At 37.7% G+C, this 288,358-nt stretch overlaps 5 protein-coding genes across 35 annotated transcripts in view; 1 reads left to right on the plus strand and 4 right to left on the minus strand.

Moving 5' to 3' along the window:
- Positions 1–1,258: 1,258 nt before the first annotated feature.
- Positions 1,259–83,879, minus strand: SH3RF1 (SH3 domain containing ring finger 1). 2 transcript variants are annotated; one of them, XM_041480077.1, is made up of 12 exons: positions 83,780–83,879; positions 81,974–82,462; positions 33,868–34,143; positions 33,037–33,132; positions 26,879–27,181; positions 25,918–26,028; positions 18,264–18,418; positions 15,730–15,900; positions 15,303–15,562; positions 11,427–11,785; positions 9,416–9,750; positions 1,259–3,905 (listed from the first exon to the last, which is right to left on the minus strand). In XM_041480077.1, exons 2-12 carry the CDS (start codon positions 82,358–82,360, stop codon positions 3,737–3,739), a joined length of 2,622 nt encoding a protein of 873 aa, XP_041336011.1. In that variant the 5' UTR covers positions 82,361–82,462; positions 83,780–83,879; the 3' UTR covers positions 1,259–3,736. The 2 variants fall into 2 exon arrangements, with proteins under 2 accessions (XP_041336011.1, XP_041336010.1); XM_041480076.1 differs by having other exon boundaries at positions 83,443–83,868.
- Positions 83,880–99,895: 16,016 nt separating this feature from the next.
- On the minus strand, positions 99,896–144,106 carry NEK1 (NIMA related kinase 1). Of its 20 annotated transcripts, none has more exons than XM_041480024.1 (36): positions 143,970–144,106; positions 143,518–143,582; positions 140,902–141,050; positions 140,725–140,821; positions 138,647–138,744; positions 137,020–137,103; positions 136,548–136,615; positions 136,339–136,425; positions 135,209–135,263; positions 133,637–133,837; positions 131,131–131,191; positions 129,301–129,458; positions 127,291–127,350; positions 126,994–127,053; positions 126,806–126,853; positions 126,642–126,713; positions 123,468–123,649; positions 123,254–123,385; positions 119,850–119,952; positions 116,799–116,882; positions 116,180–116,263; positions 115,598–115,675; positions 114,451–114,546; positions 113,786–113,959; positions 112,272–112,340; positions 111,959–112,190; positions 110,719–110,871; positions 109,871–110,056; positions 109,166–109,286; positions 108,879–108,961; positions 107,753–107,970; positions 107,036–107,190; positions 105,970–106,181; positions 103,809–103,942; positions 103,397–103,529; positions 99,896–101,416 (listed from the first exon to the last, which is right to left on the minus strand). In XM_041480024.1, the coding sequence occupies exons 3-36, from the start codon at positions 141,016–141,018 to the stop codon at positions 101,403–101,405; spliced, it is 3,909 nt and encodes a 1,302-aa protein (XP_041335958.1). In that variant the 5' UTR covers positions 141,019–141,050; positions 143,518–143,582; positions 143,970–144,106; the 3' UTR covers positions 99,896–101,402. The 20 variants fall into 20 exon arrangements, with proteins under 20 accessions (XP_041335958.1, XP_041335953.1, XP_041335956.1 ...); XM_041480019.1 differs by having other exon boundaries at positions 115,598–115,690; XM_041480022.1 differs by lacking the exon at positions 143,518–143,582 and having other exon boundaries at positions 115,598–115,690.
- On the plus strand, positions 143,346–203,306 carry CLCN3 (chloride voltage-gated channel 3). 9 transcript variants are annotated; one of them, XM_041480048.1, is made up of 14 exons: positions 144,232–144,361; positions 154,027–154,202; positions 180,108–180,265; positions 181,248–181,347; positions 182,900–183,087; positions 183,736–183,858; positions 185,263–185,469; positions 186,526–186,606; positions 187,672–188,217; positions 192,237–192,423; positions 193,717–194,115; positions 195,938–196,154; positions 198,474–198,549; positions 200,210–200,368. In XM_041480048.1, exons 2-14 carry the CDS (start codon positions 154,043–154,045, stop codon positions 200,366–200,368), a joined length of 2,601 nt encoding a protein of 866 aa, XP_041335982.1. In that variant the 5' UTR covers positions 144,232–144,361; positions 154,027–154,042. The 9 variants fall into 9 exon arrangements, 7 of the variants coding, with proteins under 7 accessions (XP_041335976.1, XP_041335982.1, XP_041335977.1 ...); XM_041480042.1 differs by lacking the exons at positions 144,232–144,361; positions 200,210–200,368 and adding an exon at positions 143,346–143,436 and having other exon boundaries at positions 198,474–200,153; XR_005956182.1 differs by lacking the exon at positions 198,474–198,549 and having other exon boundaries at positions 195,942–196,154; positions 200,210–200,347.
- A 2,003-nt stretch (positions 203,307–205,309) lies between these two features.
- Positions 205,310–214,052, minus strand: LOC121360358 (histone PARylation factor 1). The gene is made up of 8 exons (XM_041480141.1): positions 213,630–214,052; positions 212,703–212,862; positions 210,615–210,801; positions 210,033–210,131; positions 208,841–208,991; positions 208,037–208,124; positions 207,269–207,441; positions 205,310–205,565 (listed from the first exon to the last, which is right to left on the minus strand). Exons 1-8 carry the CDS (start codon positions 214,050–214,052, stop codon positions 205,434–205,436), a joined length of 1,413 nt encoding a protein of 470 aa, XP_041336075.1. The 3' UTR covers positions 205,310–205,433.
- Positions 214,053–272,170: 58,118 nt separating this feature from the next.
- Positions 272,171–288,358, minus strand: part of MFAP3L (microfibril associated protein 3 like) — a 19,887-nt gene continuing 3,699 nt past the window's right edge. The window contains exons 2-4 of one of the 3 annotated variants that reach the window (XM_041479996.1): positions 283,111–283,154; positions 280,159–280,554; positions 272,171–277,326 (exon numbers count right to left, since the gene is read on the minus strand). In XM_041479996.1, coding sequence (XP_041335930.1) covers positions 276,464–277,326; positions 280,159–280,441 — 1,146 coding nt within the window. In that variant the 5' untranslated portion in view covers positions 280,442–280,554; positions 283,111–283,154 and the 3' untranslated portion in view covers positions 272,171–276,463. Of the gene's footprint in view, positions 277,327–280,158; positions 280,555–281,929; positions 281,975–283,110; positions 283,155–288,358 lie in introns of those variants that run through there. The other 2 variants (XM_041479998.1, XM_041479997.1) reach the window with 2 other exon arrangements.

A 288,358-nucleotide genomic window follows, 5' to 3' on the forward strand; every position in this document is an offset into this window, starting at 1 on the left:
ACTGTAGGAGTTTTAGTAATGCCAGACACAAATCTCTTTAACTAGACAAGTGGATTCTAGTGTTTCATTAAGGTCAATGTGCACCTTCAAACACATTTGCTTAAAGCTACTGGAAAGAACAAGCCAGACAAAATATTTTGCCAGCTCTCTGAAAAAAGCCAGAATGTTCAGAAGCCATATTTTTAAGCCTATGCAAAATCATAATTGTCATTACTCCTATAAGGCAGAGGTAATGAAGCGAGAGTGAACAGGATTTCATATACCTTTGGCAAGCCAAATGTTAAACACATTATTAGAATTACTCAACAATTACAGTGCAAAACAAGCAAACAAACAAAAAAAAAAACCCAACCCAAATAAACAGTCTTACTTCTGCTACACAGCCACAATGTTTGTCTATACTTTTCTCCTAGACATGCACTGATGTCAGACCACAATTCTGAAAAACAAATAAATCTTGCTTTTCTACATTCTCCATTCTGCATTTCTACAAATCATGTTGCCATCCTCCCTCCCCTCATCCCCCTTAATTAAGGAATGTTAGATGAGGTGCTCCTCCTTTCAGAGAGCACCATTCACTGCCAGCACAATTTAGGTTCTGCTTGTCAATCTTAACTAACACTGAGTTTATTGCAGTAGGTACAACATTTACCAAGTCTCAAACATTGGCAAACACTTTTAGGATTAATTTCCACCAGTTTTCCCAGAAGCCATGTGTATATAGCAGACATGTAACCACATGCAAATCCAGGTCTCCTCGTTAGCCAGTTGCTGCCTGACTGCTGTGCACAGAAAACTTCTTCAGGCAAACGAGTCTCTTGCCACCCAACACTTCTGCCCACAGTGGAAGTTCAGGCAGATGCTTCAACCTCTTCCAATATATCCACAGCAGGTCCATTACACCAGACACTTCTTCCTCTAGGGAAAGCAGTTACATTGTGCACCTGCTATGCTGTTGATGAGACTGCAGTTCCATCATGAGCAGACTCAGATGGAGTTACATACCCTTTTCTGCATTTACTCGCTGAAATAAGGAGTTGGGAAAAGATCAGCCAGGTCCTCAGTTCTCTCTACAGTTTTTGCCTCATAGTCATCATTCCAAGCTTCTTACATTATGAAGAATCTGAAGACTTTTTCTCCATGAGCAGAAATACCCTCCTAGGAATTCAGAAATTAAGTTCTGGGAATTTTATTGACAAATTCTTTACAAGTAATTTATGTTTAATGTTTGCATACACTATTTGCTGTAGCTGTTTGCTAAGAAAATATTTATTAGGATTGGAAGTTTAACATAATAAATCAAACACGTAACATTCACCGGACTTCAAACATAGATATAAAATACTTTACAAAAATTTTAATGGAATTACACAAAGCAAATGCACAGGGTTTGACTGTTTCTACACAGAATTAATCCCAAGCCAAAACCAAAAAATAACCCCCAAAAGATCACAAAAAAAAAAAAAAGGCATGATAAACTGCATTTTTGTCATTGTTGCACTGCTATGTAATAAGCCCTTTTTACAAACATTTACTCAATGTTAAAAAAAATCAATTAAAAATGTATTCCATCTAACAGAACTATTGGATTAACAGCTGATTTTTAACTCACTTTACATAATGAAATTCTATTAATAGAGGTACCTTAGTCACTTAGTTTAAAATATGGAGAGTAGAGATAGAAAAAATTAACCTTTAGTAGTCTTTAATATAAAATGCACTAAATTTTCCAAAATAAGATTACGACACACTAGTGCCAATTTATGCTGACAAAAGCTGATATCAGCTTCTTTCTAACTAAAATTCATTTCACAAAACCTTTATATATTACATGAATATTCAAGTAAACTATTTAAAAGATTTAAAAATGCAAAAACTGAATGATACAGTGTTTAAGAGAGATGGTTAATTTGGGAATGCTGTCATGTCTAACTATATATATTTATAGATATATTTTTTTTAATTTTTAAGACCATCATGATACTACCTGATATTACAAGAAATCTCTGTCATTAACATTTGATATTTTTCAATGCATAACTTCAAGAAAATTATAAGGATTTAACAGATCTGTGTGACAGTTTCTGTGTGACACTAAATCACCTTACTGGCTTCCCTTTGTAAAGTGCTGAGTAACAGCCAAATTACATCAGACTTAAATGGATTTAAATGGAGATGATGGTGCTCAGTGTCTTACAAAAAAAATCACCATTAAACTATAATCAAACAATAAAATAAAAAAACAAGTTCAGCTGAGTAGTGTGTGTGTTCACCAGTGTCAAATCTCTAAAAAAACCCTGAAAGATTAACAACATATTTCTTGCAGGCTGCACTCTTTCTATCCATCAGCTGCAAGGACATTAAAATTTTTTATTAATGATTCAAACACTGGACACCTTCTCTGGTTGAAGGCGAGTTGCTCACTAGTTTTGGTCAAGTGGCTTTTGGGAAACTTTCAGAGCAAAATAACCCAGCAACAGGAAATTGGAATGGAAAATGCCAACCATGCACAGTTACATTACTGCAGGAATTGAGGAACACATGCAAGACAAAGAAAAAGTCAGAACACAGCAAAGTAGCAATGGTTAAGAAGTTAGTAAAGTTTTCACAGTGTTTCATACAGCCTTTTACTTTAACACAAGTGCATCACTTACCACCACTACTGCTCAGACATTTTAAAACATCTCTTGGCCATGCAGATCATTTTGAGAAGAAAACAGCAAATTACACATCTTAGGCATTTTTAGACATGAAGTACAACTTATAATTTTATTTTTATATTCAGTCTTATCAAACAGATGTTTTCAAGTTATATTCATTCTAAGTGTTGGGCTTTAACACAACAATTTTGTTGGATCCTGAGCGCTAAATGCCCAAAGAACTGGCCAAATATACAAAGCTAACCTTTGTTCAAATAGCCAAGTTATTACATGAACAGAAGGTATATAGGGAATTTCTTGTTAGCACTCCTAAATTTCTTCTTTCCTAACCTTGAGATGATCCTAACCTTGAGATGGTTTTGTTCAGTTGTTCACATACATCTTTGCCTCCTGGAAACATTACTCTACTTAGGTGATTCATGAAGAAGTAAAACTAGATTCAAGAACACCACTGACTTTTTTTTTTTTCTCTGTCCAAAGAAGAAAAGACACATTTTTTCCCCATTTGGCAAATTCTATTTGACGCCACATCACCACCACTCAACATTAACTCATACAACAGAGACTTACTCCACTGTCAGACACAGCAGGGGAAAAATGTCCAGAGGATAAATGGGAGGCTCTTTATCAGATATAATTGCTTGCTCATAAGGAGAGAATCCAGCTTCCCCTTTGTTATTCTTTCATAAATTAATAATTTGTTAAAATCATAGTCACAAGAATTTTAGCTATTACACAAAATTCAAGTTTAAAAAAAAAACCCAAGAATAAATTAGTTACAGCCTTGTAAACAATTGCTCATTTATGTAACATACTCGGGGAAAAAAATTCCTCTATATAATAAATCAGACAGTACAAGGCACACATCACACTTAAGAATTCAAAGTGATAAAACCAGCAGATGCCTTCATCTCCTTTGTTCGCTGGTGTAATTGTGCTATAGACACTGTAAAAATATGTAGATTTTTGTTTACATTACAGTCATTTGAAAATATTTCATGACTGTGCTTTTTCTGGCAAAATATTTGTGCTATTTTACAGTACAGTATGATTTGAAGCTCTTGGAATGAATCTTCTCAAATGTTCTCTACAAAGCTGCCAGGGAAAAGGCCAGTCTTTCCATTTCGCTGCAGAGTGCCTTTGAACCAGCCATCCTCACGTTTCTTGTGTACAAAAACAATGTCACCTTCCTTAAGTTCAAGTTCTGCTTCACTCTGAGGAGGATAGGATACCACAACCCTGTACCTGTGTAATTAGAAAAAAACCACCTTCATTTAGATTCTGTTCTTTTTTGCCCCCCTGTCTCCCTCCCCCCCTTTTTTTAACCCAATACTTTAAAAATATTTCTGTGCCTGTTGAAGATTATGAACACAGGAAACTGTCTAGAACTGTTTGCTGAGTATGCAACAAGTTAAAAGTATGTCTTGAACAGATAATAACAATAGCAACATAATAAATTTAAGGCAAATTCATGCATCTCTATAATTTCTTTTTACCAAGATCCTTGTAAAATACAGACAATGGTTAAATAACAGTAGAAAATTGTAAACATTTTTTCCAATATAAATTTGCAGACTCTTTCAGTCATTGTGATTCAGCAAGAATCAAAGCATTCATAGAGTAGCTAGGCATAATTTTACAAGTGTCTGTTTAATTTCTTATTATTCCAGTGATGGCTCTTAAGGAAAGACAAAGAACAAAAGGAGGAAACAAACAAAACCTATAAATTTGATTTGCTGTTTCAAAGAATTTTCATTTTCCTTAGAAACTCTTCAAGTTAGAACTTCTTTGAACACAGCTGCTCAACTTGTATACTACTATGTTAAAAACTATTTTCAACTCAACAATTTTCTTAAGCACTTGGCATGAAGTGTATTTTTTGAGTCTCTCACAGTAAAATCACTTTTCAAATATGAGTGCATTAAAAAGAGGCTATACTTCCCTGTTTTTAACATGCATAACACACTCAATCTCTTCTTCCATTGTTTCACAGCAACATAAAACTCTATTACTTCACAGATCAAGATAACTATTATCTTAATAAGCTTAAAATAATTTATTATTTTAATAGATTAAAATAAATGAGCAGTCTGATGATAAGACAAAGTAACAGGACATGGTCTAGTAAAGGATGGAATGGCAGTCGTAGCTCAATACACACATAATAAAACAAGCTAATTCTGTAATATTGAAGTATAAAAAGATACTGTGTTATAGTAGAATGTTTTGCTTAAGAACATATGAAAAAAAAATTAAGTCTGTCCATACAGTTAAAATATTCAGAAAAGAGTAGTTGCACTTTGTAAATAATTGAAGTCTCTTAGGAAATCTAAGTATAGCAAAACATATTTGGACTTAATTAGTTGTCAAATGTTATTTATTAGTGACTTATAAGCCATGATTTTGTTTCAGTGATGGCAATCCCCAGATTTCAGAGCACAGGAATAATAATTCATGCTTCATAAAAGCTACCAAGCCAATTACAAGATTTATTAGTGTGCAGCTCCAGAATGCCGTGCATCCAACCTAGACCTGCACTTACTTCTGCTTTGGGCAACTTGGGTTTTAATGCTGACTTAGGAAGTGAGAAGCAAATATTTTTAATAGACTGTAAGTTAAATTGAGACTGTAAACTGCTTGAGTTAAAACAACAGCCTTTACTCAGGCAGGACAAGGACAAGATTGTGGAGCATAAAGAACTGCAGTAAACCTATAAAGAACTTCTACTGTTGTTAACAAGCAGGTTGCTCCCAGGCTGAAAATTAACCAGCACGCTTCATAGTCTGTTAAAAAAATTAGTTTCAAAATGCCTGTCTCATCTTGCAGTCTGTCAAACACTGTCTTGTAAATGTTTGACTTGAAATATGCTTGTTTTTAGTTTCTACCTCTGTGCTCCCCTGAATTGACAGACAAGTCTGTTCCCTGCTGCTGCTTGTTGCCATCATCTCTTTGTCCTCCCTAGAGGATCACCAGCCTGCACAGAAACAGTTTTCTTGAGCTTTCCATACAGTGTCCAACAACCTCTGCAGTAATTTGGTACTTCTTGCTAAATTTTAGTTTCCCAACTATTTTGATATTCCTCTTGAAATCTAGTGTCTACAATAGAGCACAACAACCCTGGTTTTAAAGTGCTATTTTACTGTATTTTTCAATTTTTAATGAGAAGAAACCCATCAGGCTTTGCACCTGTAAATAATGTGTCCTTCTTCAAATTTTCTGCCACATTTTACAAATCCTATTTGCCCAAAGAGAGGTGATCAGACCCAGACCCATCACACATTCACGCAGCTGTCTATCCAGATCACCCTGGATTAGCTATGGAACAGAAACTGTTTTTCCATTACTTATTTCATCATCTACAACATATTGCCAAAACTACCAATTTCATGCAGAATAAAAAGCTTATGCTTCAGCTTAAAAGTTCATTGCAAGGTCCCTGAAGAAAAATAATCATATTTACTAAGCATGACCTATGTTTTGGAAAAACATATTCATTCCTGCATATTGGAATCTTCTAAAACACTTCCTTGTTTGTCTCCCTATTCAGTATTTGCAAATGTTTTCAATGACTGAAAGTCAAATTTGTAGAACTTTTGTAGTCACTTAATATTTTACATACACCTAAGCCGTACAACTATGAGGTTTTTCCTTTCTTTTATTTTTCTTTGATTGTCTTATACATTTTTCATTAATTTTCCAAATATTATAGTAATTATTTTTAATCAGCTACTGAAAAAATGTAAGTATTATAAAAATAAAATACTTTAGCTTCCCAGAAGTAGCCAATATATTTGCCACTGGTTGTTTGCTGATATTCTTAATGTGTCTGGCTATATCCCACAGTGCTTTTGCTTTGTATTAATGAATTTATTTTTTTTATTTTGAAGAGGGTGGTGGTCTGTCTTCACATTTCTCTATTCTGCTGTTCATTTTTAATAATAGCATTTCTCACTCTTTTCAGTAACATGGAAAAGATTATATCTTTCATATGTTTCTCCACTTCTTTGTTCCTTCTGTTTCACTGGACACAAAATACTGCTTTTATGCCCACCTAGTTCTCGTTGATTTTTGGACAATTGTTTGTGGTTTTCCTGATCAACAAGTGAATAATAATACTTTCTCACATGCAGAAAATTTTAGCTGAGAGAAACACAGAAAGCTGGCATTACTGCCATTACACAAGTTAAATGAATAATTATTACCCAGCTCCTTGATTTAGCTTTTTTTCCTTGCCTTTAGAATTTTTACTTTCCAGCTCAAGTGTGCCCTGCTGTTGTGCAGATCTTGTGTCTTCTGAGTGGGTGCCTTGACTCCTACAGATCACCAACGCCCATCGAGGGCAGAGTGATTCTCAGCATTTAATTACCAGCATTAAATGGTGCCAGATGTGGGAAGGTTTGCTGCCCTCTAAAGCCACTAGCCTGCTCACTGGGAGCAGATGTTACACCAGTCATTTTGTGGCAGATGAAATTACTTAGGGTCACTTTAATCACAGAACAAAATTACTGCTTTTCTTTCACTGTAACTGGATGAAAGATTCATTTTATAATTTAGGATATGCAGTCATGTGTATTTAGGTTCAACTTCAAGTCTCTAACACCATTGTGGAGTGCTGGGTAGTTTATTGTTACAATGCTGTATATTTACTGTAAAATTTGAGGCTATTTAAGCAACATTTCTCTCTAAAAGAGAAAGCTCATGAAAAGAGCTTGAAGTTTTCTTTTAGCTTATATGGAAAAATTAAACTCCTCAGGTAACTAAATTCCTGTATATTCAAAGCATAGCATGTCTCACTCTGGGAATTGCAGGGAGTTGGGTCTATCTTTGTAAGGAAAACATAACGATCCTTGGCCTTGTCAGCACTGCACCAATACCAGAAATCACCCCAAGACAACCTGGGGATTGGCTGGAGAATCAGAAGACCTGAGTGAGCATCACTGCAGAGTCTCCGGTGACTGGAATTCTTTAAACTGGAATTCTACAGTTACACTGTAATCTGTGACTGGAATTGTGAGATGTAAGAGCAGAATAATCCTAGCAGGAGATTTCTCTGTTCTTCAGTTTTTTGTTGAGCTTATCCTCATGAATATTTCCCTCCGCAAATCAAATCTTCACTGAAGATGCCACATGATTCTTACCCACCACGTCTTCCAGACTGCTATCAATGCTTATAAATTACTTTGAGGATATTAAGTACAATGTAAATTTTAGGTATTATTAACTATCACATTTTAAGAAATTCAGCCAAAGGAAATGTGCAAGGGCACATTGTACAATTTTCAGTAGGAAAAAAAATTAGCCCTGTCCTGAAAAGGACAAAGGGAAGTCAGATGAAATTCTGTCTAAATACACTGACAACAGTGCATGACTACCTCTGAGAATTACCTTGCAGCAATATTTCTTCAGTAGCAATTATCACTTAAATAATAGTAAGGACAGAAAGAATGTTTGAGTATATGTTATTACTAGATCAATAAAAATATATAGCATCGTTTTCTGTAAACTACTTTTTGTGATGATAGAAAGAGCTTTACGTTAATATGCACTGGTTATGCCAGAATGAATTTAATATTATTTTCACAATGAATTTAATACTATTTTCACATTCAAAGCATAAAAACATATTAATGTGCCAAACAGACTTATGATAATGTGAAAATGAATGATGTTATTCTTAAAGAAGAGTCTTTCAAGTTTTATTTTCCATGTATGAATGTAAATCTACTTCACAAATTCAGTATGAAATAGAAATATCCTGCAAGAAAATTGTGTAGGAGCAGAAATAACCTTTTAAAAATATTAGAGGTATGACAGAAGTAAACTAAAAGACAAGTAGGAAGTTATATACTGTCTGGATTTTAAGACACGGGTATAGCTTAAGATGGTGGATTTATGGAAGTACAACAGGATGCCCACACACCATGAGTTAACAGCATCAGAGCAAAGTCTACAATAGTCAGCTTCAATCAGTTCAGTCCTGGAGCTGTTAATACTGTAACTTTACTGTTTTTTCTCTGCACACCACACAATCCCATAGCTGCAGCAAAAGAAATCCTATGACACTCCTCATACTGCTTGTCTGCTACCAGGAAAAATAAAAGATCCTGTAGTTAGAAAACTGCCACTTCCTCCATGTTCTGCTGAGGACTCGAAACTTGAAAAACTATAGGTGGACACAAAAGTCACAGAACATTTAAGCAACTGCCTGTCAGTCTGAAAGTCCAGACACCTGAATGTTTTTCAGACTCACTTACCAGAGCACAGAGGCCACCCTAGAGCTTGTGTGGATGCACAGCCATGGGGCATTCAGGCAGTAAAAAGTATCTTTGTAAAAGCTCAAGAAATCAAATATTAAGAAGTCTACACATAGAGAGATAAAGGTCTCATTCACCATATATTTAGGTTGGCAGTTATACACTGCTAATAATCAGGACTAACCTGATACTAGTAAGTTCAAAAACATAATGTGCTTCTGTTTTGAAAAATAGGAGGCCTCTTTTGTCTACCTCAGTTCTCATACCAAACCTGTGATCATCATATTTGAGTGTCTATTCATTCAAAAACTTTAAAGTAACGTGAAAAGTAAACAAATATAAACACAAACATTGGTTGATAAGTAAATAAAGAATTGTTAAAAAGTAAGTTTCATCTTGCCATAAAATCTCAGCATTCTGAAGCAGTTTTAACACACGCTACAAGCGTCAGAGAATGGATTTTTTCTTGCTTTGCCCAAGTCTAGCTGCAGGATAATTTACCTTTCACACACAAGAGGCCGGGATTCATTGAGGACGGGCCCCAGTGACGAGCAGGGCTGCCGCGGCGGCGGGGCGATGGGGACAGGCGCATCCAGGGCAGTGCCTTTGCGGTGCAGCGTCTCCTGTGCCAGCGCAGGGGCCTCGCTGTCCGTGGCACAGGAGCCAGCTTTGCCGTGAGCCCCTGCCGAGGGAACCTCGGGCCCCACTGCGCCTTGCAGGGCCAGCTCTGCCGCCGCCTGCTCAGCCTCCAGGGTGGGCGACGCTGGAGGTGACAGCCGAGGCTTGCGTTTAGTGGATGCTCCAGAAAGTAGTTTCAGCAAACCTTTTTTTTCTTTCTGTAAACCAAAAGCAGTGCCCCATTTTAGAACAAAGCTCTCCCATAAAGAGTTGAACACTTCCTTCTGATAGATGACATCGTGCTCAGAGAGGACTCAGTAAATTACGAGGACATACTTGACATTAGAGAGATGATGAAAATAATAAAAGGAAAGGAAAATTATTAACATTCTAAAGAGAAAAACAGCAAGTAATTTAGATCATAAACTAGCTAAGTCCTTTCGCTTTGTTAGGTTAAGGTTTAACTTGAACTGAAATGGCTCTGTCACAAAAGCTTGTCTAGAAAACGGTGTGAGGAGTTAATATTACCACAACAGGAATCTATGAAGTAAAATATTTCATCAACATGGGTGTTTCTGGGAAGACAAAGAATCACTTCAAACCAAGTAGGGAGAAAATTCTGCTCTGGAAGCTGCTGTTTAGGTAAGTTTCTTTTATTTATCCTCCTTTAGTAATGGAAGACCTTCATGATCTAACAAAAATTTGCCCCAAGGGGAATGCATTATGTTCTGCTGCTCTGCTAAAGGGGAGGATTGTAAACATTCTTTTTGCTTGTCCAGACAAGAATCCCTGAAGACTATTACCTAGCCTGAAGAGAATTATTTAAGTAGCTTTTGTGTTTCTTGTCTTTTTTTTTTTTTTTTTTTTTTAAGGGTGTGGCAGTGATCTTCTTACCAACCCTTTGACTGAATGAATTTAGTGCTTATGAGAAGTGCCAGATTGTAAGCCCTGGAGACAAAAATAATATTTAACCATAGGCAGAGAAAAGCAAGAGCAATGAGAATTTTTTTTTTTTTTTTGATAGCCTGGGATGTAGTGGATTTCGTGAATAAAAATCCTCAGTCCTTTTTCCAAGTCTCCAATAACTTAGAGCCATTTCAGCAACAATCTACTGTCTAGCAAATGTCAACTATAAAGAGAAACTCGGAGAAATTAAAACAATCCTGTATTAGCATCATTCACCTTAAGCTACAAATAAGTTTTCTCTAAGGGCACCTCAGTCTGGTTTCAATGTCTATGGCTAAAGTAATTTTAAAATAAAGTTTGAGGCATGTCCATTCAACAATAATAAAAATAAGTAACAATATCAGTAACAACAAGTAACTAAAAAGTGGCTGACATTATTGTACAGTTTAAGATTAAAATCTTTATAAACTTCACTAAGGAGTACATGTGGCTGAAGAGTAGTAAGGTTAAGTCTAAAATATTTGAGATACAAAGATAGTTGTCACAAAGAGAAAAAAGTTTCCTAACTACATCACAACTATAAAACAAAGTCAAGTACAAAGCTAGAAGAATTTTTCTGACAATATAATCACATGGCTTGGTGAACAGTGAGAATGAATTGACACGCATAGGAAATACTTCAAATAGAAGGAAGGAAAGCAGAATCTCTACAGACTCCACTGTCCTACATTTAAAAACGATAGTTATGTGCATTCTTTCTTTGTCCAATAAGCATTGCTGGTAATGTGTTTTCCACAGTATCTCAGTGTGTCTGCTTAATAAGAAAGGTAACTTAAAAAAATTCTGATTTTAATTTTATTTTGTTAGACTGAAATTTTTACATTCCTGCAAGTTCATGTGGGTTTTTTAGATTGTGTTCTTAAATTTCTTAAAAGATTGTATGATGAAAATAGGAGAATTCAAGGGAATAATTTAATTCTCTACCCACCTTGCCATCCTTGTCTGTTTTACTGACAGCAGCACTTCCACCAGCTGTTAAAGCACTCTCTGGAGATGCAGGAGCTCCAGGGTGAGTGTTTGCAGTTTTTCCACTGATATCTCCCTCCAGAGATGAAGCAGCAATGTTAGGAGAATTCAGAGAAGCTGCTGTACATGCCAGTGGGATGGATGAGCGGTTCACATTCACAGCTGTGACATAAGCAGCAGTATTTGGAAGCTGGGGCTGGAGCTGCTGGGAGGCAACAGAGTGGTGAGGAATGATCACAGCTGCAGGAATAAGGCAGGTTGGACTTTGTGCTTGTATGGGTGTGACTGCTGCCGTAGGTCTTTCTTGACTATGTGAGGCAACTGGAATAAAAGAATGAAATGTGAGAGTTCACCTTTTCACAAGACACACAAAGTGAGGTACAGTTACTGTGTTGCAGCTAATCAATCACGAGAAGTTTTCTTCTTACCTTTATAACTTCCATTTATACTACTGTAATGACATGATACACACCACCAAATCTATTTCACCTGAATAAAGCAGTTGCATATGCTCTCCTACTTGCACCAGTATGCAACAGAAGAATAACAGCACTGCAACTTCTCTGTTGTGGAGAAATCCAAGCTGTTAAGTCAAATGTTTCACATACAGACAGATGCAAAGTGAAGATTACACTTTAGTACATAAGAGCTAGCTAAATACTGCCTGGAACTTGTTTGTTCCTTTTAATACCATGTGTAGTTGTCAGGACATATAAAGGAAAGTAGGAAGAAACACACCTTATAGAAGCTGCTAAAAACATAATTAGATTGTTTCCCTAAACTATTCACAAAATCCACAACACATTTCACAGGTCTTTCAAACAATGGAAATTACAGTGGCAATTACTGCTGTGAGTGCTTTCTCTGAAAATGTAAGCTGGTGTCTCTTGGGATGTTTAAATATATAAAGTGGATTTACTCATACCCCTGTGAAATAAAAGGAACATCTACACTGGAAGCTGGAGAATAGCACAGGGCTGAGTATATTAACCTGGGTTGCAGCGCAGAGCTGCAAGCACAGAGCTTAGCATGAACTAATTTATCCCCTCCAAGAAGTAACATTGCTGTTTAAGTCATGTGGTCAGTCATATATGCATGCTGTTAGACCATTTCAACAGCTTGGGCATCTCTGCACCACTGGGTGTTATGAAATGCAGACATAACCAAACAGTATGAGCCAAAATTTAGCACCCCCGTGCTGCACAACCTCTCTCCTTCAAATACTTTGAAACTTTCTGTCTAAGAAGGGGTCATCCCTCTAGCTTGGTGCATGTGCATCTCAATGTTATCAACTTTTGATTTTACAGATACTAATAGAGTTTCAGACTTGTTTTATGTGAAATTCTGGAACCAAACCTCCAGCACTTGCTCTCTTCATTCTGCTTTCTACAAATTCCTCTGGTAGTTTGGTTAGATTGCAGCAACAGTGTATTAGAGAAGACTGACAAAGGTCCCAAATTTTATATAACAATCCTACAGTATTATATCCAAATACAATCTTAGCAGTAAGAAACACAAATTCTCTCTTTTTTATTTAAAAAAAAAAAAAGCACATCACTTATATGCTATGTCTAGTTTTTTGATAACCTCTTCTTCTGTAGCTGACCCTTCCCAACTCTTGAGTAGCATGAACATTTCAAAAGAAAGATAAAGAAATTGTAGAAAGACTTTTTTGGGTCAAAAACCATATATTAATGCTGGCTTTTGTCCATGAGACAGCATCAGTTTTCCTAGAAGTAGCTGCTATTCTTCAAGATATGTCTACACTCACATGCAATTTATGTATGATAAACATGGAGGAGCTTTCTGGTTTTGTTTTCTTATTGCTGATGGAGTTGATAGGAAAAATGCTTCAAGTCACCCTGTTTTCATAGAGATTATCCTTTAATGAAATAAGCAGAATATATATATTTTCATTACAGATCCTTACAATCAAAGGATGCATACTCCCTCAGCAAAGGTGATACCAAACAGTGTCTCACTAAGGTCGTTTGAAGAATGGTCCTTGAAGCCCTGAGCTAAACTGAAGCTGGAGCCCTGCATTAACCTGTGAAACCTCACCCAAAGATAAACACTCAGTGAATGTGCTAAGGAAAGTTCAAGGGGGTCATGTTTCAGATGTTTACTACAAATTTCTCTGTAAGGTTTGAACATAAAGCAGCCATTATTGCTTCAGTGCTCAGGTCCTTATAAGGGACAGGTCTGTATTTGTGACTAAGAGCACACCTTTGCACAATCCAATGTTAAGTTCCCTGTGATGAGAGTCCAGTCCCTTTGGATTTTTCATTTTGGACCTGAAAAGTCGGTGGGAAGTATGTTGTCACATTCTCAGCTGAATGGAAGTGTAAAAGCTTATTCATCTTAACAGCAATGCAGAGATGCAGGGTCAGAAAGGCCTCTGGAGCCCACAGGAGATTTCTCCTTTGTGTTGTCACTTGCAAGCTCCTAGGCAGTTCAAAAGAAGGCTTTTGAGTAGAAACCACCTGTGCCTAAGAAGCAGGAAAGTACAGATGCTTTGCTTAGTTTCTCTTAGCAGTTGCCAGCAGCATCTGGTTATTTTTATTTAAAGGCAAAGAATAAAGCTGTTACAGAGGACTAACACACCTGCTCCAGCTTCAGATCAGACTGGAAGAAGATGGGGCCGATTAAGGAAATAAAATAAGTAAAGACATATGTACATATGTCCTGCCTTCAAAAGCAAACCTGGTGCTGACATCTGAACACGCACAGGTTGTTTTAGGAGATGCATGACTCTGAAAAGTGGGCTAATCCATGGGTCTTGAGAGCATAAGAAATAACCCTTCTTATGGCAATAACAGAGCATACCATGACCATTTTTTTGCTTTCTCTTTTGCTCCGCCAATAAGAATCCTGTGATTAAAAAAATCCCTTTTGTCATGATGCTCAGTCAGGAGATCACAGACCCTAAATTCAAGGCTCAAAGGGGGAACATTGGGATAGTCTGAAATGGGAGTTTTCATTTTTTTTTTCTTATTCTTTTGAGGACCTTGAAGCAACTGGAACAGATTTGGCTCCAGTTATGTGGTATTTTCTTAGCCTGGCAAACCCACAGAGGAGTGCATGGATTTGGTAAACAAAAACCTCTTGAAAACACCACTATCAGTCTTTTTGGATCTGCATTTAAATAACAAGAAGGCATGTTTCACTATGATGTGGCCTGCCCCAGACAGTAAATGAAGAATTACACCTTTCAGAAATACAGCATTTTATTACTTAGATCATACAGATCTTGAAGCCAGTATTGCCTTAGTGTTTCAGAGTCAAAGCTGAAAGAAGTTGCAGTCAATGTTAGAGAACAAGCTGGAATGCCTAAGGACCAACCTTGAGCCAGAGACCTGAAAAGGAACACTAAAGGTATTCAAAGATGTTGGAAGATAATTTAAAAGTGAATGCTAAATTAGAGCACTCTGTAGCTCTTATGCAGTTAACACACAAAAAATAAGCTATGACTCAGATGTTCTTATCACTTTTATTACTATATGAATTGCATATGAGTGGGAAAGCTCAAAGAATGTCCCCATCCCAGATACTGCTGGAACAACAAAAAAAAAAAGAAAAATTCCACCTGAAGTACTTGCATATAAATTTCCAATAGTGGGAGTATGTACATACACACAGTTGCTTAGAGAAGAATAATAAAAGATCGAACAACTCAGACTGTTGTTTCAGAAAACATTCAACTCTAAACAATGACATTAAGAAAAGCTTTAAAAAAACCTCAGCATATACTTACACAGACCCTCACTCCAGTCATTTGTCAAGATGGACTCTACAGTTTGTCTACTACAGGTAACAAATTTTGTGGGTATTTTTTTACCTGTTCTAACTGCATTTCGAGCCTGGTTGACTGTCATTTGTCCTGTCACGTGCATAAGGACCTTGGTTTGTGGACTGGTTTGGATATGTGCTGCAGAAACCACTGCTGTGGGCACTGTGCTGGAGTTCACTGCCACACCATTCCCCTGGAGCTTCTGGGATGTTCCACTAGCAGTGGAAGGGCTGACCATAGTCACCACTCGTCCTGTTTGGCCAGCAGTAGACATGGGAACTTTTGTTTGTGATGCACTTGTCACCGTCCTGCCAAAATTTAAAGCAAACAATAAAACACAACTGAAAAAAATCAGCTAGTTACTAAAACCCACAGGTCTTCTACAGATTATGCATTTGTAGCATTTAATACAAGAACAGAATAATTTTGGATTTGAAACTAGCTAAACTATTTAGACACTTGTATAATACGGCACCTTGTAACTGGAGCCACATAATTTCCAGGAAAAACACCAATCTTGCTTGTGTGCATGGAAGTTCCCTTGAACCAGCCATCTTGGCAGCGTTCAAACACCAGGAACATTTCTCCTTTCCGCAGCTCCAGTTCATCTTCTTTTCGAGGAGTGTAGGGGTAGATAGCAATATACCTAAAAGACAGGAAAAGAGATGCAAATGATAAAACTAACACAGTTCAAAACATCTCTTGTGTTTTCTGGCACAGAGAGTTCAGTCAGAGATGAGAAGGCATGGCAGAAATGGCTGTGATAATATAATCCATCATACCATTACAATTTTAAAACAGAAGTTATGGTAACATTAAGGGGAAACAATGGCAGTTCGGAATATCCTCTGAAGTGCACTTTAAAAGAATGCAAAAGACTTGTAACAGGACTGTCCATCTTCTTAATGAAGTTAGTGATCTTAATTAAGTAGGTGTTTATCAACTACACATCCCAGTTATCCCACTTTTCTTTCCCTACACCTGCTTCTCATATCTCTTACACTTTGTGACACATCAATTTCTTTTCTATTTGGAGAGCTGGGGAGAATGGAGAAGTTCTGATAGCTGAAAGACCAGTGTCAGAACTACATTTCAAACTGCAAAAGTGGAAGATCCTGTGCAAAATTCAGTGCAAAAGAAAAAGATGACTAGAAATTGAAGTGACTAGAAATTGAAGTCTATGGGTAAGGTGGCTAGCAGCAAACTCTCTTGTAAAGTTTATTTCCTTTCTTTTTTTCTAAGCAACACTACAGCATAATACAGTGCATTTGAAAGCATATTAAGAGTTCAGACACATTTGCATTTTTTCTTTAAAAAAAATTCTTAGAGAAAAAAGTTTAAAAAAAAGGTGAAGCTCCTGTAGCTGCATCTTGGAATGTTCCTAGAGAAATTTTCAAATAGGGTTGCACAGTTCTCTATTATTAGAAAGTGATAACATTTTAACTACCACAGTGTTCTATTTCCTGCTGCATTTGAACCTAAAAAAATCATTTGAACCATATAGACAATTATTGACCCAGGCCCATGCAAAACAGCATTTCAATAAATCCCATTTTCTCTAAAATGTACTTTTCACAAGAGGAAGCCAATTAAGTAGATGGCTAGACTATCGCCTTTTATGAAAAAGGATCCACAGTTACTTGCAGTGCCAGTCTTTCCCACTCCCCTTGTAATCCCAAGTGCAAAAAAGGAGCTTCAGAAAACATTCTTTCATCAAGATATTTCTCTTGTGCACAGTAACAATAGCATTAACTGCATGCTTCTCCTTTTTGCATTTTTATGACATTTTTATTCCTTGCTGTCCACCCAAGAAACTTTGCAATATCTACAAAAATCCTTTAAAGGCAAGACAGGTACCCAAAGCAAGCAAAAAACACGCTCTAAAGGCAGCCCATAAAGGCAACACTGGCAGCAGAAGGCTTCACTGGTGCATGATTTAGCAGTGATCTACAAAGCCACACACTGAAGCTCTATGGAAAAGCACTTGATCTGCTTTAATTGATGCTCATTAACTTCCCTTTTAGTTAATTTATTCCAAATTTCATTAGTATCCTCATATAGAGCAACCCTTTGAAGATGGAAGATGGGAGTAAATGAGATGGGAACTTGATTAACAGCACTAGATGCAATAATCCATAAGAAGCAAAGTTAAAATGCCTAACACCAAGAAACAGCCCAAATCCAGATGCACCTGCTGTACAAGAAGGGTGCTTTTTTGGAGTGGGAGGAAACCTGGTGGGAAGACAACAAGGACAGAACAAAAGCAGTCCTTATTCAAACTTGTCCCATTAGATGGTTCAGCATCTCCTGAATTTAACATTTTCTTTTATCGTTCTTACTCCCCAAGCTGCACACAAAGAAGTTTTCGAGAAGAAAGATGTTGTTAGCAACACATGTTAATATACCAAATATTTTCATCCAAAAGGATGACGCACATTTGCTTGTGTGAAGACATAATGCTAGCTAGCAGCTTTCTGCCTTCATTCCAAATTGCCGCCCACTAATTAAGTGCACTGTAGAATCTTCAGTCAAATTTCAATTGCAACTGACACAAGTAGTCTGACAGTAACACGTTTAACAGTCTAAATTAAATACAGCACTTTCTGTGTTTTGGCATAAATTATTCCATATGAGAATAGCCTTTTCATACCATACAAAATGGAAAACATTGAATAAATTCACTCCAGTGAAATGACACTTTTGAGTTATGCAGTATTCAGTGCTAACGCAAGGGCTCATTCATCTTCTGCATGATAAATACTTTATATTTTTGAAGTGAGTTCTTTCTATACACAGCAACAGCTGATTATATTTATCTAAGACATAAACAATGTTCAGTATGGGACCTGTTTGGGGATATCACCTTTCTACATGCTTTATTTCTAAGTTGCATGCTTGGCTTTTTGGCAATTCCAGCAGATCAGAGCCAGCTGCCACGCTAAATGCACAGGTGAAGTTAGTGATCTCGTTCCATTTTTCTCTCTGGAGAAAAGTTTCAATTTTACTCACACACTTGGACGAGTTTGCTGTCGTAAATGTGCCACTTGGTCAGTAGATCCTGATGCGGACCTTTGTATGACACCTGTAGACTGAGGTCCAGAAGCGGCCGACGCAATGATTGCAGCAGACAAGAGAGGTGGTGGCGGAAGTGGGGGATTCATATTCTGATTTTATAAGAACAAAAAAAAAAAAATAGCAACAGATGATCAATATTGTTTGATGAGTTCAATCAGCTGGGGAAAAAAAAAAAAGTCATGATATTCTAAGGAAGTGGAATAAAGCAACTGAGTCCAGTGTTGCTTTACATACTGTTACAATATAACTGGAGTTAGCTTTGTCTATATTTCTTTTTCTTTCCATTTAAAACCTTGAAGTTTTGGCAGCTAATTAAGCAAATGACAAACAATTTCTCAGCACAGGAAAAATGGTGTTTCTAGTTATAACATGTTTAGGATAGGGCTCGACAAAAATTCAGAAGCCTTCCAGGAGGTAGATTTTGCATCCTGCTGCTGACTGTACTTTCATAACATGATTGTTTTTGTAACCCGAAGCTGAAACATAATATACAATTCAGCTGCAGTGCACCCAAAAGCACCCCTTATGGGGGTAATTTTCTTTTGATGTATGGGTTACAAAAGCAAGCACAATATGAGACCATAATCACTGAGCTATTGTTACCTCTTTCTCCTATTCTTCTAGTTTAAAGAGTTAGCTTTTGAAATTCAGTATTATCAAGATTGGTAATCTTTAACAAATACCCCAGTAAAAAGGAACCACAGATCGTAATGGGGGTCCTGCCTACAGACTTCTGTGCGTTTTAGAATCAATGGAGCAATTGTTACCTTCTGCTCTGTAAGGCCTCAGACAATTCTTTAGGACCTTGTGTACTGACACTCCTGGGAAAAGGCACTCACAAAGGGAGAGCTTTTCCTTCCCCCCTTCCAAAAATAACTATTTGTGTTACAACACACAGAAAAAGAGTAATAAAAACCTCCTACCTTTGAAAAAGTGAAGCTGAATTAATTTCGAACACAATCTTCCTAAAACCCACAGAACTAGAATATTAATTAACAAAATATTCTGAAGTAGTGTCTGGCACTTCCAATATATCCACATATAAATGCACAGCATTACATTATCAGTTTGGAAAATATGTAATTGAAAGTCATTTTAATTCCCCTAAAACACTTCACTTCTAAGGGGTTTTGCCCTTTTCCTTCTGTTTTTTTTTTTTTTTTTTTTTAAATGAAAACCTATATGGAAACAGAGTTTTAGTTCTACACTGTGTGATTATTACTCTTCTACATTTGGTGAAAATGTTAATAAAAAGACAGCTCTTTAAACCAGCTTTATACTGCCAAGTCACAGCAAAGAACTGCAAAATTAAAGACTTTCAAATCTAGAGAAAACTGATCAACTCTTACAGTGTTTCAGTCAAAATTGTTACACTTAGCTGGGATAAATTGCATGTTATATCGTGAAATATTCCTATTTTATTTAAAGCATTTTTTCTGGTCATACATTAACACATTCTTAAGACCAAGTAGGCCTTCTGTATCCAACACTAAATAGAAATGACCTGCTGGAGAAACATCACTGAGAGCTTTGATACTAATAGGGGTTTTTTTACAAACATGACAATTGCATTTGCTTCATATATTACCCAACAATTTTTTAAAGTATCCAGGCAATTCACACTGAAATACCAACATTTCTCTCTCAGCTGTTTTACAGCTGAAGTTATTTGTCCCTCCCAGTTACACATCCAACAAATGTCTTAGTTGAATCCAAGCTGCATGTGAGCATCTAACTTCCATGCAACCTATCAATAGAATATCAATTTAAATCTTTTTTTAGGCATCTAGATTTCTTTATATATGGTAGAGCTTGTAAATCCACATTAGGAGATGATTAGTTGGAAATCTTTAAAATTAAACCTATTCATGCACAATGTCAAGATTGTCATGGTTCCATACTTCCTGCATCTCTGAAGATGCTGAACATTGCATTTTATTCATTTGAACACACAATATACACTGAAGCTTCAGCTGTAATAAAGGCATCTTCACAGCTCTATTTTATTATGCTTTATTCATGAGGTTCTGCTCCCCTCACTGTGTCTATCAATACGGTAATGAGACCAGCAGTGAGCCACAGCACAATTAAACTCCCAAAGACTTGGCAAGAAATCTAAATAAACTACTTGATAGAGTTTAGAGGACTAACACTCCACAGCTTGCACTGCTACAACTTGGTAAAATAGACCCAAATGATCTAGCCAAGTTTTCAAGAAGTTTTCTGGCATGTAACCATTTTTGAAACACACCTACCTTCAGGGCACTTGCTAGTTTTGATGGTTCCCATAGTCAACATTCCATGAAAGAATATATACAAACCACATGTGATTCAATGAAGTATGCTCAGCAATAATTAAGAGTATTTTAGGTAGGTGAGGGGAAAAAATTGAATGTTTCTGCAACTACTTTTCAGACACCAGGTGTACTTTCAAGCATATAAACCAGCAAACAAGTGATATTTTTTTTTTTAATTGGAAGATGAAAAATTACACGATTTGATAATTAATGTATGTTACAGCTTCAAAAACTATCTATAGTAATGCTCTAGAAACACATGCATATTACTAAACTTAAATATAATCAGGCTGAATTCCCATATCAGTTAATTGAAGATCAGTAATCGCCTCACTCAAAGAATAATAAAAGGCACAGCAGTGGAAAAGAACATTCATTAACAGTCTTCACTCCCACAATGTCTAGGAAAAAATATATGGCTTGCAAAATTCCCTGAGGGCTAACAAATTAAGGCTTATGTTTAACAAAATTCCTAAACTATATGTTATCAAAAACAGGTTTCTCATACAAAACCTCATTGTTTCTTCCTGCTGCTTCCTCTTCACAACAAAAGTTGATTTGAATTTTGGTTGATTAAAATTAGGATAATTCTTATTAAAACCTCCTGACTTACACTATTGAACTTACACTGGAACTACATAAAAGAGCTAAATGTCATCAGTGTATTATATAACCCCCACGGCTTGTGCCTGGTTAATAATAATTCAAACTACCTTATATTCTTCAACATAAAGAGCAATTTCTCTTTTGTGCATGAGAGAATAGGACCAGAAAAATTATGTATTTTTTAATTTTTGAAACCCTCAGTACGTAAGTGAATGCAAACCATCCAAATATAGACCACCTCTTTCTGCTAGTTAAGTGCACACACCAAGACACCATTTAAAAGTCAACATTTCCAATCTGCAGAAGTAGCAGTATGGACATCTAGGTCGATTGCAATCCAAAGCACTTTTCACTTTCTCAAGAGACCGTAAAGGCAGACTGAAAGGAAAGTAAGTTATCTCTTGTTGCTAGATGTTTTTCTGCTGCTGCTTTTGAATGTAATTCTAACTTTGCTGTGGTACATTACATTTGTTTTTCCCATATCATGGTTCAAATCACATACTTTAGGATTATTTTTCAGTAAAATCTATGGCAACTAGATCTCCTCCATTAGATAGCTACCTTATAAATTACATCCAAGAATTTTCTTCCAAGTGAATGAGCCTTACATAATTGTATGTGCACATTTCACTCAACAACTACTGAACTTGACATCTGTTATTTATATTTTGCAAAGAACTTTAAATATACCAAACACCTACAAAGTTCAAAAATGTCAGTGGCCAAGATAAGCAGCCCAATTAATGCCCTAATTAAGGGTAAAGCTGTGGCTGGAAGTCCCTAAAAACAGTGCAAGAGACAATATCACAGCCAAAAGCTCTGGCTGTGAGAAGCCTGTCTCAGTTCATAGCTTCTTCAATTTCAAAGAGTCAAACCTGAAAACAAGACAAGAATTAATATTGGTGTCTAAAGAACTGATGCAAAATAAAACTTTGAAATAAATTATCACAAGTTTTCTGGAGGAAAATGAAAATTTGCTTAAATGATACAAGCAGTAGAGAGCGTATATGGTCACTTGACAAGAGCGCTCTCATTCCTAAAACTTATTTGTGTCAATTTTGGCTGAAACTTTGTAAATTATTTACTTCGTACAATATTGGGTATCAAAGAGCATCTACAAGACATTATTATGGACAAAATAAAATTAATACAATTAGCATTTTTGAACCACCAGAGCAACATAAAAAACTAAAATGCAATCCTATACATGTACACAGATGAAAGAGTCATAGATTCCTTGGGCTAGGAATTAATCCAAACTGTCTTAGAGAAACTTGTTAGACAACAAGACAGCTCAAAATTATCTCCTGCTGACAATAAAAATGCCACTTTCTTACAGGAGATAAGAGAAGACACTAGCTTCTCCTTGCTGTGAGATTCAGGACAGATAAATGTAGCAAAGGTGCACAAATTCAGATTACTGTAAAGGAATATGTTAGTCTCTTCTTCACTGATGGGTAATCATGCTCATCCTCTCAGATTTCTTTTTTTCCCCTTAATCTGAGTTTAGTGTTATATAAAAGAAGTGTATAAACACCTTGCTTTCAAAGAACAATTACTTTCAATAGTGTTATAAACACCAAAATGACTGACAGTAAGGACATAAATAAACTACTTTCTTCCTAAAGAGAAACTCATCCTGTTCCCATCCAATTTCCTTCTCAGTTGCTTAGTATTCAGACATTAAGAAAAAAGCTAAAGGGAGAAACTTAGAGAAATACAGGAATTTCTATGTACAAAAGCAGGAAAATACAAGAGCTCAAGGACTCAAGCCAACCACTATTAATGTATTAAACATAAAATCACAATTGTTCCACAGCTTAAAATTAACACTCGGAATGTCAGGAAGGGTATTTCCAGAAGGAAAACATCTAGAGAAACAAGAACATCCCTTTCTCTCTTGACTGGTCAGAATTATTTTGCACATTTCTAAAATGAAAACAAGAGCTGATGAAGCAAGAGGAAAAGTGTAAGTAAAAGATGTAGCTCACAGTCTGTGACTTTACAAACCGCATCATCATCTAATATTGTCTATCATAAAAGAACACAGGAATAACCTGACTCCAACCTGAGCTGCCAGCTTGCATTTTAGTCATGCTGAAAACAAGTCAAGAAGAAATAGAACATGATGTACAGAGGGCTATTGACTTTTAAAGAGGGTGGCAGAGAATAATTCAGGTTCTCAATGGGAATTATATGCCTAATTGGAAAAATAAGCAGGAACATGGTTATCACAAAGAGAAAGTAGCACCCCAAGATACAGGACAATCAATGGCAGGAGTTTCTCTCCACGCTGCATTTAGCACTGCAATTTAATTCCTGCGAATACCCATGGTGAGATCGCCTTTGAACAAGCTTAAGCAACTAAAGCACCCGAGGTGGTTTAATGACTTTGCACCACCACCAAACTAAGGTATTTTTCCATGTTGGCATCAAATAAAGAACTCCTGACTCTTAATAACAAACAGAAGTGTTTGTTATTGAGAGCAAAAAAAAAGCAGCTTCTGACAGAACTTCTGAAATTATGCATTCAATGCTGCCTGCTCCATCCTCTCCAAAACTTGAGTATCTCATAAATCAAATCAATTACTCAATGTTTGCAGCATGTATGCAAGCTAGACTTGCATTCTGCTTAACAGCACCTAGAGTGATTCTGCTTGTTCAGTTCTCACAGGTATTTTCTCAAGGATAGGATGAAAGAAGTATAAAAAATGAAGGGGATTAGTATATAAGCAGCTAATTGTTTATAGTATAATATGTACACCTTATAGGCAAAAAAAGACCTGAGGGTCCTTCCTGGTGGACACCAACTTGAACAAGAGCCCACAACGTACACAGGTTGCCCAGAGAGGTTGTGAAGTCTCCATCCTTGGAGATATTCAAAAGCTTATTTGGACACAGTTCTGGGCAACTAGCTCTAGGTGGGCTTGCTGGAGCACGGGAGGTTAGACTAGACAACCTCAAGAGGCCTTTCTCAACTCATCTGCTCCATGACATTAAAATATGAACCTAAATATAATGAGACTATTAACTGTTTCCAGATTAGCATTCATTTAACAGGAGGATTACACAGATAATCCACAGATTGAAGGAGTCAACAATTTAACTAAAGTAAGACAAAGCATAGCTACAGCTCAGCCTGCCTTAGTCAGTAAGGCGGGGCAAAAGCACATGGTTCATACAACTGTAATAAAATTGTCTGTCTGAAGAGCAAAGAATGTGAAATACATTTACTTGGGTGAGAGCAATTACTAGTTCACAAAAGATGACAAAAATTTTTGGCGTCAGGCTGGATATTTAGCTAGACATAAACTTTATGCTACATTGAGGCAAATCTTCAAGATATAAGAATCAGGCTAAAAAGGTAAAAGGGTTACACTATCAATACCTTCTCCACTGAAAAAGATTGTGCAGTATTGCACCCACTTCTGGCATGTGCCACCATGTATGTACCATGCCAAAAGGAAGTACTGGAGATCATTCAGAAAACAACAGCATCATAATTTAAAGGACTGAAACTTAACTTCAGAGTTCCAAAGAAAGAAGCAAACCAAGCAACAAAGTACCAAGCCACACCCAAGCATTTTCATAAACAACAGAAAGTTGATACCAGAAGACAGACAATTGTGCCTTAAATTTTGCAGACAAATGTGTAAAATTATGCAAATGCCAACAAGTTGAAAACAAAACCAGACCTATTTAGCAGCAAGGGTATTCATCATATTTTACTTAGTTTAAAGACTGCAAGGACAGACACCTGAACAAGATCAAGTCTTGGGGGTTTTTATTTGGCTTGTCTGTTTTATTTTTTTGAAGTGAAGGTCTATTATTCAGCTGTGCCTCACTCCTTAAAAATTATAGGCACAATTTTAGACTGAATGAACTTAATTTCAAAAACTTTAAATAAAGTCGCATTAAGATGCCTTAAAGATCTCTGCAAACTGCTATCCACAATCTTTATTGCAGTAAGGCTCTGGTGAGTACAGTATGATATATGGCATTCCACAGTTTTTCTAACATTAGCATAGGAAACTAAGGAATTCCAGGAGGTTTTGGAAAGAAATCCTGTGCTTTTTGGAGGAAATGTCACGTCATTTATCCAAAGGAAACAGCATTACAATGTATTTCTTCCTTCAAAAGAATGGCCATTTGCTACATGTTTTCTTATGGATCTCCAAGAACCTAACTTCAAAATGCTAGACACCTTCTTCATCTGCCACAGGTGTACACACAACTAAAATCACCTTATTTAATGAGGAGATGGCAGACTTTTGAAGTTATTTCAGACAATCTTGAATATCTTAAGTAAGATAGAAACACCTGGCAGCTGTGGTCCCAGGCTGATGTTTTTTGTAAGAACCTGCTTGCTTCCCCAAACTTTCCCCCCAGCTAATCTCTTTTCTACTCATGCTTAAAAGAAAGACTGTTCTGGAAGAAAGAGTGCTTCTCATGTTTACTAAGGAGAAATTATAGAGGAAAGCTGGAGAAATGGATATCCATTACAAGATGCAAACATTTTAGCAATAGGCCTTTTGCTATAGTTAAATTCATACCATTGTCTATAACATAGACACAATTTCTAAAGAACCATCATTTCAAATCAGTACATTGGATCTTGATGGAAAAAAATACTGTACAAGACTAAAGAAAAATGGGAAGGCTGAGTTTTCTTAAGCAGTACTTACACCAAGAGCAGCTTGGTAGGAAACTTCCGAGGGGAAGGTGAAGGAAGGCCCTGTTGTGACTGGGCTGCTGGGGGGTGGAGTCACAATCAGCCCTGTAGTGCCAATATGAACCTGGGAGAGACAAAAAAGGGTCAGTTCTGTGCAGTTAACAGCTGGTTTTGACAGAGCTGTAAGCTTCATGGTCAAATCACCAATATTCTACTCCTTGTAACCTTAAACTAAACCTAATTTTTAGTTAGATAATCACACAAACAGCGTTGGATCACACTGCTCACTGTTTTTTTTGCTGACATTTCTCAATCTTTGGACATACATTGAACGAGCTACAAGAAACACACTTTTAACCAGTGTCAGCTTTCATTTTTTTTGTCCTGTAAAAAGCTGTCAGATCCCAAAGGTGTGCAAATAAAGCACATCTACAAGCTCAGGTAAAACATCACCAATACCTCGTGGGTTCCATTGCTCTCTCTTTTCCCAGAGTGTAATCACTATATGAAACAGCCTAGTTTTCACAAACTGCTGAACAAATAAATAAAATCAGATAAATATTCCTACTTAGCGCAACCAGATTAATATGCTACACTTCTGGAATTTTTGTAATCTTCAAGGTGAATATTTTACTTTTATACATGCACTTTAGTAATAGTCATTATTATATTCAATTTAGAAAAAAGAAATCAAAAAATTAAATCATGCCAGTTTCTAGTTTCCACAGTTTAATAAAAATCTTTGTGGCACTTTAGAATATAACAGCTGCAAAAAAACCTAGACTACAAGACCAAAACTATTTGCTATCATATCAGAAGTGTTAGAAAACATTTTTCTTAAATGTTCTCACGTTGGAAGATAAGTTTTTTGAAAGTGTACATTTATTACTAATTAGACACAATTAATAAGTTGAAATAAGTAACCTGAGAAGATCAGAGGCCTTTATAGCTATAGCTGATGTCATGTGAGTTACCTGAGAGGGGGCACTACAGGAGAGCCCCGTCAGCTCACTTATGCGGGCTGCTGCCGTTGGGTTGCTGGAGCTGATGAGGACAGGAGGGCTGATTTCCATGGAGTGGCGATTCTGAGAAGACTGAGAAGCCTTGTTGGACATGGTGAGGGAGGTAAAAGAGTGTCGTTTTTTGGTGTTTTTCTTAGTATCCGTGTGCTTTTGGGTTGAATTGTTGTGGGCTGCCCCAGAGGTACCTTCTCCAGAGTCAACAGCAGAACCTGAGGGCTTGTCCAATTCTATCAACTGTTTGGCTGCTGTGTTAAACTACAAAAACCAGTAATATGTTAGTGGTTTTTTATTTATATAAAAGTCACCTGAATGTAAAAAACCCCATCTCTTTTCCTTTCATTCATAAGATAATTTCAACCATGCAACTTAAAACTGTGGCATACCAACCTAGACTACAAATCTGTCAGTAGAGTGTGACAGATCATTCACTACAAACTCAACACACTGTTGTGCTGGTATGAAATTTTAGCATCACAGGTAAAATTTCAATCAATAAAGCACATAATGCCATAGTCCAGACATGGATTAATTCAGCAATAACCACTGCCTGTATCATCTAGAAGTCCGACTAAAACATACTGGTCCCCTTTGATCTTATAACAGAAAAATCTGCACTTCAAAACTTCTTGGATATTTAGGTCATTTTCAGCCATTTTTTTGTTTTGTCTATGACACAATCCCACACATTTGCTTGTGGGCTCTTGAAGATATTCCTCCTAATATCCTTTGGTACTTGTGCACATCTTTAACACTACCAGCAATGAAAACACAGGCTTCCTCCAAGCAGGTTTAAGAACACAGTAGGACAGACTAATACCCAGCTATATCAGTATACTGCCTGGCAACAGGCACCTAAACAGACATAAGATGGCATAAGGAGAAAAGAAACATATACAGGCAATTTTGTGGGAAAACCTTCTCAGCTTCTGAATTTTCTAATGTTGAGGCACCATCTCTGTGCCATTTTTCCTCTTTTTTTAAGCTTAGCTAAAGAATTGTTGTTCACAATGAGATTTTCTATCTGCTAATTTGTAACAACAATACTACATTAAATGCAAACAAGTCCTTCCTTTCCAATGAAGAAATGAGGAATCCCACACATTTTCTTCTTACAATGAAATGTAAGCTATATAATGGTTAGGAGGAGAGGAAACCAACAAACAAACCCTCTATATTTTTCAAACCCCCTTTATTTTCAGAAAATCTTAGCACTATTAGAAATAATAACGTCAGAACTCTCATGTAATCATGAGCTGAAATAACACCAGCACCAGTTTTCTAAATATGTACCACTAAATATGAATACTGTTACTTGAAAAGTGTAGGTGATTATGAAGAAAGGAAAGATCTTTTCTGAAGAACATCAGGATGAAAAAATGAAATTAGTCACTGTGGAATTTCTATTTCTGTTCTTCAGCATATTATTTCACCATTTTCCTGCAAGTCTTGAGATACCTACTATGCTCATGAAGAGTTTTAAAGTAATATTTTACTCCATCAAAACTTTACTAGACAAACAACTAACCATTAATTATGATAGCATCAATACTGATTTAAATGCAGCTCCCACAGATGACCAGCTTATATTCTGAACACAAGTAGATAGCTACAGATACAGATATATAAGGTAGTGTAAAAGAAAAAAGGCTTTTTTTTAATACAGAAGAGGCTGGCAAGTGATATTGGAAAGATGTCATCTGGAAGGAAATTGCATGTATATACAGAAAAAAGAAGATTAAGTCTTAATCAGAACTACTGGAACAATGAGGAGTTGACATAAAAACCTTCTACAGAAGAGGAAGAACTACATAGAACATACTGCAATGGAGGAAAGGCATAATGGGAGATTTGAACAAGGATATGAAGTCAAGAATATAGATTTTTTTCATAAATGTTCTTATTGTTTGTCCTTTAGAATGCAGCTGAAGAAAACTGGAATCATAGAATCACAGAATCATTTGGGTTGGAAGGGACCTTCAAGATCATCAAGTTCCAACCCATCTGCCATGGGCAGAAACACTTCCCACTAGACCAGGTTGCTCAGAGTACCGTCCAGTCTAGTCTTTAACACTTCCAGGGATGGGGCATCCACAACCTCTTCCAGTGCCTCACTATCCTCACAGTGAAGAATTTCTTCCTAATATCTAATCATAAGGTAACTTCTTCCAGTTTGAGTCCATTCTCCCTTGTCCTGTCCCTAAATACTCTTGAGAGTATGTAGACTTTTTAGTCTCTCTCCATCTTTCTTGTAAGAAGGAAGGATAGGAGAAGACAATGACAGAGCAGTGAACAATCCTATGAAAAAGGTGGATGCTAGATTTTCCTTCCTGCTATTACTCAAGATGGATCACATGGATCAAAATAATGTTGTATTACTTGCATATAGCAGAAGATATAAACATACCATTTTCTCCAATGAAGCCCATTATTTAATGATTATTGAATTTTAAATTTAGATCAAACATACTTTAAACAGACCAGTGAAAACATTATTTCATTACAAAACATTGAGGCTGAAGGATATGAAACAAGCAGAAAATAAAACCAAAAAAAGCCTACTCTGCTGTTCAGCTTGTCAGGGTCTTATTTGTCATCATGACAAACATGCAGGCTTTTCAAGGTCTAATAATTTTATCTATTTTGCACATTTAATTTTTTTTTTCAATCCCAGATTGAAATTCTTCACATCCTTCCCGAGAACCTAGGTATTCCATACTGCTGATACAATGGCTGCAACTGTTTCCATTCTTATGTAATCTACATAGTTATTTGTGAAGAACTAGCTAATGAGAGAAGTTAAGGGATCACAGAGGAATGAAAAGGAAAACCAAAATCCACTTTGCTAACAGCACCCCAAGGTACCTGTTACACCTATTTATATTTGTTTACCTCCAGAAGCTATCAATGCCTGCAGAATCTGATTACTTTGTACAGTGAACAACCTATTAGGGAAAAGTTAAGGCTTGCCCATGGGATCAATTCAACACGGTTTCAAATATAAGCAGCATTCTGTGCTTTTTTATGCACAGAAGCAAGCAAACGACAGTTGCATGAATTTGAAGATGGAAGAGAACTGATTACTGGCCTCCTCTTTGAAGTAACCTGGGGACAGCAACAGCTGCAGAATATTTTGCAGAGTGCAGTTTACTTCTCTTCCTTAAGAAGAGAAATTAAGAACCTGCATGCATTCTCCAGTGAAATGGCTTGCAGATATTCAAGGTCACGAAAGGACTGAACCCAAGTCATGCTATGAAGTGTTTCAATCTAGCATTCCTTTCTGCAACAAATACCATGCACCTAGGCCCGCAGTTCCTACATCAGTTGTCTTCCTTAACAGACATATTTTCATTGAGGCTTCTTTACTTCAATCTTTACATTCACTTTTTTCTTTTTTTCCCATTCAACAAAATATTTGCTGCAACAGGAAGCCTGAAATCCAATTCCCTTTCCCACCAAACTCTAGGAAACTGAAGAACTTTCCAAGCAGGGCAGGACAGAGGCAGCTGGCTGAGCCGCATCTCAGTGCTGCAGCAGGGCTGAGGTCAGCACACAGCTTTCCTCTGCCTGCAGATGTCTGCAGGAATTACCCCTACTGCAAGGTCTCTAAGAGTTGTGCTTTGCTACACTTATTTTAAAAATTAATTCAGGTGTTCTTTACTTGAACAAAAGTAAACAAAAGCTGACATTATTTTCTACTGACAATCTGATGGAAGAGCGATTTCTTTCCCCAGATTTTTGTTCTATTCTGGGCGTTTGTATTTGTCTATGAAGCGTTAAACTAGGTCAAAACATCCAATTTGAGGTCTAAGAAATGTATATTGTACCCAGAACTGCAATTTTTCAGAAAAAAATCTAATAATATCTGCTTAGTTATGAATAATCTTTGGTTTTGGAACAGAGATAACTGTAAGTGTTAACTGATTTAATAGAATCACTCTTAACATTTCTCTCAAAATGTGTTCAGTCTCACTTTTATTATTATCAAAAATTTAATACATGAAAGTTAGAAAAGAAAGGATCAGAGTAGTGAACACTGAATCATAAAAGGGCAAAATTTGTCCTCAAATATGATCAGAGATTTTCATGGACTTGAACATTATCTAAAATTTTATCTTCACTGTACAAGAAATATCTCAATTATTACACCTATACTACAGAATAAACATCACAGACTATGCCCATTTTTTAGTTAATGACATCAGATAATCTTTAGTAAACAGAGCTAATTCACATTTTCAAACAAAAGGAGTGGACTAACATACACAAGGTAAAAGGTATGTCTGTCATTATAACATGACAGAATTCCCTAAAAACAAGCAATGATTAGAGGATTGGGAAATGCAACGAGAACTACCATATAAAAGTCTTTCAAAAATATTTATTACTTTTCATCTTCATTGTCTTTCACAAAATAGGTAAGAATGGTTTGCTGTACTTGTTTCTATCAGTTGTCTGTATATTTTCCAGAACAATAGTTAGATACTCTCAGAAACCAGGCATTTCAAAATTCAAGCCCATACCTTACTGCGCATCTCACTGCCCTCCACCACAGCATGCATTTCAGTTTAGTATATACTGAAAAAACCCACCTCTCTGATTTGAAGTAACTCTTAGGATATAATTTATCATTCTAGACTTTCCATTCCACTTTAGTGGGGATTTGAGAATGTGTACTTCCTTAAGTGTTGATGACTATTCTAAAAGGGTTTATTGAAAATACATTTTCTTAGCAGATGGAATCAGTCTAAAAACATTAACACAAGTATATTTTGTGACTTTCAATTTTTACTTTTTTATTTTCAAGGCCATATATCCTTTTTGCAACTTTTGTAGAGATAGGAATGTAATTGTTAGCTAAACAGCTCAAGTGGCAGCCCTAGGAAAGGGCTTTTTCTAACAGGGCTAAGTAATTTAGTTTGAAAAAACACTACAAAAAGCTTTACTGGCTGAATTGAAGGGGCAGTTAATTGCAAGAAGCTAGGAAAGAATACCCAAGGGCAAGAAATCATTAAATTGGCCTTTAAAAACATCTTAAACTGAAGCCAAAATTGCACTAAGCAAGTTGAAACTTTTTTGGCCTTCTTGTTTTTAGAGTCATGTGGAATTTTCTATCCTCAGATATACAGATACTTACATCAAGCTATAAAAATAAATATATATATTTTTTCCCTTTTAAAAATAACAAATTCTATTTTGATTGAAAGCAGTAATATTTTTTGAAGTGCCCATCTCATCACAGGATTCAGAAATTGAATTAATAAAACCTGACTTGATTCTTAGTATGGTTACACATTTCTTCTGTGACCTGAAGTACATATTTCTCTCCCAGAGATAACATGAAAATACCTTTTTCTTTATCATTCTGCCTCAATTATTTAAATCAAATACTGTAAGTGCAAGGAAGTGTATCTTACCAAGTATTCACAGCATATCTATCAGAAAAGGACAAACACTATTCCAAACCTTTGTATATTTCTGTAATGCAAATTTGAATAATCATTGTGACTGTACACACTGTTCCTAATCACTGATGTATTTCTATATAAAAGATACAGCTTTCAACTATTAAAATTTAAAAGGTGGGGAAATTTTCTCAATTGCTACCTCTTACTGTAAATTGTTGTAACATATAACAAATGCAGGAAGATGGAGAAGGTTTTATATATGCTCTGTTGATGAAAAAGCTGATCCTTTACCTGTTCAACAACAACCTATATCCTTTGACATCCTAGTTGTGCTAATTTGGTTTTGAGAGGTGGATATTAGGAACAATGCAAAGCTAACTATTTCTCTGACTTGGTGACTGCTTTCATTTTGTGGCTAAGTGCAGTTTAGATTGACTGCATGACTCCAGTACTAACAAGAAAACATAGTGACTGCCTCCAATTACACTCATTTCAGTTCCATTCAATAAAAATAGGTATCAAATATCTAAGTGAAAATCACTGGTTCAACTGCTGAGGCCATTAACTTTCCCAAAGAGAATTTTAGGTCTAAGATTATTTATATCTCAGGTTATTTTAGAATCATCACCAGTACTGATTATTTTTCATTTCAGAAAATTAAACATACAGTGGTCACAGCCTTACTGAGGACCCAGCTTTACTCACCTCAACATAAGAAATTGGAAATATTCCTATCTTGTCAGCCAGCATTCCTTCTGCCCAGTTTTCATCCACACGGCGAATTACAGTCAGAACATCATCCTGTGTAAACATGCAGTGATTATGTCTCCCAGCTCTAATTTAACTTCTCATTTAATTTTCCTCCATAACACAGGAGTAATCAGAGAAGGCAGGACATGGACAAGAACCGCAGAGAAGGCACTCTGTAAGAGGAATATGCTGCTTTTGGGGTTGAAGTCAGTTCAAGCTCTTCTTTTCCTATTTTGTCAGGGTTCAACTAACTGCCCATATCTCAGTGATCTGACTTTGTCCTTAGTGCCAGTCTTCCTGTCATGTTCAGTCCATGCTACTCATAGCCCCCCTTTAATTCCTTGGCATTAATCAACGGAACCACAATCATTTTCCTTCTCAACTGGCTCATTACCTAACCTTCCCTAGATGTTGTTTTTCTACTTAATTACTTAAGAACATTGCTAGTGATATGACTCCTTTCACATCTGCAATTTAAGTGTTTCTTTAGAAGATGGAATGTTTTTACTTCACAACACAGATTACTTCTCATAAATTAGGAACATCACTAATGCAAGTATGAAAAAATGCATTCTCAGAAATAAAACATCAGAGAAATTATATGTAATTTAGAAAGAGAATGCAAAACTAATCAATATAGGAGAAATACTTGCAGAATTACTTGTCCTTTTCACATGTGTGCAGCTCCAATAAGAAATGCAGATAAGACTACAAAACAGTAGTATTATTTCTTATCCAAGTGAATTAAATTATTAGAAGAAAATAGTAATTGTATTCTCTTTTTACCTTTGCAAACGGTAAACAGTCTTTATCTGCTTCCTTGTCTTTTACTTCAAAATCATAAAGTGCTTTGCACTGAGGCGGAGGTTGAGGTAAAGGTTTAATAATCTGAACAAAATTGGTAGGAAAAAAGCCATGGATGCCATTGACTTCTCCATGATACCAATTTTCATCCACCTGTCGACGTAAAATGATGATGTCTCCTTTACTGAATTTAAGATCTCCAGGTTCTTTTCCCTCATAGTTATACAATGCTTTGGCACATGGTAACTGAGGTACACCCTAAAGAAAAAGAAAAAAATAATAGATCATTAGAATTAGACGAGCATTGCTAAATAGAATTTATATTGTATTTTTGGAGAGTATGAATGAAGCTGCAAAGTATGAAATTGCAAAGGAAAATTATACACATATTTTATTGCAATGATTCTACTGATTTTTACCCACACAAGTGGGAAGAGCTTCAGTTCTCTGCAATCTCAAGATCTCTCTAAGTTTCATTATGGTTTTTAATCATTCGAAGTTGCTAGACAGAGGAAAGGCAGAAAAACATAATACTTTAACCCTCATGTACTAATTCACTAAGATTAAACATTAAAAAAAACAAAGCAAGCAAACTGGAAAGCAACCTGACCACTTGAGAGACCACTGGCAGAAAAATGCTGCAAGAAAATACAACACTGGAATAAAAAATTTGCTGTAAGACCTATAAGGCAGTTTTCATGCCTGACTTTCTTACTATCTTCTTCACCTTATTTACTTCACGGGCAGAGAACAATAAGGATGAGGACATAAAGAAGGCGTTTTCCAGCTTGAAAAACAAATTTCAGTTTATTAAAAATGAAAAATTTCATCCTGGAGCAACCCTTTTAAATTCAATTATTTATTTAAAACCACAGCTAAAAAGAATTACTGGAAAAGATCTGTTGAAGGTATGCATCCTTGGGTTTTCTTCACTTGATTCCTCCATAATATCTGAAATCCGTAGATCATTGTTGCTGCTCTTGAATGCAGATCAGAAGGATTGGCATTTAACACTGTCACCCTCCATTATATACATTGCAGATATTATTTTTTTATTGCTCAGCCTGTATCTCCAAATTTTGAGAGAGAGAGCAGTAAAACTCTACAACTCTAGCGTTAGGGTACTGCCTTCAAAACTCTCTTTTCTCCAAATTTAAATACCTGGAAGGGTGCTTACCCCCTTAATGATGCAAACAGCAGTAACTTGCTAATTACTAATAATTACTAATATAGTCTTTCCAAAGCAAAGGCAGCCTTTATAGTCACACAGAGCACAGTATTCCACATCTTTGATGCAAGCCCATATGGAAAAAGCAAAATTTAATGAAATTCAAGGTCGCTGATATTATTTGCCACACCTACCCCAAGGTATCTCTCTCCACTCAAGTCTTCCACCAGCTCAGATTGTAAATTGGAGCTGCACTTGCAATATCTCAAGAAGTCACAGACAATGGAAGGAAATTCTCAGAAGGAATTATCACTTTGAGTCTGTCCATTGGGCAGAAGACAGAGTTTTGATAATGTATATCAAATTTAACAAAATTTTATCTTTCAATATAATCCAATTTGTTTGGACAGCTTTAACTTTTGTCCGTGCATATTAATGTCTCAAATGTATAAATAATATCTTAAAGATTAACTTCTCCAGTAATCTTTTTCTATGCCAAACAGTCAAAGGAAAACCATGTGTGTATATACATAGGTACAGAGGAGTATGATTTACATATGAACACAGGAAAATCGAAGTTCATTCTATTGTCTCCAGGATGAATATGAAAAATATCATATTGGCAGGATCCAAGCAATTGTTCACAACTGGTGATCTCCAAACTGAAGCAAATAATATTTTTCTTCATGATCACACTAAATTGCATCAGTGCACTATGATGAAAAACTCTGTACAAACCTGGATATGGAAAAAAAACACCAAGTAGGGAATTTGTGGACCTCAGCCAAATGAGGGGAAAATTAATGGTCAGATCAGAAGAATTAAAAAATCATATACATGTGTGTGTGTGCATTTTTTAGTTTTATGTTCTGTGCAGAGTACACAGACAGAATGAAGGAAGCAGCCAGTGTAGATGGAGTATGAACAAGTGCACAGAGACAACTTCAGGGGAGAGGAAGCAAAAAGAAGCAGACCTCTAAACAAGAGAGGAAACGCTGCTTGCTTATCCCTTTCCATCACAATAACAAACAAGCAAACAAACATGCAAACAAAAGCATTAGGACCAATAATTACTTGACAGAAAGCAGGCCCCAAGCAATTATGGCTACTACAGGATACAGAAATCTCTCTTGCACTGGAGGTAATAGTTTGACTCTTCCAAGGAATCTCCCCATTGTCCTGAGACAAAGCTTTCTATGTCCCCACGCTGACAAATAGGTTTTAGATCAGCTTTGTGTATAAAATACAGTGGGGAAAAAAATCTCTTTAAAAACAAACAAAACAAGCCAGGAGTACCAGTGCAAATCATGTCAAAGCAATCAGACTCATTAGTCACCATTTAATTGTTAGAACGCCATATTGCATTTATGCAGTTTATCACAAAGCTCCCACAAACAAATCTGCATACAAAAGTACAAACATCTGTTTATGCTTTATAGGAAGTTCCTTTCCCAGTGTAAAGGTTGAGTTTCTGCAAAGCTTGTTTCCCACGTTAAATAGAAATGGTTCTAGTCCGTAATTCCAAATAAAACAAAGTTCAACAAAACACGCAGTTCCCAGTTGGACTCCCAGGGATTAAAGAGAAGTAGTTAAATGACTGAGAGGAGAAGTGGATGACTTTCCCTTCTGTCCCAGAGGGAGGATGAAGTAAGAAAGAGCGGGTGCAATGGGGAGGGCTGCTTTCAGGGCACAGGATCAAGAGCCCTCAAGCACCATCTTCACATTCCTCTTCCTCCGAGCAACCTGGAGCTGTGGCTCAAGGCCGGCGCCTTCCGGGCCCTTGTGGTTAGGCAGCTTCAGCCCCCCTCCTGCCCCTCTGGCTGCTCAGCAGCAGAGACGGCCATGAGGACACGCCGAGCCAGAGTTTACATTTCACTCCATGTCTCTCACTTGGCTAAACATGAAAGAAAGGCTTTGGAAGAAAAACTTTGCAGCCTACCCTTAAGTTTACAGCTGCCACTTACCCTGCCAACTCTTTGAGTAAGCAACAACAACAACAATAACAAAATAAGACAAAAAACATTTTAGGAAGTTAAAATATAAAATTCAGAAGGACTCCACATGACAGGTTCTTAGAATTGTTTCCTTAGTTCTTATGCAAAAATATCTGAACTTCTAGTGCTACGGCTGATAGACAAACTGTTTCAATTAATTTTTAGGAAAGGCATGGATATACACATATATTTCAGACGCCAGATTCCTTTAAAGAAAATAATACATGATGACATAAAAACAAATGGCTTAAAAAGAATATTAAAAAATGCATATGCATTCATATACATGAGGCTGAGGTTCCTCAGTTTTCTTCTCCTAACCCAGATATTTTGTCTTAGAAACCTATAGAATGCAAAATTTTGCTCTTTGGATTTATACTTTTGTTTTCAGTCACCTTATTTCAAACTTTACTTTTATTTTTTAATGGGCAATATGCAACTGTACGTATTTTTCATAAGCTTAAGCCAAGAGAAACTTATGTTTGTGGAGAAACACGAGATCTGATTTCCTTTAAAAAAGGAGTTTTGGTGGCAGAAGCCCAAATGTAAATATGCTTACACTGGCACAAAACAGTGCTCAGTCTGTACATACTGCACTTGAAGAACCAACATTAGCTAAAGTAGCAAAAAATAGTAAACCCTCTCTCAAGGAAATGAGTGGAACAGACACTGGATCATGCGCATCTCTGTTTCTTTCGAAGCCTCCCAGACATGGTGCTGCTGGCTGTCCCTTTTCCAAGCAAGCAAGGCATGCCCAGCATGTTCTCTGGCTGCAAGATTGGGAAGTGGCCAGGGCTTCCCCATGAGCCAGTTGAATTTATCCAGAATAATTACACTGGTTTCACCTGTCTGAGTTTCTTAGACACTGAGCGTTTTCAAGAGGCCAGGAAGTAGTAGCTTTTGTAGGAATACCGCTTATGACAGACAAAAACACTTCTCTGAAACTGGCTACATGCTCTATCAGCTTCCAGAAAAATCCAGCTTGTCAGATACGTCAGCAGCAGTTTTTAGGCCTACCTTTCTTAAGAGAAAATCTAAAAATTGGAAGTTGATCCGTGTCATGAGAGGATCTTTAACATCCCTTATTTGTGATTTTCTAGACAGAAAACTGATTTTTCTTCACTTACACTTTTTTTTTTCTTCCATGCAATTCCTAAATCAAACCAAGAATCACATTAATGACCATGACAAGATGAGAAACTACCACAAAAAAATCTCAAGTTACACAGCAACTGGAAGTACAGTATGTCTAGTGATACAGAGGTACTTTTTTCTGTCTTTTTCTTTTTTTTTTTTTCCAAACCATCAGTATTGTAAGACATACTTGATTGCCAGTGAAAGGTGCTTTTACATAAGGATAACATAATGCAAATGTGTACATTCTCCAGTAGGTACAGGTAAACCTGAGATTTCCTCTTCAGACTCCTAGTCATTCAAACCTTCTGAAGGACAATATTACTTCTTTTAATCTTCTGGTCTATTCTATTTAGTATTATTGCTTTCTTGATTCAAATCTTTCAAATGCATCCTTCCTATTACTTTTTTTAAAGTGCATTTTTGCTTTCTTGCCTTCTTTGGCTTTACTAAGCTGTCCAGTTCTGCATGCAAGAACATCCCCTTTCGCATCTGTATTTTTTTTTTTGTCTCTTTCATCTCACTGGCTCCAATAAGTAATTTCAAGTCATAATTTATAGCCACCTGATCTGTGTAATTCAATTTTCTTTGTTTCAGCCTCCTTCGTTCCTTCTCTGCTTGCATTTAACTTTTCATGTATTTTGAGACATAGAGCATATGAAAATACTTTACCAAAGACCTCTTTAAACTGCTTATATTAAAAAATGTGTTTTCTCAAGTTGGATTTCTCTCTAAAGGAAGGAAACACCTTCCTGGTGTTAAGATACAGGTATATTGCTTTGGCCTGAAAAAATTAAAGACTCCGTTTTGTAGGACAGACCAACCTAGAGATGGTAACATTTGAAACTAAATCTCCCTGTTTCTTTTTGAGTTCCAGAAGACAAAGTGTTCCCATAAGTCAAGAAGAGTGTTAAAAGCTGGCTCCCTGCATTTACTTTTTTCATCTAAGGAACAATTCAAACAAGGTCAGATTTGTGCAAAGAAAGGTTGACTTGAGTGTTATTCATCTGTACCCAACACTAACTTGTTAGTGCAATCAACTTTATGTACTTCTGCCATCAAAACTATCTCAGAAGCCTGCAGGGGTCATCAATACAAATGAAATCTTTTCAGATACTTCAGATGAAGTGTCTCTGTGGTCCTGCTGTCTGGATGACAAAAAAGTAAGATATTTTTATCTCAGGAGGCTGTACCAAGCTGCCAGTATACTGTAAAAACCATAAAAATACACCTTTGGTAACATCTGATATAAATTACTATTGCTGTACTGAATACAGTAAACCAGGATTTGGGGATTTTTATATAATAGTTCACTAGATTAAAGAAGTGAGCAAAGTTAATGTTGGTAAGTATATTCATTTCTACTGGTTTCCTACAATACAGTTGTACTAAGTCTCATTTTTCTCTGCACACATAAACCAAAAGACCAAACATCTGACTTAAAACAGTGCAACTTGTAGTTGTTTTGAAATGCTGTATTCAAATATAGTTACTTGCTGTACAGCTTCTGATTTTAATGAAAGTAGAAGTTTAGCATCAAGAGGAAACTAGCTAGCCAGGTTACCCTGATCAAAGAGATCAGGGTTTGAAGCCCAACTGTGTGTAACCTAACCCATATAACAATCATAATTTTGAAGAAAGAGTACTTTAAGAAAAATACCAGGGTGCACAATTAAAAAAAAAAAAAAAAAAACAAGCCAACCTATTTCTTATACTTTCACAATCAGTAAAAATTTTAGGATCTTAATAAATGAGGAAACAGGATATTTTTACTGTTGCTTAATTAACTGAAGTTAAAAATTCTTTAGTAGACTATATTAATTTTCAAGGTTTCGTCCATCTAATGCAGGTTGACACACCAAGTGCTCCTAGAGCCCTTTGCCTGACTCTGTTCAGGACTTTATCAGCTAACTGTGCTCTTGGTAGCTTGCAGAAGAATTTCACAGCACAGACTCAGAGAAACCTGTATTTCATAGCAGATGGGTAGCTCCTTTATTCTTGTAAGCAATTCTTATGTGCTTTTTTGAGGTAAATTCTCAATGGCCTACTCAAAGTAGCCATTTTATTAAAGCCCTTTTTGCTTCCTCTGTCTTAACAGCTTTTAGAAGAAAACATTTTGGCTTTTTTTTCTTGTCTGATGTTCAGAAATAAATATAAGGTTGTTTAATGTAAGTATGAGCAACTCTTTCCCACAAAGTTGTTTTGAAATTAAAAGCTGGAATACAGGAGAATGAAAGGAATTTAAAGATGTTGCCTTAAGGCCTAAGCAATCACACTAATAATATGGAAGGTTAGGAAGGGACATTTACAAAGCTTTCCAAATACACTTCTCCCAGTCCCTTTCTGTGTCACACCTTTGTAAACACTTTTTTTTTTTTTTCAAATAAAAAGTGTGTCTTCAGAATGCTTCCTTTTTTTTCTTTGCCTAGTCAAAATGCAAAATTCTCAGCTACTTCCTTTCCCAAAGTTTGTTAAGTAAAGAAAATTCTGAGCACTTTCCACTGAACTAAACCTCTAAGTTAATAAAATAAGTAAGCAAAAAATAGGAGAAAGTGGAGGAGAAAATAATTATATCCTGCACAAACCGTGTCCCCATATATTTTAACTGTATGCACTTGACATGTTCAAGATTGCTTCTTCCACAAGCCAACAAAATGAATTATGAGAAAACTGCCCTGCACAGTAAAGACTGAGGAGGTAACTTTCAAGATGCAGAAGAGAATGCAGATCTGTATTGCTGTTGATTTGCATATCAAACATCTCCATTCTGAATCTTTAAAAACCTTCTGATTAATTGTTTACTATAAAAGATTTTTGCTTTAAAAAACGCCAGATCCTTGAAAGAATCTAAACAAAACCTTGAATTGTGCACTACATAGAGCTAGGATGTTTATATAAAATAGCTATTTCCAAAAGCAACGATTTGTTTGAAAGATCTGCTTTTATAAGCTGTTACACCAACACCACTGCTTAAACTGCCACTATCTTCATTGGCTTTCTCTTGGTATGTTCTGACTCGTGGGCATTTGATGTCTCCATCAAACTTCATTTTTCTTGTCCCAGTGTCACCATAGAGCGGCATAGATCTCCTAATCTCTTTTAGCACATGAAGTTAATACGCAGCATAGAGATTCTCCTAGCAATGTAACTTCCAATGCATTCTCTTTTCAGGTAATATCACCCATGGCTTCTAAGACAAGAATACTGCACACTGCAAGAAGAAGGAAAGAAAAAGACATCCACCCCTCTTGGCAAGGATACGTTTACAACCCTGAGACTTACTAGTCCTACTCTGAAGTGCCGCTAACTTCTGTACATCCCTGAAGAAGTCTCAGTGTGGGATGTTAGAATATATCTAATGTTCCCCAAACATATCCAATTTCTCATTATTAAAACCCCCATGAATATCCAAAGTTAGAAAGGCAGGAACACCAACTGCTTTGAAAGTTTTGTTGTTCCAAATTCCTCTATCCCTATAAAACTGCAGAAAATTACCTCCCAGTTATTAATTTAATCTTTTTGAAGAACAGTTTGGAAAAAGAAAAATAGATGCAATTGATTACTAGTCCACTAATGTATTTTTATTATTTTCTAGCCGCTTGACACTTTGAAAAAAGTGTCTTTGTAATGGTAAGACAAACTTTTTTTTGGCAGGGGGAGAAAAGAAGAAAGTGAACTGGAAAAATGTAGCAAAAAACGAAGCAAACAAATTTTAAAATATCAGGATGAAGTCTATGGTCAAGAGCCTGACAAAGACCTAACAAAAGACTTTGAAATAGTATGTCTCGAGTACTTTTCTAAAATACATATATCCCTGAAGCTCAGAGTACAGAACTATTTGCCTGTTCAAAATACCTAATTACAAGATAGTACTTTTGTGTTTATCAAGAAGCCTCATCTTGCACAGTTATCTAGTAAATGCCTTTCACAACAACTCACTCCCATCCAAAATCTGTTGCAGGAAATGTGACAACTTTCTGTGTGAAGAACTTCTTAAATATAACTTGCTTTTTTGCTTATTATATGAACATAATACCACAAAACAGGAGAAAAGAAAACCCTTCTGACCACTATCAAAAGACAGACCACATCTCAGTGTTAAACTCTTTCCCTAAATTCCTTCTTGCACAGCTAATACATAGCCCTTCCTTTCATTCATTTTAGTTTCCACATAAACTGGAAATTACACATCTTTGGCATTCTTTTGCTGCTGCCTAAATGCATACTTATCCTTCTAATACAGTGATTTAGAATTTACTTTCACTGTCAAAAGCCATAAATGCAATTGTCTAAACAGCCAAATAATTAATTCCCAAGTAAGATGCGTGCCATTCTGAGCTCCAAGTTCAGAACAGAGCTATTCTCACGTAAACTCAGAATGCTTTTCTTTCCTTTTGGCTTAATGGAAGGCAGCTAGAGAAGCCACAGACCTTCATATACCTTTCCACAAATAAAGCATCAATAACTGCAACTGTTATAATTTCAAATCTGCCCTACTAACTGAACTGCCATCTAACCTTATAACAACTTCTATCAGTCACCAGAAAGGGGAAAAAAAAATCACCTAAACATCCAGAAAACATCATCTCGCTGCAATCTACAGAGGGGCAGACATACCATACATGACAGCTGGTGAGATTTCTGTATCATACCTAGTAGTTAAAATGATACAGTCAACAGCAATCTCAGAAAAAGAAACCATCTTGCAATGCTTAGAAACATCTCCATTTCATTTGGTTTAATACAATCTTTTTTTTTTCATATATTAAGACAAAATCTCACCACATTAGAAGAAATAAAAGGGAATCTATATAAAGCCATAGGGCATTGCTAACACCTAGAAAAGATTCCATGATTAATGCCATACTAGTGGGCTGTGCTGTGCTGGAGTAGTGGTAACACATTGAACTATGTCATCTGCCAGTCTTTGCATGGCTAATCAGAATACACTAGCTTCTTTCATTTTTTGCATTAAACAGAAGCCATAAATACTGGAAAAGTAGATGCATTTTACCAACCACATATCAAATTCTCTCACAAACGGAACTTTACAGCAGCACTTTACAAAACACATTCTGCTTGCTTACTTTACAAGAAAAAAACCCGTTAATCTACTTAGCGTAGAAGATTGGAACATTCAGTTTCTCAACAAATCCCTAGGACAGAGGAGGCCCTTGTCCCTGTTTCAGGGAGCTGATATTTTAACACAAGCTTCAGAAGTTCCAGAAGGTTTACCAACAATACAAAAATTTAAGAGTAATGCTCCATACTGTTCTAAAGGTTTTTACACTTTGAAAATTAATATAAAGAAGCTTCCCTCAATGTGATGTGCAAATGAATATGTTTACCTCTTGCACCAAGAAAAGGCGAGGGAATTCCAGATGAGAAGACAGACTGAAAAAAAAATCTGAGAAGAATAAATGAGAAATGAGATTGCTAAAAGCAAAATCTTACTGAGCTTTGAAGATGAGGAGTTAGAACATGATACAGGAGGAGCAAAGCGGGCAAATGACTCGGAATAAGTGACTTGGTGAGATTATTCTTGGTGAGATCAGCATGAAGAAATGTTCCTTTAATCTCTCAAATACTCTGCTGCCAAAACTTGGGCAATGGGAAAACACAGAGCTGCAAATTAAGAGGTTGCTGCATTTTTTCATCAAAACCTATCAAGGTTGACAGGCCTGACTTTTTATCTGAGCATGCTTTGCTTTCCACTACGATCAAGTGTGAATTTGTTGCCCACCAAAGCAGTACAAGCTCTAAAATTACAAAGGCACTGTTAATGGTATTTAAAATGAGAGTAACCACAGGCATCTCTTCTGTCTGTTTAGGTGAATTTGATTTTACAGTCCTAGAGATAGCATCTGACATTCCATTACCTTCTGAGAGAGTGTTTCTAGGTTTATTTACCATCACTTCAACTATTTTGTAAATGCTCAGGTGCTTGTTCAACCTTTTGAATGAACCCACCATCACTATCACACATCCTTCTCAGGTATTCTCTGCAAACTTCTGTTGCCAAAAACTGGAGGGACTTTTGCTAAGCTTGATTTAGGACTGGTATCATGTCCTCTTTCTCTTAAACCCCCCTCACTCTCTTAAAATTCATTTGGAATCAATTTGATTCCTTTAATATCCTGACTTCAAACATCTTCTTGCTTATTGCAGAAAAGAAAAGGTGCTAATCTTAGCTGTCACTGTAGCACACACAAATACACATTCACTGCATGCAGAGAGTAAATAACAAACTATTTGCTATTTATACTTACTCATCTTTTAAATTTTTCATGCTTCAAAGCAGAAGATTTTTATGGTACTCTACTTGAAGCAGCTGGTCGGCATTTTGAAAAGGCAACTAATCCTAGCTGAAATGATGCATCTTTTCCTAAGATAACGTTCCTGTATGTTCTTTTTTATAACAAAAGAGCCAGAAGAATGCTACATTAACATTTATCCCTTGTGCAGTGACAAGCTGGAATCTTCTCTGCACTTCCCGGTTATTTCATCCAGTCTGTAGAAGTAGACAAACAGCAAATGAGCCTTCTGCTCAGTTTAGTACTAGTCAAACAGGCTTGAACACATAGTGCCTACAGGAAAGGATTATGCTTCACATTTCATACTGTTCAAATGGCTCTGTTTTAGCATAAAAGTATTACTGTAAAAACCCAAACTGATCTGCATGTCTTGAATTATGAAGTCTGAATTGGTACGTTGCATCACCACACCCCCATTTGCTGTCACTGTACCCGTACAAGCCCTTCCTGAGTTCCAGCTTTTCTCAATTCCTTCAGCATCCTTCATCACCTTCCACCTTCTCCAGGCTTCCTTTCTGCAGGGGAGGTCAGTGAGGGGCTTCGCACTCGGCTCCCCAAGCCCTTCTGCAAGCCTATCCCACCGTTCCTGCTCTCCCTGTCCCTGGAGATGAATTGGCTCTGCTCTGTCAGTAGTGCAGAAAGACATATTCTATGTGTTAATTTTAATTAAACCCTTATTCCATTAAAAGTTGCCACTGGTTTTACATGGCAGCTAATGAAGCAAGATGAACTCTAGCACACCCTGGCCAGGTTTTCTCCCAAGCTGCTCTAGCCCAGACTGTCCTTCACTGTACAGGAGCACCTGATTCTTAGAAAAACTATCAGCTCAAACGAAGCAAAATCTCTCAGTACTCTAACTCCACCATCAGAAGCAGGGAGAGTTGCACAAGCAATACACGAAGTATAACTAGATAATTCAGGGTAGACAGATAAAGATTTTCCATTTAGCTCTTCAATGCAGCTGTTTCTCCAAAAGATTTGTTGTGGTTTTAAGCATGACCGGTGAGGAAGGTTTAGAAATGCTAGGCAACAGGAGGCTTACAATGCAAGGATAACCTGTTCACCTCTCAGTCTTTTGCTGCAGAAAGTTACCAGAACTTGGGCCCAAGGAGGTCATAGTCTGATTTTGTTTATACCAGTTCTGCTCCTCTAGTCCACTTGCACTGTTACCATTTTATTTAGAGCTGGTTACAATAAAGACAACAGATTGCACTGTGACATAGAAACTAGAAACTGGTAAACTACTTAAATTAAGGCTGTTCCAGCAACTGTGTCTGCATTCATTGTGGAAGAGGAAATTTGACACTAACAGGTTGATCATTACTGTGCTGTCATAACACAGATTAAACCTCTATGTCTACATACAATTTCATCAGGAAATCTTCCACCATCTTTTTTTTGTATTTGGTAGACACTGCCTGTACATTGCAACCTTTGAGTCTTACACAAAGCTGCTTCTTGCAGGTAGTCCTCTACTTCAAAATACACATTCTTTCTACTTCAAGCAACAATTTATTAGCAATTCTACTCTATTTTCATATGTATTTTACTAAAAGCCCTTCACCTCTCTGAATGTTATGAGAATTTTCTAGTCACTTTGTAAACCAACATCTGAAGTATCTCTTGGACTTAGACCACAATTCATGAGTCTCTGTATCTATAAAAAACAAGTTTGTACAAGAGTTGGGCTTATTTTACTCTTAAGTATTTGAAAAAACAAAGTAATTTTTTTCCATTTTCCTATGATACAGTCACAAGGGAAACAATCCATTCTTTCATCCAGTTGAAGAAAAATGACTATTTTACATTCACAGCAGAGGGTTTATATTTTATACTATGAACGTTTTCAGATCTGCTTATAGTTTTCATTTGCATTCGTGCCATAAATGAAAATTTATACTGCTATATAATGATTTTAATCAAATAGCTATATGAATGAAAATATTTAGTAAGTAGATATTCTGGTACACTTTTTTTTTTTAATTTTGAAGCAGGCTTTAACATAATGTATATGAACTACACTGTTTTTTTTAATGAAATTAAAATGGAAGCTGTTCTCCAACAGTAGACTACTCATCCAAACATTCTCTGGAATCACAGTATAATTCACTCAAAATGTTACCTCTGAAGAAATAAAGCATGTGGCCACCAGGTCCTCAACATCCACTGTTTTCTTCTATGGATCCATTCCCACTACAGATTACTTGTGTAATATAGATCCAGCCAAACTTTTCCAAGCCTAAAAATGTTTTTAGTCTTTTGGTTGTAAAATGTGATACATGCCATGATCTTAATGTTGTCTTTGAAATAATTAAAGCAGTTCTTACTCCAGCCAGGTTAATCTCATTAAAAGTTTATTCCATGGAAGTTAATTTCATTATATTCTTCCACTGTAAAAGGGCTTCCTGTCTTTGAGATTCCACAGCAAGCAAATTAATAACCATCTACTTACATTAACAGGGATTGCATAGAATAATTATGTTTCATAAATAAATACTCAAGAATAGCTTACAAGAAGTACAACTTTCTCGTTTAAATAAAAAGTATTTTAATTAAGCAAGTGCAACCATAATGTATTATTATGGGAAAGCACTGCTCTGGAGCCAAGAGTTAAGAATCAGATAGGATAATGATAGGCTGACAGCTCTTTAATTCTCTCTCTTAACTATTCATGCTACTCAACTGGTTGAGATATATTTGTAAAGCAGAATTCAGTCATCCTGCTTCAGAGTTCTCGGACTCAGACTCCACTAAGGCCTGATGGAAAGGCAACTCCTGGAGCAGGACTCTCAAAATAAAGTGAAACTCCACCTATTTTTGTCACCATGGTAGGACAGCACCTTGAGACCCACTGCTAATGGAGTTGGTTTTGTTCAGCTCTTGTATGAGACTGTAGCTTATTTATACAGAATCAAACAGATCAACTTCTCTTAAAAGAAACACAAATACACAGGAAAAGCCCTATGAATCACAACATGAACACAGCCCTCAGCTTTGTAACTGTTCCACTCAGCACGTTTATGTGAATTGGTGCCGACACAGAAATACGGACCTGAATAAGGCCCTGAATTTATCCCTGTAGGTACAAAACCTGCATATGGTGAAACAACACTTATATTAGGTATTGGTACATGCTGTCATCACACACTTTCAGTGATCCTGCAATGTAAATATTCTTCAGCCACTGACTTAAGCTCAAAGTGAAACAAATTATCTTATAAGCAAAACCCCCTCCATATCTCTCCTAACTAACCTTCCTGTCAGGTTTTCTTGACGTTCCAGTTTTTCTCTATTCACTCACCTCTGTTCTCTCTTTTTAGGAGGCTGAGGCTTAGGATATGATGTGATCCTAGACACTGTTTTGGAAAGTATCATAGCAACACCAATGTATATAATGACATTCTGTCCAAAATCTGCAGCCTTCAACAGAGCTGACTCGCAAGTCTTTACCCAAACTGCCTCAAAGCAGGTATTTAAGGTTGTTTCTGAAGAGCCCATTAAGGCTGTGATGCAGAAGAACACTTCTTCCAGAAAGGCACCAAGTCTTTAACTGAAAATATTGATAGACAATTTATCCATTAGAAGATTTTCACTGGCATCCCATGCTACAATGATTTAGATGCTTCTTAATGCACTCATGGTAACTTTAGTCTGTTATTTACTATCACTCTTATGATTACAAAAAGCTGTCATTTGTATTAATATTGCTATTCCTTCATTCTGCCACTTGCTATATGAAACTAGTACTGCTAATGTTTTTAAGCTTTGGGAAAGTAGCTCTTTTTGAATCACCAAACATCAGGGGTTGCTTATATTGAACAAATTACTCCTTTTTTATAAGCAACCAATACTTTGTCTTGAACTTCATTATGACGAGATGCATGAGATCTTCAGAATAAGACTAATGTACTGAAGAATTTCAGTCTGAGACACTTCTTCCTTGATATCCCATTAAAAGCTTAAGCAGTAAATAATTTTTTCCATTTTTAAGCTTTTTAAAAAATTTATTTAAAGAGCTGAAAACTAATTACATATAATCTTTCTCTTTGCTCTCTTCTCCTTCTGATACTATTTAAGATCTTCTCACCTTTCCCAAAAGATTAAGTTTACCCAAGTACAAAGTCAAAGTGATCCTATTTCATAATCTCTATAAGTTATGAATCCTGGATGATAGCATCCAGACTGTAAGAACACATATATAGAGTATGTGAAGTGCTATTCCTAAATGTATTCAAAATCCTTCCAATACAACAAGGTATTGTTTACATCTATCTGCAGATACTTTCAATGAAAAAAAAAATTCTAATATTCCCTATACCAGAAGCAAACTCCAAGAAGGTAATTGGAAATCTGGGGTTCACCAAATCAGAATGGTTACATTAATGATACCATTAATGCCTTTGCACCACACAAAGTAAGATCTCTTCAATATCAAAGACGAGTCAAGTCACATGAACACAAGTTCTGCAGCTGTGCAACATTAACACAGAAATGCCATCCAATTTTCATGTGCTTTCATAGTTCAGTCACATAACTCCAGTTTCTGTGACAATTCTTGATTCTGATGCTGATCTTAGCATTTATTTCAAAACTCTAAGCTTTACAGTTCCTTAAACATATGCCCTGATATATTCACAAATACCTTCAAAACTATTTTGGCTCTAGAACAAATAAGGTTTCAAAATGTGGAATTATAAACAAGGTTGCCTCCAATCTTGATATTTTCTTTTCTTTAAACCTGAGTTTGTAAGGCCTCCCCTATCATCCTGAATGTTTTGAGTTGCTGGAAACAATGACTGACTAGTCTTTAACATTATTTATGAGACTTGAAGTGCAAACGAAACCAGAAAAACAACCTTTCAAAGCTTTGTCTCCTCCACAGGCAACTCAAATCTTCCCCATTATTAAGTTTGTCTGAAGTCTTCTCTGGATCCCTTAACAATCTTTATATAATTTAGGAAGGAAAGGCCAAGTGATCATTTCTGTGATAATTGTAACAGGAGTCCTTACTTATGAAAACTGTAAGACTTTCCACTTTTTTCAGTACCCTCGATTCAACCTGTAAACTTTGCAGACTGAGGAGGAAATCTAAACACAAAAAAGAAGCCACGGATTCTCTACTTAAACACATGTTAAGATGCAAAAGCAAGGTTACTATTGTTCTTTTTCCAAAATATCAGTTAAATTACAAAAAACAGAGGAAATTTCTTTAATATTGTGATGATTATCTATCATAAATTCCTGGCAATGTTAAAAAATTAAGAATACATAAGGTCAAGCTAGAAAAAATGCCCAAAATAGTGTCTTAAGCATGTTTTCATTTTTTATTTACATTTTTGGGGAACACCAAGAAAAATCTCTTCTGGCAGATATCAAGGTACTTTCTTGTAAAATGTCTCTGTTTTGGTTAGACATGAACATGACCATCCTGCAGTACAAACAAAATTTACCCTTCAGAAAAAATTGGTGTGACACCATAGTGCTCCCAAGTATTCTGCTGTGTACATGCACACACTTCTGAAAACCTCATTTATCATCCACACATCAGGCAAAATACATTGCAAATTTATTACATTGCCTAAAGGAAATAAAACACATTATCTCATTATTCAGGTGTTCAAATTTAATTTTATTTCAGTTTTTAAGTCCACATTAGCAGCTTACATTTAGTTTAAACTTCCAGATAAATAGTAAATAATTAGCTCTCCATAAAAATGGCAAGAGAGTATCTCCTATGCTTCTTGCATCACACTGTTTTTGTAGTTTTCAAACTTTCAGCTGGGAGTACTTAATACATCTTCCTATTTGTTTTTGCAGAGCTATACTGCTCAAGAGTTTGGCAACATAAGGTTTGACTGCTGGGTGTTCCAATGAAATAATTTAGATGTTATGAAACGTCAGACATGGCCTCTCCTCCCCCTCCCTTAAAAAAAAAAAAAAATATTTAAAAAAATTAACTAACCAAAAAAAGACATTTCTGGAATGCACTTACATAGTTTAGTGCAAGTAAACAAAGGACTGTATTAAATTGCCCTTGCAAATACACTGCTAACTAGTTACAAGTAAAAGCTTCTCCAGATTTGTAAAATGTAGTACAGCTTGGTTTCCTAAATTTCCTTTACTTATATCTCTAACATTGTCCCTAAAACTACCCATACTCAAATGTTCTCTGTTAAATTCAACATGAGTTTTTGAACACTGTACAGAGGAGTTTAGCATAAAAACATATCCGAAAGAACAGCACTTTAGAAATCAGCATTGTCATCATTACAAATCAGGATGTACTTTAAAAGCAAGTAATTGATTTTCTTTTAAAATATTAATGACAACAATAAAAAAGCCCCACAAACTTTGGAATCTTTTTCTCAATGGCAACAGTTATTGTTAACATCTGCTCTAAACATGAGCTAGAATATAAACCTTAATAATGTGGACAAAAATTCCAAGATCCGATATGACTTTACAGAAAAAAAAAAAAAACAAACCCCGATTTGTATGAAATGTTCCATGTCTCTTATGGAGCCAAAGGCAATTTTTAGCTTGGTTACATTTGAATAGGAATCCCTGCGGTCTTGGCCAGCTCCACTCCTCTCTCTATCAAGCTGCATTAAAACAAGCAGGAACAAAAAAAGGCAGAGTGCCACATTAGTGCCATCCTCTGCCTGGTTCTCTGTGGCTGCTGGCTGCTCACTGAGCACATGGATAATCTGACACTCCAAGTGTCCCTGTTCCAGATGGCTGCTAGGGGACATGGGAGTGGTAAGGGACACTGGCAAACCCCAAACACTATGGGACGCCAGTTAACATAGAGGACATGAAGAGGCATCACAGGTCACTCCAGTATTGGTACAGGCCTAAATCTTAATCTAATGAAAGTTAGCAAACCTCCTTAAAAAGGAGACTGAAAGCTGAAATGCCTTTCAAGAAAGTTACATGTGCATGAATTGGAGAAATAAGGTAGGTGGTCTTCTACTCTTCCCCAGCCAAAGGAACAAAGGAACAGGATCAGCTTTTTCCTTTGCTCGGGTTCACTGGTTTTATTGCTGCAGTTTATCACCAGCTAATATTCAACATGTTGAACAAAGACCAATCAGTAAAGGGAAAATTGCTAGAAAGCAAACATATAGGCAGGGTACCAAATGAACAATTACAGTATAACCACAGCTTCAGCAACACACAAACTGAGATAATGGGATTCACCTGGTCTTTCTAGGGAAGAAAGTTCTCTGCCTGTGCTTCCAGATCAGCCCACACAGACCAACCACTTCATTTACTGACAAATGTCCATTATCTTATATTTGCTTTGTTAAATAAAATTATCTGCCTTGATAGGGAGTTACAAATCTAGACTTCCTAATGAAAAAGCTCCTAGCTGAGAGGACAGTAACAGGCAGACCCAGCTGTGTAAGACAGCCATCAAAGCTAGACTGCAGCTACCCTGCATCTCCTTGACTGGGACTGCTCCACTTTCCCACAAAGGGGAAAACCACACCCTCTCCTCTCCCTCTCCTCTCCCTCTCCTCTCCTCTCCTCTCCTCGGTGACCACTTAACAATTACAGATCAGAAAAACTAGGAGCATTATTTAGCTGGCTCCTAGTAAGCACTAGGACTACCCACATACTCTCAAGTAAAAAGCTCACCTTTACAGCTTCTGGTACAAATGACAGCATTTTGATTTTAGCTTGGTTTGTATTCTCAAACTGTAGCTAAAGGCTTCAAATTTGTCAGTCATTCACCTGAAATAATTTACTGCTTCTCCTGAACTGTTACCTTCAATTACATCAGTGTGGCTTCACAGTCAGTGAAGCGGGCTGGCATCCTAAAAATACCAGACAGGCTGTAATAGTTTCTGAAACATCATGTCTTATCACACCAATGAAATTCAAGAACAAACACAGAAATACAGTACTTAAAATCTTACCTATATGACATACCTAAATCTTCTACAAGAAAGAACTCTTTCCTGCACTCAAAATCCTCCTCCAGAGAAAGATCTCACATCAAAAACAGGAAGGCAAAGAATCCCAGCCTAGTTTCACTTCAAAGAGGTGATAATCTATTGGTTCATCCACAAGACAAATTTCAGATATCCCAGAAATTAAGCTGATGTTTTGGAACACAGAATGTACAGAACTACTTGTTTTACATAACCATTGAGAGATTATTCTCCCATTACATCACTCCCAAAATGTCTCTGTAATGATACTTCATTAACAAAGGTTCAGCTACAAGGTCCCTTGGAAGTTAGCTTTTTTCTCTTTAGATGAGATTTTGATACCCAAGTTAGCCCAGTACGTAACAACTCAAAGTTGAAATATTAAGCCTTTCTTACTGTATATTATTAAATTTAATTTAAAAATTAAATTATGCTAATATATAGAATGCTAATATAGTTTCTCAGCTTTAGTCCTCTGAGATTGTATCAGTAAAATACAAAGTCAAAAGAAAAATTAGTCAGAACAAATTTTAATATATTTGGACTGTATAAAATAAAACATAACATAGATATACCTCTATATAGACATTTTGCCTTGGGGCTTTTGTTGGGTTTTTATATAGTTATGCATACACAGAGGTTATAATATAAAAAATTGGCTTGAAAATCTGAATGTAGCAACAGAGAAATGAAATTTCCCCTTTTAACACTAGAAATTGAAGAAATCTGTGCTTCTCCAAGAGTTTTAGACCTCCACAAATTATTTCAAGCAACAAGGTTCTTTTTGTATGGTTGTTTGGTGCTTTCTTAAAAAAATATATATATATATCTCTAACTCTATTTAAGTACTATCACTGTGACTGCAAGGAGTTGCCAAACTTGCTCTCCCCTTCACATCTTTGCTACAACTGGTCATCCCTGGAATAGTTAAATACTTTACAAGTTAAGAGTTTTATGCTTCTCCTGTCTTCAATTTTATCTTCTGCTCTCCATAAACTTCAACCTGCTCACTTTCAGTCTTTGAGGAAGAACACCTTTTCTTTATACGCCATTCTGATAAAGGGTTCAAAAATGCAGTATTATAAAAAAAACCAAAAACTAAACAAAGCCCTATTAAACTTCTAAAGCTGTTAATTTAACCCTCTACCTTTTAAGGATGTGAATTAACTTCCTTATCTTTTTTTAAACATTTGCCCAACAAATAAAGTGATGTTTTGGATTTGATTTGGGTGTAGGGTTTTTTTTCTTTTCTTTTTTTTTTTTTCTATATCCAGCAATTAGTTTATTCCAGCAAATTAGTTTATTCCAGCAATAATAGTTCTGCATCAATAACACTCCAAATATGTGCTGTTCCCTACTGCCTTACATTTATTACTACATACAAATATTGTTTATTTAAATCTCTTGGAACCTTGATTGTTTCCAGGTACACAGGTAGATCAAGCTAAGTGGAGTGGAGAAAGGCTTTGAACAATTTGTCTGAGACCAGAAGAGGCTTCCATAGCAGAAGTCCATACCCAGACCAACTGGGCAGCAATCCATCTCCTCAGAGTTCAGCGATTGCTCTGACAAAGTAATAGATAACAATCTGCTCAACTAGTCCCTTCCAGAAGCACCAAAAGCTCAGTTTTGTTGTGTTTCATCCAAAGATGAAATGATGCCACAGAGCCTCAGAAAACTGCACTATGAACAGAGAAAGCTTTACGGCAAAAAGCATTTGAATGCTTTTCAAGAGGTACCAGAGATGGCAAGCATCAACTTGGTAAAATATACAAACAAAAACAGACTCTTCCATATAGGAAAATCCTGTAGACATACAAATGGATAACATGTTATTATTTAATATTGAAACACCTATGAAATCTAGGGAAAAGAAAGACATACAACCACTAATCCAGATAGGACACCTGAAATACTCAGCTAGCCAAGAGACCAAATGATGCTCTATCTGTATGTAAACAGGAGGAACACTTCCTTTCCACTCACAAGGAAAAACAGAGGAGAGCAAATTTATCAAGAATGCTTGAAACAGTATATTGATGGGATCACAAAAATTAGCATTGCCATATCAAGCTTTGCACTGTGGTTGTCAAATGTGAGCTACTAAACTCAATCTTCTTTTACAATGGAAAGAGATGAAAGTATTGGCTTTTGCAGGAAAAAGAAACACCAGACCCCTCCTTGCATTTCTGGTTCACAGCGCTTTTCTGCCACTGCCTACCTGAGTGGATCAGCTAAATTACCACTTAAATACCTTGGAGAAGGAGAAAAGAAGGCTTACAAGCAATTTTAGGAATAAAGCAACTCAAACACAAATTTTTAGAACAAAGCATCATTTATATCCGATGGACACATATCAAATGTCCCTTGCTTTAAGAACAACATCTATCTGTTCTCTCCTTAGACTTTTATTTTTAGTTAGCTAGAGATAATCTCATATAAATACATCTGGCCCCAGAGGAACCAGCTTCAATATGTAAATTTTACTGAATGGAAAACATTTGGGGGATTATTTTCTAGCTGCCCCTTCCCAGACAGTCTCACTCCTCAAGATGGACTGAGCTGCGCTTCCTCATGTGAGTAACTGAGACTTGATTCCATTACCGTGACGGGGCAGACACACATCATTGGGCTGAGTAAGAACTCAGGCACAAACTAAACTTTAAAGTTGAAGCACTAAGACTTAAAGCCTTCAACTGTGGACCCTGCTTGGCTGTCAAAAAGAATAATTGATACAAAAAGAGAATGTGCACATCTCTCCTGTCATCCTACTTGAAAGCAAATATTATTGAAAAACTATGTTCTGCAAATGTATTTTCCAGTGTTGAATAATCAACAACCTCCAGAAAACTACTGCAGTTAACATTAGGAAAAAACCCTCCAAACTATTAAATGCACCATTAAAAATTCATTGTGCTCAATACTTTCTCTTTCTGACAGAGCATTTTGAAGTCTGACTCATAGTTTGGATTACAGTATGTGAGGCAGGCAAATGGAAATGGAAAAGCTAATGTCCATCAGCCTAGCTATTTTCTATATACTGTTTTTGTATTAGCATTTCAAAGGATCTATGAATTAGAAATCAGCTGTCTCCAGATGTGCAGTGGGACTCCAGTTACTCAGAAAAACCTCACAAATTATGTCAGGAAATCCAAGAAAAAGTAATCAGTACTTCCAAATTATTTAACGCAGTGTTAATGACTATGTTATTATAGCTTGCAAAATTATTTTTAAAATCACAAGTGATGATTTTAAAATGCTCACAAACACACTTCTGGCAATGCACACAGACTCCTCTTAGGAATTGCTTATTACATTGGTAGTCAGCATCCCTACTACAGCAGATTTTGTGCATGTTATCACACCCATAACAACAAAAAAAATTAATCTCTTATTCTTCTGTTACCCAAAACCAATCAGCAACATAAAGTTACAGTTTCGTTAGCCGGTGTTACCAGAAGCCAGGCAGAATATTCTCTTCTGGGTGAATGAGCACTAGTACCCATTCATATTTTGGCACAAGTTTGTTCACTAGCCGCTTGACATTAAAGCAGAACAGCAGCTTTCTGCGATAATGACCTACTGTGCTATTTTAATATGAAGCATGTTTTGGACATCGAAGAAAGAAAAAAAAATAAAGGGAATATTAAAACATATGACAAATTTTCCTTATGATGCCTCAAAACATGTAGTTGAGTGCATTAGATAAACAAATATATGCAGTTGAAGTATAACTAATTTCCTTGGGAAAGGCTTTCTATTTTGCAGATGCATTGAAGTCTTGGAGTCTTAGAAGGAAGCACTTTGGAGAATGCTGAAGGTTAGATTTTGCTTTGTTTTCTCTAAATATTTGTTACAGGGAATACAGGCTCTTGAAAAAAAAATATGCTTTTCTGTTGGCCCTCATTTTTCCCAGCAGACAATAGCTGCTACTGTCCAGCGTTTAAATGACCTTTGCCCTGCCCTCCTACTTTGTTTCCCTTAGGAATGTCATTCATCCTTTTGTAACACTTTGCAACTCATTATTGCCTTACTTTTTCCTGCCACTTTTGTTCTGGTCTTTAAAAGAGAACATATACACTGTTTCAATCTAAGGGGGAAAAAAAATTGAAAAGGAAATCATTAGTACTTGGGAGAATGTCCAGAGACAAATATTCATGTTGTACTTCAATGTAATCTGAGTTTTGACCCATAAATTTACTAAAAGTAGTTAGTGAACTAACTGTAGAGATAATTAATTAAACAAACAGAAAACTTAAGGATATTGCAATTTTTCCTCATTATATTTTCTTTCTCATTGATCCCATAACTTCGTCAACATTTCATCATGCATTTGTAAGGGAAAAGAGGTTGCACCCCCACCCATCTCAAACCAGTCTTTATGTGATCTTGGTTTGCTCACACCTTTCCTATAGAAAACCTGCATTTGTTTAGGAGAGGCATAATCCTTATCTACACTAATAATTTTCACAACATATTTTCACTGGTGCCATTGCTTCTTCTGATACACAGACACCAGGAACAAAGGCAGACCTCCTGCTTTTGTAACACACCCATTCAGCTGTAACACAGCTGAATATCAGAAGAGACTCAAATTCTTTTAATAACCACTCCTCACACATGTAGAGGTACAGTATGTTTCTTTGTAAATTTCTTTGAAAAAGCACCTGAAAAGAAAAATTTCAACTGAAGAGTCAAAAGCATAAATGACTCAACTTCCCCAAATGTTTACAAGGACACCATTTTCACAGTCAGCAATACAGACTAATAACATTTTCCTTGACCACTGGTCTTTGCCTAGGAGCAGTAAAAATACTGGTAATAAAACACAAAAGTATCCAAAGATTACAGGAAAGTGGCAGCTGCAAAAGTGCAAAATTTTGAACTACGTTAGAACTGCTACATATTGAAACATACTTTGGCAATCAAACCTAACTTTCAGAAATACATAAAGAGGGAATACAAAGCTTAAAATAAGCAGCTTGAATAATTCTTCTAAAAAACAAGCATTACAAGGCAACACTTACAAAAATTTACTGTTACAAAAATGATACAGAACATTATAAACAATATATTGACAATTTAGTCAACTCAATAAGATAGGCACAATTTAAACCATTGCCAAAACACAAAAGGTTTCTAGAGGATATGGTTGGGGAGACACTAAAATGATTCAAAATTACAACTACCTCCTGTGAACCAGCAACCTGGCAGGAAAAAAAATATCTTCCCCTTTTCTGTTAATTTACCAGATTACTTCTCCCCATGCTGCACACTAGCAAGAAAAATGAAGTCTTTGTTTCCAGTTTTCCTTTTATTTACAGTTCTGTGCCTCCCAGAGCTCACAGCCTCATGCAATGAAGACTGCCACCGGAAACATTGCAACATCTTGTCAAATCACACAGTTACTTCCACATCACGCCCAACTGTGGAAAACCAGAGCTCTCTCCTATAAAAGGATAGCTGATATGTTGCATGTGGTATTTAATTTTTTTATTTTTTCTTTACTGATTTTTTCAATCCCACTTAATAACCCAGATGCCAGTCATCATGCCAGTAACCACTTTCACACAGTAGGCAGTTTTTGCTTAACGTCAGGATTTAAAATGGACCCTCCTGCAATCCATCTCTCAATTCAGAACACCTCAACTTTTGCAAACAAATAAGAGCAAAGATCAGCCCAAATCATTTACCACTTTGCCAACTGGCTTCTCATTCCTCGGGCTGAAATCCTTGGCAGTTCAGCAGGGATGCTCTTGTCTGCCTTCCAGCTGCCTGCTGGGATGAGCAATATTTACCATCTTACCCTTCAATCACAGGGCAACAAATAACAGCATGAGTTAAAAGGGGACCAATTCCCATTCCAGCAGGAGTATTTGAACTACTGTCTTCAGGGAAAAAATTCAAACAGCCTCCCACGTACTCACCAAAACTCAACGTTAAGAGCAGCTTTAATCTTTTAGATGCAACAGTGAAAATCTCCAGCCACTTCAGAGGAGAAGCAGACAACAGCCTAACAGTGAGTGTCTTCTCCAGAGCCCAGGGGCTGGCAGCACACAAACCTGCTCTGCCATGAGTTTTCTTTCTGGAAAGCTGTTCAGCATTTCAATGCTGGAACCCAATAATGTGAGTCACTCTGTTTAAAGCATGGTTTCATTTCAGATTAAAAGGGGGGGGAAATCATTTTACATTTTATAATTACAGTCTTAAATTTTACATTCATACGTGATCATTTAGGATTAGATATGCACAGGCATACCTAATTTTAGTGCTTAAAAAAATGTTATAAATTCATCTCTGCACAACTCAACATGTGAGGTAAGTTATACACCATCTATCAGACAAATAGCAATTCCAATCATATTTAGTGTGATTGAAGAACCACTCAATTTTTCAACTGCATTAGCTATAGACAATTTTTACAGCTTTCTCATTAAAAAGTCCCATCTATTCTAAATACATGTAATGAAAGATTTCTGGCTAACACCAGGTGACAAATGTAAATTAAAACCACAAGAATATCTAATTAAGAAGAACTGGAAAATGATGAAATAAATTTCAGTTTGCCTTACTCTTTTACTAAAATAGGCACTTTTTAAAAAGTAAAACACCAGAGAGAAGTAAAAACTAAATTTACTGTGTCACAAGATTTTACAATAACTAACAAATTGAAACTTGAAAAAATTGAAATAGTCAATGTATTTTAGACCTTCTCGCTACATGTCCTTAAAAGGTACAAAACAAGTCTGCTTTTAAAGGTCAAGATGATAACATCATGCATACATGATAGATCATACACTTTCCCCATGTTTCAATAAAATTAAGAATAAATTTTACAAAAAAAAACCCTTTAAATATTTAAATTTCTTAATTTAAAAGTGATATTTACCTTTAAAAATGTAGTCAAATGTAGCAGCCATTGAAAAACTACTGCATTTTGGTTATTATGGGGCTTTATTTCAAGCAGCAAATCTGCTTTTAAAAACACCCTCCATTTTAGACAAAAATACTGGATGCCACAGTTCATGGTTTACATTTACTGTACCATAATTTGCCTAAAACAACCCAAAACATGCTATTCTATTCCTATTTTACATAATTGTAGTAACTCATGAGAAGCTAATAGATTTCAAGCAAGGAGAGCAAAACTTCTGAATTTTAACAGTTGGGACTATTAGTAGCACCAGAACATAATGCTCCTTCTCTGATCACTTGAACAAAATTTGACAGGATGTTTAACATTACACCGTGAAATTATGCATCCAGACTGAATTTTAGCAAGCATCATACTACAGAATTTTTCCAACTAGGGTGCTAATGTACACAATTGGTTAATTCAACTCTTTCTATTCCACAGGATAAGGCTTTCTAAACTTAACCTCCAGATTTCACTAATTAGCCCAAAGTAAAGCACTGAGCTCTGTGCTTATTAACAATCAATTCAAGGATAGCTAGACTTCAAAAGAAGCACCTTGAGCTCTGTGGGGTTATCATGCTTATTAACAATCAATTCAAGGATAGCTAGACTTCAAAAGAAGCACCACGCTAAAGAGAAAAAAGTCCTATTTGTGTACATGGTAGCAAATGAGTGAGAAGAAACCTATAAAATACCACAAATCTTAGGAAACATTCATTATAAAGTGAAATTCCTACAACAAAATTTTATGAAACATTAAGAAATTAAACAGGAGATTGACTTTATTCTAATATGCATTATAAATAGAAAACCTAATGTTGAAACTATAGTTATTATACTTCACTTACACTCACACTCTGTAGTGATTTACTATGTAGTTCTCTAAGCTTTATCCATCTCAGCAGAGTGAACTGAAACACACATGTATCCAAAGTTTTAAAAACTGTACTATAAGGTCATACAATGCAAGTAATTAAGGACTGCACATGAAAAAGGCTAAAAACAAGACTCTATGCTAGTTTAATTACAGCTTTCTAAAGTGAATTCTCAACTGTGTAATACTAAAGCTGTTTATATACAGCTAGAATAAGCAAAAGACCATTTTTCTGTTTACTGAATGCATAATAAAAATACTTCAACATTAATTTAAAATAAAAAAAATCACAAACACAGCACACTATACAGGTAGCCTAATTTATGCAAAAAAAATCTGATTTCTATTGCTGTAATCTACAAGGAGTTTGTAACCAATTTTGCCAAGATTTGTCTATGTTCTTTTAATATTCTGTTTGCCATTGGGAAATTTCTATTCATTCCATTTCATCAGTACAATGATTTCCATTTCAACAAGTGTGTAGATACAATCTTAAAAAACTCATTTATGAGTAAGCAACCTTAATTTCTTGTATTACAGAGTTCAAGAGCAACATGGGTAATTTTAAAGATACCACACAATATTCTAGTGCAAATGCCATCACTATGCAGTACTTCCATGTTTGAGATTTCTTATCATACCCACAAAGATCTAAATGTTTTAGAAACCAAATGTTTTGACAGTGCACAAATTACACATGCTCATTTCATATTAAAAAAAAAAAGTGATATGCAGGGTTGCAGGGTTTCTGGAAAGACAAAAATACAACAGAGAACAGACCTGCTCCTCTCACTACTTAAAAAAAAAAAAAAAATTGAAATCAAATTAGGGTTCAAAACACAGACATATCATGTCCCAAAACCAGCTCTGTTTGCTGCTACTAGCTAACTCATAGCCATCTAAGTCCACTACTGAAATCAGTAATCTGTAATTTCCATAAGAAACCACAGAATCACAGAATCCTTTGGGTTAGAGAAGACCTTCAAGAAAATTTACCTACAATCCCTCTGCCAAGGGCAGGGACACCTTTCACTAGACTAGATTGCTCAAAGCCCCATCCCAACCTGTCCCTGAACACTTCCAGGACTGGGCCATCTACAGCTTTTCTGGGCAACCTGTTCCAGTGTCTCACCACCCCCACAGAAGAGAATTTCTTCCTAATATCTAATGTCTAAATTGACCTTCTTCCACTCTGAAGCCACTCCCCCATGTCCTATCACTCCACATCCTTGTGAAAAGCCCCTATCCAGCTCTCTTGTAGGCTCCCTTTAGGTACTGGAAGGTTGCTCTAAGGTCTCCTGGGAGCCATCTCTTCTTCAGACTGAATAACTACAATTCTCTCAGCTTGTCTTTATAGGAACGGTCTTTCATGATCATAAAAAAATAAATACCTGCTTGTGTAAAGCAGTACTACTTTTAATCCTTGTTTCAGGTGTAGTAATTTTTTGCTAAAAGTTTAGCATGAAATAAATAATATTTAATGTATTTCATGAATGAAAAATAATTTTCTTTGGCAAGATTTCTGTAAATTACAACAACTAACTTATCTAGTTGCACAAGCTAGAGAAATGCATTATTTCTCTTTTAGGATACATGTATGTTTCCTCATTCCAATCTATCCTCATTCCATCTAAATGAAGCACAAGATGATTTCTAACTCCCCTTAATCTTAGGTACCAAGTAAATAAGCAGTGGACAGTTTTTTTTTAAAGGAAAAAAATATTATTATATTAATTTCAGAGATTAAGAACTAAAGACTAATTCAAGCTCTCTGGAAGACATTACTACTGCATCTAAAGTGTTATTGCCTCTATTTTCTACTGCACTTTCCTGCTGAAGATTACAGTCCATTTGGCAAGGACAATAGGAAAAAACCCCACGTGCTAGTTCATCAGCAGGCACAGTTCATAACCTGCCCATTAACCTAAGCTGACTTTATCAGTAACCTTCAGCAGAAGACAGGAGTGATAACACTTGGAATTGCTGCAGATAAGCCTATCAAAGATCATGATTCAGCACACAGCGTGATCTGCCCAATGTCATATATTCAGCTTAAGAGCTGGAACTTAACAGTAGTTTACAGTCATGAGTAAAAGACAGCTTTCATTAATACACTTTATTACTGAGGGCAAAAATGAAGTTTCTGAACTCATCCTGTAAATTTCAGACTTTTTCTGAGTGCTTTCAGTCCTTCCTTCTTTTCCATACTGTCCAACTCCAACCAAACCTACAAAGAGTTAGAAAAACTCCACAGCTTACCAAGAATACTCTCTCTTGCAACACAGAAATTTTTTAAATTGATATACTGCAATATTTTCATATGACTGGACTGGGGAGCAACCTTGACCACAGGAACCTGAACTTAAAGAATACTTCTAGATTTGCTCTAGAACACTGATATAAGCTCATCTGTTTCAGCAAATTCAGTTGGAGTTGATTCTTTTATCGTGGCATGCTTATCTTGCTTTCTTTTAAAAAGTAAGAATTCATCAGAGGTACCTTGCATATGTAACACTGGCTGAACACATAATACACCAATCAATATTTATGAATGTATGAATACAATGGTTACTAAATATAGCAGTATACTGATGGTGTTGCTGTGCCTCCTTCTTCACCTACAGGCTGAAGTGAAAACAACTTCCCAGTACAACCTATAATTTGTTTGAAGGGAAACAAGTGTCATCCATCCTCTGAAAACATGTTCTTTTCACAGCTTGCTACACTTATTGCAGCGGACAGCAGGATAAGCTATTCAGGTAAGTAACCTTAGCAGAGAAGGCAAAAAGAAATGAGTGGTGTGTAAAATGCATCATGACTACAGGACACATTCTTGTGAATCAGATTCAATCAACTCTCCTCATCCACTCAAATGTACTTGTTGAGAACTACAGGCCTCAACTCCCTATCTGCTGGAAATGGGATCTAAATGGTAATCCAACTCACTGAATACATTTCAGAAAACACTTTTGTATCAAAATATAATCTTTCCACTAAGGGCTCAGACTTCAATGGCAGAAAAAAAAAAATCCACAAAGAAAAAATGGGGAAACTAATACAAGATTATTTGTTGTCACTCTTCTCCACAAAAACTTACAAATATTTGCATCACCTCTTCTGGAAAGAAATGTAATTTGCCATAAGTTTATCCACCAAGTGAATGACTATTAAGAGACTAAAAAATTCTTATTTGATGATAACTTATTTGCCTTTTCCACAGTTGTTTACAGAATGTGTACAGTGAAACTAATTTTCAGTAACTTCACTTCCCTTAAATACCTACAGAGAACAAGAAATACTGATTTTGCCACAACAGAAATTAGTACTTAATACTTTCCAACTACTACTAAAGTTATAAATTTATAAGAGCCACATTTAAATTACACATTAACACCTAACAAAGACCTGAAATCTTGAAGGATCCAGTGGTTCTTTCCTTATTTATACCAATGAAGACTACAATTAAACCTATTTTACAACCTTCTTCATCTACGTATTTATTTATAAATAAAACCAGTCCATTCAAGATGAAGGCAACAATTTGCCTCATCAATCACTGCTACACCCAAAAATAATTTAGGGGCAGGAACTACAGGATAGCTCATTGCTTCTGTCCCAGTAATTTCCAAAATAATATGTGAGTCAGAAATATTACTAAAAGAAGTAATTTCTACAGTAGCTTGGAATCCTAAGCTCTCCCTGTCTGACACATCAGGTTTTCATAAATGAAAGATTTCTCCTCCACATCTGTCAGTGAATATTTAATCTCACATTATTTGACACTATCCAGTATTGAGTTTTAAAAGGTTTATAGTAAAATAATCTTAAATCAATTTTGAGTATTGAAACTATAAATTCTTTTGGAATACAAACACAATACTGATAGCAAATATAAATCACCTTAAAAAAAATAAGATGGTATGGGAACTCAAAATGCCACATGGCACTGACTTGTTCACCTTGCCAGCACACTGACAGCTTTCCCTTCCACCTTTTCTTTGAGTTAATGAAATAGACTGATCTTCATCTGAGAAACCCAGCTTCATCTAACCACCAACAGTCATCCACTGAAATTTTGCTTTCTTAAAATTGTGCCCTCTAAGGTCACTGAGATGCTTTTTAAGAAGCAAGAGCAATAAACAGTTCAAAATTTTCAAATTCCAACAAAAATAATTTTTACTGTGAGTCAAAACCCACTTAACATACAAAGAAATTTGGAAACATTTAACCTACAATTACAATTCAGTCTACAGATGATCTTTAGCTATGGCTAAAGGCTTTTGTGCCAAATTAAAAATTTTACTTTTTACTTACTTCAAATCTATTTCACTTCTGTTATAATTTTAGCATACTGCCACCAGTGGCACTTACAAAGCTCACCATATTGAGTATTTAAAGCAATTTCACCTTTGAGAAATTAAGGAGAAAAGACATGCTGATTTGGAGGCATCTGTTGTAAAATAATACTAAATGTAGCTGATATTCTTGAATCAGAGATGCATAGTAACCCTGGTAGTTGTTTTACTCGCTCTTCATTCTGTACTGACCTTTTGCAATTGACTCAAATTCTTTTTCTGGCATGGGCTTCAGGATAGTAGAGATGACTTACAGCTCTTCAGCCTGCAGCTGGGTAGATAGTGCCCACTTCCCACAAACAAGAGCTGAAGAGCCTACAGCCCCACATACTGGGAATAAAAGGCCTGTGTATTTTGGGAAGTTCTCAAGACAATTAAATACTGGGTAGGGGAGTTTTGCTGTTGTTATTTTAATTGACTGTCCTATTTTAAGGGGAGCTTTTTGTTTTTGAAGAAAAAATAACTTTTGAAGGAATCCTCAAAATAACCATTTCAGTCTAGAGTGGATTCTATACTGTGAATACCAGTGAACTAGTCTTCTGCAGTTCAGGATTAGTTTCACTCAGCTGTGAAGAGGCAGGATTTCAGACACTTACTATTTTTCAGAGGTACCTATGGGCTACCTGCAGTGGATCCCTGTAGAATACCAGTCATTGGGAAACCAAAATCACAGTTCATGTATGTGATCAAAGCTGCAGGATCTAGCATCTTAACAGTCAAGTCTTTGCCAGTCTAGCAAAAGACAGTAAGAATATAAACACAACTGGATCAGAGAGAAAAAATTTGATGTTGCCCCACCAATGGTAAAAACAGGTTTCTGCAGAAGAGTGTTACGGGATACATACACTTCCTGCTGCAAAAAATATGCTTAAAATTAGTTTCAGAAACTAGCATTTAAATGAAGATCTCTCGCAAATAATTGTCATGGAAAGCACACTGAATTTCAACAAGAGGAAGTGTGAGGCGATGATTCCATTAATAAACCTTATCATTAAATCTACCATGATTAAGTCTACACTCACAAAGGCTACTGCTTATTAACAGATCTTTCTCATCGCAGCAACATATTAGCTTAAGAGATAGATGAACAGCTTATTTTTACTGTTAAAATGCTGGAGGCTAAATTTAGTTTTTGACAGTGACAGCAGCTCTGATGTGCCTTGGTGGCACATTTCATTGCAATGTTATCGCTACAAACTGGAAAATCCAAACACTGAAAGCACACACAGGAAAACGCTGGTGGATATGCTTAGCATTTAACAGCCTTGTCTATTCAAAGATGATTCACTTAAGAGAAGCTTCCAGCACAATGTCACTTCGAATAAGAATTTCTCCTAATTTTGTCAGCCTTGGACTAAGCAACATCCAGAGTAGTGATGTAAGCTAGACTCCAGTGTTTTGGGTTCCACCTCCAGCCAAGAACAGGCTGGGCCATACTCTGGTAATAACCTTGGCAGCACTCTCCTCTGCTTCCTGCACTGCCAATACTAATGAAACAAAACTAGACACAAGAGGTTTCTTAGAAACTTCGTGTTAATGCTGCCTGGCTGGAACTATCTCTAATGCTTGTACTAATTATCCCTGAGCAGATTAGACCACAGAGTGCCAAGCCAGTCCAGCAGTCCTTTCTGTGCACGCTCTGCTGGGTGACTGCATTTCCAAGCTCAAAATTATATGAAATGGTTCACACCAACAGAAATTGCAACAAAGCCATGAGTTTAAAAATCATTATAGCTACATTAAGACAATCATCACTGATGCACCCTGACTACAAGAGATTTAAAATACATAAACTCAAGCAATACATGAAAGTAATTCACATAAATAAAAAATAATCAAGTGATAAAAAAGTAGAAGGCAAGCAGTAAAATATACCCATGAAAACCATTAGTTTTTCATTTTATTTGAAGTATTTCACAGAGTAAATGGAGAATGTGCAAAGGGAACAAAGGGATGGCTTCTACACACCAGTAGTTCAGCTTTCTAGTGCCAACATTTCATATGGCCCATTACAGGCCCTTTTATTCCCTCATCTGCAGGCATCAAGTAGAACAGTTATTCTTCATCTAGAGCCATGATGAGTATGTACTTGTACTTCTCAATAATATTAAGTTTGCAGAGCCTCAGTTGGAGGTAGAAGACTGATGTTCTATTTTACTTTTTAAAAAAAGAAACAAATATTACACTACTCAGCAATTCTTCTCAAATACATATTTACTACTAAGCTTTCAAACACTTTGTGCAGTAACACAAAGCACACAAAATTTAATCTTTTTTATTTCTTTTTCTACCACTTAGAAAGAATATACTTGAACAGGAAAAAGGCTAGATAGTGTGCAACATCATATGAAAAACTCTAGTCCACATACATCTCAATGTACTTTGATATTAGTATTTGGTACTAGTATTAAAGGAATAACAGTAAACTAAAATTACTCCTTTTGTTATTTTTTCCTTCAAATTCAATAGCAGTCATATAATCCCCACAGGATCACAGAGATACCTGAAACATAATATTCAAAGTTATGTATGCTCCTAGTGCTGCCATTTTAAAAGCAATTTAACTTGTAAAACAACCCTGTTATTTATGATTTGCCAAATATAAGTTTCTTTCAAAACAATAATGCTCCAACATCTGAAAGCTTATCCCAAGAGGTACTATTTTCTCATTAAAACCAGAAGTCAGAAACAAACAATTTTCTCCTAAATTAATCTCAACTTTACATGAGAAGAGAAATATCACAGCTAAGCCAACACAAACAACAAATGTTATGTTCCACATCTGATAGTCAAAAAGTGAGGAAAACCACACTTAGAGCCATGGTTAATTAAGTGCTTTCTAGACAAAATATGCAATCAGAATTATTTTATCTCATCAAATTATTCACTGTGGATACAACCAAGGAGATTAGGAAAAAAAAGACGAAAGGTTCTATTTCCATAAAAAGCATCATTCATACCTGCAATACATGATCCAACATGGCATGAGCCCTAACCACCAAACCACAGACGTCTTGGCACAGATTTCCCCTAACCTCTATTGGAGCACTGAAAGTGATGACAAAACAATTCTCTGGCTCAATGACCCCACCACTTGCCTGGGATGTGAACAGTTGGGTTTTAATCCTTTTTCCAGTGAGTATTTTATTTTCACAGAGCGGAACAACTTCAGTTGTTCCCATTTAGAAAGGGGGCCAAAAGTCTACATAATTAAGCCACTACAATCACTGGTACCAGTCTTCACAGCACATTAAATACTGAACCAAAGGCTGACTTACCTTAATTAAGGTGATTCACTTAATGCAGATTTAAGGCATACTGACAAAACAAAGAAAACATGGGACTTCTATATCCAGTACAATTTTTTTCTATGTTTTTTGAAAACATTGCATGCAAGGACAAACAAAAATCAGAGAGATAAAGTACAAAGTATCTGTTAGCCCTCAATCTAAACAGCTAGCCAACATTCCTAGGTCCTTCCTGACTCACCTTCATTAGAAAGACAAAATGAAATTCAAATTAATATTTACCAAGAATACTCATAAAATCATTATTTTATCCAAAACTAACATGACCTTTGCAATTTGTTGGTGCTATCAGAAATTACTGTGCTCCCTAGAGTGTCATCTGTTGCCTTGATGGTTCATGCAAAGCTCTGTGCATTTCTTCCTTCTTGTTAACACTCTCTCAAAAATTCCATTTCTCTTCAGGAATGCACCAGTGACCCAGCTCTGCTATTTATGGTGAATTTTATCAGTCTTCATAGAGTAGTCTTCCCTGTTCCAGACTTATTCTGCTGACTGGTGCCTTAAGCAGCAGCTTTATTGTTTCAGCTACCAAAGGAACACTAAGACCAGTGCCCCTCTAATGAAGGATCTCTACTGCACTTACTGATTTTTACCAGATCTGTTTTTTATGGAAGCCATTAACACTCCTCTGTATTCCAACAGAATATTTTCCAATGTATATTTTAATAGCAAAGTTCAAAACTGCAATTTTATTTCTATAGCTACAAGATCCTGAAAAATATAAACATAGTGAGTGTTTATGTAAGACCACTTTGGACAGATTTCATCCATTAAATTTTATATGCTGAACAGACAAAAGAAATCTGCAAAGAAGTATTCTTGTTTCACAACACAGAACAAATCAAATGCTATTTCATACACCAAGTACCAGTAAGACATTCAAATTTATTTATCCTATAAAAATCAACTGTCTTCTCAAAAAACAAAGCACAGTTTGGCATCGAATGGTATGTTTAGCCTAAACTTCAATAATTGGAATCCACACCCAAAACTAGAGCTCTGTGGTAATGACAAAGCTCCAACAATTTGGTGCCAAGTTTGGTCTTCTTTTGCAAAAGCAAAGGGTTTTCCTTAAGTTAAAAAAGCCACACTCTCATAAAAATTTCATTGCCTCTACCTCTTCCCCAAAAATGAAACATGCAGAAAGAATACGAATTTCAGTTTTTAAACATATTTATGCATTCAAGTCTAAAAAACTAGTGCATAACTTGATTTTGGTTTATACGAAATCTTAAAATTTTTTACTTATGTTCTAGTTTTGAGCACCAGAAGTACTTGACTTCACAAGAATTATATGCTGTTCCCAACATCACAAGGTATCTTACACAAACAAAACTTACTAATTCCTGAAAGCAACAACTTTCAGGCTTGAAACACAGAATGTGGAATTCTGGAACACTTTGTTTTCCATTTACAATAGGTGAGACTATGCTGTGGTTGCTGCATACTGGGCTGAAAGGTTTTTCAAGCTGTAAGACATGCCTGACTACAATGACCAAGTTAGTGTGTGGATAAATTACCTTGAACCTCAAACTGGCTATGTGCAACTGGGCTGTATCTAAGTAAGCAGCACTGAAATCCCTTGTAAGAAGAGGAAAAATTTCATACATTCAGAGGTTTCTTCCAGGGACTGTACCTCTGAATATTGGAAGTCCATATCTTCCATGACTGCAAGTACAAAACTATCTCTAAAATAATTTTATTTCTTTTTTAACCATTTCTAATATAAGCTCTTACTTGTGAACTGAGCAGTACAATACAGACAAAAATATACACCCACCTAGGCAACTACAGCCTACAAACCCCAAAGAAACAGGCACAAACTTCATCCACCAATCTATCTCAGTAACTCATGTAACTCCCAACAACATCAAAAAATAAGGAACTGTGTGGTAGAGCCTAACTGCAGACACTTCAAAATCTCTAAAAGGAAGAAGGATGCCACATTACATAAAGTTTTACTCAGAGAATATTTTAAAAATGGCACTTTTTACATAAAATTCTGATTGCTGCAAGGAAAAAAAAGGAACAAACACTGCTGACACTTGAGCTGGTTTAACTCATACCCCCAAGTCTCCTTGGATTCTTTTAGTGCCAGCTCAGAAAATTTGAAACAAGTATTATACATAAAAAAAAAAAAGTCTATCAAACACTACACATGCAATCATGAATATTCCTTATTTAACTGTTTAAGACATGGTACTTAATATTTTATTTTTAAATAGAAAAACACACACCACCTGTGTATGGACTGCAGAGAATAATTGGTTTCTTTTCTATGCCATTTAAAATAAATTTTTATGTCTTTCATGCTGTTCCATTAAATGGTAGGGTGATAAAAAAACAAATAGGAAAGCATAAATGACATCAGTTCCCTGTTGCAAGCAATACAATTCTGAATTGAATATATTAAAAAGTATGATTTCCTGAGAAAAGAGCATAAACCCACAACAGGAACTGAAGTCAGAAATAAGTTTTCCTTGACCCTTATGTTTCTTTCTGGTCCAGAGGTTTCAGTACAAGAAGATAAACATTTATTGAAATTTTAAACTACCTTGGGAATCCATTTCCAGAAACAGCCTACTAGTTATTCAGTTCTGCACTGAAAAAACGATTCCCTTATTAGTTAAAGTAAACAAAACCCCCCCTTACAGAAACAAATATATTTCGAAACCATAGTTCTGGAAAGATAGTCCTTTTAAAAGTATTGCAGAAAGGTGAGCTGCTCCAAGAGATTGAAAAGATACTGAAAATATTCCACTGTTTTTCTTGGGGAACATGTACCATAAAATCTATTCTTCTTATCATCACGACTGAATTTAAAAGAATAGATTGTGACCAGGCTCTGTAATGCTAGCATGATGCTTAAATCCTTATTTTCAGTTATTACTAACTGAAGGAATAGACAAACGACTTAGGAAACATTGAAGTAAGATGAAAGACAATGCCATCAAATCAACACAATCACAGATTATGTTTATTTTTTCTTCCTTCTTGGAGAATCTTTTTCAATTTCCCAGCAATTCCTAGGACAATAGCCCCCCTTTTTGTATATTTTTGAGTCCATTTTATGAAATACAGAATTTGCAGCTTTATTGGTTCTATAAGAACAATGAGAATACATTATTAGTAGTAAAACAGACGTTTTCAGAATCCTGTGAAGAATCTCAAAGTGCTTGAGAGATATGGCAGAAGTAATCTTCAAAGCTCTGAATGGAAGTTCTTTGATCATTTTGTAACTGTACTAGTCTAAATGTCAAATAATACATGACATACTATTGCAAAATAAACAATGAAAAATAAAATACACAGTATTCAAATACACACATACAGAAGGAAATGAGATGGCATGTGAGTCAACACATTTACATTTCTTTCTCACCTCTTGTCTAGCCAACACCTCCATAGCAACTTTTCTATTTTGGTGCTCTCCAAAACCTTCCTCAAACATCAAGCTACCTCTTCAGCTTGCTCCTGCAGCACTTCCCCCTCACCAAGTCTCTAATTCAATTCCAGTGAGCCAAGAGTCATTTGCTTGATCCTATTTCCTCTTTAGTATTTTATCTAATGGGTCTATTGCTATGTTCCAAGCCTAGTACCACAGTTTGTTGTCTTTCAAAACCACTGTCCCTCTTCCCCCCTTATTACTTGACCACTTGGGTCTTGTCTCACCCATCAGTACTGAAATTTTTCTGCTTTTCAGCCATGTCCTCCCAGAAGCCTTCTCCCACCCTTTCAATGAGATAAGTGACTGCTTTCACGCCTCAAGGCTAGATGTGTGTTCAGCTCTTCTGCCATCCTCTCCAACTTCTGGACCTGCTTTGAATCCTACATTGAATCCCCAGGGAAGTGGTAGAATCACCATTCCTGGAGGTGTTCAAAAAACAAGTAGATGTGGTACTTCATGATAGGGCTTAGTGGTAATGGTGATATTCAGTCAAAAGTTTGACTTGATGATCTTGGAGGTCTTTTCCAACATTAATGATTCTATGATCCACTTCCTCTGTTCCTACTCTGGTGCTGTGTTAACATGTCTGGCAGGAATCCTCCTGTTAGGCTGAATTCTTCCACTACATATGGCTTTTTTTAAATTCTTCCAACTCTAGTACCTCAGGAGTTATGCCCAGAAAACAGACACAGCTTTAACTCAGTAGTGTTAGAATAGTCAAAACTGAACAGAAGCAATATGCAGACTGCAGCGGTGGCCAAGGCCACATTATCAGCATAATGTTCTTTGTGGTCTTTAAATTCTGGACGCCTGATTGCCTGAAAGATCTGCAAAAATAGCTTGTGAAACAACCATGAGAGCATTTTAATCTGCATATGCACAATGGCAAGGAAACAAAACTGTTATTTTTGTCTACCTTATTCTATATTTAAAATTTAACCTAATTTTACTGGGTTGCAAACCAGGAGTTAATGCATTTTTTTAAAAAACTTTATTCACTCTTCCTCCTCCCAAGGAAAGTATAGTCATTTCAACTTTTTCCTCAAGTTGTAAGTACTAGTGGTAGTGCCTATAGTGAATAGAAATTCAGATCAGCGTTTCTCAACGTTAAGATCTATCTGTCTTCTGCAAGATTATCTATTCATCTGCTTATTGACTATCCCTGCCCTGCTTAGTCCCAAGACCTAAGAGGATTACAGAACCTGGTGGCAAGGCTGAAGGCTTGTTAACTTAATAAGGCTGTGGATTTAAAACTGTGTTAAATTAAACAGGTTTTGAAAATGGCTTAAGTCTGCTAGAGTGGATAAGATTTAAGAGTCTCCTTTCTTTATCTAGCTCCTGAGAAAGACCATGTGAGATAGAAGGGCACTGGCACACATGAACAAGTGAAGGTCCACGAGACATTGATTTTCTTTTAGGAAGTTCTTAGCTTCAGAATAAAAGCTTCTTCACTACTCAGGGGCACTTTACCACAGTGCAGTGAACTCAACTTTACTGGATTTGTTTAAAATAAGCTTCTAGAACAGCTATGCCCTATATATGCCAACTCAGATTGTCATCTGATTATCTTTGACTATTTTCCATTTTAACACTTTTAAAAGTCAGAAGTGCTTCATTCTTACCATTTTTTAATATAAATAAAACAAAGACTATAACCTAAAGGGCTAAGATAGCACACCAAAAAAGAATAATTGCTTCAAATTATTCAGTATTGATGTTCTGCCGCCCCTGTGCAAGTAAGACTACATTCCTTATCTTGGGTTCAGCAGCTTGAAAGTCTGGAGGAAATGTGCACTTTCGTCTTTAATCAGAGCTTCTCAAAAGCTTGTCTCATAGAACTGTGGTTCACACAAGGTAAAACAGTAGTTCAGTTCTTTAAAAAGCTTTCAATGCACATGTATATTTTGAAAGCTTAGATGCTGAAAAGAGAAAGTCAAGAGAGGTAATATGCACATCTTTCCTTTACAAGAAGAGGAAAGCAGAGTTATCTCATCTTTCTGCAACACAAATGCCATGAAATAAAATCAGTTTTATTAACAAAGAAATGCTAAAGACTGAGGAGCACTTCAGGTGTTATGAAGTCCAACAGGACACTTGATGCCAGGCTTATCTTCTGAACAGCCCTGGCAGCAGTCCTCCACTTCTGGAGGAGAGGAGGAGAATGCTATCTATAGTAATATTTAAACAACACTGAAACGCTTACCTTTGGTCAAAATGCATTGATGATTAATAGCATACTTCCCAGCTAGAAACTACAAAATTCTACTTTGTGCATTTACAGAATATAAAAATGGACTATCTAAATTTTACTCTGAAAAATCAAGAAAGATAGAAAGAACAGTTAACACCAGAACAGAGCTTTTAGTTCAATTAAAAACAAGCAAACAAAAAAACCAAACAGAAATTCACACCATATTCAAAAAATTAAATGTGGAAGTATAAGCATATGAGCAATATTTCAAACAGAATTACTGTGTGAGATGGATGGTGCACAACAGAATCTTGTCCTCATTTGTAGTAGATCAGAAACATCCTTGCAGATTCTGGCTTTTTAATACTTGAAAATTTAAGTGCTTATGCTGGGGGAGGGGAGGGGGCACAGGGTAGAGGCGATTAATCAAGAACCAAATAAAATAGGAACAAAGACCTAGACAAGATATTACTTAAAATTCTTAAATGTTTATACTCTTACACTACAAAAACTTTATTTGGACAATAAATCTCATACTTGGGTGCCACAAGTGTAAAATGAGATCCACAACCCAAAGCTTCTAAGGGTACAGCAGATTGCTCATAGGCACACATCACAGTTGACTGTCGTGTACCTAGCAGGCTCAGATTCTGAGACCCTTTGGCAACAGAGTCCATACATGAAACATTGACTTCCATGTTTCACTCTTCCTTCAACTGGAGTATCCAAATCTGTAGGTTTCCAGGCAACATTGAATGACATTTTAAAAGATACAAATATAAGCATCACATGTCTAAAGAATTAAAAATACTGGACTCGATTTCCCTCTTTGGAGTGATTTCCCTTCTCTCCAGAGCATCTTTCTGAGTCCCAACAATTTCCTGATGTTTTAGAGGATGCAAATGTGAAAACAGAGTTAACCAATTGCCAATGTGCTGACCAGCTCGGGTTCTGCACCCAAACTGCACAGCAACTCTGGCAATACCCATGGGAAAGGGATATGGGGAATGCTCAGCACAGCAAAACTCTAAGCTCCCGGTGTTCTGACAGTCAGAGGACAGTACTGTCATCTTCCCCTCTATACCTAAGAGAGATAAGGAGTGCAGAAAAGAGCACTTGGATGTGTGACCATCCCAAAAGCAGCAATTCTCAGTCAAAAAAAAAAAAAAAACTGCTCTCCAAAAAGACTCTGATGTAGTGATGTGAAAAGTAAAGCATGTGATCTAGTTCAACTGACCCAAGAATTCACTGCTGATTTTCCAAGACAAGTTTTTCTGTCTAACACAGAGGGATCTGACAGGAAATGAGGTTTAACAGATGCACACTTTTCCTCTGTGAAGGCAGTAACGAGGTGTATGCACGAACAGGGCTGACCAGATGATATTTCAGCTTTAATTACTGAGACACACTCTTGCCCACACTAGAATGAGGATACAGTCAGTAATTTAAAGGAAAATAATAAAAAGAAAAAGCAAAAAGGAAGAATAATCCCAGGAGACTAAGCAATACAGTAATATTACCTTTATGCTCTTCATATATTTAGCAGATCTTAGTCATATATACTACAAAATTGTACATAGAAAATTTTCTATTGAGGCATATGGACTTTCTTATTGTTTATTTTTTTTTTGTTCCTTATGTCTGATACAGTCATTGACAAATGGGACACAAGAGGTAAGAAAACTAGATGTTTTCTTTTTCTTGGAAGTAGTACACTAAGATTAGAGGCAGGGGATTGTTTGAATAAAGGACAACAGTGGAGCCAAAGAAAAGACCAAGGAAGGTGTTAAGCATATCATAAGGAGAAGGCCAAATGCACTGCAAGGGGAAGTTCACCAAAAGAAAGACAAACAACAGATCATAACAAGTTTCTAGTTTTATTATCACAGCTGCAGTTAAAGGCTTTCTGTTTTCTGCAGTTTCTAACCACGCACTACACACTGAGGTTCCATTAAAAAACATCTCACTCAGTTAAAGGGGGGGGAGAAGAAGGATTTCTAGCTGATGCCATCCCAACCAGCTCCTCATACCATACATGGTGTCTGTTATGCCACCAAATGCATTTCAGAAAGCCAGACACTATGCACAGAGAAACACAGCAACAGCACTACTGACTGACTTTTCTAACCAGATCCTGGATCACCTACGTAAAGCAATTTTATTGGTATTTGATTTCTCTGGTAATATGAGAAAAAAATTCAAGGATTTTTATTCTCTCTAAAAGAACTGCTTCCCTTCACAAGCCCATTAAAAGTAACGGCTTGAGACTTCCCTTTTTATGCAGAAGTTTAAATTTTCTGAATGATCAAAGCTTTTTGAGTAAAGCAACTCACTGGCCACATTAAAGTGGAGGAAAAAAGACACCATTTCATTTCATGTAGGTGGTTTTAAACAAGTCTACCTAAATGGAGGAATATTAAACTGGAAAATTAAGGGAAATAGAGACAGCCCTCTCTTCCACATGAAGACACACACACAAAAAAAAAAAAAGCCTGTAAACAAATTAAAAAGGGATTTCAGATTTCAGTATCACATGTAAATAATGTGGACTTCTTTAATTTATAGATCAGTTTACTTCAAAACCTAATAGTTTTCTAAAAAAGGGTTTCCACTAGTTTGACAGCTATTTTATCAAGCAGATTAATGTTAATTGGCAGGTTCAAGATAGCTATGCAGGTTCAAAGTATGGAATTAAACATTTCTGCATTATCAACACAATTTACACTGGTTATTCTCTTACTCTTTTCAAAACACACTCAAATCTACACACCAGTGTGCCAGTCAGATGCAGATTTCCCTAGCTGAAGGGTGGACTATGACTTCCACAGATGTTTCAAGTGTCTGGCTTTTCCTCACTGAGGTATTCATGTGATTTCCTATTAAACATCCAAACAAAATTAAATCCTCTTAACAATGTGACACTAAGCATTGCACCGTCTTTGGGACAGGAAATGGATTATGAACAGTTCTCCAGTAATGTGGAAGTCAATGATTTAGAGTTAACAGCAGGATATACTGACCTCAGCTGAGACTGTGGAACCATTGTAAAACAACCATGGATACATCCAATATTTTAAAAAAGTCAGTGTCTGCCCTGGAGAGCATAAAGTCTAAATAGTGAGTCAAACAAAGAAAGTACTATCAGTCATATCTGCAGATGGGAAACAGAGGCACAAAGAGCTTTGAGTGACTCTGTGCAAGGTCATAAAGGATGTCTGTGGCAAAGCCAGGAACTGAGCCCGGAAGCTCTCAATCCTAGCCCAATGCCTTTGGATACAGAGACAGTTCTTCCTTTTGCTTATCCTCCTTCTCTACCTAATTATTTATCTCTGAAAGGGAACACATTAACACCATAAGAGTCAGTCTCCTTTCATATTTATGATCTCCATTAAATTTTCTCTTGTTTCATATAGGATAGAATGGTGTTACACAGAAGTAATTAAAACTGTACAAGAAACTGTAAACATAAAAGCAGAATCTGGTATCTCAGCAAGCATGAAATGAAACAAAAGCATGCATATATGATTTGCAAAGATTTCACAAAATATTTTGTAATGATCACTCCAGAGCATGAATAGGTGTCTATCTCCAGATTCTCAAATGTTACTTGGGAAATTCCCCCGCATTCCTTCTTCTTTCCCCAGATTGATATGCCAAGCATGGTGCCATATGGTATGGAACAACCTTTTGGCTGGGGGCGGTCAGCTCAAAATCAGGTACCATCAAGTAATGATTCTCCAGCCTATGATCACAAATAATAATCATGAAACTAACTGCATTAGCCACTGTTTTTTGCATATTTCTACAACTGCTTTTTCCTTTAAATGAGTATACTTGACAATCTGATCTATTATGACAATGGGAACCTCCTCTAAGAGTACCCCTCCAGCAGCCTTTTCCTGATACATTTCTTTGTATTACTTTATTCCACTAATTTTTGTTCCAACATGATTTAAACATCTGTTCCAATCTACATCTGTTGCTATGCTTGGTGAACCCCATATTTATTTACAATAATGTAATAAAGTTATTGATCCATGAATGCACATTTTCCATCCTATTGTTATCTTCCAGTCTAAAAGGTTTCTTTTGATACTTAAGTTCTGCCAGGATCTTCATAGTCCAGCAAGTGCCATGACTACAAAAGCAGCAGTTGTTTTGACTCCTGTCAGATTTTTGCAACCTGCTCAACAGTCAAACTGTGAGAGCTGCACTCTTCTCCAGGATGGTTAGGATAAAAGAAAATTGATTGCTTACATCATCTATTGAGTCTGACAGAGAAGCCCAACCTGCTTAAGTCCACACAGACCAGAAGGTGGCCCACTGTCCCTACTGCCCCAAGATGTGTGGCAAGGTCAAACACCATGGCTACGGGTAGAAAACCTGGCTCCATTTATTTTCTCTTCTGCCATTACAACTGTTTCAGCAGTTCCCAGGCAAGCCTACTGGATCACAAATGAAGACTGCTGCAGCAGTACAGATACAGGAATTTACAATTTTAGTACTGCTTTCCCTCTTAAACATGAAAATGGATGCATGGATTTACACAACAAAGCACCACTGCTAAGTATTAGCAGAAACTCATGAAACAATCTCCTCTTAGTGGGTCCTTCTTTCCTCCTCAGTGTAAAAGAATTTATCACAAACAACTCAGATGCTCCCATACTAGTGGCTCTAGCCCCCTCTAACACCTAAAGGAGCATTTTCCAACAGCCTGTAATGATTCTTTACCCTCATTTCAAGTGGACTTCACCGAGAATAGTATCTCCAGAGTTTCTAGGGGCTTTCCAGAATAAAAATAACCAAAAAGGGGAAAGCCTCAGGACTTTCACATTGCACTGTAACTTTTCTTGATAAGATTTTCCACTGACATACAGTGTAATATAGTCAAATTACACCATCAATTCTTACTCAGCATAAGCATCAACTGTATCAGGAATGGCCAACTTTTGAGCCATTCATGCTTTTCTCTTGCTAATGGAGATCATTTGAATTCTTCTCTTAGCTCTTTCTGCCTATATTTGGTCCAGAAAACAGCTGAAAACCTTATTACAATATTTTCAACAGTGATGAGATTTCAGACTATCAAGACAACTCTCCTCTAGGTTCTGTGGAAAAGATAGCCCTAACTTCAGAAAGTTGGCCTATAAACAAACTAGAAGGAGACTTAGTATGTCTTAGGCAAATACAAATTCCAAGGAAAAGTTAAACATGGATCATCTTAAATCTGTCTAGGAGAGAACAGCTCTCCAACATCTATCAACTTATGCACACAGCTACATGTAAGACTCCTGCAATATGCATATCCTTGTAAAACAGCCATAAGGAACTTAGGATAATTCTTGTTTGACATACTCTGTGAAAATTAAAAAATTAATAACATGAGCATAAACATAAAAGGATGGACCTTAGCATTTTTGAATGCTCTTTTGAAGGAAACAAGGGTCATGATCACGCAGCCCCTCAACAGCCCAACTTGCTCCTGATGACCAGTCACAAGCAGATTTGACAGTAGGCTGTGGCTCTTACAGCCCTTCCAAGCTGTCAACCTACCTGAAGGTTTTCACTTGAAAACAAGGAGAAAAGCATTAAATTTCCATCCATACCAGAGAGAAAGCCGCAGTATGTGTATAACTGTTGTCCCCAGCAAGCTGGCTGCCTGGGACAGAACTGCTGAGGAGACAGCAAACACAAGTTGTCCATCAGGTGCAGTACAGCCAGTACCAGGGAAAGGCACAGGAGGCTTTATACATCAACAGCAGGGGAACAAAATAGGTTAACAACTTGCACAGAGAAATTGTTGCCATTGTTACAGCAGTGAAACCTTAGAGAGGTTACCAAAAGAAACAGGTTACTCTAGTAGGGGACATACTAGTCACAAGATTTGTTAATCCCCACCACCCACCCAGCTCCATTAGTTTTAAGACTCAAGGAGCCATTTGTTTGTTTATTGCCATGTGTCACCACATACATACAGAGAATGCAATATACTGTGCAATTACAGGGCTGGCCACTCCACAGTCATTGATACAGTTCAGGAAATCATGCTGCAGTACATGCTGTATTAACCTTTTCTGAAAATTATGGCATTCTCTGAAAGGGCATTTATGAGCTTAGTATTACTTCAGTGTATAAGCAGAATGTTTATGACTTGACAGCCTTCATCCACATTCACTTCATTTAACATAACAGCAACTTTCATTTACCTAGTTCCCCTTCAGCAAAATTAGTTTAGGAAATCTGACTGTGCCACTCATCTAGAAACAGATTTTCCTCTTCAATTCCCAGGGAGGAACTGTATTTGCAAGCATCTTTATGTTAGAGTTAGCAAAACAAATAGTGCATTCATTTCAACACTGTCCATTAAAGTGGCATTTTGCTTTCTGGAATTTTTTTCCAAAACCACTTCTCATACAGAAAACAGAAAAGTTCATATATCCACCTTCTTACCCATCAAAGTTGGTTCATGTTCTTAAAGGTACTTAAAGGTTTTGTAGTAAAAAAGGCTCTGGACAAAGTGGACAAATGATGAGATCATCATCTTTCCCTGTCTCCCAAAGGAAAGAAGGCACAAGAATCCCTGCGAAACTCCAAAACCAAAGACGGAATAAGACTTACTGTAAAACACTAAAAACTATCACTAACATACAATGAGTTTCAGTTATTGCATGAGGAATGCATGTGGTCACAGTTTTAATGGCACACGGTACAGGATAAGCTGAAGCAACCTTCCATGTGTTATCACTTTCTACTCTGCGCAACATCTGGAAATGCAAATGTTGCAAAACAGGATATTATAGAACATTAAAAAAAAAAGATAAAATATTCTATATTCAAGTTATTTTGTCTAACAAGGCTTGAGAAACTCTGAAGTGCAGTCTTTCATGCACAGCACTGCACTGGAAAGCTTTTTGGAGGAGAAGCAGTCTCTGAAAATACAGTTATTTACAAAGGTCAACACAAAAACATAGAAACAAATTGTAAGGGTTTTTTGTTTTAAGTTGAAGAGCATTTGCAAATGTAAGGTATCATGATAAACACCTTAAAGTTCTGGAGAAGACCAGATTGGTTTTGATACTACTTCGCATTACTTTTTAAGGATTCTACGTTCTGAAAAGAAAACTCATCAAAACCACAAAAACAAACCACTAACAGAAAAACCCCACCTTCTCACCAATTAATGTATATACAAAACAAAACTCATTAGCAGGAAATGAGTTGATAGTTATAATTTCTATATTCTAAAGCAAAGAACCTAATGAGGTCTCTTGCAAGCAGAGAAAGCAATATCAACTAGTGGAAAAACAACTGTATTTTAAATCTTTATATAAACTTAAAAGGTGTATCTAAGATCTTTTGGAGAGATTCCAATCATGTCAAGTACATCTGAGGAAAATCAGTGTTAGGCTTCCTTCACTGGGTAAGTAAACTAAATAATTTAGATACACTTCAAAATAAAGACTAGTCCTGCCAAAAATACATTCAAGTCCTCTTCTTGGAACTCCTTAAGACATTTCATAAAAATCTAATAAACTTCACAAGACACCTAAAGCCACCTAAACCATTCAGAAACTCCACTCCAAACATAGGAACTCAAAAAAACCTTTCAGAAAAACTGTCCTGCTTTGTCATTAGATAAAACAGAGCAAGGTCTGTCATCTCATAAAATTACATTCCCTGACACAGGTTCTAGAATGAATAATCACAAATGAGGCTACTGAGTCTTGATTATAAGGTATGACAGAGTCTACAGGTTGCATAGCTCTTAGGAAGGAATTAGAGTATATAAAGAAGGCAATGTCTTCCCATCACGGCACATGCAACTTCCAAATTCCCTGGAAAAAATACTTGAGGGAAAACTAATAAAGAAATTATGAGGACTAAGAGTACAAACAACTTAGCAGATTACAGGAATTCAAAAATTTCTTTTTCAAGGAAAGAAAGTAAAAATTTAGATACTTAGAAGCTCACGTTTAACATTCGTTATGTCTAACTTAAAGGAAATTCACTGATTGTAAGAATCATTTCAGAAAGTGCATGAGCCAAAATGAAATCTCTAGTCTTGCAGTTGACATATTAAAAACAATTTCAAATGTTCTTCACAATATCTCTATCCTTAACAATAACTCAACTCAAGCTTTCCACGTAAGTTACCTTGCTCTATTTGACTGTCTTTGAATTGGACAGTCTTCTTGCCTCAAAACTTCTTGCCTCAAAAACTGAGCATTTCAATAAGGAAGCATTACTAGTATTTATGCAACATTAAACCAACACTGATAGGAACACCATCGTGCTTTGCAAGATATCTACAGAAATTCTCAAAATTACATTGTTTTGCTGCATTAACTATCTGACTGCCCTTATCCCGAAGGAGAGGCCATCAAACACTTTGAAATGGTGGAGGAAAAGACAGGAATGCAACAAAATACTGTCACCACGTGGTGCTTACCCTAACAGGAGGGCTCCGTGCTTGCACCCTTTGCTGCTGTCCAACTTGCGAGCTCTGCAGGTCCTTTGATCCGCAATTAGCTACAGTGTTGATGGGGACCCTCAAAGCGTTTGTGCCGGCAGTCCCACCGCCGGCGCTGGCTTTTCGAGGCCTCTGTTTGATGCCATCCAGTAGTCTAACAAGTAAAATATTACTGGGGAGTTCGTCAACACCGCAGTCCACTAAAGTCCGGCACTCGGGACATCGCAGCTCGTTGCGAGAGCTCACAATGCCCAGCAGGCAGCGTTTGCAAAACGTGTGTTGGCAAGGCAAGACTTTTGCAGAAGCATCAAGGCGTTCTAAGCAAACAGGACACTCCAACAGATCCAGCAAAGCCGATTCATCCATTTTCCTTGTACTACTTAATGAAAAAACAAATCTTTGCAGAATTGGTGTGTTTTGAGCACTGCAAGGGTATCATGTTACATCCATTCCTCTTCTGCCTGTGCTCTAAAATTTTTTGAGGAAAAAAGGCATTAATAGGCTGGAAAAAGTCAGCAAGACTATTTTATATTATGATGTTCATACAAAGAGCAAAATAAGAGATCACTAGACTAATTCAATCAATTAAACACGAATACAGTAATAGTAATCTACATTAATGTATCTATTTATTTAAAATATTTTAACAAATGCTAACAGCTAAGGTTTTTAAATTCAAGTCCCCATAAATTTCAGTCTGAATGATTTTATTTCCTCAAATTATTCCAGAACAAAGAGCTATCCCAAGTACAGCAGTACAGTAAAGCTTACTTTTCATAGTCCTTAATACATCAGTCTCTCTGGACATTTGAGATTAGCTTTCTTTCACAACAAGAAGATAGCAAAGGTAACTACAACGGAGTCCAAAACCACACAGCCTACACCAACAGGGCATAGCAAAGGGAATTACATCTATGCCAACACTAAGCCAACAGTGAACTACGTTTCTACCCTTTCTCTGAAAACTGCTGCAGCACATTACACAGCTCAGCCTGGAAAACAGCCTCCAGCTCACAGGGTTTTAAGCTTACCGCAAGCACTGACAAGAGGGTTCATTACAGTGCCGCCTTTAAGAAGCGCTTCAAAAACTATCGCGAAGTGATTTACAGCAGGAAGTGCTACTGCCATAACGTTAGGACAACACGAGCGCTGCGTATGCAGCCACAGAGGCAGGGGCGAGCCCCCAGCCAGCTCCAGCTATGTAGCGACGGGCTGGGAAAGGGAAGGGGAGAAAAAAACCAATCACCACTAAAGAGCCCCCCTAAAAAAGGAAAAAAAAAAAAAAACCATTCTGCGAGAAGTCACACCAGGATGCTCCGCGGGCAGAAAAAGGCTTGCTGACCTCGGCAGTGCCCAGCGCCGGGCGAAGTTGAGCGCCTCCCCCCAGCCCCCGCAGCCGCCTGCGGGAGCGGCGCCCCCGGCTCCCCGGGCGCTCGTCCCGCACCTACCTGCTCTCGGGCTCCGCGCCCGGATCGCCTCCCCGGTTCACTGCTTTATATTCCCCTGCTCCCCGGGGGAACAGCGATCCGCAGGCGGGCGGACACCGCGGCGGCGGCGCGCAGGGGTCCCTGCGGGGACACGGGGCGAGCGGGGACGGCTCCCCGGGAGGCGGGGGCGGGCGGGGGGCACGGCGCTGTCACCCCGCCCCAAGGCGCTGGGCAGAGGGAGGGAGGGGTCGGGCCCGCGGCCCCTCCGCCGCACCGCGCCGAGCCGCCCCTCGGGGAGCGCCGGGGTCCCGGGGGAGCTCGAGCGCCGCCTCCTCCCCGTCCCTCACCCGGCTCTCACCGTGTAGCCGCGCCGCCCCCGCTTTGTTCCCGTGAGGAGCCGCCGCCGCCGGCCCCACCGCTGCCTCTCCCGCCGCGGCAGCGCCGAGACTCCCGTGCCCTCCCCGCCCCGCCGCGCAGGGGCCGCTGACGCGAGGCGCGGCACCGCCCCGCCCGGCACCGCCCCGCCGAGGGGCCGCGGGCAGGGAGCGGGGGCGGGCCCGGCGGGTGCCCAGCGGCAGCACCGCCCCTCGCGGGCGGGGATGGGGCGAGGGGCCGCCTCGTCCTCCCCGCCATCCGCACCTCGCTAGGTGCCTCGGGCAGCGGCTGGGGCGGTGGGAGAGCGCAGGCTGCTTCCTGGGACAGGAGGAGCAGGCGCTTCCCCCTGCCTTGTGCGTTGGGGGCAGCCCGGACGGGCACCTGGGGCTGCCACCCTCTGCATGGGGGCGGCGGCGAACGAGGAAGAGGGACGGAGGGAGGGAACGAGGGTGGGTGGTCGCTCGCTCGCCCCTCGCAGGGCTGCCCCCGCTCGCTGTCTGTGGTAAGTCATACCCGGAGCTCCGGCCTGCCGCTGCCGGGCCCCACAAAAGGAGGAGCCGCTGTGCCCGGAGCCCGCGGCGGCCCGGCCAAGGAGACTCCTCATGCTGGGCGGCCTTGTGCGGGGCCAGGGACCTCCCTGAGCCTCCCCCGGCTGTGCGCCCGCAGCTCCCGGCGGTGAGGCCGCGCCCGTTCCCGCTCCGGGGGCGTCAGGGGCCGCCGTGCTCCGCCCGGGCCGGGAAGGAGACCGGGCTGCCGTGTCACGTCCATCGCTGCCCTTGGGTGCGGCTGTGCTCCCTCGGGCATTTGCAGAACGCTGGTGGTAAGGTCGAGTGCAGCGTGTTCATGGGCATGGTTAGTGCTGGACTTGGCAGTGCTGGATTAACAGTTGGACTCGCTGATCTTTGAGGTCTGTTCCAAACTAAACGGTTTTGTGATAGGACTGCTTAATTAAATAAATGATGCCAGAAAATTGGTGAGTGCCTCTCTTCACACGCTCCCCCCACACACACAACCACACACCTCTGTATTCAGGATATGATGCACTTGCTTGTGGGATGTTTTATGTGAGATACTTCTCTGCAAGACTGTGGGAATGAAGGAGGAAGTAAACCCTAAGATACATACAAATTACCATAAAACAAAAAGAAGTTAAACCCTGCTTTTTTTTTTTAAATCAAATAAGACTCCTTGTCTATGGGTGATTAAAAAGCTAGACAAAAGTTTAAGGTCCAGTTATTCATCTTGCCAACTGCAACTCAAAAAAGGAAGCAATCCAGAAGTTTGTGTGTAGTTCTATCTTTCAAGCTGACCCTAAGAAATGGTATGAAACTGTCAGGGGAGGTTCGGATTGGATATTAGGGAAAGGTTCTTCCCACAGAGGGTGGTTGGGCACTGGAACAGTCTCCCCAGGGAAGCTGTCACAGCAAAAGACTGAGAGTTCAAGAAGCATTTGGATAAGGCTCTCAGGCATGTGGTGTGATTCTTGGGGCTGTCCTATGCAGGGTCAGGAGCTGAACTTGATGAGCCTTGTTGGTTCCTTTCAATTCAGGATATTCTGTAACTTTAAATTTGCTGTCATCCTTGCTTGAATTCTGTGTGTATATGTAAAAATGCTGCCTTTTTTTTTCTTGTTTTTTTTCCTTTTTCATGCATGGATTGTGTAGGTTTGGATAAGCTGATAGTGTGACAGTCTTTTCTGTCTTACTTTCTGGATATGCTACTTAGTAGTTTCCAATGGTAATGATATTCACTGATTATTAGGATTTCCAAGTAAGTACTCACTCACACTGCGTCCCTAATATTTTATTTTACTTTTCAGTTGTAGTAGTGGAAATATTGAAGCTGCTAAATATGTACAGTTCATTAAGAAATAAGGTTTCCTCCCCCATGAATTCTGGAGTTTAGGAAAACTGATACAGATGGGTTTCTGGTCTATGTCTGTGCTTTCCAGGGAGTATCGTAACATAAATAGAAGGGTATAAACATCTGATACATAAGAATATTCCTATGTCTCATAGTATTCCTCTATCTTGCCATGTCAGTGCTGTTGCTACAGAAAAAAGGATAATCAGTACATTTGACAGAGAGACTTGTTGAATCTAAACAAAGTCTCATCTCACAATTGGATTTCACTTTTGGACTTAGCTTCTTCAAAGGATCTCATGGTAATAATTTGCCAGCCTTTCTAGCATAGTTTTGTAAGCAAGACAATTTCTGTTGTCTAAACTTAATTTGCTGCCTAAGGAATGTAAAATATCTATTAAAACAGTAAAGGAATTTACAACACAAGTGGTGCACCAAGGAAGCAAGATGAAAGTTCAGGGAAGCAGGATAAAAAGATTACCCCTTTATCAGGGCTGGTCTTTGATAGTGTTTTATGTAAAGTCTGTAAAATACTAAATACATTGTGGAATACAAACCAAAGCAGTAAACACTCTGAAGAGTATCAGGTAAATATGTTACTTCCTGGGCCGTAGCTGTAGTTAATTTTCAAACAATTATGATCCATGTAAAAAATGTGGGGGTGTGTGCAGATGTATGCCACTGCCCTCTTACGCATGAAGTGTTTGACTCAGAGAGGCTGGAATACTCTGGTGCCAGCACTGAAAGGAAGAGAATTGCTGTTACATTGAAGAATTTATTCTTTCTTGCTACCAGCTGTAAGCAGGGAATTGCACTCTTTGGATATCTTTACGTGAGGAGGCTTCACTTATTGAAATCATCCCATCCTTATGCACAGTTCATTAGCTCCTTGTACAACTTTTACTAAGTACATGATGCAAAGGGCAGAAATTCCTTAAGAACACACATTTGAAAGATGAGGCCCTCCAGTTACTCAGCCACCTGGATTTCTACAGTTTAAATGTCTATTAATATTTATTTGTATTTTACACATTTTTGGCGAATGAATTGTACTTTTGTCACTGGGTTTCAGGCACACTTTTTTTCTTCAATGTATGTTGTTTCTCTTCACCTGGAAGCTGTTGAGTAAAGGAAGAAGCAAAGGACAATAGGAAGAACAGCAAAAGACAATGTCAGTAGCAGAAAGAACTGATAACACCTTTTTCTTTCCTTTTTTCTGTGTCTGCATCCTTAGTGCAATAAACCCACTGTGGTCTCTGCACTCCTCTTTCAGCAATACCTTCTTTTTCCTCTCTAGGCTGAACAGCCTAAAGGCCTCTCCCCATGTCTTTAGCCCACTCTCTTGAAACAGTCACACTTTCTATTCTAACTAACTCTTACTGCAATAATTCCTGTTTCTGGCACATTTCCAACTACTCTTAGTTTCTCCTCTGTCTTTAAAATGTGGGAAAATCTATACTGTGCCTGGCTTTGACCAGCACTGGTTAATTGGTAAGTTGGCAGCTCACAAGAAGAAACAGCAACATCTACCGCACCCTTTGCTGTAAGAGGGACATTCAATATTAGATTATTTTTCTATGACCACTGTTTTCTATAAAACATCTAGAATCATAATATCTTTCCAGATATTCTATCAGATTCTGCAATGAATTATTGGGAAGAGGGGCTAGGAGATGCACTCTGTACTCATCTGCATCTAGTTTCTTAGGAAATGTAATGGATAAGTAGTATGGGATATTCCAGAATTGCACATTTTTCAACATGCAAATCTTCAACATAAAGACTTTTGATAACTAACGTTTTGCCCTAAATACACTAACACACTACAGAAAAATACCAGGTCCAATCTTCCTCCTAATCCTCCAAATATCCCTGAAGATTGTTACCCTTGACAGCAGGGATAATCCATGTGCCTGAAAAAGTCATGTTAGCACTATATATATTTAGAGTAATAAAACAAAACTGAGTGCCATGTAGAGAAATGCAGGCCTGCAAGAATAAACATATGAAGCTATAATTAATTTATTTGTGAATTCCATCCTGAAAGTCTTCAGATAACTGCAAAAGGCTCAAACATAATAAGACTTATGGAACAAGATGTGTTATGTCCTATCAGAAAGAAAACACAATAGTGTCTTGTGGCAGTCATAGTCTGAATTAATTTTATTTGTAGGTTCATAAGCGTCTTTTTGTTTTGAGCTACATTTTTGTACCAAAATATTTTTAAAGCTTTTTTTTTAAATTATTTTAGTCAGAAAGGATCGTGTTTTTTTCATTTGTAATGTCCACATTAGCCTGTCTTTCCCATTCAATACAGATCTCAAGCACAGATCAAAAAGGTTAATCTTGTAAAACACCCCTTGAAGATATGGTGGCAATCCCCTTCTGGAGGCCATGCAAAATTCCCACTGACATCCCTCTAGTGAAAGTTTACTGCTGATGGCCACACTGATGTTGCTGGTTTTACATTGGCAAGTACAGCACATCATGAAGGATGGCCCATGGCCAAGATGTTCTTCAATGGCTTCATTTCTTTTTCATTAAAGAGTTGATTTTTTCTTTTTTTTTTTTTTTCTTTTTTTTTCTTTTTGGTGTGGTTTCATTTTCATGTTTTTCAGGGAGGTAAGGGGGATTGCAGTTTGGTCTTACTTCACTGTCTTGGTTTTTTTGTTTTTGTTTTTTTCTTTCAGTTAGTACCAGCTTTAAATCATCTAGCTCAGTTACTGTTGACAATAATTCCAGCAGCAAGGACCTCATCATGGTTGATACTGATCCAGTTGGTTTGCTGGCAAACTGAGTTTTGTGCTATCCTTAATGCACTTTCTGGGTTGTGAGCTAGTTTTAACTACATCAATGACAAATGTACTTCTAAGGCTTTTGCATCCTGCCAGAAGAATCTCTGCTGTTCTGGTATTTGTGAGAAGTTTGGAGAAATGAGTTGTGAAACTAGAAGCCCAAATGTACCGACAGTACATTTTTATGCTGCATTCTAGGCATCCAGCTTTCTTGAGTACAGTATCATTCATGTACTCGTGTTGTAAGCCGGTTCTCCCTGATAAGGTGAACCTGGGATTGTAACTTTGTACATATTGCTGCTCTTGCAATGACTTAATTTGAGTCACAGGGAGGAAATGTGCAATACAAAAAGTTTCTGTGGCATTAAAGAATAAACATGTTACAAGTATTCAGTATTTGGGTGAGCTTTTTGTTACAAGACATTCCCACCAGGTTAGTCACAGGAAAATGCTGGGTTTGTGGGCACTTATGATCCCATAAACTAGCTGCATCATTCAGTGCTGTACCTTATGGAAATGCAATAAGGTGCTGGGTTGTGTAGTTGGTCAAGGACTTGATTTAAATGTTCATTATGCTGATGGGAACATTGTGCCTGCATCTCATTAACCAGTAAGCTTGAATTTGTCCTTACTACAAATAAGGTTAAAAGAAAAACAAAGGAGAATGCATGTTTGAAGAAATCAAGCCAGATGGTACAACTGTGAAGATTTTAGAAGAGGACCAGAAATGTTAGAATCCATTCTTAATAACTTTATTCCAAAATCAGAATATCTTTTTCCTTCTTTGCGTATAGCTGATAAGCTGCAGACCTAATCTTTGAGGCTGCAGAACTGGTCCTAGTGCTTCTTTGTCCCTCTAGAACTAGTGTTCTCTCCACAGGGGAGATTCTGGTGGGGACAGAGCATACCAGATTATGTGTTGTTCTGCTCTTGGTATCTCCCAGCCCCATTAAGGTCTGGTCTCCCAAAGATTTGTAAGTGATTCAGAATGTAGTGTTAGAATTATTGACTGCCCTAGACATTTTGGAATGCTTACATGCTGTTTTAATAGTTTGCTATATTGTTAGCAAATTGTAAGCTATTAAAAAGCTATTAGTATTTTCCCCACTTGCAAGGGCTGCATTCCAGTCACAGGGTAAAGCTTTTTCACATGAACAATAAACCACTAAACATATAAATATTGAATTAAAATTATTATGTTACTGACTCTAGACTGAGAACAGGCAGAACTGTAATAAACCACTTCCAGTGATAGTGAGCTGGAATGACTAAAGTCCAGTTTTATCTTTGAGGAACACCGTGACAAGTGTTTTGAGCTTTGGACACCCAAATATGTTCAAACCCAAGAAGAGATGAGTTGCAGGGCCCAAACAATTCTTCCTTTTAAATAAGCAAAAATATCGTGGAGGATATTCAACATTCATCAAAGTTTACTTAGTCTTCATTACCACACCTCATTATCAAAGTGTCTGAAAGAAACCAAATGTCTGGAGACTGGATACTTGGCACATATATTTTTTGACCAAATAATTTTTTAAAAAAATTTTTAAAAATTTGCAATTTTAGATAGGAGAAGGAATTGCTGTGGAGAGTCAGCTGCACTTTTGCATGTGGGTTGTGGAGAGGAAAGGAGGTTGTGGGTTTTAGGAGATGACCCATCATGTCATCTCTACAATTCCTAAATTCTGCCTTTTGTTATACTTTGTATTTCTAGAAACTACAGCTTCACTCTCTAAAATCCTGTGAGAAGACAAAGCTAGTCAGTGAGTTTCATGTACACGGAAGAACTCACAATACAGTACTATTTTATCTAGAGGGGTCCTTCAGTCAAATTAACCCTCCAAGGGCAAACATCCATAGCCAAAGACTTGGGGTCCTCCAATCAGTAATAGGGTGGAACCTCAGATCTATTCACACTTTCACACCAAATAAATCCTTAGAGCATATGAAGCATTCTTTTCAGTCTTTCTAGATGAGAAATTTTCATGTCCACTCAGAGTGTAGGCTCTACAACAAGGTGATGTAGAGGATTTTATTTCTCCTTTGGGTAACTGCATGACAGCATAATGAAAATTCAGAACTTTCTGCAGGTCTTAATAAACACCTTATCTGAAGTGTCTTTTTCCAAGAGAAGTTATTAGAAGTGCATTTATAGAGGCGTAACTCTTTAAAACCACTTATGCTTTTGTGGTCATGAAAGATAAAGTGTGACAAATGTGTAGCAATAATGTATCCGTAGTGTGGTTCCTGTTGTTTTATGATGAGTCCTGCAGTTCCTCCTACTGTCCAAATCAGGCAGTCTGTTGAAAAGCACCATAATCCCTTCACCTGCATCTCTTCTGCAGAAAGAGTTCGTTTGGATTTTGTTCCAGAAGAGTCTGTAGCTGTTTCACTCTCAGACTTGGGAGCAGGGACTGGTAAGATGCTCCAGGATAAATATGTGACATCTTTCCATGTCACATGGATTCATGATTCATGGATTTCATTAAATTCATGTGTTTTTACAGCAAAATCTACAAGAATATTAAATTCTAAACTAAGTTATTTTAGAATTTGAAGTGCTGCAACAGTTAGTTTGATAGTTTGCAAAAAAAGAAAGAAAAAAAGAAAGTTGTCATGGTAGTTCTTAAAAGCATGCACAGCTAGATTTTTTTCAGAGAGATTTATTTCCCTAAAATAGCATTTTCTTACTAAAAGTGCCTGCTGGGCAGAGCTATGTGACAGGCAAGTAGGATTATCAGCATGTTTACTTTTCAAACATCTCTGCCACACTTGAACAGTTCTGCTGTGGTGTCATATATAAACGATGAGATAGGTTGTGTAAGAGTTTGTGTACTAGGATATAAAAAATTAAAATATGTTACAGCATTTAAAGTGCACTACCATTTTAATTCCAAACTAGTCAAAGCAGTATCCTTATACCAAGGGAAAGCATTTTCTTTGACCTTAGTATCCCTTTTTGGAATGTACCCTCAGCTCCAAGGAAAGTTGCAGCCCATTAGCACAAATTAGGCCTCTTGGTTGTCTGAATGGTACAGAAGCTCCTTTACAGCTTTGGTTCTCTGCATTTCCTGGCACACTTGTGAAAGGATGTAGGCAGAGGTTTGGATGTGATCAGTGTACCAGCCATGTACCATGCTTTTGTCCATGATATCTTGGAAGCAAAAACCAAGGATTTATGACGTGGCTTGACTATGAAGGAAAGTTTTTAATTACATTGGCATGAAAGTAAGGCAATAATGGGACAAGGTCCCTAGTGGTTTTTTGCAGAATCACTATAATTCTGCTACCACAGTTCTCTATAAACAGAGAAATGTAGGAAAAAGGACCCCAAAACTATCTTTTTTCAAAATAAGATTAAGGAAGTGAGATAAATTTATAGAGTATTCATGGCACTACTTTGGATTCCTTTCATACAGCTTGAGACTTGGCTTCTAAGTCAATAAGGACATTGAGACACAAAATGAATTCTCTGAGGCTGCTAGCACTACAAGGCTATATAATCACTCTGGGATTGCCAAAGATTTATCTTTTTTTTTTTTTTTAAAAAGATTTGTGTCACTTTCACTCCCACACATCTGGCAAGAGAACTCTGCTCTGGCTTAGCTGAAAAATCTTATCTCATAGATCATTACTAGCAATAAATTCCAGCCTTTGTGCTTACTTATATTGTCCCAGAGCCTGGAGTCACTGATTTTGTAGAACTAGGAATGTGGGCTGTAAAATATTTACTCTCTAGCATGCCCCTACCACCAAAAGAAACCCCAATCCCAAAAAACCATGTCATGCCTCAAAACCAAGCCTCAAGCTCTTTCATTGTGAAGTCAGCTTTGAAAATGTAAATCACATGAAACTGGCTCTTGGGGCCAAAGAAAACAGGCAGCTGAATTCCATCCCCCAGCTAAGAATCAGCCTTTAAATACATCTTAAAAAGACACTTTATATGAGCTACAGTCAAACTCATTTTCAAGTAATGTTTTCCCACGTGTCCCAGAAAATGCAAACAGCAACTCTGTGTGTGGATGGACTGGGGCATTGACAATGGGTAAGTGTGCCAAAAACCTGCAAACTGCTAATGCAGTCCTACCACAATTCTTCTCTAAGGTCACACCTGTGCTAAAATAACCGATGTATTTTTAATTCACGTCATAGTCCTTACATATAGCTAAGGCAGCTGTGCTCTAAAGAACTGTCAGCAAATGGCATGTACTAGGTCTTTTTCTGCATACTAGTTCATATTGGTGAGCATTTTTTCTGGTATTGTCTTCTGGAAGCATTCTTATTTATGTGATTTATTGTGCTGATCCTCTTCTATATGACAGGCATGGGGAACATGAAGGCAGAGTTACCTCATACATGGAAGACTTGGCAACTTGTGGCAAAAACGACTGGAAAGATAAGAGAAGGTAAGGCAAACGAGACAAGGACTGGCACAGATGCATTTATCTCTACAGGTTCAATTAAATAATCTGCTGGGGAGGAAGCAAAGGAACAATTCCAAGCACCAAACTACAGATCTCCAGTTTAGCAACCTGTCTTCTGGAGTAGAATTAATCCTACTATTAATCCTACTATTAACAAGCAGGATCAGAGTTAATAACAACCAGCAAGTGTTACTGGGCAGCAAATGTATTCTCTGGGTGTGGGGGAGTATGGTATGGAGACACTTGAGATACAACATACTCTCATGTCTCTCTATTTCAGATTTCAGAGGAAATATTGGCAACTGGCTTATAATAAAACCAGAATACTTTCCAAGAGTCACAACAATCATTCTTGAGTAACTTACCCCAGCAAAAACATGGCAGAATAACCAATCAGCTTATAATGAACATGAAATGCCTTCCCCTTTGTTTTGATAGGACAAATTAATGTTTTGACTCTAGATAGTGTTGCATAACGTGAAACGTATTAGTTTTAACCAATATACCAGTACAATCCAGAAATAAGTTGTAACTTAATTTTTGGCATTTTAATTTTCAGTTTCCCCAGTGACTATTAGTGAGTGCCTGGAAGTGTTTTTTAATCAGTCCTGATACACATTCACATACCCAGCCATCAAGATTGAGGTTAATGCGTTATAGCTGCTCTGGGAGCCTTAACTCACTTGCATTGACTTTAGGAGGATTAAGTCAGAAACAATACTATTTTAATGCCATTTTTTGTATTTACTTGGCAAATACCCTTGTCAATTTAAAGTTTCCCATGGGAGGTGTCAAGAGGTCACTGAAATTCTCCTGGGCAAAGGAGGGAGAGTGGTTGAAACCATGGCCTCCATGCTGCTTCCTTCAGTATTTTTCTTCATGTCGTTAGTGCTGTACTCGGCACTTTCCCCCCCGCTTCCATTGGAAGAGGGAGTGAGCAAACGTAAAAATGTTAGTGAGAAATGGAGGGAAGAAACATAGAAAAGGCCTCCCTGCTGTTTTATTTGGCTACTTCTAGGCCTCAGTAACAGTAAACTTAGCCACAGAAAATTAGTATAGAATATATTGTCTAGTATGCACAAGAACTCCCAGATGCTTTCAGTGCATTTTTTTCCCCAGTTCATTCTATTATTCTACACAATCTTCTGGCCAACGATCACAAAGCCTTCTGACCTCTCTGTTATCCTATGGCAAGAAAATACAGTTCCCTAAGGCTGCAAAAGCATCAAGATTTCCAGAAATGAGGTACCTGCAATTTCCATGACCATCAGCATAGTTGTGAGCTGCATATTCCTCAGATACCACTAAGACAGAAATGCAGAATACAGGCTTGCCAGTCTTCTGAATTTCAGCTGAAAATACCTGAGTTGAAGTGTCATAGATAGCTTTGTTAAAGCTAGTGACTGTAGGAAGTGATCTGACCTGTGTCATACTTTGGATTAATGTGATCCTCTAACAAGCCCCCATGGTTTATTGTGTGATAAGCCAGGAAATTACACAATTAGTAAATTATTTCAGTTATACATTTCTCACCTTTTTAACTGCTGTAAGGTAGAATAAAACATCTGTGGGGATTTTGTCAGCAAGTGAAAACAAAAATAGTGCTAAGTAAACACATTACAACTTGATTAATGCAAGATAAACACTATGGGCTACACAGCTTTTGCTCCTCAGCAGGCCTATTTCACATTGTATGTTCATACATAAATTTCTCTTACTAACACTGCACAAGCAGTCTGGCACCATCCTTGACAGATGAGCTTTAGGAACTGTTACAAAGTGGTTTAAGTTATAGCTCCATCTGTTATATCCCATCCTTCTGATGGAGACTGTGTTCACTGTGGCAGAATAAGCAGAATGGAAGACGTGTTCATATCCTCACCAACTGCAGCTCAGAGTCTGGTGCCTTGGCTCACACCCATCTTCTCAGCACTTTGATCAATGACGCTCTGCTTCGTGCCCGAGTATGAGGGTGGGCGAACGTTTCCTTCTGCTGGTCCTGATAATCATCAGCAGAGGGAAAGAACAGACTGTGGTGAACAGGAGAAGCTTAACAAATCACAATGGGATCTGACTCAAGCTTTCTTTAATTTTACTGTGAGGAAGGAGGCCTTATAACAGTGCTTGTCCAAGCTCCACTATTGTTATGTACAGCGAGATACTGGGGGTTGTGGTGGAAAGTCTGCCCATTATGGATTTGAGCAAAATAGTTACTACAGTATCACTTTGTTAACCAGGTGGTTAACAAAGGTTGTGGGCCAGGACTGAACTGTGCTTCCTTTCCCACCTGGCAATGTTTGACCTCATGGTCTGTGGAGTCAGAATTTGTTGAAGTTTCTGGACAAAGTGGATTCGCCAATGTAGAGAAAGCAAGAGTAGTTGTCTGAGGAAAGGTGACAAAGCAGTATTAAGTGAATACAGTGAATTAAGTTACTCAGGGCACTGTGATCATTAACTAATGTACTAAAGGCCACAGTGGAACTGGATACAGAGATTAGTGCAATCAGACTTTTCCACAGGTGGAAAAAAAGTGCTATATTACTAAGCTAAAAATCACATCAGGGATATTTTAGAGCCATTGAAATAATTCTCATATATGTAACAGTAAGTACAGGTCTACTAAATAAGGCTTTAAACTACTGAGTATAAAAAAAAGTATACTCATATTTCTAATAATTAAAAGACAAAAGTATGTCCAATGTTATGTCCAAATATACTCTTTTGAGAAGCTCAACTGTCATAGACTTCATCTTTAAGGTTCCTCTTACAATGTTTAAAGAAGAGAAATTAAAATACTCCAAATGGCTGTGTAAGTTATCAAAATTAATGTCAGTGGGAAAGGATTAATTCAATGTGCTATAATTATGGCAGATTATTGAATTTTATTTCTGTCTTTCAGACATCTTTATCAAGAAATTGTTACAGATTCCCAGAATAAATGAAGTTGGAAAAGACCTCTTGAGATCATCGACTCCAACCTTTGAATATCACCATGTCAGCTAGGCCATGGCAGTAACTGAATGTCCAGTCTTTTCTTAACACTTCCATACAAAGGAAGAAACAGAATTTAGAGGAAATATAACAGTTACAGCAGTTTATAAAAAGCAGTTTTAAGTTGGTAGAGCTCCACAATAGACACAGTTGTGGCTCATACACCTCAGGTTTTCTGTCCTTTGTCTACACACATCAAATCAACCCCTTCAGAAAAAGGCTACATACCTTAGTTTTGCAAAACTTCTCTGATAGCATTCAGAATGGTTGTAGCAGCAATAAATCAAACAATACTAAGAACATTTGACTGCTGATGGGGAAGCAAATAGGAGGAAAGTATGCCATTCCTTGAGTATTGCTTGAGATTTAAAATTTTTCAAGAGAGATAGAATCACAGTCTTTTAGCCTATAATTTGAATTTAGAGAAGTTTTATTCTATATCAAGAACACAGCCAAAATGCATACTTCATCCCTTCCCCTAGGGGAGACATTACTGTCAGGACTGTGTGCAGGATACAGCAAAAGTTAGGGAACGTCAAAGACCCAACTGGTTCTCTTCTCCTCAGAGCATGTCTGCTTCAGCTCAAGCCACAGTCCTATTTAAATGTGAACTGTATTTTTTCCTGGCTGACTTCAGTCCCTAAGGGAACATCCATCAGCCAAGCAGAAGTGGATCACGCAATGTCCCAGCCTCACACTTGATACAGTCAACCTCAGGGTGACTTGGGAAAGAACTGTCACAGCCATCCTGAAACTAAGCAAATGCTGGAGTATTCCCACTCTGCAACCTGCCCATGGCTTTGGCTTGTGTTGTGCAGCTCATGTGAAAAAAATCTCCAAGTCTTTGGCTCTGTGAGTTCTCTAAACTGTATTGTTAAAAAGGAGTGAATGGAATTGGCTAAATCCCGTCTTGGTTTAAAAATGTCTTGGAAATAAAACCTGGAAGAGTGCACCACATCAGAGATGCTCAAGACAAGCAATTTAGGAGCAGCAGCTGAACTCATATATATATACACACACATACATACACACATATATGTATGTACACGTCTCACAAGTAACTGCAAATCAATATATCTTTGTGGAAGCAGCTCAATTAAGGCTTTAGTTGATGAAGAAGTGTTTTTAAGACTCTTGCACAAGCCAACCATTCTGACTGCTACAATTTGAATTGATGAACTCATCAGCTCAGCTGGAAAACATATCAATTTAGAAATGCATTTGAAGTGCAAATTGCATTAACACACAAATTTAATTTACAGGAAGCTCTTTATGGGTTTTAAAACTACTACTTAAACTATACAAATTGCTCCATTTAAACTGCTATGACAAAAATGGCAAAAAATGTTTTAGGAATGGTAACCATTGATTTCTATTTCACGCTAAATTTAAGTCTACATGGTTCATGAATGAACAAATGGTAAAATAACACTAGAGAAAGCACGCGATTACTTGAAAAGAAAAACGTTTAAAAGGATTGAAAAGTTAAATTTCTGTATTTGTCTTTGGTTTATCACAGCTAATAAAATTATGTAGAGTGTAGCCTTATTTGAGCTTTGATGTGGTGCTTTTAGTGGAGACAGAAGTCAAATCAGTAATTTAGTCAGGGGCATGCTTCTACCCCAGCCTCTGACAAAGGGGAAGATTATACCAAGCCCAAATATACATTTCAAATGTGCTAAAAGTGTGATATTTGATTTAAATTTGCATTTAGTCATTTGGGGAAACTTGACATACCCTGCCATAAAGCTATAAGAGAGCATCCAAAGCAAGGCTACAAAGATGGTGAAGGACTGTGAAGAAAAGTTATATGAGGAACAGCTGAGATCACTTGCTCTGCTCAGCCTGGAGAAAAGGAGACTGGGGGGAGACCTCACTGCAGTTACAGCTTCCTCGTGATGGGAAGAGGAAAGGCAGGCACTGATCTCTGCGGTGACCAGTGACAGGACCTGAGGGAATGGCCTGAAGTTGTGTTAGGGAGGTTTAGGTCAGATATTAGAAAAAGGTTCTTCACCCAGAGGGTGGTTGGGCACTGAGCAGGCTCCCCAGGGAAGTGGTTACAGAGCGACCAGAGTTCAAGGAGTCTTTGGACAATGCTCTCAGGTACACGGCGTGATTGTTGGGCTCTACGATCCTTGTTGGTCCCTTCCAACTCAACTCAGGATATTCTATGATTCTCCTATACTCCAGAAAAAAAGACTGTAAAGATCTGTAAACAGAAAAAGAATTGCATCTATGGGTATTTTCAGAAAATGCTCTTGTACAAGGAAACAAATAAATTGCGAATTCCTGTCCCGGCTCAGCCACGCCGTGTTCCCGCCGCAGGACCCCCAGCCCCAGGCGGCCGCACCTTCCCGCTGCGCGGGGCCGGGGCCGCTGCCGTCCGTCCGCCCGCCCGCTGCCACCTGGCGGCTGAAGGGCCGGCACTACACCCGCAGCCCCGCCTTCCTACGAATCCGGGCAAAGTTTTGAAGCTTTAGAACAACGAGTGTTTGAGTAAACTTTCAGCATTTATGCTCACATGAGAGCAAGAGAGACAGAGAGGCAGTAAAAGCTGAAGTAGGAATTACTGATAAATAATGCAGATTTCTCAAGAGCACGAAGAGCCTTGTTAGGAATGTGGTAGACTGGAACTTGATTTAAATCAGCCATTCACTCACCAGACAACAGAAAAACCTGTGCTCTGCCTTGATTTACGTTGCCCAACCAGAAAACACATTTTTCTGAAGTTTCTTCTAGTAGTAACTTCAAATGTGCACTCATCAGAGTTCAGCAAATTCAAGAACAAAAGCCGCTTTAAGCTCTGTTCTTCAAAGAAGGTTTTAGGCATCAGTGCCCCCGGTAGAGTACCGTCTGTACCTGTTCAGCTCAAACCAGCTCACTGCTGGGGGTCCTACTCCTTTCTGCTGATGGTTTTTGATTGTTTGTTTGCTTTGGTTTTTTTAAAACTTTCCTCAACTGAACTTAGAATTGGCTTCAAGGGTCAAGAAGCAAGTCTGAAGACACAGACATCAGTGTTATATAGTTCACAGAATATGTTTTGCGTGAAAAATACCATTCCATATCTCAACAAGAACTACAACAGAAAATTCTTCAAGGTGAATGTCATATGCACAGAAGCCAAATGCTCAACTAATTTCAATAAATTGCATACAGACCAATTAATTATCTTGCAGCCACACTGTCCTTGATGTTATTAGAGAATATTAAATATGGATTTAACATTTCAGATGAAAGTATTTCTTTTGCAGACAAACTTATTTACTGTGTCAGTTTTAAGTCAGCTTTTGAGGGATTTCAAGGATATTCAGTCTTGAGTGGCAGGTTTGAAGATTATTCTTAAAAAGCTGTCCACAATCTACATGTATTTTTTAAATTATTAATTGGTAAAAAGCTCTGTTTGTAAATCTTGCAGTCTGCAGATTATGCCATGTTTCTCACCAGAAGCAAGCCAGTACACTGCATAAGAAATGAAGACTGTCAATAATGATACGATTTCAATTTAAAAGAAGTGAACACGGCCCAATCCGTAACTTCAGTAAGACTACCACCTTAAGGGGATTCAAAACAATAGAGAACAGAATATATCAGTTGTGTATTTTGCTGTTTCTATACACTTATTCTATATTATCTTAAATCTAAAGGTTTTGAGTCCTCCCTTCCTCCAAAAGGTGTGCAAGGTATGACTAGAAAAATCAAACCTGAAAAAGAAAATAATTCAGAATCATCCTTTAATAGAGTCTTTAGGGTGTATTTGCTAAAAGTCACCAGTGATGTAGCTCATAAGGGTCATCTCTGAATAGATTATGCAGCAGTGGAAAGTGGAATGGATGAGAAACCTGGTAAAAATTTTACTCTGGGAAGTTAAGAAAAAGGAAGAAGGAAATGGAATGAGAAAAGAAGCAACATAGCCCAGAACCAACACTATTTCCAAGAATTGATCATAGTTTCTCATTAGATGAAGTCAGAGGAGTTTATCAAAGAAATAAGGATATAAAGAATAATCTATTGAAGGCAATTTTTTATTCTTATTATTAATAATTTTATTCTCACCGCAGATTCCCACGATACTGCTGAACTAGAATAAGTTTGGTATCTGTCTAAAAAAATTTAACCCTTTTCAGTGGGCAAAATTTTAATAATGACACCATAAAGCAATTATACAAAAAACATGTACATATTCTGACAGTTTAAATAATATATATATATATATATACTGGTTTTTACTTTGTGGAAAAGCAAGTTTTGACAGTTTTAGATTGAGACTGGCTGTAGCTGAAAAAAAAAGAAACCAAACCTATTTTTCTTCAACAGGGCACTTGGAAGTTCGAAAGTTCATCAAATTCATAACAAGAGACTTACTGTAACGGATAAACCGGTAAAGATGCAGAGATGATGACTGGAAAACAACAGAATCCCTAATGTCTGCCCTGTATAGTACTGCTTCGACACAAGGAACGCGGAAATGTGTGTCAGAAGAAACCCGGTTTTGCTTGTAGTGCGGTGGAAACCAAGCTGTACAACACAGGAGCCAGAAGATGTGAAGTATTACACAGCACTTGTGGCTGCAATGTTTCATTTTCCCCTGTGGCTGTTGGAGCAATGACTAGAACACGCAGACTTCAAAGGCAAACTGCAAACCTCCCCTTTTCAGTTCAACAGTGTAGTACATCATCATTGACCAGATTACAAAATTCAAGAGAGGTAAAGAACTGGGATTTTTGGGAAGGGGATTGGAAAGGGGAAGAAGCAAAATAAGAAGAAAAAATTTTAAATAAAGAGTATTCTAGGTCCAAATGGATTTTACAATTCCAAACCCCCCCAGACATTTCAATGATGACTTATGTACCAGTTTGCCCTAATTAAGAAACACCATCAAAATATTTCAGATGTGACAGAAGCCTTCAGCTTCAAAATACAATAAAAGTGAAATGCTTGAACTGGACCACTAGATTAAGATACTATTAAAAAACCATGAGTGTTAATAAAAACAAAGCAATTTCTTTGTGTAGGTGTAAAGAAAAGCTACTTGAAGTCTGTAAGCGAACAGCTAGATGTGCGTACTTCCACAACACAGTAATGCTTTCAACTGTTCAACCATACCAGCTATCTGTTCATATGGCAGAAGTTCTGTTTTAATTATAGGTCTCAGTTTTGCATCAGAATATATACAGGTATTTCTTTCTCTGTTTCTTTTGAAATTTGAGAGGTTACAGGTTTGGGGGTTTTTGGTTTGGTTTGTTGAGGTTTTTGGGTTTTGTTGATTTTTTTGTTGTTGTTTGGTTGGCGCAGGTTTTTTAAAATTTTGGGCGCCTAATATTTAAGGAACACATATGCAAATCCACACAAGAGAACTCTAAAGGTATCTCCATTTAAAAGACATGTTTTTTCTCTTTTTCATACAATCAACATTCTTTTTTGAAGTCTTGCCTCTCCTGCCCCATGTTACATTCTTCACTACAATTTGTTGTTCAGCTGTGCGGACTTCGGACACCGGTGTGTAGAAAGCACTAAGGAATTTCCTGAGTCAGGTTCATTCGTCATTACCTGTACAAAGTAGAAGAAGAGGAGAGCAGCGTGAAAAGGAGAGACACACATAGACACAAGTGAAGCTAGGGTTACAAAACAATCTAGAAACCGTAATTCGGTAAGCAATAACACAAGAATACACTAAGTCTGTCACCAATGAGGTGACCATGACCAAAGCTGCCTTAAAGCGCTACACACAAATATTTGAACACTTGGATTAGTGAATTTAAGATAGTTGCACCTCAAGTGGCCTGCTTCAGTTAGAAAATTCTCTTAGGAAAGAGGAACAGAGATTTTCTCCAAACATTTCTTATTTGAAGAGTATAAGGCTTTTAAGACAGAAGCTCATGAAGATCTTTCTGTCTGTCACTTGTCCTCTATTCACCCCTATTAGCATAGGACTTTTTAATTCAAGTGTGTGAAATGTATAGAATTACTTTTTATCATTTTTGGATGCTACCACAGATTTGTAAAATACAGAATTAGAACTGAATCTAATAAAAATAGCCACTTGTTAATCAGCATCTTGCCAGATGAAAGTCAGCTCATTTTAATAGGATTCACTCAGACAACAGCTTATAATTTATATGCCAACATTTCAGCAAATTTTCATTTAAAATCACTAGTTTTTAACTATCCTTAAAGCATAGTAGCAAGCAAAAGAAAATGGTGACATGCTAGTAACCATTTTCTTACTATTTTACATTGCCAGTCTTTTGGATACTTGAGAAATGGACTACTACAGTGCATCTTTCCAAATCTGCCACTAAATCAAGAAATTGTGCCTGAATAATATTTTTTAGACATTTCTCTGTCGCACTTCTCTAACACAGCATGAAAACAACATGGAAATGATTATTCTTACCTAGCAGTTCTATATCAGTAGAAAAAAAAAAGGAGAGAATGTAATTTGGATTAGAATTAAAAAAAAAAAATGTTATGTTTTTCTAACTAGTTTTAAGACACTCCCCCAAGTATTCACATATAAAAGTCACAGAAAGCTGTACCCTTATTTGACCTTGCACTACCAATGCAACACATTTAAAAGAATTTAAAAGATGCAGAAAGTACATATTGGTTAACATGCATTAGAATATTTTTTTGATAATTGAAATGCATTAAAGAGTGATCATTGCACATACTTTTAAAGCCAATATATGATGTTTCTGATTTCTATAAAACTAATTAAAATTTTAGATTTCTTCTTTTTCTCCTCTCCAGTGAAGACTTTCACCATTAGAAATTTAAAAATACCTAACTGCAGTTAAATTATTGACATGAGAGAAATGAAAAAAACCCAAAAGTATTCCATTACTGATGGTGGTCTGTGTGGTTTTTCATAAGTGTGACTCTGAAAGATGGAGCAACATCCATCCGCCCTGTAAACTCTGCCAATCTGGGCAGGGCTCCAGGGCAAAATAAATTATTTTCATCTATTACTGAGACACTAAATAAGAGGGATGGTACATACACATCAAGGTCTTCTGAAAAATGCTAATTATAGGATAAAGAGCTCCATGAAATTTCTGAAAAGGAGTGATGGTGCAATCTATTAAAAGTAACATTATAGAAAGCATAATACTATTTTAGCTAAAAGTTCATTCATTCTTAAGATAAAATTGGTTTTGATTCTGCAGGTTTTGTGTTGTATTTCCTTTCCCCATCTGTGACACTGTTTTACAGAAATTAAATAATTATATTGTACCTTTTGTAGGCCAATTACTGTTACAGTTGACTGTACAGACAGTTGACTGTTGCAGTTGACTGCAAATTCTGTTAAATCAGAATGGTCAGCAAAGTTTGCCACATTTTGTTTCAGGAATAAAAATAACCTTTGCGGAACATTTTAATTAATTTAGTCAATCAATATACCAAAGCACAGACATGTTCTAAATTCTGTGATATTATGATGTTTTAAAAGTATATTGGAACCTATACTGTTTATGACCACGAAAGAACACAAGACAAGCCACAGCTGCCAGGACACACTGAGATTACCTTCTTGGTAGGCGCCGTCTGCCATTACCAGATGAAGTATTTTGGCATACAGGTGTTTGTGTTCATTTCCAAGAGCACTCTGAACTACAGTTGAACAAACATCAATATTTTCATCTTCATCTTCAAGTATAGCCTAGTGGAAAGAACAAACCATGTTGTCAAAATTAAAATGGGTATAAAATTAAATAGTTCAAATATATTAAATGAAATTCATGGTTAAACCAGAAGATTTTCTCTTTAATCCACTGGCCAGGCATTTTCTCTGATAATATTTTAGTGTGCCAAAACAGATTAAAAGACCATAGAAAAAACCTTTTACTCCAGTTACACAAAGTAATTAGTTAACTGGCATAGCAAATAGTCCTAGGTGCTTATTTCTTCAAACATTTTCACTTGAGCTTATTCCACAAACCTTTATTTTCTCATAAACTTCAATTAATTTATCAAAGCCTATTTCCTGCTCCAGGTTATATCTCAACTCTTCTAAATGGCTGAAGATACTATCACATTCTTCACACTCACTGGCAATCTCTCCATCACTATTATCTAGAAAGAAAGAAAACAACAGTAAAACACCCTCAGCTCTCCTACATTCTTAATGTTGTTTTTAAATCTCTAAAACAAATATCCTTTAAAAGCAGCCAAACAGGTAAGCTCAGGAGCACTAGATGATGTTGGCAGATGTTCTGACAATGTGCAGAAAATAGGAATAGTCCCTTTTCTGAAAAAAATCCTGAATCCCAAATGGGAAGCATCCAACTAAATTCCCATTCTGACAATTAGCCATAGAGGTATTCAGCCTGAAGGAAAACAAGGTATGGTCTTAAAGGAGAATTTTAGTTAGCAAAGTAGGTCAAGTTCCATACCACCACTCTATAAATTTCTGAGATGAAACTCATGAAGGGCTTGGCAGCTGTCCCACACAAGGGAAAGGAGTTCCTTAATGAAGCAGGTGTCTTCTACCAAAAAATGAGGACATGTATGTTACCCATCCATTGCTTTCTGCCCTGAGATGCATCTTGCTCCATGGAGCAAAAAACCCAGCACAAATTTAGCTACAGAGTTCCTTGTTCTTTTGTAAGTGCATCTCCTTTGTGTAGCAAATTAAGTATGCCAAGTGGTGCAACAAGATACAGGAGAGAAATCAAGATCATTTTGCTTATAGGTATCAGAGACCTTGAAATAGGTTTTAATGGTAAAACATTAGGTAAATCTAACAAAAAGGATGTTTTAAAAAATACAAGACAGAATCCTTATGTAAAATTCCATTGCAAAATGTAGGAAAAATACTTTCTTAAATAAGCATTCAAATTTGGAGAGAACTTGTCTACCACGGAAAAACTTCATACATTTCAGAGTGTCTAATATCAAACCTTTAAATACTATTACCTGGTAGATCACAGACTTCATGAGGTTGTATTAGAACTCTAGTACTTACAATTCTTATATATGACTAGTGTAATGTAGTCCTGGCCAAATCACATCCTTCATTCAAGTATCAACAGCCAAATCAATAAGAAAGTATCAATAAAATATAAAGTTGTATATGGGTTAAAAACCCATTAGGTTATTTCTAATCCTCTATTTAACATCTAGATCTTGAGAAGATTTTGTCTCACGTTCTATCTGCTACCCTTTTGAAGGCTGGCCTGCCTTCCTCCCTACCCCAACAAGGAAACTTGAAATTCTTATGGAATATCTAGAAGGTAGGACTCTGGTATACACTAGCACTTACAACAACTCCAGAATCACAGACACAGATAGTATTGCATGTTATCAGTGTATAACATCAGCACTGCGACAAAATTAAAGACATTAACAACATTTATTTCACCTTAAAATAATTATTGGAATGTATTATTAGATGTTCGATTTGTTGAAAATTTTCTTCAATAAAAATTACACAAAAGCTTTGTTTTAGATGAGTTACTGATTTTCTGTATCTTTTCATAACTATATTTTTAGTTGCACTTCATTTTACAGTAAGAGTAAAATACTTCAAATTCCACAAGAATTGAAAATACAGAAATGAAACTTTAGGAAGTTGTGCATAGCTAATGCAAAATGCTAAAAGCAGTAATTAATTTATCTGTCTCACTTTTAGTCTGACTGCATTAATACCTAATTTTGGCTAAGGACAAGGTGAACAATTTCATGTTCCTTGTGATTGCCTGTTAAATTACTTAACTATAATTTAAACTGAATCCCAGATACTCCAGTCATGTCAATTGCTATTTCTTTTTCACACTTACAGCGATGAATTATTCAAGACATACAATGCATTCTGTCTTTGATGTTCCTTGAAGCCAGGTTTTAGACAATTTAGAGAAAAAGGCCCTTACCATCACTACCCAACAAACAGCCAAGCTTTAATTTGCAACATGGACTGTCGCTTAGATGTTGACCTTAACATTCAGAAAGTCTGAATATAATTTGATTTTTTTAATCTATGTGTAAAAATTATCAATTAGAGCTTTACCTTGCTATAAGTTAAAGAAGCTAAAACATTATTCTGTATCTGAATATTTAACATGAATAAATAACTTATAAAACAGGTAAAACAGATATTATACCTGACTGCCATTCTTCATTAAGAGCACTTTCACTGCTGGGGTTATTTTCATCTCCTTCATCCAGCTCAGTACCATTTGTTATGCATTCCATGGCATTAGCCTTTAAAGTAGACTCCTCTTCTTCACTCAGTTCCTCACTAGGCTGCTCCCTAAGCAACTGTTCCATTGAATCCCGGAGCTCCTGCAAATCTGTATCTGTCTCTCCAAACATACTAAAGGAATGTGATGTAAAGTTTATATAATTAATACTTTGCAAGACAAACCCTGTAGAAAGAGCTAATTTCTTTTGTTAGCAGCAAATTGAAAAGCCAGTCTCGATGGAGGGGGAAAAAAAAAAAGAGACATCCTCCACCCTCCTCTCCCAGCTATTTGTGACCTCAGTCCAACATGACTACAGCATTGATACCTTTGTATCATGCAACACACAGGGAATAAACAGATCTCCCACAATCTCATATAAAGACAGTAAGTCCTAAATTCAACTTTATTAGTAAGGTAATTTCAAAATCCTTGTATTTGTGCACTATTATTGAATCTAGGCAAATATAACATTTTCAATACAGATAAAAATGTGTCTGGAGCAAAACAGAGATCTAGATCTAATCAGTCTTGATACACCAGACTATCAAAGCTGTGGGGAATAGTCAGTTCCAAGGTCAGATTTTGAGGGACTTGAAGAACATTGTAATTAAACAGTAGAGGATATAAATGAGCAAGATTCCCAGAACATAGAAAGAAAGGAAATATTCAAGAAATTTTTAGTTCTAGAAGAGCAATAGCAATCAACTTTGAGTTGCCTGAGCAAAAGACAAGTTGCAGACACCAGACAGAATAACACCTGGGACAGATTTTGGGAAGGAAATTTAGACAGCTATTGTATGCAGTGTACCCCATTAGCTTCTCAGTTCTCTGGAACAAGACAAAGTAAATGGTGGTTCAATACAAAATTTTTAACATCTGGGTAAAAAATCCATGCTGGTATAGTGTGTATAACAGTTGTAGCTAACCAAAAACATACTTGAACTAAGATGCCTGTTAAAATACTTGATAAAATTGATACACTCACGTGTCCTCAGAGTCAGAGGGTCCTTCTTTGGCTTGCTCATCTTCTGTATCATCTGTTTCAAGATTATGTTGATGCTGCACATCCGCTACACTGGGAACATCAACTAAAGTTCTGTACAGTTTGTAAAGATCTGGGAGTGAACATGTTCTCAACATCTACAAAGGCAATAGAAAGCTTGGTTGGTAACAATATTAAAGACAGCTTGAGTTTACAAAAGACTTTAAAATGAGATTTCACTGTTCTTCAGGCTTCCTACTTCACAGCCAGAAGCTGTGCTAGTAGATTAGATCCTACAGGAAAAAATCACTTGGTTGGCAGAAATGACAAGATATATTTGCTGCCCTGTTAGGTAATTGTTTATGATGGCAAGGTAGTGATAACTCTAAAAGACTGCACAAAAGAGAGAAAGCAGATGAGGCAAGTTAGGAATGTCTTCATGAACTCCCTCAGTAATGTCTCAGAAAAAGAGTGGACTTCCTCCACAAACATCTGGAACATAGAATATTGGATGGTGAAACCAGAGACTTTCTCTGCTGCATGAGACTTGCTGATACCATGAACACAGTGCAGTTGAACTACAGGGCAGACATAGATTGACAAATACAAACACCTGCTGAAAGAGTTGTGCCATCTTTCTGGCCTCATTCAGCTTCAATAACAAGGTAAGAATAATACTGGAGAACAAAAAAGTATTTCTTTTTCGTTTTCTAAACTTGCCTTTGGGTCGTTTGCATCAAAAAGTCCTGTAGAAAGTCCAATCAACAATGAACTTTTGCCTTTATTTCTTGCTGGTGATATGGAACGTGAACGAGGTACAAAAGACTCTTCCTGTGAAGACTGAGCTGACAGAACTGGTGAGGCTGTTGGTACAGCTGTGGGCTGTATTACCCTCTGGAATAAGGGTTCAGCTCGCTGAGAGTCACTGGAACAAGTTTCTGATGTGGTAAAAGAAAGTCTGTTACAAATCTAAACAGACTAAAACCAAAGATACTTAAGGAAAAAGTAAGTGCTGTGAATATACCTAACTAATTTCTCTTATACAATTTAAGGGAAATGTAGATAGCACTTTAAAAGTATTAAAATATTTGTGATCATTTTATTAAATGCAATTACAATGTCAAATTTTCCCATTTGAACTTGTGGAGAACATACAACCCTCAGCTCTGCGCTCAAGCCTTCTGTTTTCTCATTATCCAGTCCATGTCTGATACTGTGTCATCCATTTTCACCCATTGCTTATCACGTTATACTAGATCTCTTTGAAGTTATCTCAACATATTTTGCCCAAACAGGAGGAAAAACCTATCCAGTTTGCTGAAGCCACCTTAACTAGATGCAAGAGTATCACCAATGATACTCGACAGTATTGACAATGTTTTTTCTGAAGTTACCTCCCATACCTCCAAGAACAAGCAATTTTTCTACGCAATAAAGATAAAAGATTGTCATTAGCACCCACTAAAACATTGAGCTGCAGTTCAGTATTAATTTGAAACGTGTATAAACAAAGCAACACTTCTATTAAGTAAATAATCAGATCTCATAACATCCTAAATAGTCATGTGAAAAAGCTGTAACATCCAGACAGTTGATGTTCATCAGTACAGGCCACTGTCCTGTTGATCTATACACACTGTAGCTTTTGTCTAACGTGTTTTCCTCCACAGTGGCACACATAACACCCACAATTTGTCTTCCTAATCCATCAGAAATTTCCTTTTTAGACGTAAGAACTGAACAAGCAAAAAACAAAAAAACTTGCTCATTTGCGGTTCATGAAGTGAGATGGGATGGCTCAAACACCCCACTCTGCCAAGCCATGGAACATCAGACTGGCACTGACCTGCTGGAGCTTCCTTTTGTGGTTGCACCTTGTTGAGTGCTTCTTTCTCTGAAGCTGCCTCATTCATTCTGTCACGTTGTGCCCTATTGTAACACATCACATCAAGGGGAAATGCCACGTAAAAAATGGTCATCAGTCTAATGAAGTCATCAAGTGCAGTAAAACTAACACAGCAGCAAGCAATGAAGCTTTAGCTAAGTATAATCTTAACTGACATGTCCAAATACAACTCAGTTAAGGCTCAGTTGTTTGAACTGGAGAGAGAGAGGTCAGAAGAGAGTACTTACTCATCCTCTTTCTCTTTTACCCACACTTCATTAACAGTGCTAGGAAACTCCTTATTCTCCTTACTCTGGTGCATTTTATCTTCCATTTCTTCCAGCACCTCTGCTTCCAAATCATCAGGCTCTAAAATTAAGAGTCATTTACCTTATTAAAAATTAATTCCAATTAAGCAAAAAGATGGGGAAGTATACATTTTAAGATTACACTTAAATCCTTCAGCTTTAATAATTTTCCGCATTTTGCAGAAACAGCAGAAGTTTTTTAAACCCAGAGCTAAAAGTTTTGGCTTTTTTCTGATACCAGAAGAGCATCTTAAAGCGCCAATGAACTCTAAAAACCTCAGTAACATGCCCCCAGAGATCAAAAGGATGCTGGTATCATATAGGAGAAAAGATTCCAGCACAATTGATGGGTAGAAACAAACCAAAACCCCAGCAAATTAGCAACAAAAAATTTGAAGCACTTTAGAATTCTACTTGTACTCTAAAGTTTTCTACAAGCACACAAAAAATGTTTCTGGAAATTTACTAAATACATTACTGAATCAGATTACAACACAGCATAGAAAGCATCTGGTCCTACCTAAAATGTGTTATTAAATACCTGCACATTACTTACGGGAAGATATAAAAGTATACAAGATTGTTACTTCACTTTTTGCATTCAATAAACAGATTTTAAGTAGAATTACAGACAAAATGAGTTACCATCCAGCATAATAGCTTTGCTCTGCACCAGAGTGGGTCCAATTCTTTGAGATTCTTCAGGTACAGTCATGACAGACTTTGTAACACCAACTGGTACTGCAGACTGAGCTCCAACAGGAGAAAAAGCCTTCTCTTCCTTCTCCTCTGATGATGACTGATGATCTCCTTCAAGAAGTTCTGCAGTACCTAACAGAAAATTATTCTATTATTTAAACAGTGATTCACCATATTTGGATAATGAACTACAATGTGGCTGAAAAGGTAAGCTGGGAATTTTTGTTTCTTTAAAGGAAAGCAGAAGGAAAAAAATTGCATGCTTTTAGTACAACTATATAAAGAAGAAAGCTGGAAATATTAAAATCCTAATTTCTTATGTTACATTATCATTAGTACAAGTTTATATTTGGAATAAATGTAAGTCCTTTTTCCTTAGAAAGAACTAAGGGCAGGAGTTGACTGGGGGAGGGGGGAAAAAAAAAAAATCAACTGATATGGTTAAGTCACATGCTGCCAACAAAGTTACAGGAAGCATCTAATGCAATATTCAGATGATGACATCCTTTCAAAAAATAGGATTGTTTCCATTAAAAGGCAAAATTTAAGACTTTTCAGCGAAATGAAGATCCTTTCCTTTCAGCACACCCTGGTTAATTTCTTACCACTTCACTGAGTTTGAAATATTTTGGTGTCCTCCAGTATCAGCTTGTGCTTACATTCAGAACTGAGGCAACACCCAGAAGTAGAAAGCAAGAGAGAATATAAGAATATGCTTCTATTACTTCAAAATTTTTTTCAGTAGATAAACTGTCACTACACTTGCAGTGCAGATAATTACCCACTGTGCTTACCATTTATCTCATCTTGTTCCTCAAGGATGTCAGTTTGGAGCTGCAGCTCTGCTTCTCCTAGGATCCTCAGAACTGAATCAGTTGGGCTTTTGCCCCAGACTTTCCTGTGAGGTTCACCAACATCTAACTTAATTACTTCTCCCAGAGTTTGACCTGTTTGGACACAAACACAAATATAAATTTTTTTCTAAATTAGAAATTTTTATTCATTTTCTGTATAATAAATAATCAAACAAACAACCTCCACAAAACTTAAAACTAAAAAGGTGACAAAGCTAGAATTCATGTCACCTCATCCCAAATCAGACAGCCTGAAGACTATGCTTATCTAGAGTTTTTCTTCTGCCAATTCCAATCAATAACAGAGTTATTCAATACCAGTTGACATATGCAACTTAGAAGCAGCAGCAGCAGCTCCTTTCAGAAATTCAGGCACTCCAAAAGAAAGCAGTATGAAGAATGTTTAACATTGGCATGGAATGGTCTTGGGCTTTACTTGAAATGGTTAACTAGGAAGTTTCTTGTCTTGCTATCTCCTTTGACATTTATTTCTGTTAATTCTCCCTCCAAGGAAAATAGGATACAAAGCAACAAAGAAAAACAGAGTAAAAAGTTTCTTAATTCTAGCACTATAAAACTACTATGCCAAGATGCAAGTCTGTCACATTCTTAATGATTATTTCTTTCTACAATGTGAAACAGACTTTGTAAGGCATACTGAAACCAGGAAAAAGGGGTTTCAGCCAAAAGACCAGAGAAGGAAAGTGGAAAATTGGAAATAACAATCTTGATTTAAGAAAGGAAAACAGTAAGAAAGGCTTAACAGAAGTTACAGATCTAAATAAAGAAAAACCCTTAGTTGTTTTTTTATTACTGATAACACAACAGGATTTTCAAGTTAAATAAGAAACTTTCATATATTTTAAATACTTTCTATTCTTTCTGTTAAATTAGTGTCTATTTAAAAGACATGAAGAAAGGAACCACTCATTTAATTAGGTAACTGTTTGTTGTTGCAATGATGGAATTATTTATTGAATCTCCTGCAGGCTGTTTAACTAGTCAGCCTGTTCCTTATTCCTTATTTAAGGGAGTACATAACCACCCATTTTTAGAAGTGCATGCCATGTAACTGATAACAAGACGATAATAATAAAGAGTACTTGCTTTATAAAAACACACACTACACATGGCAAACTGATTTACTAATACCACGGTGACAAAAAAAAAAAGAACTTACACTCTGCTCCAGAGAAAGAATCTTCCATCGACAGCTGAGCTAGAGGAACAACCAACTCAGATGCCCCAGATTCCCATTTTTTGCGATCTCCCAGAAGTGGCTGATCACCTTGCTGTTCCTTACCATCTTCAGATCCAGCTGATTCAGAGGTATTTTTACCCTCCTTTTTTCCTTTCTCATCTTCTTGAGCTTTAAGATTTTGATTTAATCTTCTCAGAATTTCTCGCTTACTCTGAAAGAAGGACCAACATATGTATTAAAATAGCGCCTTTCTTGAAAGGATACCTAAATGGCATGATATAATTTGACATACTTGTAATGCAAAATCTGGCTTTTTTAATTCCTCCTCAGACTCCTGGACAGCAGGTATTGCATGTTCGTCCTTTAAGTCCCAGAAGCATGAAATAGAAAGTAGAAGAACATGTCAGAAAAAAATTATCTTGAAAATAGTAATAGATATAACAAAACCTTTCCAATGACAACTGCAGGTAGACTGAAACCCAATTCTTGATTATTCTGTTTTATTCTGTCCTAAAGACAGAATTTCAAGGGCAGCTTCCATCTTTGAACCAAACACTATCTAAAAGTGATGAGCAAGTGAATCACTCAATTTAAACAGACAAATGAGATTTTAGAGGACGAAACACGTAGAGATAAAGCCAGATATAACCTCTACCGCAAGATAACACCGAATTCCTTTGCTACAAATGAGTAATTCTACAAGAGAACAAAAAAAGTGGCAAGCACAGAGGCAAAGATAATTTATAAAGAAAAAAAAGAAGAGAAAAGAGACAAATTTAGTGACATGTAAATAAGCCAACTGCATATTGAAGGCAAAAATGTAGAATTTATAATCTGTTTACAAGGCTTGTATTCTTCAATTCCAATTACTCTGTGTGCTATTTTTTAGTCTGTTACAGTCACTGTCTTGCATTACTGTGAGACAAACTTGTCCACATGGAAAAATATGCTTTATTAAAAAATATTATTTCTTTTTCCAGCTATCAACTGACGTCTTTCAGTGTAAAACATTTTATATTTTACATATATTCTTTAGTGTAAGTTTTGCTCTATTCCCATAGCTGTAGCCTTCAGGGCTGAATACAGTATGAAGTACCACACTACAGTGAAATTTAGAAACAGTTTAGGCAAATGTACAAAAGCTAGCATTCAAATTAACACAGATTGTGTTTAAATTTTAAATTGTACAAGGTTACACTTGTCTGCTCAGTTGTAACATAAAGCAGTTGAGGTAAACATGTAAGTATTTACAATATCAGGACCGAGAACATGCAGAATAGAAATTAGGATGCTCTTTTAGATAACAAGAAGAGACAGCACTAACAGATTCAAGAATCTTAAGCTTTGTCTTCTCTGTAATATTCAGCACATTCAAGCTCACTAAAAACAATCAGTCATTAATATAATATAGTCCTGTCATTCAAAATTTATCTGCTCACTTCCACCAAGTAACCAACTCATTAACTCCTCTCTTCAAGGGGCTGATGAAAATGCTGGAAGTTGATGTCTTCTTTGACTGAACATAACTGTCCTGATCAAAATGGAAACTGCCACTTAGGGTTCATCATAAGCTATTTTGCTCAAAACACGAATTTCAGTTTCAGCATACAGATGTGTTTCAACACCTTCCAAGCTTAGGTTTCTTTTTATTTATTTTTTTTTAATTTCTTCTCCCTAATTAGAAACAACAAACAGCCTTAACAATTTTTTTCTAGCTAACCTATACCTACTTTCTCTAAACATTCTCTTTCCAGTCAATATTTACTGCCTTTCCCTTCATTTTACCCTTACCACAAAAGTACCTACCACACCCACTTCCTTCAAAGCAGAAGTCATGGAGATGACAGGTACACCAGGCTTCACTGGAAGTTGTGGCTTAGGAAGAGCTGCCCCAGACTCTTGTAGTCCATTCATAGGATTATGCTCTGTAGCTTCCACATGAAAAGGCACGTTAGGATTCTTTACCCCTTTTGCAATCAGCTGTATAGATGCAATAAAAAAAAATTAAATTAAAAATTTACGTCAAGACTTCACACATTAAACACAGTATTATCAATTAGGCTCATGTAATCCTTACAAAAAGACAATAATGCCACACACTCATACAAAGGACAACTGCCCACTGCATGTCAGTTTGTCAGCTTCACATCCTGTTTTTTCTAGTCATAATATTATTAGTTGGATTTGTTCCATAGCACACACAAATAAAAGAAAATAAAATAAGTTTTGGTCATTAACAGATGATTAATAAGATAGTTGGGGTGATCCTAATGATTCTTAGGCATGATGTTCAGAAGTCTTCCTGCAAGCATACCTAAGATTAGGCTTCTAATGAGGGAATTCTGACTGACACAAGATACTCTCTCCAATTTCAGAACTACTTGTCTTGAAAAATCACAATATAGGATTTTATTTATACAAAGATATGGCTCTACATACTTCGACTGCATGTAACAGATTTCTTTTCTTACATGCTCTTCCCAGGCTCTTTTCTCTCTTTCATACGCTTCCTTTCTCTTTCGCTCCAACTGTTCCTTCAGAACTGCTGCACGAGCATTTGCTTGGGCCTACAGTAAACAAGCAAAAAAAAAAAAGATCAACTTAAAATCATCAGCAGCCTATTTCATGGAACATTTTAAGAAGGAATATTCTTGGATTACTCATCATCCTTTCTCTCACTACTGTATAAACTGTGAAAGGAGGACTCCAGTGACAAAATCACCATGCATGTATAATAACTGATCATCTATGTTGAAATAATGGCAACTCCTCAAAATTTAATTTCAGTTCTTGATTTGCAGGGTTGTATTTTTAGTGTACATAGTAATCTTAAATAGACTAATGTAAAATTAGAAACTCTACTTAAAATTATCTAAGAAGACAAATGCATTAATCAAAAAATATTAAATATTCAGTTTAAATTTTACTAACTTACTCATACACAAAAAGCTTCACTTGCTGTTTCACCTCTAGTTTTCAGGGTAGGCAAAAAGTTAACTTGTTTTTACACTGTACTTTGCAGATGGTGGCGGGAACATCATAGAATAGATAAGAGTAATACTTGCTGTGTATAGTATCATGAACTTAGTTATTGATATAAAAACACCACTTGGAATAAAGTTCTAATTAAACACTGTATTTCTACGAAATGCATCTGTTTAAAATGTAATTCATCACAAGGTTCTATAACTCACATTCCAATCCACACATAACCCATGTCAGCCCATTTAAGGAGTTTTGCCTTCCTTTATTCTTTAACTAAAATAAAGGTGTTTTCTAAGGTACATCTTCCTTACCCTTTCAGTCTCAAAATGCTGTTTTAGTTATACCAAATTGCCATTAGGACTAAAGCTACCCTAGAGATAAATCTCAAAGACTGGGATAGGGAAAATCCTTGACTTGCAAGGATAGACTACATTATGCTTCACCATGTTTTAAAATTACCAAGATAAAGCAGCTGAACAGAGTTGTTTGCTCTATACAGTTAAACTCCTCCCATTCCCCTTGTAGTGGATACATGAACAAACTATTGATAGCAAAATGAAATATAAGAAAATTAATGAGATATAAAACATATTTGACAACAGTAACTTCCATCTCCTCCCACTCTACACTTACCTTCTGCGTTTCTATCTTCTTGCGTTTCAGTTCTGCTTCCTCACTAGAGTCCTGTCCATCAGAACTGGCAGATTCATTCTGCAAAGTAAAAGTCTTCATGGAATTATCATCATGTTTATAAAAGCTGAGTGATACGAGTGCCTAGCCAGAATATTTGAAACGACTATATAACTAACATGGATCAGTTTCACTAACTCCTTGCTTAAATACAATGTCTACTTGAACAGAGCTTCATTTCTGAGATCGGTGGGGGTTTTGTTTATTTGTTTGGTTTTTCAGGGAGGATTGGTTTTAAAAGATGTGAAGCTTTAATAAGTCAGGAAAAAAGTAATGTGCCTCTTGTTGCAAGGAAAGTAGCCTACAATGCTGGGCTCTCACCTGCCACCCTTCATCACTGCTCCATGTTCTGCAGGGGAGGTATACAAGAAAGGTTTGATGCTCTAGAATTCCAGGATTTTTCCAATATATATACGCTGTCTAAAATATATGTCTATATAAAACTGCCTAAAACAAAAGTCTTCCACCAGGGGTAAAAGAACACACCACACACTCAACTTCAGAAGTATTTATTTTTAAACCAACCTTATCTCCACGAAGTTTTGCTCTAATCTGTTGACGTTCATTAAAGTTTTGTAGCCGGATCTGTCTCAATCTTGCCAAATATTCCTAACGCAAAGAAATGAAACAAGTTTCAGCTCTATGGAAACTCTCTCCAGTATGGTTAACTTAAAATATATCAGATACTGCAAGGATATAAAATGAGTGAATCACTTCCCAACATTATTGTTACCACTTCACTAGCATACACTAATCTCCAGAAAAATTCTCACGTAATTAAAATAAAGAAAATTGCAATGTATGTTTATTGGTGTTAATTATAACTACATTTTACGTTACTGAAAGCTAGGAAAGGTTGCATTTATCACAACAGAATTAGGATATAGCTATACCTATGTGTATCAAATTCAAGAACCTCTCAGACAGATTGATGTAAGCAACTATTATTTTGATTATTTTAAAAACAAAAACAATTAAACACACCCAAACTTTAGTACGTGAACAGTAAATTATTTCCTAGGAATTAAGGAAGTCCTTTAATTTTGTTACACAGACGGAACCATGCAGGGAAACTGGTCACAGTCAAGGTCAAAATAGTGCTATTTTTGTGATGAGCAAAGTGGCAAACATGCAGCAAGCATACCTCTTCCTCCTTGTTTCTGGATTTCCTTCCTCTTGCAGAAATGGACCTGCCTCCATAGGTATCTGCCAGGTTTTGCAGTGTACCCTGTTTGCCATTTAATGGTATCAAATTTAAGGTGGCTGGGGCAGTAAAATTATCTGCTTTATTCAATAACTGTTCACTTACAAGAAACCAATCAAAGATCTGCAGGTGTTCTGAAGTTCACCAAAAAGCGTTTTTCACTTACATGAAACACATGACAGCAGTAACTAAAAATTCTGAGCAGCCAAAGAGAGACATAAGAGCTCTAAGAATATAGCTGCCTTCTCCCTTCAATTCTGATTTTCTCATGCTATAGAGAATTTAGGTTAGAAAATCTAAATTGTGATGGGTATGAGCTTCCTACATTTGGATTATATAAAAATGGTGGCACATGGTTGGGATTTCTGCCATTGCTGAGTTAAGCCTAAAATATAAAGTGGAATCTTTTTATGTTCTTAGATTAAGCTCTTTTAACAATGATGACTCAAAAATCTAAAAGCACTTACATATACTCATTACACCTAACAAGCTGTGCTAAATGTCTAATACACATGCAGTGTATAGACTTGGTTCATGTGATGGACTCTGTGACTTGTCACCAAAAGGATTTCAACCTTTAAGAAAGTTCTGTGTAGAAGACTACAAGAATCATTTAACTTCATGTTTTCTGCTTGGATCAAAATCAAGAATACTTGAATTATTTTACTAATGACATACCACATTTTTTTTCTGAACAGATTAAAAATTCCTTGATTTGTTAGTGCAACATACAATAAGGACAGCAAGCACACACACATGTGATAGACCTTCTGCCTTATAAAATGCCTGGGGCTTTGGCTTTCTCAAGCTTGTGTATAGAGAACCATCAGTAAGTAAAAAACCTCACTCCAGGGAGGTTATTGACTGAATCCAGATATTCTGGTTAAATAACTCTCAGATTGAGAAAAATTAATAGCTCAAGGAAATAGCACACTACTACACTTCACTGGTTTAGTAACCAGGGGATCAGAGAACAAATTAAAGGAATTTTGTGGAAGAACAGTTCCTATACATTCATAAGGGCCCCATGAATGCTGGTTTCAGCTTGAGCATTAAGCTATACAAAATGTAAAAGAATATTTTCCATATTCATCTTTTCAGAAGATATTTGGGTTTATTTTTAACTTTTAAATTCATGTTCCTGAGCTTTACAAAAGCTTACTGGCACTATTGAAGGAATTTCTTGTTCTTGGTTCTAGCATTGAAGTTATTTTAGGTATTTCCATCACTGATGGTGATTTACATCACTGCTCTTAAGAAAAAACTGGAAGCAAGATTTTTGAGAACTGTTTTTCTTTGTAGATTGTTAATTTTACTCATCTGCCTACATTAAATTTTCAAAAACTAGGACTCATATTTTGCAAAGCCACACAGCTACAGTGAAGTAGCAAATTAGGTCAGCAGCTGTCTTAAAAAACAGATGTCTGAAAGTACCATCGACTCAACTACTGAGTCAAATTTAGATTGTCAGCTGAAAATTAAAATTGACAGCAATTATATTTTATAGATGCTGGGTAAATTAGTGCCAGTCGTCAGACAAAAGGCTGACTATTAGCTGATGATTTCTCCTTTCAGATCAACATTGTCCAAACAACAGTCCCATCCTTATATGAGAACAACTGCCAGTTAGTCAAATTATTTTCCTGCACAAATAGAAGGAAGCTGTTGATAACTTCCACTTTCAATGACAAATCCAGAAATGGACCTGGTACTCTGGCTTCAAGTTATAAGTCTTAAGCATCTGCAAGTTACTTTTCTAATTGTTCAGTAACCTACCTGTTTTTTTATGGGAACCATCTAAGATTAAAACATTTAGGCTTATTGAACACATTAGAGAAAAGTGAAAAAAATTAACATGAATAGTTGGGTATCTTAAATTAACTGATCTCATAAATTCATATCAACGCCAACAAAGTCAAGAACAAAATGGAAGCAATACTGGTACTGCTAACAACTTTCCAAGAATACATGGTACTAACAAAGACTTCTCCAAGAAAAGGTAGTGACAAGAATTGCTATTTATTTTTCAAAATTATTTGCTGGTCTTGATGGTTTTAAAAAACAGAACCATAGTTTTAGAGAGGAAAACTCATATTTTACAACATAGATACTAATCTAAGGATACTTCACCATGAAAGCAGTTAATCAAAGCACACAAAAATTGCTTCCTGTAAGTGAAATAATCGCTGACATTAAGACCTGGCTTTAAATCATAATCTGATTATCAGGTATAACTCAGAAGATGCTGCTATAAATCTGCAGTTGGTCTCATCTCACTGCTATTCCAGCACAGTCAATTCAATTTCAGCAGCTGACAAAGATATTGTCACTGAATTGCATATGAATAGTGTGGAGAAGCACTCAAAAAGTAAAACCCTCCATGTTATCAAAACACATAGTCATTTCCAATATATGTTTTAAACAAACTTTCTAAAGGAATACTGAATTTAGAACCATAAGCATAAAGAACATTTTACGACACTATCTTCTACTTTATTTCTAAAGAGTAAAGGTTTTATAAGAATCAACATTAACAGATATGGATGACTTTATAATACCTTTTCAATATGCAGAATGTGTTTTCCTAGCATCCACCACTATGTCTGATCATTAGCTGTATCAGTTTAATCAAACTCTATTTTCAGTTCAAGCTATTGTATAACATGAAGTTTAATTTAAACCAAGACTCCAAAGTATAAATAGAAAAAAAAATGTAAATGAATCTTCTAAAATTGACAATAGCAAGTTAAGACACATGCAAACAAAGATAATTTCCTTTGTTAATAAGCTTGAAGTAATGAGAAATCTACTGCACGATTATGTTACGTTTTATTAAAATTAGCAACAAAATGCAGAAAACTCATCTCCCCTTCTCTGTTTTTTTCAACACTTAAGAAAAATATTTAGTCACTATTTCACTTATGATGCTACTTCAAAGACTCACAAAGCATGCTGAAACAGTAATACACACAGGAAGACCAGATTTCATACCATGTGTCCCTGAGCTCGAGCTTTGTTTTCCATGGCTTCTCTCTTTCGTTGCCAGAATTCTTCAACCTGCTTTGCTCTATCTCCAGCTATCCATCCTTTTTGCCTGAGTAATTTCAACACAGCAAGATGAAAGTCTCTGAAATATGACACTGTAAACACCACCACCTCCACTGTCCTCACCCCCCGCACTTATTCTAACTAGAACACACTGTGGAAAAAAGTAACTTTATATGAGCAAGACATCTTCAAAAAATGCCTTTCATCAGCCAAAATACAAGTCATACTTCCACAAAATGAAGGCTTACTGAAAGTGAGAAGAACTATTAAAAAAATAAATCCAAACCACTGTATTGTTGTCCTTCCAGATCCTTGTAATTGAAAGAAAAATGAATGTCAAAACACAATCTTGGTATGATTGTTTCTGGAAGTGTCTCAGCTTGTTTCATTACTGTTAGAATTTGTGAAAAAGAAGATTCCTTCAAGTTTTCCCTTCAGAGACGAGCAAGAACTCATCACATGAGCCAATCAGTAAGGTCAGTACTGTGACAGCCTTTCAAGACTGTCCTATATTTGCAGTAAGAGCTTCTTCCACTTAGGGAACTACTACAGTGCTACTGTTCTCAGAGTGTTCTGGCAATTTCCTTTAGGGAATCTTGGGGGATTGTTTTTTTTTTTTTTGTTTGTTTGTTTTCAAAGGGTCCATGAAGGAATTTTCCTACCCTAGAATTAGCCATAACAAGATGATTGTTTTTTGACAAGTTTCACCCCAGGTCAGGGATCTGCTTGGGAAAACAAGAAGGCTACATTTAATTTACCATAACTGAGCATCCTGCAACTCTACGAGTACATTTATAACATCATAGAGAAACCAGATTCTGACAAATTCGTTGGAAGTAGACACAGAGAATTTTAGTACTAAAATAAAACCAAAACACTGAGAAATGGTTTAAGATATTCTACAAATGGTAGAATGATGAGGCCTTTCCAAAGTTCCCTGAGCCTCCTTTAACTGAGGACCATTGGGGGTTTGGCAACAGTCAGGAAGAAACCGGAATATGCTGACACCAGTAACCCATTAGACTGAGGCAGTTAAAGAAAGAATTATTTTGCAATACAGGAAGCTCTAGCAAATCATAATTAATGAGCACACTAATTAAAACATTCACATTTATTATTTTGACCCTTCACCCTCCAATTAAAAAGGAAATTAATTTTTTTTCCACATTCTACAATTCCTTAAAAGGAAGACAGAGATCAAACCACTTGGATACAATAAAACAAACACTGTCTTGTCTGCTCTGAAAAGGCAAGATAATCTACACAGGTGTTACTGGTAAAGAAACAAACACTTGCCAATCTTTGTGTACACATACCTGACTCTCTAAAAGATTTTTACCCTACCTTTTAACTACATATGAACTCAATTGCTCGATCATGAAATCTGTGCAAAAGCCCAGTCATGCAGCTGAAGTCTGTCACACATCATGAACCTTACAGTGTTGGAGGAGAGGTCTTTCGAAAAATACCCAAACCAAGACAGTCCTATTTGTCTCAAACCAAATTCACAGGAACATCTTATCTCAAAATTTTATAAAAATAGTTTTTCTTGCTCTAAAGGTGAGTGGCTCATTTTCCTAAAACATTTCAACTAGATTTCTTCTGGGCTGCACTTCTGCCTGACACAATTTTTCAAGGTTATTGACACTGAATATATTTAGCTTTATAACAGTGGTAGTACAATGAAAGACTTCAACTTGAAGATTTCTCTGCTTCTTCAATATAAACCCTAAATTGACTATCTTTAACAAAGTTCTTGTTACTTAAATTCTTTCTTTGAGTGAAACATCATGAACACTTGCCTTCACCTGGAAGAATTAATGCCAGGAGGGAAATACAGCTAGGCTGGCTATGATAATAAAATTGCTTCCAGGTAACATACAAATTCTTAACACATTTAAGATGCTAAGAAACAGCACCTTGCTTAAGGCTAACAGTAATCCAGTATTATAAACAGAAAAAAATCCAATCCCTACCTACTTTGACACTTCTAGACAGTCTTTTCATTAATTCATGTATTTGAGAAATGCTGAATTGGTTTCTCTTCCCAATCTCTGTGTTATTTATAATTTGCAGCACTCTTCTATAGTTTCTCTCCATTTTAAATCATTTAAAACAGTTTATCCAGGTATAGACAAATATAATCTAATATTTTCAAATGCATGGGTTAAACTGCTTCCTAATCTAGGCAAGAGTTGCGGATTTTGCACTTTGTACAAATCACTGAGAATAAATAGAGGAGGAAATATATTTAACTACAACTGGCAAAAGATACCTTCCAGTACTGGGTTGTACCAGGAAGAATTTTAATTATCTCACAACAGTCCAACCTACTATAAGGAATAAAAATATACCTCAGAGCTTTCAGAACTGTAATATCAATGTTAAGCATGATGTTACTGCTGCAACTTTTAAAAAAGCAAAAAAATCTATAATTGCAAATACATATTATATTGGAATATAAAATTGAATTAATTTAGTTTACAAGAATAAATTGTTACTTTTCTTCCTCCATGGAGCAGATTATTGGCTCTGCAGAAGTTTAAATAATGAAGGAGAAAATTTGTGCCTCTAGGAAAGTCAGTTAGTAATGTCCACAGCACTAAACTTCCAGGAAAACGGTATTTTCCCTATTAGTCTGAAAAACTGAAAACGCAGTTCTTTGGGCAATATTACAAGACCTAAAGGAGAGCAAATAAGTCTTGAAGAAGCTATTTGAAAGAATGAAAATATTAAAAAGAAAATCAGTACTTGCTTACAATCCTTTTATATATAAAAAATACCCTATTTACAGTAATTAGACTTAGATCTTCTAATTCACTATTTGAATACCGAATTAGAGGTTGCACACCATTACAACACCTGGCATTCACATCTCAATGAAGAAAGCTCCTAGAAGTTTTCCACCAATCAATAAACAGGAGCCAGCAATTCTGGGATCATTCTAGATGCTTTGCAGTACTACAAACACTTAGGCGCAGAGAAGGCAGGAAGAATAAGATGATGGGAAAAAGGAGCATCTTGTCAGGTAACACAAAAAGTGGAATGATGAACATAGCAAAGGAGGAGGCTTATGTTGTTATGTGCAACCACGTTAAGCCAACAATTTTGTCTGAAATCTACTTTAGGTACATTTGCTTAATAAACTACTTTTTCCATTATTGGAAAAGCCAAGATCTCCACTGGCTCTAAAAGAATTGTGGTCTGTGAGGGTCTAACACACAAACAGACAGCACAATACCAATGAATAGAAGTGATTTTGAGACATGCTCAACTACTAAATGAAATCAGACACAGAACAAGAATCTAACATGGAGGGACAGATTCACGGATTATCATAGTCCAACCTGTTTGCATTGGCTTGTTTAGACACCTCCTTCAATCTTTTCACTTTTTTCCTAACTGCACCAACATCGGGTAAATGGTGATGACCTGCAGGTCCCTTAGGAACTCCTGGACGTGTTCCAGGTGGAATTCCTCTGTAGATAAATATGTACAGTAACTTTCATTACTTTCATCTAAAGCAGAACACATGTAGCTTCTAATGGAAGGTAGCCATACCTTTCAACAACTCCTCGGTCTTGTAGTTTTGCCCTCAATTTGGCTTCCCTCTCTTCAGCTATTCTGAAGACATTTTCCTTTTGCTGTTGCATCTGGTCAAAAATAGCATGATAGTGTTCATAGCGTCCTCTGGAAGACACAGGAAAAGGACCAACACCACCTCCACCGACATAATATGGTGCCTGGAAACCAAAAGGGGTAGGGTGGAAATCACAAATACTGCTTTTAATAGGCTCTTCCAATTTTCACCTCTTCAGCAGAGTAATAATATTAACATATTCTGCAACAATTCTAAATTGGTCCTAGTTTTATTCCTGGCAGGCTCCTATTTTAACAAACTACAGCATAGACAAATTAATTTTTTTTATTAGCAGTCCAGAATAAAACACCATTTTAGCTTCCTTTAAAAATAGTCCAGTTATACATGAGCCACCTCTCACACATTTTGGAAGTCACTGAAAATGACTCTGTTGAAGTGTCAACAGAGACAGATAATATTACACGGCCAAAATCAAAGTTTCAGCAAAAAAAGTGATACAATTCCAACTGAAGTAGTAACAAGTGACTCATAGCCAAACACATTTTTTTTATGAAGCTGGAAACAGTTGAGCACAGTTTTAAGTTTGCTGAACAGCACTATGTGCAGATTTATCTGCGAACCCCACTTCCACCCAGCCTGTCACTTTATTTCCATCACTAGACTTGAGATGCTTCTCTACTCAAGCTCAGATCAGGGGAACACCTACCACAAGACACTGCTTTGTGCAAACTGTACCTGTCATTCTGAAAGCATTAGAATTCCTGCAGAATTTTCAAGTGAAAATAATGAAAATGATAATGTTTCAAGCAGCTGTGTACAGTAATAGCCAAGGATGGTTACAAAATATGTGAAACTGGCAAAACAAGGTTAAGGTTGTCAGCACATGCATAAAAATGTTTCCTTTATGCCTGGGGGAAGTAGTCAAATAACCCATGGAAGAAAATCTATGGAATTTGTTTCAACAACAGTGTCAATCTACTTTCCAGAATGGTCTGAAGTATTTAATATAAATTCAGACAGGTGAGTACAGATGTGACAGGTTTAAGACTGCCTGTTTAGAAGTTCTTGAAGACACTATATTTGACAATGGAATTTATCTCATATTCTGAGTTTTGGTTGTTCAGTGCCATCAACGGCACCCCATAACCCAGATGAGAGTACTAAATCAAGGATCTATCTAGGCATTCAAACAAATATGCAGGTAGACTGTTGGTCTGAATAAAAATAACTATACAAGATTATGATTTCTACAAATAGAAGGAAAAGTCTTAACTTTAGACACTATTCAAGGTTTCACATATCAATATTAGAGATGAGTTTACAAAACCTAAGGAAATACTAGAGAATGATCATCATTCTCCAGGCAAATGATAAGAAGCAGGTGCTCATCAACAGTCTAGAGAACAGTTACAGCACCTGCTAGAACCACAAACCCAAAGCCAAACACTTGCGACGTCTTTCTCTACTTTTCCTCAGAAACAGGTGCCAGCAAGCAAACTGAAAACAGAATCATGCAGTGCATGATTCTTGTGCCTTTGTAAGAGGCTGTACGGCTTGTGTTATTGGAAAGCTTGAACAATGCTACTCAACAGCACTGTCAGGGAGTTGCTGGATATACTGCTATCATGCTGGGGAAAGGACAAAGATAATTAAGGCAAGAATATCACAATAATATATGGAAACCTAAAATTATGATAACCTAGCAGCCTGCAGTATGATATGCACTCAACTATCCAATTTGAACAAGACATCTCAATGATTTTTCCACCTACCATGATGTTTTACACCAGTCACAATTGGTGAAAACAGACACACTCATTGGCCTCAGTTTCCCTAGATAACTGAGAATACAGATAATAATGCAGCTGGAGCTACAACAGAACAGCTTGTATGTTCACAGTAAAACTCTCTGAGTTAATCAGAAACACTGTGTTCAAGAACACACTCAGCTCTCATCAAATGTGAGGATGCACGCATACCATGTTGTATGGGGGCTTGTATTGGTGCCTGCCAGTTTGATCTTGAAGGAGAGGAAGACAACATAGGAAGCAAATTAATTTTGATTTTAAATTTTTTCCTTTTTTTCATTAAATCAACACTGTAGTTTTTAAAGTCTGGTATATTTACGTTTGCATTTATATTTAAGCTTTACTTATATGATGTGTGGCACACATCTGAAGATGATACCCATTTTGACCTATTTTGAAAGGAGATATTTAATAAGTAGCTACTGAAACCTGGGTGGTGTTTGTGTATTCCTCATTTTTGTACAAAGAATAGTAATAAAACCTCTATCCATTTTGACTTTATTGCTCAATCAAATCTTGCTTACAAAAACCTTACTGAACATGTTTATGCCCAGTATTTTCATAAGACTCACTACCACCACAACAAATCCCTGTGTTTCAATCCACTTTCTATTGTCAGATACACTTACCATAGCACTACTTAAATTCCTGCACTGGCTCTGTCTGATGAAAGTACCCAGACACTTATCATCAACTAACTTGATGAGACTGCTTTCCAGGACAGTTATGTTTCTATGAAACTATGACACGCACACATAGGGAAAAGGAAACAGTCATGGGAATCAGATTAAATTACGTACAAAGTGAGTGGCTAAACAGCACACTGCATTAAAAAAATAATTAAGATTTACTCAAAAAATTTTACCCCCCTCCTGAACATCTTATTGCTATATAGAAACACTTACATTGCTAAATAACAAGGAATGTTTAGAAACAAGTGTTTAATACTGGGAAAGAGGTCCATTACTATAATATGAAAACCTGGGAACAAAAAAATTCAATAACAAACTTGAGTGTGAAAGAAGCTGCTCATGCATACACTCAGCACACGGAAAGTAGCAAAAGCAAGTATGGAAATAAGAGAGTGGTGCATGAAAACCATTACTAGCAGAGAGAGAAGAGATTCAGAAATTTAGAAACATTAAAAATGAAAATTGCATTCAAAAAGGCTAGGGAGGAGCTGTTACAGTCTATCTCAAATTATCCACAGATAAATAATGGACAGCCTCAAGAGTTGACCTCCATCCTTCTGAAAAGAGAAGACCATTTCATACAATCAAAGGTGGGGGGAACACACTGCACCACATTTCTGCATCTGCTGCCAACCTTAACACCACTTCCACCTGAACCAAGCACATTCCTCCATCCTTGTTCCCTGGCTCTGTTTATTCGTTCCATCTGAAGGAGAAAACAATACAGGAAAACAAAATTCAAGGAACCACTAAGTAAAAATTGAACTTCACTCTTAACACATTTTAAACATATTTTACCCTTTCTTTTTCCAATCTTCTCATTTCATCTGCCTTCGGTAAACTGATCTGAAATGTGTAAGGATTAAACATGTTAAGGAACTGGGAAATCAAACTACTGCATATTCTTACACAACACACCACACCAAAAAGTATGTCATTAAAATTTCTATGGGGGAATAAAGAAAAATCTGAAGACTCTTGACTACCTGCTCTCTCTGGCGTTTTTCTTTTTCAGGCAATTCTAACCTTTTCTTTTTTGAAGGTTCCTGAAAAATAAGCATATAATTTGGTATTTATTACTGAGCCGTTACTCTGTCAAGTCTCTGTCAAGATGGGTTACTGATCCAATTGCTGTGTATGTCCACGTAGATTAAAAAAAAGAAATCATTGCTATATAATATTTGGGAAAAAAGATGAGGAGGAAAGGTTTGAAGGTTGTATGTTGTCATTCTTGCTGTGGACTTGGCTTTTGCTCAGTTTGAAAACAGATGATTTCTTGATACCTCAAACGTTTTCCTCCTTTTTTCTACTGGAGTAATTTTCGTCAATGGGGTTGGAAATACCTGCATGAAAGGTGAAACTTCAAATTAGAGAGCATGATGCCAGAATGAGAGAAAAATTCTATCAGAAAACATATTCTTAAAGTCACAACTGAGTGTGCACTAAATGGATTTAAAATACTTGATTATTCAGGAGGTTTGAAGTGAAAAGGACTGCTAGGATATAGGGGTACTTGTTCATCCTATACTAAAAGCTCTTCAAAAGCTGAAGGCAGTGATTTTTAAATCTGTTTTGTCTTATTTTTTCTTCTTTGGTAGTATCACTCTTCATTACGACCTTTTCTTTATAGAAACTCTTTGAGGGGGCCTAGATATTAAAATTCTCTTATTTGGAAGGTTATCCTGGAGCTCTTTTGCTTGGTACTTCACTTGGTTCCAACTCTAACTAAGGTTCTTGTTACCTGTGATAACACAGTCACCACTGAATACCTGCTAAAGAAGCAGCTATGGTTAACAAAATGTGCTGTTTAATCTTCCCAAAAAAGCCATCATTACTTTTAAAGATTTTTTTTTCTGACCATACTAGAACACACAGAGCTTCACAGTATTTTCTTTTCACAACATGCAATCCTGTCAAATGGGTAATTTAAAATCAAGTATTGCAGAAGCTGGAAACCTTTAGAGACTTGTAATAATATAATATTAATGCAATATTTACTAAATAAAGGAGACAATTGTTACATTCTTCTCTGAAAAGCCGGCTAAGAGCTGCAAGCTCAGACTCAGAGAAGAAAATTTATATTAACTTGTAGCCATTGTTTTTATCCCACATCTTATCACTAGGTACAATTCACAAAAAGACTGTCCTAAAATAGCAGCATTACTGACTCCTTCCATGTGGGAAGAGGATATTTCCTCAGTCTCTCCCCTGCCACATTAAGTGTCATAGCAAGTTGGGTAAGCGTTGGCTGGTGAAACCCATGACAAAGACTCATAGATTGGTTTCCAATCAAGCCTTAAAACACACAAACCTCGTGATTTCATAAGGACACACAAGAAGTCTGCACTCTCCCTTCTAGCTTTTTCAAACAGTGTTTAAAGAGCCAACAAGGCTTGAGTCATCAATGAACTTTTCTCTAAACCTCTGATAACTGTTGAACTTCACAGATAATTTGCACCTCAAGGATAATTTTCTATCCACCTAAACTCTGACAGATGGATAGAGGTCTTAGTATTACATTTCCTGAAGTGCCATGGGAGAAGGAAAAAAAAAACCCAAAACAAACCCCACAAAACAATAACATTACATATTCAGAAGAAAATCTGAATTTGCCAGACAACTAGTAACCTCTTGGTTGCTAGTTGTCTGGCATGTGCATATAGCTCAAAACTAGCTGTAGCAAAAACAACTCCTGACCATGCAGTAATTAATGGAATAAAGAGAGACAGAATAGAAGTTTTATGTAATAAGAAATACAGAGAAGACAACAGGAAGAAAGATCAGAAGTACCCATGACAGTATACAGAAAACTTTCTCATTAGCTCATGGAATCAAATCTGGGAAATTCCTCTTTCAATTACACAGTTTCTCTGCCTAACAACACTTTGCAAAATGGCTAGAAAAAGTTTGCCTGTTTTGAAAATTTGAAATTATTTTGGAACTAAGAAAAAAGATGCAAAGGTTCCTATCCAGTGTCAATGATCTTAGTATACCTGACAAGCTTCCAATACCCCTAAGAGTAGTTAACACCACCAAAGCAAATGAAAACACAAAAATGTAATTCAGCCTTGGAATTAAAACCCAAGCCTAAAGTAGGAATTTACAAAAATTATATTAAAACAAACTAAACAAACAATCAATAATGAAGCAAGCCAAGCATTTAAACTACTAGTTCTGCTTTCTCTGCAGGTGCATGAGGCATGTCCACATACCAAGACATTTTGAAAAAGAAGGCATAGTATTTAAATAAGGTATGAGCAAAACAGCACAATTTACCTAACATAGCTTCTTACCTGTCTAATTTTAGTCAATGACTTCTTCTCATTAGGTTTTTTAGGTGCACCACAAGACTTCCTGATAGTTAAAGGCACTCCATATTTTGCAGCAGGTTTGGTAATTTTCTGAGCTGGTGCAACTGAAGTCAGTGTCGGTTCTTGAACTGGTCTTTGAGCTGAAAAGAAGAAAAACCCCACAATAAAAAAATAACTTGGTTATGAGCTACCCAGGCTGGCGAGTGTATGGTATTTCCCTTTCTAAGACTTGTTAAAATCTTAGAACAGCAAAACTAGACAAAAACGGGTGAACTGTGTGTCAGGGACTGAAGTTGCATCTAAGGTCCTGCTATATTTGGTCTGCTCTTCTGCACATCCACAAGACAATGAAGAAAACTTTACTGTATAACTGGTGGGAACTTGACCCTTGAAAGAGAAACAATGCATTGGTCCATTGGTGGGAAGTTAACCTGTGAGAAAGGAACAACGCACAATGGAACTGGGAGGTGTTAGCATGCAGGTGGGATCATGAGCTGCTGTGGCCACATCTCATGCACTGGACGTCATAGCTGGAAAAATTCCACTCCTGAGGAGAAGCCTTGAGGTGTGGGTCTGGGGTGCAGGGCTGACAAGAACTGGATACAGACTGTGGATCCTGGGCATGTCCTGAAGGCGCACTGCCTGCCTGCCCCCTGCATGAGCACCATGCTCTCCATGTCCTTTGCCTGCCCAGTGGCTTTGCAGGAACCAGTGGTCTGTATGTATTATTTGCTACTGCTAGTAATAAAGGCAATTTTGCTTTGCAGTCACAGTTAGGTTTCAGGTTTGGTGTGCATGGGCATCGTCCTGGACCCGTAACAAACCACTAACATTTCATTCACATAAGCTGATGTATTAGCTTGTCTAAGTTTGATGTTTGATAAGAAACAGAATAAAACAATTCCCATGCTTTTACATCTTAATTCTTCAGGCTGGATAACTGACACTTCATTCAGCTGCCTTGCTTAACTGCACAGTGCTCATGTACACAGGGAAGAGGTTTGCTAATGGAATGGAGAGACAGGACCTTCTCCACTAATAACACTGGACTGAAACCTGTAATACTAATGTCACCAGAAGATGAGTTCTAGAAGAGCTTCAATGGCCTTCAGGGATATTGCTTTCCCCACAGAGTTCCTGAATATACACCAATACCAATATTGTGGGTTCGATTCTGGGTCAGCAGGGCTCTCTTACCACAGAATAGGTCAGCAACATCATGAAAAAATACCAAAGCCCTTGCCAGAGCATCAAATAATTACAGGGAAATAAAATAACTGGGAAGAAAATCTAGGGGAAAAAAGGCAAACTAATGCAGTAAAATGAAGTAACACCATCTTGACAGAATTAATCTTTGTTATCACTAGCAGAAATTTCACTGAATTAGACTGAAGCCAGGACTTTATCTTGAATTGCTAATGAAGCATCACACATTTTTTTGGAAGAAATAGTACTTCTCATTAGCCATTTTTCATTACTAAGGGATAAAAATAAGTCATACAATCATAGCATATGAATTAGTTCCATTATTTGCAATCTACACTGTCTCCTTAAATTTTGGAAGTGTAGCATACTGCAAGAGGAAAAAGCACACTAATATATTACAGGCCCATAGCTTGTATTTGCATCATTTGTACCTAACATATGTCCAGCTCCCCAGGGAAGGGGAGGAAATTGCTTCTCCTTTCTTTTTTCCTGAAAATCCTACAGTCAGGTATGAGAACACACTGAAAAAAACCCTAGTAAAAGAACAAAGCTACATACATGATCTTGACAGAGCTGAAAGCAAAAGCAGTGCAGACACCAACTTACCTGGTGAAGCATGTGGTCCAAACTTGTGGAAAATTTTGTGACTGAATTCTTCTGCAATAAGCTAAACAAGTGGAAGAGTTAGTCAATAATAGCTGTGACCAAAGCTAGGAATAACCCATTTTCAGATAAGCGTGCCATTAGCAGTAAGCATCTAACTAAGAGCATTTACTGTAAATTATATGAAAATAAATACTCAACTTTATGCACTGAATCTAGTATTACTAGAATTTAGTACTACCAATATGAAGCTGGAGTATTTTCAAATATTTTTGGCATAATTACTCAAGTAATTTTAAAAAGCAATTTAGTCTGACTTCTGAGTGGCACATGTTATCTCATTTATGAACTAGCTAAGAATCTAGGAAAAAGGTTAATGTGAGCATCAACACAATTTTTATGCATCATTCATTTTAGATTTCTGAGTAGCTGCCAAAGTTCACCTTAATTTCTCATACAGCTAGTGTCAAAAAATAGTTCTTTAAAAATGCTTGCAGTTTTAAAGCGTTGCTATCCTTTTCAAGATAGGAAGATGACCACATATGTGGATATCTGGAAAAACATATGTGGTGTGCTGTAAGGCATATACAATTAGCATAGTAAAATATGGAAAGCAGTCTTATTGAGATGAAAAATTTGAGACTAGACAAAGAAAATTCAAATACGAATAGGCAATAATCTCAAATACTGTAGGTAGTTCTGAATCAAACATCTCAAAAACTATATAGTAGAAGTGAAAAGTATTCAAGGAAGAGCAGCAAGGATAAATGAAAAGTGTCAGTTCAGGAATAGTCTTAAGTGAATCTTGAACTATTCAGATTCCTTTGATTTGTACCAGTCAGTTACAATGGATGATGAGGAGTTAAACCTGAAAAAAAACCCAAAACAAGAACCAAAGTGCAGACCTTAGGACTCTGCATATAATGGCAAAGCAAATTTTTAATCTGTAGAGTCTGGCATCAGAGATTCTGTAAGCCAGAAGTCACACAGTTTCCTACACTTTCTTACTAATGGTATTTCAATTATCTTTAAGCTTTTATTTGAGTGGTAAGTTGTAGCAACTGAATTACGATGTTTCCACGATAACACCTTTACTGACAGAAAAGAAATCTGACTCATTAGTATCTTTCAAAGAGCTCCCTCTCCTTTTTAAAAACTGATGCTAATTTAGATCTGCTCTTTAATGCAACTTAGTAACTATGAAGCTAAAGAAAGAATTTACATAAAACTGGAAGATTGATTTCCTGATATTTAAAAATGGGATTTCAGCAACAGTTGCAACACCCTGAAGATGTCAACTATGAAATAATTTTTAAGTTTAGACTAAGGAAAACAGAGGACAACAGCACTAGCCATGGACGATACTGCAAGAAAATAAGCATTACAGCTGTATCACAGAATGATCACCTCCTGCTAAATATAAATGTACCAGAACGATACATTTTGGAAAAGGTGCTTTCTGTGTGGGGTTTTTTTAGTTGTTTCAAATATTAGATAACACCTCTAAGTCAAACACACCAGTAGTACAGTAGGAAAAATTGCACCTAAGTATTCATACTCCGTCTAGGACAAATTAGTATCACCATGTGGAGACAGAGACAGCCTATTACTAATTATACTTTGATTGACTAACTCCAAATAAATATTTCACATCCATTCTAGCTATTGGAAATGAAATCAGACCAAACTATTACTGCTGCAAATGTTAGAACAAACTTAACTGTAAAGATTTATGAATTTTACTTTCTTTGGAACTTCTAAAGTAAGGTGGAAGTCTATTTCGACACAAATTCAGAAATTCCAATTATATATGGTCTTTTCAAGACATTTCTTTAGTTGTGAGTTAGAATCCATTAGAATTATTGTATTGCACTTCCTCTATGGCCTCTCCCTTCTATATTTATTTACCTCGTATCAGTTCTATTATTCACTTGTTAATCTTGATCTCTTTTGACTAGATTTATATTAAAAGGATATATTTATATTAGATATAAAATGATATGAATAGACTTTAAACAGAATAGGAAGCAACTTCTTTGAGGGTATATATGCATGATACATATAAACCTCAAGAAATTCAAAGATGATTTTACTTAGCATTATTTTCCACAACAGGTTTTCAGGACATTCCAAATTACAAACAAAAATTGGATTGAAGAAATTCTATACAGCAACAATGCTGAAATAATTGACAGCAGCATTTTATGAAAAGATGTGTATCTAAACAAATCATCTCAGTGGTGATTTCTCATGATATAGAAAAACACACAAAACAGTGCACTTCAGAAAATGTCAATTTAGATTTACTTATGGAAACTATCAAACACTTAATAATTTGAGACTTTTCTTTACAGTTTATGGTAAAACTAGTTTTTCCTCAACTGACCCTAGGGAGCTCTAGGGAATACCATTACTCTAGCTTTCTATGTAATATATTAACATTAGAATAAAGAAAAAGGAAAGTCCCATGATGTTTTTAGCAAAGTTAGAATTAAAACTAACTCCATACCTCCGGTGTGAGAAATTTTTCAACCCGTTTGGCTATAAAGTTTTTCTCCAATATGGAGTTCACTGATGGTCTATTCCTAGGATTCCTTTTAAATAGCTGTGACAGCAGATTACGTAGGTCGTAGGAGTAATGCATAGAAACAGGAGGAAAAGGTCCAGAGATTATCTTCAGGACCAAGTTCTTCATGTTACCGGCTTCAAACTGTATCACAGAAGGAAGAGAACAGTTATTCTTATCTCCTGTCCACATGCAAGGCTGCACATACAGATGATGGGGAAACCAAGCTAACAGTGCACCTTCCTTTGCCTCAACACACACATTTTCAAGGTCAACTCCAGCAGTTCAAAATAATCTGTTGCCAAGTATCCAAATTAAAATTCCAATTGGAAATACATCACAATACAGGTATTTCATACTATGGAGACATAAGATGCTAACAAGTAATTGCCTGCAGATCTAGACTGACAATGATATATAACTAAGGAAAAACTAATTATCTGCTTGATCTCCTCTTCCAAAGGTTTTGAACCACAACATGCCTTCTGCCTTTTTTAGCAAGCCCCCATCACAAATTACAGAATGTGTGAAGTATTCACATTCATTCAGGGTGAAATCCAAGGAAATGCTCAGACTTCAGTTTAAGCTCAGGTAACAAGAGCACCATTTCAATTCCTTTGTACAATAAAAAGAAAACAATATGCATCACCCAGCTTACAGAAAACAAATTGTTGACATCAACTCTCAGAAATTAAACACTGTCAGCAGTGCTGCCATATAAAAGATCAAGCAAGAAGAAATTACAAAAGCTTGAAATGAAATGAAATCCTTATCCTTTGAAAATATTTATTTCTATTTTCATGGCTGTTATAATATTTTTATTTTAATAAAAATAGCTACTAAGAAGCTCCAAAGAAAACAAAATCGACAAAAAAATCCAAAACAGGACAGAAAAAAACCCAAACATTTTCTTCCCTTCCCAACTGAAAAATGGATGATGAAGACATACTCTTCAAACTATACACACACATAGACAGAAGAAGAAAAAAATGTTAAAAGGTAACTCTTCCACCTTGGGAGTTTTTTCTAAGCACTATTTCTGTTCTAAACAGAAATACATTAATCCATCTGTAAAAAAGCAGAATCCAAATTCAGATTTTCAATGAAGATTTCAGTGAATTCAGGCTTTTTTGGGAATAAAGCCCAACCCAACCAAGCAAAACTCCCAAAACCCCAAACAACAACAAACCCAACAAAAACCCCAAACCAACCAAACAAAAAAACCCACAAATGCCCCCCACTACTCCTAGTATCCTTTACTGTAACACCTAACAATTTTTTCAGCTAATACCATCCATTAAAAACAAAGGTGCCAAGATATCTGAGAGATTGGCATGGAACAAAACACCAATGAAAAGTGTTGGTTGGCACAGGAAGTGGAGATGAAAATGCTGAAGGTAATTTTCAAACAGCTGCCATGAAAGCATTTCATCAACTAAAATATATCTGCATAACATCAGAGAAAAATTCTGTTTGAAATCACTATTCTTTTATAGATACAAAGTTTCTACTCACCGCATGTTTAAGTGTACACATTTCATAGAGAACACAACCAAGGGCCCAGATATCACTAAATCAAAGAGAACACATTATTTTAAAACTTAGTTCTAGGTTAACATTGCCAGTTAACTTGTATCTGTGAAGTCTATCTCTGAAGATGAAAAGGGTGGATTTTTGAGTATACACAAGCCCCCATCTATGGACTTCTTTCACCCTGCAAAACCCCAAGGAAACAAAAATCTCAAAACCAATTCATCAATCAAAATAAGGCCACCCTGAAAATCAGATGAGGCTATTTTGGCTTCTGATTTAGAACCATCTCAGCCACAGAAATCAGACAAAATATGGACAATGGCTTTTTTTTTTTTTTTTGTTTAAATATATACATTTGCCTGAGGTCTTTGAATTAAACAAACAAAATCCAGAAAAACCTCATCACCTAATTCAGCAAACACAATTCTCAAAGTCAATTTATTCTGTTCAGCAGAGATTAAACTTACCCTCACTTGTTACAGGATTTGGTTAGAACATCATTGGATAATAAACCCCATGTAGAAGAAATTAAAGGGAAGGAATTGTAACAATTTTTATCTCTTAAGAAATCCATGGAAATGAGCACAAGGCACTCACACCAGTGAATGCAACAGCAGGGTGCACTGGAAGGGTAACTTACTAACATTTCATTGCAACAATTTAATTACACTGGGGACACTGTTATCAGGTACAGGCTGCTGCCAGGGCTGCAAAGGTCTAAGCGAAATATCTGGAGCCAGCTGAGCCGCCCATCTATACACATCATGTGCCCAGATAACCAAATTGCTGTGTTTCAGCCTTAACAGAGTTTCATCTGGGTAGTGCATAAACAAAGGCAGTACAACCACTGTGCAGACAGGAAGAAGTAGAGCCACAATTAAGGACACAACTAGATCTTGAACTTGGAGCATTAAGCTAAGTCATCTCTCCATGACATTGCTTTCTACTTCAGACTACTAAGGTGCCACCTCTACAGTGAAGCTCAGTACCTACTTAGGTAAGAGACAATCTAACAGATGCTCACCATCATTTGATTAGAACAGCTTTAGATTCTTAAAAGAGCTTATTTTCTTCTTTTTAACAAAATTGTTTAATAAAATCCTTATTTGTACCTTTTATTGTTGTAAGGCTTGTTCTGACATATTTCGGGTGACAAATAGTACGGTGTTCCTATGCAAGTGCGTGCCAGCTCTGCAGTACTAAGACAAAAATAAGGATGGATGTTAACTGGTTAACTCACATGAAGTGCACAAATCATGTTTTCCTTGGTCAAAGCAATTTAAATTAAGTCAGAGGAAAAAAAATATGAAAAAGGAGTTACCTGTTCAGAACTCTGGCGATTCCAAAATCTCCCAGCTGTATTGTTCCATCTTTGGTTAAAAATATATTCTTGATACAGAAATGTTAACAAGTCCGTTAATTAAAATATTCACACTTTTTTTGCACACTTTTTGTTCTCTACATATTTTGAGAAGAAAGTTTTCTACCATTCAATCCCCTTGAAATCATTGTTACTACTATGGAACACCAGACTTATACAACTTGTACCTCATTAATATGAGAAAACACTACTTCCCATTAGGAAACATAATATTTTCTGTCCCCAGACATAAACACATGAGTAACACTTGTCATTTCATCAAACAGCCCCATCTGTTTGTACAAATATATAAATTTCCTTCAGAACTGAAGAAGTGTTTCCAGTATTAGAAATGTTTCCATAAACAAACTCAGAAGATATGAATGCAATCACTTTGAAAGACAATTCAGTTGAAAAATTGCCACCTACATACCTGTGACTTTATGTCCCGATGCAAGATTTTTCTATCATGTATGTGTTTTAGCGCTAAACAGATTTGTACAAACCAATCCAGAATCTATTAATAAAAGAAAATGCAACATCAACTTCATTATTTATCTGAAAACTTCCCCACTTACAAGATATTATCAAATGAGACTTTAATTATAACTATGGATTTTACCTTCCTCCCCCTCTTACCCGCTCCATTTATACCAAAGAATAATTAAAAACTTAATAGTACTGTCACTATAATGCAAACCTTTTAATGAAAGATGCTTATTACCCAAATTTGATATTAAGCTTCAGACTACTATTTTCATTATGTATTATAAACCTAGCAGAGGCTTGCAACATGGATTTGATTTGATGTGGAACTTGCAAATTAAAAGATTGCACTTTTGCTGTAGCCAATACAAGTCTTCTTGCACTCAGTGAAACGACCAGGAGTCCTAGGAAGCCTACTGATGGCTCCCATAAATTTATTTTGCTTATAATAATTTTGTGTGTCTTACCTTCAAAAGAAAAATATTACAAAGTAGATTTTGATAAGAAAAGCAACAAACATCTAACTAGAAGATTTTGAACAAGCCAACAATGCCCTTTTTAGGGTAAATTTGCAAAAATCACAATGTAAGAAGTGACTAATGACAAGAACTTTTCCATGTGAATAGTAGTTTTACATTCACTACTTAGGAATATATACATGACAAAATTATAGTATAATGCAAGGCATAGTTTTCACTTTTCCACTGAAGTCCTTGTAAAAGTGAGGTCAAATGAGAAAATTGAAAGTTTTACAAATTATATCCCAAATGTTTCATATACTACTAAGGCTTTCCAATCCCAGGTAAATTGAGATCCTACTGGATGCAGGCACAAAAGCATAGAAACAGTTTATAAACAAAGAAACATGTCAGTCCTAACAAAAAACCCACCCTGAATCCTACATAACTTATTTTTACTTAATTTAATCAAATCTGTACTTGAAATCCTCTCATTTATTCCAAACTAGGTCACTTCTCTTTCACTAAAAATTACCTTATAACCAGTTTTGTGGCACAAGAAATGTATTGGAAGTATATCAGCAGAATATTAAATTTTTATTACTGGCAAAATGAACTTTTGATTGATGCCAACTCCATATTTCATATTATTATACTTACAAAGTATATTATTTCATACTTATGACACAGGAAAATCAGTATTACAATACAAAATCCTATGCCATCACATCCTTAAAAACTTCAAAAATTATTTCAGAGGTTTAAGGATATTCATATTGTCTTTCAGTATTTTTCATGTCTCGGATTTGATTTACTTCACAAGAGATCCAACTTCTAAAAGCATCTTACACATAGAGACAAAATCTCAAGTAACATACCCAGGACTTTTAACCATATTTTCTTTCTGTGGGTTTTTTTTTTTTTTTTTGGTGCAGTTGGTTTTTTTGTTTGGTTTGATTTTGCTTTTTAATGGTACTACATAGATCAACAGCAACAAGAATGACTGAGAATCTCCTTTTATATTAAGCAACCACATCTATAACCTGAACCAAAATAATTTCAAATTAATGAAAAAGTATCCTGCAACAAAACACTATAACAGCAGTTTGCTGTTACCTGATCTTCAGAGAACAGGATTCCTTTCTGGGCATTAATCTTTTTAAACAGATCTCCTCCTTCACAGTAATCCATCACTATGTACAGACAGCCATTTTCTGTAAAATAAAAGACAAAGTATTTCAAAAAGACAAAAGCAAGACCCTTCTTTACTTAACTTTCTAAATATCTTCACCACAGCCACAGAAAAAGCAACAAAAAATTTACTTTTTCACATGCAGCTTTAGATATAATTTATTAGTCCATCTTCTAAAACTTCAAGCAAAAATATGTTTATTATTTTGAGTTTCAAAACCTAATTTTTCCATTTTGGTAACACTGGACTATTTTGATAGGGAGGGAAAAGAATTACATCTACTGAACCAATGTTCCAACATGGTGTTGTTCAAAACCACTATGAAATTAAAGGTGTCATTTTATGAACGTAATATAAAATCAATCTTTCAACTTCTTTCAAACATCCTATAGATCCCCCTAACCAAAAGGGATCTTAAGTTGCCTCTATTTGATTTCTTTTTTCTTGGAATTTTACCTGGACTTGCCAGAACATGACAACCATCAGCTTTCATACTAGACATGCAGTCTATTTCGGTCTGAAGTACAGTAAGAGAACTTCCAGCAGACAATGGGAGATGGAAACAATTATTTTCTCATTTTTGAATGAAATCTCAGGAGACTTCAAAAGATCCCATGCAAGTTTCCAGCAGGAGGTATGAACAAACATAATACATTTCATTCAAAGTTATGGTTTTCCCCAGTTACTGATGAAAAAACAGATTAGGCAGAAGCAAATTGCAAGTTGCCAAAAACGTAAGAACTACACTACTCACATACTAGGCATGATTTTGAGAAGAGATGAATAACTGCAGAAAATCAGTCACATGCTGCTCAAAAGAAAAAGAACTCCTATTTTATGAAAAAGTTAGTCACAACACTTAAAAACCTTTGAATTACAACAAATTAAATCAACTAAGTTCACTTAAATTTCACTCCCATAGAATGCTTCTGCCTTTCAAAACATCAAACCCTTAAAGTTTCTCTGTTTGGTTATTTTATTGTCTTTAATTAGTGTTATTTTAAAGGATGATTCTAGGAGTCTACATTTCTTGTACATCTCTTGCTGAAATAATTCTCTTCTATGAACTCTATGTTCAACGTATTCAAAGTCAATGTGTTCTGGCAATAAAGATGCAACACAAAGTCTTGTGAATTATGGATTACAGGATCTACCTTGTAAGAAAAAAGCAGTCTTAAAGAACAGCCCTCTACCACAATGAAGAAAGCCGTGTGCATTTATAAACCAGAAGTGTGGCTGTGTAATATGATTATGCCACAAAAATCTAATTTCATGAAAAGACAAAGTGTAAGCCCCAGGCAAAAGACAAAGTCAGCAGAAATGAAGGAAAGAAGAAGAGAGACCAAAATCTCTGAACAGCAGTTCAAATAATATTTAGGGGCTTTTAATAATATTTTAACTTTTATAATAGGTTTTTGGAACCTTTTTTCAGTTCTTCCCATTTCCGAAGACATTTACATTCCGAAGACAATGTTGAATAATATTTCTCCTTTCTTCACTGCCTAAAGAAGTAAACAGTCCCATCTATCTTCCCAGCTCTGAAAGCAACTATATGGTTGCATTTACTGAAGACTGCACTCTAAGACAACAGACTTGGACATAAAATTGCTCTTGCTAGGTTATCAATATCCAAATTTAGACTGTAATTTAACCTACACAAATTTAACCTACACAAGCATTCTAGTTGCTAGGGTATATGCAAGGAGACTTATGCTCAAGAGAAACAAGAGAATATCTTTCATTTAAGCACCAACCAAAACCAATGCATGTAAAGGTACAGTCATGAATATTTGTTTATTTGTTCCCCTTTTTCCTGAATTACAATTATTTTTAAACACGGATGCAAATTCCGAAAAAAATATGGAAAATAACTGAAGTAAGTAATAAAGGTATGAAAAATACTGATTAAAGAGAGAAAACTCCCTGACTTTTAGACTAAGTGCAGTAAGAAGTGCACAGTCATTCATGTTACTTCAGATTCTACTGTATTAGTTCATCTTACCTTCAAATGATTCCCTATACAGGACAATATTTGGGTGTTTCATGTTAGCCAAAACAGCAACTTCTCTCCTTGATTCTTCTCTCTCCTTATTTGACATCTTCAGAAGGAAAATAATGATTTGTGAGAACAGAAGTACAAAAAGAATGGCTCAGGAATTTATTAATAACAATAATTTACCTTAGAGATGTTTATTTCTTTAATGACATACTGTTGGCCATTTTCTTTAGCTTTGACAAGTATTGCTTTCCCAAAGGATCCTTCTCCAATCTTCCTTACTTTGATATATTTATCCATAGTTCTTGTCTTAAGGCATCCTTACTTGAGTACTGGAAAAACAAACCAACAAACACAAAAAAAACATGAGCATATTTAATTAGGTGTACTTAGTGATTTAGCCTGATCAGGGAATGGTATTTTTTTAAAACTCAAAATGTTGATCCATTTGTCTCTTCAGTAGATTTTCTGTAAATCATCTACTCTTAGTCTCAATTCTATTTTGGTACAGTTGGATCATTTTGGGCCAACAAGGGCTGCATAACTAAAACCCGTTTCATCTTTCGTTTTGACTAAAAAGAATCTGTTTTGTCTCTAAATAAATCAATGAAATCAGTGCCAAGGCTTCTGATCCAGCTGCCACACAAAAATCATAGAGCTATGGCACCTGGTTAAAAATGTTTTGTTCAGCTTTACTTGGAAGAAATACAATGGAGGCGAGGAGAATTCCTATGCATTGGTCCTTAAGATGCACTAAATCCAGCTTTTTTTTTCACTGTAATGAAGCTAAAAATGGCCTGAATTCAACATATCCCCGTCATGTTTAAAATCATTATTCAGTACAGAGAGGTGTGGCCTTAAGCTTGACTGAATGACTCTTTTCACGTTGCATATAAAACCAATAATCACAACATGGCACAAATCCCTATTTTTCATGTACTATCTGACCATTTAGACTACCTTTTCAGATTAAAAGAAGTACTCAGGTGAATTTTTATGGTGTTTAAGGTTCCATATTAAAAATTACTTTGGTAAAAACAGGACACTAGGGAGCTGCAAGCAGAAGCTATGGCAATATACAGATGTGTCAGAACAGCACAGCGAAAGGGCAAAACAAAGACCAAAGTGACAAATGCTAGAGAAAATTCACAGTAGACTAAAAGATTATATTTTTTTAAAATCAAAAAGAGCTTCCATACCCTGAGAAAGTTTCTGTAAGCTGAAAAAGACAAAAGTGTCCTAAGATTTTCTTCACTTAAGCCTCACTTGCAAGAAGGAATAGCATTTCTGCTTTGCTGTACCCAGCTTCCTTCCAACAGGAGATCCTAGTAGCTTAGATCCAAACTTCACACACATCACAGGTCTCACAATCAGAGTCTCTCCTCAATTTTAGATTTTTTTTTACAGAATTACCATGTACTACACACAGATGCTGCTTAACATGACCTATACCATGAAAGCAGACTAAAATTAATAAGCCTGATTAGCATTACAAGACAAAACAAGAGAGACATAAAGTAATCTGTTCTGCAAAAGAGGAGATGCAAAGCCTACTAAGACTAAGCATAACTACCAGGAAAGTAAAAAGTTAAATTTACAGGCCTGCAGTGTCTTGGTAAGGTTGGTTTTTTTCTTACAGTACATAAAGATAGTTCAATATAAAGTTGCACTTCTAAACATAAGGTCTTGATACTAACTTCAATGTTCTTTTTCAGGCAACATTAAAAGCACAGCAGGTGGGATACAACTTGAACTTTGCATGACTCTACTGAAGTTCTCTTCCTACCCTACGTTATGAAACAACTAGAGTCGTTCTACAGCTAAAACAGCTGCATTAGGCATAGCTTAGGGTTGCCTCTGCGTGCTGCTCCGTGCAAATACAAATGGGCAGCACCCAGCCTTTGGGCGAGAAGTCACAGTTCAGTCAAAGCGGATATATAATCCTCCATGAGTTAGAGAGCTTATTTTTATATGTGGCAAGGGAAAAACATGCGTCCAGAGGAAGGACATCAGCGCTGACAGGGCGTTGTCTTTTCGAGCCCAGGGCAGCAAGTCAGTTCATCGGACATGCAGGAGAGCAGCGCAAGTCACATCCCCAGGCAGCCCGACCGACCGGAGCGCACGGCCAGGCCGGGGCCGCGCGTACGGAGAGGGGCAGGGCAGGGCAGGGCAGGGCAGGGGCCGAGCCGGGCCGCGCTCCGCAAGCGGGCCCCGCCAGGCCGCCGCCCCCGCACAGCCAGAGCAAACCCAGCACCGGGGCGAGAGGCGCGGCCGGGAACAACCAGCCTCAGGGTGGCTGGAAGAGACCACCCGCTACCTGCCCGGCTCCCAGAAGGGCGGCCCCGCCCGGCCTAGCCCGCTCCGTCCCCGCCCCGCCTCAGCTTTGCCCGCGCCCGCCCGGTCCCCACCCCGCCATACCTGCCCGCCGCGGCCACGACTGCCCAACCTGGCCTCGCGCCTGGCAAGGCCCCGCCCCCATCCGCCCCTATTGGCGACCCCGCCTAGCAGCTCGGCTCCCATTGGGCGAGCCTGCACCGGGGCGGGGCCGCGGCCCTGCCCGCGTTAGCGGCGCTTCACCCTGGTAACGCGCGGCCGCGGTCACGTGACGGGCGGGGCGCGAGCGGGTGTCAGCGTTTTTGGGGGAAACCCCCCTAAAACAGCTACAAGTGTTTCACCAACGACCCGCGACCCACAACACCGTGCAGCCCGGCACCGGCGGTACGTGTCTGCTCCAGGACAGCCCCGGGGCGGGGCTCCTAGGGGAAAGCGTGCCGCGGCGGGGCCGAGCGCAGCGCTTACCGGGGAGGGTCGGGCTGCACCTGCGGCTCCTCCGTTCCCGACTCCAAAGCGCGCCTTAGTGGCACCTATGGGCAAAAAGCCTCGTGATTCACAACGCGCCTTCTCAGTCCGAGTGCCACAGGGCACGGCGCCCTGCGGGCTTGTTAGCCTTGCACATAAGCGGACCGGCGGGCATTTTTCTTAAGGAAAAAAAAAAAAATTCCACCCCTTGACTTGACACGTTTTGGTGGAACTTGCACTAGCTGTGTGTTAAGTGGACCCCACACTGGCCTCAGCACCTCGGCTGGCAGTACCCAGGAGCTCCGTGCTCAGCCCGACACCTGCGTTTTCTCTGTAGGTAAAACCCTTAACCTCTCGGGGCCTCCGCAGCGCCTGGAATTTAGAGGCGGCGCAGTTTTAGCCCGAAGCCGAAGGATGCCGCGATGTACCCGGCTCCTCTCTGCCTCCTTTACCTGGGAAGCCGCCGCCACCCCGTTCTGAAGCGCGGGACTGTCCTGCCTCCCCCTGGGCCCTCAACCCGCCCTCGCAGCGAGGGAGCCCGGCATGGGCCCCTCCCGGGCCTCCGGGAAGCCGCGCCCCTCGGCGGGAGGGCGGGAGCGAGGGCCGGACCCGCGCCGGGCGGACCGCGGGAAGCAGAATCAGCAGTGACGGCGATGCTGACCCCGGGGGCCCGACGGGCGCCGATTCTGCGCGGTGGGAATCCCCGCCCTCCCCGGGCCGAGGGGGCGGTGCCGGGCGGCGGAGCGGCCGCGGGTCCGGGGGCTGCGCCCGTGTCCCGCTGGCGCTCGGAGGGAGGATGAGCCAGCGCCTCCCCGGGGATCAGCGGGCGGCACCGCCCGCGCAGGTACGGGCAGGGGCGGGGCGAGGCGAGGCGGGGCAGGCTCGGGTTCCCCGCGGCCCAGGGACACGGCAGGGGAGCGAGCGGGGCCGAGGCGGCGGCAGGAGGGCAGCGGGCAGCCCCCGCCCGCCCAGCGGCTGCTGCGCCCCGCCAGCCAGGCGGCTCCGGCCGGCCGGGGCTGGGAAGGAACGGGACAGACGTGGTGGCTCCTCGCGTATCCCTCACCTCGTCCGTGTGCCTCCCCCGAAAGGCCGGGATGAGGGGGAAATGCCCCGCGTGTTACACAGAGTAAACACAGCATGTTTGCGCGTGTCACCCCATGCCGGTGTTGTTCCGGGCAGCGCCTTGGGGAAAGCCGGGGGTCTGTGCCATGTCCAGGGTCTCCTCCCCACTTAAGCAGCGCTGGAAGGATTATTCTGCATGAGTTGCTCGCTTCATGTTGGCTCACGGGTTTGGCTAGTAGGGCCGCTCCTAGGGAAGGGAGAGAGGTAATGGGCTCTTGTTGGAGCCTCATAATTATATGGGCGTGCAGGTCAGGGAGGTTAAAACTGAATATTGAGTGCATTCTTTCATACTATCTTCCCTGCTTGTCCAAAATTATTCCCGGCCCTAGCCAAAACCGTGGAAATGGCTGTAAAACAAGTGTGTATTAATTCTCACTTAAAATGAATGGTTATGAATGTGACAGTGGAAAATCGTGTGCTGATAGTGATCTGTGTAGTGTAGTAAATTTGCTGTGTCACACTTTAAAGTACTAAACTAGGTAAAATAGGGCCTTACAACCAAATTTAAAATGTTTCTGAGTCTAACTTATGTTAGAATAGATGCTTAAATATTTTTGCCAACATACTGGTAAATGGTAGTCATTTGGGTGTGAAGAGTTGCATCTCATTTTTGAAGTTGTGGGACCTCTGAAGGTTCTGGTGCAGTGTTTGTGGAAGAAATTGTCAGGTGAATGTGTGCTTTTTGCTTTTAGATGCTGTTCTTTTTGGTGGACCTGTGAAGGGGTTTATTTTCAGTATCCCTTAGCAACAGAGATATTTCTTTGCAGAAGCTATTATACAGCTATTTGAATGAAGGATGTGTTGTTATGACAGATTTGAAAGCAGATAGTCATCAAAACTGTTTCTGTATTTAAGGAAATGTCAATATGCTGTAATGTAAAATTTTAAAAAATACTTGTGCATTATAGGAAACATACCTTTGTGAAGAATAATAAAAGAGAACTCACCAGCTGTCACTATCACTTTTGCTAAACTAAGTCTTTCACTAACTACTGTAAATTTGATGTCTTGTTTCTTTGGCTGGCAAGCAGATGTAAACTTGCTGCAAAGTTGTCAGAGTGGGAAGGAGTTCTGCTCTGGGAAAACTACAGGTAGCTTGAAACACAATGACTCTGCATCTCTCTGCAACACATGTGAAAACAGAATTTACATGGTGTTCAGAAAAATGGAGCTTTTTTCTTGTTTGCTTCTGTTTAGTATTGGTATGTCAGTCCTAAAAATTCTTTGCCTGATAATGGTAGATGTCATACAGAATGTGTATTGTAATGTTTCTAGAAACACATTTTACTTGTTGTATTCCAAGGTTTTCTTTGCCCAAATTTTTACAGTGTCCTCTTTGAGTGGTTTACTATTCCACTCTTCTCTCTGTAGTGAATACTTTCAAGTTAAAGTAATCCTGGGTAAAATTCCCCCCCTTCCTTCCTCTTCTCCCTTTGTAATAAGAGCAAGCCTATCCAAATTCTTGACCAGGAAAGACACTTGAAGCTGTTGGCTTTTGCTCTTTTTGACTGCATTGCTCTGAACCACTTCATTTTATGAATTTGTCATAGTTTTTCTCATGACCATGTTTATACTTCCTGTTGTGGTCTTTTGCACACAAACATTTACAGCAAATAGATGTTTGAGTAACCTGCAAGTGAAAACCCACTGTGCTGGTTACTCTATGAACAGGTGGGTCTGGCTGTGTAATATATCTTCTCCTGTTCACTGAATATACAATTTGGCTTCCCCCACACACACTTTGCTTTGGGGTCTATGTGTGTGTGTGTGTCTTACCTTGAACAGCAGAGATGCATTCCTTGAGTGTAGAGCACTAAAGCTGGGACAACTGTTCCAAGTTCACAACCATTGTCAAAAGGGCCAAAAGGCATTCTAGGAACGTTGAGATAGCTAAATAAGAGCAGGAAAAAACTGACTTCATGTGCATGTGAATAAGTGTAACTGTACAGATCAAGGTTTCAGGGTAAAGTCTTATAATAATTTGGCAGTAGGGATATTTTTAACTTGGTCATAAATTAAAAAAGTAGAGTAGAAGCTCTACTGCCGAAGAGATTTGTGCCAGAAGTGATAGTGCCAATTTCAGTTAATTTCCTAATTCTCAGACTATTTTGCACGTTCCTAAATGTCTTGCTTTGGCACCTTGACAGCAGCAGTAACCCAATAAACTCCAAAAGTTGTCAGCAGTGGCAGTAATCATGTGCCTGGAATTGCTGAGAGTACTTTTGTACTCTCTCTGCTTATTTTCCCAAAAGTAAGATTTCAGCTTAATGCCTGTGAGCAAGTTCCCAATTCTGCCCTCCTTGTTTCAGTTGTTCCCTTATGTCATAACCTTCAAGTGCAGGTTCTGTGTTGTCTGACTTGCTAAAGCTGTTCAGGTGTCAGGTCAGCTTTTCACCTGTGCTTGTGGACGAGGAGGCTCTGCAATACAGTACTTTGTGCTTGTTTATATGCCATGCTTTGCAAACTGAAGATGCTCAGAACAGTAGAAAGTTGATAATTACAAATTTTTGGAGTAAACTTGAAGCTTGTTTTTGAATTTTGGAAGCCTTTATAAAAAGTCAGCTGAGAGAATAAAGTCTGGACAGAACAATACGCATTTAAATTGACTATGATAAGAGGGCTGTAAACTTTTTTTTTCTGCTGGGAAATGTGCTCTGCTTTAGAAACAAAGAAATTGAAAAATGTAAATTGTTGAGATAGTAATTATACTTAATGAACTGATATTTTTTATTACTGGAGAAGGAAGTTTATGAAGTAATTCATAGGCTTCATGCATAATAGAAGGAATTCTAGACAAAGCTGTTAAAATGGTTATGAATGTGTCTACATCTGGAGTACCCTGATTAGTTTGTATTATGTAGTCTTGAGTGTATATTCCTGGAAATGAGTGTAAAGAAAAGAATTTATAACTTCATAGTGGGTACCAGCAATTACTTTTAATAACTTCCAGAGAGTCTAGTTGGATGTTTTCCCCTTGAACTTTCTAGGCATTCAGTTGATTTTTTTTTTTTTTTTTTTTTTTTTTTTTTTTTTTTTTTTTTGTTAAGCATTTTCTTTAGGCTTCTAGTTACAGGATTAGACTGTGCTTACTTTGTGGGGCTAAGGAGGAGTAGTAAATGAAAAAGTGAATTAACTTCAGTCCTGGGCACAGACCCTTTGATAAAAATAACTTTTGCTGTTATTTTTTCTCCTTATTTTTGATATATTTTGATAATTTTTTCTAAAAATTTCAGAGGAGATGAAGTACTCAAATGTGTATTTTGCATGTTCATACTGCAATAAGTACAATGAAGAAATGTTTCCTAAATGAAATAGTAAAAATGGCATTTCACTTCAGTACTTTGTTTAAATTCCAGATAGAGCTACTGGGGTGATTTAATGTCTTGACATCCTGCCAGTTTAAATTCAAGTACTAGTTTTCCTGAAAGATAAGTTTGTGTTTGAGTTCCTTCTGCTTTTTTCTTCAAATTAGTGTTCTCTGCCAGATTTCTTGGATTTTGATGTGTTATCTGCAGTTTTTGATCTACTGCAGCTTTTTCCCCTGAGTTTTCCGCTTTCAATTTGTCTCATGTACATGATGTGAAAAAAAAATCTGTTCTCCATATGCTTCCAAACACATTCATTTTCTAATTTTGAAAACTGAATCTACAGATTTCCAGAGTATATCTAGGAAAGAAAACTGAAGATTCCTTTAACTGTTATTTGACTTTTTTTGCTTCTAGTCTTGCAGACAACTTTAAGTTACTATTAATCTTACAGACTTAGCAGTTTTCATCTGTTTTGTGCTGAGACGTGAATATTCTTTAACTTGGGCAGTGAAGCTTCTAAGACACCTGAGAAGAGCTAACAATCTGTGCACTAAGCACTTATGTCATTACCACAGGTAGAAAAATCTCAGTTTTTATTCCTAAGAAATTTTAAAGAATGTTTATTTTCTTTGGATAGGTAGAGGATGGATTATTTTTAATAAATCTGTGAACTGTGAACTCAGTGAACTGACCTCATCTCTGTGGTTATATAACACATTTAAGATAACTCACCTCCTTTGCAGTCTTTTAGCTGAAAGCCTTTTAGTTAACTATAGGTGATTTTTTTTTTTTTTGGTAATATTAAAAATCTCACATGAACCCAATTTCTTTTTTTCCCCGTGAAATACCCACCATGGGTCTTGTTTTTAACTTGATACCACTATTGAACAGTAAATTTCTGTCTGGACTCTCCTGCCAGAAATTTGTCTACCATTTGTAGACCCTGATGAAATACACATAATTTTGGGAATGCCCTTGCCAATGTTTCAACTAGGTTTTACAGCTGGAGAGAAGAATATTCAAGTGAGGGCAACTTGCTGTGCATTCTGACCGGCTAACACACTTGATTTAGGAAATACGTTGCTTTGGTGCTGTTTGTGCATCTTCACAACCTTTCAATTTTTTTTTTTTTTAAATCTCCTTTAGTTAGAATATCTGTTTTTATTAAAAAGCAGGAACAGGCTATTAACACTCTTGTTTATTAACTTCAGAGATTCACAGGTCTTTCTGAAAAAAAATTTATATATTTTTTTCCTCCTTTGAAAATTACCAGAATGGCCACTTGTAATGGTTGAGAGAGCTGTTTGTAAAAAAATGAGGTGGCTTCTGTGTAGTCCAGCAAAGGATGTCAGCCGTGAGCAAGATCCAGGTGTTGATCACAGATCAGTCCTTCCTCACCTCACTGCCTCAACACTGTTGCTTGAGAGGATCCAGAGCAAGAAGCAGAGCAAGTCTTGTCAGCACTCACTCCTGGCCTTGAAGTTTAAATAGCTGTACTTACTGCATCTGTCAGTTTATCACTATGCTACTGTGATGTCTCTCTCTTAATGGCAAGGAGGCATTCAAGATTCATAAATGCTCGTAGTCAGAAGGAACAACAAAAGTCAGAGTCTGCAAACAATCAGAAAGTTTTGTTAGTGCATTACACACTTGGCATGGAAGTTGCTATGTTAGTCTGTATAAGTGCATGGCAGTGGGTTTTGGATAAAAGGATAGGGTGAAAGGGAAAAGAGAAGAAGAGATCACTAGTCTGGTTTTCCAGCATCAGTACAGCTGATGAGATGTCCTGGGGGCTCTCCTGGGCTTGCTGGGGGTACTTTTTAATAGCTAGGTTTCCTCACCAGGAAGGCTTCTTGTTTTCTGTGCAAATTACCCATCGTATGCAGTCCATTATTTCAGACCTTTCTGGAAATGGGCTGGAGAGCTTCAGGGGGCTGGGATAGTCTTGATCCCTCTCTACAGTCTGTGCCCACACCTTGGCCTCATTCCTGTGCTTGCTCTGTACTGTGTTGTACTTCTCTTTTGGAACTAGACTGAGGATGTGTGTCCCAGGGGAGTGCTGCCCTACCTCTGCATGACCCCTTCTCCTGAGAGTCTTGTTCCTTATCATGTTAGTACCAACAATTGTCTGTTATTACCAACAATCCCTGGTTGGTTCAACAGCCATCCAGTAATCACTATTTGAGACATACACATTAGCCCCTTATCTTCTGGGATTCAATACTTGCATATACCAAGAGGAGTGCCCAGCCTTTTTTGTTTCTGGTGACCAAAGGCTTGTCACTTCTGACGGAGTACAGGGGATATGTTCCTCTTTAGCTGGTATTTTTCTTCACTCCTTTGAAGCTGGAAATTTTTTAGTAGGTAGAGTAAGAACCAGGAACCACCAGGGGTCCCCACAAGATTTCACAAGTAGCGGTCCTGTTCCTGTGTTATGTTTTGGAGCATTCTATAGGATTTTTAACTTGATCTCAGGGGCTTTAGTGTGTCTCTAAAAAAATTTTAATTCAGACTTTAAAAATCTGTGGTTGATGCTGTTATTGAGAAGATGCTTGGAGTTAACTGAGGATAGTGGTGCTTTTTCACATTCCAATTTGACAATCCTGAACTATATTGAACTTGAACGGAATTGTCTGAAAGATTCTCAACTCTGGTGTGACCCTGAGCTTAGGAATCTGTGCACATAGTTAGGGACTGCTCAGTGCACTTTTATGATAAGTTGAAGAAAAGTAGTATGATTAATGAGAGTTCTGTTGATGTGTAAAAGCTCTGCTCCGTTGTATAACCCTCAGATGACTTCAACACAAGTCCACGTTAAAAAGGAGTAAAAGCCTTTAAAAAACTGTAAAGAGACACTGTTGTAGTGTCTTTTCATCAAACAGAAAACGACCTTAGGCTCAACAAACAGAAGTTACATTGTCTACAATGGAAACTGCAGTCAAAGTTCCTGCCCTTCAAAAGAGGAGGATGGGTTTTACCTTTCAGTTGCCTTAAGGAGTTGCAATTTTATTTCTCATCTGAATACAATCACAGAAGGGACATCAGAGATTTTTTTTTTTTTGGTCGAGGGAACTCTTCATCTTTTCTTTCCTGGACTGAATATTTGTAGCTATAGGTACTGACCCATTAGTTTAGAAATTAGTACTGTATCTTACTTGTGTTTTAGGCTTGCTCCAAAGCAGCAGCCGTGGACACAGTTGTTTATGTGATTTGACTAAGGATCAGTATCTGCCTCTGAAGCTAAAGCTTTTGAGTCATACTTGCTTTCATACTTAGTTCAGGTTCATGCTAAGGGATTATGTTGTTAGTTTTTCCTTTTTTTTCCTCTCATTCTTTTTAGATAGTTGACTGAAAACCTCTCCAAGACTTTACCACTCGTAGAGCTGCTTGTTACTGTACCTGTGTGGGAGACTACTCTTCAACTCTGATAGCAGAGGTTTTTCTAATGTATCAGTAAATTAGGTTAGTTTAGTAAGTTTAAATTGGAGTTTTCAGCTACTCCAGCCAGTTTGGTTGAATGCTATTAAAGTATTCACATTAGTAACTTGGTAAGTGTGAAATGTCATTAAAAGGTATTCCCATTAGTGACTGGGTGTGAAAGAAGCAGCCTTCCATCAGGTAGGCTGATATCTTTGTGCCAGTGGGTGTAATTCTTCAGCTGTCACAATATGGGTAACTATCATCTCTCTGGTTATGACATTTTAGGGAGTGGAGATGCAGTGGTTTTGAATACTTTATACAAACTAGAGTCAATGCCCTTAATGTTAGTCATCATATGACCAGAAGCATGAGTTTGGTATTCATCCGGTAATTAGGCTCTCAAGTTTTAGTTGTTTTTTTTGTTGTCTTCCTATATATATATATATATTTTTTTTTTAAAGCTAAGGAGATAAAAAGTAGTATCAAAATGAGTATTTATTATAGGTTCTACTTTTGTGAATATCGGGTCTATAGTAATGATATTCTATACTGGTATTTGTCGTAAAAATGAAGAAACTTCTCAGGCTGTTCTATTAAGTGTTTTTAACTAAGATTGTTAAGATTCAGTAGAACATTAATATGAACACTGTGAGGTTTTGTTGCAGTTTTACAGCTAAGACTGTGCTTTACAAGTATTATCTTGTTGGGTTTTTTGAATGCTACAAAGAATGATCTGCCTGTGTATTTCTGTAAAGGTTAGCATACGCATTCCCTAAATTTTAACTTTGAATAATTGAGTATTCTTAAGAATTTTTGTGGTTGAAGCTTAACTGGAAGTGTTAAGATTTTTTTGGTACATTTTTGCTAAGAAATAATCTGCTAGTGGTCTAAAAAATACAGTGAGAAATTCCTCACAACTCATTCACCCATTTTCCAAATCCTGAATTTGGTAAATGAGTGGTGTTCTCATCCTGCTTAAATATTTTCATGTTGCAGACAGAATAAATAAATGAAAGCTGGATATGCTGAATCTGTGGTAAAAATGGAAATGTCATTTTCATGCAGGTGAGACCAAGAGAAAGAGTGGCCAAAACATGGTCTTTGTTTTAGAGCTATTGTAAAATTCTTGTAATTTCGGAGTTTAAATTTTTTTCTGAAGGGCAGGTTTATTTAATAACTAAAAAATATGCAGGATTTTAAATTTAATATGGGAGGTTTAGAATTTAGTGAGAAAAGCTTAATTCTGCTTTCATTTTTTGGGCAGGTGTTCTGGCATAGACTCCCATACATATATGGATACATGTTGAAATTTTAATTTAAGAATGGGTGTGGGAAGTGTCTCTGTCATATTATTTGTCTGTTCTTGAAATATGCATAAAGTACTTAAATAAGTGTACTTAAATATACTATAAGGATACTTAAAAATAAGATTCTATATATATATACAGAATGTCTATTTCATAATAAATAGTTACCTTTGAAAGTTCTTGACAGTTAAACCATTTAAAATTCTATATTATTTTCAGAATTTGTCAGCAAATTACTCTTTGGTTCCTGTCACCGCGTTTTCTCTACTATAGAACATATTCTTATGTGTAAAGCTTGTATTGATAATTTTAATTACATCTCATTTTGCTTCATGGGTGCATAGCATTCTCACTAAGTGCAGTACTCTTGTAGGGTCTGTTGGAAGATGTATGAGAGTTAGAGTACAGATGACTGCCTTTTAGCTGAGTAGCTAGTACTGAACAGAAAAATTGAATTTTACACTGATTTTTTAATTAATCAGGATTCTTAGTTGGAAAAAGAGCTCTTTTGTTAAGATCAGTCATTCTGGTTTTTTATTGGTTTGTGGTTTTTTTTGTGTTCATTGTGTTTGCTGGGTTTTTTGTTGTTGGGGTTTTTTAGTTGTTTTTGATTTTGAACTATTTAAAGCAAATTTGTAATCTGGAGGAGTACTTTAAAGTTTTCACTCTACTGCTCTTCTGGGGAAATAACAAGCCTTAGCTGCCTTTTTTGTGTTTCCTTTGAGATACAGAAAAGTGTTTTTATGGGATAACAGAGCACATTCTGGAGATTTTCTGATTGCTTGGATCAGCTGTCAGCAAATGTCATGTAAATCTGGGTTTTTACTGGCCTATTTTGTCTTTTCCATAGACATGTCTCTGCACTGGAAGTGGTTCCCTCAGCTGACTCCTTTCTGTGCTTGACCTTTTAATTGTAGAGCTTGAAAGAGAGGCAGGATGTCTGACGTTGGAGAGCAGAAAAGTGCCTGTGGTACTAGACTGCAGAAAAACTGCACAGCCTTACATGCTTTTTCTGCTATTGATGTAGCTGTTTGTTCACTGTTCTCCTTTACCAATGTACTTCCTGCTGCACTGTATTTAATTAGATTTTCCATTATATGCTATGACCAAGTGCTCATTACTTTCTTTGCTCTCTCTACTCATAACAGGTAAGATATCCTGCTTTAGCTCTCTGTTCTGCAGTTTGGTTATATTTGTTCTGTATTGCTGCTGTCTTTCTGTAGCTTGTAGTATAGTCACCATAAAAAGTTTTCCCCAAAGCATGAAATACTCTTGTTTTATTTTGATACAAATTTCGTAGTGGTTTTTGAATATTCAAATAGGAAATAACTTTTTTTTGTGTATACATACAGGTTATAAAGCAGCTAAATGGAGTCTGAGCAGCTGTTTCATAGAGGCTACTATCGAAACAGTTACAACAGCATAACTAGTGCAAGCAGCGATGAGGAGCTTTTAGATGGAGCAGGTGTAATTATGGATTTTCAAACCTCTGAAGATGACAATCTCTTGGATGGTGATGCATCCATTGGTAAGTTCATTTCAGCTTAAAAGTTTCTCTGGGTTGTATTTTTATGTGTCCTGGGGGTTTTTTGTTAGTTTCTATTTTGTTTTGGTTTTATATGACCAAATTGGATTCTTTTCTGTTAAGCTAATCTGTCCTTCAGGGAGAGGCTTTCAACCTGAGAGGGGTTGAACATTCTTCTGTGTCCTTGCCTAACAATTGCATTGTGTGAGATGACTTCTGCTACAAGGTAGATATTAACATGCTGCTGGCAAATGTAAAACTTGCCGTCAAATAAAAGGATGGCTGTTCTTCAGCTACCTGGTCTTTTTTCTCTGCAGTGGGATTTTGGAAGTCTCAATGTCTCCAGTATTTCTGTGATGCAAAAATTAACAGGCTGTTTTAATCATTACTTCTAAAGATAAATCTGTTCTGCTTCATTCAGCTTCACCTCTGTAAAACAGAGGCAAAAGCCAAAAGTAGGGGTGTTGTTAGAAGCAACAGAAAGCACAATATGAGCTGAATTTTTGACTACATAAAAAGTTGTAAACAAAACTTTCTACAGTAAACACTATGAAAGCACTGAAGTAATACAAAGAAGAAAACTGGGAAGCTCCTTTTTTTTTTGGTTTAAGAAAACAGTTCAGGTAGTAAAAATATTACCATTCATTTAGCAATAGTCAAAGAGGTGAGAAATAAAGGAGAGAAATAAAGTAATTTCTGTTAAAGATACTCAACTTGGTTAAATGTATACTCTGGTCACTTCCTCTGTCTAATTAGATATCTTGAATATGCAGTGGTTTAACTTGTATACCAATACAGGTATCACAAGCCAGCACACTGTCAATCTACATATTGCTTCTGGTACATTACTTTGGGAACACCAGCATGCTGAAGTCCAGTGCTTAAGAGTTGGGAAATTATTAGGTGAACAGCTGGCTTCTGTATATAATTATTTGTTCTAAGTGTCTGGCACTTCTAATAAAGTGAGTGCCTTGCTTGTCTATCATAATATTTACAACCTGTACTGAAAGTCTGAAGCTACTCTGGTTATTGTTCATATAAATAATTTCCATCACTTCAAGCATAAAGGAGAAATGAGTTTACAGTAAAATAAATAGTTTCAGAGCCAGTGTTTTGCCCTTGTTGTGAAATCAGATCCATAAATTGAGTCCAAACAGATGAGGTGGTTGTTTTGTTTGCCTTGTCAAAATCAGTGCTAATTGCTGCACATGCCAGCAGCTCCCATCTTGTTCTAACACTGATGTAACAGAATGTGGGTTGGTACATAAATATGAATGTATTTTCTTTCCTGGAACTTTAATTTTTTGCTAATGACTTCCCTGATTGCCCCAGTTCTGGACTCCCTGTAAGAGGCAGCAATACTAATAAGCCCTATTATTTAAATGAATGGTGATTTATGTGTCTCCATACATGCAAAATGTTTTATTGTACAGCAAATCATAATAAATATCTTAGTAGTAGATCAGAATCTGATGTTAGTTTTCTTTTTAGGGTGGTAAGAACGTAGTTAGAAAAATGGTACACATAAACTTCCATTCAGGAGGTGAACATCTGTGTTTCTCATTCCTTAGATGTCCAAATGAGTCAGGTGTTTTTTCTTCTGTGTTTTTAATACAACAAATCTCATTGACAAGACAAAACAAGGGCTTTCTTGCACATGCCCATTTTGTAATTATTACTTAGCATCAAATGTTTGGGGTTTTTTTGTATTATTGTTATTATTTAAATACTCTTATCCTTTAGCTGCATTTTTGTTCTGTTAAGTCCAAGGACAGATGGATTCAATATGGACAGTATGGAACGTTTCTCACCTCCTGAGGAAGGGCAGGACCATCCCAGTAACTGGAATATTACACACTTCTCAGCACTGCAGGCCCTCCAGAGCATGATGTGAATGCAGAGGCCTCAGGTTTAGCTCTGTGCTTTAGCAGATGAGCCATGGCAAAATCAGGACCCCCTATTTAAAAATATGGTGTGGTTTAGGTCTGTAGGACTGGAAGAATTTATAAGCCTGGTATCTTAGCAACATTAGCAAAATGGCAACAGTGTATCTGTAATTCAAATGATTGTGGAAATAATGTAGATAAATTGAAAGGTGCATAGTTGCAGAATGTAAGCTTGTAGTACAAATGAGCACAGACGTGAATTTATGCAATCTGCATAAGTTGTCATGGACAATAGAGTGCACATCAACATTTTACAGTTTATGTAATAAAATATAGAATTGCAGATATTTTAAAAAATCAAGGCCATGCATTGAGGATAAACTGAAGGATTAAGAAATAGTCTAACTTCTTTTTTCAGCTAACGAAAATGGAAACATAAGTCGCACATATATGATGTAGAGAAATGTCTAAAAATGTGGAATTTCTACAGTAATTGTAGTCTTTTCCCCTCATTCAGAGGGTAGTAAGTTAACAGAAGTCTGCTTATTTCACTAGGCTTACTCAGTCCCTTGGCTCTCAGGACAGCAATTCTATAAAGCTGCACTGTACTGCTATTCACATTACCACTCATACTTAAGTACTTAACTGAGGTTTAGAAAGCCATTGAAGCTCTTAAACAGTAGTGAATATGCCTTCTGTTGAAAGCATGTGGAAATTGGATAATGTTGGGAAAGAATGCTAACTTCATATACTTATGTGGGAAATTCCTTGATACTATATTGGACTAAGCAAATGAATGTTAACTGAAATGAGTAATCAGAAAATCCTGTCACCTAGACTCTTAGGTTCCTTAAATGTTTAGTTGATAGCAATTTGTCTTTTTAGAATCATCTTATTTGGAAGGTTGTGGATAGTTCTGTGTTGGGTAATCACCATTATCTTGAAACTGATGCTGTGCAGCAATCTTGCTTTTCTCAACACAATCTGAAAGCATGTGACCGGTCCTTTAGTGTCTCATGTGAGGAAAATACAGAAATTGTGATGATGTAGTACTGTAAACCAAATACATATATATGCATAGTAATTATATGTGTACTATGCCTGTTATGTTTCCCAGTAGCTGTTTTCTTTGCATAAATGACAGATTTTCAGTGGCAGTGTTATGGAGAACAAGTAGGTATTGTGAAACTGTGAGTTCTTTGAGTGTAGTGTATTTTAACATGATAAATAATTACATGGCCATGCATGTGGAGGCTTGGATGGCCTTTACCAAAGTCCTGCCTTGAAGGGATGCTGCTTCTCATCCTAGAGGTCTCCATAATTTTTCTCAGAATTGAGGGCTGTAAGAGAGGACTGCATCAGTTTTGTCTGTTTTTTTATTGAGGTGTAGGGCAAGTTCAGTAGGAGGTGGATTTTTGTACTGTTGTCAGACCGCAGTTTTTTCAAGGCACTTCCTGAAATTAGATGATTAAACCTTATTTGCAGTAAAAATGGTTTGCAAACAAATGACCTCACTGGTGTTTACATCTCAAGGTACTTTGATCTGTCTGTGGGAATGTGAGTCCTGAATGAGCTTATATTCTTCTCGGTAGCTAAAGAGATTCCTGCATCATCTGAAGGAGTTGCTTATATTGTGAGTTCAGTGTGGAGACAGTTTACAATTTGACATATGGTGTTAACATAAAATTGGCAATACTTAACCTTAGTATGACAACCTGTAAACTGGTTCAAATTCAAAAGCTGCTGCTACAGCCGCTACTCTCCTTGCTACTATCTCATTGCCGCTGAAAAACAAAAAAATATGCTGACAGGTCATAGTGTAAGACTCTGTATCTCTCCTAAAACCTCCTTAACCTTGATTTGGAGTCCATTGCCTAAAGAGAGAGACCTGAACAATCCATTTTCAGTGCCTTAAATACTGACACAAAAAATCTTATAGTAGTGGACTAATATTGTGGCGTTACTTGAGGAACAGAATGCAACTTTCACCAAGTGCAGGCAGCTCAGTATAATCACGACATTTGTACCACAGGGGGGGATCATTTTTTGAGCAGGAGCTAGTTATCTTTTCCAGCAACACGTGAATGTTTTTTCATATGTATGCTTGTTTATATTTAGCTATTGCGCTTTATAAATAGAAGGAAGAATACAAAGAGAAGAATACAATAGCTTACTGTTCCTGTTCTATTCTGTATATATGGAAATTGCCTTAACAGATTCTTCCTATTGTTCACAGCTGATTTGAAGAAGAGCCTTTGAAGTAATTTTGCACCATTGGCATTGTTTTTATTATCCATCCATTCCATCCATGTATTATAAAACTGACTTGACTGAACAGTCATTATGACAGTTTGACATATCACTTTCCTAAGTCACATACAACGTATTTTCCAAGTTAGCAATACTTGCATTAAAGAGCTCATTGCTGTTCTTAAGTAAGGTGTATATTCACCCCCAAATGATGCCATGCAGATCGAAGCATGAGGAAACACTGTGATTACAAAGGCAAGCATGAGGCACAGCTAATTTATAGAATGAAATTAAATTGAATTGTCAGTAACTAGTTTTAATTTACTCTTCTGTTGGATTGTAGTTAGGCTGCAGACATTTTGCCTGTGTTTCACACTACTAATGCAGCTAAACACAGGATATCTGATAGTACCAAACCATGATTTCTTCTACTTTTTTTATTAGTAATGCATGAAGTTGGTTTTGCCCATCTCTCTGGAACAGAAATTGTTATACATTAAGTTTACATGGGTAACTGGGCTAATTAACAAGGTTCTTCTTCAAGGATTTAAAAATTATTGTCAACACCCCTTCTTTCCCCCACCCCCCTTCCCCAACTGACTGGAAGATTCTTAGTTTAAGGAAAAAAATGTTTTATCTTAGTTATGAGATGTCATAATTGAATGAGTGAATTTCAGTGAGCATCTGTTTATTATTGATTTCCTGAACTCTAGTGTTTGTTTGGTTGGGGTTTTTATTGTCGTTATTGTCCAAAATCTAAATTCACTTGATGTTGTTGGAGTTGAACAGCCTGTAATGGTGTTATAGCTAGATAGTTAATTTAGGCTTTAGGCTTTCTGAGGGATGGAAATTACACCAGTGTGTATGTAGAGTTTTAGTAACCAAGTAGTTTATTGTTCTCTTATATGTTTGAAAACAAATAATTATAATTTCAATATCTCATAAATACCATGGTCAGCTCTTCGAGGACTTGTTTGTCAACCCTACTAGCAGTCCTTGAATGGTCTCACCAGTCCTTCCTGCCAAAGATTTATTTAGCACATGAGCCTGATGCTCTGGAATAAGATAAATTATAGTTCTAATAATCAATTCTTTCCTTCTTTCTGATATTATGTAATTTTGTTGGCTTCCTTCTGCAGCTCTCCTGAAGTGCTTAAAGCACATTGGCTTTGTCAACAGATGCTGCTGAGGAAGTTGTTCCCAACTTGACACCTTGGTATAGTGTTAGTATGTGTATGTCCCTCTCCCAGACAAATGGTGTGAATAGTGTAAAGTGGAGGAATGAAAACAGAGGAAGTGTGATGGCATATATGTAGAAAGATGAGTCTGAAATGTAAAATAAAATAATTCAGTATAATATGTGTATAAAATCTTTAGGAACTAAATAGACAATTTTTCCTACAGTTTTAATAATATTTCATTTATTCATTTTAGTTTTGATTTGTTCTCTCAAGTCAGCCAAAGAAAGCAGATAGGATTTCACCCAAATTGATGTTGGGCTGTACTTTTGTTTTCTGCCTTTGAGAATATTCTTGCTTACCAGCATTTTAAAGTGAAAGCTTTTCATGTGCTTGGATTAAACAGAAATATTATTCTGGAAGAGGATGGCATGACATCCCTGAAACATGAGACTGAGTCAAACCACAAATCTACCTAGCTTAACATCCTGACTCTGGCAGAGGTTAAAAGTCAGTGCTTAAGGAAGAGTAATAACAGGGTAAGAGATAGGCACCACAGTACTTGTAGAGCAGTTTTTGTCTAGCTGATGGCCCCTCTTGTCCAAGTGGTGGGTTTTAATTTTAGTCTTTATCCGAGTATTTTTCTTGAACTGAGCTTTTCTCACAAATGCAATTCTTTAGCACCCAAACCGTCCCTTGCAAGCTCTCATCACTTAGCTATGTTTTGTGTAAAGCACCACCTTCTTTTCTTTATTTTGAACCTAAATCCAGTATAAATACTGCTGAGAACAGATACAAGTGCCAGAGTCTTACTTAGGCTAACACTGGCCCATGTGTTAGCATGGGCTGACATGTGGATCTCCTTGTCACTTACCCTTGTGTGGCATAAATGCTTAAGCTCTCTTTTGTGTTTTTTTTTTTAGTTTTCATCTACAGTTGTAACTGCAGAAAATATTTCTGCTGATACAAAAAGTTTTAGGGGGTATTGTTAGCTTATTGAAGTGAAACTGCTGTTGATAGGAAAAGGTTTGATATGAAACTGGGACAGGGTGACCTGAAACTAGGATTGTGGTGCCAAATACACATGCCTGGATAAGCCTATCATGCAGTGGCCGTACGCATGTAGAAACTAACAAGGATTAACACATGAGTTACGTGGTGCTGTCACTGTTATTAGAACAGATGGTGAAAATTTTATTTCCGTTGCTACTCATTTTTTCTTCTCCTCAGTTATGTCTTTTTAGGTTGAGGTCTTCTCATTTCCTTGATCCAACCCTGTAGCTATCCCATCCTTTGGATCTTCTTCACTGCCCCTTTCTGAACCCTTTCTAATATCTCTAATTTAAGGGAGGGGTCAGAACTTCACACAGCATTTGGAGGATGGGCATGTCCTAGAAATGGAGCAAGTTTATTCTGACCACTACTAAGTACTGAGCCCATAGTTTAATGGAATTCAAATATGCCTGGCATAATGTAGTGTTATATATTAGCAACATGCAGAATTGCTGTTGACACTGTGTTCACAAAGCTTATTTATTTATGAAGAAGATGTAATATTCTCGAAGATGGAAGGTAAGCTTAACATGTGCGTGTGCATATATGTATATATATGTATATGTATGTGTGGCTGTTGTGGTTTAGGAGTGGTACTCCCCAGTTTAGTTCTCCACTGAGGCCTTCCAAATTGTACTGCTTGCTCCACTTTCCCCCCATTCCAACAGTAAACAACCCTAAAACAGAATAAGGGCAATAGAGCAGGTAAGACCTATATCCTTGTATGCATCTAGGTATGAGGAAAAATAGAACCATCTCCTCAGCAGAATTTTGGCTAGTCTGAGAAAGGGGAGAAGTGAATTTCAGGGAAGGATGCCAGATCTTCCTGTTGATGCATTGTAACTACAGCTTTAGCAACCTGGAGTGTGAGAACACATATGCAAAGGTGAGAATGCAGCAGTACTTTTTTTCTTAGTAAAAGCCTATCCTGTAAACAAAAAGTACAGAGAAAAAATTTAGTAGTAGTTAAGAGACTTTTATAGAATCAGAGAGAGCAATTTGTTTGTAGAAAATAGGTTGCTTTTCTTCCAAGTCCTCCTCACATGATTAATACAGAGAAGTAGATATTTCTAATGTCAGTGTAAAACAGATTGATTAAAAAAAACCCAAACCACCAAAAAACAAACCAAAAATCAACCAACCAGCCAAAAAAACACCCCAAAAACCAAGAAGAAAACAGCCAACCAAACCAAAAGAAACCCAAACAAAACAAAACTCCAAAGACTAAAAAGACTAACACACACCTCTCACATCTGGTAGCTATATGTAGCCTGTTGATGTCAAGTCTTTTCTTCCAGCCTCATTGGGTTACACATGAAGTACTGTTACAGGCAGGCCCAGAAAAAGTGGAAAGAAAACTGAGAGACTAGCCTTGCTTTCAGTGTTTTGGGTCAAGATGTCTAACCAGTCTTTAGGGACCAAGCTTTTTTTTTTTCCCCAGTTCATTTTTGGTCTTAGGTGTTAATGCTGCATCATTATTTTATTATTTCCCCCTTTCTAAGTCTGTTTTTTTTCTTCTGCCCTGAAGTTTTGCATGGCAGTGGGAAACCTTTATTGCTGTTTCCCTGATTGGCAGTGAAGGTTCAACTTCCCTGAGGGGAAGTCAGTTTCAGAATTGATTACACAACATGCCTTTGGCTATATGACCTGTTCTACTGCATTCTGTTTGCTGGTTGGGTTTGACTTCACTTACCACCTTCTGTGTCTGGACAGTGAATAAAAGCACCATTGGAAGTTATACAAAGCTCTAGGAGTATAATATAAAAACCTGTGGTTGGCCAGTAAAAAGTGAGTTTATTAGGTAAGAACCTGAACTAAACTGTTCTCTGCTGGGTGAAATGATTGTGAGCAAAATTAAGTAACAAATTTTTGGGAAACAGGTGATTATGAAAAAAGAAACTGTGATTAAGAAGCTATTTTTTTCTGTATAATAAAATACAAACTGGGAAAAATCTTACTGTGTGTTACTGCTGTGCACATTCTTCTGGTTTTTTTTTTACATCTGTGTTGCTTAAACCCCATCTTCTTTAAACTACTTAACAGCATATGCTATAAATTTGTTTTCTTCTGCTTTTACATTATATTTGGTCTAAAATTTTTTGTTTTATTATCTGTCTGCCTTATTGAAGCTTTTGATGAGGTGGTAATGGTAACAGAGTCTTCTATATATAGCCTGATATACTGATCATGGACAGAATTCTGTGTACTACCAATGAAGGAATGAAGTTCAAGACTCTAATTTACAATGCTTCAAAAGTAATTTGTCCTTGTTTTTTACTGTGTTTTCAATTTGAAGCTATGTATAACTGTACTTTTTTTTTCTCTCTCTTCCCTTCCTCCCCATTTTTTGTGGTTGCATCTTTTTATATCATCCTAGACCATGTCTGAGAATTAGAACTGAGAGAACAGTGTTTGTCCTTTTATCATCTTTATATTCCCACAGAAGGCTCTGTGTGACCCATATGAGAAAGTTATATGGTTTTTTGCAGAATGAACAAAGTCAGGCTGAAGGGGCTGCAAGATAATAAACTGAGACATTAAGAGAAGTCAGCCTGGTAGAGGGGTTAGACCTGGGCTTAATTTGGCTGCATGGTTTGAGAAAAGGGTTAATGAAGGAAGAAACTGGGAGAAAAGGTAGGAGAGTAAAGCTGGAAGGAAAAGGAATGAGGAAGCACAGAGGGTTTTGAGACATTTTATATATACTTTGGGCACTCTGTTGTAAATGTATGCTTCCCCCTGCCCCCCCCCCCCCCCACNCCAAGAGAAGGTATATATGAGTTAAATTCTTTTCAGAATGGTTGGAGATGGTAGCTACTTTGGTGGGTGCTCTATATGTAGCATTTTTCAGGAGAACGTTATTTTCTAGCTCTGCTAAAGAGAAGCTTTTGTTTTGAATAATAATAGGAAAGAAAATGACAGTTAAGAGTCACCAAAATCTTTTGCATCAGTCACACTAAAATTTGTAATTATCAGTCACGTTTTTGGCCTCTGTTGTTATGCTGATGAAATCATTCAGCATTGCAAAACTTACATTTGTAATTTCATAAAAGACATTATTTTAATTTTCATTGTCTGGTGTGACAAAGTTACATAGTCTGTCACCAAAACAAAGCAAATAATTGGGAGAAGCGAGAGCATGTTTATTTTATATGTAGCACGGTGCTTGGCTGTCTTCTTTAAACCTAGCTTACCTTTTAATATGAAATGGTGGGAAGTGCTTCAGAGTTAAGGTCTTCCCTCCAGCTTTAGGTAATCAGACTCTCATACCTTGGTGGTACTTCCCTTCTTTTCATTGGCCTTGTTTTGTCCCTTCAAAACATATTTCCCTGGGTGTAACTGATTTGTATAACCTCTGACTTGTTCTTATATTGTCAGATACTTTACCTTGAATGTGATTCTTCTGTTTCCCTAAACTGGAAAAGACAAAGTGTGGAGAGAGGATAAAAGTCCCTTTTGTCATTCTTAGTATGCCTTAAAGGTGTGTCACCTGTGTACGTTCCAGTATTTTCAAAACAATGGACTTCTGCAAAGACAGGTGCATCTAAGTTATGGTTAACCACAGCCTGTGCCTGCAGAGAACAATGGGAACACTCGGATGTGTGAAGTTATTTGGGTACGGAGGATTTATGGGATTGAGACCTAGTCTATAATTACTGCGATCACATTTGGAAAACAAGCTGCTATACAAACCTGCTGTTTACATATGAGCTATTACATGTAGTAAATTGGCAATTTGAAGGGGCTCTCAGCCATTTAAAATAGGCTATTGTTAAACTTGCTTTAGGCCTTACAAAAAGTATTCATAATATTTCGTACTCCGTAATACCCAAAATACACAGTTAGCTAGAGACACCATTTCACTGACTGTAATTTTGGAATTTGCAGAACTTCACAACAGAAATAACTGACACACTCTTTGGAATACAAAGTTGTCAGTTCAAGCCATGCACTTTTTCAGATCAGGTAGAAAAAGAGTAATTTGGAAAGATTAAATTGCATAGGTGTTTTGATATTTACAAAGGAAAAAGACTGTTTGTCACGTTAATATGCATAGTATCTTTTTTTCTTAAGAAAACCAAAACAACACAAGAACTAAAACCACCTTTGATGGTCTTGTAGGAAAGGGAATACACGCAGTGATGATGGGTATGAACAATGAGAACACAAGCTACTGGTAACTGAGAAGGGAAAATGACTACTCTGCTTTTTAAGAGTAGACAAAGGGCTGTATTTGGCAGCCAGTCTATAAGCAGTGACCTTTGAAGAGCTGTCTTTTTTAGTATTAGGTGGACTCTTGAAATTTCATGTAGCAAATATGTCATCTATTTTATACTGCAGACTTCTTGTTATGGCTTTCCCTTTTATCCACAGTTCACCTTTTCCAACACAAAGTGGATTTCAGTCTTGGGCAGAAATTTTGTATTTGCCTTAGTCCAATGAACAGGTTTAGGCCAACATGTGAGCCATTTCTTTGCTGTGACTGATTTTTCTTTTCAGTTGTAAGACATTCCAGACTTTCGGTAACCACATCAAACTCCTAAAGTAGAGATGATCTTCCAGACTTTGTTAACACAAGTCCTTTATATCCTTTATTTCATATTCTCTCAAATATGAAGTTGAGTTTATAGTGTTGTAATCTATAATCAACATATAATGAATGCACTAATGGTTCATTCTGTAATAATTCTTGCTTCGGGTTACAAAAACTGTTGTATTTCTTCCTGCTGTGAATGACTTTTTATTTAGAACCTTACAATAAGATTACAGACTACTTCCAGGTTCTGTTGAGGTAAGGAGTTAAGAATGCTCAGGGGTTTCTGTTGTATTTCTCTGGAAATAAGGGATATGGATAATTTGAAGTTAAGTGCTTAGGTTTGTCTTTTCACAGGCAAAAATAAATGGTGATAATGCATAATGGCTCTGAAAGTTTTGCCTGTGCGAGATCTTAAAGATTCTGGGGTTTTTGTTAAAAAGGTTGTAGGAGGTGACTTTTAAAAAAGCATCTGTATAGGTGATAGCAAATGGAGCTGTCTGTGTTTTAGAATGAGTGGCTCAAGGGTTCCCTTTGTCTTGGAGATAAGGTAGTTTTTAAGGTTTTGAAACATATTTTGCTATATGCTCATTTCCCCCCCCCCACCTTTTCTCATTTGTTTTTCCACCTCTAGAGATACCAGCATTTTCTTGATGTTTGTATCAGAGCCATATTTTTTAACATTTAGTATATTGACAAGCCTGTGAAGTAAATGTCACATTTCTTCATGTCCTACTCTGTCCTCAAAATGATCATTTGCAGTATACAGCTTGTAACATTGGCTTGTTAGAGAAATTACTTCCCTAAGAACATATATGGAAAATTATTTAAGAAACTAATGCATTTGAAAACTAAAATAACTGTCACACTTACAGAGGTGCAAAGACATCCACAATAAAATTAATTCCTTGTTTGCTCTGTGAATGAAATGGAAGCTAGCCTTGTGCAGTAGGCATGCAAAATATTTAACTTTGCTACCTGCTGAAGGAGAAGAAAAGGAAAAACTATGCATACCTTCCATATTTATTTCATTACCACTGGACCAACTATGGAAATCTCATGTAAAATAGCTTTCTTATCAATTGCTCTTATCAGCAATTGCTGGCTAGGACCAGGACATTAAACATAAAATAGTATATGGATTCAATATGTAATAGTATCTGCTTCAAATGGAGGCATGTAGTCAGTGTAAGATTTCCTATCTTTCGATGCCAGCTGTTTGAAGTGCTTGGGCTTTGCCAGTGCTGTAACAGCCACGGCTTGATGATGCATCACATGAATGCCTTGGTTAGCATTCATGTGGGTTGTTGCCTATTTTGAGCCTGTGACTTTTAAGGGACTCAGACCATTTTATCAATGTGTAGAGTAATGCAAGCCAAGTGTGGACTTGTGTTTATTGCATTTTATTCCACCCCCACCCCAGGCTTTGTAGTGTGAGTATGGATGCTAAATGGTTTTAATACCAGAATAATCACACACACACACAAAAATTGAGACACTACTCCCTTTTAGTTAGATATGCAATTAAATTCTTGGTTTAATTTTTTTGATGACACGTTCAAATCTGTCAGTCACTGCTATGGGACTGAAAGTTCTACGTGAATGGGAGATAGGAGATTGATGAAAGTGAGTTAGCTGATCCTGTGGAGCAGAGGGGTTGGCTTTTGGCAGGTTAATGTTGTTGTTTCTTTGAGGTAATCGTTTTGATGTTAGAAAAGAGTAAATAAAATGCTCAGGAAGGAGCCTTCTCCCCAGCCCCCAGCAATGCATGAATCTTCCCTTCCAGATAAAATATAGGCGACTACAGGTGTTCAGAAGCGTCAGCAGGCGTGGTTCCAGAAAGGTGCAGGAACTACGGGCAGCTCTTTCTCGGCAGGTTTGCCTGTTTTTCTGAGCCGGGCCCCACCGTTCACCTGTTGACAGGGTGGCAGCTTTGGCGGGCTCCGCTATGCGAGCGCATCCCTCCCGCCGTTCGGCCGGCGGGGCCGGGACCCCGCTCCCGACGGGGCCGGCCGTGCCGTGAGCTGCCGCGGCCCCTCCGCCCTCTCCCTCCGGGCGCTCCGTGTGGCGGGCGGGAGGCGCAGGTGGCGGGGCCGCCCCGCGCTGACATCAGCGGCGGGGCCGAGCCCGCTCCGCAGAGCCCGGCGCTGCAGAGCCACGGCGGCGGCGCAGGCCGGGCCCGGCCGAACATGGCAGCGGCCCCCGCGGCCGCCCTTGCGTGAGGAATGCCGCGGCCCTCCTGAGCCGGCAGGCGGGCCTCGTGTTCGTCACGTCCATGGATGTGTCTTCCGATCCGTATCTGCCCTACGATGGAGGGGGAGGAGACGGCATTCCGCTCCGGGAGTTGCATAAACGAGGTATGCCGGATTGGCGTTTGGGTTACTTGTTTGCATAGCTGTACGTGCGGGACCGCTGTCCACGTTTGAAACGGGGACGTAAAGGCTTGCTAATTATCGAACTGCTTTTTTTCCGCCTGCCCGGTGCCTTTTGTGGGAGGAGAATTCAGTTCTGGCTGGTTGCTGTGTTGTCAGGGATTGTTTTCTCTGCGGGCAGATCAGTCCTGCTTCACATCTCATCGCCCTGTGACTCCATCTTCGATATGTGCCAGGCTTGCCTTTCGCTCCCTCTCGGTTTTTTTTGTGTGTGTGTGTTTTTTTAATCAATAAAGCCAACTCGTGCAGAAAAAGAAACCCTCCAAAAACTGTGTTTGTCTTTGACTACGAACAAATTAGCTGGAGTACTAAATAGACTACTTACCTGCCTTCCAATAGCATGAATAGGAGCAGTGTTTGTCTGGCTTTGAAGTTTCCTACCTGGTTTTAAGACTTGACCGGTTGTTGCGGTCTTTGATATGCCCAGGGAAAGCTCTGCAATGGCCATGTGTCAGTTCAGCAAATATTGATGAACCCATAAGGAACTGGTACTTTACGGGAGGTTCTTTACACTGCTTGTAAGGAAGCAGATCTAGAAAGAAAAGTATTATCAGTGTTCAAGGGGGGAAAAAATTCTCTTTTGAGCTTACATTTTGTTTCTCACTGTAAATTCAAAGCAGAATACCTTCTGTAAAGATTTGGGGTTTTTTTGACAAGTTGTCGCAGGAATAAAAGTTATGCCTTCAAATTCTGAGAATATAAGTATGTTTTCTTGTTTGGATTGGATGGTCACAATGTGGTATTTAAAACAATAAATGTAGTGAATTCCTACTTTTGTTTAAATTGGGCAATCTAAAATTAGAAACTTATCAACATTAATAGCTGCTGGCGTAAGCATTAGAGAGGAGGTAGGCTGAGAACAGAGATATGATTTACATAAAATTATTTTTTTCTCTCCATGTAATTTATTGCTTTGCATGTCCGTGCAAACTCTTATTTCTGTAAATAAATTAGATCATAATTTATTTTCATCTGACAGTTTATCTGTCTTTTAGTAGTTTACGTAGAAAGTTATTTGTTGTCTTTTTATGATTCTTAGAATGTTTATCAGCATATGTTAAGAACATCAACAAGTTCCAATACAGTTTATTTTCGACAAGCAAATGTTATTCTGTCTAGCAAGTGCTAGATAGTTCTCTAAGTCAGATTTTAGAACCACTTCTGAGAAATTGAGGTTTTCTTCAGAGGTTTGCAAAATGTGAATTTGGGATCTTGTCAAGGCTGAATATAAATACCTGAAGGGAAGGTGACAAGAATGTGGAGACAGGCACTTCTCAGCAGTGCCCAGTGACAGGACCAGAGGCAAGGGGCACAGACCGAACGCGGGAGGTGCCCTCTGAACATCGGCAAACAGTTTCTTACTGAGCACTGTAACAGGTCACCCAGACAGCTTGTGAAATTTCCTTCCTCAGAGATACTCAAAAGCCATGTGGACATGGTCCTGGGAAAACAGCTCTAGGTGGCCCTGCTTGAGTAGGGGGTTTGGACAAGGTAACCTCCAGAGATCCCTTCCAACCTCAACCGTTCTGTGAGTTTAGATTTGTAGATAGATTTAAATACGAGAACTGCAAAACAGTCCTAACATGATACTTTCAGAGTCTGCAGTTATAGTTAGACATTGAAATGTGATCAGCTGTATATTCCTGGAAAATAACAGGTTTTAGTTGATTTTTACAATACAAAAAGTAGATATTTGCAGTGCAAAGTGGTGTGTGCCACTCTGATAAACATCATGTTTGCAAATACTGTAATGAAGACTGTGGAGGATTCAGCTAGGTACTTCCATTGTGGTGACACTGCTGGGGGCCAGCAAGACTATTCCCAGTTGTGACTTATCATTTCTGCAGTTCCACTGAATTCTATTAGGGCTTGTGCTTCCCATATTCTAATATTTTAGTATTTCAAAACAAATGTTACTTGTGCTTCTTGGGCTTGCTCTCCTGAGTTTAGATTAAAAAAATCCAAGCAAGCAACAACAAAACCTGAATAGTGTCACTGAAATCTTTTGCAATTCTGGATTTTTCAAGTGCTTATCAAACCACGACAGTATGTCTCATAAGAAGATGACTCCAGACAAGTTTGTTCCAATAGATGTAACCAAAATTTGTGAGTATTTCTTGCTGGTTTACAACATCACAGTAATCTGTTATTGTGATTCAGCTATTAAAATAAAGCCCAAAATGCTAGCAGACAAAACAAGAAATTGAAAGAAAATCCTTCACATTACTTTGTATACTACCAAGATTTTTATTTTCCTCTCATGTAGATTTCACAGCATTGTGATAATAAGCTCAGAGATCATGGGTAAAGATATTCCAAGAAAGCAGACTTAATTATGAAAGGCTGGTGAATTTTTCCCCTTATTCACATACTCACAACTCGTATGTCCTGCAGAGTAATGTTCACGTCAAGCAAAATTGCTGTGTAACATCAAAGCATTTGTTGCACTAATTGTCTGCAGTGGCTCACCCAAAGTAGCTGTACCTCAGCAATTATGAAATTACTGTTTAAATCAGCAGGGGTCTTTGAGGTTTAATTAACGACCTTCACTAATGTTCAGTGAGACGAAATAGGAAGTATTATAATACATTATTATTAAAGGCCTGATCCGTTAGCTTGCATTAAGATTTTTTTTCCCCATGCAAGTACACTATGAAACATCAAATGGAAAGATTAAAAAAATAGGTTTTTATTAATTATATTTATCTTTTATATTGATTACTCGCTACTGTCTCTTCAAAAAAAAAAAAAAGCTAAACAGATATTATTGAATACTTCTTACCAGGAGCTTCTTTGACTTGTGTTGTCCTAAGATTTCTTTTTAAGTCATACTAAATGCATCGTTCCAGACCTACTTATCCCCTCTGACACACAAATAAAAATTCAGGAACACAATTCACTTCTGTTGTCTTCTCTACTAAGTAAGAGTTAAAAATACTACTTCTCAGAAAGGGTTTAAAAGTTCTGATGTAGGATTGCATATATCCCAAGTAACTTGCATGTACATTTTTCTAAGAATTTTTCATATAACAAACCATATACTGCAACATATGTAAATAAATTACTTGTGTTGCCTTCAGATTTATCTTTGCATTGTTTTTACTATCTTGACCCTTTTGAAAGGTGAGAATGATCAGTATCTTGCTTGTCTTGCAGCCATTCACATACATGCTCACACTGATGCTCTTACCCCTGACCCTCTTTTTATTATTCCTAAATAAGTATTCATTTTACCCCACTCTAAAAATTTGAAATCTGAGCAATAGCAGAACATGTATAGTGCCCAGGCTACCAAATCAAGCAAGACTTTATCTTTAGCAGGCACAAGCTTTGTTGACTCCTAGTTATTTTCTGCATATATATAAACATGTCTTAGATTTAAGAAATTGGAAGTCCTCAAGCAAAATTAATGAAATTTTGTTTCACTGATAATCTCTGATAGAGTCAGTAGCCAGGAAATGTGAAAACTACATGTATAAAAAACATGCCAGTTGTACTGATGGCTTAGTTTTCGTAAACCTAATTTTTTGGGAGATAAAATAGGTCACAATTTCATTTATTGTGCACCAGTCACTAGCCATGAAGGTGCAACTTCTCTTGCTTAGTCAATACTGATAGTAACAGGGGGAGCCTCTCAGCCACCTGGAGCCTCACTGTTACTGTAAGCTGTGGGGTAGAGAATATTTAATAATAGCCTAGGGAGACTTTGAGTCAGATATATACTGAGCCAGTTCAGATGCTCTTAAGTGATAAAACTTATACTTTGGTATTTTAGGCTGTATTTCTGTTTAAGGTCCTCTTATGTCTAAGAGTTAGTAATAAGCCAAAAGTCAATACCAGTGTGACCTTTGAAATCAATGGGTATGAAAGTTGTACACATGCTCAGAGCTAGAGCTTGACCCTGAAATTTTATTGGTTGCAGAGTGAGAGTTTAAAAATTATTTTAACCTAAAAAAATTATTTTAGACTTATCTATGAAGCATGTTTCTCAATTTTGGAATTAATGTTTTGATGTCTTTTCATTTGAGATATTAGAAAGCTAATAAACAGACCAAGATTATGCCCTCCTTGGGCCTGAATGTGGTCTGGTTGGGCTAATCATATTAACAGAATTATTATTTTTGCCAAATCCTGTCTTTGCCCTCTAAAACAACATATAAGCAAGTTGCTCTTACGTACATGCAACAATGGGACTTGGAAATCTAATTTTCTAAATTTCTGGCATTCTGACTCTGATGGCCTTGGTCATTGTTAAATCATAGATAACTTCCCTTTTGAAATGCTTGCTTTCTCTAACTTTAGATATTTTAATACCTTCTATTTTTCCCATCTCCTTCCTCATTATTCATCTTAAATATAAGTTATGCATTTAGTAGTGGGAGGATCTCAGTAACTTTTCACTTGCATATCTGAACTCCCTATTCATCATAGACATAAATAAATAAACATAGTCCATCTGCCTTTATGGCTACAAGAAAAGAAATCTATAACAATGAATCTTTTTTTTTGGTGGTGCATTATAAAAGCAGAAATATTATTTTCACCTAAAGTGAAAAGCCAAAGCTCAGGGTTTGGTTTGGTTTTTTTTTTTGTTTGTTTTTTTTGTTTTTTTTTTTTTGTTTTTTTTTGTTTTTTTTTGGTTTTTTTTGGTTTTTGTTTTGTTTGTTTTTCCTGTGTCCATTTGTGGTGGACACAAATCTTCAAAAGTCTTGGTTTAACTCAGAGGTGCTACTCCTCAACTTTGATTTTACTGCTACTTTTTAAAAGGTTATTTTCAAACCCAGATCTGTTTGGGGGCAGATGAAATGGAGGGTATTATCATGCAGTGCTTTGTTAAATAGTACAACTTATCCTTGTTCCTCAAAACTTGTTCCATATCTTCCTGTTTCCCATTTAATAGATCTTTTTCCACCTGAGTTTTTTCAGTTTGTATATATATAGTTGTGTCAATTTTATATGCATTTTGATTGCAATGCAGTGACCAATTTCTGTTTGAAAACCTTTGGTGCAGTTAGAAGAGCTAACTGAAGAGACATGCTGAAAATTCATAGTTACAAGTAGAATGTATTACTTGATTACAAAGACTTTAACATCATTTATGGCATTGTGTGCTGTGCTTCTGATTCTGAAACGTAAAAATTGCTTCTAGCCAGGAAAATGAAATAGTGCTTAATGACTCTTTTTGAGTGGTTACAGACAAATTAAAATAAACTGAAGATTGTTTCTTGTCTTTTTAATTGAAAGCCTCATATTTTGAGGTCTGAATATGGTGACAGAAAGAAGCTGAGGCACTAACACATACCTCGTGTATACAAATCTTCTTTGTTACAAGTGTAAGTGATCCTTACAGTGTGTGTTGCACACAGGGTGCTTCCCTGCCTCCACTCCCCTTGCCACCTAATACCCAAGGACACACGGGTGAAGCAAAGCCTTGGATTAGAATCTGGCCTCCAGAAAGCTACAGCCCCTGCTGATTTTAACACTCAGCAGATTTGGATGGTCATGTCAGGAGGAGCTTATTCCAGCCTTTACTCTAATCTGACTAACTCCATTTTCACTCCCAAGGGTGCATTTATTTTTTTCCTTCCTCCTTTCACACTGCTGGGAGTAGCCCAAAGAAGACATGTTACACTGCTGTCAGCCATAAGAACAGCAGCTGAGGCAAATGCTGTGTAGTTGTGCGTTGTTTAGAAAAAGGGATGGGTGAGCAGCAGCAACTATTCTTGCTGTAAGAGTTAACAATTACATAGCTTGTAGAGAAATACCTTTGAGAAATTAGGTCCTGTTATTGCTCTGCCATTGAATACAGCATTGGCATTGTTTATCTGTTGTTGTTTTCACAACTCTGGAATGTTTCTAAACCTTAGGGAGTTTTGAGATCTGTGAAATAGATGTTACTGTATAGTGTCTGGACATTAATATTTATAATTTTGAGTTGTTTCCAGCAGAAAGTTATAATTAAAATCTAACAAGACCCCAAGGGTGCATTTATGTATTTCAGGATAACTAGTCTGACAGTTTGTTGCTATGGAAGGGGCTGAACTTGTTGCTCCCCATCTATTCTCTCAGTTTTTGCCCTTGCACTGGCTCTGTTTCTTCTCCAACATCACAGAAACTTGATTCTAGTTCCTCATAATGGCGGATTTTTTGTTGTTGTCAATTCGTCTGCTTAGTTGGATTAGCACGTTGAGTTGGTTTACTGTGCAGTCAGATCAAGGGTGACAGAGCTGATCCAAGGGTGAGAGTGAGACTGTGTGACCAAGAACAGCAGGGAGAAATAGGGAGAGCAAGATCTACTCTTTGTGTGCCAGCAGTCAATTAGATCAGCTCAGTCTTACTGTGTAATTATGTCCCAAGAGGTATGTCTCATTTCTTTATATGGAATAAGGTAGTATAGGCTCAGTTTGAGACAATGGTGTATTTTGTGGTGTGCCTTCAGAAGATGGATATCATGTGCTGTGTAGCATATAGGAGGGGTCTTAAAGCTTTATCATAAGGTTATGGTCCCTTGTTGACTGTGATAGCCACCCTCTTGAGAAGCCTGTTCATGTGTCAGTTCTGTACCTTATTCTCTTGCGGGGGTGTAGCTGTGAGGATTTGTTCTCTAGGTGATACTGGGTAATTGTTCAGATAATCATGTGGTGGATTACCACATAAAAATCTGTGGTGCGTCGTTTGACTACGCAGGATGTAGCATTTGTCTTCAATCTTGATGCTTCTCTTCTTGTTATTTTTATGAGAAAAGAAGGAACACAGCCTACAAGGAAAGAGTTGGGGGGGATTGTTGAACAGTTATGCATGAATCAGTAGCAGCATGTATGTTGTTAAACCCCTTTCTTGTGTGAAATTAATTAGCTATAAACTTACTAGGTATTTTTCTTTTAAAAACACATCTTTCATCAGCTGCATGTGTTCCAGGGTTACTTTCAAATTTGAAAGAAATCTCCTGAGTTGCAGAAAGACAAAGCAGTATGGGATTACTGCTGCAGGAGGTGAGGCAGCTGTTAAAAATACTGTGCATGGCCTAAGATTGCTGTGTGTAACCTACATAAATCAGCTTTCTGTCATGTTTGTCATAATTCAACATCAATCAAGATTGAATACTGCTTGTATGAGGCACATCTATAAAATATGAAAGAAGAGATATTCCTTGCCTTAATGAGGGACAAAAGGCAGGGAGGAATTCTGATATATAAAGCAGCTTCTGTGAGTATAGTAAAATCTGTAATTTTTTTGCCTAGTGGTTCCATCAGCAGAAACTAGCTAGGCAAAGCAGGAAGTTGGATCAGTGTTGGGACACAGCAGCCATTGAGTATAACTTCATGTTCAAAGAGAAATGCAGGACAGCAGTACGGTAAGGACTGTTGGTTTTTTGTCAGACATAGTATCTTCTCCAGCAATTTTCGATTGTATTTTTTACATTCTCATTAAAATTAAAAAAAAAAGAAGGAAAAATCCTTCGCTTCTTCAGACATAAAGCTTTTTATGGTTTTGGAATCCACTTTTCTTATTCTGGTTTCTTTTGTGTAGCATTTTTGTTTTTCTTGTGCTTAATTCTCATCAGGTGTCCCAAAGTACAGCATTTAACTACTAACCTTAATGCTTACTACAGTTTTTTCTTTTAACATTGTGCAATTTTTTCTTTTAACAACTTCAGTTGAAACAGTTCTTCAGCAATACCAGAGCTGATTGCTGAAAAAGGATTGTGCTCAAGGTTTGGAATTACATGCATGGAAGGACAACAAAAGTCAACTGCCTTTCTAGAAGGCAGTTCATTCAAGACTTGGAGTGACTGACTCCCCCAAAAGAGTTTCCTTTTTCTGAAGAAGCATGTTGCTTTTATTGTCTAGAAGCCTACTGTCTATAAGCTTGCAGTCTGTGATTGCAGCAGCTCACAGCAGTTACATGTTGAGATTCAGGACAGCCAGCACAGCTTCGCCAAGGTTCCTGCCTGACCAACTCAGTGGCCTTCTATGAGAGAGCGATTCCATCAGTAAAAAAGGGAAGGGTTACAGATATCATTTATCTGGACTTCTGTAAAGCCTTTGATGTGGGCCCCCACAACTTCCTTCTTTCTGGAACTGGACAGAGATGGATTTAATGAACAGGCCATTAGATGGATAAGAAATTGCATGGATGGTCACATCCAGAGGGTAGGGGTAAAGGGCTCAGCGTCTTGATGGAGATAAGTGACAAATGGTGTCCCTCAGGCATCCATATTGAGACTGGTGTTATTTAATATCTTCAGTAATGACATAGATGAAGGGATTGAGTGATGCTTGGCAAATTTGTAGATGACACCAAGCTGAGCAGTGCTGTTGACACTCCTGAAGGGTGGGATACCATCCAGAGAGACCTGGATAAGCTCCAGAAATGAGCCCATGGGAATCTCATGTTGTTTAACAAGACCAAGTGCAATGGGGTGTTGGTGGATGAGAAGCTGGACAGGATCTGGCCATGTGCACTTGCAGCCAGGAAAGCCAAACATGTCCTGGGCTGCATCCAAAGCAGTGTGGCCAGCAGGGCCAGGGAGGGGATTCTGCCCTCTGCTCTGCTCTGGTGAGAACCCACCTGCAGTGCTGCATCCATCCCTGGGGCCCCAGCACAGGAAGGACACCAGCTTGTTGGACCAAGTCCAGCAGAGGGACACCAAGGCGATCACAGAGCTGGAGCACCTCTCCTATGGGGAAAGGCTGAGAAGGTTGGGTTTGTTCAGCCTGGAAAAGAGGTTTTGAGGTGATGTAGTTGTTGCTTTACAGTACCTGAAAGGAGCCTACAAGAAGGATGGCGAAAGTCTGTTTATAAGGGTGCATAGTGACAGGACAAGGGGGAACGGCTTCAAATGGAGAGGAGGTGTAGATTAGATTCTGGAAGAAATTCTTTACTGTGATGGTGGTGAGGCACTAGAACAGGTTGCCCAGATAACCTGTAGATGCCTCATGCCTGAAAGTATTCAGGGCCAGGTTGGATGGGACTTTGAGCAACCTGTCTAGTGAAAGGTGTCGTTGCCCAAGAGCTAGATGATCTTTAAGGTCCCTTTGAACCTAAACTATTCTGTGATTTTGCCTTATTTTTGCAAAGTGTGGAATGACTGTGTTTGGTTTATAAGGATTCTTACGAGTTGTACTAAGCCTCTGAGAACATCAATACTGTTTCCCTCTCTCTAGTGACATGGGTTAGTTTGGAATAGCAGTAGTAATGCAAGCTCTGCGTGCCACTTTTACCATTAGCTTCCAGTCTCATAAAAACTTTAGCAAACTCATACGTAACAAAAAGGCTTTACTTCCTTTACAGCTCCAAAATGGCTTGGGTGTCCTCATATGAACTTTAGAAGTGTTCACTTATTGTAGCTAGAGGCTATACCTATACATCTTGTATGCTAAGTGCTTGTTGTGGTTTTTAAGACCAAAACTGCTTCTATTGTGGTGAAAAGTGCGTAGCCTGAGAAAGCATCCTGAAACTTCAGGACTAGTGAAGTGGGAGAGGACGGAAGGGGAAATACTTCTGAAGGTTTGCTAAGTGCTACAATTTATCTATGTAATGATGATTTCCTGCCTGATGGTTACAATGTTGTGATGAAATATTTGTATTCTGGTAAGGGTTTTAACATTGCATTGAAAATACATTTAATGACACTTTGGAACTGGGAGTAAATAGTAAGAATTTGTGTGTTTATGCTGATGAGAATCATCATCTTCATAGTTGGAAGGAGCATCTTGTTGTGTGAAATGCTAGAGAAGGAAGGGTAGAAAGGGAAACGAAAGCTTGGAAAAATGTTGAGTCTTAGTAAAAGTATATTTCTCTAACATCTACTTTAGAATAGTTGTATACTACATAGATCATAATGCTAGCAGGAGAATGTTATCTCAGAGTTCTGTATCTTAGATACAGAGCAGCAGATTTTGTAGAGTTGTCCTCTAAGGAAGCCTTTCTACCACACTCACTGCTGCCTGTTTTCTCACTTGGTACAAGATTACAGCTATTCAGTTGTTGCATCAGGCACTCATGGCAGCTCCATATTCCACAAAACCTCCTCTTCAGCTTCATATCTTCTTCTGTTTCCCTTCCCCATCATAGAATAATCACTTATATTCCAGTATTTGGTGTGCCAGCAGCTGTTGGCAAAGTAGGAATGTGACATAGTTCCAGTGGGATTTTTACTGTATCTAGACAATGACCATCATTTGTAATCTACTCCAAGTTCTACTATGGGTCAGGTGCAATTAGTATAGTGCCATCTTTGATTATGGTATCTCTGATAATGCCCTGGTAGGAATTCCAATTTAGCACCTTGTGATATGCATAAAATAATCTTTTACCCTTTGTGATTCATTTATAACTCTCAACTTTCCTTTGCCTTCTGTGGCATAGGATTGCATGCTCCTTGTAGTTTGGTCCTGCTTCATTTATAGCAGGGCATAAAACCAACTCCTCCAGAGCAAAGACAAGCTTTTGCCCAACCCTACTCACTCAGGTTCAGGAAACTGTGTCATCACACTGGAACTTTGTAGGAGATTAATAATTAAGCTGTGGGTGAGGTTAATTTATGTCCCCTTGCTTTGCCAGAGGAAGCTTATTTCATGTAAAAATAATACTTTAATAATGTATTCTATTACTGTCTTAATTCTTAGAGCTAAACTAGTTATGACACTGTGAATTTTCTTTCTTCTTCCACAAGATCACCTTGCCATTTCAGCTATCCAGACATGTATCTTAGACTTCTAGTTAGGAGAATTGGAAATGGCAAGGGAATTGAATCCCTGATCCTAAAGCAAGATTTTCACAATCACCTCTATTAGCAAACCTGATTGAAATTGTTGTTGTTGTTAGCCTTTTATTAATGGAAGCATAGGTAATGCTTCTTTACATCTGCCTTAAGAGAGACTAGCAGCAGCTTTGGGAAGAGATTGACAGGGCTTAACTGTGGGAAATAGATGAGGGGGAATTTAGTATGGCAGAGACTGGGGAAAAAGGTATTAAGCTAAAGATGGCAGCCAGGTTCACATAAGAGAATGGTATTGGTGTTATTGGGGAACTGTCTGCTACATTTGCATTGTCGTCTGTGCTTTTCTTTTGATCTTCATAGAATTTGTAATAATATTTGTTTATGTATCTTGAAAATTATAGATTGCATTTTGTCTTAATATGAATTTTGTATTATTTTCTTTCTTCTTGTTTTGTCTTTCACCACTAAGAAAATGTCTGAATAAACAATATGTTACATAGTAGGCATCAGCATGACCTCTTAAGCAATAGCTGACTGAGGCACCACTTTGGTCATAGTGTAATGCCAGGTGTCACACTGCTTCTTCTAGATCTCAGAGTTCACATTTGTAAAGGGAAAAGGCACATTTTACTTATGTAAATCTAATTGGGAGTTATTAGGAGGGCTCGGGCTGGTGAACTCAGCATTTGTAGCATTTGGAACTTTACAGGTAGGTCCTTTGACAAGCTTTTTGTTTGTTTGGTTTGGTTTTTTGGTGAGTTGGTAATTAATTTCTGCTGACAGTACCAAGAAGCTCAATTAAAGAAGCCTGGAATAAAAAAAAAAAAAAAAAAAAAAAAAAACCAAGAAAAAAAAAACCAAAAGTGTTGATTTAGTGAAATGAGTTTTGGTGTCTGTCTGAACTGATATAAATCTTGGTCAACTTAGCTTATGTCTTTATGAATAGAGATTTCTGTGGTGTGCTTTATATTGTTGGGCGAATTATTTTTTTCTTAGTCAAACAAGTGGGAACTAAGAAAAAAAGCCAATATATTGCAGAATTTATGACTTTTGAAAGCTTAAAAATGTAAAAACTTTCTTTTATCACTTTTGAAATGGAAAAATTCTCACTACAGCCCCTCTTGCTCTTCTTATTCTGATCAGTGCAGTAAATACTTGTGGGGTTGTTGCTCTGCAAGCTGCTTGTGAAGAAACTGGCTAGTGATGACAAATTAGAAGATATTTTCTTTATACAATGTGTCCAATTTTTCATGACTGAGGCTCTGTGATTTACCTGAAAAAACACATAAAAACAAAATATGAGTATTTATTAGGTTTTTTGTTGCTTTTTACATGCACTTACAATCTGTTAATAATGTATTTTAGATTTGGTTTAGCTGTGTAGGAGAGATTGATAATCAATATAATGTATATTTAGAAATTACTGGTTTTATATGAAGGTACTGTGAACTTTCTAGCTAATCATCCTTGCTTTGTTTTTGTACAAACAGATTTTCCTCTGGTAGTCCATAAACTGAAATAAACTTCAAATTAAATGTCAAACTTGCTCTTTTTTACCACTTGCTTCTATTGAAGTTTTTCTGGAGTCTGCACACAAAACAGAACAATAATTTGACTAGGACATTCCTATTTAACCAATGAAAACACAAAGTCACTAATACACAAATGTAACTTTCAGCTGGATGACAGTAAAGAGGAGTGGCACGCAGCATTGAGAGACCTAAATAACAGTACAATATGCAGAGTATGGAAAGTGTCTTAATTAGTTGTTCAGAAATTTCTGTGCTATGAACATAGTATGAATACTTCATTTATCACAGAATTAATTAATTCCTGTGTTTCTCTACTGCAGGAACTCATTATACAATGACAAATGGAGGAAATATCAACAGCTCAACACATTTACTGGACCTTCTGGATGAGCCAATTCCTGGAGTAGGAACATACGATGACTTCCATACCATTGACTGGGTTCGAGAGAAGTGCAAAGACAGAGAAAGGCATAGACGGGTACTTGAGATAAATAATAGTATTTTTTTCATTGGGTGTTGGAATGGTCTGATTTAGTAACACATACAAATATATGTGTGTTCTTTAAATATGTACATAGTTACCTCAGCTGGAAGTACTTGAATACTGTTTAAAAACACTGCTTAGTTGGATACCCGCAGTGTTGCAGCATTATTATAACTTTGAAAAGAAGCAGTAATTTAATAGAGTGGGAATAGGTCCCTGTCACCCAAATGCCATTTTTAAAGCACTGCGTTTTTTGCATGCTTGTATATTTAAGGCTGTTTTCCAGTGCAGATGTATTTGTAATAGTACAGTAGTAGTTTTAGTGGTACTTGTACAGAAAAGTGAAGCGTGATGTATATTGCTTTTGTACTGACACAAGTGTCTGTGCCACTGCAGCTAAGTGTGCAGAGTAAATAAGGATAAAATAAGAATAGCAACTTTTTCAGTACATTAACTTCAGATGTCATTACTAATAGTTGTCTAGAAGTACTCTAGGGTAGCTATAAATTTTTTTATTTTCTTTTACTTTTATTTGGTTTTTAGTCTAGAGATAGACATGTTTATATTTGAAGTAGAAGTTTTGGAATTTGAATCATATGAAATAGCTTATTGTTAGTATGCTGACAATTTAATTGAGGTTCAAAAAATATTTAAAGTATAGGAGGGAAATAATGTGGCAATTCATGTGTTAGGTGTATGCCACAGAAAGTATTCAATTATCCTAATAATGTATTTACTGGATTTTAGTTCTTTAAATTAAGCAAATATATGTTTCTCTGTCAGTTGCTTGATGTCTGAATAATTAAGCTGATTTATCTATGTGAAGCACTAAATACAAGCAGAACACTTGTGGTTTCAAGAGAGGGTTTATTTGCTTGCAGCTTGCACCATACAATTTGTATGTCATGCTTCTTTTTGTTTCATTATTCATATTACAGAACTACATACAACTCTACATACTGATTTCTCTTTGCAGATTAACAGCAAGAAGAAAGAATCAGCATGGGAGATGACAAAGAGTTTGTACGATGCATGGTCAGGATGGTTGGTAGTCACATTAACTGGTTTGGCATCAGGTAAATGAAAACACAAAGCATTCTTTTCTTGTATTTGTCAGCAGGTATAGTTGTGGTTTTCCTTTGTTCTCCACCAACCAAGCTAAGTGCTGGTTCAGTCTACTACAACAATTCCATAAGGGAAGAAAAAAGTTGACTATCTTGATTTACAGGCTTCACCATTTTGAGATGAGGGTTTACTGATCAAATGGGAACCAAAATCCTCACTGAATTTAGAGAGAGTTTCTCAAGTGTTTTTGAACTCCTTCCACCTACTAAACTGTCAATGTTTAATCCTGTGATTGAGATTTATGTTTTCCCTTTCTGTAAAATTTTGGTTTTTACCTGTAGGATTTCTTGTGGAAGTGTTGATTGTAAAAGTAGCTCTGGTATATGTGTAGTTTTGGTAAGCACACTTCCTTGTAATGCATGTGTTTATAGATTAGTGAATTTTAGCTATATGTTTATGTTGTACCTTTACTGAGGTTCTTCCACAGAAAATAATTCTCTCCTTCTTAACGTATTTTAGAGTGGATTTCACAACTGAAAACATCCAATAGTTTGTGGCCCAGTGGTCAGGCAGTGCTGCTGCTTTTTCTGTTAGTATAGTTTGAAGTGACTAAAACCTGCAGTAAAGAAAGGTCACAAACTCTGTGCCCAGTTTTTCAAAATAAGTACTTCAGATAGGCATTTTAGATTAAATGTTAGGAGAGTTACTTGTGGAGTAAGGCTATGCCTATTAAAAAGCATGGTAACAGTATAATTGCTGCTTAGGTATATACATAATCACTTTCACAAATCACATATAAATTCATATATATGCAAAGTTTGTAGCATGTTTATATACTTCTGGGTACAGAAACCAGGAGTGTATAATCACTGGAAATTGTTTATGATAATTTCAGTGGGAACATGCAGTGTAGTGTTTTCAATCCCCTGAGCTGCTGTTTATTAAAATTCCTTTTTTCTGAGTAACAAAGTGAGCAAATTCTGGTCTTGAACACTGGTAGGCTTTTCAGTCTCAGTTGCCTTCTCTTGTATGTCTACTGGATCTTAAATGGTACAATCTTGAGTTCAGTCACAAGGAGATATTGTGTTTATGTGTTTTAATAATTTGGTCAAAATTCTGTTCTACTGAAGTACTGCTTTTGACTTGACAACACATGGGCTAGAATCCTTTTCCACCTTTTAGGCAGGTGAATCCCATCTCTTTCCAACAGGCTTGGTGCCATATAAACTGCTCCATCACACAAAAGTAGCAGTTCTCTTTTTACTCTTAACTCCTTGGTTTCAGTGGACTGTTGGAGAACTGTGGTATAAGGAAAAAAAAAAAAAAGGCAAAAAAAAAATCTCATTTAACTTGGGAAATATACAAAGTACTTAATTCTTCAGCAAATATTAGTCTTACCATAACAAAACCAGGATATAATCCTGGAAATCAGTAGCATATTAAATGTCTATTTAATTAAGTTAATACTTAATACTTCAGTTAGTACAGGCACATTCCTTCACTTTAGCTGGGTGTGTTATTTCTATTTACCAGAACATTAACACAAAACTGTTTCTCTAACAGGGGCATTGGCAGGATTAATTGACATAGCTGCTGACTGGATGACTGACTTGAAGGAAGGCATTTGCCTTAGTGCTTTGTGGTTTAACCATGAACAGTGTTGTTGGGGTTCAAATGAGACCACATTTGAAGAGAGAGATAAATGTCCACAGTGGAAAACATGGGCAGAACTAATAATTGGGCAAGCAGAAGTGAGTATTCCTTGATGGTCTTGTTCAACAGCTTGGCTGAATAAGGGAAAAAAATAATGGTCTTAAGGTTAGGATTCTAAACATGAATTTGGGTTGTACTGTCTGTGCCATTTTTCAGCATTTGAATTGATTACTAGATTATAGCGTAATAAATGTGTATTCCATGAACTGCAAGGGGGCTTGGAGTATTGCAAATGTGAGGAAGTTATGAGAACATAGAACTGTTAATAACACAAAAATTTCTATTCTTGATCATAGCTGTATGTAAATTAAATCTATTTATGTGTTCTCTGATAACTAATAGGTTTGTTTTATTTTTTTCTACCAATTTTTTTTAAATAAGGAAGATTTCTCAATATTCACTAGATTTTAGCAGCTATTAGCTATTAAAAATATACCTGGTTTATATTTATTTTTTCTTTATAAGATGAAGTGTTAGAACACTTTCTACCTTTTATAACCCAGTCTGTGCTAATGTGTAGGTGTCATGGCTTTATGCTTTTCAAACAAAACTCTCTTGGCAATAATTATTGTGCCTCAAAATGTGTGTATAAAGGTACTTGCAACAAGAGTACTTCTGGATTATTTTAAGTAGTGATTTTGCTCTTATATCAAATCTATTTTCTGACTTTTTGTTTCTGCTTTTAGGGTCCAGGTTCATACATAATGAACTACATCATGTACATTTTCTGGGCTTTGAGCTTTGCCTTCTTAGCAGTTTCTCTGGTGAAGGTATTTGCTCCCTACGCCTGTGGTTCAGGGATACCTGAGGTGAGGTCTAACTAATATATATATATATATTATAGGTGTTTCATATTAATGTGTAGATTACTGCTGCCTTAGTGGGTCAGGGAAAGGCAAGAGGAAGCACCCTGTGCCTTTGAAGAAATATGTTAATACAAGCATTCAAAATAAAAACATGTAAAAAACTTGCTAATTGTTTCTAAGAAAATACCCCAAATTTAAAAGATCTTATAGGTTAGTAGATTTTGCTTCTGTTGGAACCACTTTTTAAGGAAGCATTTGGATTAGTATACTTCTGAGGAATGATTTCCAAACCTTCCCTAATCCACACCCTCCCTATGATGATAAGAGAGCAGTGATTCATTGACACAATACGTGTCGTTTGATAGAGCAATCAATCTTTTGTTGAAATGGCTTTAGTGGCCTTAATTAGCACAAACCAACTAACAGTCACAATGTGAAATGTGTAGTATCCTCAAAAACTCACTGGTTACAATTGCTGTCTGCTGCTATCCACAGAATGAGAGAGAAAAATCCAAAATCAAATAAATTCTGGTCGGTCTCACTTTTTGAGTTTTTCTGTAAATATTTTTTTATCCACCTCTGTTTAAGCCTGGAGTAGTTCTGTGCTATTATTCCAGAAGAAATTTAATCTTAAATTTGTTTTCAAATCTAGCTGTCTTTACTTTCTAGACACAGCTGTCCAGTGTTTTGTGTACATCCTATTGATGGACATGTTGTCCTATGGTAGCTGTATATTATTTACTCTGCATGGGCATATTTTCCAGTCTTACAATATAGCATTTTTAAGCACAGTAATACCTTTGGCAAGTGACATATTTTTCTGGTGGACATAGGCTGATCTTTTCCATCTTTGTGTGAAGAAATCTACTGTTGATTTTTATGTAGTGATGGTAAAACACTAAGAGAAAACAGTGGTGGTATTGGTGCAAGTTGGGATCTTGCTACAATAGATCTTCAGTATGATTTTTGCAGATTTATTTTTCGTTTGGAAATTTTCTGCCTTTTGCTCAATAATTTACATCATGAACTAATGAATCCAGTCTTAGAAGCCACTGCAGATTAATTTTCTACTAAATGTAATTGATATGTTGTATGTTATTACCCAGTGTTTTAGAGTAAGTTATATGTTATTACCAAGTGTTTTCCAGTGTTTTAGAGTAAGTTATATGTTATTACCCAGTAATAACAGTTTTATGTTATTACCCAGTGTTTTAGAGTACGTTGCAGATGAAAAGCTTCTGGCAAGCAGACTGAGTGTGGCAGTCTTAATGATACATGTTTTAAAGTGTGACAAAGTTAGTAATTTGAAAAGGCTGGCTTAGAAGTTCTGCAGCTAAAATTAAAGGATACATTATTTTCTGAAAATTTAAGAGTGCAGTAACAGATACAGTTTTTTATTTCTTCCAGATAAAAACTATTTTGAGCGGCTTCATCATCAGAGGTTACTTGGGGAAGTGGACTTTGATGATAAAAACAATTACTTTAGTCTTGGCTGTTGCATCAGGTTTAAGTTTAGGAAAAGAGGGTCCTTTGGTACATGTTGCCTGCTGCTGTGGGAATATTTTTTCCTACCTCTTTCCAAAATACAGTACAAATGAAGCTAAAAAAAGAGAGGTAAGTTCTTGAAAAAGCATTTCTAGAATGTATTGAATACTGGTGCATTTACACTGATATGTTTAAAAGATGACCTTTGTTCTCTTGGACAATGTTTATTTGATGATCAATTGTTATTTATTATGTTAAAAACAATGTATTATCCCCAGCATTCTCACAGGTAAATAATTATTATGGCAGAGTGTGTTTGGTCTCCAGAATGGTCTCCACTTCAGAGACTATTTGGTTTTATTTAAATTCTTTCTGTGCTTGTCTCTACATTTTGGTAATTGATGAGTGTCTTCAGTTGTGAGGACAGCAGAGTACTCTGAACCCATGAACAAGGGTTCCTGGTGACAACAGTGTTTTCTGCCCTCTTTCAGCTCTCTGTTGTTAAAGACAGTGTGGTGGGTTAGACTTGGTGCCTGCCTAGCAGTTCTCTCACCCCTCTGTGTTGGCAGGACAGCAGGAGAGAGTAAGATAAAAAGCTCAGAGGTCAAGATGAGGACTGGGGTATTCCTCACCAGTTACCATTACAGGCCAAACAGACCAGACTTGAGGAAAGTTACTTGACAATAGCAGAGTAGTGAGAAATGAAAACAAAACTAAATGTATCTTGTCCCCACTGTCCCTTCTTGAAAGGCTCAGCTTCACTCCTAACTCCTCTATCCCAAAGTGACACAAGGGGATACTGTCTCTGCTTCTCCTTCCTCTTGATACTCTGTCTCTGCTCCAGTGTGGGCCCCCACCCATGGGAGACAGTCCTTCACCAATATCTTCAGCATGGGTCCCTTCCACAGGGCACAGCCATTCAGGACTGCCCCAGCCTGGATCACCCACAGGCTGCAGTGCTTGCAGGAAACCTGCTCCTGCTTGGGCTCCTTTTCTCAAGCCATGGCTCTTGTTAGGAGCTTGCCAGGAGCTTGCAAGGGCTGCAGGGTGAAAATCTGCTCTGCCATGCATTTACTCTGCTCCATCATCAGTGAACTTAAGCTTGTAGCTAATTTTAGTGAGATTTTGTTGTTCATGTTTACAACATAGACTGTGACAAACCCCCTCACCTTTATTGTTTTCCAGGTGTTGTCAGCTGCCTCAGCAGCAGGAGTTTCTGTAGCCTTTGGTGCCCCAATTGGTGGAGTCCTTTTCAGTCTGGAGGAGGTATGTCAAGAGATGGCACTGAAGAAAAAATATTTAAAAAGATCTCTCATAGTTTAAATAATTTCAGACTCCTTTAAGCTATGGAGTCTCTCCTGAGAAGGAAATTATTTTTTGACCCATATTACGAAGCCAAGAGTCCTGTTACCAGCAAACTCCTAAAGATATTTTTTCTTTTTTTTCTTTTTCAGTGAATGTCAGCTTTACTTTATTCTCAATTATTTTATTCTGGAAAAGGGCTGAGTCTGTTAATAATTACAGTTTACACACAGGTAGAGATACTTCAGCTAGGAGTCTAGGAGTTTATTCTGAAAAAAAAAAGGAAATAGGGCTCTTAAATTTTGAAAAAGGCTTTCGAGACTTATTGGACAGTTTTGTAAAGCAAGTTTTTCAACATTACTTAAAGCTTCAGACACTAAACACAGTTATGATAATTAACAAAAATACGATAATTATTACAAGGACAAATATACTATAAAACTTACCTCCAAAGCAAGCAAATTCTCTTCTCCAAAAAATGTTTTATGCTAAATCAGTTTTAATTGTAGTTTTCAAAATACGTAAGAATGCTATTTCTGTCATTGGCATTTTTAAAGACAACTAAAATCCTAAAAATCTCTGAATTGAAAATTAGGGAAGATATTCTTTCATGTGTAATTTTGTTATATTCTTAGGGTATTTTGAGGAATTCCTCAGTTGCCAGAAAATGCAGATGAAAACCGTCTTAAAATTCAAATCAGGTTATGTGGGGCTTAAGAATGAAATTGCATGTTCTGTTTTGAGGCCTTTTAAATTTTTTTTTATTCTATTAGTTTTAATCATACTTTTAAAAAATAACAGATCTGTGATAAACCTTTCAATATAGGTTGAAAGGAGATGAAAAATATTAGCAGGAAATCTGAGAGTACAGCTAGTTGTAGTTCTCATGAAGGTTAGATAGAGACACAAAGCGGAGCAGCTTTTTTAGCTTACACCATGTGAGCCAGCAGTATTCTAACACATGCATAAACCTGTCTTTCCAGGTTTTTAATTGAATCACTGATAATTCTCATGTATTGTCTTTTGCAGGTCAGTTACTATTTCCCACTGAAAACTTTATGGAGATCCTTTTTTGCTGCTTTAGTAGCTGCATTTGTTTTAAGGTCCATCAATCCTTTTGGTAATAGCCGCCTAGTTCTTTTTTATGTGGAATATCACACTCCTTGGTACCTTTTTGAACTGCTTCCTTTTATTCTTCTGGGAGTATTTGGTGGGCTCTGGGGAGCATTTTTCATCCGAGCAAATATCGCATGGTGTCGTCGACGCAAATCTACAAAATTTGGGAAGTATCCTGTCCTGGAGGTTATTATTGTTGCAGCAATAACAGCTGTGATTGCATTTCCTAATCCATATACGAGGCTAAACACCAGTGAGCTTATTAAGGAGCTCTTCACAGACTGTGGGCCATTAGAATCCTCCTCGCTCTGTGACTACAGAAATGATATGAACGCAAGCAAAATTGTAGACGATATTCCTGACCGCCCAGCAGGCACTGGAGTCTATTCAGCTATATGGCAGTTGTGTTTAGCACTCATATTTAAAATAATCATGACAGTCTTCACTTTTGGTATCAAGGTAAGTGTGAATGCAGTAGCTCTCTTATCTTCTCTGTGATCATTTAATTATTGCCTTTCTCATTTCCCATCTCTCAAAGCTAGAAGCTTTGTTTATTTTTTTTCATGTTATTTCTTTTAAAAAAAGGTCTTTTTACTTTTGGTTAGTAAGCAAGTCCTGTAGTAAACAGTAATAATTTTAATTAATTTCAGAATAGCCCTTTGTTCAGCTGAATAGAAATGTGCTAAATGCAGTAGGGAGCATAACTGTGTGGATGGATGTCTATGGGCCTGATTCAGCAATAAGGGATGATTCTAAAATTTTCAAGAGCAAAGTTTGAGCATAATCACTCAGATTCCCTAGTCTTCCTGTTACTTGGAAAAAGGACAGACTGTACCCTTTACACTACTCTTAGCTGGTAATTCTTATACCCACTCTCCTCGTTGTTCACGTAAATCTAATTACCACAGATGTTAAAGGGAGACGATGATTTCTTCTGCTCTATTTTCTAGTATTGCACCCTGTGATGAGAAAGTGGGCTTCATTCATGTGACTGTAATGGAAATTTCATCTCCATTACAAGCAGCATAATTTCTCTTTTTCCCAGTTGTTTCATAGACCTGTTTTGAAGGTGGCTACAGCTTCTCCGCAGTCTGTGGCTGTTTTCTGAGTGATGATGTATAACTGTCATGCCTTCATCATTTTCTGTCCTGTCAGGCTCCCTTATTTTTTTTTTTTTACAAGTACATCGTAATTAAATGTGTCTTAATGAAAACTTCCTGCAGAATGTTCACTAAGCAAGATTTGTGTTTCAATTTGCCTTAACTTTTCAGTGTAAGTTGCTTTTCCATGTAACAACATGCATAAAAAACCACTTCCTTTCTGTAAGGGTGTTTGATCATTGGAATATGCTGTGCAGAGAACATCCTTGAAAGTACTCATAACCTGACTGGTTGCAAGCCTGAGCAACCTGCTGAGGGTGACCCTGCTTGAGCAGGGGTAGATGATCTGGAGCTGTCATCTTCAACCTCGACTATTCTGTAACTGATAGAACAATGACATCATGTTGTGTTTCTCATGTTTCGATATTTTAGAAGATGTGGCAGGTTGTTATTTGAAGTTATGTTCTACACGTTGGTTGGTGGGTGAGAGGAATCTTAGAGTATGTATTTCAAAAGCTAGTCTTCCTTAGGTCCATAATTCAGGCAGTGTTGTGTGATGTGACCGCTTCAATCTGTTTAGTTTTGTATTCACTTACTGGGTTTCATTTATATCTGGGACATTACTTTACCATTCACATGTTGATGTGCATCTGCCTCTTCTGTATGGGACTGTCACCACAAGGTCACACTGCATATTAGATAGAATTCACTGCTTTACAGAATGGGAGAGCTTATACTTCATTTGAGTTTGGTTCATTTTATCAGAACTTCAGCATGTGGAAATATTTTTGTGAAGTTGTGAGAATACATTTATTACTTTGCCAGTAGGCAAGGAGTCACGTTGCTGTCATTGATGGAATTGTGCTACATGAATTTCTTGGAAGCTTTAAAGCATGTGGTTAGTTAGAATGTCAGCCAGGATCTGGAGAAGAGGATGTTATTTAATGATATTCATTTGCTTTAGGCTTTCTCTATAAAAGAAGCAAATTCAAAATAGAAGAAAAAAAAAAAAAAGAGAAGAAATAATATTACACTGTCATTTAAATCATTATAAAGGATCCTCTGGGCTCTCCAGGCCTGTTCCTGGAGCTGTAGCCATCTGCAAACACACATCTTCCCCACAGGAACTGCTTTCCTGTGAGGTGAGCAAAGCTACTCAGCTGCTGCCAGTGGGGCCAAGTGATTCCTGCTGCTAGTACTGCTGTGGACATGCATTACCAGGAGGCTGATATGGCAGGGGTTTGGCATTGTTTTGGTTTGTTTTGGTGTTTTGTTTTTTTCTTTCTTTCATGCTTTTGTACCTATACTGTCCTGCTTATTATCAGTAGAGTCATTACTATGTCTAAGTGCTGATCACAGGTGGAAAGGAGTTACAGTTTTGCCTCAGAACATCACTGGTACACAACTGCACTACCAAAGAAGTGGAAAGTTGTGCCTGTATCCTAATCCTTGCTTCTTCCAAAGACAACACATGTGACACAGAACAAATCTTTTCCTCTGGAGTGAAATCTGGGCTTGCTCAAAAGCAAGCCCCAGAGCAGAGGAAAAACTTAGCTGTTTCCCTTGCTGCTTCTCTGGAAAGATTCCTCTCCCCTTTGTGATTCACAGGCTTATGCAAACAAATGGACCTGTAAAATCATAATTACAGTTAGACTTGTAACCATTATCTGCATATGATGGAAAGAAGAGAAGGAGCTAGTGCATAAAAGTTATATTACCAAAGGACCAGAAATAATTTGGATGCAATTTCCACATGGAGACTGTATTTCTGTTGCATACTGCTAGCACAGGAGGATCTGAGGCAGTTTCAAAGTTTATTTAGTTACTTTTATATTGGAAATATGGGATTTTTTCAGGGTACTGTTGTATTGTTCACCAAGAAAGAATTTCACTCAGGAAAAAAAAAAAATATTGTAGCAGTTAGGAAGGGGCTTAGATGCATAATTAATTGTGGGAAATAACAGTAGTGGTATAAATGCACAATTTGAATACTAGACTAAAAGGATAGCATTGAATATTACCTCTACAAACACTGAAATATTAATAATCGGTAATTCGGAATAGGAATTAAGGATTATTAAACTTTTTCTCAAAACCCATGCTGCTGTCTGTTTAACACAAAGTTTGTTTTTCCTTGGTTTGTTGGTTAGAAATTATCTTTTATAGACAAAATATAAAGGAAAAATAATTATAAGCTTTGTTTGCTTTTCCTTAGTTTGTTGTTAAAAATCTTCTTTGCAACCATAAATACAGGCAAAATATAATGATACTAACAACAACAACAATTCTGAAATACATTTCTGCACCAGCTATTGAATACCACAGCAAAAATCTGTGGTTTGGAATTCCACAATACTTAAATTTCACAGCTGTACGGTACAAGAAAAATTGAGATGTGTCCTGTGACAGCAGGAATGCAATATTTAATTGTTATTTCAACAAGATGGGATGGGGTGTATTTAGACAAAGTACAAATTCTACTCCTTTTTATAGTCACATCTGTACTTCAGTCACAGTATAAAATATTTTGATGTTAACAACTTCTGTGAGGAGAAACAGCAGGCATTTACAGTTTAATGAGACATTTAGGTACCAGTATCTTTTTGGAAAGATTGGCTTCATAAGAAGAAAAGATGCACAACAGTTTCTTTATATGAAACTGGTGATAAAAGCAAGTTTACAGGAATATTTTACTAAGCCATGGTTGTGTGACAAGGCTTTAGTTAGTAGCAGAAAAACATTTTAAGTAACTAAACTGACAGTAAGAGCTTCTTTCTTCTTTAACCTTCTCTGTTACCTACTTTTCGTGGTGGGGATTATCTTGCCTTTTTCTCATTTGGTTTGTTTAGCATTCTATATATACTCATTTCTACAGGAAACAGCAATAACAGTACAAAGCCTCTTTTAAAACTCACCTGTTTAGTTAATTTATAGCAGTGTCAGGAAGCAGTTTAGGAAGGCAGTCCTGTTTAGTAAGTGAATGTTGACTCTGAGGAACATGAGGGAATAAGGGAGACAGGAAATGAAAAGGAACTCTTTCCAGTATGATTAGCACAGCTCACACTGGACATGCACATGGTAGAGAATTGTGCTATTGGCACTGAGTCTAGTTCTTGGTCCTGTATTGGTGGTAGATTTTCTCTTAAACAGAGTAAGATACAAACAAACATGTTCATAAAATGGTTTCTGCTAATCAGATCAATCAGAGATATCAATAGAATTCTGTCTACTAACCTTCCAGTGTCACTTTACATGGTTTTAACCTGACAGTTTGAGCGTTTGCATCTCCTTCAGAAAAAAAAAATACAAAAAAATCCTTTTAAGTGATGTGCCAGGTATGTTCCCAGCAGCATGACAACAGTTCTGTTTTTGTTGCAGGTTCCATCTGGGTTGTTCATACCTAGTATGGCAATTGGAGCAATAGCAGGAAGGATTGTAGGAATTGCAGTGGAGCAGCTGGCTTACTACCATCATGACTGGTTCATTTTCAAGGAGTGGTGTGAAGTTGGAGCTGACTGTATTACACCTGGTCTTTATGCCATGGTTGGTGCTGCTGCATGCTTAGGTAAATAAAATATAACAAAAATGTATCTAATGTCTTCATATAGCAAAATAATTATTTAAAAATGAAAGGAGATATAAACTTGTGCAGTTTTGGAACACCTGTTTATAGGATCTTCCCTCCAGAATAATACATTCATATCTCTACACAAGACCCTCAAATCCTTGTGATATGAGAAATAATGTAAAATCAAAACTGATGAGAAATATGAAAATTTTAGTAGTGTTAGCTTTCTCTTTTTGGTATCAATAGATGTCATCACTACATTGGTCAGAGAAATCAGTTCCTTGAAATGTATGAAGTAGAGCATTTGCAGTATCAAGTACAGTTAAAATTATTAGAAGGAAGTGGTGTGATCAGCTACCATATCTACATGAATTGCAAAAAATTGTTCTTGGAATTCATTATCCAAACAAAAGTTTCAGAAGTGTGTAAGGCATTTTTAACAAGTCTAATTGTTGAAAACCAGCTTCATGGAAAGAGGCTTAAATTGGGGACCTAACCTTGTCCTCATTTATAACTTGGTGTTCTTAGAAATTAAACTTAAAAGCTGTTAGGACTAATTCTGCAAGAAGTAGAATTTTTCTTTAAGGAAAAGTGATTGGGCAATCAAACTGTGATACAAATTTAGGTTTTGGAGAGGTTGTTCTGGTTTTTAATAGTGCAAATTGAATCACTCTTGAATGAATTGAAAGACAGTTCATATTCTTTTATTGAATGAAGATATGGCATCAGAAACATTGGCAGAAAAAATTATTTGAAATAGTAACAAAAGAGAAATATAATCCAGGCCTGTCTTCTGATGTCCAAGAAAGAGATTTCTTTTCATCAGCTCATAATTCTGTTTAGCTTTTATGATTAAACAAAAGCATTAAATTCCTAATCCTTTGGACAACATAGCTATTGATTTGCTGCCTATGACATTTTTGTGTTAGTTCCATTCTTTTTTCAAATTCTTGCATTACTGGATGTCCTTGCACTTCACAGTACTTTTAACCCTGATGTGGTATGGAGATATACACAGTTTTATTCTTAGTTTACATTAAATAACTGTACATATTTTCCAATTCCCTTTATTACCTCCATTTCTGTGAATTTTCCCTAAAACCCTCTTTTTCACTTCTAGAAGTTTTGTGTTAATTTTCTGTCTGCATCTGTTGGTATTAAGCAGAAGGATGTTTGTCAGATGACCTTTCATGTCAAAGTTCTGTCTGTAGGTCTCAACAGGAAGGCAGAAAATTCTAAAATCATTGTTATCTGATTCTCATATGTTCCTGGCTATCATTTTCCTTGCAGGTGGTGTGACAAGGATGACTGTGTCCCTGGTAGTTATTGTCTTTGAGCTAACAGGAGGGCTGGAATATATTGTGCCCCTAATGGCTGCAGTCATGACCAGTAAGTGGGTAGGAGATGCCTTTGGTAGGGAAGGCATCTATGAAGCACACATCCGACTGAATGGGTATCCTTTCTTGGATGCAAAGGAAGAATTCACTCACACAACTCTGGCTGCTGATGTGATGAGGCCTCGGAGGAGCGACCCACCTTTAGCAGTTCTGACGCAGGATAATATGACTGTCGAAGACATAGAGAACTTGATCAACGAAACCAGCTATAATGGTTTTCCTGTTATTATGTCAAAGGAATCTCAGAGACTTGTGGGTTTTGCTCTAAGAAGAGATTTAACTATTGCAATAGGTAATTAACTTTCAGTATCGCATTTTTATGTACACCAATTTAAATTGTTTTATGTTATTTTATATTTAAAATAGAATTTACTCTGTACGTTTCTAAACTTCAGGTTGATTTAACTACATGATAATATATCTTCAGTAGCAGGCTCTGAAATTAAGAAAATCCTCATCTCTTTGTCTCTTGTAAAAGCAAAAGTTGTCATACTCCAGTGGGTCAAAACATTATCTAATCTGGTATTTTTTTAGTTTTTTGAGGCTTTTGATAGCATCCAATTTCCTCGAGTAATGCTGTAGTAACATTCTTCTTCAAAATTGAGTAATTCTCATTTTTGACCATCAGTATTCTGTGAGAATTACTGTCCAAGTAATTTTTAAATGTATATCCTATTTCTAACAGTGTGTTATTTACTTTTGTTATAACAAGGTTGTATTATGGAGAGATAAGTACAATGTTAATTATTTTAGGTTTATATATTTCAATCTGTTTTTGTAATGAGAAATTTGTCCCTGGGCACATGAGCACACAAGCCCTGTTTGGGACATCTCTTTCCGGTGAATATTAGTGCTTGTGTGATACTTGTGACAATGCTCTGTGCACTGGCAAGAAAAATTCTGTGGATTTTGAGGCTACTATCATAACCAAAGGAGGAAACACGCTGTTATGTAAGAAAATGTTACAAAACTGTAACATTTAGTGCGTGAAATAAGTGATGGAAGTTGCATCTTAAACTACTTTTTTTTAATACATATCTCTTAAACAAAGACACTTGAGAAAGGGACACAAGTCTCCAGAAACTTTTTTAAAACATGTTTTGTGAACATAATACTGTTTACTTCAGTCAGATTTTTGCCTGTGGTTATACTACTGTGTATACCATGGTATTACGTTACATAGGATGTATATGAATGTACAAAGCTTGGAAATTCTTACTGACGCCATACTGGTTTAAATTTGCATTTCCTTGAGTAAATGGGGGATTCGCAGAACATTCTTCTTAGAAAATGCTTTCACAGGTGAGACTCATTTCAGCTGCTGAGATTATACAGTGAAAGTTGCTTAGTCTTGGGTTCTATCTGTCTTCAGAGTCATTGTGCCCTGGCAGCCAGGAGGGCCAAGTGTGTCCTGGGGGCATCAGGCACAGCATCCCCAGCCAGGCAAGGGATGGGATTGTCCTGCTCTGTTCTGCACTGGGGCAGCCTTGCCTCAAATCCTGTGTGCAGTTTTCGGTGCCAGATTATCAGAGGGTTATAAAGCCATTAGAGATCATCCAAAGGAGAGACACAAGGACAGTGGAGGGCCTTGATGGGAAGCTGTAAGAGAAGTGGCTGAGGTCACTTGGTCTGTTCAGCCTGGAGAAGACTGAGGGGAGACCTCACTGCAGTTGCAACTTTCTCCTGAGGGCAAGAGGAGGGGCAGGCACTGATCTCTTCTCTATGGGGCCCACTGAGAAGACCTGAGGGAATGGCCTGAAGTTGTACTGAGGGAGGTTTAGGTTGCATATTAGGAAAAGGTTCAGGGGGCTGTCAGTTGAGACTGGCTTTTCCCTGGCAGTTTCTTCAGGAGCTGAGTAGTTTGTTTTTTAGCCTTTCCACCTCTTTTAGTAAATTTGAGTGAGAAAATTAGTTGAATAATGACTAAAGCTGAATGGCAAATGGCTTTTGTGATTTTTGCAAAACCACTTCCTGGGGATAAAGCAGTGGCTGTGCAAATATATGCGACAGTGTGGTATTGTTGATTGAGCTGTATGTCTGCATTAACATCTTACTCCAGGAATGTAAATTCTTCCTCCTCTGCTGTTTTTTCCCCTTCCCTGTCTTTCTTAAAGAAAGTGCTAGAAAGAAGCAGGAGGGGATTGTTGGCAGTTCCAGGGTATGTTTTGCCCAGCATACCCCATCGCTTCCAGCAGAAAGCCCTCGACCTTTGAAGCTCAGAAGCATACTTGATATGAGCCCTTTCACCGTGACAGACCACACACCAATGGAAATAGTGGTGGATATTTTCCGGAAGCTGGGTCTGAGGCAGTGCCTTGTAACACACAATGGGTGAGTAAAGTGGCAGCAATGCTGTGTATTTCTTTAGATACAGTAATTTTCACTTCCAGGATCAGAGTATTTGAACCAGGATCTACACCAGGATCATGGTATTTGAAGCTGTAAGTTTGGTATTGCAGCTGAGGACCCCAGCTGTTCATTAAGAACGGGCTGTGCTGTAGTACCTCTCTGAAATTCTTATGCCTTCCCTGTATTCCAAGTAGGCAGGCAGATGATTACAGTCATTTTATGATGTTCTGTTAAAAATTTACTGCCATTCAGCAAGCTTGGTCTGTGCAAATTGTTTGTGGAGGAGACACAACTTGTCTTGCAGAAATTTAGTCTTGTGTGCTGCAGAGTCTAAGGCCTGTATTTCCTGGTTATCTGTTGTCCGGCAACATGCAATATATCAGCAGTTACTGAACATCTACAAATACTGGGTTCAAAAAGAGTAAAGGAGAAAATGATCTAGTCAGTATCTCTTCTTCTGGAGTCTAGTGATGGCGATTACCACCAAGCTTTGTTTTTTTGGAGTACTAACAACTAAACTGCTGCTAGTTCTGGAACTTCAATCTGCAACTTTTGTTTCTACAATTCAAAATATTTCAGGAAAGTAGCTTTAAGTTTTAGAATGTTTGTAAATGAGACTGTTGGGAGTTGTCTTGTGATTATCTACTAAGTAAATCAGCCCCCGGCATGGAAACTAAATGTTCATTGTAATTGCCTCTTATCTTAACTGCTCCTTGTTTTTTTTACATGATCTTTTTCTGTGCAGCTGTTCCTTTAACATTCTGCTTTTCTTTATCTCTTGCATTAAACACTTGACATGCAACATTGAAGCTCCTACCACAGTATCTTGCTTTCCCTTTAGCAAGTCTTTTAAAGCACCCGGGGAGTGAAACATTGTCTGCTCATTCACGTTTAGGGTTGATCAATGTCCTTGGGACAAGAAGTCTGAAATGCTTGGGACTTTTAGTTTTTCTGTGGGCAAAAGGTCTGCTGCTATATGTGGTGAATATTTAGATATTTCATTGGTTTCCAAGTTGGGTTTTTTTCAGATGTATTTTAAAACAAATTTATTTAAATGTTCTCCTCTCTGTTTTTTTGGTGGTTTTATTTTTTTCCTTCAATGCATCTCTGTATGGAATGGCAAGTAGTGTTTCCAGAAGCCTTTCTCTGGTAGGGAAAGAACATAATGATCTGACACTGACACTTAGAAGTTAGTGTGGGCATGCAGTTATTCTTGTTTTGGGGAGGGAAATTGGAATCTATAGAACTTGACTGAAAAATATTTACTATGATTTTTTTTTTCATAGTTTCTGTTGTGGTTGAGTGCTCAAGCATTGATGTTGATGCTAAAATCTTCTCTAAAGAAAGCTTGATTGTGCAAAGCTATGTCAAGCTCTACTATAAATTTTAAACCATTTTATGATAAAGTAGCAGGAATGGCTTTAATATTTATTTTATCCTACTTCAGTTTACAAATTTGTGACATTCCACAAGCACACTGTCCGTTACAAGAAGAGCAGATCATAAATACTAGTAGTGATGGTGTTTAGCCATGGCATATAGCATTGTAGACATCAAGGACTATTTTATATTTTGGCTGGCAGATTTCCTGCCAACTGAATATACATACTTATTTAAAGATTTGCATCAACATACTGGTTCCAGTCCAGACTAGATTGTACAGAAATTGGTGCAGATGACAGAGAGAAGACTGAGCCTTACTCCTCCAAATTTGTACCAGAATATCCATTCCAGGGAGTTGCTCTTGATTTGTCCTGTCAAATTCAGACAAGAAATTTGTCTGAATTTCTCTGCTTCTAAGGACAGATAGCCCAGCTCTGTAGGGCAGCTTTGAATCTCAGTTGCTATGACTTTACAGAGTTATTACTTTGTTCATCTACTGTGGCTTGTTAAAATGTAAATAATTACATGTATATGTGAGGAGAAATAACTATTAAACGAAGGAAATACAAAGTAGATTTTAGTTTCAGTACCTTTAAAACCCAAAAATATGTGAATTTTGGGGTGAAGAGATAAAGTTTGCTACCCTGATGTGTACCTGATACAAGAAACATACTGCTCTGGCATGGCTGAAGAGCCAATTGTGTTCAGCATTTTGGGAGAAAAAGGAAAAAAAGCAAAATCTGGGAAAGGGTACGGACTTTCAAATAAATTCTCATTTAATTATCTCATTAGCTTTCCTGCCACCATTCTTTTTTTTTATTTTATTTTTAGTTTGCTCTAATCCTTTCTCATTATGATTAGAACTTTTTTTTTTCATTTGATTTCACACAGTTATTAGCATAACATAATCTGTTGCAGGATTGTCTTGGGGATCATCACAAAGAAGAACATATTAGAGCATCTCGAGCAACTAAAGCAGCACGTCGAACCCTTGGTGATTAGATATATCAGATCTCATAATTAGACACATTAGAAGTCAGGAAGCATGAAACTTGTGAACTGTTCAGGGCTTTTATGGTATCGGCTGAACAATGAAATCTTCTAATGCTCAAAATTTGTATTAAACATAAAACAACGTGCAAAATCCTTTTGTGGAAAAGAAGCTATAAATGTGAACATACTGTTAGTCACAACATTAAAGGAAAGTAAACAATAAACTTTCTGATACTTGTGTTGATGAGATCACATTGATCCAGCTGGTTGATCTCTTGAATTCCCCAGGTGGGAAGGCATGCAGCTAGGAATTCTTTTTCCCTGCCTAATGCAAATTAAGATTTTTGTATATGCCAATTTTTTCTCTGATTTGGACAGCTTTAAATAGCTGTTAAATAGCAAAGTATCACATCTTTTGAGAAGCAGAGATAAGCATGTTTTAATTGCATCATTAGATCTTCCCTGTAGTCCCCCTTTATTAACATGAATTTTTGAAAATATTATTTTTTAGCAAAGTCCTGTGATTTTATGTAAAGTCTGTGATTCTGCCGCTGTTACCTACAGCAGTCAGTGTAATCCTTTACAAAATGTGCAGTGATACCAGCCACCAAGTGGCCTGCTACCATGTTGACTGTTGACTTCAGAATCTAGATATGGTTTTAACCATGATGTTGTGAACTAACCCCTTAGACAGGTGGTACACTTTGTCTTAATTTGGACATGGGTTGCTAGTTCCATGTCTACTAAACATACCCACCATGTTTAGCTGCTTATGTGCAAAACATGCTAATTATGTTCTCATTTTATGCTAATATTTCACAAGTATTTCATGCGTCCTTTAATATGACAAATTGAAATGTACTAACCAGAATAACAAGGGCAGTAGCTCATTCATTCTGCTCTTTGCTTCTCTTGTGATATTATCCTTTTGGACAGTCTCACTCTATTTGATGTTTTGCAGTTATAGTTTTAAAAGATCCTGTCATAAGAGCACAGTATCTAAACTGGGAAATGAAAATTTTATTATTCACAGTTTATTTTTTTCTAAAGCCATGAACTCCAAGAACTAATTAACTGTTGTTTATTATACAAAAGTTTTGTGGCCAGTACAGTGTGCTCCTATGAATACATTCAATCTGAGCCAGTGTGTCAGACTGGAAGAATCCTTCTGGTTTAAAAAAGGAGGGAAGGGGAGTTTGATTTGCTTGATTTGGGGCCATCAAGCAGTACATCACTTCTGATGGCTAGGTTGGAACATGCCTCCCTTATGAGATGGGATCACTATCACTTCTTTTTCATACCTCTCTTTTCTTTGTACCCCTTTGTTACTTTTTTGTTGGCATATGCTAATGAAAATTTGATTTTTGTAGAAACAAAAAGTTAAATAAAAATTGTAATGGGCTCTACTTGTATGACTTGTATTTCATTAAAATGGACTACAGCTGTCAGAGACCATTTGATACAGTGTCTCAGCATTGCTGTGTTTTAGCAAACTGGTGGTTCCTTAACATTTTGATAAATAAAATGTTTGTTTAAATAAGAAAATCAGGCTGTTTACTTTTGCTCTATTCCTGTCAACAAAAAGGACTTGGCTACAGATTTGTTCTACTTCATTATTTTCCTGCTTGGATTAATATCAGTCTTCCATTTATGCTTTTCAGGCGCCTCCTTGGCATTATAACAAAAAAAGATATCCTCCGTCATATGGCCCAGACGGCAAACCAAGACCCCGCCTCCATAATGTTCAACTGAAACCCATAGCTGAGGAGAGAGAGGAAACGGAAGAGGAGGTTCATTTGTTGAATAGCACAACACTTTAGTCTGGGGAAAAATTCTAAAATCAGAGACGAGCTGGGTTTTTACGTAACAGTGCTGCTGGCAATCAGGAGTCAGTCTGGGGGAGCATGTGGCGAGGAGGAAGGCTGATGGGAGTGTGGGAAGGGAGAGCTGCTGTCCTGCACTGGATGCGTCCCGAGACATCAGGTCTGCCATGATAGTGCAGTGGGTGAGCCGTGCAAAGTGGTGCCATTCTCCAGCCCAGCCTGGTACTTCAGCATTGAAGAGATGTGTTATTAATCCCTGTTTCTGGAGGGATCATTCTGAATTGAGCCATCTTGTGGAGACTGAAAGGTCTTGCCCTTTTTACCATTGAAAACTGTTGTGTTAACTCATGAAACGTATTAACTATTACTCGTCACCTTTCTACATTCCAGAAGAGCTTTATTTCTCTCTCTCCTGAGCCGTAACAAAGCCTCTTTAAAATTGGTGTGCCCTTTTGAAGCAGTTGTTTCTCATATTGAGATGTACTGTGAGTTACTGAGGTGTGATCACAAGAAGGGAGGTTTTTCTTGTGCCATTCAATGTGTAAGTTCGTACATCACTAAATGCTTGGGGCAGTGCAGATCCACTGCAACAAAACCAGATTGAACAGGTAATACTTTTCAAGAACCACATGAGACTTCTTTCAACCCATGTGCTGTCATGATATGAGAAAACTAAAACCAGGTGAAACTAGTATTTTAAAGAAAGATACTGGTTTTGCTGCAGAAAATATCAATAATGTGACCTGGTCTTATGCAATTTTTGTATTATTGAACACACTATGATATATACCAATGTTGTGCAGTATAAGGAAAAATACTGCTATTCTACTAGTTTAAGAGCTGGAACAATTCTGTATACGTGTATCTGGTAAAAAAATGCATGCTTCAACACTGGAGATCTTTTCCCCCCCTGTAAAATTCGCGAATGGTCATTTTTATTTTTTCTTCTCCACAAAAGATGTTCCACTGCTGACATGGTAGGAAGAAATGTAACTCATAATTTGCACTAAATGTATATTATTTTTCTTGAAGTTTTACCATTCTTTATTTATATTTGTATGGATTAAAAAAAATCTATTAAATATGAATCAGTTAATATCTCACATAACTAATTACCTTTTTAATGTGATTTTATAGAATAATTCATAATCCTCTGCAAGTAACGGAGGATTAGCAAATGTTTACAGCTAGATGAAGGTTTTCAAGAAAATGGCTTCTTTATGATCCAACATACATACAAGATCATTTTCAAATGTAACTTTCACTGCCGTTACCTTGGATTTCCTTCTTTCTTTACTAACAGATAACTGGAACAGTAATAGTAGGGTTTTATTTAAAAAAAACCAAACCTGTAGGGTTTCAAAAGTAATAGGAGAAAGCAACTATTAGATTGCTTTTGACTCTTCTTTTCTCCCAAGTATATAAAGGTGTAAATTATATGTAGTCAAACCTGAGCAGCAGGGCAGAATTGAATCCAGTACTTGAAACTTTGGCAGGACTTTAAAATTCAGCAGCAACACACACACACTTGGAGAACTCATAGACCCCTAACTTCTTTACAGTACTTTGTTTTGTTTCCTATTCATTTTACCAGACCACCACCAGAACTGCATGCAGAGGAAAAATGACAATATGCTATAAGCCTAAATTAGGAAGGAAAAAAAACTAAATCTGGCTGACAAAAATAATGTTTTGTAATATGAGGTTGGATAGAATTTCTTTCTTTTAACAATTATGCTCACAAGACTGCAAAAATGGCAAGAACATAAACACTAAAAGTCTAACATAATAATCTTAAATATCTCTAAGGCATTCATCACAGTTACCTCAAACATCTTTATTCACGAAGTAGTTAGTATGATTTTATGTTAAGTAGAGTAACACAATGAACCAAAATTCTGGCACTTTAGCTGAGCTGCACAAAAATGGCTGTGCAGAAGTAAGTGCATTGTTGAATTTGAACTTATTTTTCTTAGAAAAAAACTGCCATCTACATTTTGTCATCTCAGTTCCAGTAGCAACTGGAACCAGTAGAAAGTGAAATGGGCCAGGGGGATCACAGTGATCAGGCCCTGTATTAAAAACAGGTTTGGAAATGAAACAGGGAATTGGGCTATGTAAAAATGGGAGCATGGCAACAACCAGCTGTACTCTTCCATGTGAAGTCAGTGCTAGTTGTTAAAAATTTGTTCTGTTAGATTACATAAGCTTGAAGAAGAGGAAGCTTCACAAAGAGCAGGATTAGGCCCATTTACAGAAGGCAGCTCTGGAAGTTGTCTCTGACACTGATTTCTGTTCTCTGATTTTCTTTTCTACAGTGGAAGAATACAAACTCACCACACATACAAAAATCATTTTAAATCAGTTTGAAATCTCTGCCATGTCTGGCGTTATTGTAAAACACTGCTGTGTGTACTGTATTAACTTGCACCTAATTCTAGAGACTGCTGTCTGAATTAAAATACAGTTCACACTCCCGCTGTGTTTCATTTCTGTGTGGATCCCGAGAGCTGCACGTAAATTGTGCATCTCTGTTTACTCTTAGCCTGCTAAGCTTTCCCTGTTGACATTTAAAATGTCTTCTGGTAAACATGCAGTAGAGGTTCTGTTAATGAAGTATGTGTGCCTGTGCTGTGCAACAAAAAATTTCTAATGTGAAATTTGCAGCGCCTTACTCAAATTACTAATTTAAAAACAAAAAAAAGGTGGTGGATGGGAGGGGGAAAGTGTCAGCATTTTTTTATTTTTTAAATCATTCAGATACTGGTTCATGAAGAATGCATTCTTTGTTAATCTGTGATGTTGCCTAGAGCTGTATTTAATATTGATCTTAATGTTTTTATTTATAATAGTGTGGTAGAACTGCATATCATTACAGTAAAAATTGTTATTACTGTGATGATTTAATCAAGCATTAAAAACTTCTGTATGACCATTTATTGTTCTGTCATGTTTTCTTATTGTTTTCACAAACAAGATTTGTGTTGATTTTTGCATTTATTTTCCCTAAGAGAAAATTAACAGCTGGGAATTTCACATACAAAACTAGTAAGAAGATTTGACAAAAAGAATGGAGTTTATGAGATGCAGTATTTGCATTGTCTAGCATTTGGATAAAAATTAGTAGCCAAATGTACCCCATCAAACTGATCTGCCTTAGGTGGGGTATTTTTCCAGAATAAACACTTAAGATTCTGTTTTAATTACAGAATTTAAACAAAATCCTTTTGATTTAAAATACTTAAAAATGGATGATCCTTTTATTGGCTGAAAACCATCTGTTGATGATGTACACGTCATAGAATGACTTGGCTTGGATGGGAGCCTAAAGATCACCTCATTCCAACCCTCCTGTCATGGACAGGGACACCTTCCATGAGACTGGTTGCTCAGAGCCCCACCCATTAAACACTTGGAGGGACAGGTACCACCCTTCTGGGCAACCCATTTCAATATTTCACCACTCATAATAAAAGTCTTCCCCCTATCTAGTCTGAATCTACTCTTTTTTAGTTAAAACCATTACCCCTTGTCCTAGCGTAGCAGGCCCAGCTAAAAAGTCCGTCTCAGTTTATTCATACACAGCACATCAGTCATGCTGCAGCTGCTCTAACAGATTTCCTCCATCAGGGGTTAATACATGAATATGGATGTCCAGTCTCAGGTCCTCATTTTTGCAGATCTAAGTTAATATTTAAGTAACAGTTAAAAAGCTGAATTTTTAAGGTCCCCTCCAACTCAAACCTTTCCATGATTCTACTGTTTTAGTACTTGTGTGATTTACAGGGCCTGTACAGTGTGATATTAAGGTCTCCTGTACTTGAAACAAAAAGGAGATAGAAATGAGATGGAAAAAACCTGGTTTTTACGTGCAAAAAACCTCTAGGCCTATGAATGAGTGTGTGTTCATCCGTGCTTGAGTAACTGGGACATTAATATGGTGAATGAAAGGGGTAAAGTTGTCAAATCTGCACTAGCAGCTGTGGCATGCGAGTACCCTGTGCATTTGAAACTCACAGTACTTTTGCAGCACTCTAACCTACATTGTACCTCCACTGCTCCCTTCTACCATGAAGTAACATGTAACTGACAATCCTTTGCTTAAAAGAGTAGGAATTGCTTACATTTTAGCATGGTGCTACTGGCCTATAATCTTTCAGTAGTAATTAGTATTGCTGTCATTAGTACTAATGTGAATTGCTACAGTGGAAGTCAAGTCACTGGATGGTGGCAGGGCTGTTGAGTAAGAGCCAATGTTATTTTCCATTGTTTTTGTTGCTTTAATAGTCAGAGAATAAACCTCCAAGTGCAGTAACAGAAACACAGAAGTGGGGACTAAGGACCTTGAAAGCAATTAATTTGCGCCTTGTACAAAATCACTTGGGTTTAATTTTAAAATATTTAAAACTGGAGATGGCTTCTTCTTATTAGCAAGGTAGCAACTGCAGTGGAATTCCTAATTTCTCTTGTAATGTCAGTTAGCATTTCCTTCATCCCATCAGTTTCCTCCCACCTGAACCAGCTCCAGCAGTGCAGGAACAGGGATAGTGCTTTGTCACAGAAGGGAATGCTGCAGTAAGGGAACGCTTTACCTGAGCGGTAGGACACAAGTGGAGAAATGGAGAAGGGCAGAACCATCACGTGGAGCAGGGACGTAGGGATCGGTTTGCATATGGCACAGGGCGGGTGGTGACGGAGCCCCAGCGGCTCCCTGCGATGCCCGCAGGAGCTCGGAGCGGCGCTGTGCAGCGGCCCCCGCTCGCCGTGCTGCCCTGGCGCAGCAGCCCCGGCCGGCTCCGGCTGCCGGGGCCTGCGGGGCAGGGCAGGCCGCCGTGTCGGCCCCACAGCCCCGCCCGTGCGCAGCTCCGCCCCGCAGCTCCTCAGCCCCGCTCCCCGTCCCGGGCCCGCCGTGCGCAGCCAGCAGCGGGAAGCAGCGCGTTCCTTAGAAAACCTTTACTGACCGAGGGGACACCGCCACCGAGTACAAAAAGACCCACAGACACACAGACAAGGCCGGTCCGGGCGCGCAGGGCCGCCCCCAGCCGCAGCCCCCGTTCCCGGCTCAGGGCGCCAGCCGATCCAGGCCCTCCTCCCGCCGGCTGCCCAGGTGCTGCTCGATGATTTCGGCAAAGAGGTTCCTCTTCAGCAGGGTGTACGCCAGAGGCAGCAGCTGGCCCACCGTCTTGTGGAAGTACTGCAGGAGAGAAGCGAAAACAAGAGCCACTCTCGGCCTCAGTGGCTTTGTTAATTCCGGGAGCGGCCCCACCTCCTGGCCCTGCCCCATTCACGCTGCGCCCTTCAACCCCTCCCAAAACGCCTGAGCACATCCTCATGCTGCACCTGTGACAGCCACAGCAAGGGCAGACAGGGTGCCCGAGCTGCCGCAGGGAGAGAAATCGAGTGTTGGCAGTGCAAGAAACGATGATCCCACTCACTACCGCATCCCAAGCTGGAGCCTGCAGGTGAAGTCCCCGGTCCTGTCACAGTCCCATGTCTTGTCCCACCCCACAGTTTGAGTGGATTACAGTGGTACTTACAGTAACCATTTAAGAACTTCAAATGTATAAACATCAGAGCATATTTAGCATTTACAATCATTACTGTACATGTAAGTCCATTGTATCTCTCAAACAAAGGGGATGATGCAAGTTCTCTACGTCTTGGGCTACAGATAAAGTGTCAGTGTTTCTCTGGCTCTGTAAGCAAAGGGACAGGAATGCTCCAGTCAGAACTGGAAAACGGCTCCAAGCAGGAGCTCCAAGACAGGCAGGGACCTAACTGAGCAAAACATGTGTGCAGCCACTGCTTCTTCCATTTACTAAACTAGAAGATGAAGGTTTCTAATGCTAGAAAACAGCTGCAAAGTTACAGGTGTTACAAGCTGCAGTATAAAACAGACAAGACACATGACAGTACTGTAAACACAGTTTTTCACTGCAGGACTTTGTCAGTGGTTAGTCTCATGTGCTGAGAAGCACAAAGCTTGGAAGATGAGTATTTGCTTCCACCTACTCAGAAAAATGGGAGTAACTGTTTCCTTCACTGCCCTTCCAGTTGTAGAAAAGTTTTAAGCAGCTGAATCAGCCTAGTCTCTGAAAGAAGGTTTCTAAATAAGCACATTTTCAGATACTGCACGGAACTTAAAGAGAGGAGGGCATGAAATCTAAGAAACACATTAGTAATTTAACAGTGAATGGCAAGAGCAGTCAGTTTTCATACATTTCAATGGCTAACTATTTTAACCAGTAATCAGCACAGCTCTTTTGGGCCTACATTTCGTATCGAAAAACTTATCTTTCCCATGATAGTCTGGATCACCACTTAGCCAATACTAGTTTTGCTAGAAGCAGCTGTTTTCTGGGGTGTTTCTATGATGATCCATTCATATGAGGTCGATGCTGAAACTTCATGTGTTATTTTCTAGCCACTGACCAATTACAGCCATGACCCATTTCATCAGCAGACCAGTAGCTAATACAGAACAAAAAGCATTAAGTATGAATTAACAGCACATGAAAATCAATCCCCTTACTGACAGGCAGCTCACCGGGCTTCTCATTCTTCCAGCTGGGGTCACTACAAGCATCAGGCTGTTTCTTGGTCTGGTTGAATATGGGTGCCTATACAAGTAGCTGGGAACAGGAGAATCCAGCTATTCAGTGTATTTGAATCTGGTATTTCACACTCTGCTTCTGGATTGCAGGATTGGGCCTTCATACACACAATTTTAAATTCAATATTGAATGATGTTGTGTGGCTTTTTAAGTCTTCATGAATTAAGAATATTCTCGTAGACCTCTACAATTCCTAGGGATAATTAATCTGCAGCAGAACAACTTCTAGCCCATGTATAAAATAATGCATGATTTCATGAAGTTTGATTGTTGTAGTACTCACGTGTGATCCATAGCAAAATAGGTCCATGCCCAGCTCGTACCCCATTCCATAATCACATTCATCATTAGCAAACTGAACAAAAGTCAGCATTTCTTGAATGGGTGCAAAGGCCTTCACTCTCTCCTCATCAGTCGGTGCATCAACAATGGCCTTGCAAATTTTTTTAAGATTAGCTGCAAAAAAACCAAAAGCAGATATTTAGATGCTTAAATAAAGAAATTTAATATTGCACAGAAGTATTCTGTGGCAAAACTATACCCATGTGCCACACTTACACATCATGTAAGTGGGCACACCCTGAACTGCTGGTGAAGCTTCCCCCTTTCCTTGGAAGCTCATTCTTGCCCCATGCCCATCCCTCTCAGCTCCTCACAAAGGGAGGCAAGCACTTGTGTGCTGAAGTTTCATCAAGACACTGATTCTGGTTAAAATGACACTGGAAGAAGAGGGTGGATAAGAAATAAACCCACACATCCCTGAATGTAGATCAGCTTTTTGCTCTACTTCCTGCATGGCTTTGACAATACAAAAGAAAAGATCATCTCAACTACTTCTTCAGGCATTCTCTTCTCAGATTTAGCATGTTTCACTGAGTCTCATCTGGTTCCTTTAATGACAATACTTTGAGGTCAAGTGTGATGGTTAGGACTTTTACATTTTACTCCCCTCAGTCAAATTTTTAAAGTAGAAAACATTAATGCAGTTTGTTTTTTACTGAGGGGTGTTTACTTCAAAAAAGCAGAGGGATATAGTAAACAGGATGTTTACCATTTGTTTCAGGAAGTTCTCTGTATCCAACATCATTTTTGTCTACAGGAACAACTAGGCCTGCTCCATGAAATGCTTTGGTCACCACCTGAATAGAGACAGAAAACGGAACATAGCACCCTAAGACAGTACTGTGACCTAAAAAAACCTCACCTCATTAAACACTAACACCTGACTGCTGGTGCTGAAACCTAACATGGTGTCCTGTCTCCAGGACATCAACTTAAGTTTCAAATTATATTGCAATTAATTTCAAGTACTGGAAGTTTGAAATAACTGGAAATGCCATTTCAGGGAAATTCTGAATTCTAGGAACCCTTGTAGTCACTTGTGTTACATTGTACCGTATTTTTTTAGTCCCCTCCTACCATAATTATTTTTAATAGGTAAGCAAAAAATCTCTATTATCATCCATATCATCCTTCATGGTCCTGTTTCTAACAGATCCAAGCCCACTATTTAGAACAATATTCCATTTAAAGTTTTCTCCATGGTGTCTATTTGTTCCAGTTTTTAGACTACTGTGCTTACTGAGGTTTTTTTTGGTGGTGGTTTGTTCTTGTTTAGTTTTTAATTGAATGCCAAGCTATGATTTACAAGAGTAGAGTGTTTTTATTAAATCCTATTATTTGGAACACACTTGTAGTAATCTTCCCTCTTGAAGTTTTATAGAGAGCTGATTACCTTTGGAAATTCCTAATGTAGTATCCTTACTGACTAAAAGAATGGAAAAACACAAACAGGAAGTAAATGAAAAAAATTTAACAGAACTTAGTTCTCTCCAGTAGATGAGGAAAGCCATACTTTCTTATCTCTCTGTTTCATCTTCAGCGTTTTCTGTTCCAGAGAATAACCCAGTTCTTTTGCTGTTCTTGTTAGCTTTTCATCTATGTCTTTCAAAATAGCATTTTTCTTTTTATCAGCCACTTCCTTAAGTTTTTTTGACAAAAATAATCTGCAAACAGATGAAACATGTCAAGAAAACAAAAAAAAAAAAAAAATTAATAGCCTTTTAAATGTTAAACCTCTAGATCTTAACAACAAAGATTAGCAGTCCTGTGTTTCTTTATATAGAGACTTGAAAATGCAAGCCTCTTAAGAGGAGGCAAGAAAATAGTTTGGCACATCTAGTACTTGGGCTTTTCTTATCTCTACCTGCACTACAATCTAGCTTATGCAATCTGCAGGTGCTTAAAGATCTCCCGGCCTCAGTAACTGTTCATCTTTCTATCTTAAGAATTCAGTTTGCTGTTCCCGTGCCATATACACCATTTGTCATCCAAGTCATGCACACAAATACATATTTATGAGCTTCCCCATGGTACTTTCAAAACAAATGTCCTTGTTTAACCCTGCAGTGCACAAGGGCTCTTTTGCAGAAGCCATTCTTCAGTCTGCTTTCACTGACTGACGTGTGTCTGTCCTTAGAGAGCTTTCCATTTTTAACTGGCAGGGATGAGGTCAGTTGTTTACATTCCTGACGCAGGAACATGTAAAGTTCCATGAATCAGACTGAACTACATATCCACATCAGTGTTATCTTGCCACAGGGCAGAAATGGTACTTCTTGTAGATATTAATTATATATAAAAAAAATTTATCTTTATGTAGACAAGAACAAGAGCCAGATGCTACTAATATACTATGATACTCAGATTTCCTTCGCCACTGTTTGAGATGGCCTTTCTCTACTTACAAAATTATTTTAACGTATCCAGTGCATATTTTTTCCAATTTAGAGCCTGTCACTGCCAATATATTTAAGGAATGATGTAGTTAACACTTATTTATTTTAGTTCTGAAAGGAAAACACTGTTAAAAAGCCTACAAAGGCTTCTGAGAGAATCTTAAAACTTGACAACAGGGACAGAAAGTAACTGAGGGTTTCTTAAGAAAGACATATAATAAGCTAGCTTCATTATTCCACATCCCACCTCCCAATTAACAATTTCTCTCTATTCTGTTCTTTGTAAATAAAAGTAAAGATAAACCTTACTTGACTGCAGCAAAGACATTATCACCGACTTGTGAAATCACACAACCCTTCTTCGCTTCATTTGCACCAACCCACACTGGGAGCTCATCTGGCACATCCCTATTGATGAAAAAGTACACACAAAATAGTCAAGCTATGTCCTATTTCAAAGTAAAACTAAATTTGCCTCCTCACTATGCTGCCATCTCCTTCAGAACTCCACTAAGAAATGCTCTTAGATCTAAAGCTCTAAAATCTTACAGCAAGCCTTGAAAAGAGCTTGCATCCATGCATGCAGAGAGAATACACATTTCCTTTTGGTAAATTGATTTTCTTCTCAGTATCATGGCAAAAGTTAAAGATTAGTGAGTGAAGGTGCTCTGGATGGCTGGAGGAGGTAGATTAATAAATATTTAGATCTAGTCTTCAACTCCTGTTCCTGCAAACTTCTTTAATAAAATGATAAAGCCACGTGTTAATGTCCTACTACAAAAAAAGAAAGATTCTTGCTTGGTGATAGCACACAAGTTATGTTTCATGGAAAAAGAGGACAAAAGCTACACATAGTTGTAGAGGAGCAAGAGCACACAGGAAACAAAATACCTGAAATATCCCATGTGATATTGTGTTCTGCTATCCCCAACAAGTATAGTCTGAAATTCTGGAGGATCATAGAAGAATCTCCAATGAAGATTGAAGTTCACATCTGTTGCTTTTGCTTTTTTGTGTTTTCCAGCAAGAATATCATATGGTCCAACCAGTTTAAGTCCAACACTTGACACAAGTGCATCTGAAAAGAAAACCACGAATCAGGTGCACGTCTAGACCAGGAAGTTCCGGTGTTGCTCAGGTATCAAGTTTCCATAAATTCAGTCGAACACTATTCACTAGACAAGGAAAGCTAAGAATTGTTTTGTCCAGATAAGTTTTTTTGAAGAGCTATTATTACACTTTAATAAAAAGAAGCCATCCAGCCCAGTCCAATGTCAGGATGGAGATCAGTGATGACAGTGTCCCTCAGGGCTCTGTACTGGGACCAATATTGTTCAATATTCATCTTTATCAATTACATAAGACTGGATCAGCAAACCTCAGCAAATCTGCAGGTGACACCAAGCTGAGGGGTGCAGATGCTCCTGAAGGATGGGATGCCATCCCAAAGGACGTGGACAAGCTCAAGTATTGGGCCCGTAGGAATCTCTTCCGGTTTAACAAGAGCAAGTGGTCTTGGAAAGCTCTGCACCTGGGTCAGGGCAAACCCTGGTATCAGCACAGGCTGGGGATGAACAGATGGAGAGCAGCCCTGCCCAGAAGGACTTGGGGGTGTTGGTGGCTGAGAGGCTGGACATGACTCGCCCATGAGCACTCCCAGCCCAGAACGCCAAACGTGTCCTAGGCTGCATCCAAGGCAGCATGGCCAGGGAGGGGATTCTCCCCTCTGCTCTGCTCAGACCCCACCTGCAGTGCTGCATCCAGGCGCAGGGTTGTCAGCACAGCAAAGTCATGTATCTGCTGGAGTGGGTCCAGAACAGGGTCATGAAGATGCTCAGAGGCCAAGAGCACCTCTCCTATAAAGATGGGCTGAGAGGGCTGGGAGTGTTCAGTCTGGAGAACAAAAGGCTCCAGGGACTTTACTGCAGCCTTTCAGTACTTTAGGTATTGAAGATAAGCACAAACATTTTAGCAGGGCCTGTAGCAAGAGGACAAGAGATAACGGTTCTTAACTAAAACAGGGTAGATTCAGACTAAATACAAGAAAAAAAAAAAGCGTTATGATACAGGTGGTAAAACATTGGGTACCCAGAGACACAGTGGATGACCTAGAAACATTTAAGGCTGGGCTGGACCCACCTCTGAGCAACCTAGCTCTGTTGAAGATGTCCCTGCTCAGTGTAGGGGGTTCGACTAGACCACCTTGAAAGATCCCTTCCAACCCAAACCATTCTGACTCTAAAAGACACAGTCATTTCTAGAGCACACAGGGATGCCACATTCTGTTACATAATAAACTTGAAGAGGTTGAAATCCAGATTTAGTAGTGCTTACACTGAGTTAAAGTCTTTTCAACTTCTCATCCCACCAGCGAGGAGGCTGTGGGTGCACAAGAAGCTGAGAAGGGATGCAGCTGGGACAGATGATCCCAGCTGACCAAAGGGATATTCCACAACATATGGCATCATGCTCAACAAGACCTGCATTCTTGGAGATGGCTGAACACCTGCTTGCACATAGGAGGTGGTGAATTAATTCCTTGTTTTGCGTTGCTTGTGGCTTTTGCTTTCCCTATTAAACTCTTCAGCTCAACCCCCATGTTTTCTCACTTTCGCCCTTTCAATTCTCTCTCACCAAGGGGGAGTGAACAAGTGCCTGTGTGGTGCTTAGTTGGTGACTGGGATTAAGCCATGACAGGTGAGGAAACTTGGGTTCCTCACTAAACATTTTAAATGCACCTGCGAGGAAAGCAGATTTAGACCACATTTACTTCCTTTATATTGCACAACTTCAGCAGTTACATTTTAGAAAGCTTGAAGTGTACATCTTGGCGATTATAGCCAGTGTTTTAGTTTACACTCATGCAAATATCCTCCATCTCAAGTGAAAAGCTGAAGCTTCATTAAAATGCATCTGACCAACTCTAGCTGGCCTGCTTTCAGGAGTAAAAGTTAGAAGAAGCAAAATTTAAAACCTCACCACTTGGTTTCTCAGGATCTAGTTCCTCACAAAACTTCCAAAACTGGTAGAAGTCCTCAGGCAGTCTAAGCCGATAGCATGTTTCTGCTTCTTGGCAAAGACTATCAGGAACATCTGCCTGGTTTGATCTTCTCTTCTTGACAGCTCCATTTTTTTCACTCTATAGATTAAAAAAAAAACCAAACAGAGTTAATTTAGCTGCTTTCTCTCAGCTCCACCAAAAGAGTCTACAAAGCTTTTATACTCATAGAGGAACAAGGATAAGATCCATTAGGACATGTTTGTTAGTTAAAGCAGCATATATATACAGCCTAGAACACCCGTTTTGGACAGAACCCATTAAAAGTGCAGTCTGACAAATGTACTAAACACGTCTGCAGTAGCAAACTGCTACTTTGATATTAATGGGTCAATATAGTCAACAGAAGCACTTCTGTTAGTTAATTAAGCAAAGCAGAAAGCAATCCTAAAGTTTAATCGAATTCTACATTGTTCTAAAATGACCATTTCCAAGCACACTGCGGACAGCATGCAATATGTTTATGTGTTTTTCAGACAGCTGAAAGTAGGACTATTTTGCCAAATTAATACAGCAAAAATTCTCTGGTCTCTACTATTTTAACTACTGCGCTATTCAATATCACAACTACTGCAGTTTTCGGTGCAGCATTTTAGAAGCAGCTTAGAAGTGGAGTTGCTTTTAAAAATTATGTTACGTGAGGTGAAGCAAGCTAGGAAATGATCCATAGAGACACACTCTACTGGGGCAGCAGCCTCAACCACCCCATTCCCACCTAAATCTCCATGAATTCGTAGGAAACGCTACTCCCTCATTTGGAAGAATATAAAAAATAAAATAAATAGATAAACAAGCAACAAGCTTTCTTTCTTGTTCTTAAGAGAGCATCCCTGAAGCAGGGCCGCTGCCAGGAAAGCCGGGTCGCGGCGCGTGTCCCCGTTCCCAGCGCGGTCCCGCCGGGATGATGCGGCGGCCGCTGGGCCCAGCGCACCTCGAGCGCGGCGGCCCCGCGGGACGGCCGGCGGAGGAGCGGGTAGAACGCGGGGCCCTGTGACTGTCCCCAAAGCCACCGAGCAAACCACAACGAGGGGCAAGGAAACAGAGGGCCGACACACAGCACCGGGCACCCGCGCAGGCCCGCGGCCCTCGGAGGCGAGTGCCCGCCGCCCCGGCCGCGTCCCGCCGCCCCCGCCCCACCTGCTCTGGAGCCGGGGGCGTGAGGGGCGCTGAGGGGCGGGGGCCGCCGGCACCCCCGGCTGTGGCGCCTCCGCCACAGCGGCGAGCCAGGGGGCAGCGACGGGGGACGACAAGCAGTGCGGTTCACCCCGCATGGCGAGTGTGGCTGGTGCTGGAGACAAGTCGGGAAGTCACCGCCATGTTCCCTCAGCGGTAGATACACCGTGTAGATACGCTTTCTAGGCTAATTTTTTAAAAAATCCTGCTTACGTGTACGTGCAAATTCCTATAATATGAGTTAGGGTGGTGTATTGGGATCACATAGAGGAGGAGATGACCTGAAATGTAATTATCTCCTTCAGAGATAAAGGCATAAGAGGGAGGAAGCATTACAGGTTTTCAGTACAAATGAGAAAAAAAAAAAAAAAAAGGGCCAATCCCCTAATCTTCTGCTTTAGCAGTTGACAGCTGCCAGGAATATAAAAGCAGCATCACAGCTTCTGTTCAATGAAAGAACCGAGGCGGCCGTGTGTAACATGCCACAAGTGGGACGCGTTCCTCACTTTAGAGCAGCCCATAATCACATTATGCAACATCCGCTTGCACTGCTCGAGTGCTTTGCATAGGAGAGGGCCTGCAAAACCAGCGGCACCGGAGGCGGCAGTGGGAAGCTGCTTATTTATAAACCTTCACTTTTTTTTGGTTCAGTGAGTGAGATCGCAGTGGGTTTATTTAAAGAAATTGTATGTGGTTAAGCTGCAGGAGTTGGTGAACTCACAGTGCCTACCAGAAATAAAGATGCACCTATGGCATAAATAAATACCATGAGATCTTTTTATCCTGCAGTCTGTGAAGGCTGTAAATACTTGCTGTGGTATAGATTGTTAGCTTAGGTCTAGGAATATGCTGCAGTGCGTTTCAGCCACCTGACAGCTATATGACTCACACAAAAGCTCGATGATGTTAAGTCAGATTGCAGCATTCACTTTTAAGAGTTACACACAAGTCACGGGAAACTTGAAACTTGATCCTGACTGATGGTACTGCCTGTACATCAACCAGCAAGGTTTGGTATGATGGAGATGCAGAACAAAGTCTGCATCAAAGTCTCCTTTCTCAGATGGAAAAATTATTGTCTAAATCAGCATACCTGTTTGCTTACCAAAATCCTGCATACACAAGGAAGGAATATTAAATTTCACATCCAAACCTTGTTTAACGATTTGCATTTCATTGCCTGAGGTTAAGCAGAAACGAGACACAAAAGCTTACTAAGAAACCACAAACCTAATTTTCTTTCTGAAAAGTGTCAAGAGTACTAGCCCGAGGTTTCTTTGGGAAATGCTTTCTATAATTGAATTATGAGTCTCACTCATAATTTCTACTATACAAAACCTCCTCCTTAGTGGAGGCTAGAGGAAATGTCCCCCAAAGGAAAAACAAGTAAATAAGGTCAGCATGAAAGCATCTACCTTTACTTTGAGTCAAGAAGAAAACAGCAGCTTTTCAAAGTTTTCCACCTTTAAAGAGATTGACTTTTGCCTCCTACAATATTTTTCATTACAGTATTGAAACAGAAGTAAGCATCAAATAAATTGTAGTGGCCCCCATTTTAGATATGCCAATACCTCACAAGACACACTTATACTGGAAAGAATGCAAACTGACTAGAAAAATACTCCTATACTGACTTAATGCTAGTGCTAGGTGTCTAAAGCCTAACTTGGAGTGATTTTACCAATAAATATACAGCTCATGAGCTTTACTGATCAATCAAATTTTTTTATTCTTTTCTCCACACAAACTATTAGACACTCCAAGAGCACCTCTCTTCTAGAGCAGCCCACAGTTTGGAACTCACCCATGAAAGAAAAAAGTGCATAATCCAGGGAGGAGGATGTGAAATGTTCTCCACCTGAGAATCCTGGTCTCTTACACTTTCCAGGCAGGTACCCCAGCCACTAGATTATTGGTTAAGAGTACCAGTGTTTGGCCATACTTAAGATAAAATGTGATTTTTAAAATACTTTTATGTGTGTATGTATATAGTGCAACTTAGTCTTTTTATAAGTATCTTCCAAACAATTTTGGAATGAGTACCTCAAAAGAAATAGGTAATGAAATGCTCAGTTACCTCATCCTGTCTTTTCAGCCTTGGAATATGAGGCAGGTAGCTCAGTTCCATTAAGATTGTGATGGTGGTTGTGTTCAGAAAAGTAACTTTGCATGGCTGGATAGATAAAAAGAATATTTTTTGGTTTAGATGTATCTAGTCCCAGGTGGCAGCTGATGAGATCTTTTCCAAACAGCAGTTTGGAACCAAAGTACACGCTTTAGATTCAATAAACCCTTTCAGTTTCTCCTCCGTTAAGTCTACCCTCAGCAGTTCTTCTCTGAAACGTGGAAATAGATTGTGGGATGCCACTGTAGAGGCCTTCAGACAAGAAATGCTAAGATACTGAATGATCATTCTGTCCACCATAGTAATTTTTTTTCTCTGTGAACAAGTGGTAACTCCTTCTGCATGAGAAGTAAGAACAAATTTTTGGAGGAGGACATGAAGTCCTAGATTTGAAAAGAATATATAATTTGATATTGGTAGTCATATTTTCCTTCATTCTGGTAACAACCTGTAAGGCTATAGCAGGGAAGACTTTTTACAAAGGATAAATGGCTACAGCAGAACTCATAATACAGTATTTTAAAGCCTCCCTTTCAAGCTAGAAAACATAGCCTCCTGTGCATGTAGCGCCAGACTTCTGAATCAGGATAAACTGAGATTATCTCAAGATAGTTATCTGCACAGTATCTTTATCAAGCTCTCCAGTCATCAGTATGGTTCTTCCCACTCTGAAGTGGGAGTTTCTTTTTGTTTAGATTGTTTTTGTTTTGTTAATTTATAATAACAGGAAAAAATTTTGTGAGAAACTACAGAAGTGAAGCATGTTTCCTTGAAACAAAGCTTTTCAGACCTGCCTTCTCAAAAGCTATTGTAGATACTTCCTGTGTATACACACACATATTTCCTGATACATTTTATTTGCCTCTTGAGGTTAGCAAGACTTCAGTGTCCTATAAGTATTTTTCCTCTTTCATGTTAATTTCCAAGTTTATTGCTTAATATCCAAAGTTACCAAAGTATGCTCCATGATATGCAAAAAAAAACCCCCAAAAATCAACCCTCTCAGTTTTCAGTTTCAGAGTTCTATATGTATTAATTATTGTGGAAAAAGCTTTCATGATTCAAAAGCCAGAACAATAAATTTTATCAGCTAGGAGGTACTAGAAAGAAGGAAAGGAGACTTGCAGAATTGTTGAAATCAGTTTTTTCCTTCCTCACAGCCATTCACTGACTCTGTCATGCTCAGAGCTTTCCATCAGAGTTCATTGCTTTCCTCCCACCCCTTACAAGGTGAAGATTTGCTCACCTGTTAAAAACACCACAAGTAAATTAAGCTACACTGATCCAGATATTCTGTGCTGAGCTGTTAAAGATCCTTAAGGACCGGGATCTCCAAGGCAAGATCTCTATCTAGTCTAGACTGCATTAGCAAATTAGATGGAATGCTATACATAAGGTTCACAACCTATTTTTCCCTACCCTTCATCATGTGCAGCTGAAAGGAAACTGTTTATGGTACTTATTTTAGGTAGTTCCAGAGTACCTGAACAGCAAGGGATACATGTGTTCAGTCTCCTCAGTCACCACAGCATACTGATAAACTAGACTATGCAGTATAAATATAGATAAAATCTAATTTCTCCTCAAGTGACTAGATTTTTGCCAAAATGATACTGCATTTCTCTTGACACAAGAGGGAGCCATTTAAATTCTTTTTATTAAAAACGCAGTATAAAGAATGGAGTCCAAAATACCTTAATATACAAGTGGGCACATTGATGTCCTTTCAATGTGAACATCTTATTTCTGAATCCTAGATAATTTTGTCTTATTCTAGGTAATCACAGTGTATGTAGCAGCTGCTGGATTTTTCTGTGTACAGCTATCACTTTGGGGGTGTAGTGAATTCAGCATGGCACAAATGCAGTGAAATTATTCTATTTTAAAATAGTTTTAACACTGCAGTTTATATGATGGTTCTTACTGAATTGCTTTACAAAACTGCCAGCCTTGTTCTCAGGTTAAGCCTCACATAATCCTCAGATCACACAGAGCTTCTTGTTCCTTGGGTTATTAGCTTCTGTAGGGCAGCTGCACATTTTCAGGTTCACTGAAGGACACATCCTCCCTTTCATCAAAATAAGGATGAGCAGGAGCTGTGGACACTTTTCAAGGTCAAAGCCAAGACTTGTCTCTGGGAGGGTTTGGAGTGAGTGGTGCTGCAGCAGAGCTCAAAGACACACAGTGCCTCTGCTGACTCATCACCTCACTGCTGCTTGTGCTGACAGGTTGTCCTGGATCCCTGCCAGCTCCCCTTGCAGTTCTGCAAGGAATGCTACATACACCAGGATAAATGAAAGAATACAGAGCAGAGGGGAAGTCATAACTGGGAGAAAATTGATCAGGATACTGCAGGACATGTATTTCCTGAGACAGCCTAGAGGCTTCAGGATACTTTGTCTTGTGAATGTTTAAAAAAGAATATGGTTGAAGAAAACACAGTAGTCCTTCTGTGAAGGACTTGAAGTAAGACAAATATTTTAGAATATAAATTAATACTATTTAGGCATCAGTTCAGTGAGCTTTGCAATAACTGCTTTTGACAAGAGTGTAAACTGGCAGCTTGATACTGCTGTAATCCAGCATTTGAACAACTATTATTTAGATCTGGCAGCTACCAGTAGACTATGATTTTATGGTGGCAGTGGTATTTTACTGCAAGCCAAACCCTTTCTTTCTGCTCTAATTTGAATACAGGGAAACCATTCTGATCGCATAAATTATGAGTGCTTGGAACACAGATTCTGCATTGAAATTACTTGTTAGTTCTGTGGTTGTATGGAACTGTAATTTATATAGGACCATTTGCCATAAGCACCAGTTAAATTTTACAGATGGCCATAGATGTACTAGGTTGCCTGGTTTACTTGGAAGTACAGCCATGTATGGTAGAAGCACAGTGAGGCACAGTTCATCTGAATGCATTATCCCAGGAAGGTAGGGGAAGTAAGAATGAATCTACTCCTATAAAAGGGTTGCTATTGTTAACTCCTATTGAAAACAATGTTTTCCCTTGTGAAAGTAAACCAGAGTTAGTAAATCTAATCCAGTTTTATTTCTGGTCAGCTGTTGGGGCCAGGATAGATTGAACCAGGCAGTCTAGACACTACATTTTTGGGGGGTTATGTTTTTTTGTCATGTATAGGTATTCTGGTTCTCTTAATCTATAATTCTCACTTTAAACTCTTGCCTGCATATATACAAAATACTGCATACAGGTAAGGAGGAAAGAAAAGTACCAAGTCAAGTTGGTGCCACTGGAGGTAATAAATGAAAAAAAAAAAAGTTTTTGGTCTGATACATAAAAATGAAAGTAATCTAATAGCAAGTAATTTACAATCAATGACTACTTTGTAGATACCCTTTTTGAGGTTTAATATTTCTGATATGCAAGAAGAAACACTTGATCAACATGTTTACCAGCGAGACAAACCCTACATACATTGTTTTACCATTAGTAACTCCAAAGACTGACATGTCTTTCATATTGTATTAGTACACACCACCTCCCAGTCTTCAGTGTCAGAAGCTCAGGACCCTGTTTTCATGGGACAGTTTGCTCACATCGAGAGCAAGTCACATTCTGCTGTAACTGGATATTCGCATTGACTGTCACCCTAATAATGAAATAATATGCATCCCCTACGTTCTGGCTGATACTATTAACATTTTATCTAGTATGTGTGCTTTGGCTTCCTTCCCTGACAAATAAGGTGGTGAGGAGGTAGAAAATTGTGGCTCTGAGTCACTTCAGCTTAGGATAGAGTGAGTCAGGAACTCAGCAGCTCACTTGGGAGAATTGATCATATTCCTGTTATCTGAGAGACACAGAATTGCTGGCTATAACTGACGGGCAAAATTCTTCAGGGGCAGGGTAAATCCAGTTTTGTGTTTTAACATCCTGAGGGGTGGTAGTCTAGATTTTCCAATAAACCATTTGCAAATCATAACTTTTGTAGCTATTATTGCTGTGAGAGTCCCTAAACTTGAGGATTGAGTATATGGTTTAGGGTGAACAATCCAATTATATTTAGCAACTTCTGTAAGAAACCTTTCTGCTTGCATTTTTCTGGGCACCCTGGCAACCAGAAAACATTAAAAGCAACAAAAACTGGGTTTAATGTAAGTCTTAAAGACAGTACTAACATATAACATCAACTTTAGACTTGTGTTCATATTTAAAATTCTTCCGTCAGACCTGATCAGATGTTTCCACTCCATATGGCTTCTAGTGTAGCAATACAGTAAACTTCTGCTAGCTAGTAACACAAAACACCACATATTCTCACCGTGCCATTCCCAGCTAACAGCTTCAGTGCCTAGGGCTGTGTAGCATTAGCACAGTCTGTTCCCAAATAAGTTACCCTTTCTGTCTATAAGCATGACTAATTAACTCAGGTGCAGCACTAAAGCTGCCACAGCTCTATTCTTTCCAGTCTGGAACCAGTCAGCTGTGATGCTCACCTGGAATTGCTATGCCATGGCATTGCACAACACAGAGAGCGCTGAGAAAACATCCTACTCTATTTTCTGTGATCCCATTCACCTTTCATCTGCCTTGTTATTATAAGCTAACATGAACAAGCACCACAGCAGGAAAATCCATCTAAAGCCCTCACCCATGGTTAAAGCATATGCAAAGACAATGACTCTGGCTAAGGCAGGCTTATGCCCAGTATTGGGAAACAGCCCTTCTCACTGGAATGGTGCTGGGAGACAGCAGAGCCTGCCATTTCCCCTTGATGCTGTAGTCTTGGGCTTTCTGCTCCTTTCACAGAACTGAATCTGCCATTAGTGCAGTAACCCAACTAGGATAGAGTCCACTGGGAAGCTGCAAATACAGTACACCCAAAAGACATTTCACACCACAGGACGGTCCTGATATGCTTCCTCAACTTCAAGGAGCCTACTTAATAGCCCCAGAAGGTAATGAGTACTTCTTTCACAGTAGGATATTGTCTTTAGCATCATCACTGTTTCTTGTTGAGATTTTGTAAGTTTAAACTTTGTTGAAATATGCCGCAAATGCACACAGATCTTAGGGATATTCTTGAATATTATGAAACTGCATTTGATCACCTACTTATAGTAGTCTGACAGCTTTGTATGCCACTAACTTAGTTACCAGCACAAGCCAAGCTTTAAGCACTCTTTTTTTTTGCATAGTGTACTGACAAAAGTACACAGGCATTGCCTATGTCTGGCGAGCTCATATGAAACCCCTCCTAGGGACTCCTCAGGTAACATTCAGTAGTACTGGCTAGCTAAGATGGCTTTTAAAAAAATACCACATACCTCCCTCAAAGAAAAATCCTTAAAAACAAGAAAAAAACCTTAAAAAACAGCCACAGCTAAGAACAAGAAAAAAACACCCCAAAAACAACAGTAACACAAACAAAACCCCCAAAAACCACAAACCAAACCCCAAAGAAACCGTACCACACAAAAAGCCAAAGTTATCAAGAGTCTCATGCAGGATTACACGGATGCAAATCTTCACCTCCAGAGAGATCAGTTTCCCAGTTTAGAGACCAGCAACTCTTAAGTTTACCAATGTCATCTTTTTCAACAAACAGGAGAAGAATATTCATGTTGCATTGGTGAAAAATCATAGGACAGTCTGTCTCTTCATCCCCTTTGCATGTTATTATGTATTTACACAAGAAAACAACTTGATAATTCCCTGTTCTATTTAAAAATATGTTTTAAGCTTAGGAACACCACATACAAGATGCCTCAGGGCACAAACAATTTTGTGTTGTGTTTAGAGCTAAATTGTTTCAGTTCTACCAAGTAACCCAGATCTTCCCAGTCAGCTCCCTTATATTTGACTTCCTTTTAACATACTTTGTAGTACTTGATCTCAAGACAACTTAACTAGTACCTCTGCTAATCAGCAGTTGTTGCTTTCTCAGCAAAAAGATAAATACACCAGCTATTGTAAGACAAGCTCCTTATTCCCAAAGCAAAATGGAATAAAACCCTCTTATTAAATTACACGTGCCAGAAGATTAAGAAAACAACTCCCAATGAAAATTCTTACCATTGCAGGTCACAAAAACAAAGCAAACAAAGCCAAAGTAGGTCAGAAAGCTGTCACTCTATGAAAAAAAGCTGTATGCTTTCTTACTAGGAGCCTTGTTCTCTTTTATAGTGTGCTCATTCCAAGGTATCAGCACTGGCTCTTGAGTTGCAGGGTCTCAGCTGTTCCTGCTTCCTGGCCATTTAACCCCTGTCTTTCTGGTCTGAGTTTTCAACAGATCTAAATGCAAAAAAATTGAATTGTTCAGTAGGACAATTGTTCAGTAGCTTAAAGCATTTGTAGTAGCTCACAAAACACAACATAACATAACTGCTTTTCTTCTGCATAATTTTTTTTCCTTAATTATTCAATTTTCTTTTTTTACTTATCTGCTCTCTCATTTGTTGCCTGTCAGAAGAGATAAGAGGTGTAAAAGTTCATATGAAAAAGAAAAGGAGGAAGCTAGGCAGGGACCTCATCACAGAAAATGCATTCATTTATATGGGAGTTACAACTCTGGTTTTGTTTTGTTACAGTGACAAGGCTGGCTTAAAAGAATAGCAAAACTTCTTACATTGATTCTATCAGTCAAATAATTCTGTGTAACTAGAGGGAGCTGATTAATGAAAAGGGGAAGAATGAAGACCAGCAAATGGGGATAGATGTTACAAGAAGGATTTGTGGAAACTTGTTGAAATACTGCTAATTGTATTAAATACTGCTTTCACTATAATTGGACCATAATGCATTAATAGTAAAGAAAAAAAATCTTGGATGTTGCTCAAATGTTCTAAATCCCACTCCTTTTTAATGCAAACATTTTAAAATCTCGGTGTCTTCAGAGTGCCACCTACCCACTTAAACACCTAAATATACCACTTAAGCACTACTGATTTTTTTCAAATTGGTATCTATTAGGTAATCAGTTTCTGTTGTCAGTTGTGTATGTTCACGTTTACAGAATTTTGTAAGGCTTCTCAGAAAAATGCATTGAGTTAAACTAGTTAATTCTAACCGATTTTAAGACATTGTATTATATACTTTACTGTATGTGAACATTGTGATCAGTAATTATTTTAATTGTCTAAGAAAGAATGTAGGCACCTGTACTTCTAGAAGGTTCTAGCAAGACCCTTTGTTCAGTTGTGCAAAGTGCTGTGGCTTTCAGCTGACCACCTGGCATTAAGCCATTGAATGAAATAGGCTACAATCTTTGTCAAACACCTTGGTTATATATAATTGTGTAATTGCATCTCAAAAACCCTGTAGAAAAGCATTTGCTGTCTAAGTGTTCTTAAAGAAAAGGTCAACAGTATTTCTTTCATATAATCACAGAATGGTTTGCATTGGAAGGACCTTCAAGATCACCTAGTTCCAGTCCCCATGCCATGGGCAGGGACACCTTCCACAAGGCCAGGGAACTCAAAACCCATCCAACCTGCCCTTGAACATTTCCAGGCATGGGGCATCCGCAGCATTTCTAGGCAGCCTGTGCCAGTGATCATCACCCTCACAGTTAACAATTTCTTCCTAATACCAAATGTAAACTTACTTTCTGTCTATCTGAAGCCATTCCCCCTTGTCCTATCACAACATGCCTGTGTAAAAGGTCCCTCTGTCTCTCTTCTAGGCCCCTTTTAGGTATTGGAGGCTGTTCTAAGGCCTTCCTGGAGCTTTCTGTTTTCTAACCTGAACAACCCCAACTCTCTCAGCCTGTCTTCATTGGAAAGGTGCTCCAGCCCTCTTGTCATCTTCATGGACTTCCTGTGGACTTGCTCTGACAGGTCTAAGTCCTTCTTATGCTGAGGAACCCCAGGCTGGATGCAGCACTCCAGATGGTATTTCAGAAGAACAAAATGGGTGGAATCAACTCCCTTGATCTGCAGGCCACTCTGCTTTTGATGAAGCCCACTATGGGATTGGCTTTCTGGGCTGCTAGCACATGTTACAAGGTCATGTTATGCTCCTTATTCACAAACACTCGCGAGTCCTTTTCCTCCGGGCTGCTCTCAATCCATTTTTGCCCAGCCTCTACTTGTGCTTTGAATTGCCCCAACCCTGGTGCAGGACCTTGCAGTTGGTCCTACTGAACTTTGTGGGGTTCTCACAGGCCCACCTTTCAAGCCTGTTCAAGGTCCCCTGGATAGCATCCCTTCTCTCCAGCCAGTTAACTGCAGCACACAGCTTGGTGTCACAAGCACATTTGCTGAGGGTGTGCTCAACAGAGCATCCCATAGAGCAGGCAGTGAATACAGTGGAAAGCAGGCTCCATGTTCAGTCAGCTGTGTGAAAGGTGACCATCTGCTGGGGTCATAAGAAAATGATATAAAATTTGATTTGTACTTTGTAACAAGCTATCATTTAATTTTGCCATTGTCTTCTCTCATATTCACACCATAAACATCTTAGCTTTGCTTTGTGATATGACTAATATGTTTTTCCTTCCTTTCAAATTCCCCCTGAAAGTGTATCTTTGCAACACTTAACATTCTATGTAAAATAGTTTTTGATTTTGCTTCATTTTTGGGGCAAAATATTTAAAAATCCAGAATAAATCAAATGAATCAGCAGAAATGTAATTTGAAGAAGGCAGTTATTATAGTGTGTACATACACCTGGAAACAGATACAAAGCACAAACTACCATTGTCATCATCCTACAGCTGATGGCACTCTCATCATCTTGTTATAACCTGATATTGGTAACCAAGTGTTTTTTATAGTATGAGACAAAACCCAAGATGTCAAGATGTCAACAAAATAGAGAGTTTTGTCATGAGAGATATTAAGAATTGAAATTATTAAAAAAAATCTCTATTTTTGTTTCTTTAAAATATGGAAAGATGATTTAGCCACATGGCTACTAACAGTAACAGAGGCAAGCAGTGAAATTTCCATAAATCAGAAAAAGCATTAACCTCTTACAGTTTCATAATTTCATTTTTTCTAATGCAAATGAAATACTGTATGATATGGCTGCATTGCTGACTAAAAATAATACTTATCAGCAGTGCTTAAATCAGTCTATAATCACAAGATTGGTTAGTGTAATAATTTGGTTGTTTATTAATTAAGCAATTTGTAGCTAATTGCTAACTCCTTGCGTTTCTCAGAAATCCTTCTCCAGGATGGTATTTGCCTCAAGAGGGATGCATCACAGCTGGTGAATGAGTCTGTGTGCTTTTTCAAAAAAGGAGTTGTTTGTTTTTTTTTTTTACCTGGTATCTGGCACTACTTATATTATATACATGTAGTTGGTGCATGTGATCTTATTTCCTTGCAATTAATTTATTTGCTCTCTCCCATTCAGTCCTGGCAACATCTTTGGACTTTACTGAACTGTTCCACAAGTGAAAAGTGGATTTCACTTTGTAGAAGCCTTAATCCAGTGGAGAATACAACATGTGGCTAAAGAAGTTGGGAATCCCTTGTGAGTATCCTTCAGAAAAGACAGAATAAGATGGAAAGTGAAAGTTCATTGCATCTCGCTTTGAGCCAAAATGTGTTCATTTAAATGAATGGCTTTACTTGGTGGCCATTGTGAGCAAAGAAAGTTGTCATGGAAACCTTGATAGGATAATAAATACCTGTTATTATCAGGTAGTTATTAGGTCTGTAAGGCCATAGAGAGTGTGTAATCAGGTTGCCATTTATTCTGGAAGATATGGGTTTCTCTCTAGTAAAGGAGACTAGAATAGGTTGATTAAAATGAATCTGCTGTAGTAGGATCCAGTAATGAGATACAGACATTTTTTTCTTGTCTATCAAAGACAATTACTGGATGGCACTCTGATTTACCCACTGGTAAAAATATTCTAAGGCTGTTTAGAGGAGCCCAAATGTGCATGCTAAAGAAGCTTTTGTTTCGGAAGTTAATTTTGCACAAAGTTCTCCTCCCTTCCACATTGTTGCACTCTTGTTGTAATTACCATGATTGTGTTCTTTCCTGTTAGGCTGGATGAGATCTGTATTGCACTGCATTACACAGTGTACACATAACCAAAGTGCCAATTACACCACTTGAGATAAGTGCCATCCTGTACAAAAAGAATGTGCTTAATTGGTCTTGTTTAATTTGAGCATTTCACAGTGCAAGTGCAAAGGGCTAAAATAATCACACAATTGTAGTTGCAAATGTTTAAAAAGTACTTGAAGTACTTTTGTGAAACAGATGATTGGGAAGCTTATCCAGTCATCTGAGTCATACTACTCTGGTTATCCAGGAATCCAGAATTAAAGTTGAACGTGGATACTTCCAGATAGTTTTTGGAGCAGTTTGCAGAATTCATCATGTTTTTATGTAGTTACTACAAGAAAAAGAAGATGGGAACTAAAAAAAATGTTTTTTTTTTTCTTTTTTCAGACTGGGTACTAGGACTCCGAATCTCTCCAGGAACATGGCTTGCCCTTTAAAGCTATATAAGGTAACCATTCAGAAGCATCCACTTATTTACATTGGCATCATGTTGGAGATAGTTGTGTCTTAGATTGTAGACATCCCTTGTAGGATGATTAAAAATAAAATTGCAATTCAAACCTACTCCCCCTGAGTCTCAAAACTGTCATGAAAGCAATCTGTTCACACAGTACTGCTATACAGCAGGACTGGATGCAGTCAGGATGTGAATAAGGGGGCTGTTGAACAGCATAACACATCCTCTGTAATATGACATGGAGAGCACATCAATCTGTGCAGAGCAAATGGGGTCAAGCAGGAACTGTAGCTCCTTTATGTGCTCCCTAGTAAATATGTCCTTCCTCTGAAAGCAAAAATACTAAAAATATATAGGGCTTCCAAAAGAAGGGACTTTGCTATTGGGTTTTCAAAGCTAATGGTTACACAATTTTGGTCAAATATCTGCATGCGTGAGGCAAATCAGTGGATCCAGTTCAAGTGGTTGGTACTCTGTTAGACTCCCTAAATAATATTCCTTTAAACAGATATTTACTGAATAGAAAAAAATAATGTATGAACAGAAAATAACGGAGTGGAGGACCATTTTTGCACAGGTGCTGAGGAAGAGCAAGAAGAGAGTCTGCATTTACTTCTGTAAGTAATATTTCTGCAGGGAGTAAAAGATTCATGAAACAATCTCTGTGATGGTTGAGTGTAAGGTAACTCTGCAACCACAAATGTAGCCAAGTTGTTCCTCTTTTGAGAACGTTGGTCTGCGTACAGATGTGTTGTATCTCTGAAGAGAACAAGTAATCTAACAGGGTGTCTAAAGCATCTGTAAGACCCCTAGATACTTAGATAATTAAATGAAAATCTAAGTCTTGACTTCACCTACAAATTGATTGGATTCCTGCTGTTTAGCCTTAACTCAGGATCAATGTAGAGTCTTTTTTTTTGCTATCCTTACTCAAATACATGCCCCTTAGAGGACGAACCAGTTAGAGCTTGTGAGGTGGTATCTTATTAGTCTCATCAGAGCATTAAAAGTAGCAGTTCACTACAGTATTTAGTCCTGCACATGGAAGGTTTAGCTGTTAGAATGGATGATTGTTTCAGGTTATGAACCTGTTTAAAGACTGCTTTGTTATCTGAATGAGCTAAAAGCAGGCATGTCTTCTATATAAATTGTGGTAATAGCCCAGCCATGAAATAAATGTCCCCCAAGATAGATCCAGCCACTGAATGATTCTAACTGCAGCATAATTCACTAATGTGAACAGAGTAGCAGTCATATAATGACTGAATCATTACTGTGGAAACTTATACTGCTATTTCTACCACAAATCCTGCACTGGTTTGCATGTCTTAAGAGACTCTGTCCTTTTGGAATGTTGTTCTATCTGTATTCATTATTGTATTTTTAACCTTTTACTTGTATTCACTATTGTATTTTTTACCTTCAACAATTAAAAAAAAAAAGTAGGGGATATCCTTATGATTTTTTTCCCAAAAAAGTACTATGTACAATGTTGGCATGAGACAATTTCATATCTATTTACAAACTGGGAAGGAATTATCATTTTTCTGAGTGTTGGGAGAGAGTGAAGAAAACATGTAGTTTGAGTTTACATTTTAAGCATTGCAGTTGTGACACTTCTGCATAAACCAGGTCAAAATTATTTGGGTGATAAGAAAGAACTCCTTAAAATGTTTTTCACATTGGTAAGTCCTAGACTGTAGCCTGTCATTTTATTGCAGGAAATCAGTTGCTGTTTTATACACATCAGGATTTTATATTACCTATGTTATCTTTACCATGTGTTCAAAAAAAACTTGTGATGGGCTGGGAATGTAAAATAATTTTCATAATTGATTGTTTATTTGTCCAAAAGATTTACATATTTGTGTCTTCCATCAGTATTTGTGTAGAGGAGATCTCTCTTGTTTATTTCTGTCTTGCAAAACTTGATTGTGTTTGTAAAAATTCACATGGCCCTCTTCTGGCATATGGTAACTGAATAGAATTTGCATAAATTCAAATTTTGTTCAGTCTCTCCAACACATTCTAATTCCTGTCTTAGTTTCTGGTGACCACTATTCTAGGAAGGGATGTCCTTTTGGCTTATGGAGTTAGATACAGGAATGAGGAAGCCCTGCAGGAGTATTCTGTGGGAGTTGATACTAAAGAAACATGACTCAAGGAGTGATACAGCTTACTTCATATTTGTTGAACTCCCTATCAGTAAGAAAGCTGTGACTTTGTTCAGTTTTAAAATATGATGTGTTTTCATATTTGAAATATGATATTCATCTCACAGAGGCTAGCTTTTGCTAAATTAAATTCATACTACTAGAGTAGCTCTGAATTATGATGTATAGTTGAAAGATTCTGTCCCTGTCAATATCCAAAAAAAGCTGTGCTAAAATTTTATTCTTTCTGCAGCAGTAACTTTATGGTGGTCCCTGGATTCAATATTGCCAATGGAAATTGTTAGCAATGTAGCGTTAGGCTTTGACACTTTGATTATCTGAGATAATCTGGATAAATTATAGATATTCTAAGCTTTAGTCAATATCTAAGGAACTGATGAATAGTCATGAATTATTAAGCTAAATACTTCCCAAAAAGTAGAGTAGTTGGGGGAAATAGATACTTCTATTGCTGCTTATCTATTTTGTGCCAGTCCTTACCACTTCTGAATTGTAGAAATAAATGTTGACTCAATTTGTAGTAAAAATCATCTTGCTTGATTGTCTTGTATGCCAGCAGTCAGGTCCTCTTCCCATGGACTGTGCTGTTGCAACACACCTGGTGCATACCAGCTGGGAAATAAATCTTATGCAAGGTTAAAAGTCTGATGAAAATTTGTGTTGTTACAATAACAGTAGGTAAAACTGCACTTTTAACTTCATTTGTTCTAGAGCTTCTTTAATTTTCCTTTCAATCCTTGATAACATTTACAATGTCAAGATCCATGTGATAATGTCCTTTTCTGTCTGCAAACCAGATTCTGTAGCTACCAGCATATGAAATAAATTATTTGATCAGTCCAAGTGCCTTTGGATCTCTGATATGAATGACCTTTGCCCATTTATATTCAGTCATCTGAAAGCAGCCTATGAAATTGTGTTTTTCAGAATCTGTTAGTAACATAGTGTTGCCTCTCTCCTCATTCCTTTCTGCTATATGGTGGCTCACAGTGTAACTGGCATTTCATAGGTACTTGGTTTCTCACCCTGAATCCTAGGTTCAGCAACTCTGTACTGATTAATTCATTTTTTTAGGCGTTGATAGTGTTAGTAACTCTTAGAACTCACCAGTTCTAGATATTTGGGTTATTGGTATGTCTCAGGGAGTGATACTTTTCAGACTTGTGTTCTTATAATCTTTTTACTGTGACAAAAAATATTTGTATTCCTTTTATCCTTTTATATAGCAATATGAAGGCAGTCATGCAAAAGTTCTCTGAATTCGCTTCCACAATACATCAATAAAATTATTTTAGCATTACCTTGCATTATATATATATATATATATATATGCACAATAATACGTATGAAGTAGCAGTATAGTAATGCACAATTTGCAAACATTGGTTCTCTAAGTTTCCCATGATTAGGATATAGTCCTTGAATTGGAAGGCCAGATTAAGCACATTTAGGTTTCTGGTGCTAAGAGAGAGAGGAATACTCTGTGATTGTCCTCCAGACCATTCCTTTAAATGTCTTCCTCATTGGAAACAATACACACAAAATGAATAATGCTTATGCTGGTGTGGACCCAGGCACATGCACTTGTACCCAGGAAATAACAGATGCTCTCAGATCCCATGACAGAGGCAGAACCACAAAGGCCAGAACAGGTTTAGATTAATAAAAAATGTATTCTGCATCTGTAACAAATTATCTGTAAGAAAGCATGTTCCTCAAGTAGCTGATTTTTCTTTTTTAATAAAAAAGTTAAACTGAAATAATTTTATTTGTAAAGAATATTCTGGCAATACATGGAAATTGACTAATTTCATTTGCCTTTTCATTCCCTCTTTCCTGATGTTGAAAAGGCTGGATTATTTTCATCAGTAAAGATTGTAAAAGGTGCTAGTGAAACATTGCAAATGATCTTTGAATTTACAAAGATGGTCATTTAATTTTGTTGTCATTATGAATTGTTACTGTTGGGATAGCATTTTTTGTGCCATCTAGCTTTCTGTGCAGTGAACTAAGTTCAGAGCTAGAAAGAATTTGCCTTCACACAAAACTTATTTATTTCAAAGTGTTCCTGTAATTTTGTTTTTTGTCACCAAGTTATAGAAAATGGTAATTGATGGAATATATGTGTGTTCATTCAGTAAGGTGATTTGAAATCGTCTGTGACTTCTGGGTGGGGGAAGAAACAAGTGTTAAATGTCATCTGGTGAGAGGTACCCCTTTACCTCACTTAGTTGACCAGTCAAGTGAAGTTGTAAGAACAACACAGGTGTTTCTTTCATGGCTACGCCAACTATGATGACAAGCATAGTCTGTAATCTCTTCTGTAAAGTGGAGCATGTGCATATGTATGGATTAATTGTTGAATAGTCATAGGAAAATAGGAAGGAAAGAGAAATGATCTCTGTGTCACTAGGTTTAGCCTTCAGCTGTTTACAGAAATCATATCATAGAGCATATTATAGTCCCTTACATGGACAGCTTAAGATGCATTTTGAAGTGAGTGATATTTGTAGTGCTCACTACTTTTGTTGGAAGGCTCTTGCAAAAATGCATTTTACTGATTAAACGAGGAGCCTCTTCATAATTCTGGCCTCAATGGCCATTATGAATCCATTTGTCCTTTTGCCAGTATTCTTTAGCCTAGATTAACCTCTCCTTGCTGGTGCTTTGCTATTTGATGTTGTGGTGGGTTGACTGACTGGATGCCAGGTGCCCACCAAAGGGCTCTACCACTCCTTTCATCAGCTGGACAGGGAGAGAAAATGTAATGAAAAGCTGATGGGTCAAGATAAGGGCAGAGTGAGATCAGTCGCCAACTAATGTTGAAGGCTAAACAGACTCTACCTAGGGAAATTAATTTATTGCCAAAAAAATTCAGAGTAGAATAATGAGAAATCTTACTAAATCTTAAAACAACTCTCCCGAACCTCACCTGTCTTCTTGGGCTTGCCTCTGCTCCCCATTTTCTTTACTTCTCCCCCCAAAACAGTGCAGGGGGACAAGGAAATGGGGGGTGTGGTTATTCCTCACATTTTTTCCTTCTTCTGATGTGAGATCCCTCCTAGGAGAAGACCCTCCTTGATCATCTCCGATGTGAGTTCTTCCCACGGACTTTGTGAACTTCTCCAACATTAGTCTCTTCCACAGGGTGCAGTCCTTCAGGAGGAGACTGCTCCAGCGTGGGTCCCCCACAGGGTTACAAGTCCTCTGAGCAAAACTGCTTCAGTGTGGCCTCCACTCTCCATGAGTCCACAGGTCCTGACAGAAGCCTGCTTCCCAAGGGACCACAGCCTCCTTTGGGCATCCCCTTGCTCTGATGTGGAGTTTTGCGTGGTCTTGCAAGTGGATCTTTTGCTCCACCATGGACCTCCATGGGTTTTAGGGGCCCAGCTGCCTCACCATGCTCTTCATCACTGGTTGCAGAAGAACCTCAGGTCTGGCACCTGCAGCACCTCCATCCTCTCCTTCTCTACTGACCTTGGTGTCTGCAGAGCTGTTGCTCTCTCTGGCTGCTGTTTTTTCTGCCGAATTGTTTTCTTCCCTTCTTAAATCTGTTATTCCATATGTGCTACCAACATTGCTGACAGGCTCGGCCTTGGCCAGTGGCCTGTTTGTCTTGGAGTTGGCTGGTCTTGGCTCTGTTGGATGTGGAGAAGGTTTCTGGCAGACTCTCACAGGAGCCACCCTTATAGCCCTAGCACTAGTAAAATCTTGCCCTGTAAACCCAGTGCATATGTGGTACCTTAATTTTATTTTTCCCAGTGTATGTCAGTGTCTCTAACTCTTCCTTCGTTAGACAGAGAAGCTTCTATTCCTTTGATTATCTTTGAAGAATTCTCTGCACCTGATCAAGTTTGTATCTTTTTTAACATAGACTTTCAGAAGTACAGACTGCGTTTGTGCTGCCAACACTAAAAGTGCTTTCTACAATAGCATTTATATTTTCTTTTCTTTGCTAGAAATAGTTTTCCCTATGCATCATATGATTTCAGTTGTCTTTTTCAAAGCTGTATCAAATGGGTGTCTTGGGTATTCTGTGATGGCCATCCTTTTTCTATACTATCTCCAGTTGTCTGTATTTCATAGCAGCCCTCAAGTGCATGACACTGTGTTTTGTGGTATTAAAATTTAATCCAGTTTCTATTACTTCAGTCCTCAGGGTCATAGAGCTCTTTGTGTATGATATTCTGGTCCTCAGCCAAGACTGTTGCTGCTTTACAGTTTTACATCAGCAAAGAGTAATTAATGCATGTAATTTTTTGTGTCTAGGTCATCAGTGAAAATATTAAGAAAAGATTAATCCTCAAATGGATCCTTGAAGATCATCTTTAAGACTTACCCCTCAAATGAATAGTTCTACTTTACATATCACTATGTTCTCTTGAGGCCATTTCTTACTTACCTTGCATTTCTTGTGCTTATTTTCTTCATCATGGCCATGTAATATTCCATGCAGGTCAGTGCTGAACGTAATTGTGTTCCTTGGAGGTGTATGCTTATCTTTTCAATACCTTTCTGAAGTACAGATGTAATCTTTTCCACTTCCCTTGGTTTTATTTAAAATACTGAAAGTTATTTAGGGAAAAAAAAACCCAGGCAAAATCATGTTTTGGTAGAGACGAAGGAGACAGTTAATAGATCCTTTTCTCTCTGTGTGCATCTGTCAGTGTGAGGATGTGGGTACAGAGAATGATGGGGGCAGACTTCCACATTGGAATTGTTGGTGTATTACCCAGAGTCTGAGCCTGTAGGAGCCCCAGCCTCGTGTCTGTGCAGCTGTCTTCATCACTGTCAGATTCACATGACATCTACTCCTTGTTTTCTCAACACTGGAAAATCATTGTGCTTGCATAGCTTTGTATTTTTTCTCTTAGGATCTGTAATCTTTCCAAATATTTATGTGGGATCACCTAGGGCCTTAAAATATTATCTTTTAATAGTGTTTTAGTGTAAGAAATATTTTGATGGTACTCCATTTCTTGTGTCTGTGATATGTTGCCGTAAGTCCATGATGCTCAAGTTCAGTTTGTCCATTCACAAAGGTTTATTATTTTCCCTCCATACAATATGAGACTGACCACAAGCAAAGGTGCCATCCATGGTTGGCCTGATCTCAGAAGAATGTTCATAATTAGATAACAAGTTTACTTTGTGGGTTTGTGCTCTTTTCACTGGACATCTCTTCTGGTACAAAGTAGTACCCTGACACTGTGGTAGGCAGTAGTCCAATGGTGTCTTGGTTCTTACCATATGCATCAGTCTTTCGCTTAACTTTCATATACATAAATTAATTACTCTCACTCTGTGTCAGCCAGTATCATCTTCAGTCAGATGGTGATTCTTAAGTCTGATCACTGTCTCTCCTTCTAAAGAGAACTAATTTACATTTAACACAATACTGTACTGAAAAGATATTTTCTGTCTCATCTATATTCAATAGCAAATCTGTGCTTTTCAAATGGAGATGGAGAGAAGAGCATATGAACTACTGCAAACCTGCAAATGTTTCTGGTAGCAGTAGGAGCTGCCATCAATCAGTAACACACCTAAATTTAATGGGAAGCTTGTGCTTGTGCAAAATTTTATTGACTGGCCCTTGGAGCCAGCTAGACCACCAGCATGGATACTATAAAAGCCTTTCCCCCCATGAAAGAAACTTCCCTATCCTAAAATGGAGGTGCTCTGATGTCCATTCACTTTTAGCATTTCTCTGTTTCTGTCTTGTGTAAGCAATCTTATTCAAAAGCTTTCTTTCATATTCTAATTATGGAATGCCAAAGGGACTCTCATCTCAGACGAGGTCTTTAAGGGCTATTGATAATGCATATAACCTTTTCCAGCACGAAGATCTGAACGCAAAGTTAGCGGAAAAAGGCAGGAGCTGAAATTAATGTTTTTACCAGTGAGTGTAATTAGCTAATGGAGCAGCTTCTGGTAGGAGTAGCTGATCCACAGTCATTAAAATGTCAAAGACTTGCTGTGTTTTTGTTTGTTTCCTTGTATTTAATGTGAGCCACATGGCAATGAACAATACTTCATTTTGAGTGTCCAAGAAGGGGAAATCTTATTAACAAAAGCTTTATAGTAGCATGTGTGAAAGAGAGCTTTCATTATACTTGTAGGGTTAATTTATATGGGGTAATGTTTGGTCTCAGTAAATCAGTCTGTCCAACATTTTAACAATATTTTGATGAAACTTTGAGCCAGATGTCAATGTAGAAAGAGTTGCCTATTTTCACCATTTATTTTCAGTAAAGTATTGAGGAATGAAAAACTAAAAACCTAACTCTAAAAAAGAGGAATTACAATGATCATCATTGATTTTAACAGGGTCAGCAGTTTATGAAGCATTTATATTAGAACAACTGAAGTAGCAAAATAAAAATTGATACATATTCAAGATTACCTTTAAGCATATAAGAGGCACTCATTGTAAAGCCTGCCACTCTCTTATGTGTAGTGGCTTATAACGTTTTATAGTGTTTTATAATACATACCGCCCCCCCCCAAAAAAAAAAAAAAACAGAAGAAAACAACCTTTGTAAAACAAATTGTGTCTCAACTGCCTTCCTAATTCATAATAGTCACAAAGCTGGTCCCACATCTGTCATTGCTAAATGAAAACTGAAATGATACTGATAATTTTTAGCCCTTGGACCAAAAAGTTTCCAGCAGATATTAATCTATGTTCATTACATACAATTCTTAACTGCACTGTGAATCATTCAATTGTCTACTGCTGGTGAAGGATCTTAACAGGATCTTGGACTTCAGTGATATTTATGGGTCCCTTCCAGCTCAGGACATTCTATGATTCTATGATCAGGGTCCTACTAGACCTTAATTGTCCTGACAACCTCCCGTTGGGCCTCTGGCTACACCTCTGTCTATGGGCCAGGGACCCTGATTCCAGCTTAGTCCAGGCCTTCAGTCCCTGTCTGAGCTGTATCAGAGACTGCTGGTTTCTAGCTCAGCCACAGCCCTTCCTGGCCATGGGCTCTGTTGTTCAAGATCCTAACTGAAGGCTGCTTTCATGGCTTGACCTCAGACCTGCCTCATCACCAGGAATTTTCCTGATGATCTGCACTCTTGGTTGAGTTTGGCTGCCATCTCTGGGTCTGTCCTGCCCTGTTCACCTTGCCTGGGTACTGTGGGGCTGGGCCTTTGCTGGCAAGACACCTGATCTACTGGCTGGACATCATGCTTGGCTTCCACCTTACCATGCCTTAGGGAGCAACCAGACCTTACTGTACACTGCTGTAACTGATGACAGAAAGATAGAAAAACTTGGATTCAGCTTCTGTTCCAGTGGACAAAGGGATGTTGCTCATGAATGTTGGGATCATGGGTTGAATCAATCTCTGAAATATTAAAAAGAAATCTGAGGCAGAGTAGTTTAACTCTGGTAACTAAAAAGATTTTGTTTAATGATTACATTCGTGAGTCTGTGGTTAAGGATTTGTTACAGAGCTGAGCTTGGCCATGGGCAGCAGAGAATTGAATCTGTTTGGGACTGTACTTAGCAAACTTATAGATAATACTCAAATCTATTACAAAACAAGAAGCTTTTATCAGGCTGTCATTTCTTAACTTTAGAATAGTTAGGCATCACATAACTACCTCAAGTGGCTGGGTGGGCAATTCCTGCATTCTTGATTTACTGAGTCTTTAAAATGTCACTGCTCTCAGGCCTTCGAGTGCATTTATGGCCAGATAATCTTTTTGTTTCTGTGGCTTTTGGAGGCACATAACTTTTACTTACCCTGCACAGCATTCCAATCCCACCCCCTCTCCTTATTATGTGTGTAGCATTTTTTGTTGTCAGACTGTTACATCTAGCAGTACATGACTCATGGCCCATTGCAGCTCAGTCAAATGTCACTGTTATGAATATATTGCAAGATGTGCTTGCCTTGCACGTCTTTGGTGCAATATTTATTATTCAGCTCTTGCTGGAGTGAGTGGAAAGATACCCATGAGGCTGCAAAGACATTTGGAGCAGGTCTGAGTCTGCCTTTAGTGTGCCTGACTACTGCGCAAGAACAAAAGGCCTATTTTTATACTTGGTAGTCATCACTTTTAAAACTTAAATGTAGTCACTACTGTTGACTCAAATGGAAGTGTCAGTGTACTCTGGTTTCAAGATTTTACACACCCAGGACCTCTGAAGAGCTCATAGATTTTCACATGGGCTAACATCCAGTTACATTAAGAACACCTCATCTACTTCTTGAACAAGATTGCTGTAGCAGAGGCCCACTGCATTGTCACCCATGATGGTCTGCCCACCAGTCCTAATGTGAAAATTGCCTGCTGGCTCATGTCCATCTCTAGAGTCCTGTGCATTCTCACTACTCTCAACATAAAGGGCAAATTGCTGACCTTCCCAGTCTCTCCTTCCTCACCTTTATTTCTGAATTTTGCTTTACCCCTCATTAATGGCATTTCATTACTCTTGTCTTAAGTTCTTTTGTTTGTTTACTTACTCCTGCCTAGGCCCACAGTTGGCTTTCCCCATATTCCCTTGTCCCCACTCTTTTGTGTCTCTCTGTCTTCCTTTGTCAACACTTTGAATTCAGTATCTTCACATCTGTAGCTATCTGGGAATAGTGGAAAACACCTCAACAGATGCACTTTGATGTTACTCTGTCAGTTCCTCAGATGTTGTACTTTTTCCTCTGTTGTCTTCCATGGCCCTCATGACTTACCTTTTTCTAAGGTAATGCACTTGAAACAAAACTGTTTTCTTATGGTCTCAAGGCATTGTTATTACTTAATTATTAAGTAAAATTGTGGAGGCACTGATGCTTTCTTAAGAAAAATCTGTGTTTATAATATCAGATGGGATAATCTGTGATGTGCTAGTTTATTGATGATCTGGGTAAAGGGACTGAGTTTACCAGTAGCAAATTTGCAGATGACACCAAGTTGGGTGCAGGTATTGATCTGTTGGAGGAGGGCTCTGCAAAGGGACCTGGACAGGCTGGATAGATGAGCCGAATCCAACACTATAAGGTTTAACAGATCAAGTGCTGAGTCCTGCACTTTGGTCACAGCAACTCCCTGAAGCACTACAGGCTGGGGATGGAGTGGCTGGACAGCGGTCAGGCAGAAAGGGAACTGTGGGTGCTGGGTGACAGCAACTGAACATGAGCCTGCAGGGTGTCCACATGGCCAAGAAGCCCAGTGGTATGTTGGCCTCTACCAGCAATAGGGCAGCCAGCAGGAGCAGGGCAGGGATTCTTCCCCTGTACTCAGCACTGCTGAGGCTACACCTTGAGTACTGTGTCCAGTTCTGGGTCCCAAAACTTTGGAAGGACATTGAAATGCCGGAATGTGTCCAGAGAAGGGCAGTGGAGCTGGTGAAGGGTCTGGAGCACAAGTCCTGTGAGGAGCAGCTGAGGGAGCTGGGGTTGTTCAACCTGGAGGAGGCTCAGGAGAGACCTTATCACACTCTGCAATTACCTAAAAGGAGGTAGTAGCTGGACAGGGAGAGGGGGTCAGCCTCTTCTCCCAGGCACCCGGTGACAGGACAAGGGGACACACTCTTAACCTGCACCATGGGAGGTTTTGGCTGGCAAAAAAGCAAGAAGTTCTTCAAGAAAGAGTGATTGGACATTGGAATGGGCTGCACAGGGAGATGGTGGAGTCATGATCGCTGAAAGTGTTAAAGAAAAAACTGGATGTGGCACTCACTGCTGTGGCACCACTGCTGTAGTCTAGTTGACAAGGCAGTGTTAGATCATAGGTTGGACTTGATGACCTCAAAGGTCTTTTCCAACCTAGATGTGAGGTGTGATTCTGTGAGGATGAATAGGATTTGGGCTTGGTTTTCATGGAGTTCTGTTTCTTTTAGACAGGCCCAGCCTGACCATCTTTATATACAGTAAAAGAAATCCCATGTGCAATTTGTCGTGAGAAATATGATTAAAATGTACCTTTTTAAAAAGTGTCAAGAACGTTTGATATGGTAACATTTGACCCATGCCAGTTTGTGTGGGCTCACTTATTTGGCAGAGCTCCACAATAGCTGTGATATCCCAGCAGGTTGTTTCCTGGATATCACAGCAAAACAAGAATTCACTAGCTCAATTTTAAAGCAGGGGAAAGAAAACAACATAGAAAAATTTAAATTATATACAATACAAATGATGCAAATGGTTGGAGTAGTCATCATATGCATTTAATCCCTGCTTAAAAGTCTTCTTCTACTTCTAAAAAAGTAAAACTGGGTAATATTGATTTTATATTTTCTCTTTGGTCTGACATTTATTCATTTCTACTGCAGGAGGTGCAAATTCTCTTAAAATAGTATTTGCTGAAAATACATTACTACAGCCCAAATGAGTATTTTGAATCCATTGCTCCTAGTTAACTGGTATTCTTTGCTAAGCCTTGAAATTATCTAATTAATTCTTCATTTGGGCTGATGGGAATTAAGACTACCTCTGCAGAAATAAGTGGAAGAATAGGAAGATAAGAGAATGGAGAAAAAGGCTCAACATCTCTGGAGGGAGGTGACATTTTTGTCTTAAAAGACTGTCAGCTCTTAGAGTATTTATGACTGATTCTCAGAAGACAAATGTCTAAAATTAAATGCTTCAGATTTGCAAGTGACAAATGAGTCATGGGTAGATGCAGAGAAAAGTAGAAAAACCAGCAATGACAGAATGTGGGTGTTAAGAATAATAAAAACTAAATCTGAGATCTGATAGCAGAATATTCATAACTGATCTCATTCTGTTTCAAATTTTTAGAAAGATGCTATTTGTATTCCATTAGCTAGTTTTTCAACATCAGCAATCCCGAATAAGTTGAATAATTTGTTATCCAAAATAAGAAAAATATTCAAGTTCAAACCTGAAAATCTATAGTACATGTGAAAATCAATAATTTTAAAAAATGTTTTGCTTTTTGGAAGGAGATCTTGTGTGTTTCTTAATTGTAATGGGTTCTGATTGTCATGACTTTATAGCTATTTTTTTTTAAGTATTAAAAATAGTTTAATGGAGTGCATCTGTTCTTCATTATTTCTCCTGGAGCCTTGGTTTGATCTTCACAGTACTCTCAATAAGATCAACTCATCCAGATATCTGGTTCCTTAGTCTGATACTAAGGTGATAACAATAAAATTTGTCATGTGAAACCATGGGATCATATTCCAGTGCATATCTCCTCTCCTGGAAAGGCTGTAACTGGCAGGCATGTCTCCAGGGAATCAAAGAGGATGCAGATGGGAGGGGTGATGGCAGCCGTCTTTGCAAAGATGTCACTCCCTGAGGTGAGAAGATGAGACACATGAACAAAGCAATTTCTACGTGAATGCATCTTACTGCCCTCCAGTCAGGTTCACTTTTCCTTTCTGTCTTGAAAGATGTGCCTAATGAAATAGCAGGTAATAGCTTCTATGTATTTAGTGGCTGATACACTGAGAACACATTTCACAAACTTGAATTTTCACAAATTCAGAATACATTTTTAAAGAAATTAAGTTTGAAAACTGGTCATCATACCAACATGGAAAAAAATCACACTCAACTTCTGATGACAAAGGAGAAAATAGACTGCTGTTAAACTTTAGTTTTTGATTACAGACAAAATATCTTTGTCAATATGATTTCATGTGTGCTTAGTTAATTGTCACTAAATATTCTGACCCTGCTTGACACAGGAGTGCACAATTCCTAACTTTCATGTGTTAAATGCTCTTTGTGCAAAAGTGTACCTTCTGTCCCAGGTAACAAGAAGAAAACTTGATTTTTTAGATGTAATGTGAAAAGGAAGGAAAATACCTCTAAAGAGGGGAACTTACTGTGTCCTGTAAATCTATGCCTGGCCTTTTGTTGCGACCTCTCTATGCTGCACTGAGCAATTCTCAAACTAATTGAGAATGACCTGAGTCAGGAGGATTCCTCTGGAATAGATCCAACACCAAGTACTGTGCCCTCTTCTTCCCTCTTTCTTCTGATCTTTTCCCTTACTGGTTAGTGATTGCAGCCTACTTGAGTTGAGGTCATTTATGTGGAGAATATGAGAACCCTCATCTTAGCCCTTAGTAAAGGTGATTAAAAGAAAAGGGTGAAATGCAAAGGGTAAAATGAAATTCAAGGATTAAATACCATCATGTGTTTAAGTAAAGAAGTGTGTCCAGTGTGACAGAGATACTCAAAGATGGGTATCCCTCAGATAGTCAGAGATACTCATAGTGGGTGTCCCTCTTGCCTGCATCACTGGAATTCAAGGCTGACTCTAACAAGGACCAGTAGCATAACGGGTGCTAAAAAATTAAAAGGAACTTGATGAGTCCTTTTAATTAAAAATCCACAGGACTTGATGAGTCAGTGGCGGGTACTTAATTTTCTTGGTTTAACAGTAATATGAGTGCTCTGAATTTGTAGGTGGGTCAGTTCCTTTTCTCCCTGCCAGCTTTTTCTGCTACCACTTCTTTGATGGCTCTACTGTAAGGGAGTTTTCTACTCTGAGGGATTTTTTTTTCCTTAGGATTGTTTCTTCCTTCCCCTTCTTATGCTGTTGTAGAGACTTTCTCTCATAGTCTGTTCAGGCTGTACTGAGTAAAAGTGCCGTTTCAAAAGATAGTATCAAGAAGTTAGTTTTTTAATATTTAACATAAGAATTTGCTTAGAGCAATCCTTGGAGAGTTTGAAGCTGAAATATATTTCCTCACTGAAAGAGATTGCCCTTCTACTGTGTGAGCACAGGCTCAGGTATGTGTGCTACTTACTCTTCCAGCTTAAAGCTGCCAGTTCCAGCCTGCTGCTAGGAAGATGGTGTTGGTGTTGGATTATTTTGGTGGTTTTATTTGGGGTTTGGTTTTTGCGGTTTTTTCACTTGAGCACTGAAGGTCTTTCATTTACTGTCTCTTCCTCATTTAAAAGAGAGGTGGTTGTGGTTGATTGAAGACCTGGGAAGAGATCAAATTAATTCACAGGCCATAGAAATTCAGTGTTCTGTTAATTAGCACTAAAACCACTGGGAAAACAAACAAGCAGCCAGCTGGAAGGAGGTGCACAAGCACGTCAAGATAGTTGTGACTGTAAACTGATGACTACAATCAGTTTCATTGGGGAATTGAAATAATGTTCAAAGTTTCAGTGCTTCTGAAGTATTTTCCATTGGGCTTCTTTAGGTCATTCCAAACCAAAACACAAATGATCTGAAGAACAGAGAGTGGTAATTCTTTAAGCAATGTTGCTGGAGGATTGGACTAGTCCAGGAGGAAAGGAAACACAGCTTCTCAGTTTGACCGTGCTTCTCCTTTATAATCCCATAATGCCAGCCGCAGTGTAAAAGCATCTTCTACACTTCACAGCCTCTCCTGTTAATGTAGGTGCTCTCATAATCATATTTGTACTTAATTATTGAGAACTTGATCCTTCAGTCTTTGCGGGAATAAAACTGTGTTGGTTTCAAATGCAGTACTGAGACAGTAGATACAATCAACCTTATTACCAGACCACTGTCTGTGTTTGTAGTAAAGAATGTTTATTGCTGATTAAGTTCACCCTGTAGCCTTTAGGCTTGGTGGTACATCTTTCTTCAGACCAAAACTTCTAACTCCCATATGCTTTTCTTGGTGGCTGGTTCTTTCTCTTCCATTTCTTTTATGCTTCTGTGCTTGGGTCAAACTGCAAGACCACGCAAGACCATGACCATAAATTCTTATAGACAGAGCTAAGAATTTCAGAGAGTTAATCAAGTTTGATTTTCCTCTAATGAATACAAGTTGTAGATTTAGGCACAGTGTCAGTTAGGTCTTTATCAAATGGGTGAACAGTGCCTGGTCCTTCAAGGAAAGTTGTAAGAGCTTGGCAGACTCCAGTACTGAGAATTCTGATCTCTGTTTAGAGGTTGGCCAGGTTTGTAAAGTTGCCAGTTTAACGACCTTTCTAGGATCCTTATCAGTCTTACACTACCACCTTTGGTAAAACGCAAATTTTCAGTCTAACAGTGGCACATTGGTAGGTATCTGGCAGACTTTGGCAGTAAATTCCTTGGTTTTATTTCTGTTTGGGTAAAAATACAATTAATCAGCTGGGTGTTTGCTTTCTTTTTGTTTGATTGTATATGTCATTATTCTGTCACAAGTCAGAAACAATAGCTGCTCAGTGTTCCACTCATTATATGCGTTATATATTTGTTGTCACTTAGTATTCCCCTTCCTGATGTAAGGTACAAATCCTTAAAGCATCCCATCATCTTTCTTTGTCAATAGCCAGACATTTCTCATTCTGATCCATATTTTTAGAGAGTAGGTGTTCAGTGCTGCACAGAATACACCAGATAAGACTTTACTGTTTATAAACATAAAGGAATTGTCTCCAGGTTTTTTTAATGCAGTTTATCTTGCTTTCTGTAGTAATATGCGGGTTTCTTTGGATACAATTAAACTTCACAGGTGGCTTATCAAATGGTTGAACATATTTCTCTGTAATGTGTATGCTCTTCAATGTGCATAATAAGTACTCAATTATACTATCATGATGCTCTGAGATATTTTAGCACTTTCCAGCAATATTCTCTGACACTGCAAACTCAAGTAACTTGGTGTGATATAACATTTTGCCACCTTACAATTTATTTATTTTTTAAATACAGCACAGCACAATCCCTCTGGTATTTCAGTAACATTATATATAAACTGCTTCTGCACTCTCACATACACTGTTTAGACTTGATGACTCATTGGTTTTAAACTATGAATTTGCCTTTTCTTTCATATCCCTTTTTCTGACACTACTTCTTTTTTTCATTCTGTTTCAGGTCACTGGTTTTCTAGTGCCTGGCATGTGGATATTTTTTATCATACATTTGAATAATTTAATGAATGCCAGATTCATGTTCGAGCATGAGGAGACAAAATACAAACTGTTAGCTTCTAGCAACGTCCTCATCTGGGTTTGCAGAGCTGTGCTTCCATGGTTTTGAATTTCTGAAAGGACACTCATAAAAACTGTCAGACAAGATTTCATTGCAGATTTTATATAAGAAATCCTCTTAAAATGTAACTTGGATGATCTGGATAGAATTTAATAATCTGAAAAAATGTAATAGTTAACAGTTTAAAAATGCCAATAAATATTATCTGTTAGAGTGTCCAATATTTCTACAGCCAGTCATCACAAAAAACAAAGACAATTATCTACTACATTGCCTTAAAATGTACCCATTCAGAATAAACTTTGGTACCTAAAATAATCATCCAATAGTCTAAAGGAATATTAGAATTATCTACAGGATTACTTTGAAACATTGACACTATGAACTGAAGAGAAAATATTATTTGACTTTGGGGATAATTCAATTTGGTCAACAAAATGGGAAGAAAAATTTCGCCATAATCACAAGGGTCTTCAGGAGGGCTAGAGACACTATCTTTCTCAGTGTCTAGTATTTTTCAGTAGACTAGTGAGTCAAAAATAACAAAAAAATAGCCCAAATTTATAGCTTGGACAGTATATTAACAACAAAAAAGTATTCAGCAACAGTGATGGGTTTATGTAATTATGCGGAACAAGTTGTAACCTGGTTGTATTTTGTATTGAATTTGGGCTTGTGTTTGGCTGTTCAGTGAAAAACTGGAATCTTTCTGTATAACTTGCATTCTCAAGGAGCTGAACATGGAATACATTACCATTAGCTGCCCCTTTCTGATTTTCTTAATTCATAGTTATGAGTTAATATAAGAGAAGCAACTGTTTCTTTCACACTTCATAAAATAGGAAAAACAGTTGCCTATGCACTTACAAACAAGAATAATGATTTAAACAGCACATAGACAGTATTTTCCATAAATGCTCTTTTTGTTAATGGATTGTTCTAAGTGCAGTTTTGGAACAATAAGTTTTTAATATGTAATCTAAGTATCTAAATTGAACAAAGGAACAGATTATTAGCTTGCTGCTTCAGCTACTATAATATTTTATAATGTATTTTTTCACCTATAGATAGAATTTTTTTTACCAAATACAGATTAAAGATGAGGAATATTATATATTCATCTTTTTTCTTCCAAAGACAACCAGAGCTTTTATTTCTAAAAGACCCCGAGCACCAGAGTAACTTTTTATACTATATAATTAACTGTAGCCTGTAATTAATTTTCTTTTTCAAGCTCTGCCATTAAGCACTGTAATACATATCCATGCTCTGTATATCCTATAGAAATGTATATGGTTGGGTTTGAGTGATTTATTTTTGTCCGTTTTATTTCCACTTTTGTTAACCTGGCATGCTCTTTGCAAGAAAAATTAAAGGTTTCGGTAAGGCAAAATGTATTTATGAAGAAAAATTTTATTCTGTCCCAGAAATAATGATTCCTTCTCTCTCCACTGTGTAGCCATTGTTGTGCAGGCATTCAACAATTTCCTGTTCCCTGTGGCCAAAAGAGCCACCGACAATCACATCCTCCTTCTATATTCACGAAGGCAGGTCTAAGAGGGATCTTTACTAGTTGTCACCAAGTACTTGTGGCAACTTATCTCTTACAAACTTCAAGAATTTCCAAGACCTGCTCTTTACAGCAGTGTGATATTCCCAGGTGATGCCTGGGAAGTAGCAATCTCTCATTAGGGCCAGAGTGACCAATCCAGAAATTTCTTCTAATTATCTATAGAATCACTCATCAATGCTTGCATCATGGTTAAATAATCAGTAGCAGACACATCATCATTGTGGGCTGTACAGTAAATAATCAGTAGCAGACACATCATCATCATAAGGGCTCTACAGTCAAACCTTTCCCTTACCTATAGTAGGATACCTCCAGTTTGCCTGCCCACGTTCGTGTGTTTGAAATAGCAAGTACTGGTTGGCAATGAAAGAAGCAGAAGTACATAAGGAAAAGGGGATAAGGGGATGGGGAGATGATAATGGGATATGAGGAACAGAACAGTTGTTGCTTAATAACTCATTTGATTTTTAATATTTCATCATTGCTGCTAAAATTCTGGCTATTCTACAAATGTTGTCCATTGTCTCTTATTACCTAAAAAGTCTAAAGGCTGTTTGGAGAGGCTTGTTATTTTAAATGCTTTGCAATTTAAGATATATAATAGTCTGCTTGCAGCAATTCACTAGACAATGCTGTATGCAGATGTTTTTCAGAGAAAGGGTTAATATGAACTAAAACCCTACAATGTACTCCACTTGAATCAGAATTTAAAGCCTTGGAGACAATGCCTGAAAGGCATTCTTTAAGGCAAAACTGGAATATTTATTTAGGTTTACTAAAGATGGTACATTCTAAGCCTGCTTTTGGTTTACATGTCTTGCTGATATCAGGTATTCAAAAGTAGTGAACTGAGCAAATTTTGAGCACAACCTAAGACTCCTAAGTGAAGACATTCTTCATGATTCTGATGGAATGTGAAATGATGTTTGAATGCAGATATATTTGTGCAGTTTAGATTAGTGACATTTGCTATCCAGGCAGCCCATTCCTACCTGTGATTTCAAAAACATGCAAAGGCCTAATGTCTCACATGCCTCACAAGAGTGTGCCATAGCTACAAAAGCTTATGTGAATTCCATCAGGAATTGTAAGTTGGACTGATTGATGTAAAGCACTGAAAAAGAAAAAGGCAGTATGAGAAATACACAGACAGCGTCACAATAATTTAATGGAAAGGGAAAAAAACCCATTAACTGGAAAGTGAGAAGATTGTTGAGCCCAGTGAAGACCTTGAATCTGTAAAATGACACCTTGTACTCAGCTGAATAAAAAAAATGCATGGAAGGTCAATATAATACAAAAGAAGAGAAAACCATCCAAGTTGCCTGGAAGTTTCAAATTGGGTATTGCTTTAGAAGACAACAAAAGGAATATGGATAGAGGGGAATTTATAGATGTTGTATGGAAACTTTCATATGCCACTGAGATTAGCTGAGCTAATTGTGCAGATAAATGCCAAGGTCGTAGGTTTGATCCCTCTATGGGCTCTTCACTTAAGAGTTGGATTTGATGATCCTTGTGGATCCCTTCGAATTCCGAGTATTCTGTTATTCTGTGATAACTTATGAGCAATCAAATAATAGGAAGAAGGAAAAAAAGAGGGTTCAGAGGGTTTTTATTGAGTGGGCAGAGTTTTATTTCTCCCCAGTATTAGGTGAATTGTAAAATGGAAAGCAGGATGTAAATAATTCACTACAGTCCCATCTAAGTGAAGTTTGCTGTAGGAGAATAGTGCTCAGGGCCTGTGTCTGTACCCAGTAATATCAACACTCCTGGTCAGTTATTCCCTGACTTTAGAAACTTTGGGACTCCTTTCCAGGTAAAAAAAGTGTAGTGTTGTGTATCATTGGATGCAGAAATAGAATAACCTGGGTAAAAAAAAATCTCCCTAAACCAGATAAATGCAGAGATAGATAGATAGATAGATAGATAGATAGATAGATAGATAGATTCCCTGAAATATCTACATGGAGAAATCAGACTAAGTGATGAGTCTAACCATCAGTTTCTGGCCCAGAGATATAAAGGAAACTGTTTTACTTCTATCCAGCAACAGGCAGTAGTACAGCCTCTCATTAGCCACACCCCCCCAAGTGGATTGTAAACCATTTATACTACCTGCTTTCAGTCACATGTTTTATTTGGAAGAGCTAGGATTCTCCATTTACTATAAATTGTTTAGATTTGCTACTGCTGAAAATCTATTAGCAGAGTAAAGGGGCTAGAAAATAAATAATGCTACTGCCATGCTTACAAATTCATCCTTCAGGCAGATTTTCAATAAATGATGAGAATATGAGAGGCAGCAGCATGGAGTCCTGAAGAAGTGCCAGTTTTGCATTAAAGAAAAGGAGAAATACAAAAAAAAAAAAAAAGCATTAAAGAAACCAGTGCTAATGTTCCCCAGGCTTTGTAGAATTTGTTCCATAGCACAGCTGATGTGTTACTGGCACACCACCAGAAAAGTGAAGCACATTGTTCCTACTTCAGTATGCATCTATTGATGTTTTGCTGGCAGGAGGGTCAAAATGTGTTCCCTTTATGTGTCATTTTGCATTTGGTGGGCGGTGGGAAAAGAATTACTACACTTTGAGTCTGAACTGTAGTAATTAGAGAGGTTGTTAGGCATAGCACAGCACTGTATTCAGATGTGTGCTCACCAGTGTTTACATATAAAGTGGAATTTTATTCTTATTTGCATTATTGAGAGCTATGAATAACTTAAGTAAGTTGATTTACATAAATTCCTCTATTCCTCTATTTGGATTAGAAGCAAAGGTGTTAGACTAACTGCACAGCCTAAGAAACTCAGTGTAGGAAGATAATTGGATTAAGTTTTTTGTACAGCAGTTTTTATGATCCTTCAAGAAACCAGGAAACCTTCAGGAAATTTCAAGAAACCTTGCTTCCTCTGCAAGCCCATATTGTCAGTGAGTAGCTAAAAGACATTGTCTCAATGTGGCATAAATTATTTTCACCTTTATACTTTCTCAGTAGTGTTACAACAGTGCTGTCTATCTGGGATGTTTGCCACATTTAAGCACCACCAAGTACAAAATGTTCATTAGAAATGTATTCTGCCTCACAGATCATCAGTGCCACACTCAAGCTTTATTTCTCTTGGGTAAAATTCTCACTGGATTTTGAATTATATCACTCCTTTGACTTCGGTAGTCAAAATTTTCTATGTTATATCTGAACAGCCAACTAAAACCCTTAAATGAAGGTCATCACTAACTTTCTTTGCTTGACACAATGCAGCTCTTTATAGGTAAAACTCAAATGTTCAGATGTCAGAGGTGTTTTAGGCCTGTTAGATGTGGCACAAAATGGCCACAGAAATTAGACTGACACAAACCTCCCTGTCCTGCATCTATATATGCAATTTCTATACCTTTACCTTTTCCTTACCTTTTCTACCTCTAATACCTGGTAGCATATATGGTTTTAAAGACCTATGTGGAAAATACTCAGTCAATACATTTTTATTTTTTTTTTCTGGAGAGTAAGATGAGAGCAGAAATCTAAGGTAAAGGGTAGAGGTGGTCAAGTTGATTTACTCAGTATGGTAAAAGCAAATACTATGGTGTTCAGCCACAGCCATATGACACATGGTGCTGCTGCTGATCCAAACTAGACCAGAGCTGCCACATTTAGAGCTTCACTGATGTAGTTGCACATAAAGGAAGTGCGGGAAATGAGTGATAATGTTAGGGAAAATATTTACAAAATGATGAAGAAAATAAGTTATTTTTTCACTTTAGTTTCCTTTAATTATGTTTCTTTTTATTTATCTTGTACTTTTATCTTTGCAGTTGTGTTGAATTCAGATAAGGATTTTTTTGATGCAGTTCTTTTTGGACATTTGCAAATTATTCTGATCAGTAACAGTGAATTGTGACAGCCCTTTGCTAAATTTTAGTAATACCGGGTACCTCATCTATGCCCTGAGGACAAGAAGCTGCAGTTTTAGAATGTAACAAGATGAGCAGTACAAAATAGGCAGTTTTACTTTTTATCAAAAAGTTTCCATATTTTCATTACATTTTGATGTATCTTTGAAAGCAAAAAGAATTATCAGGGCTGACTAACAGCTTATATGATAAAGTGGAATTTTACAGTGTTGATGATTTAGGAGGCCAGTTAGTATTGGCAAATATAATCGTGAAGGCTGCTTGATAGATGGAGAGAGCATAAGCTGCAACATTTTAATTGGACATTTTATTGAGGTGTTGTAGAAGATGGACGCATAGAAGCAATGCTTCAGTTACCACTAGCTGAAATTGTGATTGAATAAAATTTCCATGTCTCTCAAATAACTCTCATTCTCTACCAAAACAGAAAGCTGTACAATGCCATTTTCATAAACAGCTTTCTTAATGATGCACAAAGCTTAGCAATAACGGATATGGGTTACTGAATTAAGAATAGCATACAATACATCCAAAGGAATAACAGAAGTACTTTGTTTTGTTTTTAAACAGCTTGTTTTTCACTGCAATAGTACAGTAAGTAACTGATGCTTGGAAAAATCATTTCAGTGAAAGAACTGTAAGTTCTTCAAACAACTTTAGTGTATCTCCTAAGATTTGCAGTGCAGTCTTACATTCTTCACTGGAGCTTACTGGAGTTTTGTCTAAGTATAGAAAAGAGCATGGAACTTAATTGATACAGCATATTGATTCATTAGTTCCTTTTTTGTTCACTCATGGTTTTCAGTTTTGTTAGTGGTGTTGAGTCAATTACTCTAATCCTGATGTTTATAAGGGGAGTTGACTTGGAATTACTTACCCAAATTTGATGGAAGGCTGTCACTTTCCCAAACAGTGACTACACATTACAGATATATAGCACAGTCCATAAACATGGTGCAAAGAAATAGTAATTTTGAGTATTGTCAGTTTGTATCTTAAATCACCATCTTATCTAATTTGTCACATTTTCCTTAAATTGTCACTTTGGAGAGTGGCATTTGAACTGATTTGTTACCAGATGCAATAGTTCTTCTATCAGTTATTGAGAGAAGCACTTCCTAATTCTGGGACCTATGCAGGAACCCTAGCTCCATGCTGGGATGAGACTTTATTGCACACTCTCGCCTCTCTGTGTCAGTTTTCAGTGGAAGTGAGCCCAGCTGTGTGGACTAGGCAGGCAGCCCCAGGGTGACTGCTGAGGTTTCAGTCTGTAAAATCTACTTGGTTTATATACAGCCTGGAAGTGTTTGTTTTTAATTAAAGAAAGCTCCTGGCTGTAGGAACTGTGAAGAAAGAAGATTCCTCTGTAAAGAAAAGCTTGAAAGCTTGTGAATGTAAATGCCCTGACAGCAGAAGGGCATTTAAAAAAATATCAAAAATCTGCTAAGTTTGAGGTTGCATGATCTTTTTTTTTTTGATGGACTGGTAATATTTTCCTTTTTTACAGTTCTGTTTGGAAATATATTTTTAATTTTCTTAAGGGTGTCTTTCTGTTTGCTATGGTAAACATTGTAGAGATGATGCTTGTCAAACAGATGAACCCCTTGTGTAATTTCTTTGGCTTCCCTGGAGCTTTTCCCAGTGCTATTTCAGGAGAATCTCAAATGGTACAAAAATGCTTTCTTTGATTGAAGCTCTTCTTGTTCTGCATACATGGAAATGATGACTGTAGCTTGGCCTTTAAGCCTTTGGCTGTTTGAAGAGCCAAGTTCCCTGCTCAGCTTCCTGGCGTGAGTCATGGCATTAAATCTAAGAGTGATAAAGACACCTTATGTGTCACGTTATGTGTCTCACAGCACTCAGCTCCAAAAACAGGGCTAGAATCAGCTCTTCATCCTCTTCTGAGGGTGGTAAACATGCTGAGCTCACAAATGGAAACACACACCTTTTTTAAAAGCAGACTGCACTTGAATGTCAAAAAATACTGTCTTTTAAATAAAACAGTTTTATAATTAATAGGTTCAAGTCTATTCTATGAACCTCTTTTTTTTAACATGAAGGGAACAAAGCATTTTTTCCTTTTTGCCTTTCCCCATATGACTCTTTTACATGTTTTACTTTAAAATTAAACAATATCCAGCTTCAATAGAATATATAGAATCATAGAATTGTTAAGGATGGAAAAGACCTCTAAAATCATCCAGTCCAACTGTTAACTTAGCACTGTCACCTTCACCACTGAAGCATGTCCCTAAGTGCCACAACTAGATGGTTTTTCATTCCTCCCACAGACAGTGATTCGGCTACTTCCCTGGCCAGCCTGTTCCAGTGCTTGACAGCCCTTTCAGTGAAGAATTTTTTTCTAATATCCAATCTAAACCTCCCATAGAACAACCTGAGACCATTTCCTTTTGTTCTGTCACAGAACAACGTACTTTGCTCTCCTAGATTTCTCACCTCCATCTCTCAACTCAGAACTGGTATATATATCAAAGATAAACAGTGACTTTCTTTTTTTGATTTTTGAGATTTCCATTTCAGAACATTTTTTATTGAACCATATTTACACACAGCTGTAAGGAAGAATAGCCTTTCCAAGGTGGCAGAACTTCCTTGTTGGTTTCTGTAAAGAAAACATGAATAAACAGGCTAATGTGTTTTCTTTTTCTTCTTAGCTTCCAAGACAGTAGATGATTTGGTACAGTTAGTTTCATAGATTTATGCCCACTATTTTTTATACGCAGGGCAGGGAAAAAGTGGATCAAGAATCACATGGATTTCTAGGGGCGCAATCAATATTCATATCCTGCGTCAAAGCACATTTTAATTGTGGTACATACACATGGATTGTAAAGTCACATATATTTCTGGAGGATAATTTTTAAAAATAATATTTTTATTGGATTTGTAGTTTTGTAGTTGGCTCAGTTTCTACTCAAATATTTACTGAGATGCAACAAAATTTTTAACTGTGACTTTAAAAAGTATCACAGGTGACCTCTGAACAAAGTGATCTCTGAACAAGAGGATTAACTAGGCAAAAACCTGAGAAACACTTTTCATTTCAGACCTCTGCTCTCTTCAGGCACTGTCTGTGTGAACCTCTTTAGAGAAATATTGAAATTCAGCAAATATCTGTCATTAGTTTCACAGTCTCCTGCAAAGACACTTAGTGTTCTCTTTCCTTCTCTTGTAATCAATTAGGATATTGTTAAATGACAGGAAATTCAAGAAGTATGGTTAATGCTAATAATGAAATAAACTGCCTGTCAACTCTGAAAGCAACATATAAATAATTTTGACTGCTTCAGGAAAAAAAAAAGCCCCACAGAAACCTCAGACCGCCCAAAATAAATATATTTTGTAAATATAAAACCCAAGTGCATTGAAAGACCAGTTTTGGGTTTTAGCTAGTGCTGACTAGTGGCTGGAAATATGCAGCATTTATCAAGATGTTCAGGATCATATCAAATTAAATTGAATTTCATTGCAGAACATGGTTTCAGGAGCTTATGGAAGCCTCTTGTAATATTCTGCCACTAGGTGGAATGGCAACTTTTTTATACAAGAAAGAATTAACTTCACTCTGGTTACTGTCAAATCATTTCTGTCAAGAAGGAGCATAGTCCCACAGGTAAAGTCCCAAGAAAGAAATATTTGAGGAAGTATTTGGAATGAATAAAATTTCACCAAGACTAAAGTATTAAAAAATTAGTACGAAGAAAGATGCAGATGCAATTGTAGGATACTCTCTTACCATGTACTGTTTAAAATAAGACTAATTAAATCCAACAGCTGGTTCATTAGAGACAGGCAATGGGACAGAAAGCTTATAAAAAGTCTGAACAAAAATTCTTGGATCATTTTTTGTTCCTAGTGACTGTTTAAATCCACTGACATTGAGGATGGCCATGTTTGCCCTGATGGGATGTCCTGGAAAGGAGTGAACCTTTTCTTTCTGCTCTCGTAGGCAGCCCCTGTGCTGACTCAGAAAGCTGTGCCATGTTACAGACAGCTCAGCTCTGTGCAATACAATATTTAGCCAAAGGCCCACCTGGGCATCAGTCCCTCCATCAAGCTCCCCACCTAACAGTGCCAGAGGTCTTTTTAGGGCAGAGGTTTTTGGGTATTCGTTTTACAGGGATTAGTGTACGTTGCTCCACAGAGCAGGATATTAGAATTATCTCTTCATTTTATTTCACTGCCAATCCTACTCTGTCATACTGCTAAGTCCACAAGGACTCCTTTTTTATGTTTGAGTGCTTTGATAATTCAGGCTTTTGAAGGGCTCTTTGCCATGAGTGTGTCTCTGCTGAGTTGGGGACAGAAACATAGGACCAGCCTTGGCCATCTCTGATTGCAGCACAGTGAGAGCTTCTAGCCTTTCTGAGAAAAAGGGATCACATACAGAGTAAAAGATTGATAATTACAAAAGTGGCCACATATGAAACTCTGTTCTTCCTCTATCTCTAAGACCATCAAGTAGTAGTTAATTTTTTTCAAGGGACTTTATCCTTAATTTTATATGTATTTTATTTACTTGCATTTGAATCATTCCTATCCTCCCCTAAAAGTGCCTGCTTTTTCAGTGAGATCAGAATTCCTCATCTTACAGCTCTATATATGAAGATGAAGTTATCGATTAAGGCAGACGATAAAGGTCTAGGAAAAAGTGGTCTCACTGGAACAAATGTTTCTTCATCAGACCACCTCCATGTCTTCCATAGTGTTGTTTCTTATTATGAGGAAGTCAGGACCAGGGTGCTCAGTCTAAACACATTTTGGTGAGTCATTCTTTTCTCTGAGGAGGTGGCCTTGCCCAGTTCTTCTCTGACTCACTGTAGCTGTAAATGGTGGGGCATGTATTTTTCAAAGGGCACATACTGAAACCTTCTTCAGAACAAGTTCATCTGCTTTTACTACTAATTTCTCTATAAAGTACATTTTGTTCTCTTGTAAACTCTGATTCCTTGTATTAGCAAGTTCTTAAAGGCTGGACTGCAGTCACAGAAATGTGAAAAGTGTACAAGTTTAAATAACTTAAATAACACTTATAGAATTATTTTATGTGTATAAAAATAGATTTTACTGACTCAATTAAAACTATGAACTTGGATATAGAGGAGAATTACATTTTTACCTATGATTATGCCAGAGGTGTGCACTGTTAATGGTATTGCACCATCAGGACTTAATGAAAAGTCTTTAATTTGGTGAATTAATATTTTTTCAAACTTTTCCCATTCTGATTATATCATCATGTGAAATTGGGATAAACTTTTGCTGTCTGATGCAGGCAGAACATATTTTAATATCTGAGGTGCTTTCTCTGTGACAAAATGACACTTGTTTGTCCCTGGAAAATGAGTGCCTCAGCTGTAGAAGAAAATCTAGTAGATAAAGGCACTGAATTATATACATAATGTCAGGTCACATATATCACTATGTACCTTCTATGTTTTGCTGTGGCTATTCGACTAGAAAAGGAATTAAAAAAACCCCAGACTCTTATTTTTTTGTGCTGTTAGTTTAGTGACTCATAACTGCTCAGAAATTTTTCCTTTGGAATGGTGTACCCTACCCTTACTCTAAACTCATGAGTGCTTTCTAATGAGCAAATTCAACAACAACAAAAAAACCCAAAAAACGAAAGCAATAGCTATTGCTTTAATCCTAAGAGGAAATGTTACAAGCCTTGGAAGAAAAGCAATGGTATGTTTGTTACCTTTCACTCATAAAGACTGTGCTGAGGATATTTTCAGACACAACATTAGGCAGGCAAAGTTTGACTGGCAAATGGAGCATTAAGATCCAGACTTCATTGCTTGGACCTAACTCCAGTTCATAATAGAATTGCATTATTGTGTTAGCAGTATGTTGTAACTGGCTTTCCATGACACTTTTCATGGATAGATCATCTTTTTCCTTTTTATGGATGATGGCTTCAAAAGTGGAGGATTTTAGTCTATTCACCAGACCATTTACAAGGCTCAGATTTTCTAAATTCCAATTCATTGCTTTGTATTCCACTCTGCTAGAGCTGTGGCATTCAAGCTGAGTGCTTGTGCTTTCAGGAGGCATTGGAAAAGTTTGAATTGGTCATGAAGCAGAAATTTACACTTTATCAGCTGGTAAAGTGTTGCCTTCATTCCTGAACAAGGTTAGCATATATCTGTAATCACAGCCGCTGAATCTGAAGCATGAAGCACTATGTGCCATAGAGCTTGAGCACACATTTCTGTGGTGCACAGAACAGAGAAACAAATTGTTTTCTCAAATTTTGCATGGCCACTCAACTTAAACCACACTGAGAAGTTTCTAAAGTTAGTTGATAAAGTTTGCAGGAAAGAATTGCTAATCATTGCTTGCCCTCAGCAGAATGACACATGCTGTTGCAGAACAAAATTCAGACTGTGCCTAATACCACAAAGTTTAGGAATAAGGAATAAGGAAACAGCTGTTTTAATTTTTAGCAATTTCCGTCATGATATATGAGAAGATAGAATATTAATAGAGGAAATGAAAACATGGTCATCAAGACTGAAGTTCTACATGCTACAGCTGAAGATCTTCTTGACATAATTTCTGCACTGACTGCCACATTTCTGTTTGAAAATGTGTGTATCTCTTTAGAAATATACCAGATGTTGATCTGGGATTTCTAGGAATGTTCTTCCAAAATATGTTCTGAAGCTTCAGTATATGTCCCTTAAAAATATTGCTGCAATACATACAGTGAAGCTATCAACAAATTAATATTTCCCCCAGAAAAATTCAGTAGGAATCAGAGAAAAATCTATACAACATTTTGTGAAAGATCTTAATTCAGATTAGCAGCATTTAACATATTATTTAGTGTAACCATTTTATTCTGTCATTCACATCCCACAACAGAGGTCAGCTTTATTTTGCTGGAGCTCTTGTTTTATTGTTATGAATTTATAGCTTAGCTCAAAAATAAGAAAGTGTTAAATCTATATGTCTACAAAGATGATGATGATGATGATGATGATGATGATGATTATTATTATTATTATTATTATTATTATGTGTATATACCACCTCTTCTTTGTGATTCTCAGAGAATTATACAACTGTAGGTATTTTTATTAGAGCTGATTGGCAAGATGTCAGGGATAATATTGACTTTGGAAGTCTTTAAAAGGCTAGTTGTGTCTATGTTAATTTTGAAAAAAAAGTTTTGACACATTTAAAATAATAAGTTTTGTTGGATTTTTGTGTTGTTGTTTGGAATCATATATGTATTTAAATTTCTTTCTTATCTTCTATTTAAAAAACTCAAGAGCAGAAATGATGGGGATTATTGTCCTTAAATAAAATTGTCTTGTGTAGAATTTTGAAAATGTTCAAGGGCTTCTTCCCAACTTGAAATATCACCATATCTTGTTAGGCAAAGTTATTTTTTTTTCCATCCAGGTCTAGTCTTTATTGCACACTTGCAATTGCTGTCTTCTTCCAATAGCTGCTAAGCAAGAAAACTTTGGAAATGATCCACCCAGCATGACATGTGCATGACAACACATGCTGGTAAAGCAGGACACCCCTTGACTCCAAAGCCACTTCCCTGTGTGCCGGATTTGGCTATGGAGGTCAGATCAGCTTAGCCCATATTCTCTTCTAGTGCACACACCTCCTATTTCTCAAGAGCTGAAATTAAAGACCTGGAGGTGTGGCTGTCCACCCACCAACCTGTCAGTGTCTGTCATAAATCAGCAACATGAAATGGTCTCTTTCTCAAAAGGCAACCAGCAGATATTAACACCTACAAGTTACTAGGCAAAGCCACAGACTGGTTTTTTTTTGTTTTTTTTTTTTTTAATAAATACCAAACGGGCATTAAACTGCTCTGAGGTTGTTGGGCTAAGTTTTTGAGGTAAGTATAATGTATATTGTACTGTATAAATGACATATACACCGTCATAAATAGTGTTTTCTTCCATACTGCGTACAGAGTGTGTATGTAAGGAATGTGCGTATTCTGCACAACAGTATATGCAACCCAAAACAGAGGAAATCAGGCAAGAACACCAGGAGTTCTGGGTGCATGAACAGGGAGCTCCTGGACAAACTCAAACACGAAAAGAAACCCTGCAGATCAGGAAAGCAAGAACAGGCAGCCTAGGATGAACACAGGGAGATTGAGCAGCCAGGAATAAGGTTAGGAAAAATGAAACCCTGAGAAGGGTCTCTCAAGGGTCAGTATTGGGACTGGCACTGTTTAACAGCCTTGTTGGTGACATGGACTGAGACTGAGCGCACCCTCAGCAAGTTTGCTGATGCCACCAAGCTGTGTGTTACAGTTGACATGCTGGAGGAAAAGGATGCTATCCAGAGGAATCTTGACAGGCTTGAGAAACAGATCCATGCAAACCTCAGGAAGTTCAGTGAGGCCAAATGCAAAGTCCTGCACTTGGGGTGAGGCAATCCCAAGCACAAGTACAGGCTGGATAGGGAATGGATTTAGAGCAGCCCTGAGAAGAAGGACTAGAGGGTGTTGGTGGATGAGAGGCTGGACATAAGCCAGCAAATGTGCACTTACAGCCCAAAAAGCCTACTCTATCCTGGGCTGCATCCAAAGCAGTGCTGCCAGCAAGGCAAGGGAGGGGATTCTGCCCCACTGCTCTGCTCTCGTGAGACCCCACCTGCAGTGTTGAGTCCAGAGGTCCCCAACATAAGAATAATGTGGACCTCTTGGAGTGAGTCCAGAATAAGTCCATGAAGATGATCAGAGGGCTAGAGCACCTCTCCTGTGAAGACTGGAGGAAAGGTGAGAGCCAGGGTTGTTCAGCCTGGAGAAGAGAGGCAGCCTTCCAGTATGTAAAGGAGACCTGCAGCAGAGCTGTATATGGTAGGCATATAGTGATAGGGCAAGGGAAAATGTCTTTAAATTGATAGAGGGTAGGTTTAAACTAGATATTTGGAAGAAATTCTTTACTGTAAGAGATGTGAGGCACTATTGTATTTGCGGGGTTCCCAGATGAAGGAAGGAATTATGAATCTGACTCCATGTTCTTAGAAAGCTAGTTTATTATTTTATGATACTATATTACATTAAAGAATACTGTACTAAATGATACTGAAGAATACAGAAAGGATACTTACGGAAGGCTAAAAAGATACTAAAGAAAACTCATCACCCTCTCCAGAGACCAGACACAGTTTGACCCTGATTGGCCAATTAGTCAAAACAATTCACATGAAACCAATGAAACAACCACCTGTTGGTAAACAATCTCTAAACACATTCCAAAGAAGCAAAACACAGGAGAAGCAAATCAGATAATTATTGTTTTCCTTTTTCTCTGAGCTTCTTCTCAGCTTCCCAGGAGCAAAATCCTGGGCTAAGGGATTTTTCCAGAAAATATGACTATGACAAGGCACTTGTCTCTGAAGAGAGAATTTGTGTCAGTCCCATCCTTGGCAGTGTTGAAGGCCAGGTTGGACAGGGCTTTGAGCAACCTGGTCTAGTGAAAGGTGTCCCTACTTATGGCAGGGAGATTGGAACTAGAGGATCTTTAAGGACCCTTTCAACTGAAACCATTCTGTGAGTCCACAGAAATTCTATGAAAAGTATTTTTTGTTGGTAAACAAAGAAAGAATGTCAGCACCTCTGAATGGTGTGCAGCAGGCTGGGCCTCAGTCCTCCCTTCTGCCATGCATGTTCCGTGTCTCCCTGGGTACATGTAAAATGTAACCTTATCCCTATGTGTGCCAGTAAGGAAACGTAGCTGCCATTTACTAGCATAACATCATAATCTTATGCCTCAACTGCACAATGTGAAATGGGTGTTCTGAGTTTTCCTTTTCCCTGCCAATTTTTGTGTCTTGTCCATTTAGCCCTTAAGTTCATTGCTTTCTGAAACAAAGACGATGTTTTATTATGTGAATATCTGTACTGCACAGCAGGGACATGCATCTGAGTTGGAGCTGAAGAAATAAATAGCGTAATATAAATAAAATCCAGCATCAGCTGATGCATCAAAGGCAGATAAATAAAATGAACAAAAGACAAACATGTATGCTTGGAAACAGTGCCTTAGATCAACCTTTTGCTGTAGACTTGGGATTTTTTTTGTGATACAGAACCATTTCTTTATTACCTTTTGAATTGGGCAAGGAGTTTTCAGCTTGGTTTCTGTACTCTTCAGAGATTAATGTGGGATTCCACCCTTGCATGAATATTTTTACTTTGTTGGGTTAAACTTTTGTTTGCCTGATCAGTTCAACTGACTAAACTAAATCAGCTAGTCTGAGAATACACACATAGCAAAGCATCTTTATATGGTTTCTCTCATAAAAATTTAATGCAGTGTATAATTAGAAAAGGTTGAGTGCTTCCATTAATTCTGCAGTGTTTTCCCACTCGTTTATTCTGATAAGCCAAATATTTTGCTGACAGGATGAATATAGGCTCAGTTAACGGTGTATACAAATACATATTTATCATTGTACCCCAAAAAGCAACATCCCACAGGAAGGGAAACAAAGCAGGAGTTTTCATGAGGTTCAGATGACATAAGTGTCTCAGAGCTTTAGGGATGATGGAGAGCTCTGTGGGAACATTAAAGACTGGGAATCCCAGTTACGTGGTTAATGGAATTGAGTGATGTGCAGAGCAGTAAGATCTCCCCAAGGAATTGGTGCCTCTCTGTTTTTGCTGCATATCTCCTCCCCTAAGAGCACAGCCTGGGCAGAAGCCATGGTGTTGCCATAGTTGTGTAGCAGCAGCAGCAGGACAAAATTTGTAAGAGTTAATCCTACTTGAACCATCATTAATTCCTAATGGATGTTGTGGAGAATAATATTGTAGAGATCCTCTCCTGCTTGAAATCCCATGCAGTCTAATCTTTCAGAGTACTTACAACAGTAGTGATGGAGAGCTATGCATGGATCTGTTTTTTTGTCTTCTACTTTGCACTCTGTTTATCTCTTTTTATTGAAACATTGGCTAAAATTAGGCTTTCACAGGAATTTTCAAAATTATTTTTCCTTAGGATTATGACTTCAGGATCCTGAATATTATATATATTTCTCCTGCACTTTGTGATTATAAAAGTTTCCAATAAATGTTTGAGAGTAAATTCTTACCAAAATAATTTTAATACAGTTTCCAAACAACAGTATTATGTTCAGAAAAAAGCTAATGTAGAGCAAATCAGTCTGTAAATGTGTCTGTATTACAGCATTCCCACCTTCCTTTTTTATTGCCAATTTCAATGCAAGATTTCACTAGAATGCATATACTTCTGTATTTTAGTACACAAAAATAAAAGGTGTCTTTAACACAGACAGCTTTGATCATCTCAGGAACATGATTTCATAGTCTCTGTTGGGTGGCCTCATAATGTGTGTGTGTGTGAATTCTTGACTCTTCTGAACACGAGAGAAGAGGAGAATTATACCTCTACTTAAAATGCTTCAGAGTCCATGGCAAAATAACGCTTCAGTGATTCCTGAGCTGGTAAATTGGCTGCTGCAGCAGTTCCTGGCAAGGTCAGTACTGCAGTGTGTTGTAGGTAATGGAAGGCAGCTCTTACAGTGAGTGTGTCTCCTCCTCCCTTAGAACTATTCCTCTCTTGTGTGCTTGTACATGGGGGTGGGGGTGCATGCATACACTTGCATGGGGAGCTTTTCCTAATTAGTTTCACTTAGCTCATCACTGGACTATGAATATGTGAAATCTAAAAGGCTTCGTACCTTTAATAAAAATTCTTAATAAGCAGCCATTAAACATATGGTCAAATTGTTTCTGTGCTCCTTAGTGCTTTCAAAGATGCCTGTCCTGCTCTCTCTCTCTTATTCTACTCTGTGCACATACAGAGGGACAAAACTTATGCAATTGAAGTTATCTTTCTTTAAAAATACTTCCTATTTTTGCCAGAAACAATAACTATATTGCAATATCGCTGCAACAATATAATCCTGTTCCTTAGACATGCGCCCAGATTTTCTGTAGGGCCAGGGAAAGAAGGAGCAAAGCAAATAGTCAATTGTCTTCCTAAGAAAAAAGTTAACAACATTAGCTAGAAGAAGTGGAACATTAACCCACAGCTGGATGTCCCAACAGCTAGCTGTTTCTGTGGTTCAGGTTTGTGAGCTTATTCCAGGGCTTTCCATTTGCTGCAGAGATCCAGCATGTAGGCTATAATAATCTCTGCCATGGTGCCACTGATATTCTTTAGGGATCTCAGGAATGGATTTGGCTCCACTGCTTGTTGGCCTTTTGTACTCTGTCAAAAAGATTTTTTCCATTGTCTGTTTATGAAAACAGTTGTGTCTTTCCGTAGGCAGCTGTACTGGGTCCAAAGGAGTGGCAACAGATGCCTCATCATCCTCTCCAATTAAAGAATTTTTATAGGCAAGGAAATCCTGCCATGGTGCCTGAGTCACCAAGCTAACATAAGAGACCAGAATCTTTTTCCCATTGCATACTGAATTAATACATCCTGATATAATTAAAATTTTATCACTTTTTCTTTTATTAGCAATGTGGAAAATTTTTGTAGACTGATTTTTTTTTTGTAAGACTTGGTTCCTAGTTGCATGGTAGTGGGTGTCTTTTACTGAAATTTTGGATAGAAAATGTGCTTTTTCGACAATTTAAGTGAAGCAAATTTTTTGCAACAGGTTGCAGAGGTTTGTTTCTTTTAGATTTTTTTTGCTTCACCGTGGTCTTCACCATGGGCTGCAGAGGAATCTCGGCTCAGGCACCTGGAGCATCTCCTCCCCCTCCTTCTTCACTGACCTTGGCGTTTGCAGAGTTGTTATTCTCATATTCTCACTCTACTCTTCTCTGTCTGGAAGATTACAACTGCGCCACAAACTTTGTTTTGATTTCTTCTTAAATATGCTATCACAGGGACATTACCACCATTTCCAATTGGTTCAGTTTTGGCCAGCGGCGTGTCCGTCTTTGGAACCACCAGGGATTGGCTCTTCCAGACACAGTGGAAACTTCCAGCAGCTTCTCACAGAAGCCACCTCTGTGCCCCACCTCAACCCCCCATTACCAAAAACTAGGCCATGCTAACCCAATTTTTTAAAAAAATGAAAGGAACACAAAGTAAAAAAAACCCTTAAATTCCTAAAGCTCTATTTACCATGATTATCAGGAAAGACTTAAAAATCTGTCCCATGCTTGGTTATACAATGCTGTTCAAGAATGGCTATTTCTGAGTAACTCCATATGTGAGTATTCTTTTTCCACAATTAACATGACTCTCATTTTTGGCTTAACTCCTTTTCAAAGTGCATTAAGTTGAGCAAGACCATATCCATTTGGTAAAGAAACTGAAATGCAAAATGAGCCTCCTGAAAAATGCCTTCCTGTTTTAGTGTAGTAAGTTTACAGGGTGCTTTGAAGATGGGAAAGATCATACCAAGCCCACTGTGAGCCCAAAGTGGTGACACTCTTATCATGATTGCCCTATTGAGCTAGTAATGAACTACATAGTTATTTTTAATGATAAAAATCTGCAAATATGAAACATGGACCATAAAATTCAGTTGAGAAATGCTATAAACTGAAACACGTAGTGAGTCATCAACAGGGAAAAGAAAGAATTCTACCCCTTGCTGATAGAAGGGGCTGTATAGTTGGTTGACCCTACCTGGATGCCAGGTGCCCATCAAAATGGCTTTGTCACTCCCCTCCTCAGCTGGACAGGGAAGAGAAAATATAATGAAAGTCTTCTGGGTCAAGATAAGGAAAGGGAGAGATCTCAGCAATTACCATCTGGGTCAAAGCAGACTCAGACTGGGGAAATTAATTTACTTTATTGGCAATCAAATCATAGTAGAGTAATAAGAAATAAACCCAAACCTTTAAAAACCTTGCTGCCATTGCATCCGAGGCTCAGCTTCACTTCCAATTTTCTCTACCTCCACCCTACCAGCAGTGCAGATGGAGGGGGAGTGGGGATTGTGGTCAGTTCATCACACATTGTCTCTGCTACTCCTGCCAGGAGCCAACAGTCTTTCCACAGCATCACAGCCTCTTTTGGGCATCCACCTGCTCCAGCATGGGATCCTCCATGGGCTACAGAGACAGAGCTGCCTCACCATGGGCTGCACCATGGGCTGCAAGAGAATCTCTGCTTTGGCACCTGGAGCGCCTTGCCCCCCTCCTTTTCCACTGACTTCAGCCCATCTTGGAGTTGGCTGGCCTTGGCTCTGTGGGACACAGGAGACATTTCTAGCGGTTTCTTGCAGAAAGCCATCCCTGTAGCCCCTCTGCTATCAAAATCTTGCCATGCAACCCCATACATGCTGTTAAGTATAGGCAGTCAAGCATAGAACATGATACCTTGTCTAGCAAGCAGGTCTTTTTCCACTCCAAGGGAGTCAAACAGTGCTTATTTTAACAAAGAGGAAATGGTCAACTGATAAGGTGGAAAAAAAAAAAGACTTATGATCACTGGCTGGATTTTATATAAGAAGTGGCTTATAGACGCTATCATTCTCCAGCATGGTAAGACACTTTTTAATGATTGTTACCCGAGATGTCTGTGTCTCTAAATGAGGGAACCATTTGCAAGAAAAATCTGCAAACTATTCAACCGTACAATGAAAAAAGAGGTGTAGGTAGAAAGATGCTTTTATGTGCATCTCTAACTTGCTTTTTGCTAAGAGTGATTCTGAAGTAGCTGTGTAATAAGGAGACATTTCACACCCAGAACTGTGGTGCCTCTAAAGCCATCACACCTATAGGCTAGGGCATCAGAGATGTTGGAACAAGTGCCTGCATGTTTTGCAGTGTATCCAAAAGGCAGCAGGTTGAGAGCGTGGATTACTGGTGTCTAGAGAAGAAGGGTTTTCTGGTGATGGGTTAGAGTTGATGGCAGAACTCACTGACAATCGGAAAAATACTGGAGAGCACTTTTGGACCCTGGCTGGCTCAAGGGGAGTTCACTATAGTCAGCAACTGCTGTCATCTGGCACAAATTGCAATTTCAGCACCTCTGATTTGCCAGAGCTGTAAAAAATATAACTATCACAAGGCACAAAAATACAGACCCCACATCCCAGTATGCAGGCCTCACAGGAGTGGTTGTAGGGAAACACTTAACCCCCAACACACACAACAGAGGTATGTAAAGCACAGGGAGATATTTGGTTAACCTCAGTGGCTTTATCAAGCCTTTGGAGACTCTGTAATGGTTTTCATGGGTTGAAGCAATTTTCTGCTGAAGTGTTAAAAATAATAAGTGGAACTTTTGAGGAAATAACACAGTGAAAAAACTCTGAAAAACACTGAGCCTTAAATTTTGGGACTCTGTACTTCCTCTTAATGCATGAAACAGAGAAGGAGTAAACATTGCTTAGAAGTGAGGAGTTTCATATAGGAGATTTTATTTTTGTATCAGTTTGTTCCTCTTTAGCATATTTGAATTTTATTACCTTTTGCTACTTTCTTTCTGTTGCCTGGAAACATTTAGTAAGTTGTTAGTGCCAAAGCATTAGCTGACTTAGGATTCAACTCGAATGAGCTCTAACACAAAAGCTTATCATCTGCATTTTTAAGATATCCCAGTAATATCGAATTAAAGGGCTTTTTGAGCAACTAGAAATTAATTTTATCAGGATAACAGCATTGAATATACTTTTACAGTAATATCAGCTTCTTGTTCTTGACCTTGTATGCCTTGCTGAACCAAAATTTCTCACCAAAACCATTATCCTTTTCTCTGAGAACCAGACTGATGATGTTGTGCGCATTACAAGTCAATAATGCAATACAATTATTTCTTTAAATTGATCTTTCAACTTTCAAATTTCTTTCCTGATTTTAATGTCAGAAAGCTGAGAAATCTGCTATGTGGTACTAGCACTTTGACTCTGCAAGGTTGTGAACACCTCCCTGAGTTTGCTGTTAGCTCCCATTAGGGTTCATGAAAGTGTTTGACCAGCACTGATGTTTCTGCTATACTTATACTGTAAGTATAGCAGGCCATGGTGCACCTTCACACTCAAATCATCCAGAGTGAACTTTCACCATGTTGGGCACATCCGCAGAGTTCACTTCTGGAATTCTAGAGTAAATATCGCAGCAGCACTTACAAATGCCTGGTTCAACATGTGGGAATCTCCAAGAGGTGTCCTAAGCCAAAAGCATGATAACTTAAATTACTTGAATATATGACATTATTTCCATAATATGATTTCCATATAATGAGGAGAATTCATGTGAGTGATCAGTATCAGTTAATACCTAACTGTAAATGTTTATTGTACTTATGGGGCTGTTTGAAACATATTGGCTTCTCACCTCAAAATACACACTACTGCTCATAGGTGAAAGAATATTAAAAGGTTCACAATATCACAGAATCCACACTATTTAGTTTTAAGTCATTTTGTTTTAGAATATTTAGTGCATAATGTCACAACTATACTGTAACTCATAAGCCTTCACTACTTCTTCTCTAATGGTATTTCCCTAACTAAATGAGCTACCAGAATGAGCTTCCCAAAATTCAAGTTGAACAAGCAGGATATCCATCAGTTTTTTTGATGCATGTTAATTGGTTGAGATGGAAAGCGGTGCTGAGAACTGTCTGCCACCTCATTTTAAACACAGTTGCATGTGTATTCATGTCTCAGTTCACCTGAGACTCCACTCCCCTCCATTCTGAGCATGACCATATACATCGACTGTACCTGGTTTTGAATTTACAGGAAAATCTTGAAAAAAACAGAAAGACCACATGCAGTAATGGGGAACAAAGAGGCAATAGCAGGAAAAAGACTGATGGCAAACACTGGGAAAGAGCCTGCATCCTGCACTGAATGGTACTATTCATATATATAAATCACGTGCTCATGTGTTTTTCTGGATCTGGGCCTAACTGCAGAACTTTCCTTCACTTGTGGTTTCTTTCAAACCACAAGTAAATGCAGGAAAAAGCAGAATACAGGCATAGATTTTTTCATTGGAGGGTGTAGTTCAGGCCCACAAAGAGAAAGTCATGGACTGTAAAGGAAAGATGAAAAAGATATGGAAAAGTGAAGACAGTAGAATGCTACTTTGCACAGTAGTAATTTAGTGTTAGTATTTAAAACTGAATATGCATATTTGGTGAGTTTGAATGTTCATTTCCCATCTTCTGTTAATCTTTGGTTGTATTTTAAGAGAATGGGACTGGATGTGGACTAAAGTCCTTCTGAGGTAAAGAGCAAGGCTATACTTTGGTCTCTGAGAAGGATGCCTACTGTTTCAGTGCAGAGTAAGGTTTTGAAAGCTTTTGTAATAGTGCATTATAAAACCCTGAGTTGGTATTCGATGGTGACTGTGAAAGATATCAAGAGTGTGGGGTGTGGTAACAGATTACTGAATATCCTGAGTGCTGTGCAGTGTAGAGCTGAAGTGCCCATGGGTCACAGCAGGTCGCCTTTAGATATGAACAGTATTAATATGCAGAAGGCAGTATACAGCCTGTTCATGTGTGGAATCAGAGATCCTGCTACCTTGCTTAATCTGTTCTTTTGTCAGATGGCCAGCTGGCAGTCTTAACTCTCAGCCATATATATTCTTATTTTTAGTGTTTGTGTGTGGCATAAAGTAAAATAAAAGTAAAGTAAAATAAAAGTATGAGAGGGGTGGAAATAAAACTGCAGCTTGGTCAGCTTCATTTTGAAGCAGATCATTTGAGTGGAAAATCAGTGGCTATTCTACAGTCTGTGTATTTTCCTCTACACAGATATGTACAGAAATAGCAAAAGTTTGTATTAATTGATGATGATACATTAATGTCATCTAAAGATGTGGTGAAACAGGAAGATAATTGGATTAATGAGTAAAATGGAGAATTTAAGCCCTAAGATCTAACAGATGTGACACAGTGCCTTATCTAATGAGTGTAAATGGAATCTCTCATGAGATTGGAGGACACGGTATTTGTACTGAATAATCTTCCATTCCCATCCCAACCACACAGCCATAATCATAAGTCATTAATGACAAAAATCAATGATCTTAGTTTTTCTGACAGCTTCTGTTCACTGTTCCTAGGAACTGGTTTTTATCTTTTCTCAAGAGGGTATTTAGAATTTAAGCTCCCTCTCTCTATTTGTTTATGTACAGTGCTGTTCATCTGCCAAATGACCATAGTGCCAAGTTCCAGCTTGGCATTTGTGGAACATTTTCCTTTCAGCCCCTTGAGAATGCATGCTTTGGTCTTTCCAAAGCCAGCAAATTGTCAACACTTACCAAGTGGCAGGGCCTAGGCTGAAGTGGACAGAAAAGTTATCCGCATATGTCTCATTTTTTTGTGCCTATAGTGTGACACAAACTACAGAATTATTGATGATAGCTTTTGAAAGAAAAATTATGAGGGGAGACTTCTCTTTTTATGATTCTGTATTTCAATAAAATTGCTCTAATTGCATGGATAGAACAATAAAGTTTTGTAGTACATATTATATCCTATATACTGTTACAAGAAAAGAAAAAATGTGCATCAGCATGCCAGGCTTGTGAAAGATTGTGTAATTTTGCAGTAAAATTGGCTTTTTACAATCCATTATATGGTAACTCAATATAAAGTCAACAGACCTCATTTACAAAATGGGAATCCTTACTGTAGTCACTTTCCAAACAAGGTACCTGATCAAAAGCATTTGCTATCAATTCTGCTAAATGACAGCTTCTTAAAACCTTTTATTGTGTTACCTGGAGGCAAGCTGAGGACAACCAGCATCGCTGAGAAAATATTGATTTTTCTAGGATATCCTGTCTTTCTTCTGCAAATAGTGAATAGATACAGAATAGAGTTTATGTCATGGTGAGAAGAAAATGTTGTGATTAAGTCTGGAATCTGTGTTCTCTTAACCTTTCAGTACTCAATTTTTGCAGGTTAAAAGAAAAAATATAGAACACTCTGTTAAAACACAGCAATAGGTCATGTTGTACTTTGTTAATCTGGCCAGCATTCTTCCATTACAGAATGAGAAGATGAATAAACACACAGGGCTTAACCAGACAGAGGCTTTAAATCTATTAATTCATCTTTATGTGCCTAGCTTTTGCACATCCTCCTTTGGAACAGAATAGTCAGTCTGTTAGGTCTCTGAGCACCAGCTTTTACATGTGTGCTGGCAAGTGAATCTCATGACTTCTTGTAAATTAGTAATAGCAAGAGACAGGGCAAGAAGAGCCACAGCAAACATCTATTAGGATTAGACAACATTGTAGCTGCTCAATAAGAAGTGAAAACTAGTTGGTCAGAGCTAGAATAGGTAGGACAAGGAGCTGTTGCTGAGCTGCCTAAATGTGATATACTTCTTTGGAGTAGAGAAGATAGGGACAGGGAGTTGATTTTGCTGGAGGTGTTTTCCAGTAATAAGCATGGGACGGTCATTTTAACTCCATGTCTATTGGACTGTCCTAGGCTGCCTCCAGAACACTCACTCCCACCCACCTGTTCTTGTCTGCACCAGGTTTGTCCAGATGCACAGCATCACAGCCCTTTTCCACTTGAATGCTGGCAGGCCTCTGGGAGAGTCTTTATCTGGTGCAGTACAAAGGTAAGCTCACATTTGCCAGTACAGCTCTTTCCTCAGGCATTCACAGGGTCTTCAGCAGTTGTCCCACTGAAGAGCCCATGTTTAATCCCCCTTGAAAAACAACTATAGTGTATCTCTACAGCAGATAAGGAAAGTGTGGGTACTTTGGTCACAACATCAAGCCAGAAGGAAAGAATAGGGTTCTCATGCAAGGGTCTGACTCCACCATCACAGCACAGAGTCTTTGGTGATGCTCCCAGTGCCCATCTCTAGTCAAGAAAGGGGCTTGAGTTTCAGAAGCAGCACAATCACCTGAGCAGTCTGGGAATTGCATCTGGCAACACTGTCTGCAGTCTCCTGGATGCTGCTAATTCACATGATCTATGACAACATTTGCCTCTTGACGGTATCATTGGATCATTGGTTACCCTGAGAAGTGTCTGGAGCTACTGTCTGACAACTGCCTATTGGGATGAGCTTCCATGCTGCAGTGACCTCCTCTCTTGGGTGACATTTTAGCTCCTGCATCAATTTTACAAGGTCCCCAATAATTTCCTACAGTTTTGGTTGTTTTTTTTTTTTTTTCCCCACTGGAAAACATGTGAAATGTTAGGTCGTTCAGAGGCTCTTACTCCCTGCTTCCCTGATGAGGAGAGATGGATTTTTTTCTGAAGTTTTTATTCCAAAATTGGTGTGGAGTAGGAACATAGTTCTCAGTGGTGGTGTATCTTATAACATTTGGCTAATGCTCTGGGGCTATTTCTGGTAACTGCAACAGGAGTTACAGTGCTGGGCTAGGTCTATTATATGTTCTAATGAAATAACTAGTAGTCTGATGCAGTCTACAGGAATAACAGAGATTTGGATCCTTTCACCTCATTTGGGGCACATATATTAAAGAATGAGCTCTGTGCTTAAGATAGATTACATGGGGATTATGAAATGTAGAAACCATAGTTGCAAAAAACAGGTTTATTCAGCAGCAGATTACTGTCATTTTACTGCATGCTTATGAAACCTGGAGTTTCTAGCTAAACCCAGATTTCATTAGCTTAGTAAAGTAAATATTAGCCTGTGTAGAAACACAGCATTTCAGTTAAAAAAAAAAAAGGCGGAAAAGCATTTATCAATTAATTTGAAATTAATATAATTTACACAGTGTCCTGAAGCTGTCTGCAGTCTTTTCAGAAATACCAGATTTAGAGAGGTCCTTGCACTTGGCCAGCTGTCCAATGAATAAGACAAACCAATGAAGGTAGTGGATAACTGATGCTTTGATCATCCACTGATGGGTGATCAAAATGTGCTATTCCATCCATGATGGGAAAAGAAATGTGTTAAGGCAGAGGTGTATCATATATGACTTTTTTCAAATGAACACACAGAAGAACATATAACATGCCCATAGACTCACTTATAAATGATGACACTTATTCCACTTGTGTCTTGGGAATTACGGATTTCCCTGTTCTCTTGATGCTGTTCGGCAAAGAAATCTGTTGCAGTCTATTGATTAGTTTATCCTACACCAACTTGGGAGTAATTAATTGTATGCCTGCATAATTAAAATTGAATTATACAAATAGGTGTGAACAATCCTGCCCCAAAACAGGCAACTGAAAAAAACCCATTAGACTCCTCTGATTTATTTTAAAATGTGAAGAATTTTAGGGCAAACAAAACAAAATCCAAGCAGTAGAACAAAACACAAAATAAGCTTTTTGGACCATGAAAATGAAACAAGAAGGTAAAACTTCAATGCAATATTGGTTTTTTTTTTTTTTTGATCTCACAAAAGGAGATTGCACAGGGTGGAGAATATTTAACAAAGAAGACAGCAGAAAAGAAATACACTTCCACTAAAGCCATAAAGAAGCTGTCGTCACCAAGGCAGAACCATAAAAAGCACTGAAAATATGTTCCCTGATAAAAGGCATTCTAAGAGAATGACTGGGAAATATGTTTCATAGTTTTGCGATAATTTATTTTGATACTGGGAGTGAAAATGTCATTGTTTTTAGGAATCTCCTTTTTCTTCACTTGAGTATGTTTATGGTAAAAAAAGTCAGAATTTAATATACTTTGAAGATAAATCACCTCTGGATGTTTTCAGTAAAATAAATCACCTCTGGATGTTTTCAGAGCAAAAAAAAAAATTCCATGTTAATCTTCTTAAATTTCTCTCTATTTTTTACTGCTTTTTCCTGAGGTTGTTTACTCTGCACATATTAGAGAGAAGGATAACAAAGCATTTTAAATAGGCAAGATTTGTGTGTGTCTCCTTAGAACGGAGCTTCTTTTTCTGGCTGGTATTTTTACTTTGGTTTTTTTTTTTTTTAATTCTGTTTTCTGACTAAGGTACTGTTCACCAGCAGGAAGAAGTTAAATGATACCCAAACAAGTCAGGAGCTCTCTGTCAATCAGGGCTAATCTTGAGGCAGTAGCATTAAGAGGCTTCAGAAAGAGGGAAGTCTTTCTGGTATTCATTTCACTTCTCTGTATTTATCAATTGAGAATGACTGGACCTGAATTGTTAATAAATACAAATGGTTAATCATGTGGTAAAATCAAAACCTGTACAAAAGAAGGCAAATATATTTCAGAAGGCCCAGCTTCAACATGAGATCTCAAACTCTGTGGCTCCACAACAGGACAGGGTGGTAGTCTGTGAGTGGCATTTGATACATAGCTAAATAGTCCTGAAAATATTTTTTTTAAATGGCAGATAAGGGAGAGAAGGCTCTTTTTTTAGATAACTCTGGTACTATTGTCATGCTTAACATCCTTAGCCACATAGGAATGGCTCTGGTTAGAGTAGATGCAACAGGAATCTGTTCTCAAAATAGAAACTGGCTATAGAATGGCAAAATGATTTGATAGTGATGCTGAATTTCTAGCAAATCATAAACCTGTATTCTTTGTGCTATAAAAGTAAACCTGTATTCTTTATGCTATAAAAGGCTAGATTTTCTTTTCTCATTTTTGCCTTGTCTTGTGGTATGAAATAGCTTCTCATAACATGAGCATCCAAAGTCTGCCACATTTATAATTTGTTGCCATACATTATGATTTTGAATAAGAAATTGGTAACTTAGCTTCAGTTTACATTACTGTCTTTGCCCAATTTACAGACTTACATATGATACCACAGACTCACAAGTCAGCCTTTACTGGAAGAGTAAAATGACTCAATTTGGTCCTGGGAGCCAGAGAGCTAAATATAGTATAAAGCATTAGAGCCTGGTACAGCTGGGGGAAAAAAAAAATCCATTTGGGGACTTATAAAAGGTCAGTTTGGAACAGAGGTGCAGAAACACTTGCCCTGACAACTAACTTCATTCTGTTCCTATTTGAGAAATGGCACAGCAGAGCTGCTGGGGACAGAAGAAAGTATAGGAAGGTAAGACAGGGAGAGAAAAAATGGACATAGAAAAGGTTTGAGCTGGTTATTCCAAAAATTAGTACAGGATGTATGCTATTAAGTATCCATTTCTGTGGGAAAGTGGTGTTGTGGCACTGTAAATATCTTGTTGAATGTGTACAAACTCAGTAGACTCTGTGCAAATTCTTTATTGAAACAATGATCAATGTACAAGCTACATCACATTTCATTTTGCCACTTCAGCATGAACTTTTCTCTTTGTGGTTTACGGCCATGAGCTATAAAATCATAACAGTTATTTAAATCAAAATACAGCAACTGCTTCTCAAAAGAACACATTCATATTTGTCTTACATTTCTTGTAAAATCAAAAAGGTTTTCATAATAAATGAAATATAACTTACAAGACTTTAGTGCAAGCATTTCCTTTGCATCTAAGAAGCTTTCAGTTGTCCCACTAAATATGGCATATTCAAGAGGCCAACTCTTAAAATAGCATGCTGCCAAGATATCCCATGAGAACTTTGAAAATCTGACACTGTCAACACTTTCTAGAATTAGTTAATCTGACCAAACTGAAAGTCAGAAAGCCCTGGTTATATGTTACAGTACTTTTGTCAAAAGGTAACTGCAAATCAAGGAACTGACATAGTATCTACATTAGAATAAAACAGGCACTGATTTAAAAAAAATCAACATCTGCCTGTATATGCCATTTTGCAAGTCTTATGATTATACAGTAATTTTTAAGCACAGCAGTGTACTTCTGTGCCTTACCAAGTACCAACAAACCTGCATAAAATGCTGGTCTATGGGTTCTTTTAAATTTTTTAAATGATAGACAAAAAACCCCTGAAGGATAGGCTTCATCACAAACATGCTCAAATCAGAGAACAAAAAAAGATCAGCAGGAAACAAATGCTGCTCAAAACTAAAATGTTGAGAAAATAGTTAGTGAATACTATGTTTAAGTGGTCTGATTAGTATGATCTTACATTTACTGAGAAAAGAATAATAAGTGTGAAATTTAAATCCAACACTGATTTCTTCTGCTGCAGAGTCTAGTAATCGTTCATGAAGTTTGGCAAAAATATTTGAAAATGGTGTAAATATATTATGCAAATCTCTTGGTGTTCCTTTGCTTTTAGAATGCAATTTCAGTTGGACTGATTTTCCAGATTCTGAGTGTTTTAAGAACCATTAGTGTTTGGTGGTACAATAAATAGAAAAATGTAACAAAAAGTGTGCATAGTCCAATGATGGGAACAGATTAATGCCCCTGAAGTGCTTAAGGTGCATGAAAATATATAACAATGCAAACATTAATATTTTCTTAGAGCCATTATTAATTTTATGTTTGGTAATTGTGTTTTTGGACAATAAAATAGCCATTTGCTAAGAAATACTGCAAGATACAATTGCATACTTTATAATAGCACAGCCAGAAAGTTTGGAACAGGAAAGACAGGTTTGGGTCTTGCTTCCCATCTGTCTTCCACAAAGGAAGTTTCTGAAAGTGTATAAAAAGCTTTAGGCTTAGAAGTGTCATATAATGTGTGCATAAGACACTGAGCAGCAGACACAAAACCACCAGAAAACCACATAAACCAGACCCATTGGTTCTGTATAAAATCTGTATTTTCTTCAGCTACAGTGCTGTTTAGTTTTTATTCAGATGATAATAACACAAAGCTAAATGTCCAGACTGGTTGGAGCAGTCCTACCTGTGAACTCTCATCACTGAGTGACTCCAGCTCTAGAAAATTCAGGGTTCCCTCTGACCTTGCAACAGCAGGAATCCACCACTCCATGTATTGCATGTATCTAATCCGAGTACCGGTTGCTTATATGTGGTTTGCCATGTGCGTTTGTGTGTACTTCAAACGTGCCCTTTGTGGGCAACCTCTAGGGAAAAACATCATTTGTATCTTCAAGGAAGTTTACACAGTGATACTGAAGAAATCCATGGGGATTGTTTGCTCTCAAATGTTTCTCAATAAATAAAGAGGCTGGAGGACAGCCTGAGAGAAGCAGGGTCAGAACACTATAGAAATACGTGAAGGGGTCTGATCTCTACTGTAAAAACTTCATAGTTTAAAAAGATTAAAATTAAAATACTGCAATAAATATTTTTATAACTTTAAAAAAAAAAGAGTAATTTAAAAGTTATTTTTATGCTTTCAAGGAGAACATCCTTGCTTATCTGTGCAATCTTAGTTGGGCACCAGGTAGGTAACTTTAGAATGCATGGGCATTGTTTGTAAATGCTGGACAGGCAGAAAGGTCAACGTACCTCTTCTCAGGAGGTTAAGGTGAATTGAAGGAGTTTAGTGCAAGTTCCTGCTTTTGTTTCTGCCCTTGTTCTTTTTCATTTCAGAAGCAAATCAAGTAACTTGAAAAACTGATGTGAACACTAAACAGAAATGTCCTTTGGATTCAGACAAGAAGTTAACAGTTTGCACCATACTATTGTTAATCATGCTGGTCAGAAGTGAGGTTCTTTATGGTATTATTTTAAACTAACTTCTGTCTTACATATATATTGCTTCGCTGGAACGCAAATATTTCCAGTCACATTCCTAATGGGACTTTGCCCTTGCATGTTTCCTTTTGGGCATGTGCAAATGTATTTTGTGTAGAAACGTGCCACTGTGGTGAGCACAAAAAGATGAGACATCTGAATGCTGCCATTTCTCACAAATTGGTTGTAAAATCTGAAATCCATTATTAAACATGTATTTTTTTTAATAACCACAGAAAGATAAATATGGGGCCATCTTTGCATCACCTATGTAAGTCATGGGGTATTCCTGTATTGCACTGCTGGTGAGGCTCTGCACTTTAACATGAGGAAGTTGACACAAGACCTCAGTTCATTATCAAGGATTCTTTTAGGTACCTGCAACACTGACTTTGTCTGGTCTTGATTACCTGTGCAGTTAATATAACTGATTGCCTCCAACAGACACCTTATGAAGATGTGGCTGCTTTCCTAAAATGTCCAGAGAGCCATCCATGGATCATCTCCCCATAGACCTAAGAGACTTCTTTTTCTACAGTATACTTCATTCCAGATTTATTTTAAGTATCTATATTTATAATACAATCCTTTTTAAACACTATAAGGTGATAATTTGTTCATTAGTTTCAAACTAAATGCGTCAGGTAATTAAGTAATATGCTATTAACCCTACACAAACTCCTTGTAAGTGCTTTCTTTCCAGACTGCAGAGAAGGTACTTTTTATTGTCTATCTGCAAGAGAAATTATTACTTCCCTTCCACTCCTGGCATTTTCTGGCAGAGATGTTGATCCTTTTTAATGCCACAATTGCTACGATCATTAAAGCTTTACTGGGGTAGAGTCACATGTACTCGAGCAGTGAACATCCTACGTGTAGGAGGTTCCCAAAATCTCAATGCCATTATATCACATTTAACAGTTACATGACTGTCTTTGTAATTTTATAGGACACTTGATTGTATTTTTTTTTCAGTTTGGATAAAACACTCTCAAACTGATGCTTATATATGAATTTAGGATTGATCTTCAGAATATCAAAATTAAGAAGCCAAATGAAAGGGTATTTTGCCATTCAGCCTTGTTATCAACTTCATTTGCAGGACTGTTATGGAACCTACAAATCTTCTGGTAAGGTAGTACATAGTTACTGCTTTCAAATCACTTCAAAACAAGACATCTTGCATATTTGCAGCTGTTTGCCATATAAACTTCTGGCAACATAGAAAATGCTCAAATGTATGCAAAAAAACCTTGCAGAGCTGTTGAACTGAAACTTTCGGATGGCTTTCCCATCGGTAATATACCCCTCAAAGTTGTTTCTTCATGCAAAACAAACAATTGTTGGCATCTTCATTCCCTGAAAAAGGGAAAACTATTTCCCATGTGGCTAAGCAGTGTGGTCTCAAATGAAATGGAAACATTTTAACTTTCTTTAATAGCCCTGTAAATCACAATGCAGCTGAGCAAACAGGCTTTGTAAATGGGATCTATTAGGATTTTATTTGGCTACTGGAGTGCTGCCTCTTGGGCAATATTTCAAATTCACAAGTTAATATTTGCAAAAATGCAATAGATGGAAATAACGAGAGTGAAAGAGGAAAATGGAAACCAGTTTTATGTTTAGTAAGTTCAAGTGTCCTACACCAAAGACTACCAGTGACTTCCAGGAGCCACTACAGGTGACTCCAACCTAGAAACTGCTGAGGTAAATGTTTCTTAGAAATACTCCTAATCAAAAAGAGCAATTAATATTAATGTAATAGCAATTACTCTGCCATACATCATGGTAAACTAAACTCAAACTGAGAAGAAAGTGCCAAATAATCCACTTACATGCTTTTGCTATGATAGTCTCCAGGTAAGGCTTAGCGGCAAGTACAATATGTATTTTTAAAAGAGCTCCACCTGATTTTCCTGCTATGCATAGATTCAGGAGTAACTATCATACATGGCTTTCATATATAACGCATGTATTTTTGTCATTTGCCAATGCTGTGTCATCAGAACTGAGTTCAGCAGAAGGCTCAGGAGGGGGCTCCGCAGGAAGTGCTGGTGTTTGAGGAGTGTCTTCTTCCTTGGTGTCCAACTGCATGCTTTCCTGTGACTGACCATCCATGCAGTCCTTTTTGGACAATGGGTGAACTGACACTTTTATTGCAATCTGTTGAGGTGGCTCATGCAGTGACGATGCATCTGAGTCAGCTGTGGGAGATTCACTGCGTGTCAAAGCATTTGGGATCATATAAAGCTCATCTGTTTCAGTGGTCTCCTGGCCTTCTGCCGCCTGCCGTACAAAATTCTGTCCTTGCTCCTCCAGACCAACAACCTCCATAATTTCTTCCATTATAGTCCTGCAGTTCATGATGAGAGGTGGCAAAGGTACACTCCGAGCAAGCTCTTCAATATAGCGAGCAAATTCCATGGTCTTGAACTGGGTTACTTTGGCAAGCTCGAGCGTTTTGGCTGATGTGATAATTGGGATACGCTTTGCAATCTCAAAGGCCTTCTGAAGTTTCTCTGCCCCTTCTGTTCTGAAGAATTCATTGATTGCTTTCTCGGTTTTCTTCAGATGACTGCTCATCATACATAACCGAGTAATGTTCAGTATCATAACAATGGTAAAAGCCACAAGGCAGACAATCATGTAATAGATTCCCATATCTCCAGAGGTAAAAACAACCCTCAGCGTCACAGTATTGTTAACACTGCCGTACGCATTAGATGCAACACACGTGTATTTACCTCTGTCTTCAAATGACACGCGGGTAATGTTTAGTAGCCCATTGTCAAGAAACCACCATTTTCCTGTTGGAGAGGAAACAGAGTAACTTAGAAGTATTTTGTCACATGATCAGCATAGTCTTAAATATCAGCTTTATCAAACTGGCTTCATGTTTTGGAAGAAGGAAATAATGTTCACAAGAAGACAAAGAATTTACCTTCATAAAGGCCTGGGATCCTAGCTATGTTACTACAACTGTCAAATCCCTGATATCAACTCTGGATAGTCAGAGCATGCCCTAATAGGGTCTCATAGAAAATGCTAATATGCATCCCATCTATCTCAATCTTGTGGTCAGTTAAGCTACAAACATAGGACTACTCCAGAGAGCCTCCCAAACACAGGTCACACTTCCTCAAAGAAGTGAATTGAAGGAGTCGGATCCTTCAAGAAGGATCAATGGGATTGTGAGGCAGAAAAACCTACTTAAACCCTCCTTGTTTTGTTCCCTGAAAATGCACTTGCTTAAAATTGGGTTATTTTTGGCATTTTGTTACAGTATCTCATATAATTCTGTTAATGCAAACTTTAAAACCCCTAACATTTCAGACATCATAGACTACATTGCCTACACTCTGAGGTGCTCAGAAACTGATTTTGAAGGATAATTTTAAAGAGAGGTAAGTAGGATAGGAGAAGTAAAATAGATGGAAAGGAGAAGAGCCATGACAGGGAACGCCTTGTTTGTTGGTAAGAACCTCTACACACCATGACAGAACTTCTTTTACCTTTAAAAGTAATTTCTATCAATGTAATATAATTGATAACTTTGTCTGCTGCATGGACATATACATTTCATATACATGCATGCTTGATATTCTTTGAACCTGGCACAGTAGAATAGTTTAGGTATGAAAATGCATTTGAAACATGTTAAAAACCCATCACTCCTGTCACTGCTAAAGTGATTCAAGATTAACTCAATTACTGTATTTGTCACTTAATTAATTGGTAATGAATTAAGATTTTTAGTTCCTCAAAGTTTTTCTAGTTAAACACGGCTTACCCAAATTGTTTCACATTATCTCCAGTAGAAGCCTACGTATAAAGTATTCCCACAAGATCCCTGCCTCAGTCCATGTGTACAGACAGTTCTTAATTATGTCTTTTTATCCTCTTACTTAGAAGTTTTAACTTAAATGAAACAATATTTTTTTACCCTAGCATATTTCTTGAAATCAGCTGAATAATTTTTTGCCTGAAATTAAAAAATGCAGAAGAAATAAAAGCTCAGTCTAAATCAGACCTTCACATAAAAAAAAATTACCCCAATCTGCTAAATTTAGGCAAATTCAGAGGAAAACTCCTTTACAGAGGAAATATTAGAATCTGTAACAGATGACACTTCTTCCTCCACCTCCAGCATAACAAAAAATGCAGAGTATTTGCTGCTCAGTATTTCCTTGAATTTGAATGCTGGTCCTTTTTGCAAAGTAGGTTTCAATTAATTGTGAAATAACAAGGTGCCTTGTGATGCAACCTGGCTCCAGCTGTTATAAATGATATAATGGTATTGAACTCAGTGACTGGGTCTATGCCAGTGGATCCTGACAGACATATTGACCCACATAAGAAAATGATTAGACAAGGTATCATTGCTGAGTTTTGATAACAATTCAATGCCATACTTAACACCACAAAGAAAGGTCTCAGTCTAGGAAACATTTCTTACAGAAAGACAGTCTCTTAAAGGAGGTATTGCACTGCTGAAATTCTAAGTTAAAGTAATGTTGTCTTAATACTACATCTGCACTTTTTACTGATTTGGTCAAAGTTTTTGCTCATCTACCTAAATGTTTATTTTAGCTACCTCTCTCAGCTGACTACACAAAGACCTAAATTTAGATGCCTTACTAAAGGGGAAATTTTCTATTCGTGAACCTTAGCAAAACACTCCAGCACACTAATCACTGTATGTTGCCACAACCGCACAAATCAAAATCTGCTTAGTAGCTCAAGTAGTTCCTTTCTCTAGCTTAACTCAGAAAATGATAACATTCTGTACTGTAAAACATAACCAGTTACACAGTAAGCTCTTACAGATACACACTGCTCTTTCACATCAAGCTGGGTCAATTGTTACTCCTGTCACAGCAGAGTTCGCTGTCAGGTCAGCCATTAGTTAGGCACACTAAACTAAGAGTTTATTTCATCATGCTGTGAACAAAGCAGTCACTATGGAAGGATTACATAAGAAAAACACCTTTAATATACTCACACTCCCCTCAAACACTCCCTAGAAGAATAACTAGGATTATCACCCAAACCATCAATTTAAGGAAAATAAGCTTGTGTAATTATGGTCTCTGGCAAACACCACTGAAGAGTCTTAACTAAAGCCAGGAAGGCTCAAATTTGGCCTGTCCTTCTGACTGCTGCCCTGTATAGGTTTTGCAGTTGGTTGTTCAGGGCATCTTGTGTTTCTCACACTACCATGGCACTGCACATAAAGACAGCAGGCATACCAGGGAGTTAGCTGTGTTTACGCCAACAAACTATTCTCATATGTCATGAGAATCCTCCTTTGAGTTGGGAAACAGCTTTTTAATCTTTTTTTGGTGCCAGAGAAGAACAAAGGAGGACAGAATGAGAAACAGAACAAACATGAAGTCTTCCAATGAAAAGAGGCCTGTCTACTACTTCTGTTAATTGCTTCAGCCTCTTGCTATGAGTTGCTATAAATAACACACAAAAAGTTACTGTTTTCTTCCAAGGTGTGCATAAAAAATTTATAACTGCCACCAAGCTTTCATTTATTTTCATGCAGCCAGGCCATTAAATTCAGGTTATTTCAACTTGCTGAAATCAGAAGTGTCTCTGGACAGGCTACATCAGTGCTATTCCTAAGATCCTACCTTTATTCTCCTCCTCTTGGAGCAGGCGGCCATTGGAATTGTACCATCTGTAACGTGGGCTGGGACTCCCTTGCACATTGCAGTCGATCAAGGCACTACTGCCCTCCTTGACTATGATGTGGTCGATGTGGGAGATCACCACAGGCGCGGCCCCCGTGTGTGTGTCAGTGCGGTTCAAAGTGCTGTTACTCACATCCTCAGCAGTGGTCAAAGCTGCTAATAAGATGACAAGGCGTGTGGTAGGCAGAAAGTACAAAAAGTGGCGGCTGTTCAGTATGTCCATTTTCCTTCAGTGGTGTACACGACTGGCTGGGAACTGATTCTGTTGAGTCCTTGAGGTGAGCAGGTCACAGGAGTGTTCTACTTTGATCTGTGCAATTTTATGCTTAAAATATCCTATAAAATAAATAAATAAGTACAGTGAGACGGCATATATAAACAGTCCATTAGATATGCTCTTTTAAAATAGTGACACATCCATTAATGCATTTCACAATCATCAGCGCACTGTCTTGTCTAAATGCTAATGTTATCACAGTCCTTATCCTTACTGGAAAAAGATGCATACATTTTCCTGACAATGGTGTTGTTCAGAGTGACAGGCGTAGGAGAAAGCTTTTATCACCTAGACACTTAGCAGCAGTTTAGCTACAGTAGCAGCTACAGTTTTATGCCAAAAGTTCAACAGATTTTTTTTCCTTTCTTTTTTTTTGTTTTTAACCATTTGCAAAATCAACAGGAAAAACGGAGGTACAGCACATTAAAAGCTGTCACTACCAGTTTGGTGCTGCAGCTCTATCACATGCATGGTCTTAGATGAACTGGGAAACATGGTGTAAGAAAGAACAATTCCAGGAAGGGTTTTTGGATCTAATGCTGGAATCTTTGATATACACATTTTTTTCCCAAACACAGCAGCACATACAACAAAACATCTCAGACCATTCACTTTTCTTAAGCTACTGCTGTGTGAGATAAAATATAGCATGGAAGATTATTCTCAAAAGAGGGTATTTCATGCTTGATAAAGTAATTTCAGTGTTGTTATTTTTAGAGCAGATTAGTAAGAAAGAGTACTTGCTAGTAACATAATAATGATTAATGTTCCTTTGAGATACAAATGAAGTTAGGACTTTTCCTTTCCTTATGTGGCATTAAGCATTTCGCCTGTGTACGTTTTGCACATTTACCCTTAGTATTTTCCTTCAACTAATCACCCACAATGAGGCCTTTCTGAAGCAGTGATTTCAGTTTCTGGACAGAGGCGGGGGAGTGGTTTACAAAAGTGCTCTCTATTGGCCTCATTATGCTCCCAGTGAACACAATTGGCATTCAGTACTGACTGAAGGCACAGTGTTGGCCTCAAAATGAGCACCTTGGAAAATTTCATTTAAGAGTCTGAAGGCCACAAATCATGTTAAAATCACAGACTATCCAACTATACTGGTTTTGCTCATGTGTTTCTAAGGTAAATAACTGAAACATAGTGAAATTTATTAGATAGAGAAATCTATCTGGAATCTGAATATAGGAAACTATCTAACCAACTTTCCCCAAATGAACAATTCCATTTCAAAAAAGTTTCTATTTTCTTAAATATACATTTGACTCATGGTAACTCATATGCCTTAGAACACTTAGCAACTGCTGACAAGATCAGTTCTCTATATCAGTTATATATACAAACAAAACACTAAAATAAAAAGAAACAAAGGAAAAATCCCCATCCTTATTTTCTTTTGTATTCAAAAAGGAAAGAAAGCAACATTACCATCTTTCATACTTGATTTAGGTTGTTTTGTTATGTATCCTCTCTTCTCTGTAAAACAATGAACTTGCTTTAATACAAATAGATACAGTGTTATTGAAAAAGCAAATTAATTCTTCCATTTTACAGGATGAATCATTAGAAATGAAAACTTACATTTTTTTCAATAATCTGCTGGCATGATGTAGAGCTTCAAGCTGTCCTAGCTTCAAGCCTGTCCTGTCCTGTGTTTTCTCTGCTTTTTTAATTACTGATTGTCAAAGTATTTCTCTTGAAGAGAGAGAATAATTTTTAACTTTATACTAATATGCAAATGTCATTTGTCATATAAAGCTATATAAACAATGACTTCAGAAATCTACTTCCAATTATGCAAAGCATGTAGAGTCTGTGCTTTTGAAGGTACACTGTCTGAGTCAGCAGTTTGGGAAAAACCTTCAGTTCTGCCTATTCACTTCAGTAACTATTCACATCTCATTTCTACTACTCCATTAACCTTGGACACTGACATTCTTCATGATTACATATATTCAGTCTATAAAATGTTTTTGTACAGTGTCACACATCTGCATTGCGCCATACAGAAAAGCAAAAATCACACTTCCTGGCAAAAGAGCAAGAACAGAGACTGGCTGGATTAAGACAATGGGAAGGGCAAAAGATAATATAAACTGATTAAGCTGTGTGTTCCAATTGCTCTCTGGGGCTTGTTATTACTGTATTTGGGTCTATCATATATTTTTACAGCAGAAAAATCAGCAGCAATCAAAAAAGGTGTTTATTGTGGAGAACAATTTGCACTCCAGAAGAAAATGAAATAGCATCTCCACAGTGGCTGAACAGAAAACCTGTAAGGAAGGGACCAACAGTGTATCAGAAAGCTGATCAAGGTAGCTGATGACCCACTGATTGCACAGAGCACAGGGATGTGGGTGGAGGTTTGCGAGATGTGAGGGCAGTAAGGCGTTGCCTGTTCCATATGTTCACTTGTTTTGAATGCAGAGCATACGGAAGCAGAAACGGTACCTTTGTGTAGTGATGGCAAGTGTGACTGGTCCACAATATGGCCAGTCTGAAGGTAACAGTGACTCCTTCACTCTGGCCCAGAATTGAACCGTAAATAGCTGCAGTAAATCTTAGGAAACAGAGATGAATCGTTTATGTCTACTGTGTAAGATTCTTACCTACTCCTTCTTACTCCTGGGAATGTACTCTCTCATGTATGTTCCTGGAATATAGAATATTAAGAAAATACTAAATATCTTTGTAGATACATTTCTATTTGAAATAACTACAGTTTGGTGGCTAACATGAGGAATAATCAGACAGTAGGTTTAAAGCAGAATGTTTGGAAATTATGGTTGCTGCTTTCATATGCCATCCAGGGAAGTGCCTGAGTATGTTTGAGGAGACAGGGAGAGATCTCTCTGAAGAATGGTGTTTTAAGATACAAGTTTAGCCAAATGTTCCCAGGGAAACTAGGAAGCAGCAGGCAATCTGTCCTTTGGTGTGCATCTTCTCCAATGTTATCAGGAAACAAAAAGAGATGGAAGAAACCAAAGAAGGTTTTCTTAGCCCCTGCTGACACAAGAAAGTTACAGGCTGGCCATGCTGGGACCTGAATGTCCAGGACCCTCTGCAAACCTGCTGGGCATGACCAAAAATGCTAGAGTCAGATTAGGAAAGTAGAGAGAAGCAGAGAGACAATTTGAAAGGGTAGAAAATGTGCTCACACCAGATGCTGATGCAAAGGAAGATTTGCTGAGAGTTCCTGTCCTCCTGCTTTGCCACAGGTGCAAGAGCAGCCTGAGTATATCAGAGAACACAGATCTGGGAGCCAGCTGCTTTGCTAAACATAAGTGATGTAACGAGTTATGGTTTAATCACACAACTAAATGGGGAGAAGACTGAGACCAAAAGAGGACTGCTACTGATATCTGGCAAAGCAGCAAGAGAATCCAGAGTATTGGAGAAGTGGGTACAGTGTCGCCCAGGATCTCGGCCACGAGAGGCAGCAATTAGCTGTGACCTATGATAAACTTGATGAAGGCAGCCAAGACTGTAACCTTTTAATCTGACCTAAGTCAGAGAAAGCTGGATTGACTAGACTAAAACAAAGATTCCTGTAATAACTCCTTGAGAGTGAGAGTAACACAGTACTCTGAAGAAGGAGGACATCTGCAATCCTGAGACTCACACTGTAGGAACAGATTGAGTCTCAGAGCATTTTTGCCATGAAAAGGTCACTATAAACAAAGAGCTAATTTCTAGTCATGGAAAGAATGTAATCACCAAAGCATATGAGCTACCACTAAAATACTTACAAAAAATAAAACTCTATATAATATAATTAATGTGGTTACATATACTTTTTTTTTTTTTTTTAACTTTTAAATTCGTGGTGTATGGAATGGAAAAAGAACACCTCTTACTATTCTGAGCTATTCAGGCCTGCCTCCAAAGATGGAATGAAAGGAATTCCCAAACTCTCCTCCAGCAACTAGAACATGTATATAGGAAACTTTCCTGCAGTATTGTATCTGGAATAACATTTACCACTCAAAAATGCTTGCCAGTGGTCCATAGATTAAATAGATCTGTTTTTCCATTCCCCAACACAAATGGTGTAAATTGAAAATATTAAAATAACAGATTTACTGCTTGTGAGATTAACTTCCAAGGAAAGACTTGAGCCACATGAGAACACACGACAAGCTTTTCTTTTAAGTTACATGACAGCCAGCTCTAGCACGCTCTCTACACATTTCTATCCAGAAAAGTCCCCTGGAACGGGGACTCCGGAAAAAGCAAAGCTGCAGCATGAAAGTTTTACTCCTAATTAATGTGAAAACGTGGACAAAAGCTACAGTTTAAACTTCTCTGTCCAAGATCAGGCATCAGTCTAAACAGAAGACACATCTAGGACTGACAGACACATCTAGGAACATTAATCAGAGACATGTTCTGACTGACCATTTATTTTTTCATGTCATAGATGTGTTTGCTTCCCATACTACTGCCACCAAAGAAAATGACTATAGGGTCATGCTTGTAAGTGCTGCATTTGTGCAGAACAACATGATGACAGAGCACAAAAGAATAGAAAAGGAGGGCAGTGATGCATACTGTTTCCTGGCTTGCTCACATCTGTAAGACTGGCCTGTTCTTGTTCTTGGAATAATGTGTAATCCTATTAACTGTGAGGTTATTCAAGTCGTAAGTGAAGCACAAGAAGCCAGCTTACTGCATAATGCACAAATTGTGCTCCTATAGCTTTAACATCCCAATGCTATCTTCCTTGGCGTGTAAGTGACCAAGAAAATGATATTATTTTCATTCTAGCTCTCCCTTGTCTAAAAGAAGTATAAAGGCTGATGCTACAAAACAAAATTAAGGCTAGTTTTTTATTATTTAAAAACTACTTGCTATTTTTCCTAGTTTCCATAGGCAATGTCTTTTAAGAGTGGGCAAAAGTAAAAGTTAAAGGTGTTAGTGAAACAGGAATGCAAATGGAGGAACTTATGCCACACAGGTGAGAAGCTGTGTGAGAAGTTCATAGGCTTATGAGTGAGAACCACCTATTGAAAAGGTCTAATTATTAGGATCCAGACATGCAGAGGAAAAAAAATGTCACTCACTTACAACTAGCAGAAAATTTCTGACTTATTTTTCTACTCATTTGTCAGTTGATAAAATATTAATGCTTGGTTTCAGAAGAGCTGCTCTTCATTCTCCTGGAGTGGGGGATTTCAGTCCTTTGTAGTTTCATGGCTTTCTGCTTCCCTGGCTATGTTGAATAGGTGATCTGCTGGTGGTGTTTGTAAGATGAAGAGCTTCCTTCTGCACATCTAGTTTGGGGCCTCCCAGCTGGGCAGCAGCCCCCAGCTATATGCTTATTTAGTCTCTCCAGCTGCCTTCAGCTGCCTGGGAACTTTAGGAAACAGGGCTGAGCCTCTCAACAGGGCTGAGCCCTGACCATATCTGCTCAGTCACCTGGTGTCACACTTGCTGCCTTCAGCCACCTGATGGGAGGGAATAGAGAAGACAGACATGGGCTCCTCTGAGAGATGTGCTGTGAAAGGATTTGAGCCACAGGACACATGCTGCAAGAACAGAAATTATGAATATGAAACAAACATTTATGCAGGAGGTCAAGTCCTGCAATAGATTGCCCAGATGGGCTATGGAATCCCTATCCTTTGAGAAGTTCAAAACTTGACTGAGCTGGTATACACTGGCCCTACTTTGAAAAGGCAGTTGAATCAGACAGCCCCCAGAGGCAGCCCCCCAACCTAAAGAAACTGTAATACTCCAGAAACACAAACACAAGAATTGCCTTGGGGAAGACAATGGGAAAAATATGTCTGATCTTAAAAATTGCTATATGGAATGCTGGGAAATTGTCTTCATGAGCTCCTTTGTAATTTTTTGAGAAGCAGCATTTTAGAATAATAAGACAGACTGAGAGTGTTGACTACAGCCTGAAAAAAAATATTTGGCCTTCTGCATTGCATTTACCTGATAAGAACGGTACATCTCCTCTTTACCATATAGAGAAGACTCATTTCCCGCCAAGGGAACTCAGAGCATCTTCATTACCCTCTGATGGACTTCCTTCACCCTGTCCACATCTTTCTTGTGCTGAGGATCCCAGTGGGGTCTCACAAGGATAGAGGAGAGGGGGAGAAACACCTCCCTCAAGGTGGTTGCCTCGATTTCTTGACACAGGATAAAATAATCGCTGGGAATCGATGAAGATTCAAGAGAGACTGTATATAATTTACAAGTACAGATTCATAGATTATGACAGCCTATGAGGAATGTGGGGGCTTAATTTCTGTATATGCATTATCCTCTGAGTGTATGACCCTGGGCAGTGAACAGGAAGAGCTGTCAGTATGGCAACCTGGAGATCTTTTCTAGCACACCTGTCTTAAAAAAATTGTAACAAAGAAGCCTATAAATTAATTGTATGTTTTGCAGGCATTGGTAAGTTCTTACAGGCAAACATTTTTCAATCTCTTTTGTAGGGTGATAAATGATAAATAACAAAAAAAAAAAAAAAAAAAAAAAAAAAAAAAGAAGGAAAAATCAAATGATCAAGTGCTGTAGCTTATTCTACCATTAATGGCAGAACCTGATCAAAACTTAAGTTATTATCAGTTTTTGTTCTTCTAAAATTATTTTGTTCTGAACACACACAACACTGTAGGGGGTAACAGAGGAAAGAAGCATTATAAGGATACAACTGTCTTAGTTTCAGGGTTCCATAGTGTAATAGGACACTGCAGCAAGAGAGCAGCAAGCAATAAAGTGTAATTGAAAATTAATGTAATATCCAGACTTTTCATTTAGGGAAAGAAGCATATGCCCTTCTATTCAGCAGCTATACAATGGAAGTTTTCATGTTGCCTTTATCTGTGTGTAAATGTTTCAGAACTTTTTTACTGTAAATTTCTCCTCCTTTATCTACTTCATGTCTCTATTCTCTTTACTTCATGTCTCAATATTGCAAAACTAGCAAGCACATGGCATCCTAGAGCTTCACTTTAGATATCTGAATGGACCCATTGATTTAACCACGTCTTTGAATGGTCTGATGTGCACTCTCCTGATGTCAACGAACACTCAAGAGATGCTAATCCATTAACCTAAAAAAGAATGATGATGGTCAGTGGGTAAATATTGGAGAGGTTATTTAAAACCACTAGGATGTAGGTACCAAACCTCTGGAAAATCCCCTTTTGATGCCACAGCTCCTGTAATTCTAGCATCTCAGATGTATCAAATCAGCTTTTCGCAAAATACACTGAAGCAACAAAAGCACTCAGGCAACTTGGATGGTTAACTTCTCATGAAAAAGTTGCAATTCAGATGTGCCCTCTTATATGCACTGAGAAATCTGTGTTTTCTTTCTATGTGGTATTTTAATGACTGCAGCAAAAGCACTGCTCTATATTTAGTGGAGAAGCTTGCTGTTTTTCATCAAGGCAGGTACTGTCATGAAAATGTCCTACTGAGTTGTACGTTACCCAGATCATAAAGCAAATTCAACACTATCGATAGTGGAGATTTTTCAAGGCTCAGCTTATGTGTTATTAGACATAAATTCTTTGAAGAATTTTATTCTGAGAAATAAAAAAATTGTTTATATAGATTATCTAGATTTCCTCTGTGTTTGTATTTATATGGAGGCTGTACAATTACATTTCAACATAGTTTTGTATACAAAGCTCTTATTCCAGAAACATTGTATGGCTTTAAGAGTCCCTTGCTTAACTCCTGGCAAACTTCCAGCATTGCTGCTGGTTTGCTGTTGCAGTAAATGCAGATGCATCAATGCTTAAGAGTTCCCTCTGTTGAGAAAGGAGGAACAATGAAGATGCACAGAGACTCCCTCCCACACTTCCATGTACATCTGAGCTCTGCCTG

This window comes from Pyrgilauda ruficollis, unplaced genomic scaffold (assembly GCF_017590135.1).
Source record: "Pyrgilauda ruficollis isolate IOZ18807 unplaced genomic scaffold, ASM1759013v1 scaffold5, whole genome shotgun sequence".
Taxonomy (NCBI): Eukaryota; Metazoa; Chordata; class Aves; order Passeriformes; family Passeridae; genus Pyrgilauda; species Pyrgilauda ruficollis.

What these genes read in the sequence shown, in the direction of transcription:
- SH3RF1 (XM_041480077.1), bottom strand. Translation starts at nt 82,360, where the DNA reads ATGGATGAATCGGCTTTGCTGGATCTGTTGGAGTGTCCTGTTTGCTTA. An exon ending in CCTGTAGTGCCCCCTCTCAG is followed by an intron (nt 26,029 to 26,878) that starts GTAACTCACATG and finishes TGTCTCTCCCAG; the next exon opens with GTTCATATTGGCACTACAGG. An exon ending in CGGCCTCTTGTGTGTGAAAG is followed by an intron (nt 3,906 to 9,415) that starts GTAAATTATCCT and finishes CTAATTACACAG; the next exon opens with GTACAGGGTTGTGGTATCCT.
- CLCN3 (XM_041480048.1), top strand. Translation starts at nt 154,043, where the DNA reads ATGGAGTCTGAGCAGCTGTTTCATAGAGGCTACTATCGAAACAGTTAC. An exon ending in GGATGGTGATGCATCCATTG is followed by an intron (nt 154,203 to 180,107) that starts GTAAGTTCATTT and finishes TCTCTACTGCAG; the next exon opens with GAACTCATTATACAATGACA. An exon ending in TCCTTTTCAGTCTGGAGGAG is followed by an intron (nt 186,607 to 187,671) that starts GTATGTCAAGAG and finishes TGTCTTTTGCAG; the next exon opens with GTCAGTTACTATTTCCCACT.
- NEK1 (XM_041480022.1), bottom strand. Translation starts at nt 141,018, where the DNA reads ATGGATAAATATATCAAAGTAAGGAAGATTGGAGAAGGATCCTTTGGG. An exon ending in AAAGAGCCTGGGAAGAGCAT is followed by an intron (nt 113,960 to 114,450) that starts GTAAGAAAAGAA and finishes GCATCTATACAG; the next exon opens with CTGATTGCAAAAGGGGTAAA. An exon ending in AAGTTTATGAGAAAATAAAG is followed by an intron (nt 103,530 to 103,808) that starts GTTTGTGGAATA and finishes TCTTTCCACTAG; the next exon opens with GCTATACTTGAAGATGAAGA.
- LOC121360358 (XM_041480141.1), bottom strand. Translation starts at nt 214,052, where the DNA reads ATGCGGGGTGAACCGCACTGCTTGTCGTCCCCCGTCGCTGCCCCCTGG. An exon ending in GCCGCGACCCGGCTTTCCTG is followed by an intron (nt 212,863 to 213,629) that starts GCAGCGGCCCTG and finishes TTTAATCTATAG; the next exon opens with AGTGAAAAAAATGGAGCTGT. An exon ending in AATGTCTTTGCTGCAGTCAA is followed by an intron (nt 208,992 to 210,032) that starts GTAAGGTTTATC and finishes ATCTGTTTGCAG; the next exon opens with ATTATTTTTGTCAAAAAAAC.